We start from the raw sequence: 288,358 nt of genomic DNA, 5'->3' as shown, positions 1-288,358 counted from the left end.
CCTTGCTGGGCTGTTGGGCGTGATGGGTTTGATTTCCTGGTCCGGCGTGGTGCCGTTGATCCTTTGGGTATGTGTTGTGGGCTCGAAAAAGGTGGTGTCTGCTGTAGGTTGTTCAGGGCAGTCTGTGAACCGCAGTCTCGTTTGGTCCAGGTGCTTTCTGCAAATTTGTCCACTGTCTGGTTTGACTACAAACACCCTACTCCCTTCTTTAGCTATCACCGTGCCCACGATCCACTTGGGACTGTTAGATCTCTTAATTTCCAATGAAATACGAACTCCGATTGTAGTTTTAATGTCACTTTATATTGGCAGCAGTAAGAAGCTCTTGGCTTTAAGCCAGGTCTTTGTCCTTCTGAGACCACATGGTCAAAATGGCTGTACTTACACCTGGATCAATTTACAGAAAAGAACTCGCCTTCTTTGACCTTATTGGCTCAATTAATAGTCTTTTAACCTTTTAATTGGCTCGCTACCCAAGGTCCTAAAATGTCAAGTTGATTGATGACTTAATGCAACATGCTCCCATTCTCGTAGCATCTCTGACTTGGTGTCTGTAAATTTTCACAGCCTGTCTAAATGCAGCCTCTTTGAATTCTCTATCAATCCCCCCCTTTGATTCTTTCACAAACTGAATCATAAAACATCAGATATCACTGATTAAACATTCTACAAAATAATTTCATACATGTTAATAGAGTTTCCTTCTAAAATTTGTTGATGTGTTTCGCCACATGTCCGGACTAGTAGCTTCCACACAAATTTACACCAACCCGAGTTCCAAAGTGGATACAATGGAAGTCTGTTTTTTTGTAGGTTAATTAACCTTATTCCAATTTAATCCAAATCAATATCTTAATTCATCCAGTAAACAACCTTCCCTTAAGCATAACATACCCCTGTGCTACGTACAGACGGTCTGCTGGGACCTGCAAGGTGTCTCACATGCGGGACAACAGCTACAGCCGCCTGGTCGCAACAACATTTAATCAACATAAACAAACAATATAAAAGCAAAACAATTACAACAAATAGAATTAAACCTTCCACCAATGAAGTTCCTATTGAACCTAGCCAATCAGTGGCTCCGCTCCACAAAGTGATGATGGAGGTTGCTTAAGTTTTTCTACCTCCTTTTGGATATGCTCCGCTAAGTGGGTAATTTCTTCGTCGCTATCTGGGATATATGTGCAACATTCAGTTCCGAGTAGGGTGCAAGTACCTCCCTTTTCAGCCAGGATGTAATCAAGGACCAGTCTATTCTGTAGGGCTACTGTGCGGATTGCTACCATTTCTGCATTGATTTTAACTAGGGCCTCTGAGGTATCATTGGCTACCCGTTCCACAACAGATGCCATGTTAATGGATTCATGTTAATCATGTTAATCAACTGGGCTTGTATTCACTGGAGTTCAGAAGAATGAGAGGGGACCTCATAGAAACGTTTAAAATTCTGACGGGTTCAGACAGGTTAGATGCAGGAAGAATGTTCCCGATGTTAGGGAAGTCCAGAACCAGGGGTCACAGTCTAAGGATAAGCCATTTAGGACCGAGATGAGGAGAAACTTCTTCACCCAGAGAGTGGTGAACCTGTGGAATTCTCTACCACAGAAAGTAGTTGAGGCCAATTCACTAAATATATTCAAAAGGGAGTTAGATGGAGTCCTTACTACTCGGGGGATCAAGGGGTATGGCGAGAAAGCAGGAAGGGGGTACTGAAGTTGCATGTTCAGCCATGAACTCATTGAATGGCGGTGCAGGCTAGAAGGGCTGAATGGCCTACTCCTGCACCTATTTTCTATGTTTCTAGTCCCTTGCCAGTCTGGCGGTCCCATACCTGGGGATCAGAATTGCAAAGAACCTCTCTGTTTCTGTGATAGCTCTCTTAGGATGGTGTAAATGTTCCGACAGTGACTTTATATGATACATATAAGGCACAATGTAGGCTAAATACAGGATCCCGTCCAATTCTGGGGCAGCCAAGGGTAGGCCTTGTGGCCCCACACTCAATAGGTGCCATTATAGGCAATGAATGTTAGCTGTTTCTTTGTCAGCAACACTCCGGGGCCTGTCCAGGCTTTTCCATCTGTTTTATTCAGAATCCCCATTACGTTAAGAATTCCCACATCGGCCCAGTTTGGACGGTTCCGTGGCTTGATTATATTATAATTCCGGGAGCAGTTACTATACCCCATATTTTGGCCTCCTTTGATGTTTCTAATCAGACAGACTGATTCCCCCGGTCTTCCTATTCCCGTTGTATTAGTGATCACAAAAAATGGGGGCCGTTTGGAATTATTGTAGCACGGTTGGTATCCCCCTTCAAAGGTAGTCAGATTGTAACCTGCTGACTTCCATTTACGTGCCCAGTTTTCCGTATCCTGAAACGCATTGCCTGTTTTGTTTTGATTAATTATCCACTCAGCCATTTCCGAGATATTCAAGGAAACTGGCCTCAAGGGAATCCCTCCCTTTGAGTGAATAGGAATATGCGCACACACCCAACAACTAGAAATGTTACCTTGTTTGGCATAAATGTATGACATATATAAAAAGGTATTTACATTTAATTCCCTTGCTACCCTACTATTTCCCTTTGGTGCAGAGGGTCGGTTAGTAAGAAGTAGGCCTATGCCTAGAATACCTACAATCAGTAATCCAGTAAATTTATACATTTTGGCAAAAAGTAATTGTCCTTATTAGATTTCAGCTTCAGTTACGGGTACTCGTTTAATGTGTGAAGCGTGGATCCAGGCTTTCTTTCCTTGGACTTTAACAGGTGGTCAATAACACTTGATAAGGTCCCTCCCACTTGGCACCCAAAGGTTCTGTATGCAACTTTTTTACATACACCCAGACTCCCGGGATGGTGTCGTGTCCTCCTTCGGGTGGATTACCCCAAGCTGGCGATACCTGTCGGGAAACAGAACTAATAGTATTGGTTAAGTTCTGACAGTATGATAACAAGGTGTCACTCATTAAGTGAACATCAGCTTTCCGTAAATCGATAGTTCCTGGCAGCGACATGGGTCTTCCTGTTATAATTTCAAATGGGCTTAGACCTGTAGTTCTATTCGGGGTTGCCCTAATGCTACATAGCACTATTGGTAGTGCCTGGGGCCATGGTGTTCCTTCTTGGTGATATTTGGCAAGCCGTTGTTTCAGAGTTCGATTCATTCGTTCTACTTGTCCTGATGATTGTGGATGATAAGGACAGTGTAAATCCCACGTAATGTTCAGTAACCTACAGACTTCTTGGCAGACAGCACCTGTGAAGTGTGTTCCCTGATCTGAGTCAATGCTACTCGGGACTCCCCATCGGGGAATGTAATCCTTACACAAGACCTTTCAGTGTGATTGGCTGTGTGTCCTTCTGCTATTCGACATGCTGCTGACAGGGCCCGTAACTCGGCTTGTTGTGCTGACGTTCCTGAGGGTAAACATCCTTTTGCCACTACGTCATATAAGGTTGTAACTGCTCATCCTGCTTTTCTGGTACCATTGTCAACAAAGGAGGAACCATCTGTAAACAGGATGAGGTCTGGGTTGTGCAGAGGCTCCTTTGCTGCTAAGGCTGCTTCTTCTTTTAAAATCTCCACGCAGTCATGGTCTTCACATTCTCCCCCCTCTTGCTCCCTCGATTCTGAGCATAGTTGCGGGATTAACCGGGCTGGCCCGGACGATATGGAGATTAGGAGCTTCCAAAACTGCTGCCCAGCGGGTCCATCTAGCTGCCGTCACCTGAGACATTCTAGTCATAGACAGCAAAGCATGTACGGTGTGGGGACACTTGACAATCAGCTTTTGGTCGAGGACTAGACCCGCAGTGATCATTACCGCTCGACATGTAGCTTCCATGGCCCTTAGGCAACTTCCCCATCCGAGGGCTACCGCATCCAGTTTTGCCGAATAATAGCCAATAGGTCTTTGCCGATCCCCATGTTCTTGTGTCAGTATAGCTGTCATATATCCTTCTTTCTCATGGACAAACAGGCTAAATGGCTTACCACTGTCGGGGATTCCCAGAGCCGGTGCCGAACACAAAGCCTTTTTCAAACTCAGGAGGCCTCTTGCTGTTCCTTAGTGAGGGTGATGGCTTCTTTAGAGGCACGTTTCCCCTTTAAAATATCATTCAATGGCTGAGCAAGCTGTGTGAAGGAGTCAATCCAATTTCTGTTAAAGTTACACAATCCCAAAAAAGACCTTAGTTCCTGAATAGTGATGGGTTTTTTAGCAGCCTGAATGGCTGCAGTTCTATCCTGGGTAAGTTCTCTCTTTCCTTCTGAAATCTTTTGTCCCAGGTATACAACCTCTTCTTGGGATATTTGTGCTTTGTCGATGCTGGCTTTATCTCCTTTCAGCCGAAGGTGGTCCAGCAAAGCTCGTAAATCTTGTTCATGCTGGTCTTCCGTGTTTGAAGCTAGCAGGATATTGTCTACATATTGGATGACTGTGGATGACAGGGGAGGTAATTCTCGCAAATGGCTTTGTAAAGCCATGTGGAATACCGTAGGGCTGTTGTGGAAACCCTGTGGTAACCGGGTCCAAGTATACTGTTGTCCTTGGACCGTGAAAGCAAACCACTGTCGAACCTCCGGTGCCAGAGGCACCGACCAAAATCCGTTGGCCATATCTATAACCGAGAAATATTTATGTTCCGGTTTGAGGGCATTAAAAATGGTGGAGGGATCTGCGACCAAAGGAGCTTTTTGATCAATACACTGGTTAGCTTTCTTATAATCGACAGTCAAATGCCAAGTCTCATTAGATTTCTGTACCGGCCACACGGGGCTATTGGAGGAGCTATGCGTTTTAATAAGCACCCTTTGTTTCTCCAATTGCTGAATAACCGATAAGATTCCCGCGATGGCAGTTGGACTGATGGGACACTGTTTAGTGCATGGAGGCTTGGTCCCGGTAAATGACGCAGGCTCCATCTGGAGTAGGCCACAATCGTTCTTATCTTTAGCCCATATCGGGTGTTCCTTCAATTCTGCTTTCTTCAAAGTTCTAATTGACCATGTCACCCGACCATCCTCGAAATGCAACGATGAATCTATTTGGATTAGAACGTCCATTCCCAAAAGGGGTAGATCTACTGGGCCTATACATATCGGCATGGTTAGTTCATGTGGACCCAGCCCTATAAGTACCGGTGTTGTCCTTTTAATTTCCATTTTATGGCCCCCAACTCCATAGGCTGTACGTGCCCTACCATCCAACGGCAAAAAGTCTCCATATTGTAGGGGTAAGCATGTTAATTCTGCCCGTGTCTAAAAGACAGTCCACATCCTTATCACCCACCCTCACAGTTATATATAGCCCATCTCCCCTCTGTTGTATTAGTGCGAGGAGGGGGCCAGGGTGGGCTCTAATCGTTTTTTGCTATCCCAAGTAACTCCCTCTGTTGTTGTATTGTCAGTCGCTTAAATGCTTCTATGAGGTCGTTATCTTGTGACAAGCCTGGTTTGTTGGCTGAATTGTATCCCTGGCTCCGTCCTCTTCCCCAGCCACGACCTTTCTGTTTTGCCCTGCACGTCTTGGCCCAGTGACCTTCTTTCCCACAATAATGACATTTTCCGGGTAATTTTCCTAATGACTGTTTATCGGAATCCTGGGATTTCCATCCCATAGCCTGTACAGCTCGGACTTTAGCTCCCATATCCCGATCTAATTGGTTACATCAATCCATCAATGCTGCAAAGGTAGTCCCTCTACCTTCCCAGTCCGATAACACTACCTTTAAGCATTTTGGACAGTTCTGGCTTTAGACCTGCCACGAAAGCTGCTTTCAGGGGTCCAAACACTTGTTCATCCATTTCCTCATCCGTATTATTCATACCCCAATGTTCTAGCCACGTGCATCTAAACCGCTCGTCATACTCCAGGACCTCCTCTGTTCCTTTCTGTTGGCAGGCTGCAATTTTTCTTAGCTGGACTGAAGGCTTGCAGCCAGTGTTTAATCGCCTCCCATCCTGCGTTTAATTCTTGCTCATCCTGCCCCAAAGCTTCTTCTACCTTGTCGTGCAATTTTCTTCCCTGTGTTTTTGGCACCATTATGGTCAAAATTTGCATTCCATCCCAGGGATGAAGTTGATATATATTTCTTAAGCGGTCCAATTGGTCTCACGTTTTCACTCCCCCTTTCTTTGGATTGGGCAATTCCTTGGACCATTTATCAATTTTCTCTGGGTCTGCCGGATCATGAACTAAGTATTTTTCATACAGCCTTTTCCTAGTTTTTTTGGTTCCGCCCTCATCCGCAGTCTCTTCTGATTTGACTACAACTCGTCTTTTTTTAAACAGGGCAAAGCGCACCCCTAATTCTTCATCCTCCGACCCTGTATCGTCGGAGGATTCAGAATCCGTATCTATTCCTCGGTCGTGTCTTCGGGTTTGCGCTTTTAATTTATCCAAACATGGGTACCCTGGGAATTGACCGATACATTTTCCTTTTCCTATTACTGTCTCTTGCCCTAATGATTTTTTCCATTCTTTAATTTCACCTTTACGATCTTTAACTTCCGCTTCCAGCTTTTCAAGTTCAAGCTTTTTCTGTCGTAGCTGTGCACAAACAGCTTGCAATTGGTCCTTTGTACTGGTCAGTTCTTGATCATGTTGGGAACGCATTATAATTTCATTCCGCTGTCGGATCTGTCCCATAACGGCTAGGGACTATCTAGTTCGCTCTTTATTTCTCATACGGGTCATTTTTCCCCAGATCCTTTTAATCTCGTCCAAGGACCATTGTCCTTTGGAGGTTCCGTACTTTTGTTCGATCTTAATACAGGTTTTAGATAAGTTGAATTGTTGCTCTATGTATTCTTTCAACTGTTCGAGAATTTCATCTAGCGAAACTTCAGGTGGTGCCTGCCCACCTTTAACAGTTGTAGGCAATTCTTTGCTCTTATCTCCTGCTGCCATAATACTGATTTCTTTACTGGGGTCTCGAGTCGTAGGCTTTCTAGCCGGTGATTAATTAACTAACACACCGCCGAACTTAGACGTCTATGGGACCTGAAGCCGACTACCAACCGGAGGCTTTCGGAATCACGTAGAAGGAGAGGCGAATTTAGACTTTTGACCGAGGACTTTTATAAAGAGGAGTCCTTACCTCAGTATGTAGGTCCGATGTCCAAAATTCAGTTTCTTTCCTCAGCGATCCTGTTCGTGACGCCAAAATTGTTAGATCTCTTAATTTCCAATGAAATACGAACTCCGATTGTAGTTTTAATGTCACTTTATATTGGCAGCAGTAAGAAGCTCTTGGCTTTAAGCCAGGTCTTTGTCCTTCTGAGACCACATTGTCAAACTGGCTGTACTTATACCTGGATCAATTTACAGAAAAGAACTCGCCTTCTTTGACCTTATTGGCTCAATTAATAGTCTTTTAACCTTTTAATTGGCTCACTACCCAAGGTCCTAAAATGTCAAGTTGATTGATGACTTAATGCAACATGCTCCCACTCACGTAGCATCTCTGACTTGGTGTCTGTGAATTTTCACAGCCTGTCTAAATGCAGCCTGTTTGAATTTTCTATCAGGACCATGTCCATAGTTTAGCACATGCACAGGGTCATTCAGATCAATTTCCCGTGACACAGTGGTGCAACCATCGTTTACATTTTGTTGCTGCCGCCTGCTCTCTACCTGATCATGCAGATTGGGGTGAACCAGCGAGTGTCTGGTTTTAAGTGTCCTTTTCATGAGTAGCTCAGCCGGGGGCACCCCTATGAGCGAGTGGGGTCTCGTGCGGTAGCTGAGCAGTACTCGGCACAGGCGGGTTTGGAGTGAGCCTTCTGTGACTCATTTAAGGCTCTGTTTGGTGGTTTGTAGTGCCCGCTCTGCCTGCCCATTGGAGGCTGGTTTAAACGGGGCCGAGGTGACATGTTTGATCCCATTGTGGGTCATGAATTCTTAAAATTCGGCACTGGTGAAACATGGCTTGTTGTCACTGACCAGTATGTCAGGCAGGCCGTGGGTGGCAAACATGGCCCTCAGGCTTTCAATGGTGGTGGTGGCGGTGTTTCCCGACATTATTTCACATTCAATTCATTTTGAAAAAGCATCCACCACCACCAGGAATATATTACCGAGAAACGGGCCCGCATAGTCGACATGGATCCTCGACCAACTAAGTGGTGCCTCTCTGGGCGCGTTGCTCAACTGAGCACATACGCTGCATTGCCGTACACAGGACTCTAAATCAGAGTCGATACCGGGCCACCACATGTGGGATCTGGCTATCGGTTTCATCATTACTATACCCGGGTGTGTGCTGTGGAGATCCAAGATGAACGTCTCCCTGCCCTTTTTTGGTAGCACTATGTGGTTACCCCACAACAGGCAGTCTGCCTGAATGGACAGCTCGTCATTTCGCCGCTGGAATGGCTTGATTGTCTCTTGCATTTCAATGGGGATGCTGGCCCAGCTCTCATGCAGTTTTTACTAGGGCAGCAGAGGATCTTGGCTGATCCAAGTCCTAATCTGGCGGGCCGTGACAGGTCATTTATCATTTTCAAATGCTTCCATGACCATCAACAAGTCTGCGGGTTGTGCCACCATCAACAAGTTTGCAGGCTGCGCCATTTCCACCCCTGTGGTGGGCAATGGTAGCTGACTGAGAGCATCCGCACAGTTCTCGATGCCTGGCCTGTGGCGGATGGTATAGTTATACGCTGATAGTGCGAGTGCCCACCTTTGTTTGCGGGCTGAGGCATTAGTATTTATCCCCTTGTTTTCAGCAAACAGGGATGTGAAGGGCTTGTGATCGGTTTCCTGCTCAAATTTGAGGCCAAACAGGTACTGATGCATTTTCTTTACCCCGAACACACACGCTAATGCCTCTTTCTCAATCATGCTGTAGGCCCTCTCGGCCTTTGACAAGTTCCTGGAAGCATTGCAACTTTCCCGCAACGTTAGCTTGTTGTAATACACATCCAACTGTGTACGACGACACGTCACATGCTAGCACAAGTCTTTTATACGGGTTATACAATATAAGCAGCTTGTTGGTGCATAAAATGTTACTGGCTTTCTCAAAAGCAATTACTTGTTTTTTTTCCCCATACCCAGTTTTCACCTTTGCACAATAACACATGTAGGGGCTCTAAGAGGGTGCTTTACCCCGGTAGGAAGTTACCAAAATAGTTGAGGAGCCCCAGGAATGACCGCAGCTATGTGACGTTCTGTGGCCTGGGCGCGTTCCTGATAGCCTCTGTCTTGGCGTCTGTGGGCCGAATGCCATCCGCCGCAATCTTTCTCCCCAAAAACTCCACTTCTGTTGCCATGAAGACGCATTTCGATCTCTTCAGTCGCAGCCCAATGCGATCCAGTCGCTGGAGAACCTCCTCCAGGTTTTGTAGGTGCTCGGCGGTGTCCCGACCCGTGACCAATATGTCGTCATGAAAGACCACCGTGTGTGGTACCGACTTGAGTAGGCTCTCCATGTTTCTCTGGAAGATCGCCGCAGCCGACTGAATTCCAAACGGGCATCTGTTGTAGATGAACAGTCCCTTATGCGTGTTGATGCAGGTGAGGCCCTTCGAAGACTCTTCCACCTCCTGCGTCATGTAGGCCGAAGTCAGGTCGAGTTTGGTGAACGTCTTGCCTCCTGCCAGCGTCGCAAATAGGTCACAAACCGATACCTCGTCATTAGCACGCTCTCCCTCGGGTTAAGATGCTCCCGAACCAGTGTACACAGCTCCTCATACGACTTATCTGTGGGTTTCACCGGAGCCAGAAGATTCTTCTTGCGGCTGTAGGTCGGTGCCCCGCAGACTGTGAGGAGGACTGCTCTCCTTTTTGCAGCACTTCTCCGTCCAGCTCGTTGGCTACAAAGTACATAAGCTTCCCAGTCCTCACCCTCCGAGAAATTCTCCAGCATGACCACAGTTTGCTGCATCTTTGCGTTGGATTCGTATTCTCGTCGCCAGTTATTGTGTTCCTAACACAGATGAGGCTGCACACAGGGAGGTTAAAGTAACAGTAACCTCAGTCTTTAATAAGACACTCCAGAGTGAGAAACAGGTCTTAGGGGCCGGCTTATATACAGTGCTCCCAAGGGATGCTGGGATCCCTTGGAACTTCAGGGGATGAGCTCCCTGGTGGCAGGACATGGGAGTGCATGCTTTACAGATACACAACAGTTTTAATTTTTCGTTCAAATTTGTTATATGCAGGGTATTTACAGTAGTCATACTGGCGACATACGCTGCCTACATCGTTTACTAATCCTCTCATCTCATTTTTCCCTCAGTGGCTGTCTCCTACCTCTTGCTTGAGCAACACCTTAACCAAATTCGCATAGATCTGTTTCTGCTCCTTTGGACACCAGTCGGGCAATTTCATATTTAACATATTTAGCACAACGGGTACTAGTTCGTACCGCACATTGTCATACGCAACCTTTCTTGCCGGTCTTATAACAATGCCTCCCTTTGGACCTGGCTTGTGTTTGGGGCAGTCCCAAACCGGAAGCGGGGTTGTAGTGATTGGGGTGGTGGTCTGAACAATGAGTGGGGCAGTTGGCTCAGGGTAGTAGGTGTCTGTAATAACTGAACCACTCTCTTCCCTTGGTGTTTACACGAGCATGTTGGTTTTAAGCCCTTCCGTGGGTTACTGATTATGTTTCTTACAATTGGACTACTGATAAGCTCTTAATGAACCTTCTTAAAATATTGTCATTCCAGAGAGCAGTCCAGTCTGCAAGAACACAACAGACTCCCCCCCCCAAAAAAAAACATCCCTTTAAACACAGTTTAAATGGAACAACATAGACTGGACCTTTTCAAAAAACAAGGTTGAATTTTCACCTTAAATTTATGATAAATTTCCCTCCCTGAGTACTTCAGCAGCAGCTCATATCAATTTAGATGCTCAATTTTAATTTCACAGTAAACTATGTCCAGCCTTTGTGATTTAACAAAACAAAAGGTATCTGCACTACATTTGGATGGAAGTTCTTTATCTTCCCTGTCGAGTGTTGTGGAAGATAACACATGACTCCAAATCATTAATTCCAAGCATTTAAAAAAAAAAGTCTTAAGTTCAATTTTGTCACCATGCTGTGACATTTGAGATCCATCATTGCAGATAAGAAGTTCAAACTTGAATATTACTGGAGCTTTGCTCCTTTGATCCAGCAAAAGTTCAAGTTCGGTAACACCTTGAAGCCATTTCCATATTAAAAGGTCCCTCTCAGTATTCAACACTCCTGCTTAGAAGAAAAGAAAAACATCCATTGTGGCTTTCCTAATGGGTTAATTCATCAATTCATCAATTCTGATCTCCTTTTGTTACTGAGGGAAACATCCACTCAAATTTGAAACTTAAAATTTTCTTAACATTTTACAAATGCTCAGAATATTTGCATTCAACTCTGCATAAGTTGTTGCTTTCTGAAGTCTTGTGCAGAGAGTTACCTTCCCTTTTTTCCTGCATTTTAAAAGTTGAGACACAGACCATTACCCATTACAATCATTCTGTAAAACATTCCACGCATACCAATAGCATTTGCCATTTTTTCTCCTGGTCACACATTCTTGAAATTGATCATACATTTTTATTTTTTAAATACCAAATATATGTGATTGCCTCATGTCCGGAACTAGAGGTTTTTCCACACAATTTAAACCAACCAGAATTCCACCATGGCCATAATAAAAGTCTGGTTTTAACAGATTAATTAATCTCAATAACTCCAATTAATTCAAACCAATCTCAAACTAACCAATGCCAGTTGAGAAAAACTCTACCGACACACTTAAAGACAAATAATCATCGACATGCCTTTTTTAAAACAACTTTAAGCATTCTCCCCGAAAACATCAAAGGTTTTTACACAGACAGGCTTACACAGGCAACACATTTCATGACTTCTCAAACATCCATAGCAGCAAATTCTATGTTTTATTTCTCTCGGCATGAAAGTTAGAAGCTTAAGTGTCGGGTTCACCTTCTTAGACTCATAGAAATGCTTTTCTATTTTTTTCGTCTCTTAAACAAACGGTTTACTGCCGTAAACACAATGCTTCCCTTCCATGCTTTGTACTCCCTTTTGGATCCCGCAGGGTCCTTCTCCTCACTTTGTTTCACCTTTTCCTGCACCACCTTAATGTCAGCTTTCAAATTTCTAACACTTCTTTTGCAGGTACTGAGGAGAATCTGCTTCAAGTTCACATCCCCCAACTCTGGGTTACCCCTCCAAAAATCCGCCGAATCTATTAATATCCAGCAGACCATCTGTGGAGTTGATGGGGCCTATATCCCGGCTCAATGCTGCCAATTTGTTCTCATCCGGTGCTTCGGAAGCTGGTCGACTATACTGGGTCCCAACATCGGGCTCCTTTTTCTCCTCATTCCAGTCTACCCCAACCTCTTCCGGTGTCATAAGACAAGCCATACCCTGGCTCCGGATAATGCTCGGGTCAACTTACTGATTTTTTCATTACAGGGCCCATGATCGGCCTCTTCATATACCCGATTTTGAGCTACTCTGTATGCCACCTTTATATCTTTTAACTGACCCTAGGCCTTGTCAGCTCTTTCTGAGTTCCTATTTCCTTCCTCTCACTGAGCTTGACACTGCCTTCTGCTTTTGGTGGCCTGAAATTGCAGGTACTCTATTGTGTTTCTAGCCGTTTCTTCCTGCGCTTTTCTCTTCTGCCTTTCAATGCTCAAAACTTATGTCAGCCGCTTCACTACAATCTCTTTCTCTCCTGCCCTACTTTCTGATTCCTGTTTCTCCTTTTCTAAATGCTCAACTTGCTCCGTGAGCATCTCAATTTGTTTCTGCATACATATTAACCAAATTGCCTTTTCCTTCAATTTCTTATGTACGCTACTCGCTGTCCACTCTCATGCTTTCTCATACAGACAGTCAGAGTGTAGCATTTCTAACACCCAGTGCTCAGAAATGTTTACTTTTCCAAATACATATGAAGATATCATATCCTCCATCGTGGGTTTCTTGCCCTAACCGTGTCCATAATTATTGTTCTAAACCTTAAACGTCCTGCCACAGTTGCCATTTCTATTGAGGAATGGGTATTTTCTTTTCTTAATTCCTCTATGTTGAACTGCTTTTCCCAAGCTTGGGAGGTAATTTTCTTAGTTTTTTCCTTTTTAGTCGCCATACTGACTGGTCCCTGACCAGTTCAAATACTGACTATCATTAGTCCTGGTCCCTGACCAGTTCAAATACTGACTATCTTTAATCCTGGTCCCTGACCAGTTCAAAAGCTGACTATCCTTAGTCCTGGTTCCTGACCAGTTTAAATTTTTACTTTCTTTCTTTCAATACTCTTTAAATTCACAGTCCCATCTGGGTCGCCAGTTTGTTGCCCAAAACTCACTGTAGGTTTGTAGACAGTTCACTCGGTGGGTATTTAGTCACTACAATCACAACAATTTGGTGGGACTTCGAGTATTGAAAGAAAGTCGTCGACAAACATTACGTTTGAGCCAAATAAACTTTATTTCCAAAGTAAAATTAAAGTACAAACAATGTATAGAATAGCACATAAGCCTCACTACTTGTGCTCGGATTACCCGTTAACAGAGGTGATCAATCTCTGACACTGGTGTCCTGCTTTAAGCTCCTAGCTTAAGGCCCAGCTTTTCTCGTGTCCTGCATTAAGCTCCTAGCTTAAGGTCTAGCTTTTCTCGTGTCCTGCTTTAAACTCCTAGCTTAAGGTCCAGCTGGTCTCGAGGATGGTTCCTCGGTTCTCACTACCTAGGTGGGGTTTCCCCTCCTGGTTTATACTATTCTATAATCTGTCCCATCTCCTTTGATTACACATTCATCTGTGCCCTGGTGATTAGATTATACTAAACTTTATTTTCCATGATTAGTTTATAATTGTTACTGGCTATGCTAAGGAAGGATTGACTAAACCTCAGTTTCAATAGCTAATTCGTTTCTATGTTCAATGGCAGTCCCATTCCCTCCTTAACCTTACTCTCGGGTCTTCCCATCTTACGTTGCCATAGCCTGCATATTTCTACAGCCATAAATTTTTATGAGTCTATGATTCTAACCAGGACATATCTATCCTAATCAATGCTATGCCTATGTAACCCGAGTTTCACCATGTCCAGTCACATCAGTTTTATTTGCAGCTCTGCAAACTCATTACTTCTATCCCCTTTCTCATTCTCTTCTGTCTCCTCCCCTTTTCTTACCCAGTCATGCCTCCTTTCATTTCACAGAATCATATAGCACAGAAAGAGGTCATTCAGCCCATCGTACCTGTGCCGGCTATTTGAAGAGCCACTTCCCTGCTCTTTCCACATTGCCCTACAAACTATTTCCTTTTTAAGTATACATCCAATTCCCTTTTGAAAGTTATTATTGAATCTGCTCCATCAGCCTTTCAGGCAGTACATTGCAGATCATAACAACTTATTGTGTAAAATAAATTCTCCTCATCTCCCCCTGCCTTTTTTTGCCAATTGTATTAAATCTGTGTCCTCTAGTTACTGACCCTACCGCCAGTGGAAATAGTTTCTCCCTATCTTCTCGATCTAATTTTGAACACCTCAATTAAATCTTCCCTTAATCTTCTCTGCTCTAAGGAGAACAAACCAGGTTCTCTTGTCGCTCCATATAACTGAAGTCCCTCATTCTTGCTATCATTCTGATAATCTCATCTGCATCCTCTCCAAGGCATTGATATCCTTCCTAAAGTGTGGTGCCCAGAATTGGACACAATATTCTAGCTGAGGCATAAATTGATGGAACTGTCCTTGCCTAGATCCACTCTTACCTATCCAGTCATAGCCAAGGAATCACCTGAAATGGCTTCTCTTCCTGCTTCTGCACAGTTACTTCTCAATACTGCAGAAACTCTAGAGGAGTATAAGAAGTGCAGAGTGCAATTAAAAAAGATATCAGGAAAGCAAAGTGAGAGCATGAGAGAATGTTGGCAAGTAACAAGTTGGCAAGCAAAATCAAAGATGTTTTATAAATACATTAAGAGCAAGAGGATAACTAGAGAAAGAGTGGGGCCATAAAGGAAATCTGTGTGTGGAGGCAGAAGATGTGGGTATGGTTCTGAATGAATACGTTGCATCTGTTTTCACAGACGAGAGGGGCAATGCAGACTTTGCAATGAGGGAGAAGGAGTGTGAAATATTAGATGAGATAAACATAATGAGAGAGAAAGTATTAAGGAGCTTAGCAACTTTGAAAGTGGATAAATCCCCAGGCCCAGATAGAATGTATCCCAGGCTGTTAAGAGAAGCAAAGGAGGAAATAGCAGAGCCTCTGACCATCATTTTCCAGTCCTCTCTGGCTACAGGTGTGGTGCCAGAGGATTGGAGGACTGCTAATGTTGTATCTTTGTTTAAAAAGGGAGAAATGGATAGACCGAGAATTACAGGCCAGTTAGCCTAACCTCAGTGGTGGGAAAATTATTGGAAAAAATCCTGAGGAACAGGATATTGTCTCAAATGATCAGGATGTTGAAACAGTTTGGGTGGAGATAAGGAAAAATAAGGGGAAAAAGTTACTGGTGGACGTAGTCTTTCGGCCCCCTAACAGTAGAAACTGTTGGTCAGAGTATAAACCAAGAAATAGTGGGGGCTTGTAAAAAGGGAACAGCAATAATCATGGGTGATTTTAACCTCCATATTGATTGGACAAATCAAATTGGTCAGGGTAGAATTCATAGAGTACCTAAGGGATGGGTTCCTTGAGCAGTATGTAACAGAACCAACCAGCGGGCAGGCTATCTTAGATCTGGTGCTGTGTAATGAGACAGAATTAATAAACAATCTCCAAGTAAAAGATCCCCTTGGAATGAGTGATCATAGCATGGTTGAATTTCAAATTCAGATGGAGGGTGAGAAAGTTGGATCTCAAACCAGTGTACTATGCTTAAATAAAGAAGACTTCAAAGGTATGAGGGCAGAGTTGGCTAAAGTGGATTGGGTAAATAGATTAAAGTGTAGGATATTTAAGGAGATATTTCACAACTCTCAAGAAAAATATATTCCAGTGAGGAGGAAAGGGTGTAAAAGAAAAGATAGACATCCGTGAATAACTAAAGAAATAAAGGACGGTATCCAATTAAAAACAAGGGTATACAAAGTGGCCAAAACTAGTGGGAGGACAGAAGATTGGGAAGCTCTTAAAAACCAGCAAAGATTGACTAAAAAAATTATTAAGAAAGGAAAGATAGACTATGAAAGTAAACTAGCACGAATTATAAAAACAGATAGCAAGAGTTTCTACTGGTATATAAAAAGGAAAAGAGTAGCTAAGTTAGTCCCTTAGAGGACGAGACTGGGGAATTAGTAATGGGGAACATGGAGGTGGCAGAAACTCTGAGTCTTTATCGTAGAGAACACTAAAAATATCTCAACAGCGGATAGTCAAGGGGCTATAGCGGGGGAGGAACTTAACACAATCACAATCACTAAGGAGGTGATACTCAGTAAGTTAATGGGACTAAAGGTGGCTAATTCCCCTGGACCTGATGGCTTTCTTCCTGGGGTCTTAAGAGAAGTAGCGGCAGGGATAGTGGATGCATTGGTTGTAATTTACCAAAATTCCCTGGATTCTTGGGAGGTCCAAGCAGATTGGAAAATTGCAAATGTAACACACCTATTTAAAAAAGAAGGCAGACATAAAGCAGAAAACTATAGCCCAGTTACCCTAACATCTGTGGTTGGGAAAATATTGGAGTCCATTATTAAAGATGCAGTAACAGGACATTTGGAAAAGCATAATGCAGTCAGGCAGAGTCAGCATGGATTTATGAAAGGGAAGTCATGTTTGACAAATTTGCTGGGATTCTTTGAGGATGTAACGAACAAGGTGGATAAAGGGGAACCAGTGGATGTGGTGTATTTGGACTTCCAGAAGACATTTGGCAAGGTGCCACATAAAAGGTTACTGCACTATATAAAAGTTCACGGGGTTTGGGCGTAATATATTAGCACGGATAGAGGATTGGCTAACTAACAGAAAACAGAGAGTCAGGATAATTGGTTCATTCTCTGGTTGGCAATCAGTAATTAGTGGGGTGCCACAGGGATCAGTGCTGGGACCTCAACTATTTACAATCTATATTTATAACTTGGATGAAGGGACCGAGTGTAATGTAGCCAAGTTTGCTGATGATACAAAGATGGGAGGAAAAGCAATGTGTGAGGTGGACAAAAAAATCTGCAAAAGGACATAGACAGGCTAAGTGAGTGGGCAAAAATTTGGCAGATGGAGTATAATGTTGGAAAGTGTGAAGTTATGCACTTTAGCAGAAAAAAAATCAAAGAGCAAGTTATTATTTAAATGGAGAAAAATTGCAAAGTGCTGCAATATAGCGGGACCTGGGGGTACTTGTGCATGAAACACAAAAGGTTAGTATGCAGGTACAGCAAGTGATCGGGAAGGCCAATGGAATCTTGGCCTTTATTGCAAAGGGAATGGAGTATAAAAGCAGGGAAGTCTTTCTGCAGTTATACAGGGTATTGGTGAGGCCACATCTGGAATACTGCGTACAGTTTTGGTTTCCATACTTATGAAAGGATAAACTTGCTTTGGAGGCAGTTCAGAGAGGGCTCACTAGGTTGATTCCAGAGATGAGGGGGTTGACTTATGAAGATAGGTTGAGTAGGTTGGGTCTCTACTCACTGGAATTCAGAAGAATGAGAGGTGATCGTCTCGAAACTTAGAAGATTATGAGGGGGCTTGACAAGGTGGATGCAGAGAGGATGTTTCCGCTGATAGGGGAGACTTGAACTAGGGGGCATATTCTTAGAATAAGGGGCCGCCCATTTAAAACTGAGATGAGGAGGAATTTCTTTTCTGAGGGTTGTAAATCTGTGGAATTCGCTGCCTCAGAGAGCTGTGGAAGCTGGCTCATTGAATAAATTTAAGACAGTGATAGACAGTTTCTTAACCGATAAAGGAATAAGGGGTTATGGGGAGCAAGCAGGGAAGTGGACCTGATTCCATGATCAGATCAGCCATGATCTTATTGAATGGTGGAGCAGGCTTGAGGGGCCATATGGCCAGCTCCTATTTCTTATTTTCTTATGATAAATCTTCATTTGGAAAGACATGGATTAATCAAGAACAGTCAGCATGGATTTGTTAAATGAAGGTCATGTCTGAGTAACTTGATTTTATTTTTAGAGGAGGTAACCAGGAAGGTCGATGAGGACAGTGCGTATGTTGTATGATAAGGTCCCACATGGCAGACTGGTCTCGAAAGTAAAAGCACATGAGATCCAGGGCAAAATGGCAAGTTGGATCCAAAATTGGCTCAGAGGCAGGAAGCAAAGTGTAATGGTTGATGGCTGTTTTTGTGACTGGAAGGCTGTATCCAGTGGGATTCCGCAGGGCTCAGTGCTGGGTCCCTTGCGTTTTGCGGTGTATATCAATGACTTAGTCTTGAATGTTAGGGGTATGATTAAGAAGTTTGCAGATGACACTAGAATAGACTGTGTGGTTGATAATGAAGAAGAAAGCTGCAGACTGCAGGAAGATATTAATGTACTGGTCAGGTGGGCAGAACAGTGGCAAATGGAATTCAATCTGGCTAAGTGTGAGGTAACGCATTTGGGGAGGTCTAACAAGGCAAGGGAATACACATAAATGGTACGGTCTGAAAAGTGTAGAGGAACAAAGGGACCTTGGAGTGCAGGTCCACAGATCCCTGAAGGTAGCAGGCCAGGTAGATAAGGTGGTTAAGTAGGCACATGGAATACTTGCCTTTATTAGTCGAGCAAGGACATTGTGCTTGAACTATATAAAACACAGGTTAGACCACAGCTGGAGTACTGAGTGCAGTTCTGGTCACCACATTACAGGAAATATGTGAATACACTGGAAAGGGTGCAGAAGAGATTTATAAGAATATTGCCTGGACTGGAGAATTTTGGCTATGAGGAAAGATTGGAGATGCTGGGTCTGTTTTGTTTGGAACAGAGTAGGCTGAGGGGAGATCTGATTGAGGTGTATAAAATTATGAGGGACCTGGATAGAGTGGACAGGAAGGACCCGTTTCCCTTGGTGGAGGGGTCAACGACCAGGGGGCATAAATTTAAAGTAATTGGGGGGAGGTTTAAAGGAGATATGAGGGGAAATTTCTTCACCCAGAGGGTGGTGGGGGTCTGGAACTCACTGCCTGAAGGGGTCGTAGAGGCAGAAAGCCTCACCACATTTAAAAAATATTTGGATGTGCACTTGAAGTACCATAACCTACAGGGCTATGGACCAAGAGCTGGAAACTGGGATTAGGCTGGATAGCTCTTGGTCGGCCGGCGCAGACACAATGGGCCGAAATGGCTTCCTTATGTGCTGTAAATTTCTATGGTTCTATGATTCTGGAGTACCCCAAGGATCTATCTTTCAACACTTCCATTTCTCATCTCCATGCTGTCCCTCATCATCATCATAGGTAGTCCCTCGGAATCGAGGAAGACTTGCTTCTACTCTAAAAATGAGTTCTTTGGTGACTGAACAGTCCAATATGAGAATTACAGTCTCTGTCACAGGTGGGACATTGAAGGAAAGGATGGGTGAGACTAGTTTGCTGCACACTACTTCCACTGCCTGCGCTTGGTTTCTCCATACTCTTGACGATGAGACTCGAGGTGCTCAGCACCCTCCTGGATGCACTTCCTCCAGTTAGGGCGGTCTTTGGCCAGGGACTTCCAGATGTCGGTGGGGATGTTGCATTTTATCAAGGAGGCTTTGAGGATGTCCTTGAAACGTTTCCTCTGCCCACCTTGGGCTCGTTTGCCGTGAAGGAGTTCCGAGTAGAGCGCTTGCTTTGGGAGTCTTGTGTCAGGCATGCGAACAATGTGGCCCGCCCAGCAGAGCTGGTCGAGTGTGGTCAGTGCTTCAATGCTGGGACGTTGGCCTGGTCGAGTACGCTAACGTTGGTGCGTCTGTCTTCCCAGGGGATCCGCAGGATCTTGCGGAGACATCGTTGGTGGTATTTATCCAGCGATTTGAGGTGTCTACTGTATATGGTTCATGTCTCTGAGCCAATACAGGAGGGCGGGTATCACTACAGCCCTGTAATCCATAAGCTTGGTGGCAGATTTGAGGGCCTGATCTTCGAACACTCTTTTTCCTCAGACGGCCAAAGGCTGCACTGGCGCACTGGAGGCGGTGTTGAATCTCGTCATCAATGTCTGCCCTTGTTGATAAAAGGCTCCCGAGGTATGGGAAGTGGTCCACATTGTCCAGGGCTGCGCTGTGGATCTTGATGACTGGGGGTAGTGCTGTGTGGTGGGGGCAGGCTGGTGGAGGACCTTTGTCTTACAGATGTTTAGTGTAAGGCGCATGCTTTCATATGCCTCAGTGAAGGTTGGAGTTGGAGTTCAGCCTCTGAATGTGCGGAGACGCAAGCATTGTCCGTGTGCTGTAGCTTGGCTACAGAGGTTGGATAGTCTTGGATCTGGCCTGGAGACGACAGGTTCCCACTGATTCTATAGTTTAGTTCCACTCCAGCTGGGAGCTTGTTGAGTGTGAGGTGGAGCATGGCAGCGAGGAAGATTGAGAAGGGGATTGGTGCGATGACGCAGCCCGGCTTGATCCTGGTCCGGATGTGGATTGGGTCTGTAATGGATCCGTTGGTAAGGATCACGGCTTGCACATCGTCGTGGAGCAGGCGGAAGATGGTGATGAACTTTTGGGGGCAGCTGAAATGGAGGAGGACGCTCCATAGTCCCTTGCGGTTGACAGTGTCAAAAGCCTTTGTACGGTCAAAGGCGGCCATGTATAAGGATTGGTGCTGTCCCCTGCACTTTTCTTGCAGCTGTCGCCCTGTAAAAATCATGTCCGTTGTACCCCGTAGAGGACAAAATCCGCACTGTGGCGCCAGGAGGAACTCCTCAGCCACAGGGAGAAGACAGTTGAGGAGGATTCTAGTGATGACTTTCCCAGTGGCTGATAACAGGGAGATTCCTCTGTAGTTGTCGCAGTCGGACTTTTTTAAAGATGGTCACGATTACTGCATCTCTGAGATCTTCTGGCATACTCTCCTCCTTCCAGATGAGAGACATGAGGTCATGTATTCGTGCCAATAGTGCCTCTCCGCCGTACTTTAGTGCCTCAGTGGGGATTCCATCTGCTCCCGTAGCCTTGTTGTTCTTAAGTTGGCAGATGGCTTTTTCTACCTCATGCAGTGCTAGGGTTTTGCTGAGGTGGTAGCGGGTAGCATGCTGCGGGATGGAGTCGAGGACACTGGAATCAAAGGCAGAGTCTCGGTTGAGGAGATCTTCGAAGTGCTCTTTCCAGATGATCCTGACAGCCTCGGTGTCCTTGATGAGTGTTTCCCCGTTCTTGGCCAACAGTGGAGCGGGGCCTTGGGTTTTTGGGCCGTAGGTGGTCTTGACTGTGGTGAAGAATCCTCGCACATCATGGCTGTCTGCCAACTGCTGAATCTCCTGTGCTTTCTCCATCCACCATCTGTTATTTAGGTCACGGGTTTTTTGTTGGACCTCGGCCTTAAGCCGTCTGTAATGCTGCCTTGCTGCTCCCGAGTTGGGTTGTTGTTTTAGGCTCAGAAATGCCCTGCACTTGCAATTTATTGGCTCTTGGATCTCCTGGTCATTCTCATCAAATCAGTCCTGGTGTTTCCTGGTTGAGTAACCGAGCGTCTCTTCGCAGGCGCTGGTTATGGAGGCCTGGTGGGCAGACCAAGCGCTGTGGGCATTCTGTGTCTCGGGGTCATCAAGGGACGCTAGGTAAACAGTGAGGCACTGACTGTATAGAGCTCTCTTAGCTGGGTCTTTGAATGCCCCGGCATTGACTTTTTTGCGGCACTGCTTCTGCTGCCGTCGCCGCTCAACTTCATCATCCAAAGACATGACGTCAGGTTCCACATGTATGCTGACGATGCCCAGCTTTACTTTATGATAACCTCTCTCAATCCCTCCACTACCTGTGTTGTTGGAATGCCTGCATTGTCGGACTGCTTGTCTGACATCCAGTCCTGGATGAGCAGAAATTTCCTCCAATTAAATATTGGGAAGAACAAAGCCATTTCTTCGGCCCCTGCCACAAACTCTGTTCCCTTCCCACTGATTGTTTCCCCTCTCCCTGGCCACTGTCTCATGCCAAACCAGACTGGTTGCCACCTTGGCATCCTATTTGACCCTGACCTGAGCATCTGTCCCCATATCCTCTCCATCACAAAGAATGCTTACTTCCATCTCCATAATATTGTCCATCTCTGATCCTGCATCAGCTTATCTGTTGTGGAAACCCTCATCCATGCTTTTGTTACCTCCAGACACAACTTAAAAAAAAAATTATTATGGGATGCGGGCGTCGCTGGCAAGGCCAGCATTTATTGCCCAGCTATAATTGTCCATGAGAAGGTGGTGGTGAGCCGCCTTCTTGAACTGCTGCAGTCCTTGTGGTGAAGGAACTCCCACAATGCTGTTAGGGAGGGAGTTCCAGGATTTTGACCCAGCAATGATGAAGGAACGTCGATATACTTTCAAGTCATCATGGTGTGTGACTTGCAGGAGAACTTAGAGGTGATGGTATTCCCATGCCCCTGCTGCCCTTGTCCTTCTCGGTGGTAGAGTTTTCAGGTTTGGGAGGTGCTGTTAAAGAAGCCCTTGCGAGTTGCTCCAGTGCATCTCATCAATGGTACACATTGCAGACATGGTGCGCCAGTGATGGAAGGAGTGAATGTTTAATGAGGTGGATGGGGTGCCAATCAAGTGGACTGCTTTGTCCTGGATGGTGTCAAGATTCTTGAGTGTTCTTGGCGCTGCACTCATCCAGGCAAGTGATGAGTATTCCTTCAGACACCTGACTTGTGTCTTGTAGATTCTGGAAAGGCTTTGGGAAGTTACTCGCCACAGAATACCCTGCCTCTTACCTGTTCTTGTAGCCACAGTATTTATATGGCTGGTCCAGTTAAGTTTCTGGTCAATGGTGATCCCTAGGATGTTGATAGTGGGGGATTTGATGATGGCAATCCCATTTAATGACAAGGGGAGATGGTTAATGGTTAGACTCTCTCTTGTTGGAGATGGTCATTGCCTGACACTTGTGTGGCACGAATGTTACATGCCACTTACCAACCCAAGCCTGAATGTTGTCCAGATCTTGCTTCATGCGGGCACAGACATCTTCTTTATCTGAGGAGTTGCGAATGGAACTGAACACTGTGCATTCAACTGAACATTCCCACTTCTGACCTTATGATGGCGGGAAGGTCATTTATGAAGCAGCTGAAGATGGTTGGGCCAATTCTGGCCTATAGATGGTTGGACAATTCCAATGCTCTCCTGGCTGGCCTCCCATCTTTGCCCTCCATAAACTTGTGCTCATCCAAAACTGTGCTGCACCTTTTCTAAAACGCAGCACACCCATTCACCATCACCCCTGTGCTCACTGACTTACTTTGACTCCCAATTCACCAACCCCTTGATTTTAAAATTCTCATCCTCGTGTTCAAATTCCTCCATGCCGTCACCCCTCCCTATCTCTGTAACCTTCTCCAGAGCTACTCACTGTTGAGGTTAAAAGTTATGATCGTGTTAAAAATAACATCTCCACACTCCCAGCATTATTTTCCGCTTTTTAGCACTCATGAAATTGGTGACACTTTCTGGGATGCAGTTGCACTGGGGCCAGCACCCTCCAGTGACACAATATGTGGCTGATTGGCGGCAGCAGCATCGGAGGAGGCAGCAAGATATAAAACAGCGGGAGGCGAGGCAGCGCGGAGCTGAGCAGCCGGTACCATCGGAGGAGGCGGTATCTCCGGCGAATTCAAAAACAACAACAAAAAAACAAGGAGTGACATCACAGGATGGCAGTAGGTGATTGGTGGGTGAGTATTAAAGTTTTCTGTCTCTAAGCTAGGTCAGTGGTTTAAACTAAGAGCGGGAAACTATAATGTACTTTATTAAATTAAAAACTTGACTAAATCAATTAAGATAACTATAAATAAATAATTAAATAAGGATTTTAACTAAATAACTAAATAAAACAAAGTTAGACTAAGATATGGCAGAGCAGGTTGTGTGTCTGGACTGCAGTATATAGGAGTTTGTGGACAGTAAGACTGTCCTGAGCGAACACATCTATAGTAGATGTCTCCATCTTGATTCTCCCCGGCTCAGAGTCATTGAACTGGAGTACGAGTTGAAGACACTCCGACATATAAGGGAAGGGGAGCAGTATCTGGACAGTTTGTTCCAGACTTCGAACACACCTTGTAGAGAGGTTCAGGTTCAGAACGGGGTTGGTGTGACCGATAGTGTGCAGAGTAAGGGGAACCCAGGTAAGAAAGGGAATGAGGCCCCACAGAAACTGATCCTTTCCAACAGGTACAATGCACTTGCTACCTGTGAGGATAAGGATAAAGACTGTCGGAAGGACAGCTGGAATGCAGGCCATGGAGCAGGAGGCTGTCTTAAGGGAGGAGGAGATGAATTGTAATGTGTTAGTTGTAGGGATTCTATAATTAGGGGGACAGACAAAAGCAAGATCGAGAGTCCCACATGGTATATTGCCTACCTGGTGCTAGGGTGAGGGACATCTCGAACCAGCTTGAAAGGATATTGGAGGGGGAGAATCCAGCCATTATGGTCCATGTTGGGACCAACAACATAGGGAAGAATAGGCAAGAGGTCTTGTTTGCGGAGTAACAGGAACTAGGAACTAAATTAAAGAACAGGACCTCAAGGGTTATAATCTCTGGATTATTATCTGAGCCACGTGCAAATTTGCATAAGGATAAGCTGATTAGGGAAGTGAACACATGGCTAAAATAATGGTGCGGGAAAGAGGGATTCCATTTCATGGGACACTGGCACTAGTATTGGGACAGGAAGGGACTATACCATTGGGAGGGGCTCCACCTGGGACCAGGAACCTAACGGAAAAGACTTTAAACCGTAAATCGGGGGGGGCAAGTGAGTAAAACATTAGAGCTAAAGGACAGGTTCGGGTGTGTGGCCCAAATCTGTGATCTGTAATAAAGAACTACGGTCACACCTTACTTTGAACTTGCAGTGTCTGGTCTGACTCTTTATTCAAGACATAACAACTGGCAACGAGATACAAATGACGAACCCCACCGCAACAATGCAGAGAATCGTGGACATCCTGGAGAAATTTTCAGAGGGAGATGATTGGGAAACCTTTGTGGAGTGACTCGACCAATACTTCATGGTCAACGAGCTGGAAGGAGAAGCGAACGCTGCCAAACGAAGGGCGATCCTCCTCACTGTTTGCGGGGCACCAACATATGGCCTCATGAAAAATCTGCTCGCTCCAGCAAAACCCACAGACAAGTCATACGATGAGTTGTGCACACTAGTCCAGGAGCATCTAAACCCGAAGGAAAGCGTTCTGATGTCAAGGTATCGGTTCTACACGTACAAGAGGTCTGAAGGCCAGGAAGTGGCGAGCTACGTCGCTGAGCTAAGGAGCCTTGCAGGACATATCAAATTTGAAGGACACTTGGAGCACATGCTCAGGGACTTCTTTGTACTTGGCACTGGCCATGAAGTAATACTTCGCAAACTTTTGACTGTAGAGACCCCAACCTTGAGTAAAGCCATAGCGATAGCCCAGGCGCTTACTGCCACCAGTGACAATACCAATCAAATTTCGCAGCACACGAATGCTGCTGCAAGTACTGTGAACAAAGTAACGTTGTTTTCGAATCGAAAGCTACAGGGCAGAACTTACATGCGTGCAGCCGCACGTCCGCAGATGTCTCAGAGTCCACCATCAAGGGTGATGAATACAAGGCCATTAACACCTTGTTGGCGCTGCGGGGATGATCATCGTTTCCATTCATGCCACTTCAAAGGATATGTTTGCAAGTGCTGTGGAAAAATGGGATACCTCCAACAAGTGTACAGGTGAGCTGCTAGGCCTGCTAAACCTGCAAACCACCATGTTGCAGAGGAGGACAGATCCACGGTGGATCATAACGAACCAGAGCCTCAGACCGAGAAGGCAGAAGTATATGGGGTGCACACATTTACCACCAAGTGTCTCCCGATAATGCTGAAGGTTGAATTAAATGGACTCCCGGTGTCCATGGAGCTGGACATGGGTGCAAGCCAGTCCATAATGAGCAAAAAGACTTTCGAAAAATTGTGGTGTAGCAAGGCCTCAAGGCCAGTTCTGACTCCCATTCGTACTAAACTGAGAACGTATACAAAGGAACTGATTCCCGTAATCGGCAGTGCTACCGTAAAGGTCTCCTACGATGGAGCGGTGCACGAGTTACCACTCTGGGTGGTACCAGGCGATGGCCCCACGCTGTTCAGCAGGAGCTGGCTGGGAAAGATACGCTGGAACTGGGACGATGTCCGAGCGCTTTCGTCAGTCGACGGCACCTCATATGCCCAGGTCCTAAACAAGTTCCCCTAGCTGTTCGAACCAGGCATCGGGAAGTTCCAAGGAGCAAAAGTACAGATGCATTTGATTCCGGGGGTGCGACCCATCAATCACAAGGTGAGAGCGGTACCTTACATGATGAGAGAGAGGTGGAGATCGAACTGGACAGGCTGCAACGAGAAGGCATCATTTCACCGATTGAATTCAATGAGTGGGCCAGTCCGATTGTTCCAGTCCTCAAGGGAGATGGCACTGTCAGAATCTGTGGTGATTATAAAGTAACTATCAATCATTTCTCACTGCAGGATCAATACCTGCTACCGAAGGCAGACGACCTATTTGTAATGCTGGCGAGAGGGAAAACATTCATGAAGCTGGACTTGACCTCGGCCTACATGACGCAGGAGCTGGAGGAATCATCGAAAGGCCTCACCTGCATCAACACGCACAAAGGTCCCTTCATTTACAACAGATGCCCGTTTAGGATTCGATCGGCCGCGGTAATATTCCAGAGGAACATGGAAAGCTTGCTGAAGTCGGTCCCACGCACCGTGGTCTTCCAGGACGATATCTTGGTTACAGGCCAGGACACCGTCGAGCACTTTCAGAACCTGGAGGAGGCTCTTAGTCGGCTTAATCGTGTAGGGCTCAGGCTAAAACGTTCGAAGTACATTTTCCTGGCAACTGAAGTGGAGTTCCTGGGGAGAAGAATCGCAGTGGACGGCATCAGGCCCACCGATTCGAAGACGGAGGCAATCAAAAACGCACCGAGACCACAGAATGTGACGGAGCTGCGGTCGTTTCTTGGACTCCTGAACTATTTTGGTAACTTCTTATGGGGTCTTAGCACATTGTTAGAACCCCTGTACTCTTTACTGCGTAAAGGAGATAAATGGGTTTGGGGTAAAAGCCAAGAAAATGCCTTTGAGAAAGCTAGGAAGCTGTTATGTTCAAACAAATCACTTGTGTTGTACGATCCATGTAAACGTTTGGTACTAGTATGTGATGCGTCGTCGTACAGGGTCGGGTGTGTATTGCAACAAGCTAATGAATTTTGGAAATTACAACCGGTTGCTTATGCATCCAGAAATCTGTCTAAGGCCGAGAGAGCCAACAGTATGATTGAAAAAGAAGCGTCAGCGTGTGTTTATGGGGTAAAGAAAATGCATCAATATCTGTTTGGGCTCAAATTTGAATTGAAAACCGACCATAAGCTGCTTATATCCCTCTTTTCTGAAAACAAGGGGATAAATACGAATGCATCGGCCCACATACAACTACGTCATCCGCCACAGGCCAGGCACAGAAAACTTTGCCGATGCTCTCAGTAGGCTGCCATTGCCCACCACAAGGGTGGAGATGGCACAGCCCGCAGATTTAGTCATAGTAATGGAAGCATTCGAGAGTGAGCAATCACCTGTTACCGCCCAACAGATTAGAACCTGGACGAGCCAGGACCCCTTACTGTCCTTAGTAAAAAAACTGTGTGCTCCACGGGAGTTGGTCTAGTATCCCGTTAGAGATGCAGGAGGAAATAAAGCTGTACCAGCAGTGCAAAGATGAAATGTCTATACAGGCAGACTGCCTCCTATGGGGTAATCGGGTAGTGGTGCCAAAAAAAGGCAGTGACCTCCACAGCACCCACCCAGGCATCGTAATGATGAAAGCGATAGCCAGATCCCACGTGTGGTAGCCCGGTATCGATGCAGACTTAGAGTCCTGCGTGCACAAATGTAATACATGTTCACAGTTAAGCAATGCTACTAAGTTTATAGTCCTGGCCCTCCAAACCGTGGTCCAGGGTCCATGTCGGCTATGCAGGCCCATTCTTGGGAAAAATGTTCTTAGTGGTTGTAAATGCACACTCCAAATGGATTGAATGCGTGATAATGTCGGCAAGCACCTCCGCTGCCACCATTGAAAGTCTACGGGCCATGTTTGCCACGCACGGCCTGCCTGATGTCCTTGTAAGTGACAGTGGGCTGTGCTTTACCAGTGCCGAGTTCAAGGAGTTCATGACCCGCAATGGGATCAAACATATCACATCTGCCCCGTTTAAATCAGCGTCCAACGGTCAGGCAGAACGAGCAGTTCGAACAATCAAGCAGAGCTTGAAAAGGGTAACTGAAGGCTCACTGCAAACTCATTTATCCCGAGTCCTGCTTAGTTATCGCACAAGACCCCACTCGCTCACTGGGGTCCCTCCCGCTTAACTTCTCATGAAAAGGGCACTTAAAACAAGGCTCTCATTAGTACACCCTGATCTACACGAACAGGTCGAGAGCAGGCGGCTTCAACAGAATACATATCATGATTGCGCAAATGTGTCACGCGAAATTGAGATAAATGATCCTGTGTTTGTGTTGAACTATGGACAAGGTCCCAAGTAGCTTCCTGGCACTGTGGCCAAAGAGGGAAGTAGGGTGTTTGTGGCCAAACTCTCAAATGGACTCACCTGCAGGAAACACTTGGACCAAAACAAACTCAGATTCACGGACTATCCAGAACAACCCACAATGGACTCCACCTTTTTCGACCCTCCAACACACACACAAGTGGCAACCGACCCAGCGGTTGACCACGAAGCAGAACCCATCACCCACAGCAACCCAGCAAGACTCACCACCCCCAGCAGCCCAGCGAGGGCCCAACAAACGACTCACCAAAACCAGCATTTGCACCGAGACGACCAACCAGGGAAACGAAGGCCCCAGATCGACTCACATTGTAAATAGTTACACTATTGACTTTGGCGGGGGGGGGGGGGGGGGGGAGTGTTGTTATGCATGTAAACCTGTAAATACCATGTCTAACCACTAGAGAGCTTATCCCCTGGAGTTTCAAGGGATCCCACAATCCTTTGGGAGCACCTGTACATAAGGAGGCCTCACAGGCTGGAGAGGCACTCTGAGATCTGTACTAAAGGTCACACCTTACTTTGAGCTTGCAGTGTCTGGTCTGACTCTTTATTAAAAACATTACAAGTACTGAGCCAAATTTAGTTAACAGCCGAACTGTGCGTGAACATTTATCCAGTAGCGATCATAACAGTTGAACATAGCATTGGCCCCTTTCCTTTAATGGCCGCCACAAGCCAGTGCTCGCCATCAGAAGAGAAGGTGCACCGACAGAGAAAGCTGTCGGGGGCACCGCTTGGTGGGGATTCAATTTTTTGGCCTGACTATGGATGGAAGTAGGGGGTCCCAGTGGTGCGCGCACTGATAACACATTTACGGCCGCTCAGCAGTGGTGGAGCAGGAGTGGGGACCACCAGAAAAACACCCCTGCTTAATTTAGCTGGCGGCGGTCATATGATCAGAAATCGGCGGCCATTGGATTCTGCCGCATGGCAGCCACAAAACGGCGCTAACGGGCCTTATCTGGACCCTCAATTTCGGCCCCAGAGACTGTCCACTGTAAACTGGGCAAATCTGTTAATGGGTAAAACGACAGAAGATCAGTGGAAGTTGTTCAAAAAAGAATTCAAGGTGATACAGAAACAATTTATACCCCTGAGCGGCAAGAGCTATACTTGCCAAAAAAAATAGCCACGGATGATTAAAGAGGTGAGGGAAAGCATAAAACTAAAAGATGATGCCTTGGACAACGTGGACCATTTTCCATACCTCGGGAGTCTACTGTCAAAAAGGGCAGACGTCGATGACGAAATCCAACACCGCCTTCAGTGTGCGAGTGCAACCTTCGGTCGCCTGAGGAATGGAATGTTTGAAGACCAGGATCTCAAACCTGGCACCAAGCTCATGGCCTACAGAGCAGTAGTCATACCCGCTCTCCTATATGCGTCAGAGTCATGGACTATGTACAGCAGGCACCTCAAAGCACTGGACAAGTACCACCAATGCTGCCTCCGCAAGATCCTGCAAATACATTGGCAGGATAGGCACACCAAAGTCAGTGTTCTCGCTCAGGCCAACATCCCCAGCATCAAAGCATTGACCACGCTCAACCAGCTCCGATGGACGGGCCACATTGTCCGCATGCCTGATGCTAGACTCCCAAAACAAGCGCTTGACTCAGAGTTCAGACACGGCAAGAAAGCCCCAGGTGGGCAGAGGAAACGCTTCAAGGACACCCTCAAAGCCTCCTTGAAAAAGTGCAGCATCCCCACCGACACCTGGGAATCCCTGGCCCAAGACCGCTCAAAATGGAGGAGAAGTACCTGGGAAGATGGCGAACACCTCGAGTCTCTTCTCTAGAAGCACACGGAAGCCAAGCGCAAACAGTGGAAGGAGCGTATGACAACCCAAGCACCCCACTCACCCATCCCTCCAACCACTGTCTGCCCCACCTGTGAAGAGACTGTAGGTCCCGCATTGAACTCATCAGCCACCTGAGAACTCATATTAGTGTGGAAGCAAGTCATCCTCGACTGTGAGGGACTGCCTAAGAAGAAGAAAAGAAAAACTGTAAAAAAAGGAAAAACATAGCAAAGATCCTGATGAATGGGAAAGATACAAAGAAAGGATCACAAAACGATAGTAAGAGCTACAAAAAGGGAGTATGAAAAGAAACTTGCAAGTGATTCAAAATCAACACTAAGAACTTTTACAATTATATTAGGAAAAAGAGGGTTGTCAGGAGCAATGTTGGCCCCTAAAACTGCAAGCAGTGATATTGTCAATGATAATAAGGAAATGGCAGACATGTTGATTAAATACTTTGTGTCAGTATTTACAGTAGAAGAAGAGGATAGCATGCAAGAAATCCCAAGAAAATTAATATTATATCAGGGACAAGTTCTGAATAAAATTAACCTAAGTAAAATAACAGTATTGAAGAAAATAATGGCACTAAAGAGTGACAATTCCCAGGACGAGATGGTTTCTATCCCAGGGTTTTAAAGCAAGTAGCACATTGCAGATGCCATAACTAGGGTTCGAAATTCAGGGTCTCAGAGAGACTCGTTACTGTCTGTTTGCTGCGGCCATGCGGTGGAACCCTGTGGCTGCCGCTTTGTTGTCAAATGACTGACCCGACCCAAATTCGGGTCAGGGATTTTTCGGCCTGGTCCCGATTCTGCCTAATCCTGAAGACCGCCTCAAGCACGTCATCAGAATGCGCACCTCCGCTTTCCCTCACCCTAAAAATCAATGGACTGAAATTTAGGTGGAAAAATCTATCCCCTGCGAGCGGTGCTCCCAACAGCTTTCTGTGTCGGTGCACCTTATCCCCAGTGAGTGCAGCCCGGCAGCGTGGCGGCCCTTCAAGGGGAGAGCCCACTGTCACGGCTGCCATGTTATAATTTTTGCAGGCAGACTTCCCGATAGGCCGGCAAGATAGTGCCCACGGGTTCGGCCGGGCCGCCAACGGGCAGCTTGGCACCCCCCTTGGGTGCCAGGCCGCTCGCCTGGCTGAAACCCTCCCTGATGGCCCAGTGGCCGAAGATCTAAAATGCCCAATGCCTAAATGCCCTTCAATAGAGGGAGAGAGTGTGGTGACGCAGACGCGCTGTGATGTCACCACTACTCCACCGCTGAGTGACAGCAGTGGTGTCCCGATCTGACCCATATTCAACAACTCAGCCTGCTTTTCAGTCAAGTTACCTTTGGGACTTTAAAAAAGTTTCAAAATTCTGAAAATGAATCTTCCGATAGCATCATGGATCCGTACAGCAAGTACACAAAAATAAATCTTGGGTACACCAGCTTTCTTGCGCTACTGAATTTCGTCCCCTGATAATTTTCCAAAGTTCTCCCAATTCAGGAACCATTCATTTAGTTTGAAAAATTGCTCATGTCTTTCCGCTATTTAAGAATGGTGAGAGAAGGAAACCAGGGAATTATAGACCAGTTAGCCTAACGTCTGTTGTCGGGAGATTGCTAAACGTCTATATTTAAGGAGAGAGTGACTGGACAGCTTGAAAAATTTCCGCTGATCAGAGAGAGCCCGCACGGATTTATGAACGGTAGGTCATGCCTGACAAACCTGATTGAATTTTTGGAGGAGGTGACCAAAGTAGTGGACATGGGAATGTCTATGATTGTTATTTATATGGACTTCCAGAAGGCATTTGATAAAGTCCCAAATAAAAGACTGTTAACTAAGGTTAACAGAAGCCTATGGAATTGAGTGCAAATTATTGACCTGGTTAGGAAATTGGCTGAACAGCAGGAGACAGACAGTAGGGATAAAGGGTAGGTACTCAAATTGGTAGGATGTGACTAGTGGTGTCCTGCAGGGATGTGTTGGGGCCTCAACTACTCACGGTATTTATTAACGATTTAGATGATGGCATAGAAAGTCATATATCCAAATTTGCAAATGACACAAAGATAGGTGGCATTGTAGGCTGTGCAGATGAAGATCAAGATGTAAAATCAGTTTGGGTGGAGATAAGGAATAATAAGGGGAAGAAGTCACTGGTGGGCATAGTCTATAGGCCTCCTAACAATAGTTACACTGTTGGACGGAGTATAAATCAAGAAATAATGGAGGCTTGTAAAAAAGGAACGGCAATAATCATGGGCGATTTTAATCTTCATATTGATTGGACAAATCAAATTGGCCAGGGTAGCCTTGAGGAAGAGTTCATAGAGTGTATCCGGGATAGTTTCCTTGAACAGTATGTTGCGGAACCAACCAGGGAATAGGCTATCTTAGCTCTGGTACCGTGTAATGAGACAGGATTAATAAATGATCTCCTAGTAAAGGATCCTCTAGGAAAGAGTGATCACAGCATGGTTGAATTTCAAATTTAGTTGGAGTGTGAGAGAGTTGGATCTCAGACCAGAATCCTAAGCATAAATAAAGGAGACTACAATGGTATGAATGCCGAGTTGGCTAAAGTGGACTAGGAAAATAGATTAAAGTGATGAGCAGTGGCAGACATTTAAGGAGATATTTCATAACTCTCAATAAAATGAGAAGGAAAGACTTTAAGAGAAGGGATAACTCCGTGCCTAATGTAGTGGAGTATTTAAAATAAACACTCGACAGCAGATCTGTGTTCGAAGATTCAAGCAGTCTTCGCACTGGTGGGGGGACTGCCTGCTCTCTGTCTGGAGCTAGGCTTCTCTGCCGATACAAAGATCCAAGCAATCTTTTATACACTTAATCATGTTCGGCCTCATGCACGATCCCTTTACGGCGCTTAATTGGCCCAAAGCCAGCATGCACAGTTGCTGATTGACTAATTCCCTTTCGCGTCACATAATCATTCGCCTGACCTGGTTTCATGCCAGATGGAGTTTCTCCTACGTGTTACTTCTGACTTCTTGTTCTGTCAGTCTGCCTCTCTGGGCCTTCTGTGGTTCAACAGTTTGGCTATTTGTAATTGTCCTCAAGTTACACAGCTGAGAGCAGTCAATCATTCTGACATGTTATTCTGAGTGTTATCTCTTCTGCCCATTAAGCAAGTTAAAAACACTGACCACTACAAAAGCCTATCTGCTCTTTTGAGTCACGAGACCCATTCTTAACCCTTTAATTATAGGAAAAAAAGGATAGAATCAAATTGAAAACAATGGCATACGAAGTGGTCAAGACTAATGGGAGGCCAGAGGATTGAGAAACTTTTAAAAACCAGCAAAGAACAAATAAAAAAAAATAAAGAGAGGGAAGATAGATTATGAAAGTAAACTAGCAAGAAATATAAAAACAGACAGTAAGAGTTTCTACAAATACATAAAAAGGAAAAGGGTGGCTAAAGTAAATGTTGGTCCCCTGGAGGATGAGACTGGGGAATTAATAATGGGGAACAGGGAAACGGCAGAGACTTTGAACAAATATTTAGTATCGGTCTTCACGGTAGAAGACGCTAAAAACATCCCAATAATGGATAATCAAAGGACTATTGGGAGGGAGGAACTTAAAACAAGCATTGTCACTAAAGAACAAGTACTCAGTAAAATAATGGGACTAAAGGTGGACAAATCCCCTGGACCTGATGGCTTGCATCCTAGAGTCTTAAAAGAATTCGTTGCAGACCTATTGGATGCATTGGTTGTAATTTACCAAAATTCCCTGGATTCTGGGGAGGTCCCAGCGGATTGGAAAACCGCAAATGTACGTCCCTATTTAAAAAAGGAGGCAGACAGAAAACAGGAAACTATCGTCGGGAAAATGCTGGAGCCCATTATTAATGATGCAGTAGCAGGACTTTTGGAAAAGCATAATTTAGTCAAGAAGAGTCAGCATGGTTTTATGAAAGGGAAATCATGTTTGACAAATTTGCTCGAGTTCTTTGAGGATATAACGAGCAGGGTGAATAAGGGGGAACAAGTGGATGTGGTGTATTTGGACTTCCAGAAGACATTTGACAAGGTGCTACATAAAAGGTTACTGCACAAGATAAAAGTTCACGGGGTTGGGGGTAATATATTAGCATGGATAGAGGATTGGCTAACTAACAGAAAACAGAGAGTCGGGATAATTGGTTCATTCTCGAATTGGCAGTGAATAACTAGTGGGGTGCCGCAGGGATCAGTGCTGGGACCCCAACTATTTACAATCTATATTAACAACTTGGAGGAAGGGACCGACTGTAACGTAGCCAAGTTTGCTGACGATACAAAGATGGGAGGAAAAGCAATGTGTGAGGAGGACACAAAAAATCTGCAAAAGGACATAGACAGACGAAGTGAGTGGGCAAAAATTTGGCAGATGGAGTATAATGTAGGTAAGTGTGAGGTTATGTACTTTGGCAGAAAAATTGGAAGAGCAAGTTATTATTTAAATGGAGAAAAATTGCAAAGTACTGTAGTACAACAGGACCTTGGGGTCCTGGTGCATGAAACACAAAAGATTAGTATGCAGGTATAGCAAGTGATCAGGAAGGCCAATGGAATCTTGATCTTTATTGCAAAGGGGATCGAGTATAAAAGCAGGAAGCCTTGCTACAGTTATACAGTGTATTGGTGAGGCCACACCTAGAATACTGTGTACAATTTTGGTTTCCATATTTTAGAAAGGATATACTTGCTTTGGAGGCAGGTCAGAGAAGGTTCACTAAGTTGATTCTGGAGATGAAGGGGTTGACTTATGAAGAAAAGTTGAGCAGGTTGGGCCTGTACTCATTGGAGTTCAGAAGAATAAGAGGTGATCTTATTGAGACATATAAGATAATAAAGGGGCTTGACAAGGTAGATGCAGAGGGGAGATTTCCACTCATGAGGGAATCTAGAACTAGGGGGCATAGTTTCAGAATAAGGGGTCACCTATTTAAAACTGAGATGAGGAGGAATTTCTTCTCTCAGTGGGTTGTGAATTGTGGAATACTTCGCCCCAGAGAGCTGTGGAGGCTGGGTCATTGAATATATTTAAGGCTGAGATTGACAAATTTGTGAGTGATAAGGGAGTAAAGGGTTATGGGGAGCGGGCAGGGAAGTGGAGCTGAACCCACGATCAGATCAGCCATGATCCGGAGCAGGCTTGAGGGGCCAAATGGCCTACTCATGCTCCAATTTCTTATGTTCTTATAAAATTACAAAGGGATATTGATAGCTTGTGAATGGGCATAACTGTGGCAAATGGATTTCAATGTAAGCAAATGTAAGGTGATTCACTTTGGAACTAAAAAAGATAGAATCATAGAAGTTTACAGCAGGGAAGGAGGCCATTTTGGCCCATCGTGTCCGTGCCGGCCAACACGAGGCTATCCAGCCTACTCCCACTTTCCAGCTCTAGGTCCGTAACCCTGCAGGTTCCGGCACTTCAAGTGCACATCCAAGTACTTTTTAAATGTGGTGAGGGTTTCTGCCTCTACCACCCTTTCAGGCAGTGAGTTCCAGACCCCCATAACCCTCTGTGTGAAGAAATTCCCCCATAAATCCCCTCTAAACCTTCTACCAATTACTTTAAATTTATGCCCCCTGGTTGTCGACCCCTCTGCTAAGGGAAATAGGCCCTTGCTATCCACTATATCTAGACCCTTCATAATTTTATACACCTCAATGAGGTCTCCCTTCAGCCTCCTCTGTTCCAAGGAAAACAAACCCAGCCTATCCAATCTGTCCTCCTAGCTTAGATTCTCCACTCCCGGCAACATCCCCGTAAATCTCCTCTGTACCCTCTCCAGTACAATCACGTCCTTCCTGTAATGTGGTGACCAGAACTGCATGCAGTACTCCAGCTGTGGCCTAACCAGTGTTTTATACAGTTCAAGCATAACCCCCCTGCTCTTGTATTCCAAGCCTCGGATAACAAAGGCAAGTATTCCATATGCCTTCTTAACCACCTTATCTACCTGCCCTGCTACCTTCAGGGATCTATGGACATGCACTCCCAGGTCCCTTTGTTCCTCTACACTTCTCAATGTCCTACCATTTAATGTGTATTCCCTTTCCTTGTTAGCCCTCGCCAAATGTATTACCTCACAATTCTCTGGATTAAATTGTATTTGTCACTGTTCTGCCCCCCTGAACAGTTGATTGATATCTTCCTGCAGTCTACAGCTTTCTTCTTCATTATCAACCACACAGCCGATTTTACTATCATCTGCAAACTTCTTAATCATATCCCATATATACAAGTCTAGATCATTGATGTATACCACAAAAAGCAAGGGACCTAGTATTGAGCCCTGTGGAACCCCACTGGAAACATTCTTCCAGTCACAAAAACACCCATCAACCATTACCCTTTGCTTCCTGCCTCTGAGCCAATTTTGGATCCAACTTGCCACTTTGCCCTGGGTCCCATGGGCTTTTACTTTCATGACTAGTCTGTCATGTGGGACCTTATCAAAAGCTTTGCTAAAATCCTCATATCTACCCCCTGGTTACCTCCTCGAAAAATTTAATCAAGTTAGTCAGACATGACCTTCCCTTAACAAATCCATGCTGACTGTCCTTGATTAATCCATGTCTTTCTAAATGAAGATTTATCCTGTCCTTCAGGATTTTTTCCAATAATTTTCCCACCACTGAGGTTAGGCTGACTGGCCTGTAATTACTCGGTCTATCCCTTTCTCCCTTTTTAAACAAAGGTACAACATTGGCAGTCCTCCAGTCCTCTGGCATCACACCGGAATCCAGAGGGGATTGGAAAATGATGGTCAACGCCTCTGCTATTTCCTCCTTTGCTTCACTTAACAGCCTGGTATACATTTCATCCGGGCCTGGGGACTTATCCACTTTCAAAGCTGCTAAATCCCTTAATACCTCCTCTTTCACTATGTTTATTTCATCTAATATTTCACACTCCTTCCCCTCGATAGCAGTGTCTGCATCGCCCCACTCTTTTGTGAAAACAGACGCAAAGTATTCACCACATCTTCCGCCTCCACACACAGATTACCCTCATGGACTCTAATAGGCCTTACTCTTTCTTTAATTATCCTCTTTGTAAAGTCCTGACCCTGCAGTACAGACTTACACGAGGCACATGCTGAAGTCAAGGTCACTCAGGACCTGCACCTTTATTTCACAGCTCTGGAATGCCTCACTTGCCTGAGACCTGCCTTTATATACCTATGTGGGACAGGTGTGCAGTGTCTCTTGAAAGTGCACCCCTGGTGGTAAGGTATGCTTGTGGTTACAGGTCATATCTAGTTACAATCATGTATAGCATGGTAAGATACAGTTATATACAGTGGTGTGAGATACATGACACTCTTGCTCTTAATGGGCTCAATTTTCCACAGTATTTGCGCCGTTTTTTTTGGAGAAGGCTCCTTTTTCTGGCCTAACTTAAAAATCACCAGTTTCCCCAAACAATTTGCACCAGTTAGTTAGGTTTTTTTTAAGTAAGTTTTTTTTTCCTCAGAAAAAGGGGCCTTACCAGCCATCCAAGCCAATTCTGGCCATTTAGGGAACTTTGGTCAGCTAATAGTTACTCCATTTCTACTTAGGCTAGCGTATGTGGCCTCTCAAGAAAACCCTTGCGGAGAGTTAAAGAAATCGGTGCAGGTCAGTACATTGGAGGCCATTCGGCCTGAGCTAGCGGCGGGAAGCGGAGCGGACTTGGATTGGCACTCACTTGGGACCGGAGAGGCTCGGCGGGGGAGGAGCGAACTGGCCGGTACGGACTCCGGGGCCACAGAGTAGCGGGAAGGCGCCGGAGATGCTCAGGGGGGAGGGAGCGAACTGGCCCACACGGACTCCGGGGCCACAGAGCGGCGGGAAGGCATCGGATTGGCTCAGGGGGCAAGGAGCAAAGTGGTCGGCACAAAATCAGGGGCCACAGAGCAGTAGGAAGACACCGGGGAGGCTCGTGACAGGGGGCAGGGGGGAGGGGGGGTGGGGGGGAGAGGGAGCAAACTGGCCGGCACGAAATCGAGGGTCCAGAGCGGCAGAAAGGTACTGGAGAGGCTCGGCGGGGAGGGAGCAAGCTTGAAGTACAACCCCTAATAAAATGGAGAGTTTACAGACAGTAGAATTGTTCTTGCATAGTAGGACATCACTATTGCTCCCATTTGCAGTGAAACTCTTTAGACTACAAGGAAATACTTCAGTTGCCGTGTTAGGTTTGCATCACTGATCTTTGATGGTATTGGGTGGTAGTTATGAGTTCAGTCTCTTGAGAGATGCATCAGTTGCCTGGTATTGTAATCATGATGCCATTCCTCTCTCAAATTTGTTCTATTCTATCTCATATTCTCCCTCTCTCTTCCATTAAACTATCAGACTTATTTCCTGTAATGCTTTCCTGTGATTGAAATTCTCATCATGCCTGCTTTCCATCATAATTATGTTCCCTATTCATTTTACCTATCTCTTCTTGAGTCCTTTAAGCCCGGTCTCCAAACTAGGTGATGTTACTTCTTACCGCTGAGCAATCTTGAAGGACCTAAAATTAGTCCTGTGGCCTGATGCTGACTGTCCATTCCCTATTGCCAGCTCTCATGGCTGCCATTCACAAGCCAACACTGCCTGCCATTCGCCTTTCTCTGAGCTCTACTGTGCATGCGTGGCCATTTCAGCGACGTCAAGAACGTCATTTTTTTCCCCACGCATGCGCAGAAGGCCCGGCTCCTTTTTCCAGCGCAGACCGCAGACTCCACCCCCCCCACCCCCCCCCCCCCCGAGGCGATTGGCCATGCTGTGCGGCTGCAGATTACAGCCCAAACATCGGGAAAACTTCGGAGATTTTTTTCTGCCGCATTTATTTACCCAATTAGGCGGCACAACTCTGGAAATATGCCAGAAAACGAGCTCAGGGAAAATTGAGCCCAATATATTTATAAAACATCTTTGGGTTTTCCTTCATTTTACTTGTCAAGAATTTTTCATGCTTTCTCTTTGCTTTCCTAATATCCTTTATAATTTCACCCCTGGACTTTCTATACACCTCTAGAAATTCTGCAGTATATAGCCCTCTATTCTGTCATAAGTTTCCCTTTTTTCTTTATCCTACCCTGTATGTCCCTCGATATCCAGGGGGCTCTAGATTTGTTAGTCCCAATCCTTTTTCTTTAAGGGGACATATTTGGCATGAACCCTCTTAATCTCCTCCTTGAATGCCTCCCACTGCTCTGACACTGATTTATCTTCAAGTAGCTGTTTCCAGTCCACTATGGCCAAATCACCTCTCAGCTTAGTAAAATTGGCTTTTCCCCAATTTAGAACTTTTATTCCTGGACTTGTGCTTATCCTTGTGCTTTTCCATAACTACCTTAAATCTAACTAAATTATGGTCACCAGCATCTATATGCTCTCCCACTGATACCCTTTCATTCCCTAAAACTAAATCCTGAACCGCCCCCTCCCATGTTGGGCTTGCTACATACTGGTTAAAAAAGTTCTCTTGAATGCATTTTAAGAATTCTGCACCCTCTATACCCTTCACACTAATGTTGTCCCAGTTAACATTAGGATATTTGAAATCCCCTACTATTACTGCCCTATAGTTTTTGCGCTTCCCTGAAATTTGCCTACATATTTGGTCTTCTAACTTCCTCTCACTGTTCAGGGGTCTATAGTACAATTTATTTAATCAATACTGCAAACACCCTTTTTACTTCCCTCTCTATTCCATCTGAAAATCCTGTAACCAGCAATGTTCAGCTGCCATACCTGCCCCTCTTTTAGCCATGTCTCTGTAATGGCTATAACATCATACTCCCAAGTGTCTACCTGTGCCCTCAGCTCATCTGCCTTATTCGCTATACTCCTTGCATTGAAGTATATACCATTTAGTACAGCCAGACCTCCTTGTTGACTATTTTCTAGCCCTTGTTTCCTCTGTCCTTCATATTCACTTTCTACATTTTTGCTTTCCAATTCCAGCTTTACTTCCCTCCCTACTGAATCTATTCTCAGGTTCCCATCCCCCTGCCAAGTTAGTTTAAACCCTCCCCAACAGCACTAGCAACGCCCCCCCTCCCCGCACCCCCTCCCCTGCGAGGATATTGGTCCCGGCTTGTACAGGTCCCACCTCCCCCGGAAGCAGTCCCAATGCCTCAGGAATCTAGGACACGGTACTTTCTAAATGATGAAAAGCTAAAAACAGTGGAGGTTCAAAACTTGGAGACTTGGGAGTCCAGGTACATAGATCATTAAAATGTCATGAACAGGTACAGAAAATAATCAAAAAGGCTAATGGAATGCTGGCCTTTATATCTAGAGAATCAGAATACAAGGGTTAGAAGTTATGCCGCAGCTGTATAAAACCGTCACCCCTGGAGTACTGTGAGCAGTTCTGGGCACCACACCTTAGGAAAGATATATTGGCCTTGGAGGGAGTGCAGCGTAGGTTTACCAGAATGATATCCAGACTTCAATGGTTAAGTTACGAGGCGAGATTACTCAAATTTTGTTTCATTCCCTAGAATTTAAGGTTAAGAGGTGATTTGATCAACATTTTCAAGATATTAAGGGGAACAGATAGGGTCGATTGAGAGAAACTATTTCCACTGGTTGGGGACTAGGGGGTATAGTCTAAAAATTAGAATCAGACCTTTCAGGGATGAAATTAGGAAATACTTCTACACACAAAGGCTGATAGAAGTTTGGAACTCTCTTCCACAAACGGCAATTGGTGCTAGATCACTTGTTAATTTTAAATCGAAGATTGGTAACTCTTTTTTAACCAAAGGTATTAAAGGAGTTGGGCCAAAGGTGGCAATATAGCATTTGATCACAGATCAGCCATGATATAATTGAATGGTGGAACAGGCTCGAGGGACTCAGTGGCCTACTCCTGTTCGTATGTCCCTCTGTTTCATTCTTCAGGCTTCCACTTAAACAGTAAATGATGGCAGTCAGCTCAACCAGAGGTTATCAGGGAAACCCTGATCTTTCTTTGAGGTTTACACACATACACAAACTTTCCAACAGGGGTCAATGAAAAACTTGCATTTATATAGCGCCTTCCACGACCACTGGACGTCTCAAAGCATTTTACAGCCAATGAAGTACATTTGGAGTGTAGTCACTGTTGTAATGTGAGGCCATGCAATGGACTAGTGGTCAGGATTGGGAACCCTGGTAGATTTTAATGGATTTCATTCTTTGAAAATAGACATAGATTAGCAGTGTGTTGGATCTCCCTAGAATACAACATGACTACTCTTCAAAAAAAGTACTTGGTTGGCTTTAAATGACTTTGAGATGTCCTGAGGTGGTTGAAAGGCACTGTATAAATGCAACTTCTTTATTTCTTTCCAATTAAGGGCATTGACTTGGGGGTGCTCCTCCAATAGTCTGAATTGACTTACTCGTCATGATGAATGCACGAGATGCTCAACCCTTATATGTTGAAACTTGCAACCAGAAGAGGTGGCTCTAAAGGTTGATCAGAGCACAGAATAGTCAGTCGAGGAGCAGTGGGAAAGGAACATTGCTGGTGGTAGTTGGTTTCCTGATTGTGCAATCTATATATTATTAAGATCGGTATGTCCTGTATGTTAGAATATTATCTGAATGGCAGCAGATTAGGAAAAGGGGAGGTGCAGCGAGACCTGGGTGTCATGGTACATCAGTCATTGAAGGTTGGCATGCAGGTACAGCAGGTGGTGAAGAAGGCAAATGGTATGTTGGCCTTTATAGCAAGGGGATTTGAGTATAGGAGCAGGTAAGTCTTACTGCAGTTGTACAGGGCCTTGGTGAGGCTCCACCTGGAATATTGTGAACAGTTTTGGTCTCCTAATCTGAGGAAGGACGTTCTTGCTATTGAGGGAGTCCAGCGAAGGTTCACCAGACTGATTCCTGGGATGGTAGGACTGACATATGAGGAGAGACTGGATCGACTGCGCCTGTATTCACTGGAGTTTAGAAGGATGAGAGGGGATCTCATAGAAACATATAAAATTCTGATGGGACTGGACAGGTTAGATGCAGGAAAAATGTTCCCGATGTTGGGGAAGTCCAGAACCAGGGGACTTAGACTTAGGATAAGGGGTAAGCCATTTAGGACTGAGATGAGGAGGAACTTCTTCACTTAGAGAGTTGTTAACCTATGGAATTCCCTACCGCAGAGAGTTGTTGATGCCAGTTCATTGGATATATTCAAGAGGGAGTTAGATATGGCCCTTGCGGCTAAAAGGGATCAAGGGGTATGGAGAGAAAGCAGGAACAGGGTACTGAAGGAATGATCAGCCATGATCTTATTGAATGGTGGTGCAGGCTCGAAGGGCCGGATGGCCGACTACTGCACCTATTTTCTATGTTTCTATGTTGTCAACATATCTTCTGGAGACTTCAATGCTATATGCATCCACACCTCTGTTACATGCAATCGCCTTAACACCTATAGTTGGTACTGTAATAGGGCTTTACCTAGGGGTGATGTTAGGACCGTACAATTGAAAGGTACCCTGAGTGGATCCAGTGAAAGGACACATATGCAATGGTAATCCGTTTTCAGATGAGATGTTAAACCGAGGCCCCATCTGCTCTCTCAGGTGGACGGAAAAGATCCAATGGCACTATTTCGAAGAAGAGCAGGGGAGTTATCCTTGGTGTCCTGGCCAGTATTTATCCCTCAATAAACATAACAAAAACAGATTATCTGGTCATCATCACATTGCTGTTTGTGGGAGCTGGCTGTGCGTAAATTGGCTGCCGCGTTTCCCACATTACAACAGTAACACCCCCACCAACACCTGGGAGTCCCTGGCCAAAGACCGCTCTAACTGGAGGAAGTGCATCTGGGAGGGCGCTGAGGACCTCAAGTCTCGTCGCGAGAGCATGCAGAAACCAAGCGCAGGCAGTGGAAGGAGCGTGTGGCAAACCGGTCCCACCCACCCTTTCTTTCAATGACTGTCTGTCCCACCTGTGACAGAGACTGTAATTCCCGTATTGGACTGTTCAATCACCTAAGAACCCACTTTTAGAGTGGAAGCAAGTCTTCCTCGATTTCAAGGGACTGCCTATGATGATGACACTTCAAAAAGTACTTCATTGGTTGTAAAGTGCTTGGAGACGTCCGGTGGTCATTTATATCTATTTTATAAACTATTTTTATAAACATGCCTTTTCACGATCGTATATGTGCAGATTTGATCAGGTTAAGTAGGTAGTATTTAGTATTACAGGGTATTTAGTATGTAGTACCAAACCAACCCTGAGCAAGGACCCCCTACAGGGCAAATGCTGCTCCTCATCTACCCATTTAGAGCACTCAATATATTGTCCCATTTATCAATGACAAAAGTCTGTCCGCGGTTCCACACTCTGACCACCAAGTGCCATTGTGGAGCAGATTTGTCAACCTACCTCAATAAATTTTTGATTTTGAATTTTTTTCCCCTTGGTAACTGATATTTGTAATGTCCAAAATAAGAGGTTAAACAAAATTTTAAAAAGCACAGCCTTACATATTTCACAATAACATGATTGAATTTATTTATTGAATTATCCTTGGTGTTGGTGAATGCCTTTATTAAAGTGTCAGAAGCCTGGATTCGACAGGATACTTTAACCGCATCACAGCTAAGAAAGAGCTTTCAATCACACCTATGCATTCTCTGCATGTGCAGTGTGCAGGAGCTTAAGGGGACAAAAGTTGTCCCTTCATCATGTGAGAATTTCAGAGTTTTATTTCCCACCAGAAGATTTCAAGGAAGTGATGAATTTATATAACTAGACAAGAGTTGTGCTATTTTATTATGAATACCTCACAGAAAAAACAGAAGATGTACATGGAAATAATAACAGCTGTGGCTGGTTAGAATGCAAAGCAGGGATTGTTTGTAGAGAATAGTTTTTTTTTAAAAAGCCAGTCATCTCTTTAGATTGAAACAAAAGCAAAATACTGCAGATGCTGGAAATCTGAAATAAAAACAGAAAATGCCAGAAAATACTCAGCAGGTCAGACAGCATCTGTGAGGAGAGTGTTAATGTTTCAGGTTAATCATCGACCTAAAACCTCCTGAACTTCCAGTCGGAGGCTTCTTTCGGATGAATGCTTCCGACCGGAAAATTTTTCCGAAAGTACCTGGTGGTCCCGGAGGAGTGTGGAATTCCGTTAGGGAGGCCTTCTCTTCCTGCGCTGCAAAGCGCGCTCCTGTCCTCCAGGTTCCCACGCAGAAGATGCAATCACGTGTGACTACTCAACCAATCAGGTAAAGTATTCTCAATTACTAGCAATGGGAACTTTATATCTATGAGTTAACATTGCTAATAATTGAGAAAAACAAACCCAAACACAATAAAACCAAATAAAAAATAAAAAACACACCTCACATAATTAAAATTAATTGAAATTAAGGTTAATAAATATCTTGGAGAAAAAAATTGTTGAGTTTTTAAAAAGTTTTAAAAACTATGGTTTAAAATAAATTTAACATAGTGGGCAGGGTTTTTAAAAATAAAATGTGTTTTTTAAATTTTATTTTTTATGTTTTAGGTGTGTTTTAAAACTCTTACCCCTGTAAAAGTAGGCTATGCGCCTGCTTTTATCAGGTACAAGAGTTTTGAGGACATTTGCTGGGCAAGATATGGGTAAATATCGCAATCTTACCCATGCGAATGTCCTTGCTCCCGATATGCGGATCATCTTCTGGAATTTTTTGAGGATGTTTCCAGTAGAGTGGACAAGGGAGAACCAGTTGATGTGTATTTGGACTTTCAGAAGGCTTTCGACAGTGTCCCACACAAGAGATTAATGTGCAAAGTTAAAGCACATGGGATTGGGGGTAGTGTGCTGACGTGGATTGAGAACTGGTTGTCAGCGACAGGAAGCAAAGAGTAGGAGTAAATGGGTACTTTTCAGAATGGCAGGCAGTGACTAGTGGGGTACTGCAATGTTCTGTGCTGAGGCCACAGCTGTTTACATTGTACATTAATGATTTAGACGAGGGGATTAAATGTAGTATCTCCAAATTTGCGGATGACACTAAGTTGGGTGGCAGTGTGAGCTGCGAGGAGGATGCTATGAGGCTGCAGAGTGACTTGGATAGGTTAGGTGAGTGGGCAAATGCATGGCAGTTGAAATATAATGTGGATAAATGTGAGGTTATCCACTTTGGTGGTAAAAACAGAGAGACAGACCATTATCTGAATGGTGACAGATTAGGAAAAGGGGAGGTGCAACGAGACCTGGGTGTCATGGTACATCAGTCATTGAAGGTTGGCATGCAGGTACAGCAGGCGGTTAAGAAAGCAAATGGCATGTTGGCCTTCATAGCGAGGGGATTTGAGTACAGGGGCAGGGAGGTGTTACTACAGTTGTACAGGGCCTTGGTGAGGCCACACCTGGAGTATTGTGTACAGTTTTGGTCTCCTAACTTGAGGAAGGACATTCTTGCTATTGAGGGAATGCAGCGAAGATTCACCAGACTGATTCCCGGGATGGCGGGACTGACATATCAAGAAAGACTGGATCAACTGGGCTTGTATTCACTGGAGTTCAGAAGAATGAGAGGGGACCTCATAGAAACGTTTAAAATTCTGATGGGTTTAGACAGGTTAGATGCAGGAAGAATGTTCCCAATGTTGGGGAAGTCCAGAACCAGGGGTCACAGTCTAAGGATAAGGGGGAAGCCATTTAGGACCGAGATGAGGAGAAACTTCTTCACCCAGAGAGTGGTGAACTTGTGGAATTCTCTACCACAGAAAGTTGTTGAGGCCAATTCACTAAATATATTCAAAAAGGAGTTAGATGTAGTCCTTACTACTAGGGGGTCAAAGGGTGTGGCGAGAGGATGCAGGAATGGGGTACTGAAGTTGCATGTTCAGCCATGAACTAATTGAATGGTGGTGCAGGCTTGAAGGGCCGAATGGCCTACTCCTGCACTTATTTTTTTTCTATCTGTCAAGCTGGGGAGCTTGACAGATCGGAAAAGCCGGTTTTCAGCGCATCTGCATTGTGCGTTGAAAACTGAATTTTGTGATGCCGTCCCGGATTTCTGGGCCATTAACTCTGTTTCTCTCTCCACAAATGACCTGTTGAGTGCATCCAGCATTTTCTGTTTGTATCTCTTTAGATTGTATGTATTCATTTAAAATACTCACCTGAGCCATTTTTGAGGCTTGAGGAATTTTTTCATATTAAAACCTTAGAAACCACCTAATATATGGGGGCGGGAGGGGGGATAGCGATATTGCCTTCAGAAAAAGGTCTATTAGGGCCTCCGGGAGGCGCTGACGGGGCACTAAAGAGTTTTCTCCAGGCACGGTGGCCAGAGCGCCACTCCCTAGAATTGCCCCCTGGAGCTCCGCCGGCGAAAAATGGTTTGCACATCGGCACAGCATGCGCATGACAATGATGTCATCACCATGCGCGCTGATCCCTTATTGCTCCGCCTCGACCCCTTTGTGTCCCTTGGGGAAATTGCTGTGGTGGCTGGGGTGCCCTGGCCGCCCTTAAAGGGTATCACTGAAGTGGATGCTGCAGTCCCAGTGGCCTTCCCCTTTAAGAGAAGGGGAGGGACGTTTTTACGTGGCAGCATGATGCTATTGATGTCACCAGCGATGCGCTGATGTGCGGAGTGCAGCACTGAATGTCGTGCCCCGTGAACGGCCAGGTTCCTGTCCCCACTATTTTTTTTTATTCTAAGGGCTGAATTGCCGGCGATTTAGCAGCCTGTCTTGCCAGGCGCTACATTTCCAGCTAACTTGAAGTGCCCTCTCCAATTTCTCGCTGAGGGCATTTTGAGTGTTTTATGAGAACATTTTTTTTTGATATGGAAAAGATTCTGTAAGTCAATTAACTCACTGGTGCACACCGGTGTGTAATCAAGAAATTGCACATTCCTGCCTGTGATTTTCTGTTCATTAACGTTAACACTAGAAAATTTACATTTAAATGCTTGAAGGCAACTGGTACCTAACATTGGGAATATTTCGGGGATTGTGGTCTGTTGATTTGAAAGAACCCAACAACTGTTGTGTCTCATTTTCTGGACATCTTCCCCTTCAAGGATGTTATGCTCTATTCCCCCCAATACTACCAGATCCGAGCAATCCCCAAATGTCCCGACTGAGTCCTGCTGGACCCCAAGTTCTCGCAAGATGGCTTGTCTCCTTCACTCCGAGAACCCACCAATATTTCAGTGCTCACAAACACCTAGACTGCATTCCCTGTGCCCCTTAATTCCGTATTAGCCCACAGTGTTCCCAGACCTTGAGAATTCCCCCTCTGGAGCCCACAGGCCCCAGGATCCCTCTCCCAGGTGATCCCAGATTCCATGACTTCCTTCTCCAGTGTTCCTGTCAATCCCCTACCAGTGCTCCCAGACATTGGAAACCCACCCCAAAGTGTTGCCAGATCCCAGTACTGTCCCCCCAATGCAGGTGTCAGTGTTGTCATGTGTGTAACCTTCATGTAACTGTAACCTTCATGTAACAACACTGCATACTGTATACACCTAAGAAATGCACACCTTGACCACAGTGGGTGAACTTGTGGGAGACACTCCTCACCTGGTCATCCAGGTATATAAAGGGAGGTCCCACGCAGGGTCATCACTTCTTGGTCCTGTGAATAAAGGTTCGGATCACAGAGTGACCTTGTCTGCAGAATGTGCCTCGTGTGAATGTATAGTAGTGTGTAAGGACACTACATTTGGCAACGAGAAATGGGAATCAACGACTCACGAGAATGGCCACCGGTAGCACAGAGGAACGGTACTGTGTTGGTGAGGACTGGGACGATTTCATTGAGAGGCTCCAGCAGAGCTTTGTCACGAAGGACTGGCTGGGAGATGCAGCGGCTGACAAGCGAAGGGCGCATCTACTGACCAGCTGTGGATCTAAGACGTACGCGCTGAAGAAAGACCTGCTCACACCTGAGAAGCCGGCGGACAAAACCTTTGAAGAGCTCAGCAAACTGATCGGTGAGCACCTCAAACCGGCGAGCAGTATACACATGGCCCGACACCGATTCTATACACACCGACGTCGAGAAGGACAGAGCATACCGGACTTCATTGCAGACCTTCGGCGCTTGGCCAGCCTCTGTAAGTTCACAGATGCCTGCAGGGGGGAGATGTTAAGAGATTTCTTCATTAAGGGCATAGGTCATGCTGGGATTTTCAGAAAGCTAATTGAGACCAAGAACTTGACCTTGGAAGTGGCGGCGTTGATGGCTCAGACCTTCATGGCGGGGGAGGAGGAAACCAAGATAATATACGCACGCAACTCTGCTTCCAACGTGGCGATGGATCAGGGAGTTAACATTGTAAACACGACTCAGAACCCTGCAGGCAGCAAGGGCAATTCGACACCACCCAGGCAGCAACAGACTCTAGAGTGGGTCCTCAACAGTGACAATGTCAGGTTGAATGGACATTTACACCATCACAGTGGACAAGACATCCCGGAATGGGGTCATTGACACCCACTTACAGAGTGCTCAAGAGTAATCAAAGAGACAATCAGAGAAGAATGCCTGGTAACAGCTCTTTTGTTCACAACAATCTCAGCTCATGCTGGAGGTGCGGGGGCAGACATGCTGCAAAAACCTGTAGGTTTCAACAATTTATCTGTAGAAATTGTAACTTCAGTGGACATTTAGCCAGAATGTGCAGGAAGCCCGCAGCGAGGCTAATTTACGAGGCAGATGAACCACAAGAGGGGTCTGCAAGGCAGGTTGATGCTTGGGACAAAGCAATGGACGCTGAAGTTCAGCGGGTTCATGTGGCAAACATCCACAGCTCATATACCAAAATGCCACCTATGATGATGAAACTCCTATTAAACAGCATCCCGTTACACATGGAGCTGGACACAGGGGTCAGCCAGTCACTTATGAGTGTCCAACAATTGGAGAAACTATGGCCACTCAGAGCTAGCAGACCCAAACTAGAACGCATTGACACGCAATTACGGACGTACACCAAAGAGATCATCTCAGTGCTAGGCAGTGCAATGTTGGTGGTCATACATAATGGATCAGAGAAGTGGCTGTCACTCTGGATTGTCCCGGGAAATGGTCCCGTGCTTTTGGGGAGGAGCTGGCTAGCCGAGATGAACTGGAAATGGGGGGATGTGCACGCCATTTCATCTGTGGAGCGAAGTTCATGCTCACAGGTCCTACAGAAATTTGAATCACTATTTCAACCTGGCGTCGGGACTTTCAAAGGTACCAAAGTAGTGATACGCATCCCCCGGATGCCAGACCAGTGCACCACAAAGCCAGAGCTGTGCCGTATGTGATGCGGGAGAAAATTGAGAATGTGTTGGACAGGGCATAATTTCGCCCATTGAATTCAGCGACTGGGCAAGCCCCATCGTCCCTGTCCTAAAAACGAATGGCTCGGTCAGGATCTGTGGCGACTACAAGGCCACTATCAACCGAGTGTCACTACAAGACCAATGCCCGCTTCCGAGAGTGGAGGATCTTTTTGCCACGCTGGCAAGCGGCAAGCTGATCACCAAGTTGGACCTCACTTTAGCCTACATGACCCAGGAACTGGCCGAAGAATCCAAGCTACTGACCACCATCACCACGCACAAGGGGCTGTTTGTCTACAACAGGTGTTCGTTTGGCATTCGATCAGCGGCCGCTATCTTTCAAAGGAACATGGAAAGCCTGCTTAAATCCATCCCTGGAACAATCGTATTTCAGGACGACATCCTTATCACGGGTCGAGACACTGAGGAACACCTCCACAACCTGGAGGAGGTACTACGCCGACTGGACCAGGTAGGCCTGCGACTAAAGAAGTCCAAGTGTGTGTTTTTGGCCCCCCAGAGGTCGAGATTTTGGGGAGGAGGGTTGCCACAGACGGGATCCGGCCTACCGAATCCAAAACGGAGGCGATTCGTCGTGCACCCAGGCCCAGCAACACATCGGAATTGCGTTCATTTCTGGGACTCTTGAACTACTTCGGGAACTTTCTGCCGAACTTAAGCACATTGTTGGAGCCGCTACATGTGCTCCTGCGTAAGGGATGCGATTGGTTTTGGGGGGACTGTCAGGAACGGGCTTTCAATTGGGCGCGAAACCTGTTTTGTTCTAATAAGCTGTTGACCCTGTACAACCCCTGTAAGAAATTGGTTTTGACATGTGATGCATCATCCTATGGGGTTGGGTGCGTGTTGCAGCAGAGTAATGATGAGGGCCAACTCCAACCTGTGGCTTATGCATCCAGGTTGCTCTCCCAAGCAGAAAGGGGATATGGGATGGTTGAAAAGGAAGCACTCGCATGTGTCTACGGTGTGAAAAAGATGCACCAGTACCTTTTGGCAGAAGGATCGAGTTAGAAATGGACCACAAGCCGTTAACATCCCTGTTGTCAGACAGCAATGCTGTCAATGCCAATGAGTCAGCTCGCATACAGCGATGGGCTCTCACGCTGGCTGCATATGACTACACCATACGACACCGGCCAGGCACCGAAAATTGCACTGACGCGCTCAGCAGGCTTCCACTGGCCACCACTGAGGGGGAAGTGAAGCAAAGCGCTGAGATGGTCATGGCTGTCGATGCCTTTGACAGTGCAGGCTCCCCCATCACAGCCCGCCAGATCAAAATCTGGACCAACAGAGATCCCCTCCTATCCTTGATTAAGAAATGTGTCCTGACTGGGGATTGGGCACCCGCTCATGGAGCATGCCCCGAGGAGGTCAGACCGTTCCACAGACGGATGGATGAGCTCTCCATCCAAGCCGACTGCCTACTATGGGGCAGCTGGGTAGTCATGCCCCAGACGGGAAGGGAAGCATTCATCAGGGAACTCCACAGCGAGCACCCAGGCATCGTGCTAATGAAGGCCATTGCCCGGTCACATGTATGGTGGCCGGGAATTGATTCAGAACTGGAACACTGTGTTCGCAAGTGCACGACGTGTGCCCAGCTGGGCAATGCCCCCAAGGAGGCCCCACTCAGCCCATGGCCCTGGCCCACCAGGCCATGGTCACATATTCACGTAGACTACGCGGACCCGTTCATGGGGAAAATGTTCCTCATTGTTGTTGATGCGTACTCGAAATGAATCGAGTGCATCATATTGATTTCGTGCACGACATCCACCACTGTGGAGAGTCTGCGTGCAGTCTTTGCGACCCACGGCTTGCTGGACATCCTGGTTAGCGACAACGGCCCGTGTTTCACTAGCTATGAATTCCGGGGGTTCATGTCGGGTAATGGCATCAAACATGTCAGGACAGCACCGTTCAAGCCGGCCTCCAATGGCCAGGCGGAACGTGTGGTCCAAATTATAAAACAAGGCAGGCTCCGGATTCAAGGATCCTCCCTTCAATGCCGCCTATCGCGCCTCCTGCTGGCCTATAGGTCCCGACCGCATTCTCTCATGGGAGTCCCGCCTGCGGAACTACTCATGAAACGTACACTTAAAACTCGGCTCCCTCATTCATCCAGTCCTGTCAGACATTGTTGAGGGCAAGCGCCAGTCCCAAAATGAGTGCCATGACCTTAACTCAAAGGGGAGATGTATAGAAATCGATGACCCTATATTTGTTCTTAATCACGCTTTGGGGCCCAAGTGGCTTGAGGGTACTGTAATTGGCAAAGAGGGGAATAGAGTCATTGTGGTCAGACTTAACAATGGACAGATATGCCGCAAGCATCTGGACCAAGTAAAAAAAAGGTTCAGCATGGACACTGAGGAACCTGAGGAAGATCATGAGATGTTGCCCACACCACCACCAGTGAACGAGCAACAAGAACTTTCAGCAGCATGCACAGTCCCTGCGGCCAGCCCGGACAAGCCGGAATCACCACAGGTGACAGAGACGCATGCCAAGGCTCAACAACCAGAGCCCCAACTGCGGCGCTCCACGAGAGAGCGTCGACCGCCTGAAAGACTTAATCTTTGACCCCCATAAGACGTTGGGGGGGGGGGGGGAGGTGATGCCATGTATGTAACCTTCATGTAACTGTAACCTTCATGTAACACTGCATACTGTATGAACCTAAGAAATGCACACCTTGACCACAGCGGGTGAACGTGTGGGAGACACTCCTCACCTGGTCATCCAGGTATATAAAGGGAGGTCCCACGCAGGGTCATCACTCCTTGGTCCTGTGAATAAAGGTTCGGGTCACAGAGGTGACCTTGACTGCAGAATGTGCCTCCTGTGAATGTATAGTAGTGTGTAAGGACACTACAAGTGTCTCTGGCAATGCTACTTCACATAGCAACCTTATTGTTATAATACCACTGACTCATCATGCTTTTTAATGCTGATTCTACGGAGAGGCAACTTTGAATGTGGGTGTGCAGCCAGCTCCCAGCCCTCTCAGTCTCATCAAACCCACTCTGCCTGACCTGGTCTCTGCCTGACTCAGCCTTCACCCAATCCAATTCAACCCTCCTCACACGTGTCTGTAGAACTGCCCTATCAGCTGGAGGATTAAAAAAAAAGAAACATTAACTTAAATATAATCAATGCCTTGAAGCTGCAATAAGTGACCCTGGCTGGAGGGAGTCCAGCAGTAGATCCTTCCTTTTCCTCGGATTTCTCAGACTTAGGAGTAGCTCTGCAGTCAGGAGCTTGAGGGGTGGAGGGAAGATACGACTAAACTTGGACCGAAAAGCTGGGTGGGGATCAAATCAGGCAGAGAGGCTGAATGGGCCAGACCCGGCTGGGTTCAGAGCTCACTATATGGCCGTTCTAACAGATGTCTCAACTTGAAGCAGTTAGACTAGGACAAGCTGTTGACTGTCATGAAGTAAGACATAAGAACATAAGAAATAGGAACACGAGTAGGCCATACGGCCCCTCAAGCCTGCTCCGCCATTCAATAAGATCATGGCTGATCTGGTCATGGACTCAGCTCCAATTCCCTGCCTGCTCCCCATAACCCCTTATCCCCTTATCGTTTAAGAAAGTGTCTATTTCTGTCTTAAATTTATTCAATGTCCCAGCTTCCACAGCTCTCTGAGGCTGCGTAACTCCACAGATTTACAACCCTCTGAGAGAAGAAATTTCTCCTCATCTGTTTTAAATGAGCGACCCCTTATTCTAGATCTCTAGTTCTAGTCTCCTCCATCAGTGGAAACATCCTCTCTGCGTCCACCTTGTCAAGCCCCCTCATAATCTTATACGTTTCGATAAGATCACCTCTCATTCTTCTGAATTCCAATGAGTAAAAGACCAACCTACTCAACCTTTCCTCATAACTCAACCCCCTCATCTCCGGAATCAATCTAGTGAACCTTCTCTGAACTGCTTCCAAAGCAAGTATATTCTTTCGTAAATATGGAAACCAAAACTGCACGCAGTATTCCAGGTGTGGCCTTAACAATACCCTGTATAGCTGCAGAAAGACTTCCCTGCTTTTATACTCCATTCCCTTTGCAATAAAGGCCAAGATTCCATTGGCCTTCCCGATCACTTGCTGTACCTGCATTTGTGTTTCATGCACAAGTACCCCCAGGTCCTGCTGTACTGCAGCATTTTGCAATTTTTCTCCATTTAAATAATACCTGCCCTCCTGTATGGCTCAGAGACATGGACCATGTACAGTAGACACCTCAAGTCGCTGGAGCAATACCACCAGCGATGTCTCAACAAGATCCTGCAAATCCCCTGGGAGGACAGATGCACAAACATTAGCATCCTCGTCCAGGCCAACATCCCCAGCATTGAAGCACTGACCACACTTGATCAGCTCCGCTGGGCAGGCCACATAGTTCTCTTACCAGACACGAGACTCCCAAAGCAAGCGCTCTACTCGGAACTCGTCCACGGCAAATGAGCCAAAGGTGGGCAGAGGAAACCTTACAAGGACACCCTCAAAGCCTCCCTGATAAAGTACAATGTCCCCACTGACACCTGGGAGTCCCTGGCCATGGACCACCCTGGGTGGGGGAGGTGCATTCGGGAGGGCGCTGAGCTCGAGTATCGTCACCGAGAACATGCAGAAATCAAGCGCAGGCAGCGGAAGGAGCGTGCGGCAAACCAGGCTCCCTGCCCACCCTTTCCCTCAACGACTATCTGTCCCACCTGTGACAGAGACTGTGGTTCTTGTATTGGACTGTACAGCCATCTAAGAACTCATGCTAAGAGTGGAAGCAAGTGTTCCTCGATTCCGAGGGACTGCCTATGATGCCTATGTCCTTTTGCAGATTTTTTGTGTCCTCCTCACACATTGCTTTTCCTCCCATCTTTGTATCATCAGCAAACTTGGCTACATTACACTCAGTCCCTTCTTTCAAGTCGTTAATACAAATTGTAATATTGACCTAGGAGCCAAGTAGGATCATAATTCTAATTTACATATTGAAGATCTGCTTATTTAAAAAAAAATGAGACAGGTGTTGAAACTGTATTTTCCTTCCTTAATCCTAGGCGCAAGTCAGAAAGGGCACACTAGAAGTTCAAGTTGCCTGACCTGAGCCTGAACTTGGTCATATTTGTGGCTTTAAGTCATTAGCCTAAGCCCAACGTACCCCGGGCACAAAGCTGGCATCTGGCAGGGCCTTGTGCATGGAAATGGAGGCAGAAATCCAACCACTGCTGTTGGCCTGAGCCATCCCCAAAGATCTAATGAAGAAAGCAGAAAAGAGACAACTTACCCTTTCAGGTCCTTCATGGTCTTGCTGTCTACGCCATTAGCTTTTCTGACCTGAGGGAGGGGAGCCAGGTGCAATGTTGAGGCCTGCTTCTGGGTGCCCTTCCTCATGGGCACCTGCTCAGCACTGGGACAGGAAAATGAAGTGGGAGGCACCATTATGTCAGTGCTACCTCATTTAAATACCATGTGATTGCTTGTACTGCTCTAGGTACAAGCATTTCACTCAGGGTTGCCAAGTGCCAACCCTCCTGAATTTCCCGGGAGTGTCCCAAAATTTACAATGAATCTCCCGCACACTGCCGCTGGCAACCTGGGAGAAAAGTACATCTGCATTCTGATTCACCCCTAGAGTAAAAGTTGGTGTTTCTGAGGAGTGTTTCCAGCGTTTTCTGTTTCTGTTTCATCAGTTTCAATGCCAAGAAGACCCGTAGAAAGAAATTCATGCAGCCCCATGACATACAGCCCGAACAGTAGAGTTCAACTCTATAAAGGTCTTTCCATAAGAACATGAATGAAAACAGGAAAGGCATTTGTGGATGTGCATTCTCAACAAACCATTAATCATCTATAAGGCAATCTAACAAAACTCAAGAGCATTTATGGGAAAGTATGTTTATGTAGACATTATTTTCAGACTGCAGTGAATGTCAGGCTGTTAAAAAGGCAAACAAAATGTTGGGATGCATACCATTGGGTATAAACATATAGATCCAGGTCATTTTAAAATAGTGTTTGACCCTGGGGAGAACATATCTGGAGTACTCCTCAATTTCCCTATTTCAGAAAGGATATTCAGTTATTGGAGGGGGTACAGAGAAGATCTACACAGTTGATCCCAAAACTTAAGGGAATGACGCATGAGGATAGATGAACTATTTTGGATATTTTCCAGAGGATAATATAAATGTGTTTAAAATTATGAAAGATTTCAAGAAATTGGATCCAGATAAGCTTTTCTGCTGTGTACAAAATTTTAAGCACAGTGGATCCTATTTACAAATTAAGGACAACAAAAGAAAATTGGAAATGCAGGATTAACTTTTTTACTAAAAGGATGGTAATTATGTGGAACAGCTTACTGCTACGGGTGGTGGAACAGGAAACCTTACTGGGTTTCAAAAAGGAACTAGACAGATTCTTGTCAACAAATCGGATTCAGGGTTATTAGACATGCACCAAGGAAATACTGTAGATTGGGTGGGTTAGGTGGACCCAATGCCTTCTCCTGCCTGACTAAGGCTGTGATTTTGCTCATCTCGGTGGCTCCATGGCAGGCGACGTCAGTGACAGGTCCCAACCCGGCTGCTGGATCCATCCAGCCATCTGAAATGAATTTACCTTGATTGGGCTTGTTAAGCCCACCCAGCACATTTCCCGGCCAATTAGAGAAAGTGGATCTGGGAACATCATTTGATGTTGCGTCATCAACCGGTTTCCTGAAAGGGACCATATCCACATTTATTTTGACATTTGTGCTGTCAGTATTCTACAGCATTGAGGTGCTACAAACACTGACAAGCACTGCACAGAGGTGTAGGCTCTCCCATGACTTCCTCCATATGTTTGAGGGAGTCCCAGCACACATGGGCGGAAAAGACTCTCCAGGAGAGCAACACAGCCTGGTTGCACATTCCCTATCCCACTCCTGTACATCCTTACTCACACCACCCATCACTCTCTATCTATATTATCACATCCCCATCTCACTAGCCACCCCTCACACTCACCCTCATTCTAGTGCAATCATACCAACTAACACACGAGGGTAGGCACTTGAGAGATATATGCAATGTTCATGTAAAGTTTCTGTTAATGTGGTATCAAACATTGAAACATTTATTTTGAACACTTTGCATTCTTGGACAGATTTGTGTGCACCTTTGGAAGTGGCTTGGTGAGTTGCAATGAATGGTGAGACATAATGGTGATGAGTGTGAAATTGTAGGGATGCTTTATGGTGTTGGTGTGAGGTGGTGCCAACCTGGCACATCATGTAGCTGCCAGGGTGTACAGCATCAAGTCATGTAAATGTGGCCATGGTGAAGCCAGCCTTGGCCTCTCGGGCAGCGTTGTGGTGGATGCTGATACCCTCTGTCCTGTGCAGCATCAGTTGATTGCGGAGAAGGTTGTTGTTGTTGTTGATGCTGCTGCTAGTGTGCCTGGTGATGCCGGTGTTGGGACTGATAGTGGACCAAGGTGAGAGAGTATAAAGGGCACTGATGCTGCTGGAATAGATGGCAAAAAAAGTAGAGATGACAGAAGTGATCTGTCAATGGTGAGAGAGTTAATGAGGTCAGACTGGATGGAGACTTGTGTAAAGACTTGCAGCATGATGAATCTGTTATGGAAATGCAGTGAGGAAGAGCTTGTGGCTGAGGGAAGATATCTCTGTAAGGTGGGAGCTTTTTTTTAACATTTGAAACTGTCAACTCAACAGCTGATTCAATGGCCACTGAACTCCTGCCTCAGCTTGACAGACGTGATCCTCGAGCAGCGAGGACCCCATGGGCAAGCACGTAAAATTAAAAGATGAGCTCAAATGTATTCTTAATGATCTCTAAACAAAGTCATAATTGCCTGAATTGGGTCCCCCGCCGCTGCATGTCGGTGACAGACCTGACATTGGGGAAAGGCGCATGACACAGTGGGGCCCCAACCTGTTGGGAAAAGAGAACATTTTCCCACCTGACTTGCCACTGATCGTGCCCGCTAACCCCCCCAGAAAATCTCAGCCTAAGTTACCAACCCATACTAATATATCTATCTACATATTAGAAGTCTTAAAATTCAAGAAATTATAATACTTACTTCCTGTGGCACTTGTTAGTCATTCTTCTTTCACTCTGCAATTTGACCTGCAAGTGAACCCACCATTCATGTCAAAGATGCCTGCTAGCCTCAATAGATGGTATAATCTTCCAGTGCAGCACCACAGGAGGATCATATATAATGTCTTGTGACAAATTAATGTTCAGAAAACATTTAAAAAAAATAAAAAGAAAGCCAATCATTCCATGCTGTATTTTTCCTGGAGTTGGGAGTTCAGAAGCACCTGCCAGTCTGCAGTCTTCCTTCCCCAAACAGCAATTAACTTTTAATTGTCCTCAGGATTTACAGTAATTAGACTTTATAGCCTTAAAGGGACAGGCTCGTTTAAAAATAATTTCACTTAGCAGCAGAATAATAGTGTACGTTGCCTGGTAACAAGTCTTAGAGGGTTATATAAGAGGATAGGTTCCATAAACTCGGCTTGTATTCACGTGAGTATAGAAGTTTGAGGAGTGATCAGATTGGGATGTTTAAAATGTTAAAGGGATTCGATTGTGTCATTACAGAGAAACTATTTTCTCTGGTGGGGGAATCAAGAACAAGGGGACATCATCTTAAAATTACAGCTAGGTCACTCAGGAGAGAAACAGGAAGCACTTTTTCACACAAATGGTAGTAGAAATCTGGAATTCTCTCCCCCAAAAGGCCGTGAATGCTGGGTCAATTGAAGCTTTCAAGACTGAGATCAACAGATTTTTGTGGGGAAGGGTATCAAGGAATTATGGGTCAAAGGTGGTTAAAAGGAGTTGTGGAACAGATCAGCCATGATCTAATTGATTGGTGGAGCAGGCCCGAGGGACTGAACGGCCTACTTTTGTTCCTATAATATAATGTCAGTATTACTATAAATTACTATGGGCAGCACCATAGGAGATCTGATGGAAGCTTACTAAAAGAAAAGCTTTCCGTTTATTCATCTATTTATCAATTTGATTTAGTCAGCAGCAACCCATTGAAAGGTGGAAAAAAGGCTGAGAGATCATCATAGTTTACTTTTCTCCTTTATTCATCAACCTTTGTTGAAAATCTAGCAGAAAACGTTCAATCCAATCATCATCATGCTTTGTGCTAAAAGAGTAACCACAATAATAGCACCTGTGTGAGAGAGTCAAAAGTTTAGGTTTACAGATGGGTATTTTTATGAGTAACAGTTAACTACCAATAAACAGCAAGATTTGTAGCCTTCCCAAATGGGTAGGCAATGCTTCCTGTAAAGTTTCTGCCAGACAGTACGACATGGCAGTGCTGTGGAGCAATCACCGTGGTGATGTCATGCTGTGCTTGCAGGCCCGTACCCATGCTTGTCCCACGCAGTGAGTTTTTGAATGTAGTTGTACCACATGATGTGTCATGGATAGAGGATAGGTACTTCCTCACAGGAAAGGGAGAATCACCTTGTGTGATTCCCAAATGCATGGTTTCACAGGGCACTGGTAGGGGGAGGCCTGCTCGCCCTCATTCCTGGGGACAGTGCATAGCATGGGGAATAGACAGTCTCACGCCCAACAGCAATTAAAAAGAGCCAATTGGAGCCTGCCATCTAACTACTCCAATATGATCCAAAGACATGGAAGACCCTTTAAACGTAACAGCACTCGATTAAGCACCAGAATCAAGGTGACAATCGAGGAGGATAAGGGGGAAGACAGCATTGCTCCCTTACATAGACAAGCACAAACCCCAGGAAAATAACAGGTGGTAAATTTACTCCAGAACTGCCTAGCTAGGAGGTTAGTGCACAGTATCACATGAGGAACCATGAAAAAATAATAACTTAGCTTTATTTTCTATATCATATTAATTTTAGAAAGAAAATCCTCCTTGGTCACATTTCCAAAGAACATTCTTTCCTTGGAGTGCCTTGTTGGCGAGCAGGTATTGTGGATGGATACGCACAATTCCTCATGAGGTGGTGATCTCGGCTGTGCTGAGGAGGACTTTTCTGCAGGGAGGGAGGAAAAATCAAAAGGTGTGTAAGCACGGGACGTGTAAGCAGATGGCCAGATCAAGAATGATATTGGTCGTAGTCTGGGTAGTCTAGGGGCTGCTCTGTGACCTGGGACCCAAGAAGCAAGAAGAATGTAAGGAATTTTATAAATTGTTCAACCAAACTGCATGATCTCTAATCTGTCTGGCATGTGCACTGACCTCCTAACATTGACCATAACACATAAGAAACCGATTAGATAATTAAGCCGTTGGTTTGACCACTTGAGTTCCCACCACACAACTAACAATCGCATTTCTGTGAGTCACCGCAGGTTGATTCAGCAACTAGTTTATCTCCAATGTTTTGCTTGCAGCATTAAACTCTGCCAATGAGTTGGAAAAGGTTGGATAATGTCTTAACTATGCTTGTAGACAAAAAGCTGAGTGACTGGGGCTGTGGTCTGGTGCAACATTTCCTGTTAGACACAAGTCTGGTTAAGTGACTTTCTTTCCTTTAGTCAGTCCTGCCCTGTTACATGCAATACGATTTGAGTTGACTGACATTGTAACACTCATGGAGAAAGTGGCGTGGATTTTCAACACAATGGATATGAAAATTGGCTAGTTTCTATAATTCCAGTTTTACAACTGGCGGCAAGTTGAAAATCTACCCCAGCATCAATGAGCAGCACCAAACCATGTCCCCTCACATTACAAGGTAATGCTCACCCATAGAGGTGGTCCTCCATTTTTCTTCATTACTCAACGCATCACTGTGCTTAGACTATGATGTCATGTGCCCATATCTTCATGTTTATATTGACCACATACACTTAAATCCACTTACTGCCATGTGGAGTACCACAGGTGCACTGAAAAGTGGATGGGCTAGGTAGCCTCTTGACCACTCTAATGTGCACCACGATGTTATGACAACATGATGCAGAACATTCTCTGGTACCAGCTATTATGCAGGAGCTGAGACAACATCATTCCATAGCTAGTCTATCCATCAAGGTGATTGGTTAGCTGCACTACCTGTAGATTCGAGCAGCGTTATGGTATGAATTTTCACCACACCTGACTGAACTGTGCTATAAAAGCAGCATATGACATTTCATTCTGTTCTTTAAAATCTATTCACAGGGTGTAAACCTACACCTACAGCAAATTTCATTTTTTGTTTGTTAATGGCTGTAATCACTCTCAACTGGGGAATGATCTATGTCATGAGTGACCTGGTCTCAGCCCTCCACATTGGAAGGTGCACAGGAGAGACCTGAGATAAGTCTCTGTTCAATTTCCCTTCATTCCCTCTTGCTCTGCCTCCTTGTTCCTCCCTCTTTTATAAAGGTGTGCTCATCAAAGTGACACTAAGATATCACAGGGAAGCCACAGTGACACCAGAGGTACCACGGTGACATCGTAAGGAAATTGCTACTGATTTGTGACAGTACCACTGTGTGAGGTGAACTCGAAGCTCTATTGAGCTGAGGTATGAGAGAAACAGTGCAGCAGCATAACAGTACTCCCTTTCTGTGTACATGAGAGGGTGTACAACAGGGAATACATAGGAAATAAATGATTTTGGTTCAGTGTTAAAAATCCTGAGGTTCAATGCTTAGCAGGAATGACATAAAAGTGGAGTTCCAGTAATGATGTCTGATTATCACTCACTGAGAGTACACCTGTTGTTACAGTCTTCCTGCAGTGGGATTATCTAAAATACGACCGCAGACTGCTTAGCAGTGTGCAGTCAGAATGATGCGACTTGTTTTTTGGCCAGTAAGGGGTGGAATGAGACAAAAAGCTGGTTTTGTCATGCTGCACTATACGTGTAAGGGAGAGAGAGAGAGAGAGAGAGAGAGATCTCCTGTTTGACTTAGCTCAGAATCGAGCCGGAGAACAAAAAAATGGAAATGTTTTTGTATTCAAAACAACCGTGGCCTTGAGAAATCCTTGATTTATAGTTAAGAGGCAACTGGGTGGGATGACAATAAGCACAATTAAACCCTGGGCATTCTGAGGCCTATATTTGAATGAATTTTACTGATCGTCAAGTGGGATGAATTGATATTAGTTGCCGTGGTTATTGCTTGCTGCCTAAAGTCTTTTGACAAAAAGGAAAGGTGAAGAAATTAATAAAATTATAATAGTAAACAGAAAAGGAAAATGCGGACCGCAAGACAATAACCAGAAGCCCTTGTATAGATTTTTTAATGCATCCGTAAAATCTTTCTCAAATGAGGCAGTGATGTCAAGTGTATCATCAATCAGCAGTACGAAGGAATAGGAAAGGTTGTAGCTTGAGACAAAGAAGAAGAAATTCCTTTTCTGCACTTGCCAGCTCATGACTTTCCACCCATTCACTTTAAATGGAGGTGAAAATCGTGGCTGGTGAGCAGAGAGAAAGGGATTTCTACCTCAGTGACTTTACAATTGCCCTTGTGCTGGATTGGCTGACCGAACCTGAAAGTTCTCAAGAGGTTACCTCACCAGGCCATGCACGTCACCAATTTCACTTGAACCCCTGGCATCAATGCTAAAGGCATTCTGCTCACATGGAGAGATTATCGTTTTCAACAATAACTGCAAACTCCTTGACATCACCACCTCCCTACTGCTGTTAACAATCTGCATCAGTGCTTTCATGAATTGCGCTTTGATTCTTGGATTTGTTCTGGACCTGAGCAGGAGCGGTTCTTTGGTCAGGTGATTCTGACGGGCTGCTTATGGTTATAAGGATACCCTGGGGTCGAACGTTTTCTTTCTTAGTTGGACATTTTCGCTTCAATTCTTCAGAGCTGAAAAGGAAAAAAGGAGAATGGTTAATAAAAAGGATAGAAATAAAAACAATTTATATAGTACCTCTAATGGAAACATAAGAACAGGAGTAGGCCTTTTCCCCCTTTTCATTAATTCACGGGAATGTTTAAAATTCATTCAGTCCCTCAAGCCTGCTCTGCCATTCAATTAGATCATGGCATGATCTGTACCTCAACGCCATTTTCCTGCCTTTGCTCCGATACCTTTACCTAACAAAAATCTCAGTCTTGAAAGCTTCAATTGTCCCAGCATCCACAGCCTTTTGGGGGAAAGAGTTCCAGATTTCTACTATACTTTGTGGGATGAAGTACTTCCTGATTTCACTCCTGAATGGCCTGGCCATATTTTAAGATTATGCCCCCTTGCTCTGGATTCCCCCACCAGAGTAAATAAAATTGCAACCTTGCTGCAATGCTTCATCTCACCCTTAACAAGCTCCCCGCTAGAGTGGAGTTAATCTACAGGACAAGCGGGAAATTGTTCAATCTCCGACGCCTCCAGTCCAGAGCCAAGGTTGCTCCAATCTCTATCATTGAATTACAATATGCAGATGACACTTGCGTTTGTGTACACTCAGAGTCCAAACTCCAAACCATCATTGACACCTTCACTGAAGCGTACGAGAGTCTGGGCCTCACAGTAAACACCAGTAAGGCAAAGGTCCTCTACCAGCCTGTCTCCGCCCACAGTACTGCTCCCTGGTTATCAAGATCCACGATGAGACTTTGGACAATGTGGACCACTTCCTATACCTTGGGAGCCTACTATCAGCAAGGGCAGACATCGATGACGAAGTCCAACACCGCCTTCAGTGAGTCAGTGCAGCCTTTGGCCACCTGAGGAAAAGAATGTTTGAAGACCAGGATCTCAAACCCGGCACCAAGTTCATGGTCTACAGAGCAGTAGGAATACCCATCCTCCTATATGTTTCGGAGACATGGATTATGTACAGTAGGCATCTCAAAGCACTAGAGAAGGACCACCAACGCTGCCTCTGCAAAATCCTGCAAATTCATTGGCAGGATAGGTGCACCAGCGTTCTCTCTCAGGCCAACATCCCCAACATCGAGGCATTGACCATGCTTGATCAGCTCTGATGGCCTCCTTGAAAAAAAATGCAACATCCCCACTGACTCTTAGGAATCCCTGGCCCATGATCGCTCAAAGTGGAGGAGGAGCATCTGAGTAGGCACCGAACACTTCGAGTCTCTTCGCTGGGAGCACGCGGAAGCTAAGCACAAAAAGCGGAAGGAGCGTACGACAAATCAAGCACCCCACCCACCCGTCCCACCAACCACCACCTGCCCCACCTGTGACAGAGACTGTAGATCCCGCATTGGTCTCATCAGTCACCTGAGAACTCATTTTAGTGTGGAAGCAAGTCATCCTCGACTCTGGGGACTGCCTAAGAAGAAGAAATAGGTTCTCTGCATTTACCCGATCAAATCCTTTCATCATTTTAAACACCTCAATTAGATCATCTATGAATCTTCTGTACTCAAGGGAATACAAACCAGGTTTATACGGCCTGTCCTCATAGTTTAACCCTTTAAGCTATTGAATAATTCTGTATGTATGTATCATTTTAATGTAGAAAAGCAAAGTATTTCGCAGAGCTTTAATCAAAGAAATGGACTGAGCCAAAGAAGGAGCGGTGACCAAAAGCTTCTTAAAAAGATTGCGTTTAAGAAGGGTCTTAGAGGAGGAGAGGGAGATGGAATGATGGATGATTTTAGGGAAGGAATTCCAGAGTATGGGGCCCAGACAACTGAAGTCACGGCAGCCAATGGTATGGGAAAGGGAAGCCAGAGTCAGAGGAAAGTAGAGTTCAACAACAACAACTTGCATTTATATAGCAGCTTTAACATAGTAAAATGTCCCAAGATGCTTCACAGGAGTGATTATATTACATAGGAAATACATAGACAATACGACACAGAAACATGCCATTCGGCCCAACCAGTTATGCTCCAGTCGAGTCTCTTCCCGTCTTTCCTCATCTAAATATACCTGCATAACCCTCTATTCCCTTCTCCCTCGTGTGCTTGTCTAGCCTCCCCTTAAATGTATCTATAACTTTTCGCTTCAACCCCTCCCTATGGTAGCGAGTTCCACATTCCCACCACTCTTTGGGTAAAGAGGTTTCTTCTAAATTCCCTATTGGATTTCTTGGTGACTATCTAATATTGATGGCCTCTAGTTATGCTCTTCTCTACAAGTGGAAACTATGGGCCCAAGTTTCCACAAGAAAAAAAACGGGCGCCCCTCCGAGCTGGTCGCCCGTTTTTCGCGCCTAAATATGGCGCCTAAAAAAATCCTCGGTATTCTCCACATACTTTCAGGTCCTCTGGCCCTCGGCGCAGCCAGCATGAGCTGTGGGGGGGGCGGAGCCAGGTCCCGGCGCTGAAAACAGTGCCGGAACCTCTGCACATGCGCGCTACAGTCGGCACGCAAGTGCAGTAGCTCCAGGCGCCGAACTGTGTGGGAGGGGCCCGAAGCACGCAGCCCCTAGCCCTGGCTGAATGGCCTCACTGGGGCTGCGTGAATAAGGCTCCTCCCATGGCCAGCTCCTGCTCCCCGCCCCCGACAAGACCCGACACCCGCTCATCCCCCCAACCCCACCGACCAGACACCCGCTCCCCCCCCCCCCCGCTGACCAGACCCGACCCGACACCCGCTCCCCCCCCCACCCCGTTCCGACCCGACACCCACTCCTCCCCCCACCCTGACCCGAGACCCGACACCCGCTCCCCCCCCGCCCCGCCCCGACCCGACACCCGCTCCCCCCCCACCACGACCCGAGACCCGACACCCGCTCCCCCCCCCAGCCCCGACCCGACACCCGCTCCCCCCCCTGCCCCGACCCGAGACCCGACACCCGCTCCCCCCCCGCCCTGACCCGAGACCCGACACCCGCTCCCCACCCCGCTCTCTCTCTCTCCCTCCCTCCCCTCCCCCTCTTTCTCCCCTCCCTCCCTCTCTCTCTCTCTCTCCCCCTCCCTCCCTCTCTCTCCCTCCCTTCCTCCCCCTCCCTCTCTCTCTCTCTCTCTCTCTCTCCCCCCTCCCTCCCTCTCTCTCTCCCTCCCTCCCTCTCTCTCTCTCTCTCTCCCTCCCTCTCTCTCTCTCTCTCTCTCTCTCTCCCCCCCTCTCTCTCTCTCTCCCTCCCTCCCCCCCCTCTCTCTCCCTCCCCCCCCTCTCTCTCCCTCCCTCCCCCTCTCTCTCTCTCTCTCTCCCTCCCTCTCTCTCTCTCTCTCTCCCTCCCTCTCTCCCGCTCAGCGACACGAACGGCTGCAGAATTCTCCCTGGCTGAAGCACTTTCACACAGGTAGGAAGATGGTTTATTTAATCTTTTCTTGGCTTATAAATGTTTATTCAGGTTGGATTTATTTGTATAATATTTGTAGAAGTATAAATAAGGATTTATTGTCGAATTTAATGAGTTCCCTTCCCCCCCACCTCGTTCTGGACGCCTAATTTGTAACCTGCGCCTGATTTTTTAATGTGTAGAACAGGTTTTTTCAATTCTACAAAAATCTTCACTGGCTCCATTCTACTTTAGTTTGGAGTACATTTTCACTGTGGAAACTTTCAAATCAGGCTTCAGTGGCCGGACACGCCCCCTTTTGAAGAAAAAATTCTGTTCTAAACTAGAACTGTTCTACCTGACTAGAACTGCAGAAAAAAAAATGTGGAGAATTCTAAAATAGTCCGTTCTCCACCAGTTGCTCCTAAAAATCAGGCGCGAATCATGTGGAAACTTGGGCCCATTCTCTCTGTATCCACTCTATCAAAACCTTTCATAATTTTAAAGACCTCTAGTAGGTCACCCCTCAGTCTTCTTTTTTCAAGATAAAAGAGACCCAGCCTGTTCATCCTTTCCTGATATGTATACTCTCACATTTCTGGTATCATCCTTGTAAATCTTCTCTGCACCCTCTCCAGTGCCTCTATATCCCTTTTATAATAAGACGACCAGTACTGTATGCAGTACACTAAGTGTGGTCTAACCAAGGTTCGATACAGATTTAGCATAACCTCCCTATTTTTCAATACTATACCTCTAGAAATAAACCCTAGTGCTTGGTTTGCTTTTTTATGGCCTTGCTAACCTGTATCGCAACTTTTAGTAATTTGTGTATTTGTACTCCGAGATCCCTTTGTTCCTCTACCCCACCCAGACTCACATGCTCCAAGTAACAAGTGATCTCCCTATTCTTCCTACCAAAATGTAATACCTCACATTTATCTGTGTTGAACTTCATTTACCAATTATATGCCCATTCTGCAAGTTTATTAATGTCTTCCTGCAATTTGATGCAGTCCTCCTCAGTATTGACTATTGCCCCGAATTTGGTGTAATCTGCAAATTTAGAAATTGTGATTACAAAGTCTAAATCGTTAATATAAATTGTGAACAACAGTAGTCCCAAGACTGATCCTTGTGGAACAGCACTACCCACCTTCTGTCACCTTTTACCCTTACTCTCTGCTTTCAGTCTTGAAGCCAGCCAGCTATCCATTCTGCTACTTGTCCCCTGACTCCACATTTTCTGATCTTGTTCATGAATCTATTATGGGGTACCTTATCGAAGGCCTTTTGAAAATCTAGATAAATTACATCTACAGCATTACCATTGTCTACTCTTCAAAATGAGGGTGGTCAAGCAAAACTTTCCCTTTTGAAAACTTTCCCATGCTGACTATTCATTATTATGTTTTTGGTTTCTAGATGGTCTTCTATTTTCTCCTTTAATAGGAATTCCATTATTTTGCCTACCACATGATGTTAAGCTAACTGGTCTATAATTCCCTGGACATGTTTTATTCCCCTTCTTAAATATAGGTATTACGTTAGCTATCTGCCATTCCTCTGGCACTACACCTTTTCAAAAAAATTATTAAATATCAAACAAAATTTGACATTGAGCCACATAAGGAGATATTAGGACAGGTAACCAAAAGCTTCTTCAAAGAGGCAGGTTTTAAGGAGCACCTTAAAAGGAGGAGAGAGGTGGAGAGGCGGAGAGGTTTAGGGAGGGAACTCCAGAGCTTAGGGCCTAGGCAGCTGAATGCACTGCCGCCAATGGTGGAGTTGAGAAAATCGGGGATGTGCAAGAGGTGAGAATTGGAGGAGCGCACAGATCTCAGAGGGTTGTAGGCCTGGAGGAGGTGACAGAGATAGGGAGGGGTGAGGCCATGGAATGATTTGAAAACCAGGATGAGAATTTTAAAATTGATACATTGCTGGACTGGGAAGCAATGTAGGTCAGCGAGGACAGGGATTATGAGTGAATTGACTGCGTGTGAAATATGATATGACCAGGAGGGTTTTGGATGAGCTGAAGTCTATGGAGGGTGGCAAGCTAACCAGGAGAAAATTGGAATTGTTGAATGCAGAGGTGACAAAGACATGGATGAGATTTCGACACACTCACACTCTACTTTCACTGGTCTTTTATCTCAGACTTGAGGGCGAGTCACACTCTAATGAAAGAGGTGAAGTTCTCCCCCTCGTTTATAGTTGAGAATAGGAAGCATTTTCCAAGAAGACATCTTTTAGGAAATTCACATCCCATTTGTGACTACAAAATCATACATTGACACCCTCGGAGTCAAGGGATTAATAAAATGTACCTTCAGTTGGCTCCTTCACATCACAATAAAATGAGACAGTACGATTAACAAGGACTAGTGTCCGAATGCCCAGACCAGATTCCCCTTACATGTCTGAGCATAAGTGCAGGACTCCCAGATTTCACAGGAATTCCTGTGTACACAGGTTAATATTGCTTAACATATGCTCTATCCCCTCTCCCATCCACTACTAGCGTAGATCAGTCATCTTTTGGTGATGAAAACTTTCCAACTTGGGAGCAACAGGTTGGACATGTCGGCTGTCAGGGGAGCAGAGCCCATAACCACTCAAAGCAAAGGGCGTGAACTCCAGCCTAAATTGCAGGGGTGGATACATTGCGCCTGTAAAGGCAATTCAAGGTGCCCATCCTAACCTGCCTGCTGCAGGTGGAGCAACTCTCAGCCATTCCACTAGGATGTCGCTGAAGCTCTTCCCAGGCCAAAAGAAGAAGCCTAAAAACTCTTCGGCTGTAGCAGGCTCGATTACCTTAGAACTGGCAAGGTTAGGGGCTTTTCCCGAGGCCTTAGCGGGACTCTGCCCGCTCTTAGCTGGCAGAGTTCTTTTAAGGGTGTAAAGGGTGAAATTCCCTGGGAAGTCGGAGAACTCCCACAGACGGTCCCCTTGACATAAGGGGATGTTGCGGAAAGCCCACCAGAAAACAGCAGAACCAAAAACATGGGGTGGAATCTGGTCAAAACCTGGTTCTGCCCTGTTTTCCGGCCCCCAATGGAGTTCTGCTGGGTTTCTGCCTTGGCCTGATCAGAATTTCAGGGCCATTGTTCTCTCATGTTGATTAACTTATAATAATAACTTGCTATAAAAGAAAACACATTTATTACTGAGCGCAATAGCACCACAATTTAAATACTTTCATGCCTTTTTAGTTTGTGTTTACTTTTTTGACAGTACAGAGGAAGGTGTTTAAAGTTGAACAGAAACATTTTGCTGAAAGACTGGTCAGGAGCTGGAAGTTCTATATTGGTGCTGGACATTGTGTAGCCCAGAACTACCTCGTTTAACCTACTAGGAGTGACAATTACTTTTGTTTAAATATGGGTCTAATTTAATGTGTGGCTGTGCTCCATTAAGAGAACAAGCTGTTACAGCCCAATATATCTCTCAGTTTTACCTGCTATCCTGCTCCTCTGTTGCTGGAGCCTGCTGCACAGGGCTGGGCTCCAGGTTCTCACTTTTTCTTTCATCGCTGTCCTTCAGGCTGAGGGATTTGGGAGAGGCAATATCACTGGCATCTGTTTCATTTCCATCTGTTAAAGATAGGGACAGCACAAACTCTCCTCATTCATACAGTATTGCAATTGACAACACGTATTGGCACTTGTAGGTTCGGTCCACACAAAGTAATTTTGTATATTTCGGTTTGCAGTTTCCTTGTGGCAGGATAGGTAGTATCATAGGGCTGAAGTTCCTCTTCAAACAGCAATCGGGGAATGTCCCTGTTTGTGACCATTGTTGTATGATAAAGGAAATGCTGCAGATGCTGTGTATGCGGACTTTCAAAAGACCTTTGATAAGTTGCTACATAGGATGCTAGTTGATAATATTATGGTGCACGGATTAAAGGGAGTGTGGCAGTATGGATAGGAAGTTGGTTAAAGAACAGAAAACAAAGATTAGCAGATGATTAATAGATGTCTTTTGGACTACAGGGATATAACCATTAGAGTTGCTGGAGTTAGTGTTACATGATTTGGACTTGGGTATAAGGGACACAATATCAAAATTTGCAGATTAAACAAAAATAGAGTGGTTAACTGCAAATCCCCTGGGAGGACAGGCGCACCAACATCAGTGTCCTCGACCAGGCTAACATCCCCAGTATTGAAGCACTGACCACACTCGATCAGCTTTGCTGGGCAGGCCACATAGTTCGCATGCCAGATACGAGACTCCCTAAGCAAATGCTTTTTGTGGAGCTCCTTCATGGTAAACGAGCCAAAGAAGGACAGCGGAAACGTTATAAGGACACCCTCAAAGCCTCCCTGGTAAAGTGCGACACTAACACCTGGGAGCCCCTGGCCGCTGACCGCCCGAGGTGGAGAAAGTACATCCAGGATGGCGTCGAACTCTTCGAGTCCCAACACAAAGAGCGTGAAGAGGCCAAACGCAGGCAGTGGGAGGAGCGCGCGGCAAACCAGCCCCACCGACCCCTTCCCTCAACGAATGTCTGTCCCACCTGCAACAGGGTCTGTGGCTCTCATATCAGACTGTTCAGCCATCAAAAAACTCACTTTGGGAGTGGAAGCAAGTCTTCTTCGATTCCGAGGGACTGCCTATGATGATGGTTAACTGTGAAAAGGACTATAAGTAATTTCAGGAGGATATAGACAGGTCAGTAGATTGGGCAGTTAGACTTCAGATGAAATTATGTGCAGAAATGTGAAGTGATACATTTTGGGAGGAAGAATAGAGTAGGAAATATGCACCAAATAGTAAAACTTTATAAACAGTACAAGAGCAGAGAGACTTAGGCATTCAGATACATCAATCTTTAAAAGTGGAAGTTTCGATAAGAAATATAGAAAATAACTAATTGCACTGGTCAATAGCTAAAAAGGAAAAGTTGATAAAGCTGTAAAAAAATATTGTATTAAAAGTTCACAGAAAGAACACAGAGTATAGAGGAAATGTTACATCTATACTAATGCGCACTTATAATACTGTGCCCAATTTTGGGCAACTTACTTTAGGAAAGGTATCAAGGCTAGAGAAAGGATACAGAGGGATATATCTATGAGAAACTTTAGTTATTGAGGCAAGACTAGAGAAACTCAAACTCCTTTCACTAGAACAGAACGAGCCAAGAGGAGATCTGATGGTGGTGTTAGAATTCGGAGTTTCGATAAGATAAATATAGAAAATAACTAACTGCACTGGTCAATAGCTAAAAAGTATAAAGTTAAGATCACCACCAACAGGATGAAAGGAGCAGTCAGGAGAATGTTTTCAATGCAAAGTGTTGTTAGGACATGGAACGCCTGAACCAAAACAGTGGTGGAAACAGAATCCATAAAAGTTTTTAAAAGGGAAGTGGATAAATGATTAAAAAATAAATATTTAAAAGGATATGGAGAAAGGACAGGGAATGGGATTAAGTAAATATCTGTTTCAGAGAGCTGGTTCAGATTCTATGGGAGCCGAATGGGTTCCTTCCATGGTGTAAAATGCTAGTGAAGGTTGGTGGACTTCGATAGTCTGGACATCATAAGCTGAGCCTGATTCCATTCTGACCCAACATCCGCACACATGCACTTTCCACTAGTGGTCGCTTGACATTGATCTGGAGAGGAAACATGGACTGGTCCTCTTCGCCTCCCTAGCCCAGGGCCACGCCTGTGCTGTTGTTGCTGAGATCAGCTCACTCAGCACAGAATGGAACCATGCACCTTAAGCTTTGTATAGTTCATGTTTTGTTCCCGTTTTACAATGAAGAATGCTGCTAGCATGCATGTTGAAATTGTAAGGCAGAATTGATTGATAATTAAATCTTCCACCAAAGCAAACTGAGCTTGTAAATTACTGTTATCTGAGTCTGAAAATAGAGGAAAAAACGAGGACTAAGGGTTAGCGACTCACCACCTCTTGGATTGTAGTCTGAAGTTTGTTTCCGTCTCCGTCTCAGGACAACCTCCAGCTCATTCTCTGTCTTGTTGTGGCTTGGGTCTGGAAACCCCCGACTTGGGCTCTTCTTCATCGAGTCCTGTGAGCAGACAGTGGAAAATCAGGCGCACCGCACGTGACAGAGGAACACACTATAAGTGCTATCCCCTTCAACCTCAATGCACCTGAATCATTGATGTCAAACCCAAGCGTGTAAATTTATAACTTTAGGTTATTAAAAACGATATAAGTGCAGTTCTTTATTTGTGGCAAAGTGACACTGACCTAGAAATCTGATGGCGCCGCACCAGTTTTACAGGCATAACACGGGCGCCTAAATGTCCAATATTGCGCGTGGCATGCTCATTCAGGAATTATGCCGCCCGCCATATTGGTAAAGGTTTGTGCATAGACCCATGCCTGAAATAAAAATAGGGGGACTAACACCCATTTGAGGCCCCCTTTGCAAAATTCCATTGTGACTGACCACAACATTTGCTGTGCACGCTGTGGTCAGTATTCTCAGGCTGTTGGCAGCCAAACCATCCATCCTTAAAAGAGACGAATGGAGGCTGCTTCCAAAAAGGTATGTTTCTATTTTTTTATTTGCTTTATTGTGGAGGAATACAATACTTTATTAAATGCCGGGGCCGCTGGCGATCTTGGTGCCTCCCGGGATCGGCGAGCGGTCTCTGGGGCTGCGACAGGTGCCCGCAGCTCGTAGGTAATAAAATGAGGCCAGTGGGCCAATCCCCGTGGTCTGGCCACAGGCCTCATTAGGCACGTGCAGCGTGCACAGCACGGGGATCGGGCCACAGCTCGGGCACAATCCGATATTTCTAGGTTCCTCTCTGTTACACTGCCTTTGAGAAGCAAAAATGCATTTAAAATAAGGGGCAAGTTATAAGAGGTCAAATTAAAGTTTTATTCAGCATTTCTATGGCAAGGAAGCCCATGACTCATATCAATATGAATAATATTATCGAGCGAGTGTGCTATAAGACTTTTGCTATTAATGCGAGAGAGAATGTTACAGTAACTGACATATCAGAGAGTGTTACAGCGAAAGGTATGTTATATTAGACAGTGTTACAATAAGAGGGGTGCTTTATCAAATAATGTTAGAGTGAGGGGAGTGTTATTGTTTGTTATATTATATCGTATTACAGTGAAAGCTTATCATAAAGATTGTCACAGAGCACGTTTTTGTTAGATGGTGTCACAGTTAGGGGTGTATTATATTGGAGAGTGTTGCAGGTAGGGTTGCGTTATATTAAACAGTGGTACAGCAAGGAGGGTGTTATTTGACAGAGTTACGGTGAGGGTTATGAGGCATATTAGTATTACAATGAAGATTTATCAGTGTGTGACAGTGAAAGCTGTTTTTTAAGGTGTTATTTGAGAGTGTGGAACAGTTTGTTGTATTAAGACAGTCATACAAAGAGAGGCGTGTTATATCAGTGTTATTATAATGAGGGATGTGTTATTTGAGAGGTACAGTAAGAAGTATTGAGATATATCAGTGTTCTTCAATAAGAGGTGTGTTATTTGAGATGGTGTTATAAAGAAGGGTGTATTATATTAGTCAGTATTCAATCAGGGTATTTTATACGATTCCGAAATAATCATGCTATTTAAGGGTATTGTGCTAAACAGCAACGTATCTGACTGCGATGAGTATATTGTGGAAAGGTTAGAGAGTGGCAAAGTAATCATGTGAATAATTTACTGGGACCCCATTAATGTCAATACACTATATGTCTCGGCAGGAGGTCTGTCGCTGTCTCGCGACCTTGCATTGACCAACAGTTCGCCTCTTTTCTGACCACAGTAATTAAGCTCAAGTCAGAAAAACAGCTCCTATTTCTCACTTGACTGTACCTGCTGCGCTCACAAAACGCTGATCCGTAGCATTCCTCGGTAATCCCTTGTTAAGTCTTGATGATGTTCCTCACTCACTGATTTGTTCAAACAGTGTTTTATTTTTTTATCTGGTGCACGTTTTGTGAATGAATTGAGAAAAAGGAATCGCCCATTTTAAACGGTGGTGGACGCAGGATTACTGTATTTAGCTGGTGAGCGGAGAGGGGAGAAAAGCCAATAGCTGTCGTGACTCACACTAATGCTGAGCCTCGAGGAATTTCCTGATATTTAAAGTCTTCTGCTGAAAAATAGCAGTGAGAATTTTCAAATATCAAACTCAAAGCGATGCTCAGTGATTTCAGATAAATAGGCTCATTGTGTGGCCTAACAGAGATTGTTACAGACAGGGTGAGTTATACTGAGGGCTATTTTATATGACAATGAGGGAGCTGTAAACTGTGTTTTATTATGAGATTTTTTTATATAGAGGGAGTATTATAATACAGGCAGGCGAGTTATTGATATGGGTTTGTTGTACACTGGATGTTTACACTGGAAAGGGTGTTTGATGTGGTTTAACTTTAGTAAGGAAGACATAAACAATGTCATCAGGAATTTCCTTGGGGGGTTCTCCTGCTCAGCCGCTGTAACTTCGGCAGAAGAGTGGCACAAACACCGGCTATCTCGCGTGAATGGGATTCTGCTGATCTTCTGCCAAAGTTACAGTGGGAATAACCCACCAGGAAATTCTGAGTACGTATGTTTAAGCATAAAACGTTATTGTGAATAGTGAGGGGTATATCAAAGAGTGTTGAGGCAGAACCAGACTGTTCGCAACCATGGCTTCTTATTTAACCCATATATTCATCACCAAGAACGCCTACTTCCATCTCTGTAACATCACCCGTTTCCGACCCTGCCTCAGCTCATCTGCAGCTGAAATCCTCATCCATTCCTTTGTTACCTCTAGATTTGACTATTTCAGTGCCCTTCTGGCCGACCTCCCACCTTGCACGCTACGTAAACTCCTAACTCGCACCAAGTCCCGTTCACCCATCACCCCTGTGCTCGCCGACCTACATTGGTTCCCTGTCCGGAAACCATTTCAAAAACCACATTCTTTTCTTCACAGCACAGGCACCTAACATGCCACTGCATGTCCAGGAGCTGTACCGGCAGCGAACAGCATCACTGCATGTCCAGGAGCTGTCCCGGCAATGAACAGCACCACTGCATGTCCAGGAGTCGTACCGGCAGTGAACAGCACCATCGCATGTCCAGGAGCTGTACCGGCAGTGAACAGCACCACCGCATGTCCAGGAGTCGTACCGGCAGTGAACAGCACCATCGCATGTCCAGGAGTCGTACCGGCAGTGAACAGCACCATCGCATGTCCAGGAGCTGTACCGGCAGTGAACAGCACCACCGCATGTCCAGGAGCTGTACCGGCAGTGAACAGCACCACTGCATGTCCAGGAGCTGTACCGGCAGTGAACAGCACCATCGCATGTCCAGGAGCTGTACCGGCAGTGAACAGCACCACCGCATGTCCAGGAGCTGTACCGGCAGTGAACAGCACCACCGCATGTCCAGGAGCTGTACCGGCAGTGAACAGCACCACCGCATGTCCAGGAGCTGTACCGGCAGTGAACAGCACCACTGCATGTCCAGGAGTCGTACCGGCAGTGAACAGCATCACTGCATGTCCAGGAGCCGTACCGGCAGTGAACAGCACCACTGCATGTCCAGGAGTCGTACCGGCAGTGAACAGCACCACTGCATGTCCAGGAGCCGTACCGGCAGTGAACAGCACCACTGCATGTCCAGGAGCTGTACCGGCAGCGAACAGCACCACTGCATGTCCAGGAGCTGTACCGGCAGTGAACAGCATCACTGCATGTCCAGGGGTTCACATGAGTGGGACCCAGACACCGGCTTACATCTTCGAGGCCCAGACACTAAATCCCTCCATGATCTTGCCCCTCCCTATCTCTGTAACCTCCTCCAGCCCAATAACCCTCTGAGATCTTTGCTTTCCTCTAATTCTGGCCTCTTGCACATCCCTGATTTTCATTGTTCCACCATTGGCAGCCGTGCCTTCAGCTACCAAGGCCCTAAGCTCTGAAGTTCCTTCCCTAAATCTCTTTGCCTCTCTACCTCTATTTTCTCCTTTAAGACACCTTAAAATCTACCTCTTTGACCAGTCTTTTGGTCACCTGTCCTAAGATCTCCTTATATAACTCGGTGTCAAATTTTTATTTGATAATGCTCCCGTGAAGCAGCTTGGAATGTTTTATGACGTTAAAGGCACGATATGAATGCAAGTTGTTGTTGTTGGAGTCCGTAATATGTTATAGAAGCAAGTGTCAGGGCAGAGAGGGCTTTCTACATAGTTTCTAAACTATGAGGTACCACAAACAGTGTGAATTATATCCTATTTCATTTATATTAACAACTGCATCCATTGGAAAGGGTTCTTTAAGCTGTGCTGGTTCTATTGCTGCTAAATCTGCCTGTGCGGTGGATTTGGCTGCAACAGATGACGGCACACGAACGCGTTTCATGCATGCACACTTACTCCAAAGTTGTGAGCGTGACTTTAATGGACCTATGCATGTGTGATTCTCGCAGTTAGTTCAAAATAATAGCCAGATTATTTTAACCAGTGTGGCCGTGGACTTTCCTGGACGGCAGGGGATGGTTAGTACAGCTAACAGCGCTAAAATTGCATTGCTGGCCTGGACGGGTGGGCTGAGAGTTAAGCCTGCCTGTGGCCTTGACTGCCAGTGGTAGCCACTGTTTTATTTTGGCCGATGAGAACACTCAGAGAACAGAGACAACTTGGATGGGGTATCAGAGAAAAGAACAAACGTGCTTTCACGTAGCATTTCATCACAACCGCACGGGCAGAAACATCCTGAAGCCCTGCACAATGAATTACTTTGAAGTACAGTTACTGTCCTTATGTGAGAAGATCAGCCATGATCTCATTGAATGGCAGAGCAGGCTTAAGGGGCTGAATGGCCTACACCTGCTCCTAACTCTTATGTTCTTAAACACAGAAGTCCTTATTGTGCACAGCAAGATCCAACAAACAGCAGTGAGGTGAATAACCAATTTTAGTTGAGGAGGTTAAGTTGGTTAGGACACCAGGCTCTTTTCTCTGATACCCCACTTACTTTAAAGGATGGCCTCCAGTAGCAAAATCATCTTAGGAAACCCAGTAAAATAAGCATAGCAATTGGAGGCACCGAGTCCCCTCGAGGTGGGGGGGGGGGGGGGGAAGGGAGCGGGTTCCCAGGTTGCCAAGGGATTTTTAGAGACCGCTTGAAATATGCAGACAAGGCCTCAGTTGAACAGTGCTATAGATGCTAATCCATTCTTACTGTCACTGTAAGTTTTGTTTTATTTTTACTGATGGTGTTTAAAATTGTGGTCGTTAAGAAAGGGTTAAACTTGGTCTCCATATTACCAGGATCCCCTTGAGCTCGTCCATGGCGCTCTCCTGTGTTTTCTCATCCACTGGTGGCGGCTGTCAGGGTAAAAACAAACACACAGCAGGTATGAGTAATGGCCTTGCAGCAAGGCTGCTTCCCCTCAGCCACACAGCACATGGTGTCCTGCTGAGTCTCGACAACATCCCTGGGGCAAGTTAGTATCTCACTGTTACCAAGTGCAGCTGCCTCCCATCTGCCACCCCAGTTTAAATAAGCCAATGATGGCTGCTCTCAGCCTTCTCCTCATACCGATATGTATATATATTATATCTAGGCAGAATTCTTCAGAATTTATTCAGACAGTTCTGTTTATTGTTAAACTTGTCCACAGTTCAATAGGAATTGCTGTATCCAGAGGAAGAAGGGGGGAATTTTTCAAGCTGGTGCTCTCCCTGTTGTAGGGTGCATTGGCCATATTTTGCCACTTCAGAGGCCACAAAAGGCTTTGATGGGAAGAGTGGTCTCTGCTCTATCCAGTCTGCTATCTCTTCATATCCCTCTGCCCCCCTCAACACACCCCCCCATCACCAGCTGTATTATAACCCACATGAAGCATGTTTAAAAAATAATGTAATGCTGCCAGTCAACCCTGTTTGTTTCAAATCATGGGCACAGTGGGGTCATTTTAACCCCCAAAAAAGGGTGGCTTTGAGTCGCGTGGAAAGTTAAAATTAAAAAAAATTCAAACCCGAACCCAACCTGCCCACTTCCAGCTTTAATGGAGCGGGGCAGTGGACTGGTGACCAACCCGTTCCCAAGAGTCAGGCCCCTCATTTAATTATTTTAATGAGGCTGTGTGCCTGGGATTTCATCTCTCTTCCAGCTTTAACACAGGCCGGCCTGCAGCTATAAGGAGGTGAGGACTACTGGATGGAACAAGTAAGTGGCTTTCTAGCATAGCTTGTGGGCCAGGAGCAGCAGGAATGCTCCAGGCTCCCCTGTTAACCTCCCCGTGATCTGACCTACTGCCTCTCCCCACCCCCCCCGACCCTGGCAATCAGACCCTCCTCACCCCCCCCCCGACATGATTTCTCCCTCCTTCCCTCCCTCCTCCACGCTTGCCGGCTGCGGCCTGGTGCCAGACCAGAGGCCTACCCACCCGACAGTCAGCCAGCCTCTCAATATGGCTGGCTCCATACAGGATATGGAGTCCAAAAATGGTAATCAGGTCCTGCCAAATTTAATGGAGTGAAACCCGTTCTTCCGGGTTACCCGACCGTTAATCTGCACACCCCCACCCGCCACCCTCCCTGTAAATATCGGTTGTCAGTATTTACATTTCAAAAATAATATAGGAAGACTTGCATTTACTGCATTGCTCAGAAACGTCTCAAAGAGCATCACATACAGTGAATGACTTTGAAATGCAGCATCTGTTGTTTTGGCCATTTTGAGACAAGTGAGCGGTTAATCTATTTTTGACATTGTTGGTTGAGTGAGGAATGTTAATCAGGAGAACTTCCTATTCCTCAAGTAGCTAGATGGGATCTTAAACCTGGAGGGCAGATCAAGCCGCAGCTTAACATATCTCCCACAAGATGGCAGCACTGACAATGCAGCAAGCACTGAAGTATCAGCCTAGACTGTGCTGAAGGCCAAGAGAGGGGCTTAAACCCACAACCTTGTGATTTAAAGGTCAGAGTGCTACCAACTGACAGAATATATTGCTGTTAATAACCATGATAAAGAGAATGCATTCTTGTGGGATATCACTTGATTTGTGAGTCTATTTCTCAATGTTCTCTCCAAATGTTCAGGGAAAACGTGCTCTGGTTGCCATGTGCAGCAAAGTGGTTAATATGTCCATGAAGGATTCCTCTCTCAATATTTCTAGTGAAAACATGAAGATAGTCTTCACAGAGCAATTCTGCCCCACTTGGGCTGAATGACCTGTTTCTGTGCTGTAGATTCTATGTAATTCTATAAATGAGTGATAAGAACTGGCAACTTGTGGAACTGCAACAGGAGGCTGCGGAATTCAACGGGGGTAATCTTGACTTTGGGTGACAGTGTAAAACGGACAATATCGGGTCAGCCGCCCATTATACATCCCTCCCCTGATTTTCATTTCCATTGAAGTCTTGAAACAAATCGGGAAAGATGTGCAATGGGCGGCAGATTCGATATCAGCCATTTTACATTATCGGCAAAAGTCAAAATGATCGCCAATTTATTTCAAACAGGTTTGCTTAATTTTTATTGGTTAAAAAGTTGCTGAATATTTACAACTTTTTAAAATAAATCCAGCAAGGATCCAGCAATGCGGAAAAATTGCCCGAACTCAGATTTTTATGAATACAGTCTCTTCTGACCGACCTCGTCTAATTTTTAAAAATATATATAGCTCACATAGCCATGGACACAATAGCAAAGCCAGAGCGATGTCAAAGGTTATAGCCCCTCAATTGACTCACATTAAGAGCAGACCATCCTTAAGGCAGCAGCTTGGCAGCAGCTCATCTGCTATCACTGCTCCCTGAGGTGGGCTGAACAGCTGAGCACATGACACAAGCAGACGTCTCCTCAGAATATCTGTGCATTGAAGTTCATAACCCTGCCTCACCAAGCCACAGGAGATCATGCCTCAAATGTTAACACTTGATATTTCTATCAGCTGCCTGACTCCCTAGTGGCATTTGGACCTGAATGGCCCTTGCGAGTTCGTTACTTCATCCTCACCCAGAGGGTTTTGAAGATGGAAGCTAGTTACTTCTGAAGAAGGGAGAGAGTTGGCATCACATAATGTAGAATGTTAAAACACACTCTGAATTTAAAATTATTCCTACTAACACGTAATTAAATTTAAAACTGATGTAAATAGGCTCCTCCACTGGCGCAGATGGTAAAAGCACTGTTTTGAGTGCCACTGAGCTAAACAGAGCAGAGAGGTCTAAGATTGATCCAGGGCCTCTGGGTTAGTTGTGGGGTGGGGGGGTGGGGGTGTGCGGAATCAGCCAGGGTTTCCACTCCTGATCGCTATCCTGCTGGAAAAATTACACATGCAGGTGTCACATGAGAGTATTGATTCCTCCCTCCCCATGTTTGAATAGTCTGCTGGCACTCCATTGTCTAGACTCAAACATGAAGAATGACCCCTTGTGGGATTACCAGAGGGCAGTCAGCTCTGTGAAATCATGCCCCAGCGATTCACATCTTCAGGGACAGTAGAGAGAAAAAATGGGGAGAAAAACCCTATTTTTAACAGAACAATCTTACACAGAAATTACAGGGGTGGGTGTTTACGGGGCGGCGGTGGGGTGGGGGGGGGGGGGCGGGGGGGGGCAGATACTATCAGGGGAGAAATTGCACAATGGTAGGTAAAACCTGTCCTGGATAATTCATTCCCTGAGCTATTAATGCTCAAACAATCTGGAGGAAGCCTCAAAGTGTTACTTATAATTTTTTTTTAAACTCACAGGCCTCTCCTCCTTTTCTATTTATTGCAGAGGTCAGTGATAACAGGGTCTTCTCCATTCAGGGTCATTCCAGTCCAATGTGAAAACCATCTGGAGATGAGTATTCAGGTTTCTATGCAATACCCAGTCACAAGTGGTAAGGACAAACCTGACTCAACCCCTCCCGCTAACTTCTAGCACACAGAGGGAAGCTGGCTAGGCCTGCAGTCAAGGCATGGACAACATTTTTCCCTCAGTGGACCCAAAAAGAATCTCACAACCAAAATCACAGGCGTCAAAATTCGGTATTTTACCGCCAGGCGTTAGGTGCAGGCTCCAACTGCCAAATTCAGTTTTTAACGGCCAAAGATGAGAGAGCAGCACTAAAAAGTGGCATTGCACACTTATCCTTGGGCGGGAGCTCAGGAGGCCGACTGAATTTCGCAACGGGAAGCTGCCAACATGCTAGCTGGGAAACGGGAAGAAAAGGGAAGAAAAAAAAACGTCAAACTTATCCGACTGACACACAAACTTCCCCACTGTTACAACTAATGAAAAGAAGATGAAATAAATAAAGAAAAAAACTTACCTTGATCTCTGGTGAATGCGCCCGAGCTCCGCGATGTTCATTCCACTTTTCCCAGGCAGTATGGACGCCTTTCCATTAAGCGACCGTACAAACCAAGTATTGTGGGAGTGTCGCCAAGGAGGCGCTGCACGCTGGATGATGTCACCATGTGGGTGGCGTTAAACGGCACAGCGTTACCTCTTGGCGCCTCTACCAAAGAGCCTACCGAATTTCTCCCGAGTCGTGGACGCTGCTTAACACCGACGGTAGGCCTTTGCCACCCGTTAGCTGCCGAGCACTGGTGCTAACGGGTGGCGTTATAAAGGGAATTTCAACCCCCCAATCTTTCACAGCCTAGGTGCTAATCAGGATCCATCTTTAACTCTGGGTTTTCAGGATGGTTGCGTCCATAACAAAGCTCCTCCCATTGATTAACACAGATCAGAATACAACTTTAACCCCTTATCTAAATCATTGCATCATGTTTATTATTGCTTCAGACAGCATTTTTGGAAAATGATGCAAAACAATCCCTTTAATTTGTGACTTCTGCTGTACATGTACAGGAGGGGCTTCACAAATATGTGCGGGTGGGGTGGGAGGGGGAGAAGAGGAGGAGTCCTACCTTGTTGCTAACTTTCCTCTTCAGAATAAAAATCACCGATCAGCCAGCAAGAGAGAACAGGAGAGAGACTGTAAGTGTAAAGCCTCCCATTCTTATAGTGTAACCTACAGCGACACACTGTCCAGGAGTCAAAGCACATTTAAGGTTGAAATCCAACAATATTCATAACAAAGAAAAGATCAGAAAAATACAGATGAGGTGGGGGTGGGGGTTGGTGGCATTCGGCCCATCTAACTCATCCTTCCATAGAAATCTATGATAACCCACATCACGGCATCTAACTGCCTCTTACATGATTTGAGCTTTTACCTCCAATCTCCTACCCGGAAACCATTCCAGGTATTAATCATTCTTTGATGAAGAATTTTCCGTACATTAGTCTTGAACTTGACTTTTTTTTACCAGTTTGGACCTGTGTTCACTTGTGCTGCAGTCATGGTTTAACTTGAATAGTGCACACTTGATCGACCTTTTCTATCCCAGCTAGTATCTGATACACACCCATAAGACCCTCTCTCAGCCACTTCCTTTCAAAGAGTCCGAGCTTTTCTAACCTTTCCTTGTTTGCTGGAGCTATGCCGGCTTCCAGCAGAGCACAGAAAAAAGGATCAGGCTTCAAAGTGTATGTTTCCCCTTCACTGGGAGGAGAAGCCATTAACTGTTGTGTAGAGTGGGCCACTGGCCCTTTAACCCCAATAGCCATGTGCCCACTGCTGGCTGAAGTTATGTAGAATCCAACAGTTCTACATGTTACATCCATTTACACTCATCTTTTGTTTCTTAACTTGTACCATTACCATCTCCTTTTGCCTTGCACCATCATCCCTTTTGACTGGTGTGCAAAATCAAGCACATGGTATTGGGGGTAATGTACTGACGTGGATAGAGAACTGGTTGGCAGACAGGAAGCAGAGAGTCGGGATAAAGGGGTCCTTTTCAGAATGTCAGGCAGTGACTAGTGGAGTGCCGCAGGGCTCAGTGCTGGGCCCCCAGCTCTTTACAATATACATTAATGATTTAGATGAAGGAATTGAGTGTAATATCTCCAAGTTTGCAGATGACACTAAACTGGGTGGTGGTGTGAGCTCTGAGGAGGACGCTAAGAGGCTGCAGGATGACTTGGACAGGTTAGGTGAGTGGGAAAATGCATGGCAGATGCAGTATAATGTGGATAAATGTGAGGTTATCCATTTTGGGGGCAAAAACATGAAGGCAGAATATTATCTGAATGGCGGCAGATTAGGAAAAGGGGAGGTGCAACGAGACCTGGGTGTCATGGTTCATCAGTCATTGAAAGTTGGCATGCAGGTACAGCAGGCGGTGAAGAAGGCAAATGGTATGTTGGCCTTCATAGCTAGGGGATTTGAGTATAGGAGCAGGAAGGTCTTACTGCAGTTGTACAGGGCCTTGGTGAGGCCTCACCTGGAATATTGTGTTCAGTTTTGGCCTCCCAATCTGAGGAAGGATGTTCTTGCTGTTGAGGGAGTGCAGCGAAGGTTCACCAGACTGATTCCACGGATAGCTGGATGGACATATGAGGAGAGACTGGATCAACTGGGCCTTTATACACTGGAGTTTAGAAGGATGAGAGGAGATCTCATAGAAATGTATAAGATTCTGACGGGACTAGACAGGTTAGATGCGGGAAGAATGTTCCCGATGTTGGGGAAGTCCAGAACCAGGGGACATAGTCTTAGGATAAGGGGTAGGCCATTTAGGACTGAGATGAGGAGAAACTTCTTCACTCAGAGAGTTGTTAACCTGTGGAATTCCCTGCCGCAGAGAGTTGTTGATGTCAGTTCATTGGACATATTCAAGAGGGAGTTAGATATGGCACTTATGGCTAAAGAGATCAAGGGGTATGGAGAGAAAGCAGGAAATGGGTACTGAGGGAATTATACATTTAAGAATTAAAAAAAAAACAGGTGGAAATAAAAAAATAAAGAAGGACAAGACAGTAAGTGGCTTGTACGGTAACATCTCACTTCTGTCCTCAGAGTTTGTAGCCTGTAACACCCATGGATTGCATGTGTGTGATAAAGCTTTTAAAATGATCAACCATGATCTTATTGAATGGCGGTGCAGGCTCGAAGGGCCGAATTGTCTACTCCTGCACCTATTTTCTATGTCTCTATGTTTCTATGACTCTTAATCTCTTCTGCCTGCCACCTATCACAGGCCATCCCTTTTGTTCTTTCCTCCCCTCCTCCTTTCCCTGCCCCTACACTTGCTTAAAAACCTGTTACATCTCTAACTTTTTTCAGTTCTGACGAAGGGTCATCAACGTTAATGCAGTTTCTCTCTGCTGCCTGACCTGCTGAGTAGTTCCTGCATTTTCTGTTTTTATTTCAGATTCCAGCACCTGCAGTATTTTGTTTTTATATTTGTTTTACATGCTTTGAATTGTTTTCCTTTCAATGGAATGTCAGACAATCTTTACCTTGTGGACTCTCCTTTCAATTACTAGTAGAAGAGCGATGATTACAAAGTCTTCTGATTAAAGATATTCTTTCCTTGTTGACTACAGGTGCCTAGGGTAGGATGCAATGTCACATTATGATCTGGTAAACTAAGCAACAGTATTCCAGGTGTTCCAGTCGTTTGATGAGATTACTGAAGGTGGAGCAGATACTTAACCCCTTGAGTACTAGAAGCACTTTGCTCTAAAACATGAAGGGATTTCTGCATCACCCCATTTACAAACCCAATCTGTTCACTTCAATGACTCCATGTCAGGCAGCAGAACCATCGAAAATGTGCTGCGCTTGATTTAAAGAAACATTGGCCCTAACTTTCCATGGGGGTTCTCCCAATCTCCTGCCGTAACCGGCTGGGAGATCGGCGGATCTGATCTGGGAGATTCCCCTGGAGACTTGATCCCTGAAAGAGGTCACACATCTCCAAAGGATGATAGAAAGTGTGTGGTTGGACCAGACTGGACTGCTACCCACTTCATATCTGTGATCAATTATCATTTCTTTGACATTTATTCAGAAAAGTACAAGAAAAATAGTCAAAGGTGCACACTTTATTTATCCTATTATTTAGCTTTGCATCTCTTTTGTTTCTAACTGTTCAAAAATGATTGGTAAACATGTTACATGCTGCTACTGACCTGCCCAGCTTACCATGGTATTCCAACCTACAAATTACTGAAAAAATGCACTAGATAGCATCAAAAACATATTTACGGGGCGGGGGGAGGTAAGGGCCTCCGAGCCTCTGTCAATAAATCCTTTGAGTCCTTTTTTTTTCTTTCTCCTGCAATTAAATTAATGGAATTTTGGGACCGCCTGTTTTTCAAAATGCGACAAACCTGTGTCCTGTTGCTCTTTTGGTGTTACTACTTTTAGTGTTATGTTTCATTGGGAGGATTTAGATTTTTCAGTCATTTGGACTGGCAGTGTCAATTTCTTATTTTGTTCAGTTTTTGCTGGTTTACTATGTTGTCATGCATGATATCACTGTGCATTAGAACATTGTCCTCATCTCTGGGAAGGCGGGGACCTGGAGTGGATTCCAGCCCAGACAGAGGGTGTGGATGTCTCCTCTGTTTTGGCCCCGAGTGAAATAAATGCAGCCAATCTCAGCTTAACCTTTTTCTAACCTCTATCGTTACTATTTCAATTTGGCCCATCATCCCTTTTGTCTCTCTAATCTCTCCTGAATCCACCCTATCACAGACCTTCCCTTTTGTTCTTTCTTCCCCTCCCCCTTTCAGTGCTTAAGAATGTGCTCATTTCGAACATTCGGCAGTTCTGACGAAGAATCATTGACCCGAAACGTTAACTCTGTTTTTCTCTCCACAGATGCTGCCTGACCCATTGAGATTTCCAGCATTTTCTGTTTTTATTTCAGATTCCAGCATCCGCAGTATTTTGCTTTTGTGTCTGTCTAATTCTCAGTAGGAACAAGACTAAAGGGAAAAATAGTCTCTTCACAATTGAAAAATGGGACCTTCAAAATGGTGGTCTGGATGGTACACGGTTCTGGCTGGGATATAGTATGAATTAAACTCTTGGGGGACCTTACCTTCGTGACCTGTGTCACAGGCCGCAACATGACACCGTGCTTTATCCGTTCCATCATTTCATTCACAGCTTTCACTTTCACATCATCCATCCCGGTCTGGTCTGGAGAAAATGACAGAGAGAGAAAATAAAACAAAACTATTGGGGGAGAAATTCACTATCGTCCCGTTTGGGGCCAGCAGCTTTCGAAAGCCAGGAAACTTAGCGGCAGGTGCTAATGTTTCCCTGCTCTTCAAAAATTGGTTTTACACTCCAGGAAAGAAGTGGAGTGCTAAATCAAGCGATCCACTTCCTTCTTGGAGCGCTGAAGGACATGGGTGGGGCAGGAACCTCAGCAGCTCTGCACACTGGGCCGTGCAGTGCTGTCATGTACAAAGGGCCCTTCCCTCCCTCGCTGTAGGCTCTGCAATTTAAAACAGATCTACCTGGAGCACCAAGGGATCAGTGAAGCCACGCGATTAGCCCGACACTCAGGCAGAGTGATCGTGGGCAGGAACCCGCGAAGAAAACGGCATCAATAAAGGTAAGTTACTTTTTAACTTACCTCGGCCACCTCACCTTTAATCATCGCCCCGGTAGTGGCCGGTCGCCTGATGCATGCCTCCTGCAGCTGCCGGTGTTTTTGCCCAACGCGGCTGCAGGGGATGAAAGTGAATTTCGGGATCATCTCTGCAGTGCTGCTGCTAAACCAGCCCAATATGGTGGGAGTCGATGTCACCGCCGCGCCTGGACGCAAAGGCACCTGCGACACATTAGCGCCCCCCGGGGGCACTAACAGCAGGCGTAAATGCACCCAATTTGTAACCCATTAATCTTATTCAAAGCCACACTGAACCGGGGCTGCATGCAGCAGCTACTGTATTCCAGTGAACTTGTAACAGTGAGATACTCAGGATCCTTCTCAGCCATCACCTGACTGTGCGACAAAGTCTCATACCTCGGGCTGCGATCGATTGGAACCCACTTTAATTTACAGTCCCCAGGAGTTTTACCCCCTATTTCAGATCTATTGAAACATGATGCATCTGAGACGATCTGAGCGTGATCAGTGAATATTATTCCAAAGTTCCCTACAAGAATAAAACTCTGTAGAGCAGAGCAGCTGCGAATCAAACCACAGCAAATTTATTTTAAATGTCTGGGGCTAATTTTAACCCAACCTGCCCGGCGGGAAACTGGCAGAATCAGATCAGCCACCCGAAGTCAATGGACAGTAAAATCGGGCGGGGTGTAAAACAGGCAACTGATCTGCTCCCGTCAGTAACCCGCTGAGCGGATTATGTTAACATTACCCACTCTGTTTTGGAGAGATGCTAATTACTTGGTCCCAACAAACCGTGTCTGTGATGTTGTTGAGCATTAAGACCTACACCTGGCATAATGCTGATTACTTACTGTTGCTAGGTTCAGGCTTTGGCTGTGTCTTGGAGTTCTTGGACGATCTTCGCACTATAGCAATGAGGGAACTGTAAGAGATACAGTGTGAGTCCCAGCAGATACAGAAAATCACCTCGCCACATGTACAAACAGAACTTTCTTAACCCCCAATTGCCTAGCCTTTGGTCTTCCATTCGGCAGAATAAGAACAGAAGAACATAAGAATTAGGAGCAGGAGTAGGCCATCTAGCCCCTCGATCTGGCTGATCTGGCTGTGGACTCAGCTCCGCTTACCCGCCCGCTCCCCGTAACCCTTAATTCCCTTATTGGTTAAAATTCTATCTGTCTGTGATTTGAATACATTCAATGAGCTAGCTTCAACTGCTTCCTTGGGCAGAGAATTTCACAGATTCACAACCCTCTGGGAGAAGAAATTCCTTCTCAACTCAGTTTTAAATTGGCTCCCCCATATTTTGAGGCTGTGCCCCCTAGTTCTAGTCTCCCCGACCAGTGGAAACAACCTCTCTGCCTCTATCTTGTCTATCCCTTTCATTATTTTAAATGTTTCTATAAGATCACCCCTCATCCTTCTGAACTCCAACGAGTAAAGACCCAGTCTACTCAATCTATCATCATAAGGTAATCCCCTCATCTCCGGAATCAGCCTAGTGAATCATCTCTGTACCCCCTCCAAAGCTAGTATATCCTTCCTTAAGTAAGGTGACCAAAACTGCACGCAGTACTCCAGGTGCGGCCTCACCAATACCCTATACAGTTGCAGCAGGACCTCCCTGCTTTTGTACTCCATCCCTCTCGCAATGAAGGCCAACATTCCATTCGCCTTCCTGATTACCTGCTGCACCTGCAAACTAACTTTTGGGGATTCATGCACAAGGACCCCCAGGTCCTTCTGCACCGCAGCATGTTGTAATTTCTCCCCATTCAAATAATATTCCCTTTTACTGTTTTTTTTTCAAGGTGGATGACCTCACATTTTCTGACATTGTATTCCATCTGCCAAACCTTAGCCCATTCGCTTAATCTATCTAAATCTCTTTGCAGCCTCTCTGTGTCCTCTAAACAGCCCGCTTTCCCACTAATCTTTGTGTCATCTGCAAATTTTGTTACACTACACTCTGTCCCCTCTTCCAGGTCCCAGCACCGATCCCTGTGGCACACCACTAACCACCGATTTCCAACCCGAAAAGGATCCATTTATCCCGACTCTCTGCTTTTTGTTAGCCAGCTAATTCTCTATCCATGCTAATACATTTCCTCTGACTCCGCGTACCTTTATCTTCTGCAGTAATCTTTTGTGTGGCAACTTATCGAATGCCTTTTGGAAATCTAAATACACCACATCCATCGGTACACCTCTATCCACCATGCTCGTTATATCCTCAAAAAATTCCAGTAAATTAGTTAAACATGATTTCCCCTTCATGAATCCATGTTGCGTCTGCTTGATTGCACTATTCCTATCTAGATGTCCCGTTATTTCTTCCTTAATTATAGCTTGAAGCATTTTCCCCACTACAGATGTTAAACTAACCGGCCTATAGTTACCTGCCTTTTGTCTGCCCCCTTTTTTAAACAGAGCTGCTTTCCAATCCACTGGTACCTCCCCAGGGTCCAGAAAATTTTGGTAGATTATAACAAATGCATCTGTTATAACTTCCGCCATCTCTTTTAATACCCTGGGATGCATTTCATCAGGACCAGGGGACTTGTCTACTTTGAGTCTCATTAGCCTGTCCAGCACTATCCCCCTAGTGATAGTGATTGTCTCAAGGTCCTCCCTTCCCACATTCCCGTGATCAGCAATTTTTGGCATGGTTTCTGTGTCTTCCATTGTGAAGACCAAAGCAAAATAATTGTTTAAGGTCTCAGCCATTTCCACATTTCCCATTATTAAATCCCCCTTCTCATCTTCTAAGGGACCAACATTTACTTTAGTCACTCTTTTCTATTTTATATATCGGTAAAAGCTTTTACTATCTGTATTTATGTTTTGCACAAGTTTACTTTCGTAATCTATCTTTCTTTTCTTTATTGCTTTCTTAGTCATTCTTTGCTGTCGTTTAAAATTTTCCCAATCTTCTAGTTTCCCACTAACCTTGGCCACCTTATATGCATTGGTTTTTAATTTGATACTCTCCTTTATTTCCTTGGTTATCCACGGTTGGTTATCCCTTCTCTTACCACCCTTCTTTTTCACTGGAATATATTTTTGTTGAGCACTCTGAAAGAGCTCCTTAAAAGTCCTCCACTGTTCCTCAATTGTGCCACCGTTTAGTCTGTGTTCCCAGTCTACTTTAGCCAACTCTGTCCTCATCCCACTGTAGTTCCCTTTGTTTAAGCATAGTACGCTCGTTTGAGACACTACTTCCTCACCCTCAATCTGTATTACAAATTCAACCATACTGTGATCACTCATTCCGAGAGGATTTTTTACTAGGAGATCGTTTATTTTTCCTGTCTCATTACACAGGACCAGATCCAAGATAGCCTGCTCCCTTGTAGGTTCTGTAACATACTGTTCTAAGAAACAATCCCGTATGCATTCTATGAATTCATCCTCAAGGCTACCCAGTGCGATTTGATTTGACCAATCGATATGTAGGTTAAAATCTCCCATGATTACTGCCGTTCCTTTTTCACATGCCTCCATTATTCCCTTGATTATTGTCCGCCCCACCGTGAAGTTATTATTTGGGGGCCTATAAACTACGCCCACCAGTGACTTTTTCCCCTTACTATCTCTAATCTCCACTCATAATGATTCAACATTTTGTTCATTAGAGCAATATCGTCTCTCACAACTGCCCTGATATCATTCTTTATTAACAGAGCTACCCCACCTCCTTTCCCTTCTTGTCTATCTTTCCGAATTGTCAGATACCCCTGTATGTTTAATTCCCAGTCTTGGCCACCCTGCAACCGCATTTAATAATAGCCACCAAATCATACCCATTTGAAATGATTTGTGCCGTCAACTCATTTACTTTGTTTTGAATGCTGCGTGCGTTTAGGTGAAGTGTTTTAATACTAGTTTTTAAACCATGATTTTTAGTTTTGACCCCTCCTGCAGCCCCTTTATATTCATACATATTGGCCCTTCCTATCACCTTGTGGTTTACACTTACCTCTGCAACTGCTGATTTGGTCAACGATTCCCTCATCTCCCCCAACAAAACCATTGCTATTTTCCAACCATATAAATCCTCTGGTATGGTGCACATCTGTGTTATCTCAAGTCCAATACATGCAAACTTGAATGTATCTGGCACATGACTAGCTTAGCCATCTGTCCATCAGACCCGATTGGATCACATCAACCGGGTCTCGCTCTCCCAATATTTTATATTTTAGCATCATCCTAGTGGGTAAAGATAACCTCAGACTGCCTTTCTCCACTAGCTCCTTACACCCCTGTCCCCTATCCCCTTCACACTCACCTCTAACAATAAGTGTGAGGAGGTCATGGATTTATTTGTCACTGAGATACTCACATTCAGCTGTCTTTACTGTTTTCCCAATTTGCTCGATCACCAAGCCAATCCTCCCCACAGATTTTCCCTACCCTCGCTCCTAACCCTCATATCTTTCTAGTTTCTCTCCCCTCTGTCTTCTCCAAGTTCACCTTGTCCATTAGACCTATCTTCTGGCCCTTCAACCTCATTCTCACATCTAACTTGGGGAGGATTCTGGGTCCTTACCTTATCGGGTTGCAACGTGTGGCTGGAAGCGGAGGGGGAGGAGGAGGAGGAGGAGGGGGAGGAGGAGGAGGAGGAGGGGGTGGAGTTGGTGGAGGAGGTGGAGGTGAAGCTGTGGCGGGAGCTGATTCAATCATTTGAAACTTCATCTTCTCCTTTAATTCTTTCACTGCAAAAAGACGTTAAGATGCGCTTTAGTCCGTGGAATAATCCCTGCTGCTCTCAATGTGTAGTGACAGATATTTCATTCTGAAACCTAGTTCTCATCAAAAAAAGTGTTATCTAAGGCTAAGTATAGACAATCCACAGCACATTCCACGTGGAGTCAGGTGGAGCAGTAGTGCTACCCAACAACAATAACTTGTATTTATATGGTGCCTTTCATGTCCCACGGTATTTCACAGGAATGCTCTCAAACAAAATTTCACACCAAGCCACATAAAGAGATATTAAGATAGGTGATCAAAAGCTTGGTCAAAGCGGTAGGTTTTAAGGAGTGTCTTAAAGGAGGAGAGAGAGGTAGAAAGGCAGAGGGGTTTAGGGAGGGAATTTCAGAGCTTAGGGCCGAGTCAGCTGAAGGCACGTCTGGCAGTGGTGGTTCGATTAAAATCAGGGAAACGCAATAGGCCAGAATTGGAGGAGCGCAGAGAACTCGGGGGTTGGGGGTGGGGGTTTAGAGCTGGAGGAGGTTACATAGATTTGGAGGGGCGATGCCATCGAGCGATTTGAAAACAACAATGAGGATTTTAAAATCAATGGCGTTGCTGGACCAGGAGGCAATGTAGATCAGTGAGCACAGGGGTGATGGTTGAATGGGATTTGATATGAGTTAGGATACGGGCAGCAGAGTTTTTGATGAGCTCAAGTTTATGGAGGGTGAAAGATGGGAGGTGGGTCAGGAGAGCATTGGAATTGTCTGTTAATATTACAATTGGTAAATTTAAGTTTGTATAGTTTTCATTTGATTTCAGTGGAAATAATGCCCAAGCTGCACTAATTCTCCACAATCAGATAAGGTTTCTTGGTTACATTGCTGTGAAGCGCCTTGGGACGTTTTACTATATTAAAGATGCTATATAAATAAAAGTTGTTGTTACTATTGTTACATGCAGCTCCTTAATCAGGAATGTCGGTCATCAACAATGTGTCTGTCGCATTTTCGATATTACAGCAGTGAGTTCACTTCAAAAGGTATTTGATTGGCTGTAAAGTGCTTTGGGCCATCCTGAGGTTGTGAAAGGTGCTATAGGAATGCAAGTTCTTTCTTTATATTCAGTTCACACCTTGGTCCTCCAGCTCACAGTTCCTCTGCTCCACATCTTGTGCTCGTTGTTCTGACTCCCGTCTCTCCTCCTCAACCATTTCCAGTTGTCTCTGTAGTGTACCCAGTTCCTTCTGCAGTGCCGACTCGTTCAGACGAGACTCGAGCTCCCGAATCTGCGGAAGGAGGACTTGGAAATTATTACCAGTTTATAACACGGAGGCACTAAGTGTCTCATACAGCCATCAGTTGGTACAGTACCAATCGCTAGCTCAGAACCAGATGGTACACGGTGGTGTTCAGCTGGGTCACAGCACCGCAACTATGTCTGTTTGACTCAGGAGCCTCATAACCAGCTCTGATCTGCAAGAATTAAAATAAAGCAGTATGCAAGGCATCTCAGAATAGTGGGACGAGAGTCTGTCTTTGTTCTATACCCCACATAGTGACTTCCTTAGAATGACCCTTCCCTCAAGTAATCTTGTAAAAATGTACTCCTGTAGATATAAAGTATTTTTTTAAATTCTAAAACTGATCCAAAAATAGACTTCCAATTTGCTTGCATAACAACAATCACTACAGGGCCCAATTTTCCCCAACCCCTTTTTTTCGGAGCACTTACCCTAAATGCGGCGACTTTTCACGCTGGAAACGTTGCCGGATAAAAGTGACCCCATCTTGCCCGTTCTTCCGAGTCTCCGGTGTCCCAGCGTGGCGTACATAGTGCAGTGGGGGGCGGAGCAACAGCCCAGCACAGAAAACACTGCCAGTAGCTGCGAGCATGCGCAGGTGTCTGCGCGCATGTTCCTGCCCTCCCAGCATGTCCTGTGGGCTTGTGGGCAGGGCCCGATGCTCACAGCCCCTATCCCTGGCCGAAAGGACACCCCGATGTTCGCCGCACCCTATCCCTGGCCGAAAGGACACCCCGATATTCACCGCACCCTATCCCTGGCTGAAGGGACGCCCCGATGTTCACCGCACCCTATCCCTGGCCGAAAGGACACCCCGATGTTCACCGCACCCTATCCTTGGCCGAAGGGACACCCCGATATTCACCGCACCCTATCCCTGGCTGAAGGGACGCCCCGATGTTCACCGCACCCTATCCCTGGCCGAAAGGACACCCCGATGTTCACCGCACCCTATCCTTGGCCGAAGGGATACCCCGATATTCACCGCACCCTATCCCTGGCCGAAGGGACGCCCCAATGTTCGCCTGGTGATAGGGGAATATCCTGCAGTATTTATTCAGGGTCGCTCAGAGTTGTCAGAAACTGAATGCATCATAAACAAAGTATAAAAATTGGGAATTTGGGTAAAAGTTGGGAATTTGGTAAGTGGGAATTCGTTGCAGAGGGAAAGGAGGTTCTGTTTTTTGGCTTCAATTCTTGTAGTGGTTCATGTTACATATTTAAATATTTCATATAATCTACCTATAACTTAAACTAGATCAAGTAATGAGTTAAAAAACTATAAGCTAAGTTGATTAAATGTTGAAAGGTTGTTTCCCCTGGCTGAGATTATCCACTTTGGACCCAAGAAAGATAGATCAGAATAAATGGTGTGAAGCTCGGAACTGTGGTGCTTTAAATGTACTAACCTACGCCGAATTCTTAACTGCCCGCAATGTTTTTCAGAGCTGGCCACATACGCTGACCTAAGTTGATTTGGAGTAAGTTTTCGCTGGCCAAAGTGGCATAAATGGTCATAACTGGCGTAAGTGGCTGGGAACGCCCTCTTTTGAATAAAAAACTCAACTAAAAAAATCGTACCTAACTGAGTTACTCTGGAGCAAGTTTATTGGGGAAAATGGCATTTTTTAACTTACGCCAGAAAAAACAACTAACTCCAAAAAAATTGGAGCAAGTCATGTCCAAAATTGAGCCCTACATTTCTAAATAATTCATTGTTTGTAAAATGATATGGGACATTTCTGAACGATGTGCTAGGGGCATTTCATAAATACCTTCTTCTCTATTACCCGTGGTGTAGATTTTCAACTTGCCCCCCCGAGCGTGAAGCTGCCATTGTGGGTTGGCCACCCATTACAAACACTGCCTGCTTTGCATTTCCATTTTCATTGACTTCATTAGAAATGAAAACCAGACGGTTTCTATAATGGGCAGCAGAACCCCCAGTTCACACCCGGGCAGCAAGTTAAAAATCTATCCCATGTGTTTGTGAGGCTTCTTGTGTTGATGGGCTCAGATGTCACGTTAAGGACTGAGCATTTTGTCCAATCGCCATGCCACCTAATGGCCCTGATAATAACGGGGAGGTGGGAAGGGTGCGGGGATGGGGAGCTTCAGCAGCAGGGAAACCTGGAAGTACAAGTTTCCGGAAGATCCAGGCGAATTTAACGGCAGGCAGGACTGATTCCCCTCAAAAATTCAGCCTGCGACTCCGGGCTGCAGCCGGGGATCTGTCATCGGGAGGGGTTGTGATCGGGAGAGAGTTGGTCAGATCGCGGAGGGTGGGGGGGGGGGGGGGAAGAGTGCTCGGACAGATTACAGGGGGAGTCAGGCAAATCATGGGGGGAGTGGTTTTACATATTTGCTTGTTGAGCCAGGGTGAAACATCTCTGCTCCTCTTGGCTCCTTTTACCTGCCGGGTTTCCAGAGGCCTAGGAAACCCAGTCTGCAGGAGTTTAAAAATAAGTTACTTTGAATTTAAGGCATGCAGACTCCTTTAAAATATTTTAAGTACCAACATGCCTTCTGGGAGTGGGCTGGTTGTCCTCTCCCCGATCTGCCTCCGTTAAAACCAGAAGTGGGCGGATTGGGGTTGGGTTGCCCATTTTTAGATTTTTACCTCCCCACCAACTACCCTATGTATTTAATGGAACATTTCTCCATTACTGCCCTGTCAGAGGTGCAGTCTTGCAGATGAGATATTAAACTGAGGGACTATCTGCCCTCTCAGGTGGACATAAAAGATCCCATGGCACTATGTCAAAGAAGAGCAGGGGTCCTGGCCAACATTTGTGGGACCTTGCTAAGCACAAATTGGCATTTCCTACTTTACAACAGTGACTGCACTTCAAAAAGTATTTCATTGACTGGAAAGGACTTTGGGACATCCTGAGGCCATAAGAACAAAAGAATTAGGAGCAGGAGTAGGCTATTCAGCCCCTCGAGCCTGCTCCGCTATTCAATAAGATCATGGCTGATCTTCTACCTCAACACCACTTTCTTGCACTGTCCACCACTGCATCATCCTTTGACCTTAGATCCTCCCCTGCGATTACAAGAACATCTGTTGAAAGTTAGCAAAACTAGCAATATAAAAGATAAATAATGTAGCTCTTGAACAGACTGGCAGAAATATTAATGAGGCCCTAACCTACAATAGTTCAGGCCTCCCAACTGCCACATTGGGCGGTGCAGTGTCAGAATCTTGCCCAACCCAACAGTATCTCACAATGCTTTGCGGCTGCATGCAGGACTGGCTGAAACTCAAAAGTGATTGCGGGGGGGGGGGGGTCACGAACCCTCCCCCGACATCCCCACTGCTTCTACCCCATTGAAGTGTCCTCTATCTCTCTGTCGACCACTCACATTTTTTTTATTGTAATACAATTAACTCCACACGTTTCCAAGTGTGTTGCTGTGTATGTTCATGTAAACAGTAGAAACAATTCTTCACATTTAGTCAGTAGGAGTCAATATGGGATATGCAGTTCCTGAGGTAAAACACTCCATGGACACAGCCTGCCCCATTCAGTGGCCTCATTGAATCATAGCATTATAGAATGGTTACAGCACAGAAGGAGGCCATTTGGCCCATGAAGCCCATGCCGGCTCTCTGCAAGAACACTTCTGCTAGTCCCACTCCCTCACCCTTTCCCCATAGCTCTGCAATTTTTTTTCCTTCAGATACTTATCCAATTCCCTTTTGAAAGCCATGATTGAGTCTGCCTCCACCACCCTTTGAGGCAGTGCATTCTAGATCCTAACCACTCGCCGCGTAAAAAAGTTTTTCCTCATGTCGCCTTTGGTTCTTCTGCCAATCACCTTAATTCTGCATCACTGGGAACTGTTGAACTATTGAGTGAGGCTAATGGGTGTGCATCAGCCACAACCAGATCTCAAACTCTGATTTCACTTGCAGATGAAGGAATTTCCTTAGCTCCAGATCACAGTGGAGCTCCCTCCTCCCACCCTAAAGAAAATAGCTATTTTACTGTTAGAACCCAAACCATTACCTTTATTTGATGCTGGAGCCGTTCTTCCTCCAAGGTCTTGGTGATGATAGCGACCTCCTCCAGTGCTTTGAGCAGCTGTATGCTGGGATCTACCTGCTGCAGTAGGATTGCACTCTGCCGATTCACCTCCTTCTGCTTAATCAACATCTGCAACGGGATGAAAATACGCCAATAGAAAATGTGTTCAGAGCAAAACATTCAGTAAGTCATCACCTCCCCCTCCCACCCCAACCTTTCTTATCCTGATATTTTCTCTTGAGAAACCTGGGTGAAAGCCAAGGGCTATAGAGTAGGTTAGAAAGAGCAGGAGAGAAGACAAGGTAAATCAGGAAGGAGGTAAATCACTAAGCTTGTGTTATTTACTTCTTGTAGATTGTGGACAGAAGAGAAGACTGAGGGAAGAAAGAAACATTTAGAGTAGGAGATTGTGTGATGAGTTTTGTTTTCAATACAGTGAGGATACAGGGCCGAGTAAAAATATGGAGCAAACACCATGGTAGGAACCATATAACAGAAAACAATAAAGGTTGGAACACACAGAAAAGAGATGGAAGCTTTAGCTGAAAGGAGGAGCTTTTATGTGCCCAACAGTGTGCAAGGTGTATGAGACGAGCCTCCAGATGTGGCAGCAATATCCAAATCCTACAGACAGTTCATAACTGTTGAAGGAAAAATAAGTGTTTGACACAACAGAGGACAGTTTCAGTAATGCGGCCATATGAGATGAGGGTTATAGTGAGGCAGTGTTTTTTTGGGCACTACGAGACCCCTTAGGGTTCTAATACGAAGCGCGGCGGACGCCACCTTGGTAAAGGGGATAAAGCGTGAGCACTTAATGTTTGCCAGAAGTATGCAGAGCAGACAGACCATGACACCAATCAATGGGCAACTTGCCAGTTTGGAGCTCCATGCTCTCTTACCCTTGTTGAACAAGTGATAAGCAGCATGAAGGATCCCCACCAGCGCTATTTAAAGGGATCATCAACTACTTATAAGTTATTTGCTGGTTTATTTCTTCTGGCTGTTATTACAATTCTACACGTTTTTGGTGCTTTCCATAGTTGGTTCAAGTTTCAAAAAGGAGTGGTGTGGCAGGTGCAGAAGTACCTTTTGCTGACTTCAAGGCTTCTGCGCAAACTAGTTGCTCCCAGACATGGGTGCACGAGTAGGCCTTCCTCTTGGAATAGAGCTTTACTGGGAGAATGAGCAGAGGCCTCGCAGGGCAGGACAAGCTGCTAGAAGAAGGGGGAGGGGGAGAGGGGGTCTCAGTAGAAGGCCATATCCGCACCGGGTTTTCGGGGAGCAATTCCCCTATCTGAACCTCAGTGATGGCCAATATTTGAGATGCTTTACAAAAAAAGTCTGCACTGGAATCTTGCACTGCTGCAGTGACAGCTCCAACCTCAGAGCAGGGCAAGGACCGCATTACCAGTGGCTGTGAAGATGACTATCGCAATGAACTTTCATGCGTCTGGCTCTTTTCAGGCAGGTGCTGGAGATATTAGCAACATCTCCCAGTGTTGCATAAGGGTCTCTATTCAGAGATAACTTCAGCTCATTCCCTCTTGCCTGAGAGAAGCAGGCAGAGTGAGTACGAGGGTTTGCGAGGATTGCAGGCTTCCCCGTGGGGCAGGATGCCATTGACTGCACACACATTGTTTTGTGTGCGCCGCATGTCAACTCTGTCAGGTACCTGAACCAAAAGGGATTCCCCTCCCTCAACATGCAGCTGGTGTGTGACCATAGGCAGCGCATCATGTAGGTCAATACGTTCATTCTGCGGCATCCGTTGTGCCAGCTATATTTCAGCCACCATGGCAAGCCACAGGGTGGTTATTGGGTGACAAGGGCTATCCACAGATGAAATGGCTCATGACTTTGGTTCGCAGACATGAGAGCGTGCTACAGCAAGAAATGTGATAGAGGAGCCCATCGGCATGCTGCAGGGACGATTCCGCTGTCTGGACCACACTGCATGAGGCCTGCAGTACTCAGCTGAGTGGGTTTCAAGATTTGTGGTGGTATGCTGCATGCTGCACAACCATGCCATCATGAGGGAACAGGCATTGCTACTACCTATCAGGCAGGAAGTTGAGGAGCAGGAGCATGAGGTGGAGAATCATAGAAATGTGCAACACAGAGCAGGCCATTCAGCCCATCATGTCTGTGCCTGCCGAAAAGGAGCTATCCAGGCTAATCCCACTTTCCAGCTCTTGGTCTGTCCAAGCAACTTTTAAAAGTGAGTAGGGTTTCTGCCTTTACCACCCTTTCAGGCAGTGAGTTCCAGACCCCCACCACCCTCTGGGTGAAAACATATCTCCTCAACTCCCCTTTGATCCTTCTACCAATTACTTTAAATCTATGCCCCCTGGTTATTGACCTCTGCTAAGGGAAATTGGTCCTTTCTATCCACTCTATCCAGGCCCCTCGTAATTTTATACACCTCAATCAAGTCTCCCCTCAGCCTCCTCTGTTCCAAAGAAAACTAACCATAACCCTAATCTTTCCTCATAGCTAAAATTCACCAGTCCTGGCAACATCCTTGTAAATCTCCTCTGTACCCTCTCGAGTGCAATCACACCTTTCCTGTATGCCGTACTCTAGCTGTGGCCTAAACAGTGTTTTATACAGCCCTAACATAACTTCCCTGCTCTTGTATTCTATGCCTCGGCTAATGAAGGAAAGTATCCATATGCCTTCTTAACCACCTTATCTACCTGTCCTGCTACCTTCAGGGATCTGTGGACATGCACTCCAAGGTTCCTCTATTCCTCTACACTTCTCAGTATCCTACCATTTATTGTGTATTCCCTTACCTTGTTAGCCCTCCCCAAATGCATTACCTCACACTTCTCCGGATTGAAATCCATTTGCCACTTTTCTGCCCATCTGACCAGTCCGCTGATATCTTCCTGCAGTCTACAGCTTTCATCCTCAGTATCAACCACACAGCCAAATTTTGTATCATCTGCAAACTTCTTAATCATGCCCCCTACATTGAAGTCTAAATCATTGATATATACCACAAAAAGCACGGTACCTAGTATTGAGCCCTGCGGAACCCCACTGGAAATAGCCTTCCAGTTACAATAACACCCTTGGCCATTACCCTTTGCTTCCTGCCACTGAACCAATTTTGGATCCAACTTGACACTGTCCCTTGGATCCCATGGGCTTTTATTTTTCTGATCAGTCTGCCAGGTGGGACCTTGTCAAAAGCTTTGCTAAAATCCATGCAGACTACATCAAATGTGCTACCTTCATCGACCCTCCTTGTTAGCTCCTCAAAAAATTAAATCTAGTCAGACATGACTTTCCCTTAACAAATCCATGCTGACTGTCCTTGATTAATCCATGCCTTTCTAAATGACGATTAATACAGTCCCTCAGAATTTTTTCCAATAACTTGCCCACCACCGAGGTTCGGCTGACCAGCCTGTAATTACTCGGTCTATCCCTTTCTCCTTTTTAAACAATGGTTAGCAGTCCTCCAGTCCTCCGGCACCACACCTGTAGCCAGAGAGGATTGGAAAATGATGGTCAGAGCATCTGCTATTTCCTCCGTTGCTTCGCTTAACAGCCTGGGATACATTTTACCTGGGCCTGGTGATTTATCTACTTTCAAAGATGCTAAATCCCTTAATCTATCCTCTCTCATCATGTTTATCTCATTTAATATTTCACACTCCTCCTCCTTAATGACAATGTCTGCATCTTCCCACTCTTTTGCGAAGTCAGATGTAAATATTCATTAAGAACCATACCCACGTATTCCGCCTCCACACACAGATTACCTTTTTTGATCTCTAATAGGTCCTACTTCTTCCTTAGTTATCCTCTTGCTATTTATTAAGGAAGAGGAGGAAGAGGAAGGGAGGTTACAATTTAGACAGCCCCTTTCTGCCTGGACTGTACGTGTAGAACTAATTCAAGTGCGATACCAGTAACCTCAATCCCAATTCCCAATTCACCAAAAGTAAAAGGCTCCTTACTTTCCCTTGTCACTGACCATAACATCGGCCTGTTGGTCGCAATGCAAATATAAAAGCCAACACAAAATATACATTCCAAACCAAATTTATAAATTAAATCATGCCATATTGCATACAAAATTAAATTAATCATCCTTGTGTATTCTCTTAGTGCCTGTCTTCCATGTGACTTTGCCTGTCCTAGTGCTTCTACGAAGTGCTACCACAGTGGCTGAGTGGCTGCAATATGGCTGGTGGAAGGTTGCAGAATTTCATTAGAGGAGAATGCAGCAGGCCTTGGAAGGTCCAGCTACAGACTGCACCACCTGGGCATGGGCGGCAGCAGTCTGGGCTGGCTGTCTGACAAGCAGCAGCAAAGGCGCTGGCAGAGTTGTAGGGGTGGGATCTTGAATGATGTCATCCTGAGAGAGGACAGCAGGTTTGTGCTCCACGGAGCCACTGCCATTCACCAGGGGTGGCGCCTCAGTAATTCTAGTAATCCACTGGAGGACAGATTGCTGGGCAGCTGTGAAACCCTGGAAGGCACTCTGAACACTGGAATCCAGAACCATAATAGCAGCAGTCTGAGTTTCCACTGCAGCACTCAGACATTGGGTGGTTACTGCTTATGCTGCAGTGGAAGCTGAGATATCAGCCATCAGGTGCTGCATCATGGTTGGGTCCACAAGTGTGCTAATGGAGTTGACAACCACTTTCATGCTGGAAAGGATGGGCTCCAAGCTCTGCGCAAAGCCCTGTGCCAAGTTGGTACTGGACTCCTCCATGCTCCTTGACATTGAACGCAGGCTTTCTGGCAGGCTTCCCAATGCACTAAGCATTTCGGAGTATAGATCCATCAGCCTTTTTCTGTAGTTCAGCAAACTGCTCAGCGGAGTCCTCTGCAGCAGAACTCATGTACGACCTTGCCCTCCGGCGAGCTGGCACCAGTGCTATCCTTGCCCCCTGCCCTGATTCCAACACGTGCAGATCCCACCTCTATGCTATCCTCTAAGATTCGCGCAGTATCAGTATATGAGCTGGTGGCTGCGAGTATGAAATCAAGTGACGCCGTGTCTTCATTTTCATTGCCTTCTTGGTCTTACTCCATTGCCTGAGCAGGTTGCAGTTCTTGCGTATCTGAAAGAAAAAAGGGACAAGGTTATGGTGAGAGGAGAGGAGAATGTAAGAAGTGCATGCTTATACGGCTGCAGCTTGTAACTCAGAAGAGATTGTGGGATGAAGGGGAAGTGGGATGTGAGGAGGAGGATTACCTATGAAATGGATTCAGCGTCACCGGTGGCCACGGCCCCAGCAATGGCCCTTCCCAAAATGGCCAGCACTGTCTCCTCCATGTGGCTTGGAACATGCAGGCGTGTCTCTCCCCCTCTGGTTAGTTCCTGCTACCTCCAGTTGTGTGCAACCTTCTCCTGCAAGAGAGAGGGAAGTAGGTCAGTGAGTGTCATGCAATATGTGTGGGTTATGTGGCTGTCACGGTTGAATAGCTGGCAGTGCGTGAAAGTTGTGAAATGTGAGGCTTGCAACAGTGCTAAGTATGTGAGGGTGAGGTGAAGCATATGAATGTTAGGTATGAGGCCTGATTGATAGAGATCATCGGTAGGTGAATGATGGGGATGTGGTGAATTGAACAGCGGCTTAGGCTAGTGGTGTAGTTAGTAGGATATGGCATTTGAAGATGCATTCACTGACCTTGACCACTCCTGTGAGGTAATTGAACTTCTTGCACCACTGCATCACGTTCTTGGAGCTAAACCCCTGGAATTAACCTCCATGGCCATCTGTTCCTACTGCCTTCTCATTGTTTGTCTGGAGGGCCTTATGCTCCCCTGTGGATACAGTATATCTCTCCTCCTTTCCACATTCTCCACCAAGACCTCCAGTGCAGCACCCGAAAACCTTGGTGCCCGCGCTCTCCCATGGTCACAGCACACTACTTCCAATGATCTCAGCGCCTCCTGCAGCCACAATCCCTTTAAGGGGTGCAGGCTAGCTTTAGGAAGTGCTAGGCCATAACGATATTGGGCCTCCTGCTGATGCGTGCAGCCAATGAACAACACGATTAGAGCTAACTGCACGCAGCAATCATTATAAAAAGCAGGCAGCATGAAGTTGGCTTGCTGCCTGCGTTACACTGAACGGATGCGGGGTAATCTCACATTGCGATCTCTGCACCCATTTTCGGGGGAAAACCATTTGAGCTCCCTATGTGTGTGGACATGTGTTTTAATAACTTTGCAATAATATTTCAATTATGTGTTGAAGTGGAATTAACTGCATTTTCCAATTATGTATCCTGAAAGAGTCATGACTCCACATTAATTTTGTGCAGGCTCATTACATATCTCTAATCGCCGGTGAACAGTGCTATATTGGTGATTCAAAGATTGCCAATCTGGAGAACCAGCAGCTTCAGTATTCTCTGACTTGATATGTGATAAATATTTCATGTTTAAATGGGTTCAGCCAACCATATTTAATAAAAGAATAACACTAGCAATGTTCAAATAGTGTCACTTAACCAGCCCCAGAAGTAGATCTCTTGCTGCATGGCCTTGTACACGTACCTCATGAGCAAAGGATTCAGCCTTTTGCCTTAGGCTCTGTTCCAGGTCCAACTGTTGTCTAAGCTCCTCATACTCCTGGGTTGCCATCATGGAAACTAGGCCAGGAAACATTATACAGACAGGAAAATGTGATCTTGTCCTTTTGTCCTTCTGGTAGATTGTTAGCAAAAATCTAAGTGTAAGACAAGGATGGGAACGGGGGTGGGGGGTGTTGAGGGGATGTTTCAGCTGGGGGGGGGGGTGCGGGGAGGTGGAGGGCGGGGAAGGGGGGTGGGGGGACGGTGGATGAGGCAGAAAATCCTTACGGGTTGTTAAAAGCCAACAGGGGTGTAGGCAGTCATTTTAACATAGATCTTTCCAAATATTGCCCCACTCTGTGCTGTGCTTTCCAAGAGGGGACTGTGAACATTCCTCCCTTGTCATAGAATCATAGAATGGTTACAGGACAGAAGGAGGTCATTTGGCCAATTGAGCCTGTGCCGGCTTTCTGCAAGAGCACTTCAGTTAGTCCCGCTCCCCCGCCCTTTCCCCGTGGTCCTGCAATTTTTTTCCTTCAGGTACTTATCCCATTCCCTTTTGAAATCAATGATTGAGTCTGCCTCCACCGCCCTTTCAGGCAATGTATTCCAAATCCTAACCACTCGCTGCGTAAAAAAGTTTTTCCTCATGTCACCTTTGGTTCTTCTGCCAATCACCTTAAATCTGTGTCCTCTGGTTCTCGACCCTTCCGCCAATGGGAACAGTATTTCTCTATCTATTCTGTTCAGAAAGTCTGGAAATTTTGGAATTTTATGTTAAAAATATTAAACATTTTGATTAGTTTTAGAACTTTTTCACAAATTTTTAATCCTATTTAAAAAAAACATTTAACGTCTCATTTGTCACTATACCTTGAATAAAACATTGAGGGTTATAATGGGAGAAGTGAGCCAGTAACCTATTAACACAATTATAGAAAAAAAAATATCTTTCATATCCTCAGGATGTTCCGAAGCGCTTCACAGCGAATGAAGTACTTTGAAGTGTAGTCACTGTTGTAATGTGGGGAAATCATTCGATATGGAGTTACAGAGCGAGTCTATTTACAAATTTGCCTGAACAATAAATTAGTGCAATAATGTCAGTGTCTGAGCTTGGATTTACCAGGATAGGCTTATTACTACAATTTATAATTTCTGTCCACTTTATTGCTATCTAATAAAGAAATGAATTATCCTCCCACATTTGGCCTCCAAGACCCATGAACAGAAGAATACTGCCCCAGGTACTTTAAAACAAACATGTTAACATTTAGTCAATCAGCATTCAGTTTAGTAACCAGAGCTTGAACCAAATGTCCAGGCTCATTTTTTAACGAGCACTGTCTCTAATCCACCTCTGTACAATGCACACTCACTTTCACTTTGACATTACATTTCCCTATCTTTTTTAAACATTACAAATGTTACACTCCCTACATTGGGCCCAAGTTTCCACATGATTCGCGCCTGATTTTTAGGAGCAACTGGTGGAGAACGGACTATCTTAGAAATCGCAATTCTCCACATTTTTTTTTCTGCAGTTCTAGTCAGGTAGAACAGTTCTAGTTTAGAACAGAATTTTTTCTTCAAAAGGGGGCGTGTCCGGCCACTGACGCCTGATTTGAAAGTTTCCACAGTGAAAATGTACTCCAAACTAAAGTAGAATGGAGCCAGTGAAGATTTTTGTAGAACTGAAAAAACCTGTTCTGCACATTAAAAAATCAGGCGCAGGTTACAAATTAGGCATCCAGAACGAGGTGGGGGGAAGGGAACTCATTAAATTCGACAATAAATCCTTATTTATACTTCTACAAATATTATACAAATAAATCCAACCTGAATAAACATTTATAAGCCAAGAAAAGATTAAATAAACCATCATCCTACCTGTGTGAAAGTGCTTCAGCCAGGGAGAATTCTGCAACCGTTCGTGCCGCTGAGCGGGAGGGGGAGAGAGAGAGAGAGAGGGAGGGAGGGAGGGAGGGAGAGAGAGAGAGAGAGAGGGGGGGAGGGAGGGAGGGAGAGAGAGAGGAGGGAGGGAGGGGAGGGGAGAGAGAGAGAGAGAGAGGGAGGGAAAGGGAGGGAGAGAGAGAGGGGGAGGGAGGGAGAGAGAGAGAGAGAGGGAGGGAAAGGGAGGGAGAGAGAGAGGAGGAGGGAGGGAGAGAGAGAGGGGGAGGGAGGGGGAGAGGGAGAGGGAGAGGGAGGGAGAGAGAGGGGGAGGGAGGGAGAGGGAAAGAGGGGGAGGGGAGGGTGAGGGAGGGAGGGAGGGAGAGGGAGGGGGGAGGGAGGGAGAGGGAGGGGGAGAGAGAGGAGAGGGAAGGGAGGGAGGGAGAGAGAGGGGGGGAGGGAGAGAGAGGGGGGGAGGGAGAGAGAGGGGAGGGGAGGGAGAGAGAGGGGGGAGGGGGGAGGGAGGGAGAGAGAGAGAGGAGGGAGGGAGAGAGGGGGGAGGGAGAGGGAGGGCGTCGGGTCGGGGAACAGGAGCGCGGGTCGGGTCAATCGGGGGGGGGGAGCGGGTGTCGGGTCGGTGGGGGGAGCGGGTGTCGGGTGTCGGGTCGGGGGGGGGGGAGCGGGTGTCGGGTGGGGGCGGGTGGGAGCGGGTGTCGGGTCCGGGAGGGGGGGAAGCGGGTGTCGGGTCCAGGGCGGGGGGGGGGAACAGGTGTCGGGTCTCGGGTCGGTGCGGGGGTGGGGGGGAGAGCGGGTCTCGGGTCGGGGCGGGGGGGGTGGAGCGGGTGTCGGGTCGGGGCGGGGGAGCGGATGTCGGGTCTCGGGTCGGGGCGGGGGAGGGGGGGAGCGGATGTCGGGTTGGGGTGGGGGGGCGGGAGCGGGTCTCGGGTCGGGGCGGGGTGGGGGGGAGAGAGCGGGTCTCGGGTCGGGGCGGGGTGGGGGGGAGAGAGCGGGTCTCGGGTCGGTGCCGGGGGGTGGGGGGGGGAGCGGGTGTCGGGTCGGGTCTGGTCGGTGGGGGGGTGGGGGGGAAGCGAGTGTCGGGTCTGGTCAGGCGGGGAGCAGGAGCTGGCCGTGGGTGGAGCCCCAGTGAGGCCATTGGGCCAGGGCTAGGGGCTGCGTGCTTCGGGCCCCTCCCACACAGTTCGGCGCCTGGAGCTACTGCACTTGCGTGCCGACTGTAGCGCACATGTGCAGAGGTCCCGGCACTGTTTTCAGCGCCGGGACCTGGCTCCGCCCCCCCCACAGCTCGTGCTTGCTGCGCCGAGGGCCAGAGGACCTGTAAGTAGGTGGAGAATACCGAGGATTTTTTTAGGCGCCGTTTTAGGCGCGAAAAATGGGCGCCCAGCTCGGAGGGGCGCCTGTTTTTTTTCTTGTGGAAACTTGGGCCCATTAAGTTTATCTTAATTTGTTTTAGATTAATAGAATGCATACTTGAGGCAATATAGTTTAAAAATAAATTTCAATTACGCGTATGTGAAGGGCTCAGGAATCCACAGGGGTCTGCTGGTCTCTGGCGGGAGACCAATAGATTCCCCCTTAAAATGGCAGAAGCCCAGTTGCGTTATTTCCAGGAGTTTCCTATATGACTAGTAAGGAATCTCTTCCTGCCCTTTACAAGGCAAATGTCGTCAAGAGACATGTTACATATCAATTGTACTATGGTAGTCAGTTACATGATATGATTTATAACTACGGACTGTTATGGTCCAACTGTGGCATTCTGTACTGTGTGTCTATTATGTGCTCTCGAATAGCACATTTTTTATTTTCCCCTCAGTGCAGGCTTTTCCCCACCCAGACCCGCTGTGCTCATCCACTGGTTCCAAACTCGCTGTCTTCCAGTACTCCTTGCTTTCCAAGACACATGTGGGATTTGCTCCCCCATCCCATCCCCCCTCCCCTCCCTCCCACCCTCTCAGTCTTCACAGAGTTCCACTGCAAAAGGAGATGGGGAACTTAGTTTTGGTGTACAATGCAGATTTCTACCTACACCCTTGAAAGTCAAAAACTATGAGACTGTCAAGAAACCTCTAAATCTCACTCACTGTAAAAGGACTTTACATCAACCTGTTAAATCCTGACTTCTTCTTATCCTTTTCTTATTCCATGTGCTTCTAAGAAAGCATCAGACAATTTATATCTTTGTTAAATGTTTTTTTTAAATCCTTGATCAAGTCATGTTAAATAATTCATCTGTTGCCTATATAGCAAATTATGGATACTGGGAGTTACAGGCTGCAAGCTAATCGAGGGAGTCAGATGTATAGAATAACAGATATGAATTACAGGCTGGTATTTAAACAAGTTCTTCTGAAACTGACCATTATTCTCCAGAACAGTAACAGGTATTTTTGAACTCACCTCTGTTGAAACTTTTTATTGTTTTTGTTTGTTTTTCCAGCACTGTCTGTAGCTCTGCCATCTCAGCTTGTTCCTTCTCCAGCTGAAAACATTGCAGACACAAAAGGACACAACATTAGTCCTGAGTCAGTGCAAATGTCACTTTACCCTCAGACCCATCTCAGGGGTTTGTAGATATCCCATCCCCACCTGGCAACATCAAGCTACGATGCACCGGGTGTTGACTCAGGGCGATGATGTGCCAATGCATATTGCCACATAGAGTGACATGACATCTTAGCATGTCTGAATGATGCGTGTCCAGTCTTAATACTCTACGTTCATGTTTGTTCTTGACGTCCAGTTAGAGTTACACAAGTTTACCCACCTAAAAAATTGGACTGGGAGGCTGGTAGGCTTGGCAGGTATTTGGCCGCTGTGATTAACAACCACTCAGAGGGGGTCATTTTAACATTTGCTGATTGTGTCTAATGGGCGATATCACCTTATCTGCCGGTGATACATCTCTTCCGATTTTCATTTCTATTGACTTCATGGATCCCTGCTTCTCCTGGCCGACAAGGAAGCTTAGTGTTTTTAAAAATTCACCTTACCTAGCTCCTGTTCCCAGCAGGCTTGTCCGAGAAACATAGAAACATAGAAAATAGATGCAGGATTAGGCCATTCGGCCCTTCGAGCCTGCACCACCATTCAATAAGATCATGGTTGATCATTCCCTCAGTACTCCTTTCCTGCTTTCTCTCCATACCCCTTGATCCCCTTAGCCGTACGGGCCATATCTAACTCCCTCTTGAATATAACCAATGAACTGGCATCAACAACTCTCTGCGGCAGAGAATTCCACAGGTTAACCACTCTCTGAGTGAAAATGTTTCTCCTCATCTGAGTCCTAAATGGCCTACCTCTTATCCTAAGACTGTGTCCCTTGGTTCTGGACTTTCCCAACATCGGGAACATTCTACCCGCATCTAACTTGTCCCGTCCCGTCAGAATCTTATATGTTTCTGTAAAGCATACACTCCCATGTTCTGCCACCAGGGAGCTCAACCCCTGAAGTCCCAAGGGATCCCAGCATCCCTTGGGAGCACTGTATATAAGCCGCCCCTTAGGCCTGTTCCTCACTCTGGAGTGTCTTAATAAAGACTGAGGTCACTGTTACTTTAACCTCCCTGTGTGCAGGCTCATCTGTGTTAGGAACACAACAACTGGCGACGAGTATACGAATCCAACGCAAAGATGCAGCAAACTGTGGGCATCCTGGAGAAGTTCTCGGAGGGTGAGGACTGGGAAGCCTATGTCGAACGGCTAGACCAGTACTTTGTAACCAATGAGCTGGACGGAGAAGGAAGCACTGAAAACAGGAGAGCGGTCCTCCTCACGGTCTGCGGGGCACCGACCTACAGCCTCATGAAGAATCTTCTAGCTCCAGTGAAACCCACAGATAAGTCGTATGAGGAGCTGTGTACACTGGTTCGGGAGCATCTTAACCCTAGGGAGAGTGTGCTGATGGCGAGGTATCGGTTCTACACGTGCCAGTGATCTGAAGGTCAGGAAGTGGCGAGCTACGTTGCCAAGCTAAGGCGACTTGCAGGACAATGTGAGTTTGATCGCTACCTGGAGCAGATGCTCAGAGACTTTTTTGTACTGGGCATTGGCCACGAGACCATCCTACGAAAACTTTAGACTGTAGAGACACCGACCCTCAGTAAGGCCATTGCGATAGCACAGGCATTTATGTCTACCAGTGATAACACCAAACAAATCTCTCAGCACACAAGTGCACGCAATGTTCATAAATTAACTGGAACTGTGTTTGCGAGCAGAAATGTACAGGGCAGAAACCACGAGTCTGCAGCTGCCAGCAGGCCTCAGGTGACCCAGATGACTCAAAGTCTGCAACAAAGGATGAATGCAAGGTAATTCACACCTTGTTGGCATTGTGGAGGCTTCCATTCAGCCTATTTTTGCCGCTTCAAAGGGTCTGTTTGCAAGAGCTGTGGAACAATGGGGCACCTCCAATGAGCTTGCAGATGAGCTGCAAGCTCTGCAAAACCTGCTAACCACCACATGGCAAAGGAAGATCGGTCCATGGTGGATCAAAGCAATTTCGAGCCTCAGAGAGAGGAGGCAGATGCTGAAGTACATGGGGTGCACACATTTTCGACAAAATGTCCACCTATAATGCTAAATGTAAAATTGAATGCCTTACCTGTAGCCATGGAACTGGACACTGGCGCTAGCCAATCCATCATGAGTAAAAAGATGTTTGAGAGACTGTGGTGCAACAAAGCAGTCAGACCAGCCCTGAGGCCCATCCACACAAAACTGAGAACGTACACCAAAGAGCTCATCACTGTCCTGGGCAGCGCCATGGTCAAGGTCACCTACGGGGGCACGGTGCATGAACTGCCACTTTGGATTGTCCTGGGCAATGGCCCCACACTGCTTGGAAGGAGCTGGCTGGGCAAAATCCGCTGGAACTGGGATGACATCCGAGCGCTATCACAGGTCGATGAGGCCTCATGTACCCAGGTTCTTAACAAATTTCCTTCCCTTTTTGAGCCAGGCATTGGAAACTTTTCCGGGGCGAAGGTGTGGACCCACTTGGTCCCAGAGGCACGACCCATTTACCACAAGGCGCGAGCGGTACCTCACATGATGAGGGAGAGAGTGGAAATCGAGCTGGACAGGCTGCAACGCGAGGGCATCATCTCCCCAGTGGAATTCAGTGAGTGGGCCAGCCCGATTGTTCCAGTACTCAAAAGTGATGGCACAGTCAGGATTTGCGGCGATTATAAAGTAACTATTAATCGTTTCTCGCTACAGGACCAATACCCGCTACCTAAGGCAGACGACCTATTTACGACGCTGGCAGAAGGCAAGACGTTCATCAAGCTCAACCTGACTTCGGCCTGCATAACGCAGGAGCTGGAGGAATTTTCGAAGGGTCTCACCTGCATCAACACGCACAAGGGACTGTTCATCTACAACAGATGCCCGTTTGGAATTCGGTCGGCTACAGCGATCTTCCAGAGAAACATGGAGAGCCTACTCAAGTCGGTACCACGCACGGTGGTTTTTCAGGACGACATATTGGTCACTGGTCGGGACACCGTCGAGCACCTACAAAACCTGGAGGAGGCCCTCCAGCGACTGGATCGCGTAGGGCTGCGGCTGAAGAGGTCGGAATGCGTCTTCATGGCAACAGAAGTGGAGTTTTTGGGGAGAAAGATTGCGGCGGACGGCATTCAGCCCACAGACGCCTAGACAGAGGCTATCAGGAATGCGCCCAGGCCACAGAATGTCACAGAGCTGCAGTCGTTCCTGGGACTCCGCAACTATTTTGGTAACTTCCTACCTGGGTCAAGCACCCTCTTAGAGCCCCTACATGTGTTATTGCGTAAAGGTGAGAACTGGGTATGGGGAAAAAAACAAGTAATTGCTTTTGAGAAAGCCAGAAACATTTTATGCTCCAACAAGCTGCTTGTATTGTACCCATGTAAAAGACTTGTGCTAGCATGTGATGCGTCGTCGTACGGAGTCGGGTGTGTATTACAACAAGCTAACGTTGCGGGGAAGTTGCAACCTGTCGCCTATGCCTCCAGGAGCTTGTCTAAGGCCGAGAGGGCCTACAGCATGATTGAGAAAGAGGCATTAGCGTGTGTGTTCGGGGTAAAGAAAATTCAACAGTACCTGCTTGGCCTCAAATTTGAGCTGGAAATCGATCACAAGCCCCTCATATCCCTGTTCGCTGAAAACAAGGGGATAAATACTAATGCCTCAGCCCGCATACAAAGGTGGGCACTTGCGCTATCAGCGTATAACTACACCATCCGCCACAGGAGAGGCACCGAGAACTGTGCGGATGCTCTCAGTCAGCTACCATTGCCCACCACGGGGGTGGAAATGGCGCAGCCTGCAAACTTGTTGATGGTGGCGCAGCCCGCAGACTTGTTGATGGTCATGGAAGCGTTTGAAAATGATAAATAACCTGTCACGGCCCGCCAGATTAGGACTTGGACCAGCCAAGATTCTCTGCTGTCCCGAGTAAAAAACTGTGTACTGCATGGGAGCTGGGCCAGCATCCCCATTGAAATGCAAAAGCTAATCAAACCATTCCAGCGGCGAAAGGACGAGCTGTCCATTCAGGCAGACTGCCTGTTGTGGGGTAACCGTGTAATGCTACCCAAAAAGGGCAGGGAGACGTTCATCTCGGATCTCCACAGCACACACCCGGGTATAGTAATGATAAAAGCGATAGCCAGATCCCACGTGTGGTGGCCCGGTATTGACTCTGACTTAGAGTCCTGTGTACGGCAATGCCGCATGTGTGCTCAGTTGAGCAACGCGCCCAGAGAGGCACCACTAAGTTGTGATCCTGGCCATCCAGGCCGTGGTCGAGGATCCATGTCGACTATGCGGGCCCGTTTCTCGGTAAAATGTTCCTGGTGGTGGTGGATGCTTTTTCAAAATGGATTGAATGTGAAATAATGTCGGGAAGCACCGCCACCGCCACCATTGAAAGCCTGAGGGCCATGTTTGCCACCCACGGCCTGCCTGACATACTGGTCAGTGACAACGGGCCATGTTTCACCAGTGCCGAATTTAAAGAATTCATGACCCGCAATGGGATCAAACAGGTCACCTTGGCCCAGTTTAAACCAGCCTCCATTGGGCAGGCAAAGCGGGCAGTACAAACAATCAAACAGAGCCTTAAACGAGTCACAGAAGGCTCACTACAAACTCGCCTGTTCCGAGTACTGCTCAGCTACCGCACGAGACCCCACTCACACACAGGGGTGCCCCCGGCTGAGCTACTCATGAAAAGGGCACTTAAAACCAGACTCTCGCTGGTTCACCCCAATCTGCATGATCAGGTAGAGAGCAGGCGGCAGCAACAAAATGTAAACGATGTTCGCGCCACTGTGTCACGGGAAATTGATCTCAAATGACCCTGTATATGTGCTAAACCATGGACATGGTCCCAAGTGGATCGCGGGCACGGTGATAGCTAAAGAAGGGAGTAGGGTATTTGTAATCAAACTAGACAATGGACAAATTTGCAGAAAGCACCTGGACCAAACGAGGATGCGGTTCACAAACTGCCCTGAACAACCCACAGCAGACACCATCTTTTTCGAGCCCACAACACACACCCAAAGGATCAACGACACCACGCCGGACCAGGAAATCAAACCCATCACGCACAACAGCCCAGCAAGGCCAGGCTCACCTAGCCTGCAGGGCCAATAACACGCCAGCCCAGCGAGGGCACAGCCAACACACCAGGACAGACATTTGTACCGAGGCGGTCCACCAGGGAAAGAAAGGCTCCCGACCGCCTCACCTTGTAAATAGTTTTCACTTTGACTTTGGGGGGGAGGTTTGTTGTGTATCTGTAAAGCATGCACTCCCATTTTCCGCCACCAGGGAGCGCATCCCCTGAAGTCCCGAGGGATCGCAACATCCCTTGGGAGCACTGTATATAAGCCGGCCCCTAAGAAATCGTGCTTTACAAGTTATTATTCCTTTCTCTAATCTTTCAAACTCTCCTCTAGATTTATTCAAACCTCTCTGAAGTCATGAAACTCCTCTCTCTGTCCATCTGAAGTCTACAGAATCAAAACGAAGCAGGTGGCCGGGGGGTCGTGGGGGGAGCGGTTAAAATGGAGGGGTGGGCTTACTCACTCCATTTTTGCCCCAATCTGGCAGCAAGAACACCCACCCGAAGCTGCCGGGGGCCTTTTTAAATTTACAGATTGGGCTCCGATGATGTCAAAAGGGCCCAACTGCTATTTTACTGCTGTATAAAGGCCCAGTTGATCCAGTTTCTACTCATATGTCAGTCCTGCCATCCTGGGAATCAGTCTGGTGAACCTTCGCTGCACTCCCTCAATAGCAAGAATGTCCTTCCTCAGATTAGGAGACCAAAACTGAACACAATATTCCAGGTGAGGCCTCACCAAGGCCCTGTGCAACTGCAGTAAGAACTCCCTGCTCCTATACTCAAATCCCCTAGCTATGAAGGCCAACATACCATTTTCCTTCTTCACCGCCTGCTGTACCTGTATGCCAACTTTCAATGACTGATGTACCATGACACCCAGGTCTCGTTGCACCTCCCCTTTTCCTAATCTGTCGCTATTCAGATAATATTCTGTCTTCGCGTTTTTGCCCTCAAATTGGATAACCTCACATTTATCCACATTATACTGCATCTGCCATGCATTTGCCCACTCATCAACCTGTCCAAGTCACCCTGCAGCCTCCTAGCGTCCCCCTCACAGCTCACACCGCCACCCAGTTTAGTGTCATCTGCAAACTTGGAGATATTACACTCAATTCCTTCATCCAAATCATTGATGTATATTGTAAAGAGCTGGGGTCCCAGCACTGAGCCCTGCGGCACGCCACTAGTCACTGCCTGCCATTCTGAAAAGGACCCGTTTATCCCGACTCTCTGCTTCCTGTCTGCCCACCAGTTCTCTATCCACATCAGTACATTACCCCCAATACCATGTGCTTGGATTTTGCACACCAATCTCTTGTGTGGGACCTTGTCAAAAGCCTTTTGAAAGTCCAAATACACCACATCCACTGGTTCACCCTTGTCCACTCTACTAGTTACATCCTCAAAAAATTCCAGAAGGTTTGTCAAGCATGATTTCCCTTTCATAAATCCATGCTGACTTGGACGGATCCTGTCACTGCTTTCCAAATGCGCTGCTATTTCATCCTTAATAATTGATTCCAACATTTTCCCCACTACTGATGTCAGGCTAACCGGTCTATAATTACCCGCTTTCTCTCTCCCTCCCTTTTTAAAAAGTGGTGTTACATTAGCTACCCTCCAGTCCATAGGAACTGCTCCAGAGTCGATAGACTGTTGACTGGTGGGGACGCCACCACTGTTCCCCGCTCGGGCCTCAGATAAAAATAGCAGTTGGGCCCTATTGACATTAACGGAGCCCAATCTGCATATTTAAAAAGGCCCCCGGCAGCTTCGGGTGGATGTCCTTGCTGCCAGATTGGGGCAGGAATGGAGTGGGTAAGCCCATCCCTCCATTTTAACCGCTCCCCCCCCCCCGTCCCCCCGGCCACCTGCTTGGTTTTGATTCTGTAGACTTCAGATGGACCGAGAGAGGAGTTACATGACTTCAGAGAAGTTTGGATAAATCTAGAGAAGAGTTTGAAAGATTAGAGAAAGGAATAATAACTTGTGAAGCACAATTTCTAAGCACGATTTCTAAGATGAGAAGGTGCTAATAGTGACACTTTAGAGTTTCAGAAGTCCAGTCGGATGTAGGCAGTTGTTTAAGAGCATCATTTGCATGGAAGAGTTAAGATTCTGAGACCTGAAGACAAGATTAGTTCCATCTGGAAGGGAGCAGACATCCGAGGAGGGAATGGATACCACATCCATAGACAAAGATTCAGCACGCTGATTCATTCAATTATCCAACCCTGCTAAGCTCAGCTCTTTCATCAGCTGGTTTTGCAAAAGCCTGAGTGTGATTACCTTCTGCGAAGTCTGCTGAGACTAATTCTGCAATGGTCAGAAACTGCAACGTGATTTTCATGGTTGTCGAATTTCAGGGCACTAATGGCCCTTTCACTTGCTCTGTCAAGGCAACAGAACAGACACTTACTCTGGTGGTTAGTTCCTCAATGTGGCTCTGTAGTTCCTGTACTTGACTGGCAAGCTGTTTCTTTTCCTCCAATAGCTGTGTTACTGTCTCCTGCAGATCTGTGGGCACAAAGGAATCAAGAATGTAGAAATAGGCTGTAATGTATTTGCTTCTTGGGTTCTTTGCTTAAGAATTCATAACAACACATTGCTATTAAGAACTAGTTGAGTTATTAGCAATGGTTTAACAATCACACGACACATTACCAGTTCATCCACCAGGCTCACAACCACCTGCCTCATCGTGGATCCCCTGAACCTAACTGGCTGGGGTTTTATTGCGTCTTATGAACATCATGTGACTGGCTAAGCCACTCACAACTCAACAGCTCTACCAATATGTGAGCATACTCACAGGTACATACATTACACGGGTAAACTTCCCCTTGAACCAAACGTCACACATCCATCACAAGTTCGTCACAGGACCCTTTTGGACACCATATTTATTCAGCAGCCAGAAGGACCCGAGGCCCAAAAGATCATGCCGGGGCAGGAAAAAACTCAACTACAGGCACCAAGGATCTTTGGGGTGCTCCCTGGACCCCGACAAATCTATTAGAAGGTCCTGGAACAACCCCACTATTCGATCTTTGGTGCGCCTTTCCATTTGTGCTGTGTAACAGAGGGTGCTGTGAGCCTTATAATGAAGTTGGTTGTATAAGACATTATAAGGCTCTCAGTTGTAACACTATCTCTGTTACACACCTCACCCTCATTATAAGGCTTTCATTTATAACACTACAACACCTCATTATGTGATGTGTCTGCTATAAGATTACGAGAAGATGGAACCTGATAATCCTTGCTGTGTCCTATTATGAGATAATTGACACCCGATTACAACATACTTTAACTAATGGTGTCACTTCTTACTCTGCTAGGTTGAATGTTTCCTATTGTGGTCCAGTTAAGTGTATCTTTGTCCTTGCTTTGCAACACACCACATGATGGCTATTGCATTGCAATGGTCTAATGATGGGGATCCTGACATCGAAGCACATGGACACTAGAGCCACACCATGCCATGCAGGTTGTGGATCAGAGCTCACTGCTGTAAGCTATGAAATATTTCTACCACAGATTCCCTCCGAGGTACAGACATCGCTATTCACCTTTGGCCTGCTGCTGATACTGAATGTAGGGGTCAGGGCTGGTGTCCTGTGGCTCCTCTTCAGCAGCACTACAATCTGAAATGCTGGGGAGCAGGTCATCAAGACATACCCGTGATGTTAGGCTCAGGTACTTCAGCTTCTTGTTTTCATGACTAAGCTGTAACAAGAAGTAACGAAGATTCAACCAATCTTTGTATGAAAGCTCTTTGTGACAAAACAAAGCACACTGAGGCCTGGAACAGTAGGAGAAGCAATAATTCACCTTGCATTACACTATTCATGCACTTCAACCACATGCTAAAGACTGTCTCCTATATTCCCCGTCCCTCAAGTCTCTGAATGTGAGATTGATAAGTATTTAACGCAGTGTCTGAGAGCAGTTTTTATCCATGCCCAGCCATGGAGATTATCCAAACCTTTTGGGGCAATTTCGGGGACATTCTGGTGAAGTCTAAATCAGTGTGGTTAACTGCTTTATCAACTGCTCCATCTTCCTTGTCAAAGAGCAAAGGGCTAATGTTAGAGTAAGTGCATATCATTCACTCCACTTACCCTGGCTGTAAAATGCTGATGTTGGGGAGAGTAGTCACAGACCATTTCAATGATGTGCATTAAAGTCAATTTAAAATGTGTGACACAGTTCTTGTTTCCTGGTTATGAGAAGAACTGTCCCACTCATCCCAATGTGCCTGGTAGATGTGAGTGCCAGTTAGCCCTTGATCATATTAGAGCTGTGTGAATATTCTCTGCGCTGTGCTATCAGGCCATCACACCCCACATAAACGCTGATCATTATAATAGGCTTTGTTACCTTTGTGGCTAAGACTTCCGCATTCTCCCGACAAGATTTCTCAATCTCCAGCTGTGTGTGCAGAGCGTTAACCTCTTCTATAACCATCTGTGAAACTGTAAGAACAGAGAGGTCAACTCATCAAAATCATACACACGCTCCATCTCCTCTTGCAGTGAAACCTGAAAGGAGTCCATTTTATGCTGTCCTTGCCCATCAGTAACAGTGATTGGCAACAGCCCTACTTCATCAGTTATGCCTCTGAAATGCACTGATGTGCTTGATGAAGCTGTGTGACCCCGTCACTTTCTATTATCCGTGCGGTGGTAAACGCCCTGGAATGGGAAGCTCTCACATGGTGTGACAAAAAATTCAAACAATTATTGAGGCTGAAGGGAGAATTTATTCATTCCTGTAACTTATCATTTTCCAATTTGGTTAGTGATATAAACAGGATGAGATAGAAATCAGAGGAAGATAAGAAAGAGGGAATGAGAAAACCAAAAAAGAGTGAAAGCAAGTTTATGGGCTAGATTTTCCACGTTTTTTGCATGCTTAACGCCAACTTAACGTCCATTTTACCGCTAAAATAACGTATAACACCCATATATTGCCCATCTAGCCACAAAATGGAAACTGACGGGCTTTTTTGGGAACTTATCGCTGAGGGTTACTTTCCCCATGTGCGTAACGCTGGGAAAAAATAATACCACCCGGCCACTTATTTTGAGCGGAATCATCAGAATGGGCAAAATCAACGCCCATAATATTGCCCGGCGTTAATTTCCGCACGGAATTAATGCCGAAAATCAATAATACCGCCCAGCCACTTTTTTTTGTCATAAAGAGCATATTTACCGAAATTAGCAGCCATGAGATCGCCCAGCGTCACTTTCACCACCTCACACACATATCGCCCACAATATCGCCGGCCAAAAAAACGCCCAGAAAAAGTGGAACTAAGCGGAACTAATCACAGCGTTATGGACGCCATGTTCTACATCACATGTCGTATCCTTTAAAAGGCTGCAGTGCTTCAACTTCGGGGAAGTTCGGATGTACTCTGGAGGTCATTGGAGTTGATGTGAACATCTGTACAAACATCTTGACCATACTGTGACCAATTGGAATATTATAGGTGTCTTCGTCGGGACATTCATTGTTTGTGAATAATCGGTGGAAAACAGAGCTATTTCTATGTTTCTCACAGAAACATAGAAACATAGAAAATAGGTGCAGGAGTAGGCCATTCAGCCCTTCTAGCCTGAACCGCCATTCAATGAGTTCATGGCTGAACATGCAACTTCAGTACCCCCTTCCTGCTTTCTCGCCATACCCCTTGATCCCACTATTAGTAAGGACTTCATCTAACTCCCTTTTGAATATATTTAGTGAATTGGCCTCAACTACTTTCTATGGTAGAGAATTCCACAGGTTCACCACTCTCTGGGTGAAGAAGTCTCTCCTCATCTCGGTCCTAAATGGCTTATCCCTTATCCTTAGACTGTGACCCCTAGTTCTGGACTTCCCCAACATTGGGAACATTCTTCCTGCATTTAACCTGTCTAAACCCGTCAGAATTTTAAACGTTTCTATAAGGTCCCCTCTCATTCTTCTGAACTCCAGTGAATACAAGCCCAGTTGATCCAGTCTTTCTTGATAGGTCAGTCCCACCATCCCGGGAATCAGTCTGGTGAATCTTCGCTGCACTCCCTCAATAGCAAGAATGTCCTTCCTCAAGATAGGAGACCAAAACTGTACACAATACTCCAGGTGTGGCCTCACCAAGGCCCTGTACAACTGTAGCAACACATCCCTGCCCCTGTACTCAAATCTCCTCACTATGAAGGCCAACATGCCATTTGCTTTCTTAACCGCCTGCTGTACCTGCATGCCAACCTTCAATGACTGATGTACCATGACACCCAGGTCTCGTTGCACCTCCCCTTTTCCTAATCTGTCACCATTCAGATAATAGTCTGTTTCTCTGTTTTTACCACCAAAGTGGATAACCTCACATTTATCCACATTATACTTCATCTGCCATGCATTTGCCCACTCACCTAACCTATCCAAGTCACTCTGCAGCCTCACAGCATCCTCCTCACAGCTCACACTGCCACCCAACTTAGTGTCATCTGCAAATTTGGAGATACTACATTTAATCCCCTCGTCTAAATCATTAATGTACAATGTAAACAGCTGGGGCCCCAGCACAGAACCTTGCGGTACCCCATTAGTCACTGCCTGCCATTCTGAAAAGTACCCATTTACTCCTACTCTTTGCTTTCTGTCTGACAACCAGTTCTCAATCCACGTCAGCACTCTACCCCCAATCCCATGTGCTTTAACTTTGCACATTAATCTCTTGTGTGGGACCTTGTCGAAAGCCTTCTGAAAGTCCAAATATACCACATCAACTGGTTCTCCCTTGTCCACTTTACTGGAAACATCCTCAAAAAATTCCAAAATATTTGTCAAGCATGATTTCCCTTTCACAAATCCATGCTGACTTGGACCTATCATGTCACCTTTTTCCAAATGCGCTGCTATGACATCCTTACTAATTGATTCCATCATTTTACCCACTACTGAGTTCAGGCTGACCGGTCTATAATTCCCTGTTTTCTCTCTCCCTCCTTTTTTAAAAAGTGGGGTTACATTGGCTACCCTCCACTCTATAGGAACTGATCCAGAGTCAATGGAATGTTGGAAAATGACTGTCAATGCATCCGCTATTTCCAAAGCCACCTCCTTAAGTACTCTGGGATGCAGTCCATCAGGCCCTGGGGATTTATCGGCCTTCAATCCCATCAATTTCCACAACACAATTTCCCTACTAATAAGGATTTCCCTCAGTTCCTCCTCCTTACTAGACCCTCTGACCCCTTTTATATCCGGAAGGTTGTTTGTGTCCTCCTTAGTGAATACCGAACCAAAGTCATTTCTTTTTCCCCGTTATGACTTCCCCTGATTCTGACTGCAGGGGACCTACGTTTGTCTTTACTAACCTTTTTCTCTTTACATATCTATAGAAACTTTTGCAATCCGCCTTAATGTTCCCTGCAAGCTTCTTCTCGTACTCCATTTTCCCTGCCCTAATCAAACCCTTTGTCCTCCTCTGCTGAGTTCTAAATTTCTCCCAGTCCCCGGGTTCGCTGCTATTTCTGGCCAATTTGTATGCCACTTCCTTGGCTTTAATACTATCCCTGATTTCCCTTGATAGCCACGGTTGAGCCACCTTCCCTTTTTTATTTTTACGCCAGACAGGAATGTACAATTGTTGTAGTTCATCCATGCGGTCTCTAAATGTCTGCCACTGCCCATCCACAGTCAACCCCTTAAGTATCATTCGCCAATCTATCCTAGCCAATTCACACCTCATACCTTCAAAGTTACCCTTCTTTAAGTTCTGGACCATGGTCTCTGAATTAACTGTTTCATTCTCTATCCTAATGCAGAATTCCACCATATTATGGTTAATCTTCCCCAAGGGGCCTCGCACAACGAGATTGCTAATTAATCCTCTCTCATTACACAACACCCAGTCTAAGATGGCCTCCCCCTAGTTGGTTCCTCGACATATTGGTCTAGAAAACCATCCCTTATGCACTCCAGGAAATCCTCCTCCACCGTATTGCTTCCAGTTTGGCTAGCCCAATCTATGTGCATATTAAAGTCACCCATTATAACTGCAGCACCTTTATTGCATGCACCCCTAATTTCCTGTTTGATGCCCTCCCCAACATCACTACTACTGTTTGGAGGTCTGTACACAACTCCCACTAACGGTTTTTGCACTTTGGTGTTCTGCAGCTCTACCCATATAGATTCCACATCATCCAAGCTAATGTCTTTCCTAACTATTGCATTAATCTCCTCTTTACCCTCACCCTCTCTTGATGACCAATTACTTGCAGCAGACTCGAGATGGCTGAAGGTACGCTCCACAGCATTACGTGCCCAATGTAAGACGTGCCAGACTGATGAGGAGGACCAGATGTTACACCCCCCGCAAGTACAGGGAGAAGCAGTCTTACCTCGACTTACCCGACACCACCTGCCTTCGGAGACTGCGCTTCCACAAAGAGGTTATCACTGAGGTATGCCAGCTCAAAAGGGGAGATCTGCAGCCTGCCAGCACCATCAGTACTGCACTATCCGTCGAGGTCAAAGTCACCGCGACACTGTTGTTCTACATGTCGGGTTCTTTTCAGGCCACAGCTGCCGACATTTGCGGACTGTCTCAGCATGCCACACATTGCTGCATTAGACAGGTTACTGAAGCCCTGTACGCATGCAGGAGGGACTTGATCAGCTTCCCTATGACCAGGGAGGCACAGGCTGAGAGGGCTCTAGGATTCTCCAGAATTGCAAACTTCCCCAAGGTGCAGGGAGCAATAGACTACACACATCGTGATGTGGGCACCTTTTCTCGATTTAGAGGTTTTCAGGAACTGCAAGGGATTCCACTCCCTGAATGTCCAACTCGTTGTTGACCACCAGCAGATTATAATGGCAGTGAATACTAAATGTCGGGCAGCATCCATGATGCTCACATCCTGCGTGAAAGCACTGTATCTGACTTGTTTAACAATCAGCCACAAGGTCAATGCTGGATGCTTGGTGACAAAGGATATGGCCTTGCCCCCTGCATGACACATACACCGAAGCCGAGAGGCGATACAACAAGAACCATAGAGCCACTCACAATATCATGGAGAAAACATTGGAGTGCTTAAGCAGCGCTTTAGATGCCTGGATCACTTAGGAGGTGAGCTCCAATACCACCCTGAGCAGGTAGCTCAATTTGTGGTGGTGTGCTCCATGTTGCACAACTTGGCTATCTGGAGGGGACAAGAATTGCCTGATGAGTCTGACAGTCCACCTCACCACTGAAAGGAAGAGGAGGACAAGGAGGCGGACGCTGACATTAGCGCACACAATCAGGCTGACATTGAAGCCATGCCCCTGCCCTCCTATAGACAGCATGAAAGGGCCCGTGGTGGCATGATAGCTGCAAGAGCCTTATGTCAGGAGCTCATCAATGAGCGCTTTGCCTGAAAGAATGTTGCTGTTATTTACAAGGCTGACACACTGCTGGGTGTGCAGCTCATACATCAATGGTGGGCATCACCTTGGTGACAGTTAAAGTTTAATTTGATTGAAGTTAAGTGTCATTATACCCTTTGATATTAAGGAATCACCAGCGTGTAATGGTGCAACTATCTGAGCCAATGCACAACAAAGTTTTGTTAAATAAAAAACATTTAAACCGAACAGTTGTCTGAAATCATCAGTATTTCTGTAAAAACCTTCTCCCCTTCCCGCTTCTCCTCCCCACCTCTACCCCTTCCCCTTCCCCTCCTGACTCCAAGCCGCCTGGCCAAGGAGCTCCTCAGGTGATGCTTCATTAGGGGGGTGGGATGACGGCTGAACCTCTGCTTGGACAGATACAGGAGAGGACAGTCCCGAGGTGGGAACATGCTCTGAGCCAGAAGCAAGATGTTGCTCCTGGCTCTCATGTGTGGTTGGCAATTGGGGTGTGGCACCTTGGGGTGCAGTGCCGCGCTCCGGGACCACTGGGAGCCCTCTGCCACCCTCCTGGCTACCAGCTCCAGGACCTCCACCATCCCTTCCATGTTATATCTTATTTGTTGGACAAAAACTCGGTGCCAACTATGTTCTTGGTGCTGAGTAGGCTTTTTGCTGCTGGTGAATCTCCCTCGGTGCCTCCGAAAACAGCCAAACAAGCACACACCACAGCCACACATACCTTCAGTCCCTCTAAATTAAAAAGTAGGACCTCAAAAGTAGTAATCTCGGGATTGCTACCAGTGCAACGAGCTAGTCAGAGTAGGAATCGCAGGATAGCTCAGATGAATACATGGCTTGAGCAGTGGTGCAGCAGGGAAGGATTCAAATTCCTGGGACATTGGAACCGGTTCTGCGGGAGGTGGGACCAGTACAAACTGGACGGTCTGCACCTAGACAGGACAGGAACCAATGTCCTAGGGGGAGTGTTTGCTCGTGCTGGCGGGGAGGAGTTAAACTAATATGGCAGGGGGATGGGAACCAATGCAGGGAGACAGAGGGAAACAAAATGGAGACAGAAGCAAAAGACAGAAAGGAGATGAGTAAAAGTGGAGGGCAGAGAAACCCAAGGCAAAAAACAAAAAGGGCCACTGTACAAAGTGTAATAAAAAGGAAAGCCTGAAAGCTCGGTGCCTCAATGCGAGGAGTATTCGGAACCCAGGAGAGGGCTCTGAGCTAGTTAAAGTGGGTGAGAGCTCAGATGAACAGGACCCCAAGAAAGAATGCAAAAGGCAGGAGGCAACAGAGCAGAGTAGCACTGGGGTAAGTGTAAACCACAAGGGGATAGGAAGAGACAATATGTATGAATATAAAGGGACTGCAGGAAGGGTCAAAACTAAAAATTATGGTTTAAAAACTAGTATTAAAACACTCTACCTAAACGCACGCAGCATTCGAAATAAAGTAAATGAGTTGACGGCACAAATCATTACAAATGGGTATGATTTGGTGGCCATTACAGAAACATGGTTGCAGGGTGGCCAAGACTGGGAATTAAACATACAGGGGTATCTGACAATTCGGAAAGATAGACAAGAAGGGAAAGGAGGTGGGGTAGCTCTGTTAATAAAGGATGATATCAGGGCAATTGTGAGAGATAATATTGGCTCTACTGAACAAAATGTTGAATCATTGTGGGTGGAGATTAGAGATAGTAAGGGGAAAAAGTTACTGGTGGGCATAGTTTATAGGCCCCCAAATAATAACTTCACGGTGGGGCGGACAATAATCAAGGGAATAATGGAGGCATGTGAAAAAGGAACGGCAGTAATCATGGGGGATTTTAACCTACATATCGATTGGTCAAATCAAATCGCACGGGGTAGCCTTGAGGAGGAATTCATAGAATGCATACGGGATTGTTTCTTAGAACAGTATGTTACAGAACCTACAAGGGAGAAAGCTATCTTAGATCTGGTCCTGTGTAATGAGACAGGAATAATAAACGATCTCCTCGTAAAAGATCCTCTCGGAATGAGTGATCAGAGTATGGTTGAATTTGTAATACAGAATGAGGGTGAGGAAGTAGTGTCTCAAATGAGCATACTATGCTTAAACAAAGGGGACTACAGTGGAATGAGGGCAGAGTTGGCTAAAGTAGACTGGGAACACAGACTAAACGGTGGCACAATTGAGGAACAGTGGAGGACTTTTAAGGAGCTCTTTCACAGTGCTCAAGAAAAATATATTCCAGTGAAAAAGAAGGGCAGTAAGAGAAGATCGGAGGCGGGAGCTCGAGGTGCGAGGTGAGGCCAATAAGAGGCCCAGCGGCTGCGAGAGGCGGCGGCAGATCGGAGGCGGGAGCTCGAGGTGCGTGGTGAGGCCTATGAGAGGCGGGCTTGTGCAGCTCCAGCCGGGAGAAAAAGCAGAAAAGAAGTAGAAAGGAATCAAAAGGTGACGTCACAGCCAAAGGGGTAAGTGATTGGCTGGTAATTGGTGAGTAGTTTTTCTTTTTCTTTTTATATCAGTAAGTAACCCGTTAACATTGTTGTCACCAATTTAAGGGTATCTAAGGGTTAAGTCATGGCAGGAGAGCTCGGTCATGTGATATGCTCCTCCTGTACCATGTGGGAACTCAGGGACACTTCCGGTGTCCCTGACAACTACATCTGCGGGAAGTGTATCCGCCTCCAGTTCCTGATGGACCGCGTTGCGGAATTAGAGCTGAGGGTGGATTCACTCTGGAGCATCCACGATGCTGAGAATGACGTGAGTAGCACGTGTAGCGAGTTGGTCTTACCGCAGGAGAAGGGTCCACAGCCAGCTAGGGAATGGAAGACCAGCAGGAAGAGTAGTGCAAGGAAGGCAGTGCAGGGGTCCCCTGTGGTCATCCCCCTGCAAAACAGATACACTGCTTTGAGTACTGTTGAGGGGATGACTCATCAGGGGAGGGCAGCAGCTGCCAAGTTCATGGCACTGTGGCTGGCTCTGTTGCACAGGAGGGCAGGAAAAAGAGTGGGAGAGCGATAGTGATAGGGGATTCAATTGTGAAGGGAATAAATAGGCGTTTCTGCGGCCGCAACCGAGACTCCAGGATGGTATGTTGCCTCCCTGGTGCAAGGGTCAAGGATGTCACGGAGCAGGTGCAGGACATTCTAAAAAGGGAGGGAGAACAGCCAGTTGTCGTGGTGCACATTGGTACCAACGACATAGGTAAAAAAAGGAATGAGGTCCTACGAAACGAATTTAAGGAGCTAGGAGCTAAATTAAAAAGTAGGACCTCAAAAGTAGTAATCTCTGGATTGCTACCAGTGCCACGTGCTAGTCAGAGTAGGAATCACAGGAGAGCGCAGATGAATACGTGGCTTGAGCAGTGGTGCAGCAGGGAGGGATTCAAATTCCTGGGGCATTGGAACCGGTTCTGGGGGAGGTGGGGACCAGTACAAACCTGGACGGTCTGCACCTGGGCAGGACCGGAACCAATGTCCTCGGGGGAGTGTTTGCTAGTGCTGTTGGGCAGGAGTTAAACTAATATGGCAGGGGGATGGGAATCAATGCAGGGAGACAGAGGGAAACAAAAAGGAGACAAAAGCAAAAGACAGAAAGGAGATGAGGAAAAGTGGAGGGCAGAGAAACCCAAGGCAAAGAACAAAAAGGGCCACTGTACAGCAAAATTCTAAAAGGACAAAGGGTGTTAAAAAAACAAGCCTGAAGGCTTTGTGTCTTAATGCAAGGGGTATCCCTAATAAGGTGGATGAATTAACTGTGCAAATAGATGTTAACAAATATGATGTGATTGAGATTACAGAGACGTGGCTCCAGGATGATCAGGGCTGGGAACTCAACATCCAGGGGTATTCAACATTCAGGAAGGATAGAACAAAAGGAAAAGGAGGTGGGGTAGCATTGCTGGTTAAAGAGGAGATTAATGCAATAGTTAGGAAGGACATTAGCTTGGATGATGTGGAATCTATATGGGTAGAGCTGCAGAACACCAAAGGGCAAAAAACATTTGTGGGAGTTGTGTACAGACCTCCAAACAGTAGTAGTGATGTTGGGGAGGGCATCAAACAGGAAATTAGGGGTGCATGCAATAAAGGTGCAGCAGTTATAATGGGTGACTTTAATATGCACATAGATTGGGCTAACCAAACTGGAAGCAATACGGTGGAGGAGGATTTCCTGGAGTGCATAAGGGATGGTTTTCTAGACCAATATGTCGAGGAACCAACTAGGGGGGAGGCCATCTTAGACTGGGTGTTGTGTAATGAGAGAGGATTAATAGCAATCTCATTGTGCGAGGCCCCTTGGGGAAGAGTGACCATAATATGGTGGAATTCTGCATTAGGATGGAGAATGAAACAGTTAATTCAGAGACCATGGTCCAGAACTTAAAGAAGGGTAACTTTGAAGGTATGAGGCGTGAATTGGCTAGGATAGATTGGCGAATGATACTTAAGGGGTTGACTGTGGATGGGCAATGGCAGACATTTAGAGACCGCATGGATGAACTACAACAATTGTACATTCCTGTCTGGCGTAAAAATAAAAAAGGGAAGGTGGCTCAACCGTGGCTATCGAGGGAAATCAGGGATAGTAATAAAGCCAAGGAAGTGGCATACAAATTGACCAGAAATAGCAGCGAACTCGGGGACTGGGAAAAATTTAGAACTCAGCAGAGGAGGACAAAGGGTTTGATTAGGGCAGGGAAAATGGAGTACGAGAAGAAGCTTGCAGGGAACATTAAGACGGATTGCAAAAGTTTCTATAGATATGTAAAGAGAAAAAGGTTAGTAAAGACAAACGTAGGTCCTCTGCAGTCAGAATCAGGGGAAGTCATAACGGGGAACAAAGAAATGGCAGACCAATTGAACAAGTACTTTGGTTCGGTATTCACTAAGGAGGACACAAACAACCTTCCGGATATAAAAGGGGTCAGAGGGTCTAGTAAGGAGGAGGAACTGAGGGAAATCCTTATTAGTAGGGAAATTGTGTTGGGGAAATTGATGGGATTGAAGGCCGATAAATCCCCAGGGCCTGATGGACTGCATCCCAGAGTACTTAAGGAGATGGCCTTGGAAATAGCGGATGCAATGGCAGTCATTTTCCAACATTCTATTGACTCTGGATCAGTTCCTATGGAGTGGAGGGTAGCCAATGTAACCCCACTTTTTAAAAAAGGAGGGAGAGAGAAAACAGGGAATTATAGACCGGTCAGCCTGACCTCAGTAGTGGGTAAAATGATGGAATCAATTATTAAGTATGTCATAGCAGCGCATTTGGAAAGAGGTGACATGATAGGTCCAAGTCAGCATGGATTTGTGAAAGGGAAATCATGCTTGACAAATCTTTTGGAATTTTTTGAGGATGTTTCCAGTAAAGTGGACAAGGGAGAACCAGTTGATGTGGTATATTTGGACTTTCAGAAGGCTTTCGACAAGGTCCCACACAAGAGATTAATGTGCAAAGTTAAAGCACATGGGATTGGGAGTAGTGTGCTGACATGGATTGAGAACTGGTTGTCAGACAGGAAGCAAAGAGTAGGAGTAAACGGGTACTTTTCAGAATGGCAGGCAGTGACTAGTGGGGTACTGAAAGGTTCTGTGGTGGGTCCCCAGCTGTTTACACTGTACATTAATGATTTAGACGAGGGAATTAAATGTAGTATCTCCAAATTTGCGGATGACACTAAGTTGGGTGGCAGTGTGAGCTGTGAGGAGGATGCTGTGAGGCTGCAGAGTGACTTGGATAGGTTAGGTGAGTGGGCAAATGCATGGCAGATGAAGTATAATGTGGATAAATGTGAGGTTATCCACTTTGGTGGTAAAAACAGAGAGACAGACTATTATCTGAATGGTGACAGATTAGGAAAAGGGGAGGTGCAACGAGACCTGGGTGTCATGGTACATCAGTCATTGAAGGTTGGCATGCAGGTACAGCAGGCGGTTAAGAAAGCAAATGGCATGTTGGCCTTCATAGCGAAGGGATTTGAGTACAGGGGCAGGGAGGTGTTGCTACAGTTGTACAGGGCCTTGGTGAGGCCACACCTGGAGTATTGTGTACAGTTTTGGTCTCCTATCTTGAGGAAGGACATTCTTGCTATTGGGGGAGTGCAGCGAAGGTTCATCAGACTGATTCCCGGGATGGCGGACTGACCGATCAAGAAAGACTGGATCAACTGGGCTTGTATTCACTGGAGTTCAGAAGAATGAGAGGGGACCTCATAGAAACGTTTACAATTCTGATGGGTTCAGACAGGTTAGATGCAGGAAGAATGTTCCCAATGTTGGGGAAGTCCAGAACCAGGGGTCACAGTCTAAGGATAAGGGGTAAGCCATTTAGGACCGAGATGAGGAGAAACTTCTTCACCCAGAGAGTGGTGAACCTGTGGAATTCTCTACCACAGAAAGTTGTTGAGGCCAATTCACTAAATATATTCAAAAAGGAGTTAGATGAAGTCCTTACTTCTAGGGGGATCAAGGGGTATGGCGAGAAAGCAGGAATAGGGTACTGAAGTTGCATGTTCAGCCATGAACTCATTGAACGGCGGTGCAGGCTAGAAGGGCCGAATGGCCTACTCCTGCACCTATTTTCTATGTTTCTATGTTCTGAGAGATAACCAGCCATGGATAACCAAGGAAATAAAGGAGAGTATCAAATTAAAAACCAATTTAAGATGGCCAAGGTTAGTGGGAAATTAGAAGATTGGGAAAATTTTAAACGACAGCAAAGAATGACTAAGGAAGCAATAAAGAAAGGAAAGATAGATTACGAAAGTAAACTTGTGCAAAACATAAAAACAGATAGTAAAAGCTTTTACCGATATATAAAACGGCAAAGAGTGACTAAAGTAAATGTTGGTCCCTTAGAAGATGAGAAGGGGGATTTAATAATGGGAAATGTGGAAATGGCTGAGACCTTAAACAATTATTTTGCTTCGGTCTTCACAGTGGAAGACACAAAAACCATGCCAAAAATTGCTGGTCACGGGAATGTGGGAAGGGAGGACCTTGAGATAATCACTATCACTCGTGGGGTAGTGCTGGACAGGCTAATGGGACTCAAGGTAGACAAGTCCCCTGGTCCTGATGAAATGCATCCCAGGGTATTAAAAGAGATGGCGGAAGTTATAGCAGATGCATTCGTTATAATCTACCAAAATTCTCTGGACTCTGGGGAGGTACCATCGGATTGGAGAGCAGCTAATGTAATTCCTCTGTTTAAAAAAGGGGTCAGACAAAAGGCAGGTAACTACAGGTCGGTTAGTTTAACATCTGTAGTGGGGAAAATGCTTGAAGCTATCATTAAGGAAGAAATAGCAGGACATCTAGATAGGAATAGTGCAATCAAGCAGACGCAACATGGATTCATGAAGGGGAAATCATGTTTAACTAATTTACTGGAATTCTTTGAGGATATAACGAGCATGGTGGATAGAGGTGTACCGATGGATGTGGTGTATTTAGATTTCCAAAAGCATTCGATAAGGTGCCACACAAAAGGTTACTACAGAAGATAAAGGTACGCGGAGTCAGAGGAAATGTATTAGCGTGGATCGAGAATTGGCTGGCTAACAGAAAGCAGAGAGTCGGGATAAATGGATCCTTTTCGGGTTGGAAATCGGTGGTTAGTGGTGTGCCACAGGGATCGGTGCTGGGACCACAACTGTTTACAATATACATAGATGACCTGGAAGAGGGGACAGAGTGTAGTGTAACAAAATTTGCAGATGACACAAAGATTAGTGGGAAAGTGGGTTGTGTAGAAGACACAGAAGGGCTGCAAAGAGATTTAGATAGGTTAAGCGAATGGGCTAAAGTTTGGCAGATGGAATACAATGTCGGAAATGTGACATCATCCACCTTGAAAAAAAAACAGTAAAAGGGAATATTATTTGAATGGGGGGAAATTATAACATGCTGCGGTGCAGAGGGACCTAGGGGTCCTTGTGCATGAAACTCTTTTAGAGTCTACCTATAAAACATAAAACATTAAACCGTGCCACCCGACCTGGATGACACACCAGACATTTACAAGGCCCTTTTTTTTCTTTTTTTTTGTGTTTTTCTTTTTTTTTTTGGTTTTTTGTTTGGGCACTAAAATCACCTTTTTTCCCCAGTGCCCCATATAAAAGGGAAGGGGACACTAAAAACACCGGCAATTAAAAGAAATTAAACTTTAAAACGTAGAATCAAATTAAAATTTGGTTGCAGGGCATGATGCACTCCAGTCCCTCCGGTGCCCACCTCTCGCAGAAGGCCGCGAGCGTACCGGTGGACACCGCGTGCTCCATTTCCAAGGACACCCTGGACCGGATGTAAGAGCGGAAGAGAGGCAGGCAGTCAGGTTGAACGACCCCCTTGACCGCCCGCTGCCTGGACCGGCTGATGGCACCCTTGGCCGTGCCCAGGAGCAGTCCTACGAGGAGGCCCTCGGACCTACCCGCTCCCCTCCGCACAGGGTGCCCAAAGATCAGGAGAGTGGGACTGAAGTGCAGCCAGAATTTCAGGAGCAGCCCCTTCAAATAATGGAACAGGGGCTGCAACCTCGTGCACTCAATAAAAACATGGAACACGGACTCCTCCAGACCGCAGAAATTGCAGGCGGCCTGGGAGTCCGTGAACCGGCTTAAATATTTGTTGCACGGCACTGCTCCGTGCACCACCCTCCAGGCCAAGTCCCCGATGAATAGTGGGAGGACCCCTGTGTAGAGTGCCCTCCATCGGGGACCCCCGCCTCCTCCGGACGGCAAGATGGTACGCCATGGCGTGTCCGGACGGCAGGCGAGGATGGCAAAGTTGAGAATGTGCAGGAGCAGCCCGTACAAGAAACCCCTCCGCGCGGAACTGAAAGGCACGGAGGGGATTTCACCGAGGCGGCTCAAGTTGTGAGGTGCTGGCTCCCGAGGGAGGTTCTGGCGTTTGGCACCGATGAGGAATTCCGTCCGGACGGGGGTCAGTTCGGACGGGATCTCCCCACGTGCTTGAGCCTCCTCGATGCACCTAATGGAGTCAGGGCCCAGAGCTGTTTTTAGCGACTCGATGGCATCGGCCGCGTGGCGGACGTTGGCTGAATTTAGGCGCCGCGCCAGCGTGTCTGGCACCATCCAGCCCGCTCCTCCGCCATCGAGCAGGTCCCTGACCCTGGTCACCTCACCAGCCACAGCCCTCTCTTCCGACCGCCACATAAAACCTCGGTCGTGGAGGTACGGATTCCCGAGCAGCGGCTCCTGCAGGACAGCCGTCACTCCAGCCGGCGGAGAGCTGCGCTTGGTGGAGACTTTGTTCCAGACCCTGATGAGGTCCCTGTAAATCCTTGTGCATGAAACTCTTTTAGGAGTCTACCTGCAAAACATAAATAATATTAAACTGTGCCACCCGACCTGGGTGACACAGCAGACATTTTCAAGCCCCTTTTTTTTTGGTTTTTGGTTTTTTTTTGGGGCGCTAAAATCAAATTTTTCCAGTGCCCCCTATAAAAGGAGAGGGGGACACTAAAAACACCGGCAATTAAAACAAATTAAACTTTAAAACGTAAAATCAAATTAAAATTTGGTTGCCGGGCGTGATGATGCACTCCAGTCCCTCCGGTGCCCACCTCTCGCGGAAGGCCGCGAGCGTACCGGTGGACACCGCGTGCTCCATCTCCAAGGACACCCTGGACCGGATGTAAGAGCGGAAGAGAGGCAGGCAGTCAGGTTGAACGACCCCCTCGACCGCCCGCTGCCTGGACCGGCTGATGGCACCCTTGGCCGTGCCCAGGAGCAGTCCTACGAGGAGGCCTTCGGACCTACCCGCTCCCCTCCGCACAGGGTGCCCAAAGATCAGGAGAGTGGGACTGAAGTGCAGCCAGAATTTCAGGAGCAGCCCCTTCAAATAGTGGAACAGGGGCTGCAACCTTGTGCACTCCATAAAAACATGGAACACGGACTCCTCCAGACCGCAGAAATTGCAGGCGGCCTGGGAGTCCGTGAACCGGCTTAAAAATTTGTTGCACGGCACTGCTCCGTGCACCACCCTCCAGGCCAAGTCCCCGATGAATAGTGGGAGGACCCCTGCGTAGAGTGCCCTCCATCGGGGACCCCCGCCTCCTCCGGACGGCAAGATGGTACGCCATGGCGTGTCCGGACGGCCGGCGAGGATGGCAAAGTTGAGGGTGTGCAGGAGCAGCCCGTACAGGAAACCCCTCCGCGCGGAACTGAAAGGCACGGAGGGGATTTCACCGAGGCGGCTCAAGTTGTGAGGTGCCGGCTCCCGAGGGAGGTTCTGGCGTTTGGCACCGATGAGGAATTCCGTCCGGACGGGGGTCAGTTCGGACGGGATCTCCCCACGTGCTTGAGCCTCCTCGATGCACCTAATGGAGTCAGGGCCCAGAGCTGTTTTTAGCGACTCGATGGCATCGGCCGCGTGGCGGACGTTGGCTGAATTTAGGCGCCGCGCCAGCGTGTCTGGCACCATCCAGCCCGCTCCTCCGCCATCGAGCAGGTCCCTGACCCTGGTCACCTCACCAGCCACAGCCCTCTCTTCCGACCGCCACATAAAACCTCGGTCGTGGAGGTACGGATTCCCGAGCAGCGGCTCCTGCAGGACAGCCGTCACTCCAGCCGGCGGAGAGCTGCGCTTGGTGGAGACTTTGTTCCAGACCCTTATGAGGTCCCTGTAAATCCTTGTGCATGAATCCCAAAAAGTTAGTTTACAGGTGCAGCAGGTAATCAGGAAGGCGAATGGAATGTTGGCCTTCATTGCGAGAGGGATGGAGTACAAAAGCAGGGAGGTCCTTCTGCAACTGTACAGGGTATTGGTGAGGCCGCAGCTGGAGTACTGCGTGCAGTTTTGGTCACCTTACTTAAGGAAGGATATACTAGCTTTGGAGTGGGTAGAGACGATTCACTAGGCTGATTCCGGAGATGAGGGGGTTACCTTATGATGATAGATTGAGTAGACTCGTTGGAGTTCAGAAGAATAAGGGGTGATCTTATAGAAACATTTAGAATAATTAAAACCGAGTTGAGAAGGAATTTCTTCGCCCAGAGGGTTGTGAATCTGTGGAATTCTCTGCCCAAGGAAGCAGTTGAGGCTAGCTCATTGAATGTATTCAAATCACAGATAGATAGATTTTTAACCAATAAGGGAATTAAGGGTTATGGGGAGCGGGCGGGTAAGTGGAGCTGAGTCCACGGCCAGATCAGCCATGATCTTGTTGAATGGTGGAGCAGGCTTGAGGGGCTAGATGGCCTACTCCTGTTCCTAATTCTTATGTTCTTATGTTCTCAGCTCCCTCTCTCTGTGTCTCATCTTCTGCGCATGTCATGATGACCCTTGACCTTCTGAATTGCGGGAATCGAGCGTTGCCACGCCGTTGCTCGGGACGACGACACTTTACGGCAGAAGATCAGCGAAATTTAACGCTACTGCCCATTTCATATCGCTCGCGGTAATGTCCAATTTCAAAAATGGAGACTAGGTGCTTTGAGAATGGGCGAGAAGCTGGCAATCTGAAAACCCATTTTTACCGCCCACGCCGGAAATAACGCCCATTTTGGGGCAATATGCACAAGTGTAAAATCTAGCCCATAGACATGGAAACAGCAGGGAAAGAGATTGAGAGTCATGAAAATGGTAAAAATCAAAGGAAACTGGGGAAGGGGAAGACACACAGTGAAAGACAGAGGCATGAAAACCAACATGGGTGAGAGAGAGGGGAGATAGAGAGATAGACAGAGATCAGGAGAATGCAGAAATGTCCACAGCAACAGCACCAACAACTGCTGAAAAGTTCCGTGTTGGTTGTTTACTGATTTCAGACTTTAAAAATGATTTTTTTTACCTATATTTTTCAGAATGTTATTATTTTACAGAATATTGAATTTGAATCCAGCTGCCTTGTTAGGAGGGGAAAGATTATCATATCTTACGGACTGGAACAGCCCAGAATAGGTGTGCATCACAAATGATTCAGGGACACTTATACAAAAAGACTTGGTGGTGTTTGACATGAACTGTATCATTGTCTTACAAATTATTTCATTGCATAAATGATGGGAATAGTTTTCCAGGCAGCCTTCCACGAATAACCATTCCCCTTTAAGAGACTTGAATTCCCACTTCACACATCAGATATTTAGCATTTTGTTCTGCTATGACCCAATCACTGCAACAAATTGAAAGTGGAGATAGAGGTACAGTACTACAAGCAACATGGAATGAAGTAATCAAATGCTAAAAATATGTTTCATGTACACTGACATTACTGGCCTAGCAATCATATAGGCCTCACTAGAACTGCAGTAGATGGCTTGTTAATTTACTTTGCCCTTCAACTGTCCTGGTTTTGCTCATTATTAATACATGTTATTTGAAGATTTTTGTAACATTCAAAATAATGAAATTGAAACCTTTCCTTGTTTCCTGCACCATACTCAGGCAATAGGGGACAGTGAGAAATAAAAGCCAGTGTACGCATGAATTTCTGACTGCTCTTCTGCTATCTGACTAACTAGAAACCCAAGTAAAATATCTCAAGAGTGGCTGGTAAATTCAAGCACAAAGACACAGTTTGGGTTTCAAAACTGATGACTCCTGAGGTGAATATATCCGAGCAACCAGAATTCACTCTCCTTACTGATGTAAATGAATCTGAGTGATCAGTGGTTTCTGGCCTCATAGTAAACTGAAATCCACAAGAGGTTAGTAGCAATATTAGAAAAGGAGCAATGGGGTGGTGAGGGAGCAATGGGAAGGTGAGGGAATGATGGGAAGGTGAGGGAACGATGGGAAGGTGAGGGAGCTATGGGAAGGTGAGGGATGGGAATGTGAGGGATGGGAAGGTGAGGGATGGGAAGGTGAGGGATGGGAAGGTGAGGGATGGGAAGGTGAGGGATGGGAAGGTGAGGGAGCGACAGGAAGATGGCAGTGGTGGTAAAGCAGTGATGTAAAGTGGGAACATCTGAACTTGCCTGCAGTAGAAATGAGCAGTTTTGACAGTGTGTGGTGAAACGCCTGTGGAACTAGATACCAAATATTATTTTCATAATATCGCGAGATTCTGAGATTCAACAGCCTATGAAAAAGGCCAATTTTGGAACCTTGTGAGAAAATGAAGCATCCACCACATAATTTCCAGTGAAACAAGAACGGGAGCAGCACCCCAACCTTGCTGGCCCACTTTAATCGCTGTTATTGGCTCTCCATAATGTAAGACATTGGGCCAAAATTCAGCCTCCCAATAAAGCCTGTTACTGCCGGAAAGCGGCAGCCATGCGGTGGTGTCGAATGGCCGCTGATTTGTAGTCGAATAGTCGCCGCTCGCGAAATTCTCCCTGGTGGTTTTTCCAGCAGTCCCCACTTCCGCCCCACTGCTGCCGAACCCTCCTAAGTGCGTCATCAAAGCGCGCACCACCTATGTCCCACCCCGCAACCAAAATTCACCTTAGAAAATATTCCGGCCGCTGCTCGGTGCCCCTGACAGTTTTTTGTATCGGTGCACTGTGTTTGCAGTGTGTGTAAAATGGCGGTGTGGCCTCCATTAAAGGGGAGGGCGCACTGCTGCGGCCGCAATCTTATTTTATTTGGACAGCCGACTTCCAGGTCAGTCCAACAATTATGCCCCTGGGTTTGGCCGGGCCGCCAACAGGCAGCCTGACACCCCTTCTTGGGTGCCAGGCCACTGGCCCAGCCGAAACCCTCCCTGGTGGTCCAGTGGACCTAACTTAAAAAACTGCAGAGCTCACAGCGTCCCTCCCCTTTAACTGAAGGGGAGAGATGTGGTGATGCGCCAGCGCAATGATGTCACCAGCTCAGCACTGATGACTGATAGCGGCGGCTACTCCGTCCCGCCCCCACTTCCGCCCCGCTAGTGATGGTCACTTCGTCCCACCTCCACTTCCGCCCCACTAGTGACGGTCACTCCGTCCCACCCCCACTTCCGTCCCCATTATGACCGACTTCCGCTTTGCTTGGAAAAAAAAGACGAGGAGCGGAATTTCGCCGGATGGACCGCTGCATCCATTGCGGCGGCCAGAACACACCAAAAATGGTAGGTGCGCCCCATTTCTGGCGGAGGGCAATTTCTGCCCCAAAAACTCTTGTTCTCTCTCCTACCCCAGTAAATCCTGTGCATTATAACAATTGTGAAAAGTTAACAAATAGTTAACAAAATAGCAACTGGTGGCACGCTGCTAATCGATTGACCATTGCTGACCTGTCATCCACCCTCATGCACTTTCCAGTCGAGGCTCAATGTATAACAATCAGAAGGGGGATCCCTGGCTGATCCTTCCCTCCCTTAGCCCAGTAGAGTGAAGCTAATTGCACTAAAATTTCACTATCGGGATGGAGCCTAATGAATGTGTGGAGGCTGCAAGTGACATATTGACAGAAAATGAGGCTGGGAAAGAAACAGATGGCAGTTTAAATCTAAAATGAAAGGCAAGGGGTTTAATTTTCTCTCTGGCCCTCTATTCCAGTTTACACTCTGTTACACCATTTTATATCACCATTAGCACACAGCTCAGGAGAAAACAGTTTTTACATTTATTTTAGTTAAATATTTTTATCGCACATTTATTTTCCAGCTGACAGTCCAAATTTCGGGTTCAAAATGTTAACATTTGTTCTGCCATTTATTGCTCAATAACTTATAAATTAGAATGAAGTATTGTATACAAAAATGGTATCCCTCAGTGGGCTCTAATCTCATACCTCTGGGCCATTATAAGGAGGCATAGGCAGCATTGCAAGCAGTGTAGATGTAAGCATAACATTACAAGAGATATTGGGCTGGATTTTCCTTTTAAATCACCCTGCCCGATCTTTAGCGGTGTTCCGGCGGTTGCCTCTTTCAGCCGCCGGAATACCGCTGGTGCGCGCTCCCTCGGTTTTCGGGTTCTCCATGTCAGCGGCGGTGGAGCGGTGCAGGAGCAAAGTGCAGCGGGCGATGTGCGGCAGAGGAGGCCGATCGACTCGGGAATCTTCGGCTCCCAAGTTGTGCGCACACGTGCAGCTGTCAAGCTCTGTTCCCCCCAGAGGCACTGACGAGAGGCCAGAGACTGTCAAGAGGAGGGGGGAGAGATCGCTGTGGGGAGGGGAGAGAGTGAGATCGCTGTGGGGGAGAGGAGGGGTGAAGAGTGAGATCACTGTGGGGGGTGGGGAGGGGAGAGATCGCTGAGGGGGGGAGGGGAGGGGAGAGATCGCTGTGGGGGGTGGGGGGGTTGGGGAGAGTGAGATCGCTGTGGGGGGGGGGGGAAGAGAGATCGCTATGGGGGGTGGGAGAGACTGAGAGTGCTGTGGGGGGGGGGGGAAGAGAGTGAGATCGCTGCGGGTGGGAGGGAAGAGAGTGAGATCGCTGTGGGGTGGGGGGGAGAGTGAGAGCGCTGTGGTGGGGGGGGGAGAAAGATACTGAGATTGCTGTGGAGGCGTGGGGGGGGGGGGGGGGAAGAGTGAGATAACTCCGGGGTGGGGGGGGAGAGAGATCGCTGTGGGGGGAGGGGGTGGGGAGAGAGTGAGAGCGCTGTGGGGGGCGGGGGGGGGAAAGATACTGAGATTGCTGTGGAGGCGGGGGGAGAGTGAGATAACTCCGGAGTGGGGGGGGGAGAGAGATCGCTGTGGGGGGGGGAGAGAGTGAGAGCGCTGTGGGGGGGGGGGGGGGAGAGAGAGTGAGAGCGCTGTGGAGGTGGGGGGGAAGAGAGATCGCTGTGGGGGGGGAGAGAGTGAGAGCGCTGTGGGGGGGGGAAGAGAGATCGCTGTGGGGGGGGGAGAGAGTCAGAGCGCTGTGGGGGGCGGGGGGAAAGATATTGAGATTGCTGTGGGAGCGGGGGGAGGGGGGAGAGATCGCGGTGGGATGGGGGGGTAGAGAGATCACGCTGTGGCAGGTGAAGAGAGTGAGATCGCTGTGGGGGGTGGGGGGAGATCACTGTAGGGGGTGAGACTGACTGGGGGGAAGAGACTGCGGGTGAGAGAGACTGGGATGAGAGAGACTGGGGGAGGAGAGACGGGGGGGGGGAAGAGATGGGGGGATAGACGGTGGGGGGGGGGATTGAGACTAATGTGTGTGAGATTAGTGAGTGAGAGAGACTAAAACAGTAAATAAGGCTTTATTAGACAATTTATATTGTTGCCGAACACTAGAAAATACTACAATCCATTTAAAAATACATCAAACTGTGGAGAACTATAAAGGTGTGTAATATCAAACAAACCTGTCAGATTTGTGTGAATCTGTGGAATTCTCTGCCCAAGGAAGCAGTTGAGGCTAGCTCATTGAATACATTCAAATCACAGAAAGATAGATTTTTAACCAATAAGGGAATTAAGGGTTACGGGGAGCGGGCGGGTAAGTGGAGCTGAGTCCACGGCCAGATCAGCTATGATCTTGCTGAATGACGGAGCAGGCTCGAGGGGCTAGATGGCCTACTCCTGTTCCTAATTCTTATGTTCTTATTAATGTTGGGAAGTCCAGAACCAGGGGTCACAGTCTAAGGATAAGGGGTAAGCCATTTAGGACCGAGATGAGGAGAGACTTCTTCACCCAGAGAGTGGTGAACCTGTGGAATTCTCTGCCACAGAAAGTTGTTGAGGCCAATTCACTAAATATATTCAAAAAGGAGTTAGATGTAGTCCTTACTACTAGGGGGATCAAGTGGTATGGCGAGAAAGCAGGAATGGGGTACTGAAGTTGCATGTTCAGCCATGAACTCATTGAATGGCGGTGCAGGCTCAAAGGGCCGAATGGCCTACTCCTGCACCTATTTTCTATGTTTCTATGTTTCTATACCGTCCACTTAAGATCCATTTAAGATTCAGTAAGACCTGCTTTTTCAGGACGGTATTAAGGTCCGGTGGTCAATGGATCTTGATGAAACTTCCATTTTGGGCGGTATTTGGGCAGTAATATATGGGCAGGCAGTATCGAATACCGCCTGGCGGTAATGACTGTGGAATTTACCGCCGGGCGGTATCTGGGCGGTAAATATGTTTTTTTCAACTAAACTTGTATTTCTGGGCGATAACTGGGCGGTGAATGGGCGATTTGAGAGGAAACTCTAGCCCATTGATAGATTAAGTGAATGGGCAAAATAATGGCAAGTGGATTTCCATGCAGGCAAATGTGAGATTACTTTAGACCTAAAAAGGATGGAATAGGGTATTTTCTAAATGGTGAAAAGCTAGAAACAGTGGAGGTCTAAAGAGACTTGGAGTCCAGGTACATAGATCATTAAAATGTCATGGACAGGTACAGAAAATAATCAAAAAGGCTAATGGATCTAGAGGATTAGAATAAAAGGGGTAGAAGTTATGCTACAGCTACACATAGCCTTGGTTAGATCACACCTGGAGCACTGTGAGCAGTTCTGGGCACCACACCTTAGGAAGGATATATTGGCCTGGGAGGGAGTGCAGTGTAGATTTACTAGAATGATACCTGGACTTCAAGGGTTAAATTACAAGGAAAGATTACACAAGCTAGGGTTGTATTCCCTAGAAATTTAGACGGTTAAGGGGCGATTTGATCAATATTTTCAAGATATTAATGGGAAATGATAGGGTGGATAGAAAGAAACTATTAAAAGACTTGGATTTATATAGCGCCTTTCACGACCAGCGAACGTCTCAAAGTGCTTTACAGCCATGAAGTACTTTTGGAGTGTAGTCACGATTATAATGTAGGAAACGCGGCAGCCAATTTGCGCACAAACAGCAATGTGATAATGACCAGTTTTTTTGTTATATTGATTGAGGGATAAATATTGGCCAGGACACCGGGGATAACTCCCCTGCTCTTCTTCAAAATAGTGCTATGGGATCTTTTACATTCCACTTGAGAGAGCAGACGAAGCCTCGATTTAACACCTCATCCGAAAGATGGCATCTCCGACAGTGCTTCGCTCCCTCAGCACTGCACTGGAGTGGCAGCCTAGATTTTTTGTGCTCAAGTCCCTGGAGTTGAACCCACAACCTTCTAACTCAGAGGAGCGTGTGCTACCCACTGAGCCACAGCTGATACTTACTGCTCGCTGGGGAGTCTAGGACGAGGGTCAAAGTTTAAAAATTAGAGCCAGACCTTTTAGGTGTGAAGTTAGGAAGCACTTCTGCCAGCAAAGGGTGGAACTCTCTTCTGCAAACGACAATTGATGCGAGGTCAATTGTTTATTTTAAATCTGAGATTGATAGATTTTTGTTAACCAAAAGTATAAAGGGATATGGGGCAAAGGTGGGTATATGGAGTTAGGTCACTGATCAGCCATAATCTAATTGAATGGCATGGAACACACTCGAGGGGTTAAATGGCCTACACCTGTTCCTATGTTCCTACAGACCAGTGGGGAGAAAATCTCCTCGCTCTGGAAGGACTTCTTCCCATGTGAGATGATCTTGGAATAATCTCAATGAAATTTCTATTGATCGACTTGCCTACAATTCAGGAAACCTGGCATTCTCACTCAGACAAGCCATAAGGATGGATCTTATGTGAAACAGTAATATCATATTGGTGTGGTAGTGGGAAATCCTCTGAAGTTAGGTTGGTGGGGTGAAGTCATTTTGTTGGGACAGAATAGAAGGAGCTTTGTTCTGTATCTAACCTGTGCTATTCCTACCCTTTGAAAATTGAAGCAAATACTGGATGCTTGTCCAAGTCAGCATGGATTTGTGAAAGGGAAATCATGCTTGACAAATCTTCTAGAATTTTTTGAGGATGTTTCCAGTAGAGTGGACAAGGGAGAACCAGTTGATGTGGTATATTTGGACTTTCAGAAGGCTTTCGACAAGGTCCCACACAAGAGATTAATGTGCAAAGTTAAAGCACATGGGATTGGGAGTAGTGTGCTGACATGGATTGAGAACTGGTTGTCAGACAGGAAGCAAAGAGTAGGAGTAAATGGGTACTTTTAAGAATGGCAGGCAGTGACTAGTGGGGTACCGCAAGGTTCTGTGCTGGGGCCCCAGCTGTTTACACTGTACATTAATGATTTAGACGAGGGGATTAAATGTAGTATCTCCAAATTTGCGGATGACACTAAGTTGGGTGGCAGTGTGAGCTGCGAGGAGGATGCTATGAGGCTGCAGAGTGACTTGGATAGGTTAGGTGAGTGGGCAAATGCATGGCAGATGAAGTATAATGTGGATAAATGTGAGGTTATCCACTTTGGTGGTAAAAACAGAGAGACAGACTATTATCTGAATGGTGACAGATTAGGAAAAGGGGAGGTGCAACGAGACCTGGGTGTCATGGTACATCAGTCATTGAAGGTTGGCATGCAGGTACAGCAGGCGGTTAAGAAAGCAAATGGCATGTTGGCCTTCATAGCGAGGGGATTTGAGTACAGGGGCAGGGAGGTGTTGCTACAGTTATATAGGGCCTTGGTGAGGCCACACCTGGAGTATTGTGTACAGTTTTGGTCTCCTAACTTGAGGAAGGACATTCTTGCTATTGAGGGAGTGCAGCAAAGGTTCACCAGACTGATTCCCGGGATGGCGGAACTGACCTATCAAGAAAGACTGGGTCAACTGGGCTTGTATTCACTGGAGTTCAGACGAATGAGAGGGGACCTCATAGAAACGTTTAAAATTTTGATGGGTTCAGACAGGTTAGATGTAGGAAGAATGTTCCCAATGTTGGGGAAGTCCAGAACCAGGGGTCACAGTCTAAGGATAAGGGGTAAGCCATTTAGGACCGAGATGAGGAGAAACTTCTTCACCCAGAGAGTGGTGAACCTGTGGAATTCTCTACCACAGAAAGTTGTTGAGGCCAATTCACTAAATATATTCAAAAAGGAGTTAGATGAAGTCCTTACTACTCGGGGGATCAAGGGGTATGGCGAGAAAGCAGGAATGGGGTACTGAAGTTGCATGTTCAGCCATGAACTCATTGAATGGTGGTGCAGGCTAGAAGGGCCGAATGGACTACTCCTGCACCTATTTTCTATGTTTCTATCCACACACCACCCCCCGGCCCCGCCCACCCCCTGCCATCCAGTAGGAACTAGTCTAGGTGAAGACCCTGACAGTAAAGCATTGTACCCACTCACCCAGTGAACACCCTGCTAACTCCTCTCATCATCCAGAATTAATTCACATTTTGCTTCTTTGTGGAACAATCCACCATACAGACAAAATAGATCTGCTGATGTCCCTCACACTATTTCAAGTATACAGACACAAGAGGTCAATTCAGTTGAAATAACAGCCTGAAAACCGGCTGAGATTTAGCATGGGAATGTTTTTACATTTGTACATTCATGAGTTTGAAGTGAGGAAACACTCAATATATTTTAAATGCAAGTCGTCAGCTGATCAGAGAAATTAGTATTCATGCTGCAGTAAATAAACTGTGGGAACAGAGTGTAGAATTAAGGGATGAATTAAAACACAGCATTGGAAGTGTGAGGGAGGATCTCATGCATCTTCACCCAGCAGTAGTCCACGGAGACCCATAATGCAAAATAGAAAATAATTTCATCCCACAAAGCTATCATCCCTCCATACTGTTGCAAATATCAAAGTCAGCATGCTCAAGTTGATATATGTTGCCAATTACAGCACACCTGCAGCTGAAGACACCTTGCATACTAATATTTCAGTGTCAATTCTTTCCAAGGGAATATTAATAAAATCTGTCCGTTCTTCATTTATCAATGGCTACTTGTATCACTTGGCTGAGTGACATGGTGTGCTACATATGTATCTCGTTCTGCATTGCAAGTCATCACTTCAACCCTGACTGTTCAGCACAAAAAGCTACAAGGATAGTACTGAACTGTACTGTTTACTACACCTCCAGATCTGGCATGTGGGAGAGAATTGGGTTGAGGCAATCTACACGGTGGCCAGTGCCTCTGTGTGCGGTTATTTTTTATTACAATTATAAAAATGGAATTAAAAGAAAAAATAAAGATTTTGAAAAAAAAGATTCTTGACATGTTACAATCTAGCACAGAAAATCTGAGAGCACCATGGCAACATAATCCCACCTGCTGGAGCATGGAATGTCCTGGCAATGCTCTACCCACTGAGAGTGTCTTCCACAGTCACAGGATTTCACATGAGCACTGTTAATAGTTGCTGACACCCTGTAATGAGCAGTAGTCTCATGCACTGTACATTCTACAGATCCCATCAATTCCCACAAATTCTAACTGATGCCTTTATTATCCCTAGACTCGAGTCTTCCAACACACTCCTGGCCGGCATCCCATCCTCCACCCTCCATAAGCAAGAGCTCATCCAAAACTCTGATGCCCGTATTCTACCTCGCACCAAGTCCCGTTCACACATCACCCCTGTGCTCACTGACCTACCTTGGCTCCCAGTTCACCAACATCTCGATTTTAAAATTCTCATCTACGTGTTCGATTCCCTCAATTGCCTCTCCACTCCCTATCTCTAACCTCCTCCAGCCCTATAACCCTCTGAGAACTCTGCGTTCCTCCAATTTTGACGTCTTGTGCATCCACTACTTCCATCCCTTCTCCATTGGCAGCCGTGCCTTCAGCCGGCTCGGCCCTAAGCTCTGGAATTCCCTCCCCAAACTTCTTTGCCTCTCAACCTTCTCCTCTTTTAAGATGCTGTTTAAGCCCCATCTCTTTCACCAAGCGTTTAGCCACCTGACCTAATGTTTCCTATTTGCCTCAGTGCCAATTTTGGTCTGATTATGCTCCTGTGAAGCACCTTCAGATTGTTTAATTACGTTAAAGGCGCTATATAAATGCAAAGTGTTATTGTTGAAGGCTTGGAATACACAGTGGCAAGGCGATGACAATCTTCCATTACATTTGGAAATATTATCAGGAGCACTAAAGTACATCACTCAAGCTGCTTGACTGATCAGTGTAAGGCCTGGACTATTATTATTCAGGTACTGAGTACTCACTGTTGCAGCATCAATTAAAATGCCAATTCCGGTGATTTTACGATTCATAGCTATCAGTGAAGTGGCTGCTGCGATATTCAAGGGCATGCAAGATGACCTGCTTCCTGCCTCGAATAATCATACGTTGCTCTTTACCACTGGCCACCTGAGACTGAAGCAATTAAACTGCTGAAGGTCAACACCTGTTGATTCCGGGTGAGCAGAGATGACAGACAGCTCCTATAAACCCTATCTCTGCCTTTAAACATTTGTGTTTTTTTTGATTGTGTTGGTTGTTGGGACTGTATATAGAATACATTTGGACTGTATCAATCCAGATTTTGCGGCTACGTGTCAGTGCGGGGGTGGAAAATCCCAGCGGTACTGCAGCGTGGAAGGAGAGGGCTAGTCCTGACAAGTTGGGGGCCGGGGGTGGGGGGGGGGGGTGCGGGGGTGGGGTGGCGGTGGAGGTGAGGAGGGAAGGAAAGAGTGGGGTGAGGTTGGGATGTAAGGCAGTGGTAGGCCACAAATCCACTCGATAAGAGACAGGATCACAGAGGAGAATTCCCTCCCCCCCATTGCATCCCATGTTTCTGCACTGAAGACGTGACATCATGCTGTATGGTCTGAATTCAAGCCACGCATATATACAGAAATTCCGTGAAGTTGTACAATCTGAATTCAAACCCTGCAGTACAGTTATATTGCATAGCTTTTATGGCCATGCTCTATAAAAAAGAAAAATGTCCTCTTAGTGCTCAGATTTGATGTAAATCTGCTCTTGTCTCCATTGACTTATCTATATTTAATAATTTTTAAAAATGCACATTTTTAACTTGAACTATTTGTTAACCCCTGAAAAGCACTGTATTAGAATGAGAATGCAAAGAGGTGCTGGAGCAATGCAGTAGGTACCTCAGATGGCACACTGCATGACTAACAAGTTAAAATCTTAAACAAACTCTTGTTTGTGAGAGAACTCTAGAGAGTAAAATGCTGTGGACATTACACATACCAAGCATCATCAGATTGCATATTACTACTGTCCTTTCCCGTGCTACCCTGAAGAGGTAACACAGTTGTCACACAGGTTAACAGATAGGATGTATTAGGGTAAAGTTACTTCTCTAATCTTTCAGCAAGAGGCAGGTATTCAGGGCACAACATAAACAAGGCACGGCAATGAATTTGAAGCAACCTTCAGTCTGTAGGGGCATGTTCTTGAGTTCCCAATGGTGGCACTTGCTTGTGATAAGTGTGGGGCCTAAAATCAAGTCAGCCACCTTGTCCACCTGATTGGAAAAGTGTTGATTAACTTAATTTAAATAGAACAATTGTTTAAAACCAATTTCACACCGAATCTCATGACTTCAGGCTAGGAACCACCCACCCACTATGATCTATCTCATCCAAACAAAGTGAGTGTATGGGAACTCTGTGACCTGGCTGTGGAAGTCAGCTATTTTAAAGTGAAATGTCATTTTCAGTAGCTGCAATGTGTTAGTTATTTGTTATTGTGTGTTTTAAATTACAGTTTGCTCCATGCATTGGTTGATTTTGCTGGGTGATGTACAGTTTTTTTTTTATTCGTTCCTGGGATGCTGGCAAGGCCAGCATTTATTGCCCATCACTAATTGCCCTTGAGAAGGTGGTGGTGAGCCGCTTTATACAACTGAGTGGCTTGCTAGGCCATTTCAGAGGGCAGTTAAGACTCAACCACATTTCTGTAAGTCTGGAGTCACATATAGGCCAGAGCCAGTCAGGACAGCAGATTTCCTTCCCTAAAGGGCATTAGTGAAACAGATAGGTTTTTATGACAATCCGGTAGTTTCATGGTCACTGTTACTGATACTAGCTTTTTATTCCCTGACGATGCTTTCCTTCATTATTCTTGATTGCTGCTGCTGCCACTGAAGTTGCGCCATATGAACTGGCGGGTTGGGGATTTCTTTTGAAAGTTACAAAGGTGCTGCATGAGTTAGATGGGGAAGAGAAGGTTGTAATATGAACATACTCACAGGTTGGTAGAGCTGTTGAGTTGTGAGTGGCTTAGACAGTCACGTGATGTTCACAAGACTCAATAAAACCCCAGCCAGTTGGATTCAGGGGATCCACGATGAGGCAGGTGGTTGTGAGCCTGGTGGATGAACTGGTAATGTGTAGTGTGATTGTTAAACCTTTGCTAATAAACCAACTAATTCTTAATAGCAATGTGTTGCTATGAATTCTTAAGCAAAGAACCCATGAAGCAAACACATTACAGAGGTCATGAGGAGGGCAACATTTTCAGGCACCATGACACCTGAGGCATTTTATTGACACCCGAGGCACTTGGTCAACACATGATAGCCTGGTACATGGTTATGCCATCTGTTGCAAGCAATATCTGGAACAGGAGCGACTATTTCTATAGAAGTGAAGTTTTGCACAATGTATTGCTTTCATGTTACTAGATCCTTCCAAGCCACCCCGGGGTACATCAGGCAGTCTGCAGTGCACACATGTATCTTGCAAGTGACAAATACCTTGTTTGCAAGGGGCAAGACATTGATAACCTTCCCTGTGAAAGGGGGCAACAAATGGACAAAGCACAGAGCTTTCATCTCCAAGTGAAAGATGCTAAAGATGGCACCCATCTTTTTAGTTAATGAGAACTACAGTTCCAACTGAATTTTAAATAATTGTGTTTAAGTTCATGAGGTCCAAAGTTGCAAAATTAAGAGTAAGAAGTGGCTCCTTACTCAATGGAATAAATCAACAGCCAAACTCACATCCTCTTTTGTTTATTTGAAAAACTTCCATTTAGTTTATGGGTGATGCATGTGTACCAGGTCCACAGGTCAGGTGCTAATTCAAGTGCTGGCATTCTGTTTTTAATTGAGTTTAGCATGATCTTAAGTGGAAGACAGCAACCCAGGACAGGGACCATATTTACTGCAGCATAAATTTCTTACAGCATAGTTTCCTAATATTTCCCCCCTTGAAAATATGTTTTTTTATTAAATTGAAATGAATGATTCTGTGGCAATATGCTTGACTGGAGCTGTGATAGCATCACTATGTGATTGTGGTCACATTACCATGATGGCAATGCCCCTTTGAATCACCTTGGTATGCAGACAGTGAAACACATTAGTATTTTGGCTTTCGCATTTCTTATTGTAGAACCTTAGTTATAATACTGTTACTGTTGCACTGCGTGATACTGCTGATGGCTGCAGTGATCCCTTCCTGTGAAATTCCTCCGGCTGCTATTTTAATGAAGGTGTTAATCTCATTGGCTAATGCTATTGTTAGTATCGCAGAGAATGAACTTCATGCAAACACATTAACATGCTCATTACTAGTATCACTTAGCGTCTTATAATAGGTTTAAAAGCATGACTGTGACAAAACAGTGTGTAGGATATCCCTCATATAGTCAATTGCTAACCCAGATCCAAACAACTCCACTTTCCCACCCTATCCACATAACTCTCGATTCCCTTAGGCTCATAAAATCTATCAATCTCAGCCTTGAATATACTCAACGGCTGAGCGTCCACAGCCACCTGGGGGAGAGAAATCCAAAGATTCACAACCCTCTGAGTGAAGCAATTTCTCCTCATCTCAGTCCTAAATAGCCGATCCCTTATCCTGAGACTATGACCCTAGTTCGAGACTCCCCAGCCAGGGGAAATAGCCTCTCGGCATCTACCCATTCAAGCTGTCTATGAATTCTGTGGGCTGGATTTTCCAGTCCTTTGCGGCGTGAAATGCGTCCGGTCGCGATCCTCAGGTCCGGTTTTGCTGCGGCGCTCAGCAGCACCGCCGGGAAGAGCTGCGCCGAGTGTGACTCGAACCCGACCCGTCCGCCTATAATCGCGCCTCGTGATGATCGCCTGGGAAACCAGACGGTCCATCATGCCGGTGGCGGTGAGGAAGGTAAAGTGCTGTGAAGGTAAGTGCGAGTGTTTGTTCTTTTAATTTTTTCAGCGATTTGTGTTGTGGTGGCGTGGGCAATGTTTTGGGAATGTTTTTGTGTTTTTTTTTTAAAGGTGCCCACCCGCAACGCCCCCAGGCCTCTCTCGGAGCGCACACGGCCCGGCACGTTAGTTCGCGGGGTTCCCATTTTTGTGCTTCGAAAAGTGTACAATGCCTCCTTTTGCCCTGCGCCCCCTGATGCAGGGCCCAGATGGTAAAACTTCCTTACCAAAGCGCAGACTATTCCTGGCCGGTAACTTTCCCACCCCGCCTCCATTTGTTCCCAGGAATCAATCTAGTGAACCCTCGCTCCATTCCCTCTACGGCAAGTATATTCTTCCTTAGGTAAGGAGACCAAACCTGAACACAGTACTCCAGGTGTGGTCTCACCAAAGCCCTATGTAATTGCAGCAAGACTTCCTTAATCTTATTCTCCAATCCACATGAAATATAGGCTAACATAACATTTGCCTTCCTAATTGCTTGCTGTACCTGCATGTTAACTTTCTGTGATTTGTGTAAAAGGACACTCAAATCCCTCTGCATACCCCCATTTACCAGTCTCTCACCTTTTAAAAAATATTCTGCTTTTCTATTCTTCTTACCAAAGTGGATAATTTCACACTTCCCCGCATTATACTCCATCTGCCACATTCTTTCCCAATCACTTAACTGGTCTATATCCCTTTGCAGCTTCTTTGCATTCTCCTCACAGCTTACATTTTCACCTTTGTGTCGTCAGCAAATTTGGATACATTACATTCAGTCCCCTGAACTAAGACATTGATACAGTTTGTAAATAGCTGAAGCCCAAGCATTGTTCCTTGCAGTACCCCACTAGTTACAACCTGCCAACCCAAAAATGACCCATTATTTCCTACTCTCTGTTTTCTGTTTTATACGAATCCTCAATCCAAGCTAATATATTAACCCCAATCCCATGAGCCCTAACCTTGTGTTAACAATCTCTTGTGAGACACCTTATCAAATACTTTTAGAAAATCAACCCCACCTTTAAAATTTACAAGGCTCTTATGAACTCCATTGGATTATCAGGTCAGCATGGGACCGGGCCATGGCACACAAGACGAAGTGTCGGACTACACAATGGCGGCTGGACCCGCTGGGGCCGCCATCGTCGAGCCAACCCGAGAGTCGGCCGACAAAAAAAGAGGTGGCCTGGGGTGCTGGCGCCCTCCCCTTTAATCAACGCCCCGAGAGCGGATGTCGGCCAGCTTCACAACCCGTGAGGCGGGTGTTGACATCCACTTGCGCCAGCCTCATGGACGCCAGGGCAATTTCCCTCGCGGGGCGTTAAGGGATTGGCGCAGGGCAGTGAGGGGTCACCACGCACGGCGATTATGTAATCGCTGGTTACGTGACAGCCCGGGGTGCTAACAACGAGGTGCATGCTGTCATGGCCGTGCCTCCGCAACCTCCCGGGCAATTTCCCAGGAGGCGGTAGCACTCCCATCCCACGGGCATAAATCGTCTTTCCCCCGGAGATGCTAACGGGGCTATAAAAAGGGGCAATTTCTTCCCTCATATTTAAAAAAAACTAACAGACAGAAAAGTGTTAAAGGCAGTAACAATGTTGGGGTACAGACAATGGATTAAAATTTGGACTTAGCTTGTTAGTACCAGTTGCAATAAGGCTTGTCATTTAGCATTGGTGCAAATCATAGAATCATACAGCACAGAAGGAGGCTATTTGGCCCATTGTGCCTGTGCTAACTCTTTGAAAAAGCGATCCAATTAGTCCCATAGCCCTGCAATTTTTTGTTTCTTTTCAAATATTTAACCAATTCCTTTTTTAAAAAGTTACTATTAAATCTGCTTCCACCACTTTTTCAGGCAATGCATTCCAGATCATGTTATGCTAAACCTTTATAAATCACACGTTAGACCTCAGCTGGAGTATTGTGCCCAATTCGAGCATCACAATTTAGGAAGGATGTCAAGGCCTTGGGGAGGGTGTCGAGGAGATTTGCAGGAAGGGTATCAGGAATGAGGGACTTCAGTTATGTTGAGAGACTGGAGAAGCTGGGATTGTTCTCTTTAGAGCAGAGAAGATAAAGGGGAGATTTGATAGAGGTGTTCAAAATTTTGAAGTTGTTTTGATAGAATGCATAGGGAGCAATTGTTTCCATTGGCAGGAAGGTTGGTAACCAAAGGACACAGGTTTAATGTAATTGGCAAAAGAACTAGAGAGGAGAAGATGTTTTTTTAAATTGTAGCGAGTTGTTATGATCGTAGAATCATAGAATGATAGAGTGCAGATGGAGGCCATTCGGCCATTGTGCTTGTGCCAGCTCTTTCAAAGAGATATGTAAATAGTCCCATTCCCTTGCCCTTTCCCTATAACCCTGCAAATTTCCCCTTTAATTATTTATCCAATTCCATTTTGAAAGTTGTTATTGAATTTGCTTCCACCAACCTTTCAAGCAGTGCATTCCAGATCATAACAACTTGCTGCGTAAACATTTCCTCCTCATCTCACCGCTGGTTACCTGACCAATGATTTATAAAGGTTTAGTATAAATTCCTTGATTTTGTACCCTATGCTTCTATTTATAAAGCCAAGGATCCCATTTGCTTTTTTCTCAACTTGTCCTGACCTCTTCAAAAATTTGTGTACATACATCCCCAGGTCTCTCTGTCCTGAAACTCCTTTATAATTGTACCATTTAGTATATATTGCCTCTCCTCATTTTTCCTTCCAAAATGCATCACTTCACACATTTCTGCATTAAATTTCAGCTGCATGTGGCTGCCCATTTTACCAGTCTGTCTCTGTCCTCCTGAGGTCTGCTCCTGCCCTCCTCACTGTGTACTACATTTCTGAGCTTTGTGCCACCTGCAAACTTTAACATTTTGTCTTATATACCCAAGTCCAGGTCATTAATATATATCAAAAAGAGCAATGGTCCTGCTACCAATCCCTGGGGAACACCATTGTATACTGCCCTCCAGTCTGAAAAGCAACCATTCACCATTACTCTCTGCTTTCTGTCCCTGAGCCAATTTCAGATCCACACTGCCACTGCTCCTTTAATCCCATGGGCTTCAATTTTGTTAACTAGTCGAATATGTGCTACTTTATCAAACACCTTTTGAACGTCCGTATACATAACATCAACCACTCTACCCTCATCAAATCTCTCTGTTGCTTCATCAAAGAACTCAATCAAGTTTGTTAAACACAATTCGTCTTTAACAAATCCGTGCTAGCTGTCATTTATCAGCCCATGTCTTTACAAGTGACAATTAATTTTGTCCCCGTCCACTGTCTCTAAAAGTTTTCTCGCCACCGTCGTTAGGATGACCAGCCTGTAGTTACTGTGTTTATCTGAATTTAAATGGACAGGCATCATTAGCAATGTTTTAGACTGAAAAGTGGACCAAGTTGTATGATATCATTTCAACCCCTTGACAGCTTTACTGCTGATACGAATTTTTCCTGCCCAGCCATTATTCTTCATAATTGCATGAGACTTTTCAACTTACCCAAAATTAGTAGGGATTTGCTGTCCTTTTAGTGACATGCACATTGCATTCAAGTGAATTAGTCTCCAGTAATTAATCTTACCATGTGACCAGCACAGGTGTCCTGCATACCATTGGTTGAGATGGCGTGGACCTTGTGACCCGTGGCTCTTCTGGCGCATCTTGTGCTGTCGTTTGGTCTTCAGCTACATATTAATATATTTGAGGACTCACTTTCAGTAACCTCTGTTGATAAACATCAAAGCAGTTCTGTTCTCCTATGAAGGGTATTGTCTTTTGATGGGGCTGGGAGCACTGTAATCCCAATCCAACATGTTAGGGTTCACTGAGGTAAGGAAGGTCACAAACTTTGTATTTTTAAAACTAGGATGAGGTTGATATTTTTAAATGAAGCTGTCAGAACCACTCCAGGCTCTTCCTTCTCTTAGGCAGTTACTTTCAGGTGATCTTTCTCGTCACCTATACTGTGCATATCACCACGGAAATCAGATTTGCTTCACATAATGCTACTGATTTTCAATTAGCACAGTTCTGAATAATGGTAGATAACTGAATGAAATAGTGAAAGTCAGAGAATGCAGCAAGTCCTAGTGACGCACTCCCTGGGCCGTGGCAAACAAAACTGACTGGCTCACCTTACTGGCTGAGCAAAGTGTTACCCTCAGGGGTGAGAGTATAACGGCTGCTGCCATTATAAAATGTGCTTCACATTTGAAGCGACAATCACCACCATGACTGCATTCTAAAGTATGATACCAACATTAAATTGTGTAACCAAGATTCATCTGTGACCCAGAAATAGGGCTGTCAGTCACCCAGATTTGGGCCGACAGTCTAGGTATTTTTTTTACACGGCAGCGCCTGAACATTTTATAAAAAGCAAACTGGGCACGTTTCCAAATGTGCACCAGCAGCAGACTGCTTCACTTGCTGGCTGTGCGTACCAGGAAATCATGAGCATGTTGCCCACAAAATTCTGTCCATAAAAATTCAGGGATGGAAATTTTACCTTCGATTTCCCAGTCCCTGCAGTAGAAAGACAAGGTTCCCCAATGGTAGCAAACATTAGCTCTCAAAAGCCTATTTTGTCTATTTTTTGAATTCCTCTGCTTTGTGATGTGAAGGCTTGCATCAGTAAGGTTATTAAGGTTCAATGACTATTTATCAGCCACCAAATAGCAAAATTCAAGCCACGATGATCTCCACTCCACCACTATCCTGTTACCTGTTTGGTTTTGGACTGGGTGGGTGGCATATCAACTCAGAAAAGACGGAGCTAACCAAACCAGACCATATTTAATCCAGATTAGAAAATAGAGCTCTTCTATAAGAAAGGTCATTTATTTCTAGTCTTGCCTAGTATAGCTAGTCTTGTCTTTAAAATTATGAAAGTTTTGAGTCTTGCAATTTATGAAAGATTCTGATAGAGTAGATACAGAGAGAGTGCTTCCACTTGTGGGGAAGAGCATAACTAGAGGCTATCAATATAAGATAACCACCAACAAATCTAATAGGGAATTCAGAAGAAACTTATTTACCCAAAGGGTGGTTAGAATGTGGAACGTGCTACCACAGGGAGCAGTTGAGGCAAATAGTACAGATGCATTTAAGGGGAGGCTAGATAAGCATATGAGGGAGAAGTGAATAGAGGGTTATGCTGATAGATTTAAATGAGGAAAGGCAGGAGGAGGCTCAAGTGGAGCATAAACACTGGCATGGACTGGTTGGGCTAAATGGCCTGTTTCTGTGTTGTATACCCGGCACAAGTATAGGAAAATAAATTACAAAAAATACATTGAGATTAAAGTATTGGTCATATTAGGCATTGGGTTTTATAGTGGGTTAGGTAATGGTCTTTCATCTCTGGAACTTGAGTCCAGGTTCAAACTGGACTAATGAGATGAAAATCTCTTCTACTAACATGGCTTCACCACCTAAAACTAACCCTAATTCGGCACTAATTAGCAACCACACTCACAGAGGTCTTGGCATCGCTGGTGTGGGAAATGGTATTGGCACTAGTGGAGCTTGGAATGCTTTCACGATGGGGAGGAATAAAAGAGCTTTCCTCTGAATTAATCGTGTCGTTACAAAAGTAATCATGAAAGCAAACGGAATGTTGGCCTTTATTTCAAGGGGGCTGGAATTTAAAAGTGAGGATGTGATGCTTCAGTTGTACAGGGCCATAGTCAGACCATCTGAGGTATTGCATTCAATTTTGGGCAGCAAACCAGAGGAAAGATATATTGGCCTTGGAAAAGGGGACTACACAGTTTGGCCAGCATGATACTATGCTAAATAGGTTTAATTATGAAAACAGGTTGCATGAACTTGGCTTGCATTTTCTTGAGTTTAGAAGGTTGAGGAGTGAGCTAATCAATGTGTTTAAAATGACAAAGGGATCCGATAAGGTAGATACAGAGAAATTAGTTCCTCTGGTAGAGAATCCAGAACAAAAGGCACAATCTTAAAATTAGAGCTAGGCTATTTAGGAGTGAAATCAGGATTAGCTTTTTCACACAAAGGGTGGTGGAAATCTGGAACACTCATCCTTAAAAGGCAATGGATGCTGGACAGATCAATAGATTTTTCTTCGTTATGGGTATCCAGGGACATGGAGCGGGTAGAGTTAAGGTACAGATCAGCCATGAATTAATTGAATAGCAGAACAGGCTTGAGAGGATGAATGTCTTATTTCTGTTCCAATTTTCTTATACCTAACATGGGATGCTTGTTGCTGAAATGGAATGTGTTCCATCACTTCGAGAACCACAAAATAAATCATCAATAAGGTGTGTAAAAATTCTGTATATATGCAAACACACATAGGTACCTACAGACAAACACATGTGTACACACGCAAAACCCAAGGTTTTTAGAAGCCGAATTGGTATTTATTAGTTATGATTGTTTTATGACCTAATCTGTCAAGGAAGCAACATGGAGTCGTGCTCATTTTGAACTGGTAGTTGTAAATGATCCAGATAATATACAGGAAATAAAAGTCACCGCCCCCGGCCGGGGGGTCAGAGATCACAGAATGATAGGTCGGAATTTTAATAGGGAGGCAAGGTGGAAGTGGAGGACTAGAAACCGATTGGGAAACCCCCCTGCCGAATTTAATGGCAGGGCCTGATTTCCATTTCAAGGCCACGATTTTGCCTACCGAGGCGGACTCAGTGTGGCCGAGGTAGCTGGCGAGCTGCAACCCTGCTGCTGTCTCCATGCTGGCTTCCCCCATGACTTTCCTCTAATGGGGCTTGTTAAGCCTGCCCTGCGAGGTTCCCGACCAATTAAAAGGAAGCGGGTCTGATTACATCATTTGATGTTGCGTCATCAGCCGGTTTTCTTACAGGGATCATGTCTACATTCATTTTGACAGTTGTGCTGTCAGTGTTCTGCAGCATTGGGGTGCTGCAAACACTGACAATCACTGCACAAAGCACGACTGCACCCAGGCTCTCCCATGACTCCTTCCATATGCTTATGGAGGGAGTCACAGCATGCAGGGAGGTTCTCTTCCCTTCCCATGGGCAGAAGAGACACCAACGCAGCCTGGTTGCACATTGCACAGGAGGGCACAAGCAGTGATGTCATCAGGAGGAGCTGGCTGCAGTGGTGCAAACCTTTCAATGATCTCAGTCGATCACAAAATGTTATTGCAAATATTATTGCAACAAAGCCACATTCAACCTCATCCTGCTGTGCTACTCATCATATTCCCATCACCCTGCCTTCTCTACCCTACTCCTGCACAACCTTACTCACACCAACTTACCTTGCACCTCCACCCATCCCTCTCTATCTACATTATCACATCCCCATCTCACTAGGCACCCCTCACATTCACCCTCATTCTAGTGCAATCATACCAACTAACAACACACAAGAGTCTTTTAGCCAATGTTTATGTAAAGTTTCTGTTAATGTGTTGCCAAACATTGAAATCTTTATTTTCAACACTTTGCCTTCTTGGACAGATTTGTGTGCTCCTTTGGAAGTGGCTTAGTGAGTTGTAGTGAATGGTGAGACATAACGGTGACCACTGCAATGGCGATGAGTGTGAAAGGAATGGCTTGGGAATTGTAGGGATGCTTTATAATGTTGGTGTGGGGTGGTGCCAACCTGGTGCATCATGTAGCAGCCAGGGTGTACAGCATCAAGTGAAGTAAATGTGGCCATGGTGAGGTCATCCCTGGGGTCCCGGGCAGCAATGTGGTCGGGTGCTGATGCCCTGTGTGCTGTGCAGCATCAGGTGATTGCGGGGAAGGTTGGTGTTGTTATTGGTGATGCTAGTGTGCCTGCTGCTGCTGGTGTTGGGGCTCATCGTGGTGGGATTCTGAGGACCAAGATGAGATTTTTTCAAGGGCACTGATGCTGCTGGAATAGATGGCAGGTGAGGTTGGGATGACAGAAGCGATCTGTCAATGGTGAGAGAGGTTGCTCCAAGGAGGTGACACTGGATAGAGAACTTACATCAACCATTTCCAACCTTCTTAAAGCTGAAAAGTGTATTCCAAATCCTGAAGGCTCCGGCTTCTAATAATGGAAAGTGGACAGCTGTGAAATGGTAGCTTTTATACCACCTATGCAGCTGTCACCTATTCAGAGGAATAGAGAGTCATTGAAAACCCGACCTACTTACCGTGATCCCGAGCGCTGTGAAACTCATCAAAAAGCTGGGAAAATGGTAAATAGATGATAAAATGCTGTTTAAGTACCTTTTAACAGCCTCTTAACTTTTTCAATTGGCTCACCCGCCGCTTAGTGCCGGGTCTATAAAGTGCAGGCTGTCAATCTTTTACATTTGGAGAGCGGACCTGCCACTGTACCCACCCTCTGAGCACCGGCAAGATTCCGGCCCAAAGTTCTGTTTCCCACCTACAGCCAGCCAGATGGAGAGGTTGGCTGGCTGCAGGCGGGAAGGCCTGCGGCACTCGGCCACAGAGGGGAGGGAGGGAGGGATTGGGTGGGGGCCGGGGGGGGGTGTGGACAGAGGCCGCCGCTTCGGGGGCCAGAGGGAGGTCGGGGCAGTAGCCGCATCGGGTGGGAGGTGGGGATGCTGGATCCAGGAGGTAATTCTGAAGGCACTTACCTCCAGGATCCAGCAATCCTCGCCTTACTTTAGCTGGCGAGTTCTCCAAGGCCTCAGAAACCCGAGCAGTCAGAGTTAAATTAGAAATGTTGGTTAAATCTGAGACAGATTTCATTATAATATTTAAGTGGAAGACCGGACTCCTGGTGGTGGGTTGGCTGTCCGCTCGTCCCCCCATCCCGTCTCTGTTAAAACTGGAAGTGGCCAGGCTGGAGGCGGGTTGGGGCGTCAGGATTCATTCTTTTAAGAAATTAACCTCCCTCCTGACCCCAACCCACCCATTTTTGGGGGTTAAAAAACCCCCATAGAATTGAACATGATCAAGGTGTAAGATCAGGAGCCAGATATATAACTTTAATGAAATGAGGGAACAATTAAAGCAGTTTTTTCTGTGTGGAGTTTTTTCAATAACACTTCAATAGAGGAAAGTGGAACATCTTCAAAGGTATAATGCTGAACATACAGGATGCATAAAACCAATAAATTTAGACTAAATAAACATGACCCATGGGATAACAAACAAATTAAAAGTGATACACAGAAGAAAAGTTACTTCTGCAAATCCTGCAGAAAGAAAGGATTCACTCAGATGAATGTAAGAAAATGCAGTAACAAAATAAAGAGTTCATGAGCAGGGCAAAGAGAGGAACCTGGAGAAAATTAGCAGCAGAGACTGAGGGGCCGAAATTGCCCCCTTTTATAGCCCTGTTAACACCTCCGTGGGGCGGTAACGGGGTGCAATGAAGTTTTCACCCGGGCGAGTGGGGGTGAGTGCGGCTCCAGGAAATTGCCCCGGAGATTTGGGGGGGTCAACAAGCCGGTAGCCCCGCGATTTGTGCCCTGGCCCGGTGTACGCCCAGCGATGACATGATCGCTATGCATGCCGATCCCTTACCGCCCCGCGTCGTCATCCGCCACCAGGGCGCCCCTTAAAGGGGAGACCTTTTGTGCCGTGGGCTGGCATGTGTTTTTGTTGGTCGACTTTTCCGTCAGCCCGACAATGGCAGCCCTCACATCGACCGGGCCGGCATCATGCAGCCCGGCACTCCGTTATGGTTGCTGCCCCGGTCGATTGCCTCCCTGACGCAGGCGCAGGGTAATTTCAGCCCCTAAATGTAATAGCAAAAATATCCTTTCAGCATTACAATAAGAGAGCGGTTAGAGAAGTAATGAGAACCGTAAATGGTACAAGCAGAATGAGCAAAAGGTAATTAATAATCTGAATGATTACTTCCTCCAAGTAGTCACAAGGGAAGACATGAGCAATATGCATTCCACACACAGTGATATCTAAAGTAAAATGAATGACTTTAAAATAAGTGTGATGGAAGTCCTCGTTAGGCTAAAAGGGCTCAAAGCAAGAGATAGATGATATTTACCCCAGAATGTTGAAAGAAACTAGGCGGGGAGGGGGAGATTTGTGAGGCACTGATAAGCATTATGAGTGAGTCACTGGACAATGGGGACGTACCAGTAGATTGGAAGAAAGCTCATATTGCTCATTTTCTAAGAAGGGATAAAACAGACACAGGTAACTACAGACCCATTTTGTGACTTCCATTCGAAATGATTATCAGGAATAATTGTGAATGTATCTGAAGACTAACAACCTTGTAACCAGCAGCCAACATGGATTCAGAAAGGGAAGAGCCCTATGACATAGCTGTAAACTTCCAAAAGGTATATGAAAGGCTATTCGACAAACTCAAATCTGTGGGGATTCAGAGTAAATCCTGTGAATGGATAAGAAACTTGCTGAAGGTTGGTTATAACGCGTCCCTGAATTACTCACTGTATCCTATTTATTGCCCAGTATCAGAGTACTCTTTGTATCCTGTTTACTACCCAATTCCATATTGTTCTTGATGTCTCAGTACCAGACTACACTCTCTCTGTATGACCACTGCTGTTTTCAAAAGCTATGAAATTGCAGCCAGTAATCTTCCATTAGAAAGCAAAAGGGGATCTGCACAATAGAAAGCTATAACTCATTTTTCTCTACAAATTACTGGTAAGTAGATGGAGTAATTTTCATACCAATAAGGTTAACTGGACTCAGCTGCAACCATGGCATCAAGTGCATCATATTCAGGATTTTCAAGCTTGCAAGCCAGAATTCCCTGCTTGTTACAATGGGGAAGAAACTCGTGTTGTTTGTGCCTCCCGTTAGCGTGTGTGGGGCGTGGGGCCGCTAACAACTCCTACGGGAGTTAGCGGAGGTGCTAACCGGTAGCGCCCCGCTCCTGCTGGTAGCGCCCCAGCCGTTACTCCAGCGATGATGATGATGTAATCACCGTATGCAGCGACCCATTTTCACCCCGGAGCAAAAATTCGGTATTGCTCCGTGAGGCTGCTGCGGGCGATGTCCACGCCAGCCTCGTGGGTCGCAAATCAGGCTTCAGTCCGCTCGTGGAGTGAAAGTTAAAGGGGAGGTGTGGCGTCGACATTTTAAAAAATGACTGACTTTGCCCTCCTGAAATCGCGGGGTCCGTGCCACAATGTTGCAGCCCAGTGCTCCGCTTCTGTGTCGGGCTGCTGCCACGGCACCCCGCTTCCCAGTGGTGTAGTGGTGATCCCTTCTCCCGAATGCAGAGTCAGCAGCCTGCCCTCCCCTTTAACGGAATGGGAGGGCCTTGTGCTTGATGGGATTGAAGGCCGATAAATCCCCAGGGCCTGATGGTCTGTATCCCAGAGTACTTAAGGAGGTGGCCTTGGAAATAGCGGATGCATTGACAGTCAGTTTCCAACATTCCATAGACTCTGGATCAGTTCCTATGGAGTGGAGGGTAGCCAAATGTAACCCCAGTTTTTAAAAAAGGGGGAGAGAGAAAACAGGGAATTATAGACCGGTCAGCCTGACATCAGTAGTGCGTAAAATGATGGAATCAATTATTAAGGATGTCACAGCAGCGCATTTGGAAAGAGGTGACATGATAGATCCAAGTCAGCATGGATTTGTGAAAGGGAAATCATGCTTGACAAATCTTCTGGAATTTTTTGAGGATGTTTCCAGTAGAGTGGACAAGAGAGAACCAGTTGATGTGGTATATTTGGACTTTCAGAAGGCTTTCGACAAGATCCCACACAAGAGATTAGTGTGCAAAGTTAAAGCACATGGGATTGGAAGTAGTGTGCTGACGTGGATTGAGAACTGAAAGACAGGAAGCAAAGAATAGGAGTAAATGGGTACTTTTCAGAATGGCAGGCAGTGACTAGTGGGGTACCGCAAGGTTCTGTGCTGGGGCCCCAGCTGTTTACATTGTACATTAATGATTTAAACGAGGGGATTAAATGTAGTATCTCCAAATTTGCGGATGACACTAAGTTGGGTGGCAGTGTGAGCTGTGAGGAGGATGCTATGAGGCTGCAGAGTGACTTGGATAGGTTAGGTGAGTGGGCAAATGCATGGCAGATGAAGTATAATGTGGATAAATGTGAGGTTATCCACTTTGGTGGTAAAAACAGAGAGACAGACTATTATCTGAATGGTGACAGATTAGGAAAAGGGGAGGTGCAACGAGACCTGGGTGTCATGGTATATCAGTCATTGAAGATTGGCATGCAGGTACAGCAGGCGGTTAAGAAAGCAAATGGCATGCTGGCCTTCATAGTGAGGGGACTTGGAGTACAGCGGCAGAGAGGTGTTACTACAGTTGTACAGGGCCTTGGTGAGGCCACACCTGGAGTATTGTGTGCAGTTTTGGTCTCCTAACTTGAGGAAGGACATTCTTGCTATTGAGGGAGTGCAGCGAAGGTTCATCAGACTGATTCCCGGGATGGCGGGACTGACATATCAAGAAAGACTGGATCAACTGGGCTTGTATTCACTGGAGTTCAGAAGAATGAGAGGGGATCTCATAGAAACGTTTAAAATTCTGATGGGTTTAAACAGGTTAGATGCAGGAAGAATGTTCCCAATGTTGGGGAAGTCCAGAACCAGGGGGCACAGTCTAGGGATAAGGGGTAAGCCATTTAGGACCGAGATGAGGAGAAACTTCTTCACCCAGAGAGTGGAATTCTCTACCACAGAAAGTTGTTGAGGCCAATTCACTAACTATATTCAAAAAGGAGTTAGATGTAGTCCTTACTACTAGGGGGAATCAAGGGGTATGGCGAGAAAGCAGGAATGGGGTACTGAAGTTGCAGGTTCAGCCATGAACCCATTGAATGGCGGTGCAGGCTCGAAGAGCCGAATGGCCTACTCCTGCACCTATTTTCTATGTTTCTATGTTTCTATGTTTCTGCCAGCGCTATGCGCACCTCCGCGTAGCGCTGGAAAATCCCCATGGTTAACACCCCAGTCCTACCCCTGAGAGAAAGTGAAGCATTCAACATTGGGCTCCACTTCCTCTTGGGGGCGGTAACCTCAATTTCACTGCCCGGGCGGAATTTTGCGCCTGGCACAGGAAGTCCCGCCTGGCATCGGTTACTGCCCCCAATTGGGACGGTACCGAATTTCGCTCTTAACGACTTTACTATGATCCTCGGTAATATCATCACATTAAAAATTCTTTGAACACAGTAACGATGGTGGAATGCATATGTCCTTTTATCTTATACAATGTAGAAGAGATATGCCATGGCCTTGAACAAAGTGGAGCTCATATTTGTGTTCCACCCACAGTGAGTTCTTAATGTGAGTTGCTGCCGTCCTGACAGCTCACTGTTGTTCTAACCTATTGTCAAAAATGCTCTGGCAGCTATTACCCTTCTGCCCAGGATCATAGTGGTCCTTGAAGAGACTTTTAGCACATGGAGAAATAATACAATCATATAGCAGCAGCAACCTCAACCATCATTTATATATCACCTTTACCATAGAAAAATCTCCCAAGATGCTTCACAGAGGCCTAATCAGACAAAAAACAATGAATGCCAAGAAGGAGATATTAGTAAGGTTGATCAAAAGCTTAATTGATGAGGTGATGTTTAACGAGGGTCTTAAAGAAGGAGAGGGAAGTGTAAAGGCTTAGTGAGGGAATTCCAAACCATGGAGCCTAGATGGTTGAAGGGCAAAGGGAAGGATGATACACAAAAGGCCAGAGTAATGGAGAGATTACAGAGATACAGGAACCACTTTTCTTCCCTAACACCATTAATTAGGATTACAATTTAAGGGTGAAAGTTACTCTTAGCAATGTTGCTGTGCCGTGTAAAAGAAATTGGTTAATGCTTCCATTATGTAGCACCTTTCATGACTTCATGATGTTCCAGTCACTTAAAGCCAATGAAGTACTTTGAAAATGTAGTCACTATTGTAATGTAGGAAATGCAGGGGTTGGGGGTGGGAAGTTGTGAGTCGGTGGATTTGGGGGTGGGGGGTTGGGGATGGGAGAGGTGGGGAGTTGGGAGTGGGTGGATTTGGGGGTGCTGGGGGTGGGAGGGGTGGGGAGTTGTGAGTGGGTGCATTTAGGGGTGGGGGTGTTGGAATGGGAGAGGTTGGGAGTTGGGAGTGGGTGGATTTGGGGGTGGGACGTTTGAGGGGTTGGGGGTAGGAGGTGGGTAGTTGGGAGTGGGTGGATTTGGGGTGCTGGGGTTGGAGGGGGTGGGGATGGGGGGTCACTCTGGTCCCACTGGTTGTGAGTTTCCCGCTGGGGTTCAGTATTCAGAGACCAGAGCTCGCGTCTCCGCTCACCAGGACACTCATGCCATTAAGTGGGTCATAAGTCGAGCATTGTCATGTGATGAAGTGGAAGTTCTTGAAGCCATACCCATTTTTAAACACAGAAAGAAGCCAACTGCTCAAAGCAAAGCTCAGTTACATTTCAGTGGTGTCCACAGGGCTGAGAGACTGCGAGCCTCTGAAAGTTCCACAGAAAATAATCTGACGGCGACATCTGTTAATGAGCTTCTCAATGATATTGTGGCGCTCAGTTAAGTGTTGGGAAGAGAACCTTTCAGTGCAATCATGTGCACAGTAAACAGAGTGTGAATGTCAACAGGAAATGCAAGGCAAACCCAATTCGGGGCCTGTGTGTATCAGATCCTATTGTCGTCCTCAAAGGTTCAGAAAGTAAGACCTGGAGATCCAGATTTGGGTTACAGTTCATGATTTAGCACCCCTGTCGGAGCTTCATTGGATGGAACTACAATTAAGGGGCAGAGAATTCTGCGGGTCATAAATCGGGAGGCCTGAGCTTCACACCCAAATTCCCGATGTTGCACTTGTCTGAAGCAGGAGCATAAAATCATAAAATGCACCGACAAGTTGAGCATTTGTGCAGGCTTGGCTGAACAGGACAGACCAGATCCGCAATCTTCATTCACCTTGAGTACAGTTTTCATCTTTCATTTTCTACTCACATAACTGCTGGATCATTTATCTGTGAGAATGAAAATCATCTGGCAGCATGCCAGGGTTAAGGGCCAACATATAGGGAAATACAAGAGACCCTGGCAGGCTTCATCCTGCTATCTGGTGGCAGGCTGTTATTTCGTTTTGGTGAGAGAGGCTGTAATTAGACTAATGTCAACAAACATTTTGCTGTTTCCTTTTCATCTCAGTTTTGTTCATTTTCTGCTTAAACAGACACAGCCCATTTGATATCGTGTGCCAGCTAAATCCAGAGTTATTTACCACAGGAGACATCAGACGTGAGATTTATGATCAAAAAGACCGTGGCTAGCTGCAAATTTGTTGAAATACGCGGAGTTGTGTTCATTTTTCACAGTGAGATATGCTAAAATAGGTTGCGTTTGTAAACCAAAATGAATGAGCCTCACTAAATAAATGAAACTTGACCAGCTTAGCTAGATCAGGCTGTCTAAGCAGCAAGCAGGCATGTTACTGTGTCAAAGGGGAAAGACATCCTAATAATATTAACAGCTAAGCATCAGTCTACACTTACTGATGTTTCTCGGTTACCTCTTGATACTGTGTTTTGAAGCTTTTAAACTGATGGGACATCCTGGGAGTAGACACTTTGTGCAGAATTTGCCTCATATGACATTATGAAATACCATGCCAGTGGTTTTCTTTTATAGGGGGAATGTTTCCTACATTACAACAGTGACTACACTCCAAGAGTATTTCATTGGCTGTAAAATGCTTTGGGACGTTCTGAGGTCATGAAAGGCGCTATATAAAGCCATGTCTTTCTTTATACTCCATCTCATGATCATTTTCTCTCTTGTTCTACAAATCACATCACACTCCCTTCACTAGGAGAACAAGTAGACAATATTTCCCGGTTTCCACCAATGTTGCTTTGAAACCAGCCATTAGGTGATGAACAAGGATGGCCTGGAATAACTGTCCGCCTGATTCTTCTTTCCTCCCTGTGGAGCCTCTTCCCAGCACCTCTTCCCTTGTGTCATAGTTAAGCCTGGGATATAATTGGTACTAGTACATGCTCAAACACTGCCTGCAGTGTGAATTGGTGTTATGAATGTGCTGTGCCACTATGCTGTCTATCAATGTACCAGGAGCTCATTGGGCTGGGTTTGAGGCTTTTCTGTTTGAGGGGTGAAAGCGGTGGTGGGCGGGAAAGTTACCGGCCGGGAATAGTTTACGTTTTAGCATGGAAGTTTCGGCATCTGGGCCTTGCGTCAGGGGGCGCAGCATTAAGGGAGATGTTGTACATTTTTCGTGGCGCGAGGGTGGGAAACTCACAAACTAAAATGTTGGGTCGTGTGCACTCCGACAGAGGCCTAAGGGTGGGGGGAAAAAAACCTTAAAAAAACACAAAAATATTCCCAAAACATTGCCTACGCCACCACAACACAAATCGCTAAAAAAAACTCAAAGAACAAACACGCGCACTTACCTTTGGAGTACTTTACCTTCCTCTGTGTCGCTGGCTATGCTGGACTGCTCTGATTTCCCAGCAGTCATTGCGGGTGCACTTTGATACATCTTTACTATACAGTATAAATGCACACGAGGCCCATGCTTGAGAGAAGGTCAGTCTGTGACCTGTCCTTTATTCCTTAGCACTCAAGTGATGAAGGTGGGTGGAGCTTCCCCTTTTATACCTGAAGGTCCAGGTTAGGAGTGTCTCCCATCTAGTGGTCAGTGTTCTCACAGTGTACAACTTAGGTCAGTTTATACATGGGTTACAATGCTGGTTGAATACATGACACACTTCTAGGCTGACTGATCGGGTAAAAGTCAAAATTTCTGCTGACATTGCAACCAGGGGCGTTGCACACCTGGTGCAGCTCGTCCCTGCCTCAAATCCGGACTGGAGGATCGCGACAAGACGCAGGAGACCTCAACGCCGCCTTTCACGCTGCTATGGGGCGAAATTCAAAGCGCAAAGGACCGGAAAATCCAACCCGTATATGAATTTCTCCCATAGTTAAAATCAAAACTTTCCTTTTTTCTGCATTTTTCTATCTATACCTTGAATTGTTTTTAATGATTTATACTGTAGGTCCTGGCTGGCAGTTCTCATTTATGATTTATTACAGTAAGCTCTACATCCTTCCTGTGGTTCAGGCCTACTGAGACAACAAACCAGCTGGGAGTCTTGGAAAATGGCTCTGTAATCAGAGATCAGGTGCTCTGTACACTCCTGTCACTTCTACCAACTTCCTTTGTTTATTGAAAACCAGTACAGTCCTCAACCTGCACTCAGCCTCTATGGTTATCACAACTTGACCTGTTCCATTCGGTCCTGGCCATGATACTGTGAACAATACCGAGAAATTAGTAAAATTGAAGACTACTTGTAATTGAGCGATGCTTAGCACAAAGTTATTTCACCTGAGTTCAAATTCAGCTCAGACTGATGGGATGTAAATTTTATCTCTCTCTGACAGTTGATGATCTTAATGAACTGGGTTTGGACCAAACTGATTGCATTAGTAGGAATATATTAGTATGGATAGAGGATTGGCTAACTAACAGAAAACAGAGAGTCAGGATAAATGGGTCATTTTCAGGTTGGCAAAAGATAACTAGTGGGGTGCATTAGTAGGAAAGTCCATCCTTCCTACCATGTCCAAAGTTTTACATCTATAAGAATGATGAATTAATGAGAGATTCTTGCTGGCTCTCCGATTAGTCAGAGCTAACCATGTAGTATTGTCAATCAGACTTACTGATACTAACATTGTTGCCTGATTAAAGGGGTAAAGGAAATATATTTTTATCCAAATTTCAGAATTTCCAACTTGATGCTGACAGCCGTACTGCCTGGAGTGGGAACTGCACTCCCCCTCGTACAGCTGAGATGGCCCCTGTTACTTTAATCCGGAGCAGCAGATTGGCTGTTTATGCCAGCAGCTTTTCCCAAGATGAGAAAGCAAAAGCATTTGCATTTATATAGCGTCTTTTGTGACCTCACGATTTTCCAAAATGCTTTACAGCCAATGAAGTACTGTTGAAGTGTAGTTATTGTTGTGATGTAGGAAACACGGCAGCCAATTTGTGCATAGCAAGCTCCCACAAACAGCAATGTGATAATGATCAGATCATCTGTTTGAGGTGTTGGTTGAGGGATAAGTGTTAACCAGGACACCAAGAGAACTTCCCTGCTCTTCTTTGAACAGTGCCATGGGATCTCAGGTGAACAGACGAGGCCTCGGTTTAACATCTCATCCAAAAGACAGCACTTCTGATAGTGTAGCATTCCCTCGGTACTGCACTGAGGTGTCAGTCCAGATTATATGCTCAAGTCTCTGGAGTGGGGCTTGAACCTACAACCTGCTGACTAAGAAGCAAGAGTGCTACCCTCTGCACCAAGGCTGACAAAGATTAACAGTAAGTGTGACTGAGACTTTGCTTCAGTGGACTCTGCCACTGGATCAGCTATCACCACCCCTCTCCACATCTCCCTCCAGAATGTCCGTTCACTTGTGAACAAGGCCTTTCCCATCAATGAGCTTACTGTGAATGATTGTATCGACATCATGACCTTGATGGAAACCTGGCGATGACACCTTCCCCCTAACCGTAGCCTCCCTGCCTGGCTATACCTTCCACCACTTGCCCCGCCCAGACTGTCATGGTGGCGGTGTGACTCTTACCACCAAATCACACCTTGGTCTGTTCCCCTATTCCCCTGGCATCTTCTCCCTTGAGCATCTCACCTTGTTTCACAACGCTCGCCTTTCATTTAAAATCCTGGTCCTCTACTGCCCACCCAAGTACAACGCCAAATTCGTCACCGAGATAGCTTCACTGCTTTCCTCCCTCCAAGTGACTTCACATCCTCGGTGATTTCAACCTCCATCTCACCTCACCATGCTCTCTCTCCTCTGAGTTCACTGCCCTTCGACCCTCTCTTAATCTCTCCCTTCATAGGAACTCCCCAACCCATATTCACGGTTACGCCTGTGACCTTGCCATCTCACGTGGCCTCGCTCCTCTCACCGTGTCAATCACTGATAAGGCTGATCTCTGATTTTTTTCCTTGTATTACTCTCCACACACATCCTCCTTCCTTCAACCAACCCTACTTCCTTTGGTGTCTGACCCTGGAAAAAAACTCTACCCCAATTCACTTACAACTGCACTTTCAAAATCCCAACTGTCCAGCCTTTGGCCCTCCATTCACCACAAAATTTTTGCAGCTTCCGATCTGCTCAACCTCACCCTCACCTCCACCTTTGATGTCCTAGTCCCTATTAACACCATTTCTCTCTCTTACCCTGGTTGTTTCCCCTGGTAGTACCTTCATTTCCACTCCATTAAATCAAAAGGACACGGAATTGAACGTATATGGTGGACAACTGGCTAGCCATTCACTGCCAGATCTGGATAGACCACATAAAGTATTATCAAACCCTTCTCTCATCTGCCAAAACTGCGCACTATTCCAGGATAATCCTGCAATGCAAATATACAATCCAGCTTTTTTTCTCTACTGCAAACCTTCTTAAACCCCTCTCCCTGAATCCTCCATGGACTTCTTTGTCACTAAGTTTGAGACCATCTGTTCAGCTGCCTGTGCCACTTGTCTCCCTTCCCCTAGCCCACCAGGCCTAACTTATGCTAAAGTTTCTCCCCTGCCCAAGCCCTGAGCTCGCATCTTTCTCTAGTTTTTCTCCCCTCATGCCCTCTCCAAGCTCATCATGTCCATGAGACCTACCTCCTGCTCCCTTTGACTCAATTCCCACTAAACTGCTGACAAGTTTCCTTCCTGGCCCCCATATTAGCTGATAGTGTTAACAGTTCTCTCTCCTCAGGTACTATCCCCCTCTCCTTCAAATCTGCCATCTTCACCTCACTCCTCAAAGGACCAACCCTTGATCCCCCTGTCCTTGCAAACTACCGCCCCATCTCCAATCTTCCTTTCCTCGCTAAAGTCATTGAATGTGCTGTTGGCTCCCAAATCCGTACCCAACTTTCCCAGAACTCCAGGTTTGAAACCCTCTAATAAGGTTTCCGCCCTGCCACAATACAGAAACGGCTGTTAACAAAGTCACAAATGACATCCTATGTGACGATGACAGTGGTAAACTATCCCCCCTCGTCTTTCTTGACCTGTCTGCAGCCTTTGACAAGATTGACCACACCATCCTCCTCCTCCGTCGTGCAGCTGGGTGGGACTGTACTCGCCTAGTTCCATTCTTATCTATCCAGTCGTAGCCAGAGAATCACTTGCAATGGCTTCTCTTAATGCTCCCGCACTGTTACTCTGGTGACTATCCTTGGCCCTTCCTATTTTTCATCTACATGTTGCCCCTTGGCGACATCATCCAAAAACACGGCGTCAGTTTCCACATGTACGCTGACTACCTCACCACCGCCCCCCCATTCCCCCCCCACCCCACCTCCCCAACCACTCCACTGTCTCTAAATTGGATGAGCAGAAATTTCCTCCAACTAAATATTGGGAAGGCCAAAGCCGCTGTCTTGGTCCCCACCACAAACTCTGTTCCCTAGCCACCGACTCCATTCATTCTCCCTGGCAACTGTCTGAGGCTGAACCAAATTGTTCGCAACCTCAGTGTCATAATTTACCCTGAGTTGAGTTTCCTACCACCAATGAGTGGCTGCGCACCAGTCGGGAGGTCCCCGCATGCTGCTCACCAGCTGCTGTTGCTAGAGGTTACTGTGCATGTGTGGCCGTGCAGCAAATTTAAAGGGATCACATGCTTAGACCACAAATTAGAGGGAACATTGCTGAGCACATATCTGCATCATCACTAAGACCACTTCTTTCCATCTCTGTAACATTGCCCATCTCCGCTCTTGCCTCAGCTTATCTGATGAAACCCTCATCCAAGCCTTTGTTACCGCTAGACTTTACTATTCCAACGCACTCCTGGCTGGCCTCCCATCTTCCACTCTCCATAAACTTGAGGTCATCCAAAACTCTGCTGCCCATGTCCTAACTTGCACCAATCCCGTTCACCCTCCAAAATCCCTGTGCTCCCCCAATTTTAGGAAGTTGCTCATCCCTGATTTTAATCACTCCAACATTGGTGGCCATGCCTTTAGCTGCCTAGGCCCTAAGCTCTGGTATTCCCTCTCTAAACATCTCCATCTCTTTACCTCTCTTTCCTCCTTTAAGATGGTCCTTAAAACCTACCTCTCTGCCCTAATATTCCCTTATGTCAAATTTAGTTTAATAACGATCTTGTGAAGCGCCTTGGGACAGTTTACTGTTAAAGTCGCTTTATAGATACAAGTTGTTGTTGTTTGGTGTGTTGACATTTAAATCCAAATCCATACAGAACCACTAGTAATAAATAAAATGCCTATAATTAAAGCAGAATGTTAACACTTTGTAATATTCATGTGTGTATCCAGCAACTCTGTGCACAGTCCTGAGGTTAACTAACTATATACATACCAGTACCAACCAATGCAACTCGCTTAATCTAACAATTAACATCACAAAGATCCATTCAGAATCAATCTAAACTGAGCCTGTTGGCTCAGGGAGGACTAAGCCACTTAAAACCCTGCATTAATCTAAATCCACTTTCAATACTGTGTGAATAAATTCATGCTGTTAACATTTTCTATAATTTTCTAATCTGTCTCCATTTTTACTGACACTAATTTTCTGGCTCACTGGAGCTTAAGAAGTCTCCCATTAAACACAGACAAATGCTTCCTTCCTTCTTCATTGTCCCGGATTAGTCCCAGTCCTGATAATGGTGGTCGGAGTTGAGGAGGGAGGGCAGCTGGGAAATTGAGCATCATTTTAATAGCAATGACATCACATCCACGCCTTAAGACACTTTAACAGCAACCTTAGCAAATGGCTTTGACAATATTCTTTTCCATAAACACAGAGCCCAACTAAGCTGGAGTCAAACAAAGAACATGTTTAAAGCCACAGCAAATTCTTGTTCATCTGTTTCTGATCGGTCAAAATCTTTCGTGCCACTGCAGCTGTGATATAAAGAAAGGAACCGTTTGCATTTATTACCGTTTCAATTTTCAAGCTTCTAAAATCCTAGCTTGGCTTCACTTAATTTCTCAGTTTATAAAAGAACAGCAATCAATGGAGCTCAATATCAGGCGCTGCGTAAAATGGTCAGCCGATCCGATACCGCCAATTTTACGTCGACGCCCGAGATTAATTTCTAGGCCCTTATCTAGAAAATATATTAAATCCTATTAATTTGTGCTAATATTTGTTTTATTTAATTAATATGAATGATTTTGTGCCATGCACTAGGACGAGGTTGAGATCATCCGAATTCATTTCACTTAAGCATTTTGTAGTTAGCACATAGAAGAAACCATCGGTCTGGGCGGAACTGGAATACAAGGATCAGAGGTGAAAAGGCAGTGTTAATTTACTGCAATATATAATCTCAAGAAACCTTGGACTCGAGGTCTGACATTCAGACATTCGCATTACAAGGAGGACTAGCTCAGAATTGCAATTCTGAAACCTTTAGCACAGACTCTGGGGACCAATTCACAGTCACCAGATTGAGCTTTCCTGTTTACTGATTAAATTTAGAAACAGATTTTGTTCCAATCTCAGAATGTTGCCAGATTTTCAAATGTTTTGACATCTACTGTGTGACATTTGAATTGTTTGCCAGCTTGACTTAATAGCAGGAGGCCTCTGTTATAGTTTGAGCTTTCTCCCAATGCTTTAACTTGTGTTTACAACAAAACAGCAGTTTGCAGCCTCGATTTTAGCTTTAGGTGGATTCCCCGCTCAGGCCGGAGTTAAAATTACAGTCGGGTTTCAATGATGTCTTCGGGCTGCAAGCAGATGTAACGAAGAGGTGGAGACGTGTCCTTGCTGTCTGCTCAGGAGAGCAGGTTAAAATTGCAGATGTTGCGATCATGGAAGCTTTCGGATAGGTAAGAGCCAGGGTGAGTTTAACTGTCCACCCTTCAGGTTTTTGCTGAGCTAATGGGTTAAAATCGCCCCCAACTCTGAAACAAAACCTACACCCTGATGTGTGCTGTAAATGAGATGCTTCAACAATTGTCTTTTAATGATGGTATGGTCGGCTGAAGATAAATAAGTATGCTCTCCACACTCTCCTGTTTATACTGAAAGGTGGTAAATACGATTACATTCAGGCTAAAAGAAATAGTCATACTTGTTTCCAAGTAAGATAATTATACAGGAGGAGAAATGCAAGTTATTACTAGTACAAATAGAATCATTGCACAGAAGGAGACCATTTGGTCCATCGAGTCTATACTGGCCCTTTCGAAGATCAATCCAGTTAATCCCATTCCCCTGTTCTTTCCCCATATTCCTGAAATTTTTTCTCCTTCAAGTATTTATCCTAGAACACAATAAATATAGAAGAGATTAAAATATCTTCTTCAAAAGTATTTCTTACACAATCCAATAATCGGTAAGAGGAAACCGTTTGTTTTGTTTTTATGCCAGATATTCTACTTGGGTTGAGTATCATGTCCCTTATGGACCAGGATATGTCTTCATCTGCTCAGCATTTAGGCGAGTGCAGAGTGACCCCAAAACGAAACAACGAATCCTTGCTACTGCACTCCAGCTTGCAGTAATACAATACATGCTGCTTCATCTTCATTTCACAGATAAATATACAGTCTCTCAGACTGAGGCTCAATTTATAAACAAACAGACAAATTTACTTAACATTGGACAGTGCTTGGCACAAATTGCATATTTACAGCAGTTACAAACTTTACTAATCTGTTTGAAATGTCAAAACAATAAAATTTCATTGATCCTTCAAACAAGATCTCTCATTTCTTACATGGTGAAACGTTACCACGGAGACAGATCTAGCTCAGTCTTTCTATTGGCTTTAAACTCCCTGACTGACTGCCAACTGAAATAGCATCAACCACAAATATATCATTCCCAATCCTTTGAAAATAGATCAGAACTCAGCCCATTAAAAACAATCTCTCGTAAGGACACTGGACTGACTGCTATTTGTGGTGTTTAAACACAGACAATGTAGACAAAGCCCGGACCTTCTGTGTGGCAGTAGATTTAAATGGAATAGCTCAGTATCCGAACAACGCCATTACTGTTAGGTCTGCCATTCAAATATAATGACATCGCTTAACCTGCCCATACCAGACCAAGGTGTTAAGTTGATCAAATTGAATAGAATAGCATCTCAACAGAATTTTGTCAAGCAATGCTTTTAAAGAATAATGCATGTGAAGTGAGCCATTTTGCATCCCAGACTGTAATATATATTCCTGCCAGTGTAGCAGCCAACAGCAATCAATATTAACTCTATTTGTCCATTATGGCCAACAATAAAGAAACCAAAGATGCTTCCCCTACTTTACCTTTCAACATATCATTGATCCTTGAAACACGGTCACTCACTGCTTACATGGAGAAGTGCTATCACGGAGACAGATCTCAGACTCTCGGATGGCTTTAAGCTCCCTAAAGAAACCAAAAGATTATCTAACACAGACAAAAATGTTTCATTCTTCTGTAGACTTCCTGATGTGATGTTTATACGTGGATGAGATGATATTCTCACCCAATCCAAGAGTTACTTTCAGAAACTGAAACTGAGATGAAAACGGAATGACCTGAAGATGAGCCGCTATATGTTGATGTTTATGTCAAATGAAGCCCTTTGTGTAACAGATGTCGAGACATTAAGGGGCCGAAATTGCTCCTTCCCTTAAGGCCTGTTACCGGCGGAAATTGGCAGCCATGCAGCGAAGTGTAATGGCCGCCGATTTTTCGTCGAATGGCCGCCATTTTGAAAATTCCGCTCCTGCGATATTCCGGCAGTGACTCGCTCCCCCCACTACTGCTCCACTGCTGCCGATCCGTCCTAAGTGTGTCATCAGAGTGCGCACTGCCGATGTGCCACCCCTGAATGCAAAATTCCGCCCTACAAATCTTGCTCCTCCGCTCGGTGCCACCGACAGCTTTTTCTGTCGGTGCACTGTTCTTGCAGTGCTGGTAAAATGGCGGTGCGGCTGCCATTAAAGGGGAGGACTTACTGCCGTGGCTGCCATCTTATTTTTTTTGTCGGCCGACTGCCAGTTCGGGCCGACAATTATACCCCCGGGTTCGGCCGGGCCACCAACAGGCAGCCCGACACTCCCTCTTGGGTGCCAGGCCACTGGCCCGGCCGAAACCCTCCCTGGTGGCCCAGTGCACCTAACTAAAATAATCGCAGAGCTCGCAATGGCTCTCCCCTTTAAGTGAAGGGGAGAGACGTGGTGATGCGGACACTCTGCCCGCGCCCCCACTTCTGCCCCTCTACTTATCGAACATCCGCTCACCGCCGCACTTCCGCCCCCATAATGACTGACTTCCGGGCCACTCGAAAAAAAGACGCAGAGCGGAATTTCGTGCAAGAGGCCACCGCATCTACCGCTGCGGTAAAAACAGTCGAAACACGGTAGATACGCCGCATTTTCTGCACGGGGCAATTTCGGCCCCTATCTATCTTCCTGTGAAGACATCCCTTGTTGGGTCTATCATTGGATAGCCAATGAATTCACCCACTTTCCCCAGTCAGCCAACATTCAACATTAACATTTCATACCCCAGCCACCAAACAAATTTGACCTAAGTAGTTTCTGAATAAGGTCAGTGACACCAACAGTGGAGCCCAGCCAATCCCCATTGAAAATATGGATGAATGATAACAGATTTGTGTATTAGCCACTGCTCTGACACAAAACAAGGAAGAGCTCCTCCCTGAGTCGCAATGCGGATTCTGCCCACTCAGGGTCACAATAGACATGGTCTTCACCGCACGACAAATTCAAGAAAAATGTAGGGAGAAGCATCAACCTCTGTACATGGCTTTCATTGACCTCACAAAGGCCTTCAACTCTGTCAACCGTGAGGGATTATGGAATGTCCTGCTCAAACTCGTCTGTCCTCAAAAATTTGTCCCCATCCTCCACCTGCTTCATGATGACATGCAAGCCGTGATTCTTACCAACGGATCCACCACAGACCCAATACAAGTGCAGACCGGGGTCAAGCAAAGCTGTGTCATCGCACCGACGCTCTCAATGTTCCTCGCTGCAATGCTTCATCTCACCTTTAACAAGCTCCCCGCTGGAGTGGAGTTAATCTTCAGGACAAGCGGGAAATTGTTCAACCACCAATTCCTCCAGCCCAGATCCAAGGTTGTTCCAACCTCTGTCATTGAATTACAGTATGCAGATGACGCTTGCGTTTGTGCACACTCGGAGGCTGAACTCCAAACCATCGTTGACACCTTCAGTGAAGCATATGAGTCTGGGCCTTACATTAAACATCAGTAAGACAAAGTTTCTCGACCAACCTGCCCTCCCACACAGTACTGCTCCCCGATTATCAAGATCCACGACGAGACGTTGGACAATGTGGACTACTTCCCATACCTTGGGAGCTTGCTATCAGCAAGGACAGACATCGATGATGAAGTGTGCCAGTGCAGCTTTCGGCCACCTGAGGAAAAGAGTGTTCGAAGACCAGGATCTCAAACCCGGCACCAAGCTCATGGTCTACAGAGCTTGATACCCGCTGTCCTATATGCTTCAGAGACATGGACTATGGACAATAAGCACCTCAAAGCACTGGAGAAGTACCACCAACGCTGCCTCCGCAAAATCCTGCGAATTCGTTGGCAGGATAGGCGCACCAACGTCAGCGTTCTCTCTCAGGCCAACATCCCCAGCATCGAGGCATTGACCACGCTCGATGGGCGGGCCACATTGTCCGCATGCCCGATACTAGACTCCAGAAACAAGCACTCTACACCGAGCTATGTCATGGCAGGTGAGCCCCAAGAGGGCAGAGAAAACAATTCAAGGACACCCTCAAAGCCTCCTTGAAAAAATGTAACATCCCCACTGACTCTTGGGAATCCCCGGCCCAAGACCACTCAAAGTGGAGGTGAAGCATCCGAGAAGGCGGCGAACACTTCGAGTTTCTTCGCTGGGAGCACGCAGAAGCCAAGTACAAACAGCGGAAAGAGCATATGACAAATCAAGCACCCGACCCACCCGTCCCTCCAACCACCATCTGCCCCACCTGTGACAGAGACTGTAGATCGCACATTGGTCTCATCAGTCACCTTAGAACACATTTTGAAGCAAGTCATCCTTAACTCTGGGGGACTGCCTAAGAGGAAGACACAAAGTAAAGGGAACTTTTTAAAGGTGCACCTATTCATGGCCACGTTTTTTAAAAATTCTATCTAAAGACATATACAAGAAAGCACAGGAATCTTTTTCCCTTTGATAAGAGTTTGGAAACTCTGCTTTCATGACAGCTTCATTAATTCAATTAGCAAAGGCATAAAGAACTGGTTAGTTTATTGGGAAGACTTTTAAGCAGTTACTTAACAATCCTTTTTGATGTGTACATATAGATTGTTTAATCTCAGACTTGCATATTGTAACAATTTGTATAATTTAGTTGGATTTATATAGAGAGCATTGATTTGTTTAGAAAATCACCTTTTATGGTAGTCTGAAAGCTGCAGGCACTATTTTTGATTCATCTCAGAATTCAGACATTTGAGAAACATGGAAACATAGAAACATAGAAATTAGGTAGAGGAGTAGGCCATTCGGCCCTTCGAACCTGCACTGCCATTCAGTAAGATCATGGCTGATCATTCAACCTCAGTACCCCTTTCCTGCTTTCTCTGCATACCCCTTGATCCCTTTGGCCATAAGGGCCATATCTAACTCCCTTTTGAATATATCTAACGAACTGGCCTCAATAACTTTCTGCGGTAGAGAACTCCACAGGTTAGCCACTCTCTGAGTGAAGAAGTTTCTCCTCATCTCGGTCCTAAATGGCTTACCCCTTATTCTTAGACTGTGACCCCTGGTTCTGGAACTCCCAGCAACGGGAACATTCTTCCTGCATCTAACCTGTTCAATCCCGTCAGATTTTTATATGTTTCTATGAGATCCCCTCTCATTCTTCTAAACTCCAGTGGATACAAGCCCAGTCGATCCAGTCTTTCTTCATATGTCAGTTCTGCCATCACAGGAATCAATCTGATGAACCTTCGCTGTACTCCCTCAATAGCAAGAACGTCCTTCCTCAGATTAGGGGACCAAAACTGAACACAATATTCCAGAGTTTCTGGAGGGGTTGTTTTTGACACAAAATAAGGTATTAAAATCAAAAGCTTTCATACTGTATAGGAATCTCTAAAAAACTGTTGGAACAGGGGTGGAAGAGCTCAGAAATAAATCATAGGTAGAGGTAACCGAAAATGCTGGAAGTCAAAACAGCTGAATTCACTGTAAAACAAAACGTTCCTCACTGAATTAACAGGCACTGTGAACTAAATCAGAAACCTTTCTTAGAAGGGTAATTAATCAGTTATGACCATTTCCCTTGCCTTAACGGTTATATTGTACTTTTAGCATTTGCAGATTACGCTGCTTTAGTTTACAATTTATTTGCAAATTGGCCCTGATAAATTCAGGTGGATTCCCCGCTTAGGCCTGAATTAAAATTATAGTCGGGTCTCAATGATGTCATCGGCCACAACATGCATATGTAAAGAAGGACCCTGTTAACACTAGGCTGCCTGCTCAGGAGAGCAGGTTAAAATTGCAGATGTTGCGATCATGGCAACTTTCAGACAGGTAAGAGCCAGAGCGATATCAACTGCTCACCCGCCAGGTTTCTGCTGAGCGAGTAGGTTTAAAGTCACCCCTTAGTCGCTTTACTCTGTAAAATACTGGTTTCTGCAGTAATATGACCCACTCCTTGTAATATCCTTGCACACTACTATAAATTCACACGAGGCCCATTCTGCAGGCAACGTCACTCTGTGACCTGAACCGTTATTCACAGGACCAAGAAGTGATGACCCCTGCGTGGGACCTCCCTTTATATACCTGGATGACCAGGTGAGGAGTGTCTCCTTAGGTGTATACAGTATGCAATGTTGTTATGAAGGTTACAATTACATGAAGATTACATACATGACATCGCCTCCACCCCCAACGTCTTATGGGGTCAAAGATTAAGTCTTTCAGGCGGTTGGCACTCTCTCGTGGAGCGTTGCAGTTGGGGCTCTGGTTGTTGAACCTTGGCTCTGTCACCCGTGGTGATTCCGGCTTGTCCGGGCTGGCCGCCGGGACTGTGCATGCTGCTGAATGTTCTTGTTGCTCGTTCACTGGCGGTGGTAAGGGCAACATCTCATGATCTTCCTCAGGTTCCCCAGTGTCCATGCTGAACCTTTTTTTTACTTGGTCCAGATGCTTGCGTCATATCTGTCCATTGTTAAGTCTGACCACTATGACCCTATTCCCCTCTTTGCCAATTACAGTACCCGCAAGCCACTTGGGCCCCAAAGCGTGATTAAGAACAAATACAGGGTCATCGATTTCTATACATCTCCCCTTTCAGTTACGGTCATGGCACTCATTTTTGGACTGGTGCTTGCCCTCAACAATGTCTGACAGGACAGGATGAATGAGGGACAGCCGAGTTTTAAGTGTACGTTTCATGAGTAGTTCCACGGGCGGGACTCCCGTGAGCGAATGCGGTTGGGACCTATAGGCCAACAGGAGGCGCGATAGGCGGCATTGAAGGCAGGGTCCTTGAATCCGGAGCATGCCCTGTTTTATGATTTGGACCGCACGTTCCGCCTGGCCATTGGAAGCCGGCTTGAACGGTGCTGTCCTGACATGTTTGATGCCATTACCCGACATGAACTCCCGAAATTCATAGCTAGTGAAACACGGGCCGTTGTCGCTAACCAGGATGTCCGGCAAGCCGTGGGTCGCAAAGACCGCATGCAGACTATCCAGAGTGGTGGATGTCGTGCATGAAGTCAATGTGATGCACTCGATCCATTTCGAGTACGCTTCAACAACAATGAGGAACATTTTTCCCATGAATGGGCCCGCGTAGTCTATGTGAATACGTGACCATGGCCTGGTGGGCCAGGGCCACAGGCTGAGCAGGGCCTCCCTGGGGGCATTGCCCAGCTGGGCACATGTCGTGCACCTGCGAACACAGTGTTCCAGGTCTGAGTCAATTCTCAGCCACCATACATGTGACCGGGCAATGGCCTTCATTAGCATGATGCCTGGGTGCTCGCTGTGGAGTTCCCTGATGAATGCTTCCCTTCCCTTCTGGGGCATGACTACCCGGCTGCCCCATAGTAGGCAGTCAGCTTGGATGGAGAGCTCATCCATCCGTCTGTGAAACGGTCTGACCTCCTTGGGGCATGCTCCGTGTGCGGGCGCCCAATCCTTAGTCAGGACACATTTCTTAATCAAGGATAGGAGGGGATCTCTGTTGGTCCAGATTTTGATCTGGCGGGCTGTGATGGGGGAGCCTGCGCTGTCAAAGGTTTCAATGGCCATGACCATCTCAACGTTTTGCTCCGCTGCCCCCTCAGTGGTGGCCAGTGGAAGCCTGCTGAGCGCGTCAGCGCAATGTTCGGTGCCTGGCCGGTGTCGTATGGTGTAGTCATACGCAGCCAGTGTGAGAGCCCATCGCTGTATACGAGCTGACACATTGGCATTGACAGCTTTGCTGTCTGACAACAGGGATGTTAACGGCTTGTGGTCTGTTTCTAAATCGAACCTTCTGCCAAAAAGGTACTGGTGCATCTTTTTCACCCCGTAGACACATGCGAGTGCTTCCTTTTCAAACATCCCATATCCCCGTTCTGCTTGGGAGAGCGACCTGAAGGCATAAGCCACAGGTTGGAGTTGGCCCTCATCATTACTCTGCTGCAACACGCACCCAACCCCATAGGATGATGCATCACATGTCAAAACCAATTTCTTACAGGGGTTGTACAGAGTCAACAGCTTATTAGAACAAAGCAGGTTCTGCGCCCGATTGAAAGCCCGTTGCCGACAGTCCCCCCAAAACCAATCGCAACCCTTACGCAGGAGCATATGTAGTGACTCCAACAATGTGCTTAAGTTCAGCAGAAAGTTCCCGAAATAGTTGAAGAGTCCCAGAAATAACCGCAACTCCGACGGTTGCCGGGCCTGGGCGCACGACGAATCGCCTCCGTTTTGGATTCGGTAGGCCGGATCCCGTCTGCGGCAACCCTCCTGCCCAAAAACTCGACCTCTGGGGCCAAAAACACACACTTGGACTTCTTTAGTCGCAGGCCTACCCGGTCCAGTCGGTGTAGCACCTCCTCCAGGTTGTGGAGGTGTTCCTCAGTGTCTCGACCCGTGATAAGGATGTCGTCCTGAAATACGATTGTTCCAGGGATGGATTTGAGCAGGCTTTCCATGTTCCTTTGAAAGATAGCAGCCGCTGATCGAATGCCAAACGAACACCTGTTGTAGACAAACAGCCCCTTGTGCGTGGTGATGGTGGTCAGTAGCTTGGATTCTTCGGCCAGTTCCTGGGTCATGTAGACTGAAGTGAGGTCCAACTTGGTGATCAGCTTGCCGCCTGTCAGTGTGGCAAAAAGATACTCCGCTCTCGGAAGCGGGTATTGGTCTTGTAGTGACACTCGGTTGATAGTGGCCTTGTAGTCACCACAGATCCTGACCGAGCCATCCGTTTTTAGGACAGGGACGATGGGGTTGCCCAGTCGCTGAATTCAACAGACAAAATTATGCCCTCTCTTAGCAACCTGTCCAACTCACACTCAATTTTCTCCCACATCACATACAGCGCTGCTCTGGCTTTATGGTGCACTGGTCTGGCATCTGGGATGATGTGTATCACTACTTTGGTACCTTGAAAGTCATGACACCAGGTTGAAATAGTGACTCAAATTTCTATAGGACCGGTGAGCATGAACTTCGCTCCACAGGTGAAATGGCGTACACATCCCCCCATTTCCAGTTCATCTCGGCTAGCCAGCTCCTCCCCAAAAGCGCGGGACCATTTCCCGGGACAATCCAGAGTGGCAGCCGGTTCTCTGATCCATTATTTGTGACCACCAACATTGCACTGCCTAGCACTGGGATGATCTCTTTGGTGTATGTCCGTAATTGAGTCTCAATGTGTTCTAGTTTGGGTCTGCTAGCTCTGAGTGGCCATAGTTTCTCGAATTGTTGGACACTCATAAGTGACTGGCTGGCCCCTGTGTCCAACTCCATCCGTACCGGGATGCCGTTTAATAGAACTTTCATCATCATAGGTGGCGTTTTGGTACATGAGCTGTGGATGTTTGCCACATGAACCCGCTGAACTTCAGCTTCCATTGCTTTGTCCCAAGCATCAACCTGCCTTGCAGACCCCTCTTCTGGTTCATCTGCCTCGTAAATTAGCCTCGTTGTGGGCTTCCTGCACATTCTGGCTAAATGTCCACTGAAGTTACAATTTCTACAGATAAATTGTTGAAACCTACAGGTTTTTGCAGCATGTCTACCCCCGCACCTCCAGCATGAGCTGAGATTGTTGTGAACAAAAGGGCTGTTACCAGGCATTCCTCTCTGATTGTCTCTTTGATTACTCTTGAGCAGTCTGTTAATGGGTGTCAGTGGTCCCATCCCGGGACTCATTGTCCACCGTGATGGCGTAAATGTCCGTTCAACCTGCCATTGTCTCTGTTGAGGACTCACTCTAGAGTCTGTTGCTGCCTGGGTGGTGTCGAATTGCCCTTGCCTGCCTGCGGGGTTCTGAGTCGCGTTTACAATGTTAACTCCCTGATCCTGGAAGCAGAGTTGCGCGCATATATTATCTTGGTTTCCTCCTCTCCTGCCATGAAAGTCTGAGCCATCAACGCCGCCGCTTCCAAGGTCAAGTCCTTGGTCTCAATTAGCTTTCTGAAAATCCTGGCATGACCAATGCCCTCAATAAAGAAATCCCTTAACATCTCCCCCCTGCAGGCGTCTGTGAACTTACAGAGGCTGGCCAAGCGCCGAAGGTCTGCAATGAAGTCGGTATGCTCTGTCCTTCCCGACGTCGGTGTGTATAGAATCGGTATTGGGCCATGTGTATACTGCTTGCCTGTTTGAGGTGCTCACCGATCAGTTTGCTGAGCTCTTCAAAGGTTTTGTCCGCCGGCTTCTCGGGTGTGAGCAGGTCTTTCATCAGCACGTATATCTTAGGTCCACAGCTGGTCAGTAGATGCGCCCTTCGCTTGTCAGCTGCTGTATCTCCCAGCCAGTCCTTCGTGACAAAACTCTGCTGGAGCCTCTCAACGAAATCGTCCCAGTCCTCACCAACACAGTACCATTCCTCTGTGCTACCAGTGGCCATTCTCGTGAGTCGTTGATTCACGTTTCTTGTCGCCAAATGTAATGTCCTTGCACATTACTATAAATTCACATGAGGCACATTCTGCAGACAAGGTCACTCTGTGACCTGAACCTTTATTTACAGGACCAAGAAGTGATGATCCTGCGTGAGACCTCCCTTTATATACCTGAATGCCCAGGTGAGGAGCGTCTCCCACAAGTTCACCCCCTGTGGTCAAGGTGTGCATTTCTTAGGTGTTCCAGAGTGCTCAGGGAAGTGACCCTAGAAATAGTGGATGCATTGGTGATCACTTTCCAACAGTCTATCGACTCTGGATCAGTTCCCATGGACTGGAGGGTAGCTAATGTACACCACTTTTTAAAAAAGGAGGGAGAGAGAAAACGGGTAATTATAGACCGGTTAGCTTGAAATCAGTAGTGGGGAAAAAGTTGGAATCGATCATGAAGGACAAAATAGCAGCGCATTTGGAAAGCGGTGACAGGATCGGATTAAGTCAGCATGGATTTATGAAAGGGAAATCATGCTTGATGAATCTTCTGGAATTTTTTGAGGATGTAACTAGCAGAGTGGACAAGGGAGAACCAGTGGATGTGGTGTATTTGGACTTTCAGAAGGCTTTTGACAAGGTCCCGCACAAGAGATTGTTGTGCAAAATCAAAGCACATGGTATTGGAGGTAATATACTGACATGGATAGGGAATTGGCTGGCTGACAGGAAGCAGAGAGACGGGATAAACGGGTCCTTTTCAGAATGGCAGGCAGTGACTAGTGGGGTGCCGCAGGGCTCAGTGCTGGGACCCCAGCTCTTTACAATGTACATTAACGATTTGGATGAAGGAATAGAGTGTAATATTTCCAAGTTTGCAGATGACACTAAACTGGGTGGTGGAGTGAGCTGTGAGGAGGACGCTAAAAGGCTGTAGGGTGACTTGGACAGGTTAGGTGAGTGGGCAAATGCATGGCAGATGCAGTATAATGTGGATAAATGTGAGGTTATCCATTTTGGGGGCAAAAACACGAAGGCAGAATATTAACTGAATGGCGGCAGACTAGGAAAAGGGGAGGTGAAACAAGACCTGGGTGTCATTCAGTAAGATCATAGTTGATCATTCACCTCAGTACCCCTTTCCTGATTCCTTTAGCCGTAAGGGCCATATCTAACTCTCTCTTGAATATATCCAATGAACTGGCATCAACAACTCTCTGCGGTAGGGAATTCCACAGGTTAACAACTCTCTGAGTGAAGAAGTTTCTCCTCATCTCAGTCCTAAATGGCTTACCCCTTATCCTTAGTCTTTGTTCCCTGGTTCTGGACTTCCCCAACATTGGGAACATTCTTCCTGCATCTAACCTGTCCAGTCCCGTCAGAATTTTATATGTTTCTATGAGATCTCTTCTCATCCTTCTAAACTCCAGCGAATACAGGCCCAGTCGATCCAGTCTCTCCTCATATGTCAGTCCTGCCATCCCGGGAATCAGTCTGGTGAACCTTCGCTGCACTCCCTCAATAGCAAGAACATCCTTCCTCAGATTATAAGACCAAAACTGAACACAATATTTCAGGTGAGGCCTCACCAAGGCCCTGTACAATTAAGCAATGTAAGTAACACAGCAATGTTAGTATTGTCAGTGTGTTGCATAATTAAGTTTTGGGAAAAAGTGTGTAAAATGATTTGTATTAGTGTTTTTTACCAAATGGGAAGTGGACTTTCGACAATAAGGCATTAGTCTAGGAAAGTTCGGTAGCACTTCACTCATGAGCCAAAGTTGCTTTCTGGTAAATTCATCTAAATTAGTTCCATGCAAACTACTTCTAATATATAAGGCTTCAATGTTATCTGTGAGATGCACGTAGTGACAGACTCCTGCGTTATAACACAACTCACTTTGATAAACCAGATTTGAATTCTATCAGCACCGAGACAGATGTTCAAACTACAATGCAAACTAACTTTGATATACAAGTAGCTCTTCAGATCCAGTACCTATAACAATGACAGCCATTGAGAGATTGGTCTTAAAACTCAATATCCTTCAATTATGGAGTACGATAGCATAGTGGTTATGTTACTGGACTGGTAATCCAGAGGCCTGCACTAATGATCTGGAGACATGAGTTCAAATGTTAATGAATTAAATATATCTGGAATAAAAAGCTAGTATCAGTAATGGGGATCATGAAACTACCAGATTGTTATAAAACCCCATTTGGTTCACAAATGTTCTTTTGGGGAAGGAAATCTGCCATTCTCACCTGATCTGGCCTATATGTGGCTCCAGATCCACAGCAAAGTTGTTGATTCTTAACTGCGCTCTGAAATGGCCGAGTAAACTATTCAGTTGTTCAAACCGCTACGGAAAAGCAATCATAAGAATCAAACCAGACGGACCACTCAGCATCGACCTAGGCACCGGATTCGGATGTGGCAAAGGCACACCCAGCCCAGTCAACCTTGCAGAGTCCTCCTCACTAACATCTGGGGATTTTTCCAACATTGGGAGAGCTGTCCCACAGACTTGTCAAGCAACAGCCTGACATAGTCATACTCACAGAATCATACCATCCAGCCAATGTCTCAGACTCATCCATCACCATCCCTGGGTATGTCCTGACCCATCGATGGACCCACCAGCGGTGGTGGCACAGTAGTATACAGTGAGGAGGGAGTGGCCCTGGGAGCCCTCAACATTAACTCTGGACCCCATGAAGTCTCATGGCATCAGGTCAAATACAGGCAAGGACTACATTCATTTTAAACAGTGGAAACAGCATGCTATAAACAGAGCTAAGCGATCCCACAACCAACAGGTCAGATCAAAGATCTGCAGTCCTGCCATATCCAGTCGTGAATGGTAGTGGACAACTAAACAACTAATGGGAAGAGGAGGCTCCATGATCATTTCCATCCTCAATGATGGTGGAGCCCAGCATGTAAGTGTAAAAAGCAAGGCTGAAGCGTTTGCAACAATCTTCACACAGAAGTGCTGAGTGGATGATCCATCTCGGCCTCCTCCTGAAGTCCCCACAATCACAGAAGCCAGTCTTTAGCCTATTCGATTCACTCCACGTGATATCAAGAAACGGCTGAGCGCACTGGATACAGCAAAGGCTATGGGCCCCAACAACATCCCGGCTGTTGTACTGAAGACTTGTGCTCCAGAACTAGCCGCATCTCTTGTGACAGTACAGCTACAACAGCTGCATCTACCTGACAAAGTGGAAAATGTCCCAGGTATGTCCTGTCCACAAAAAACAGGACAAATCTGATATGGCCAGTTACCGCCCCATCAGTCTACTCTTAATCATCGCAAAGGGATAGAAGGTGTTGTCGACAGTGCTATCAAGTGGCACTGATAGCCACTCACCAATTGAACAAATACTTTGGTTCTGTCTTCACGAAGGAAGACACAAATAACCTTCCGGAATTATTAGGGGACCGAGGGTCTAGTGAGAAGGAGGAACTGAAGGATATCCTTATTAGGCGGGAACTTGTGTTAGGGAAATTGATTGGATTGAAGGCCGATAAATCCCTGGGGCCTGATGGTATACATCCCAGAGTACTTAAGGAATTGGCCCTAGAAATAGTGGATGTATTGGTGATCATTTTCCAACAGTCTATCGACTCTGGATCAGTTCCTATGGACTGGAGGGTAGCTAATGTAACACCACTTTTTAAAAAGGGAGGGAGAAAGAAAGCGGGTAATTATAGACTGGTTAGCCTGACATCCGTAGTGGGGAAAATGTTGGAATCAATTATTAAAGATGAAATAGCAATGCATTTGGAAAGCAGTGACACGATCAGTCCAAGTCAGCATAGATTTATGAAGGGGAAATCATGCTTGACAAATCTTCTGGAATTTTTTGAGGATGTAACTAGTAGAGTGGACAAGGGAGAACCAGTGGATGTGGTGTATTTGGACTTTCAAAAGGCTTTTGACCACGTCCCACACAAGAGATTGGTGTGCAAAATCAAAGCACATGGTATTGGGGGTAATATACTGACGTGGATAGCGAACTGGTTGGCAGACAGGAAGCAGAGAGTCGGGATAAATGGGTCCTTTTCAGAATGGCAGGCAATGACTAGTGGAGTGCCACAGGGCTTAGTGCTGGGACCCCAGCTCTTTACAATATACATCAATGATTTAAATGAAAGAATTGAGTGTAATATCTCCAAGTTTGCAGATGACACTAAACTGAGTGGCGGTGTGAGCTGTGAGGGGGACGCTAAGAAGCTGTAGGGTGACTTGGACAGGTTAGGTGAGTGGGCAAATGCCTGGCAGATGCAGTATAATGTGGATAAATGTGAGGTTATCCGCTTTGGGAGCAAAAACGCAAAGACAGAATATTATCTGAATGGCGGCAGATTAGGAAAAGGGGATGTGCAACGAGACCTGAATGTCATGGTTCATCAGTCATTGAAAGTTGCCATACAGGTACAGCAGGCGGTGAAGAAGGCAAATGGTATGTTGGCCGTCATAGCTAGGGGATTTGAGTATAGGAGCAGGGAGGTCTTACTGCAGTTGTACAGGGCCTTGGTGAGGCCTCACCTGGAATATTGTGTTCAGTTTTGGTCTCCTAATCTGAGGAAGGACGTTCTTGCTATTGAGGGAGTGCAGCGAAGGTTCACCAGACTGATTCCCGGGATGGCTGGACTGACATATGAGGAGAGACTAGATCAACTGGGCCATTATTCACTGGAGTTTAGAAGGATGAAAGGGGATCTCATAGAAACATTTAAGATTCTGACGGGACTGGACAGGTTAGATGCGGGTAGAATGTTCCCGATGTTAGGGAAGTCCAGAACCAGTGGACACAGTTTTGGGATAAGGGGTAGGCCATTTAGGACTGAGATGAGGAGAAACCGCTTTACTCAGAGAGTTGTTAACCTGTGGAATTCCCTGCCGCAGAGAGTTGTTGATGCCAGTTCATTGGATATATTCAAGAGGGAGTAGATATGGCCCTTACGGCTAAGGAGATCAAGGGGTATGGAGAGAAAGCAGGAAAGGGATACTGAGGGAATGATCAGCCATGATCTTATTGAACAGTGGTGCAGGCTCGATGGGCCAAATGGCCTACTCCTGCACCTATTTTCTATGTTTCTATGTTTCTATAACCTGCTCTATGATGACCAGTTTGGGTTCCGCCAGGATCACTTAGATCCAAACCTCAATACAGCCTTGGTACAAACATGGACAAAAGAGCTGAATTCCAGAGGTGAAGTGGAAGTCACTGCCCTTGACATCAAGGCAGCATTTGAATGATGATGGCATCAAGGAGCCTTAGTAAAATTGAAGTCAATGGGAATCTAGGGAAAACTCTCCACTGGCTGGAGTCATAACTAGCAGAAAGGAAGATGGTTGTGGTTGTTGGAAAGCCAATCATCTCAGCCCAGTTCATCGCTGCAGGAGTTCCTCAGGGCAGTCTCCTAGGCCCAACGATCTTCAGCTACTTCATCGATGACCTTCCCTCCATCCTAAGGTTAGAAATGGGGATGTTCGCTGATGATTACACAGTGTTCAGTTCCATTTGCAACTCTTCTGATAATGGAGCAGTCCGTGCCCGCATGCAGCAAGGCCTGGACAACATTCAGGCTTGGGCTGATAAGTGGCAAGTAACATTCGCACAACACAAGTGCCAGGCAATGACCATCTCCAACAAGAGAAAGTCTATCCACCAACCCTTGACATTCAATGGCACTAGTATCGGCGAATCCCCATCATCAACATCCTGGGGGATCACCATTGACCAGAAGCTTATCTGGACCAGCCACATAAATACTGTGATGACAAGAGCAGGTCAGAGGCTGGGTATTCTGTGGCAAGTGACTCAGCTCTTGATGCCGAAAACCTTTCCACCATCTGCAAGGGACAAGTCAGGAGTGTGATGGAATACGCTCCTTGTCATGTATCTCACACTACTGTATATAACTGTATCTTACATTGCTATACATGACTGTAACTAGTCGTCGGCGGCAGTCGGGAGCAGCGTCGAGGAGGTGCGTGGAGAGGCCTATAAAAGGCACAGCAGGGAGTCCGGGGCCCAGCGTCGGCGGCAGTCGGGAGCAGCGTCGAGGAGGTGCGTGGAGAGGCCTATAAAAGGCACAGCAGGGAGTCCGGGGCCCAGCGTCGGCGGCAGTCGGGAGCAGCGTCGAGGAGGTGCGTGGAGAGGCCTATAAAAGGCACAGCAGGGAGTCCGGGGCCCAGCGTCGGCGGCAGTCGGGAGCAGCGTCGAGGAGGTGCGTGGAGAGGCCTATAAAAGGCGGGACTTGTGCAGCTACAGGGAGAAGGCAAAAAAGAAGTAGAAAGAAATCAAAAGGTGACGTCACAGCCAAGAGGGTAAGTGATTGGCTGGTGATTGGTGAGTAGTTTTTCTTTTTTCTCTTCTATATCAGTGAGTAACTTTTAACATTGTTGTTGCCAATTTAAGTGTATCTAAGGGTTAAGTCATGGCAGGAGAGCTCAATCGGGTACTATGCTCCTCCTGTATCATGTGGGAACTCAGAGACGACACCAGTGTCCCTGACGACTATATCTGCAGGAAGTGTATCCACCTCAAGCTCCTGATGGTCCGCGTTGCGGAGTTGGAGCTGAGGGTGGATTCACTCTGGAGCATCCACGATGCTGAGAATGACGTGAGTATCACGTGTAGCGAGTTGGTCGTACCGCAGGGAAAGGGTCCACAGCCAGATAGGGAATGGAAGACCAACAGGAAGAGCAGTGCAAGGAAGGTAGTGCAGGAGTCCCATGTGGTCATCCCCCTGCAAAACAGATACACTGCTTTGGGTACTGTTGAGGGGGATGACTCATCAGGGGAGGGCAGCAGCAGCCAAGTTCATGGCACCATGGCTGGCTCTGCTGCACAGGAGGGCAGGAAAAAGAGTGGGAGAGCAATAGTGATTGGGGATTCAATGGTGAGGGGAATAGATAGGCGTTTCTGCGGCCGCAACCGAGACTCCAGGATGGTATGTTGCCTCCCTGGTGCAAGGGTCAAGGATGTCTCGGAGCGGGTGCAGGACATTCTAAAAAGGGAGGGAGAACAGCCAATTGTCGTGGTGCACATTGGTACCAACGACATAGGTAAAAAAAGGGATGAGGTCCTACAAAACGAATTTAAGGAGCTAGGAGCTAAATTAAAAAGTAGGACCTCAAAAGTAGTAATCTCGGGATTGCTACCAGTGCCACGTGATAGTCAGAGTAGGAATCGCAGGATAGCGCAGATGAATACGTGGCTTGAGCAGTGGTGCAGCAGGGAGGGATTCAAATTCCTGGGGCATTGGAACCGGTTCTGGGGGAGGTGGGATCAGTACAAATCGGACGGTCTGCACCTGGGCAGGACCGGAAACAATGTCCTAGGGGGAGTGTTTGCTAGTGCTGTTGGGGAGGATTTAAACTAATATGGCAGGGGGATGGGAACCAATGCAGGGAGACAGAGGGAAACAAAAAGGAGGCAAAAGCAAAAGACAGAAAGGAGATGAGGAAAAGTGGAGGGCAGAGAAACCCAAGGCAAAGAACAAAAAGGGCCACTGTACAGCAAAATTCTAAAAGGACAAAGGGTGTTAAAAAAACAAGCCTGAAGGCTTTGTGTCTTAATGCAAGGAGTATCCACAATAAGGTGGATGAATTAACTGTGCAAATAGATGTTAACAAATATGATGTGATCGGGATTACGGAGACGTGGCTCCAGGATGATCAGGGCTGGGAACTCAACATCCAGGGGTATTCAACATTCAGGAAAGATAGAATAAAAGGAAAAGGAGGTGGGGTAGCATTGCTGGTTAAGGAGCAAATTAAGGCAATAGTTCGGAAGGACATCAGCTTGGATGATGTGGAATCTATATGGGTAGAGCTGCAGAATACCAAAGGGCAAAAAACATTAGTGGGAGTTGTGTACAGACCTCCAAACAGTAGTAGTGATGTTGGGGAGGGCATCAAACATGAAATTAGGGGTGCATGCAATAAAGGTGCAGCAGTTATAATGGGTGACTTTAATATGCACATAGATTGGGTTAACCAAACTGGAAGCAATACGGTGAAGGAGGATTTCCTGGAGTGCATAAGGGATGGTTTTTTAGACCAATATGTCGAGGAACCAACTAGGGGGGAGGCCATCTTAGACTGGGTGTTGTGTAATGAGAGAGGATTAATTAGCAATCTCGTTGTGCGAGGCCCCTTGGGGAAGAGTGACCATAATATGGTGGAATTCTGCATTAGGATGGAGAATGAAACAGTTAATTCAGAGACCATGGTCCAGAACTTAAAGAAGGGTAACTTTGAAGGTATGAGGCGTGAATTGGCTAGGATAGATTGGCGAATGATACTGAAGGGGTTGACTGTGGATGGGCAATGGCAGACATTTAGAGACTGCATGGATGAACTACAACAATTGTACATTCCTGTCTGGCGTAAAAATAAAAAAGGGAAGATGGCTCAACCGTGGCTATCAAGGGAAATCAGGGATAGCATTAAAGCCAAGAAGTGGCATACAAATTGGCCAGAAATAGCAGCGCACCCGGGGACTGGGAGAAATTTAGAACTCAGCAGAGAAGGACAAAGGGTTTGAAAATGGAGTACGAGAAGAAGCTTGCAGGGAACATTAAGACGGATTGCAAAAGTTTCTATGGATATGTAAAGAGAAAAAGGTTAGTAAAGACAAACGTAGGTCCCCTGCAGTCAGAATCAGGGAAAGTCATAACGGGGAACAAAGAAATGGCGGACCAATTGAACAAGTACTTTGGTTCGGTATTCACTGAGGAGGGCACAAACAACCTTCCGGATATAAAGGGGGTCAGAGGGTCTAGTAAGGAGGAGGAACTGAGGGAAATCCTTATTAGTCGGGAAATTGTGTTGGGGAAATTGATGGGATTGAAGGCCGATAAATCCCCAGGGCCTGATGGACTGCATCCCAGAGTACTTAAGGAGGTGGCCTTGGAAATAGTGGATGCATTGACAGTCATTTTCCAACATTCCATTGACTCTGGATCAGTTCCTATGGAGTGGAGGGTAGCCAATGTAACCCCACTTTTTAAAAAAGGAGGGAGAGAGAAAACAGGGAATTATAGACCGGTCAGCCTGACATCGGTAGTGGGTAAAATGATGGAATCAATTATTAAGGATGTCATAGCAGTGCATTTGGAAAGAGGTAAAATGATAGGTCCAAGTCAGCATGGATTTGTGAAAGGGAAATCATGCTTGACAAATCTTCTGGAATTTTTTGAGGATGTTTCCAGTAGAGTGGACAAGGGAGAACCAGTTGATGTGGTATATTTGGACTTTCAGAAGGCTTTCGACAAGGTCCCACACAAGAGATTAATGTGCAAAGTTAAAGCACATGGGATTGGGGGTAGTGTGCTGACATGGATTGAGAACTGGTTGTCAGACAGGAAGCAAAGAGTAGGAGTAAATGGGGACTTTTCAGAATGGCAGGCAGTGACTAGTGGGGTACCGCAAGGTTCTGTGCTGGGGCCCCAGCTGTTTACACTGTACATTAATGATTTAGACGAGGGGATTAAATGTAGTATCTCCAAATTTGCGGATGACACTAAGTTGGGTGGCAGTGTGAGCTGCGAGGAGGATGCTATGAGGCTGCAGAGCGACTTGGATAGGTTAGGTGAGTGGGCAAATGCATGGCAGATGAAGTATAATGTGGATAAATGTGAGGTTATCCACTTTGGTGGTAAAAACAGAGAGACAGACTATTATCTGAATGGTGACAGATTAGGAAAAGGGGAGGTGCAACGAGACCTGGGTGTCATGGTACATCAGTCATTGAAGGTTGGCATGCAGGTACAGCAGGCGGTTAAGAAAGCAAATGGCATGTTGGCCTTCATAGCGAGGGGATTTGAGTACAGGGGCAGGGAGGTGTTGCTACAATTGTACAGGGCCTTGGTGAGGCCACACCTGGAGTATTGTGTGCAGTTTTGGTCTCCTAACCTGAGGAAGGACATTCTTGCTATTGAGGGAAAGTTCACCAGACTGATTCCCGGGATGGCGGGACTGACCTATCAAGAAAGACTGGATCAACTGGGCTTGTATTCACTGGAGTTCAGAAGAATGAGAGGGGACCTCATAGAAACGTTTAAAATTCTGACGAGGTTAGACAGGTTAGATGCAGGAAGAATGTTCCCAATGTTGGGGATGTCCAGAACCAGGGGACACAGTTTAAGGATAAGGGGGAAGCCAGTTAGGACCGAGATGAGGAGGAATTTCTTCACCCAGAGAGTGGTGAACCTATGGAATTCTCTACCACAGAAAGTTGTTGAGGCCAATTCACTAAATATATTCAAAAAGGAGTTAGATGAAGTCCTTACTACTAGGGGAATCAAGGGGTATGGTGAGAAAGCAGGAATGGGGTACTGAAGTTGCATGTTCAGCCATGAACTCATTGAATGGCGGTGCAGGCTAGAAGGGCCGAATGGCCTACTCCTGCACCTATTTTCTATGTTTCTATGTTTGTAGAAATGACCAGTAACCACAAGCATGCTTTACCACCAGGGATACACTTGCAGGAGACACTGCATACCTGTTCCACACAGGTATATAAAGGCAGGTCTCAGGCAAGTGTGGCACTCGAGAGCTGTGAAATAAAGGTGCAGGTCGAGAGTGACCTTGACTTCAGCATGTGCCTCATGTAAAACTGTATGAAGGGTCAGGACTTCACAGTGGCAATGAGTTACGGGATCACAGAATCCACAGAATGGCTACCAACAGCTCAGATGAGAAATACAATGCTGGAGACAATTGGGAGGACTTTATAGAAAAGCTCCAGCAAAGCTTTGTAACCAAAGACTGGTTGGGCGATGATAAGGCAGACAAGAGAACAGCCCATCTCTTGACCAGCTGTGGCTTGAAAACATACGCCTTAATGAAGGACCTGCTGGCACCTGAGAAACCAGCAAGCAAGTCATTTGAGGAGATGAGCACACTGGTGAGAGACCACCTGAAGCCAGCGAGCAGACTACACATGGCCAGACACAGGTTCTACAACTACAGACACTGTGTGGGGCAGAGCATACCCGACTTTGTGGCGGAACTTCGGAGGCTGGTTAGTTTATGTGAGTTCTCCGATGAACGAAGGAAAGAAGTACTGACTCCCATCTCCGCAATTTGGAGGAAGTACTAAGTCGATTGGATCGGGTAGGCCTAAGAGTTAAGAAATCCAAGTGTCTGTTTCTCGCACCCGATGTTGAATTTTTGGGCAGAAGGATTGCCGCTGATGGAATCTGCCCAACAGAATCCAAAACCGAAGCAATTCGTCTGGCACCCAGGCCCCGGAATGTCTCGGAACTGCGCGTCTTTCTCGGGCTACTCAATTACTTTGGGAACTTTATGCAGAACTTGAACATGCTGCTGGAGCCTCTCCACGTGCTACTCAGAAAGGGGTGCGATTGGTCTTGGGAGGACTCCCAAGAATGCGCCTTCAATAAGGCACGCAACCTTCTATGTTCCAACAGTCTTTTAGCCTTTTTTGACCCAGGTAAAAAGCTAGTTCTTACATGTGATGCGTCAGCATACAGGGTGGGGTGCGTTTTACAGCATGTCAATGATGTGGGTAAATTACAACCCATTGCTTATGCCACCAGGTCACTTTCGCGGGCGGAGTGCGGGTACGGTATGGTTGAGAAGGAGGTGCTCGCGTGCGTGTACGGTGTCAAAAAGATGCACCAATACCTTTTTGGGGCCAAGTTCGCATTAGAAACCGACCACAAGCCCCTCACATCCCTGCTATCCGAGTGCAAGGCAATAAACGCCAACGCCTCGGCGCGAATTCAGCGGTGGGCACTCAGGCTGGCGTCTTACGACTACACAATAAGGCACAGACCAGGCACAGACAACTGTGCCGACGCGCTTAGCAGGCTACCCCTGGCGACCACGGAAGGGTCCGATGAACAGGACTGTGAAATGGTCATGGCAATCAATGCCTTTGAATCCACAGGCTCACCCATGACGGCTCGCCAAATCAGAGCCTGGACGACCAGCGACCCCACGTTATCCTTAGTCAAAAGATGTGTTTTAACTGGTAACTGGGCAGAGGCTCGCGATGCCTGCCCCGAGGAGATCAAACTTTTCCATAGGCGCATGCATGAACTATCACCACAGGCAGACTGCCTGATGTGGGGCAGCCGAGTAGTTATGCCCTTGCGAGGCAGAGAGGCGTTTGTCCGGGAGCTCCATCGCGAGCACCTGGGGATCGTCCTTATGAAGGCCATAGCCAGATCCCACGTCTGGTGGCCTGGCATTGACGCGGACTTGGAGCTCTGCGTCCGGTGATGCACCATTTGTGCCCAACTCAGTAATGCCCCCAGGGAGGCCTCTCTAAGCCCCTCGCCCTGGCCCACCAAACCGTGGTCGCGGGTGCATGTAGACTGTGCAGGCCCATTCATGGGCAAAATGTTCCTCGTAGTCGTCGATGCATTTTCAAAATGGATTGAGTGCACCATTTTAAACTCGAGCATCACCTCCAGCATTGTGGAGAGCCTTAGAAACATGTTTGCAACGCACGGAATTCCTGACATATTGGTCAGTGATAATGGTCCGTGCTTCACCAGCGCAGAATTTCAAGATTTTATAGTTTGACCACGGCATAAATCACGTTAAGACGGCATCATTCAAGCAGGCCTCCAATGGCCAGGCAGAGCGAGCAGTGCAGATCATTAAACAAAGCATGCTAAAAATCCAAGGTCCCACGCTGCAGAGCCGCCTGTCGCGACTGCTGTTGGCATACAGATCTCGTCCGCATTCATTGACTGGGGTTCCCCCCGCGCAACTATTGATGAAACGGACCTTAAAGACTAGGCTCTCGTTAATCCTCCCAGACATGCATGAAATTGTTGAGGCAAAGTGCTGGAAGCTAACTGAGTACCACGACCGAAATTCGAGGCGGGGGTGGAATGAGATAGGGGACAAAGTGTTTGTGCTAAACTATGGCAGGGGTCCCAAATGGCTTGCAGGGACAGTAACAGGCAAGGAAGGAAACAGGCTACTGGTTGTACAAATGGACAATGGCCAAACCTGCCGGAGGCATGTAGACCAAGTAAAAAGTAGATTCACCAACAACACTGAAGAACCAGAGGCAGACTACAATGTGGAACTCACACCACACCTGGCGGACAGACAGAGGGAACAACCTCAGGAAAAGGCAGTCTCAACATACAGCCCAGGTGAGATACCAACAATCATACTGAACGAAACAGACAGCCCAGGCGAGATACCAGCAATCACACCGAAAGAAAAACAGGCACCAAGGCAAACAACTGAACCGCAACTAAGATGCTCCACACGAGAGCGTAGACCACCTGAGAGACTGAATCAATAAAGACAATAAGACTTTGGGGGAGGGTGATGTCATGTATCTCACACCACTGTATATAACTGTATCTTACCATGCTACACATGACTGTAACTAGATATGACCAGTAACCACAAGCATGCTTTACCACCAGGGGTGCGCTTGCAGGAGACACTGCATATCTGTTCCACACAGGTATATAAAGGCAGGTCTCACGCAAGTGTGGCACTCGAGAGCTGTGAAATAAAGGTGCAGATCGAAGTAACCTTGACTTCAGCATGTGCCTTGTGTAAGTCTGTACTGCAGGGTCAGAACTTCATACTCCACTTGCCTGGATGAGTGCAACTCTAACAACACTCAAGAAGCTCGACACTATCAGCTCACTTGATTGGCACCCCATCCACCACCTTAAACAATCACCCCACTGTCCCCAGGTGCACGGTGTCTGCAATATGTACCAGCTACAAGATGCTCAGCATCAACCCGTCAAGGCTTTTTTGACAGCTCCTGCAAAACTCATGACCTCTACTACCTAGAAGGACAAGAGCAGCAGGCGCATGGGAACACCACCACCTTCAAGCTATCCTCCATGTCACACACCTAATTTGGAAACATATCACCGTTCCTTCATTGTCGCTGGCTCAAAATCCTGAAACTCCCTCCCTAATTGCATTTGTGGGAGCACCTTCACTACACAGACTGCAGCAGTTCACGAAAGCGGCTCACCATCACCTTTTCAAGGGCAATTATAGATGGGCGATAAGTGCTGGCCTTTTCAGCAACGCCCGCATCCAGTGAATTAATTAAAATAAATATTTTAACTGTGCTGCAAGTAACTGATATCCATGACTCTGTATGATAACTTTGAAATTACTAATGACTTTCTGTAAGATAGCACACTCTTAATCTGAGTATACAATTTATGCAAAGGCACACAGACAACTGATTCTGTTCTACTTCTGTATCTTTGCTGAAAAATAAAACTGTGTAAACATTACCAACAGCTGATAAATTATATACAATGATTATAAATTCTTTAAATGATGCACATATTGTTCAGAATTTTCCTGCTGCTATGTATGTGGATTTGAAAGCAGGTCAATACTAAAAATTGCAGAAAATGGGAGCGCGTCAGGAACATGCCGTCATCCCACCTCCTCACGCCTTTATCTCGAGCGTGTTTGCCAGCGGACCACCGACCCGACGGCAGAGGCGGGCGATCTAATTGATCTCAATTAAACCTTGTTGTCAGTCCCTTAACAGGAATGTTAACCAGACCGTCTAAATTTCACTGGATGACCACGGGAATCACCTAGCTCGGGAACCGCGCTTGTCAACCTAAGGCAGAAGCTCAGTGGCCAATGATTGAGGTCATTAATGCAGAGCATGGAATTCCCAATAAATACTCCCACATGACACCTGCTTATGTGCCTGAGGGAAAGGCTCTTGCTGACTCCATTTTGAGCACAGATTTAGGTATCTGGAGTTTGCAAGTCTTTTCTGCAACCTTGGTAGCCACTCTCACCACATTGCTACTAACTATCACAACACTGACAGATTGCTCCTCTGATCTCTACTTGACCTGCTATCTATTATATCAGCATGGGTTCCATTTATATTGTCTCACCTTAGTTTTCAGAATCGGACCAGGGTGAGCCCCACCACCAGCAGCAGCGGGCACACCAGCACAACAACAATACCACCAACCTTCTCCTCAACCACCTGATGCTCCACAGGACAGAGGACATCATCACATGGCTGAATTGCACCGGAGGTGATTCCCCAAGACAGGGTATATTGGCAGAGGATGAGCTTCCTCAACATGACTGAGCAGCAGTGCCAAAGGAGGCTCAGGCTATCATCTCTGACATTTCCAGCTTGCTGGAGAAAGGGCTGCAGCCCATAGAACCTGATGGACACGCCCTGGCTGTCAAAGTGCTATGCTTCACAAGTCAGCCAATTATATGAGCTTTGCCACTGATGATGCCATTGTTACTGAGTGGGCTCTTGGCTTTGCCGCTCTGGCTGGCTTCCCACGGATGCAGGCCGTCATCGACTGGGCACCTCATTGTAACCCAGGAGTGCTTGTGAACCTCAAGGACTTCCACTCTCTCGATGTGCAGCTCATCTGCAGCGAGGATTAGCGCTGCATGAGGAGCAAGGCTCTGAGTGCACAGCCTCTTCAGAGGAGGAGGAGGAGAATCAGCTAGAAGACAAGGAGGAGGAGTGGAGGAACCTGAGGTCCAGATGCCAGCTGCGCGCGAGCACATTGGTGACCGGGAGGCCAGGGACGACCTCATCATGGCCAGATTTACTTAACTTCCGGCATTACACCCGCAAGGTGCCCCCTCCCCACACAGCGCCATAAAGCATCCCAACAATGACCAAGCCATTCCTTTCACACTGACCCCCATTGCTGCAGGTAATGTAATATCTCACCATTCACTCCATGTGGCAAAGCCATTCCCATGTAGCAGGCAAGAATGGGCATGAAGAGTAAGTGGTGCAAATAAATAATTTTATATCTGGCATAACAGTCATGGACCCTTAACAATAACACTTCTTTAAACACCCATGTGCTTACCCTTGTACAGGATGGACCTTCCTTATCCGGGACTCCCTTATCTGCCACCACCCGTCGTTCGGCATCATTCCCGTCACTGGGGGGCACATGCGCAGAACGTGGCAGGGTCCTCCGACATTAACAAATTGAAGTCCTTCCTCGCTGCCGACTCCTGCAATTTCTGGCTTGACCCCACGATCCACCGCCACCTCCCCAACCACCCCCCACGATGTCTCTGCCGCACTCCTAGCCCCCAGCCAGCCAGCCCTGATATCCCCGACCGCTCCGCTCCGCTGCAAACTCTGCCGGACCAGCAGTCCAACCCCGGGAATTTTTTAAAAACTTACTGAGAAACAGATGAGCAATGAGACGGGTATTGGCGGCAATTCCACCTTCCCCCCCCCCGCGATTCCACCCCCCCCCCCCACCCCCGAACCCCCCCACGGCCTTCCTCGCTGCCACAATCCCAGCCCCCAGCCCTGATATCCCCGGGTGCCGGGGAATGTCCAAAACATGCAGATAATCGTAACTTTGTCTACCTGTATCAGCAATCTTTCCAGCACTTTGCTTTCATCTGCACTGTACTGGAAGGCCGCAGGAGGGTGGGGAGGATCGGCGGCGGTGGAAGAGATCGCGGAGTCGGGAGTCCGACAGAGTTTGCAGTGGAGTGGCTGGGGATATTGGGGCTGGCTGGGAGTGCGGCAGGGACATCGTGTTGGGGGCTGGTGGATTGCGAGGTCAGGCCATCGATCGGAGTTCATAAAAGTTGGAAAAATTATGCTTAATGTACACAATAATGTGTGTACTTGGTTGCTATGGCACAGAAATGAAGACACGGTCTGTTTTTGACCAATGATTGACACCAATAAAGTTGTAAAAACGGTAAGTTGTATAGCGCTGCTCCCCTGACAACACGTGACCTCCCCATGTCCGGCAAAATCCCTTATTGGGCACAGGCCAGGTTCCGAGGGTGCCGGAAAAGAGAGGTTCAACCTGTACATCTACTTCTGTATCATTTTTCATTTATGCGTGCTTCTACGAGGTGCAACCCCTGTGATTGCAGCAGAGGTAGAGCCAGGCTGCTCACTTCCCTGCTGCAACTGCATAGAAACTTTTGGTGGATGCCCTCTGGGCTTTAGAGCCTGTAATGGCCTGCCAAAGTCTGCTCCTCCTGCACCTGTGCAGGGGCAGACTTGGCCTTTGAATCTGAGGAGGCATCTGGGACTTTGACTGGAGGTTGGGGGGAGGGGGGCAACGGGGGGGAGATGTGTGAGTGCTTTGAGAGGAGCCACCACTCCCATGTCCCCTCTCGTCATCATCCCTCTCATGGGCCGCTCGCACTTCCCTACTAGCAAAGAGCTGGCGAGCACCTTGCTATATAGCAGTGGGGCCGAGGACCGAGGTTTACATTTGCATTCCTCCTCGAGGCGAGGTATATGAGCCTCTGCCATCTGTCCTCCATAGATTGCATGTGCTCATGTGAGTGCAACATTTGCTGCTCCATGCAGGTGGCCATCCTTTCCATGGAAGAGCATACCGCCCCCATGGGACATGGTGGTACTCATGTTGGAGATGAACTCCTCCATTCTCTGCACATTTGCAGACATCGCGACCACAAAACCTGACAGAGCCTCCTGCACTTTTTCCTGCACCTCCAGAATCACCCGCTTTCTCGAAAGCTCCCGAGGCACAGCATCTGCCTGCAGCTGAGCATAGCTGGGAGGGTCCTACGCCCTCTGAAGAGGTGACTCCACTGCTGTCCCTGTCTCCACCATCTGCTCTTGTTCACTTGTAGCTTGTAAGACATCAGGTGACAACACTACTCTATCTCGCATAGGACCCATCGAGGTGTGCGTATCTGTGCTGGTGCTGGGTGCGCTTAGGTCTGGTGATGGTGCACCCTCAGAGGAGTCGTCTTCCTCCGGTGGCTGGACAATGCTGTGTGGGAGGGGGTGGTGGGGGGTGGGGGGCTGTTGATGGACCTGTGGGAGAGTAAAGAGATGATTTAGAAATGTTATATTAAGAATGGGTAACGATACCATTATGCACATGATGAACATTCAGTGGCTGCTGACATCAGTCACCATATGACTAACTGCTGTTTGCCATGTGACTGGATGAGATGTCATTTTGTCACCACGTTGCTGAGAGGTTCCCCCCGCCCCTCCTGTCTCCCACTGTCTGCAGCTCCGCAACTCCTGACACGTCCAGGGCGATCTCCTCTGGTGGAGTTAAAGAAGGTCGGAGGGCCACCTCTGGTTCTCTCCCTCTCCCTGTTGTTGTGCACTCATTTCTCCTGCAAGGAGGGAAAGAAGAGAAGTTTGAATGAGAATGGTGGCATGAGTATTGTCATGAATGTAACCTTCATGTAACAACACTGCAATACTGTATATACTTGAGAAATGCACACCTTGACCACAGGGGGTGAACTTGTGGGAGACACTCCTCACCTGGTCATCCAGGTATATAAAGGGAGGTCCCACGCAGGGTCATCACTTCTTGGTCCTGTGAATAAAGGTGCAGGTCACAGAGTGACCTTGTCCATAGAATGTGCCTCATGTGGATTTGTGGTATTGTGTAAGGACTTCACAGTGGCGATGAGAAACGGGAATCAATGACCCACGAGAATGGCCACCGGTAGCACAGAGGAACGGTACTGTGTTGGTGAGGACTGGGACGATTTCAGTGAGAGGCTTCAGCAGAGCTTTCTCACGAAGGACTGGCTGGGAGATGCAGCGGCCGACAAGCGACCAGTTGTGGATCTAAGACTTACGCGCTCATGAAAGACCTGCTAGCACCCGAGAAGCCGGCGGACAAAACCTTTGAAGAGCTCAGCAAGCTAATCAGTGAGCACCTCAAACCGGCGAGCAGCATACACATGGCCCGACACAGATTTTATACCCACCGACGTCGGGAAGGACAGAGCATACCAGACTTCGTTGCGGAACTCCGGCGCTTGGCCAGCCTCTGTAAGTTCACAGATGCCTGCAGGGGGGAGATACTAAGGGATTTCTTTATTGAGGGCATCGGTCATGCCGGGATTTTCAGAAAGTTAATCGAGACCAAGGACTTGACCTTGGAAGCGGCGGCGTTGCTGGCTCAGACTTTTATGGCGGGGGAGGAGGAAACCAAGATAATATACGCGCGCAACTCTGACTCCAATGTGGCGATGGATCAGGGGGTCAATATCATAAACGCGACTCAGAGCCCAGCAGGCAGGCAAGAGCAGATCGACACATCCCAGGCAGCAACAGACCCCAGAACAGGTTTTCAACACAGACAATGGCAGGCTGAACGGACATTTATGCTATCCCAGTGGACAATGTGTTCTGGGATGGGGCCATTGACACCCACTAACAGGGTGCTCAAGAGCAGTCAAAGGGACAATCAGTGAGGAATACCTGGTAACAGTTCTTTTGTTCACAACAATGGGAATCTCAGTTCATGCTGGAGGTGTGGGGGCAGACATGCTGCTAGGAATTGCAGGATTCAACAGTTTGCCTGCAGAAATTGTAACCTCACTGGCCATTTAGCCAGAATGTGCAGGAAGCCTGCGAGCAGGCTAATTTATGAGGCGGATGGACCAGAAGAGGGGTCTGCAACGGCAGGATGACACGTGAGGCAAATCAATGGACACTGAAGTTCAGCGGGTTCATATGGCAAACACTCACAGCTCATATACTAAAACGCCACCTATGATGCTGAAGGTCCTATTAAACAGCATCCCGGTATGCATGGAGCTGGACACGGGGGCCAGCCAGTCACTCATGAGCGTTCAACAATTCGAAAAGCTATGGCCACTCAAAGCCAGCAGACCCAAACTGGAACGCATTGAAACTCAATTACGGACGTACACCAAAGAAATCATTCCGGTGCTAGGCAGTGCAACGTTAGCTGTCACACACAATGGATCAATGAACGGGCTACCGCTCTGGATTGTCCCGGGCAATGGTCCTGCACTGTTGGGAGGAGCTGGTTAGCTGAGATGAACTGGAAATGGGGAGATGTGCACGCAGTGTCACCTGTGGAGCGAAGTTAATGCTCACAGGTGCTACAGCAATTTGAGTCGCTATTCCAACCTGGCGTCGGGACTTTCAAAGGTACCAAAGTAGTGATTCGCATCACCCCGGACGCCAGACCAGTGCACCACAAAGCCAGAGCTGTGCCGTATGTGATGCGGGAGAAAATTGAAAGCGAATTGGACTGTTTGCTGAAAGAGGGCATCATCTCGCCCACTGAATTCAGCGACTGGGCGAGCCCCATTGTTCCCGTCCTAAAAGCGGATGGCTCAGTCAGGGTCTGTGGCGACTACAAGGCCACTATCAACCGGGTGTCCTTACAATACCAATACCCGCTTCCGAGAGCGGAGGTTCTTTTTGCCACGCTGGCAGGTGGCAAGCTGTTCACCAAGTTGGACCTCACTTCAGCCTACATGACCCAAGAACTGGATGACGAATCCAAACTACTGACCACAATCACCACGCACAAGGGACTGTTTGTTTGCAACAGGTGCCCGTTTGGCATTCGATCAATGGCCACGATCTTTCAAAGAAACATGGAAAGCCTGCTCAAATCCATTCCTGGAACGATTGTATTCCAGGATGATGTCCTCATCATGGGTCGGGACACCGAGGAACACTGTGTTCGCAGGTGCATGACGTGTGCTCAGCTGGGAAATGCCCCCAGGGAGACCTCGCTCAGCCCTTGGCACTGGCCCACCAGGCCATGGTCACGCATTCACGTAGACTATGCGGGCCCGTTCATGGGGAAAATGTTTCTCATTGTGGTTGATGCGTACTCGAAATGGATCGAGTGCATCATTTTGAATTCGTGCACGACATCCACCACTGTGGAGAGTCTACGTGCGGTCTTTGCGACCCACGGTCTGCCGGACATCCTTGTTAGCGATAATGGCCCATGTTTCACAAGCTACGAATTTCGGGAGTTCATGTCGGGTAATGGCATTAACCATGTCAGGGCAGCATCGTTCAAGCCGGCCTCCAATGGCCAGGCAGAACGTGCGGTCCAAATCATAAAACAAGGCATGCTCAGGATTCAAGGTCCGTCCCTTCAATGCTGCCTATCGCGCCTCCTGCTGGCCTATAGGTCCCGACCGCACTCGCTCACGGGGGTCCCGCTCACGGGGGTCCCACCCGCGGAGCTCCTTATGAAAAGTACATTCAAAACTCGGCTGTCCCTCATTCATCCTGTCTTGTCCGACATTGTTGAAGGTAAGTGCCAGTCCCAAAATGAGTACCATGACCGTAATTCAAGGGGGAGATGTATTGAAATTGGTGACCCCGTATTTGTTCTCAATCACGCTTTGGAGCCCAAATGGCTTGAAGGTACTGTAATAGACAAAGAGGGGAATAGGGTCATCGTGGTTAAACTTAACAATGGGCAGATATGCCGCAAGCATCTGGACCAAGTAAAAAAAAGGTTCAGCATGGATTCTGAGGAACCTGAGGAAGATCATGAGATGGTATTCACACCACCGCCAGTGAACAAGCAACAAGAACATTCAGCAGCATGCACAGTGCCTGCGGTCAGCCCAGAATCACCACAGCGGACAGACATGCAGGCCAAGGCTCAACAGCCAGAGCCCCAACTGCGGCGCTCCACGAGGGAGCGGAGACCACCCGAAAGACTTAACCTGTGATCCCAATAAGACGTTGGGGGGGAGGTGATGTCATGTATGTAACCTTCATGTAACAACACTGCAATACTGTATATACTTGAGAAATGCACACCTTGACCACAGGAGGTGAACTTGTGGGAGACACTCCTCACCTGGTCATCCAGGTATATAAAGGGAGGTCCCACGCAGGGTCATCACTTCTTGGTCCTGTGAATAAAGGTGCAGGTCACAGAGTGACCTTGTCCATAGAATGTGCCTCATGTGGATTTGTGGTATTGTGTAAGGACTTCACAGTGGTGACGAGAAATAGAAACATAGAATTATCTCTGATAGCCTCTCCATGATCACATGATTGCTGATTGATCCCTTTGGAGGATAACACACACCCAGTAGTTTCTCTGGAATGTGTAATTGGATCCGCCCAGCCCAAGTTCTGAGTAACTTTGCAAAGTGTAATTTGAGCCATTCTGACTTCAGACCCCAGAGTGGATAGAGCTCCCTCATCCCAGCACAAGTTTCTGACAACCCCAGCCCAAGCTCTTGACTCCTCCCAGCTGAAGTTCCTTACCCCTCCAGCCCAAGTTCATGCCCCCCCCAGCCTACATTCCTTAACCCCCCCCAGCCAAAGTACCTGCCTCCCTCAGCTGACGTTCCTTACCCCCCCACCCCCAGCCCAAGTTCATGCCCCCATCCAAAAGCTAGAAGCAGCTCCAGCTCTTGTGACAGCTCCACGTGGCTCGGCCCTACTTCTGATTTCCTCATATGTTGCACTGCACATGCACGGCCGAATCGAGGGCCCATGCTCAAAAAGGGGGCGGAGTCCAATGTGGGTATGCGTAAAGGGACACACAAAATCTAGTGCAAATGGTCACTCTATTTAAATATCCCCGCTGAAAATGAGTCATCAGACCCGCAACATTTAATAGGGCCAGGAAAGGCGCATGTCTGCCTTAATAGGATCCATTAACTGAAAGTCGCTCTGAGGAGTGGGATGATAAGAACAATACCATGCAGCCCGCTCGCATCCGACCCGACGCGGTAAGGTAAATTCCGGCCATTGGTAATGACCTCCTTTGCATTGTTAACTGCCCCGGTGCTGTGTCAGTTACAACAAATAGGTAGGGGCATGAGGAGACAATGGGAAGGAATTTCTTTGTTGACTGTGTGTAGTGAAATTGTAAATGTGTTCTTTATAAATGGCTTTCCAACACTGCTATACATAAAGCCTGAAATTGCACAGTTGGGTAATGTCTGAAATTCCTCTTTTCACTATTTTAGTGGAGGTGCCAAAACATTTAAAATAAATGGTATCATTTCAAGGCTGTAACGCCCATTTATCCCCCTGATGTGACAGTGTCACGTTCCAGTCACTCTATGCCCCATTCCCTGTGCTCCAGCCACTCCAGAAAGACTGATAGTCAGGGAGTGAGAGAGAAAATGTTTTTTTTGAGTAGGAAGAGAAAGCGAGAGACCTTGTTGGAGGAAAGATCTGAAGAGATGCAGGGGTGAAATATGTAGGTAGCAGGACCAGGTGTGGGGTTGTAGTTCCAGACACGAGAGGTGGGTGCCGGAGGGACTGGAGTGCAAGATCACCTTCTACAACCAAATTTTAATTTGATTTATTTAACGGCAAAAGTTTAATTTGTTTATCTGTCGGCTTAGTGCCCCTTTAATAAGGGGGCACTTGTATTAATGTTCAACTAAAATAGTTGTAGTTCCAGATAGCTTCAGTGGCAAACAAGCTTGAGCTAAGCAGTGCAGCCACACAGAGTATGACTCAGGGAGGGGGAGTGTTTCGTGAAACAAGAAGTGAGAAAATGCTTCAGCCCTGAGCACTAAACTCATCATATTTTGTGCATAAGCAACATCGAAAGCATCACTACTGGTTAGTAATTTTCTTCCACTGCTTAGTGCAATATGTATCCAATCCTATGAGTATTATATTACACATTACTGCAATGATGTGAATGGACACTTGGGAAAAGTTGGCAATTGCAACATTTTTATGGAAATCATTATTTGTACCTATCAACAAGCAGGAACTGAACTACTTTATCTATGAATTTAAGAATAGAAGTGGAAGATAGGGGATAAAAGAACTCCAGCTGTAATAGAAAATTATAAAAATATAACAGCTACTATTTAAACATGTGCGATAGTAAAGAAAGATAAAGATTGGATTTAAGTGCTTTACAGTCAATGAAGTACTTTTTGAAGTGCAGTCACTGTTGTAATGTAGTAGTGAGGATAAAGATAAAGGAGATATTTTTGGAGAATATAATTTATGATTTCTCAAACAAGCTACATATTGTCCATTTACAGAAGTGAAATGACTGATGAGTTTTGGGAGGCCCTCTATTTGAAGCATTCTCCCCGGGTCTGTACTTTGTGGCAGCACATAAGCCATAATCGAGTGGGACACTGGCTCTGCAGACTGGTCTTCAGAGTACTTGAGGGGCCTCAAAATAAAAACAAACTGGAGCAATGAGGAAAGGGATTTTTTTTGTTTCTGAGGCTGCAATCGAGGCTCCAGGATGGCATGTTGCCTCCTGGTGCAAGGGTCAAGGATGTCTCGGAGCGACTGCAGGACATTTTGGAGGGAGAGGGTGAACAGCCAGTTGTCATGGTGCATATAGATACCAACGATATAGGTAAAAAACGGGATGAGGTCTTACGAGACGAATTTAGGGAGCTAGGAGCTAAATTAAAAAACAGGACCTCAAAGGTAGTAATCTCAGGATTGCTACCAGTGCCACGTGCTAGTCAGAGTAGAAATAGCAGGATGTCTCGGAGCGACTGCAGGACATTTTGGAGGGAGAGGGTGAACAGCCAGTTGTCATGGTGCATATAGATACCAACGATATAGGTAAAAAACGGGATGAGGTCTTACGAGACGAATTTAGGGAGCTAGGAGCTAAATTAAAAAACAGGACCTCAAAGGTAGTAATCTCAGGATTGCTACCAGTGCCACGTGCTAGTCAGAGTAGAAATAGCAGGATAGCTAAGATGAATACGTGGCTTGAGGAGTGGTGCAGGGGGGAGGGATTCAAATTCCTGGGACATTGGAACTGGGTCTGGGGGAGGTGGGACCAGTACAAGCTGGATGGTCTGCACCTGGGCAGGACCGGAACCAATGTCCTCGGGGGAGTGTTTGCTAGTGTTGTTGGGGAGGGGTTAAACTAATATGGCAGGGGGATGGGAACCTATGCAGGGAGAGAGAGGGAAGTAAAATGACGGCAGAAGCAAAAGATAGAAAGAAGAAAAGTAAAAGTGAAGGGCCGAGAAACCTAAGGCAAAAATCAAAAAGGGCCACATTACAGCAAAATTCTAAAGGGACAGTGTGTTAAAAAGACAAGCCTGAAGGCTCTATGCCTCAATGTGAGGAGTATTCGTAATAAGGTGGACGAATTAACTGCGCAGGCAGCTATCAACGACTATGATATAATTGGAATTATGGAGACATGGCTCCAGGGTGACCAAGGCTGGGAACTCAACATCCAGGGTTATTCAACATTCAGGAAGAATAGACAGAAAGGAAAAGGAGGTGGGGTAGCATTGCTGGTTAAAGAGGAAATTAACCCAATAGTAAAGAAGGACATGAGCTTGAATGATGTGGAATCTGTATGGGTAGAGCTGCGGAGTACTAAAGGACAGATTGCGTGCAATAAAGGTGCAGCAGTTATAATGGGTGACTTTAATATGCACATAGATTGGGCTAACCAAACTGGAAGCAATACGGTGGAGGAGGATTTTCTGGAGTGCATAAGGGATGGTTTTTTAGACCAATATGTCGAGGAACCAACTAGGGGGGAGGCCATCTTAGACTGGGTGTTATGTAATGAGAAAGGATTAATTAGCAATCTCGTTGTGCGAGGCCCCTTGGGGAAGAGTGACCATAATATGGTGGAATTCTGCATTAGGATGGAGAATGAAACAGTTAATTCAGAGACCATGGTCCAGAACTTAAAGAAGGCTAACTTTGAAGGTATGAGGCGTGAATTGGCTGAGATGGATTGGCGAATGATACTTAAGGGGTTGACTGTGGATGGGCAATGGCAGACATTTAGAGACCGCATGGATGAACTACAACAATTGTACATTCCTGTCTGGCATAGAAATAAAAAAGGGAAGGTGGCTCAACCGTGGCTATCAAGGGAAATCAGGGATAGTATTAAAGCCAAGGAAGTGGCATACAAATTGGCCAGAAATAGCAGCGAACCTGGGGACTAGGAGAAATTTAGAACTCAGCAGAGGAGGACAAAGGGTTTGATTAGGGCAGGGAAAATGGAGTATGAGAAGAAGCTTGCAGGAACATTAAGACGGATTGCAAAAGTTTCTATAGATATGTAAAGAGAAAAAGGTTAGTAAAGACAAATGTAGGTCCCCTGCAGTCAGAATCAGGGGAAGTCATAACGGGGAACAAAGAAATGGCGGACCAATTGAACAAGTACTTTGGTTCGGTATTCACGAAGGAGGACACGAACAACCTTCCGGTTATAAAAGGGGTCGGGGGGTCTAGTAAGGAGGAGGAACTGAGGGAAATCCTTATTAGCCGGGAAATTGTGTTGGGGAAATTGATGGGATTGAAGGCCGATAAATCCCCAGGGCCTGATGGACTGCATCCCAGAGTACTTAAGGAGGTGGCCTTGGAAATAGTGGATGCGTTGACAGTCATTTTCCAACATTCTATTGACTCTGGATCAGTTCCTATGGAGTGGAGGGTAGCCAATGTAACCCCACTTTTTAAAAAAGGAGGGAGAGAGAAAACAGGGAATTATAGACCGGTCAGCCTGACATCGGTAGTGGGTAAAATGATGGAATCAATTATTAAGGATGTCATAGCAGTGCATTTGGAAAGAGGTGACATGATAGGTCCAAGTCAGCATGGATTTGTGAAAGGGAAATCATGCTTGACAAATCTTCTGGAATTTTTTGAGGATGTTTCCAGTAGAGTGGATAAGGGAGAACCAGTTGATGTGGTATATTTGGACTTTCAGAAGGCGTTCGACAAGGTCCCACACAAGAGATTGATGTGCAAAGTTAGAGCACATGGGATTGGGGGTAGTGTACTGACATGGATTGAGAACTGGTTGTCAGACAGGAAGCAAAGAGTAGGAGTAAATGGGTACTTTTCAGAATGGCAGGCAGTGACTAGTGGGGTACCGCAAGGTTCTGTGCTGGGGCCCCAGCTGTTTACACTGTACATTAATGATTTAGATGAGGGGATTAAATGTAGTATCTCCAAATTTGCGGATGACACTAAGTTGGGTGGCAGTGTGAGCTGCGAGGAGGATGCTGTGAGGCTGCAGAGCGACTTGGATAGGTTAGGTGAGTGGGCAAATGCATGGCAGATGAAGTATAATGTGGATAAATGTGAGGTTATCCACTTTGGTGGTAAAAACAGAGAGACAGACTATTATCTGAATGGTGACAGATTAGGAAAAGGGGAGGTGCAAAGAGACCTGGGTGTCATGGTACATCAGTCATTGAAGGTTGGCATGCAGGTGCAGCAGGCGGTTAAGAAAGCAAATGGCATGTTGGCCTTCATAGCAAGGGGATTTGAGTACAGGGGCAGGGAGGTGTTGCTACAGTTGTACAGGGCATTGGTGAGGCCACACCTGGAGTATTGTGTACAGTTTTGGTCTCCTAACCTGAGGAAGGACATTCTTGCTATTGAGGGAGTGCAGCGAAGGTTCACCAGACTGATTCCCGGGATGGCGGGACTGACCTATCAAGAAAGACTGGATCAACTGGGCTTGTATTCACTGGAGTTCAGAAGAATGAGAGGGGACCTCATAGAAACATATAAAATTCTGACGGGGTTAGACAGGTTAGATGCAGGAAGAATGTTCCCAATGTTGGGGAAGTCCAGAACCAGGGGTCACAGTCTAAGGATAAGGGGTAAGCCATTTAGGACCGAGATGCGGAGGAACTTCTTCACCCAGAGAGTGGTGAACCTGTGGAATTCTCTACCACAGAAAGTTGTTGAGGCCAATTCACTAAATATATTGAAAAAGGAGTTAGATGAGGTCCTTACTGCTAGGGGGATCAAGGGGTATGGCGAGAAAGCAGGAATGGGGTACTGAAGTTGAATGTTCAGCCATGAACTCATTGAATGGCGGTGCAGGCTAGAAGGGCCGAATGGCCTACTCCTGCACCTGTTTTCTATGTTTCTATGTTTCTAAAACGCTAGTGGGAGTTGTGTACAGACCACCAAACTGTAGTAGTGAGGTTGGTGACAGCATCAAACAAGAAATTAGGGATGCGTGCAATAAAGGTATGGCAGTTATCATAGAAACATAGAAAATAGGTGCAGGAGTAGGCCAGTCAGCCCTTCGGGCCTGCACCACCATTCAATAAGATCATGGCTGATCATTCCCTCAATACTCCTTTCCTGCTTTCTCTCCATACCCCTTGATCCCCTTAGCCGTAAGGGCCATATCTAACTCCCTCTTGAATATATCCAATGAACTGGCATCAACAACTCTCTGCGGGTGGGAATTCCACAGGTTAACAACTCTCTGAGTGAAGCAGTTTCTCCTCATCGCAGTCCTAAATGGCCTACCCCTTATCCGAAGACTGTGTCCCCTGGTTCTGGATTTTCCCAACATCGGGAACAGTCTAGACGCATCTAACCTGTCCCGTCCCGTCAGAATCTTAAATGTTTCTATGAGATCCCCTCTTACCCTTCTAAACTCCAATGTATAAAGACCCAGTTGATCTAGTCTCTCCTCGTATGTCAGTCCAGCCATCCTGGGAATCAGTTTGGTGTACTTTCGCTGCACTCCCTCAATAGCAACAACATCCTTCCTCAGATTAGGAGACCAAAACTGAACACAATATTCCAGGTGAGGCCTCACCAAGGCCCTGTACAATTGCAGTAAGACCTCCCTGCTCCTATACTCAAATCCCCTAGCTATGACGGCCAACATACCATTTGCCTTCTTCACCGCCTGCTGTACCTGTATGCCAACTTTCAATGACTGATGAACCATGACACCCAGGTCTCGTTGCACATCCCCTTTTCCTAATCTGCCGCCATTCAGATAATATTCTGTCTTTGCGTTTTTGCTCCCAAAGCGGATAACCTCACATTTATCCACATTATACTGCATCTGCCAGGCATTTGCCCACTCACCTAACCTGTCCAAGTCACCCTACAGCTTCTTAGCGTCCCCCTCACAGCTCACACCACCACCCAGTTTAGTGTCATCTGCAAACTTGGAGATATTACACTCAATTCCTTCATCTAAATCATTGATGTATATTGTAAAGAGCTGGATCCCAGCACTGAGTCCTGCGGCACCCCACTAGTCACTGCCTGCCATTCTAAAAAGGACCCGTTTATCCCGACTCTCTGCTTCCTGTCTGCCAACCAGTTCTCTATTCACGTCAGTATATTAACCCCAATACCATATGCTTTGATTTTACACACCAATCTCTTGTGTGGAACCTTGTCAAAAGTCTTTTGAAAATCCAAATACACCACATCCACTGGTTCTCCATTATCCACTCTACTAGTTACATCCTCAAAAAATTCTAGAAGATTTGCCAAGCATGATTTCCCCTTCATAAATCCATGCTGACTTGGACCGATCCTGTCACTGCTTTCCAAATGTGCTGCTATTTCATCTTTAATAATTGATTCTAACATTTTCCCCACTACTGATGTCAGGCTAACCGGTCTATAATTCCCCATTTTCTCTCTCCCTCCCTTGTTAAAAAGTGGTGTTACAGTAGCTACCCTCCAGTCCATAGGAACTGATCCAGAGTCGATAGACTGTTGGAAAGTGATCATCAATGCTATTTCTAGGACCACTTCCTTAAATACTCTGGGATGCAGACTATCAGGCCCCAGGGATTTATCGGCCTCCAATCCCATCAATTTCCCTAACACAATTTCCCGCCTAATAAGGATATCCTTCAGGTCCTCCTTCTCACTAGACCTTCGGTCCCCTATTACTTCTGGAAGGTTATTTGTGTCTTCCTTCGTGAAGACAGAATCAAAGTATTTGTTCAATTGGTCTGCCATTTCTTTGTTCCCCATTATAAATTCACCTGAATCCGACTGCAAAGGACCTACGATTGTCTTCACTAATCTTTTTCTCTTCACATATCTATAGAAGCTTTTGCAGTCAGTTTTTATGTTCCCGGCAAGCTTCTTCTCCGACTCAATTTTCCCCCTCTTAATTAAACCCTTTGTCCTCCTCTGCTGAATACAAAATTTCTCCCAGTCCTCAGGTTTGCTGCTTTTTCTGTTCAATTTATATGCCTCTTCCTTGGATTTAACACTATCCTTAATTTCCCTTGTTAGCCACGGTTGAGCCACCTTCCCCGTTTTATTTTTACTCCAGACAGGAATGTACAATTGCTGAAGTTCATCCATGTGATCTTGAAATGTCTGCCATTGCCTATCCACCGTCAACCCTTGAAGTATCATTTGCAAATCGATTCTAGCCAATTCATGCCTCAAACCATCGAAGTTACATTTCCTTAAGTTCACGACTCTTGTTTCTGAATTAACTGTGTCACTCTCCATCTTAATAAAGAATTCTATCATGTTATGATCACTTTTCCCCAAGGGGCCTCGCACAGAAGATTGCAAATTAGTCCTTTCTCATTACACATCACCCAGCCTAGGATGGCCAGCTCCCTAGTTGGTTCCTCAACATATTGGTCGAGAAAACCATCCCTAATACACTCCAGAAAATCCTCCTCCACCGCATTGCTACCAGTTTGGTTAGCCCAATCAATATGTAGATTAAAGTCACCCATGATAACTGCTGTACCTTTATTGCATGCATCCCTAATTTCTTGTTTGATGCTGTCCCCAATCTCACTACTAATGTTTGGTGGTCTGTACATAACTCCCACTAGCGTTTACTGCCCTTTGGTATTCCGTAGCTCCACCCATACCGATTCCACATCATCCAAGCTAATGTCCTTTCTTAATATTGCATTAATTTCCTCTTTAACCAGCAATGCCACCCCTCCTCCTTTTCCTTTCTGTCTATCCTTCCTAAATGTTGAATACCCCTGGATGTTGAGTTCCCAGCCTTGGTCACCCTGGAGCCATGTTTCCGTGATGCCAATTACATCATAACCGTTAAATGCTATCTGCGCAGTTAATTCGTCCACCTTATTCCGAATACTCCTCGCATTGAGGCACAGAGCCTTCAGGCTTGTCTTTCTAACACACTTTGCCCCTTTAGAATTTTGCTGTTATGTGGCCCTTTTTGCTTTTTGCCCGAGGTTTCTCTGCCCTCCACTTTTACTTTTCTTCTTTCTATCTTTTCCTTCTGCCCCATTCTACTTCCCTCTGTCTCCCTGCATTGGTTCCCATCCCCCTGCCATATTAGTTTAACTCCTCCCCAACATCACTAGCAAACACTCCCCCGAGGACATTGGTTCCGGTCCTGCCCAGGTGCAGACCGTCCGGTTTGTACTGGTCCCACCTCCCCCAGAACCGGTTCCAATGTCCCAGGAATTTGAATCCCTGCCTTCTGCACCACTCCTCAAGCCACGTATTCATCTTAGCTATCTTGCGATTCCTACTCTGACTAGCACGTGGCACTGGCAGCAATCCTGAGATTACTACTTTTGAGGTCCTATTTTTTAATTTAGCTCCTAGCTCCCTAAATTCGTCTCGTAGCTCCTCATCCCGTTTTTTACCAATATCTTTGGTACCTGGCTGTTCATCCTCCCTTTTCAGAATGCCCTGCATCATGGGCGACTTTAATCTACATATAGATTGGGCTAACCAAACTGGTAGCAATACGGTGGAGGAGGATTTCGTGGAGTGTATTAGGAATGGTTTTCTAGACCAATATGTCGAGGAAGCAACTAGAGTGTTGGCCATCCTAGACTGGGTGATGTGTAATGAGAAAGGACTAATTAGCAATCTTGTTGTGCGAGGCCCCTTGGGGAAGAATGACCATAATATGGTAGAATTCTTTATTAAGATGGAGAGTGACACAGTTAATTCAGAAACTAGGGTCGTGAACTTAAGGAAAGGTAACTTCGATGGTATGAGACGTGAATTGGCTAGAGTAGATTGGCAAATGATACTTAAAGGGTTGACGGTGGATAGGCAATGGCAGACCTTTAAAGATCACATGGATGAACTTCAACAATTGCACATCCCTGTCTAGAGTAAAAATAAAATGGGGAAGGTGGCTCAAACGTGGCTAACAAGGGAAATTAGGGATAGAGTTAAATCCAAGAGGCATATAAATTGGCCAGAAAAAGCAGCAAATCTGAGGACTGGGAGAAATTTAGAATTCAGCAGAGGAGGACAAAGAGTTTAATTATGTGGGGGGAAAATAGAGTATGAGAGGAAGCTTGCTGGGAACATAAAAACTGACTGCAAAAGCTTCTATCGATATGTGAAGAGAAAAAGATTAGTGAAGGTAGGTTCCTTGCAGTCAGAATCAGGTGAATTTATAATGGGGAACAAAGAAATGGCAGACCAATTGAACAAATATTTTGGTTCTGTTTTCACGAAGGAAGACACAAATAACCTTCCGGAAATACTTGGGGACCGAGGGTTTAGCGAGAAGGAGGAACTGAAGGGAATCCTTATTAGTCATCAAATTATGTTAGGGAAATTGATGGGATTGAAGGCCGATAAATCCCCAGGGCCTGATAGTATGCATCCACGAGTACTTAAAGAAGTGGCCCTAGAAATACTGGATGCATTGGTAATCATTTTCCAACAGTCTATCGACTCTGGGTCAGTTCCTATGGACTGGAGGGTAGCTAATGTAACAGCACTTTTTAAAAAGGGAGGGAGAGAGAAAATGGGGAATTATAGACCGGTTAGCCTGACATCGATAGTGGGGAAAATGTTGGAATCAATTATTAAAGATGAAATAGCAGCGCATTTGGAAAGCAGTGACAGGATTGGTCCAAGTCAGCATGGATTTATGAAAGGGAAATCATGCTTGACAAATCTTCTGGAATTTTTTGAGGATGTAACTAGTAGAGTGGACAATGGAGAACCAGTGGATGTGGTGTATTTGGACTTCAAAAGGCTTTTGACAAGGTCCCACACAAGAGATTGGTGTGCAAAATTAAAGCACATGTTATTGGGGGTAATGTATTGACGTGGATAGAGAACTGGTTGGCAGACAGGAAGCAGAGAGTCGGGATAAACGGGTCCTTTTCAGAATGGCAGGCAGTGACTAGTGGGGTGCCGCAGGGCTCAGTGCTGGGACCCCAGCTCTTTACAAAATACATCAATGATTTAGATGAAGGAATTGAGTGTAATATCTCCAAGTTTGCAGATGACACTAAGTTGGGTGGCGGTGTGAGCTGAGAGGAGGATGCTAAGAGGCTGCAGGGTGACTTGGACAGGTTAGGTGAGTGGGCAAATGCATGGCAGATGCAGTATAATGTGGATAAATGTGAGGTTACCCACTTTGGTGGGAAAAACAGGAAAGCAGAATATTATCTGAATGGTGACAGATTAGGAAAAGGGGAGGTACAACGAGACCTGGATTTCATGGTACATCAGTCATTGAAAGTTGGCATGCAAGTGCAGCAGGCGGTGAGGAAGGCAAATGGCATGTTGGCCTTCATAGCGAGAGGATTTGAGTATAGGAGCAGGGAGGTCTTACTGCAGTTGCACAGGGCCTTGGTGAGGCCTCACCTGGAATATTGTGTTCAGTTTTGGTCTCCTAATCTGAGGAAGGACGTTCTTGCTATTGAGGGAGTCCAGCGAAAGTTCACCAGACTGATTCCCGGGATGGCAGGACTGACGTATGAGGAGAGACTGGATCGACTGGGCTGTATTCACTGGAGTTTAGAAGAATGAGAGGGGATCTCATAGAAACATATAAAATTCTGACAGGACTGGACAGGTTAGATGCAGGAAAAACGTTCCCGATGTTGGGGAAGTCCAGAACCAGGGGTCACAGTCTAAGGATAAGGGGTAAGCCATTTAGGACCGAGATGAGGAGAAACTTCTTCACTCAGAGAGTTGTTAACCTGTGGAATTCTCTACCGCAGAGAGTTGTTGAATGCAGTTTGTTAGATATATTCAAGAGGCCCTTACGGCTAAAGGGATCAAGGGGTATGGCGAGAAAGCAGGAAAGGCGTACTGAGGTGAATGATCAGCCATGATCTTAGTGAATGGTGGTGCAGGCTCGAAGGGCCGAATGGCCTACTCCTGCACCTATTTTCTATGTTTCTATCTGACGAGTGTGGCCAGAAAGGTCTGCTGCCCCAACTGCGTCAGTCACCTTGCATTATGGGATGTGATGCTGTCCGCAACTGTGCATATGGGCAAAGCCAGCACTTTGATCTGGTGCATCTTGTCAGAGTCTTCCTCCTGTAGGCTCTTGGTAATCAATGGATGTTCTGAAGTGCCAGCACCTGTCCACTGTAGCTGATGTGTCTCCATGCCCTGGAGCTAGACTTGCTCAGTTCAATGGTACCTGTAGAATACCAGAAATGGCTCTGTAAAGAATCTGCCAGAGGTGTGAGGATTTCCTATGGTTCAACAGCTCAGTCTACATAGGGCACTGACTACCTCTGGTCCTGAGGGGCTATGGTGGATCTTCATCACCAGGATAATTCATCAGCATCTTTGTCACCTTTATTCTTCCCCTGTGAGATGTGGAGGTCTTTGAATGACAGACGATATGGAATACTGATGTTAGGCCATCCATGAAGAGCAGTAAGACTTCTAGACAAATGAAAATCAATAATTAGTTTTTTTCATGAACAGCTAATATTTAGGACCATTATGTATGAAATGCATAGGACTTTACTAAATATTATTGGCAAACAAGTTGTAGTAAAACTTGAGAAAATTCTTATGATATTATTTCTTATTGTGAGTACATTAAAACAAATAACGGTGTGCATCACTTACCAGAATCTGAGGAGACGGTGTTGTCTGCACTTCCCAGAAGCATGCCACACTTTGGCTATTTTGATTTCTGTCCATGTCAGCCTTGTTTCCTTGGAAGCATTCTTCTGTCTTCTATTCTAGTCAATGATTTATTTCTGTTGTGTGTTGCATTAAACCCAGGAGCATATTTCAAATCACTGCTTCATTCCCTGCAGTCCTTCACATCACACTGAGGACAAGAAACTTTATTGCCTTTTTTGTACAATGATATACCAAGGGGCCAAAATTGCCCTCCTCCATAAGCTCCATTGCCGGGCCCAAAGCGGCGGGAACAGGTTTCCGGTCCGCCTGTTTTCTTGCCGCGTCGGGCACACAGCGACCCCTGACCAAACAGCGGCAACCCGCTTTCCGACCCCTGCAGGAAATTGCCCCGTGCTGAATTGCCCCATGGGAGCGGCGGCGCCAGCAGCCAGTGCCACTGACATCTTTCCCCAGTGGGGAGCTGTCTGTGGCTGAGCAGCGCGGCCGCCCTTAAAGGGGAGGTCACGTTGCCGCTGTTGCCATATTATTTTTTATTGTCGGCCGACTGCCAGGTCAGCACAATAATTATGCCCCCAGGTTCACCGGGCCACCAACAGACTGCTTGGCACTCCCTCTTGGGTGCCAGGCCGCTGGCCTGGCCGAAACCCTCCCTGGAGGCCCAGTGGACCTAACTGAAAACTCTGCAGTGTTCGCAGCGGCCTTCCCCTTTAACTGAAGGGGAGGGACATTGTGATGCGTCAGTACAACGTGGCATGTCTGCGTCATGCTGACATCATCAGTAACGCGCTGATGACTGGTCGGGGCAGCTGACCTGTTGCTAGGGCACTTCCGCCCCGCAGCTGCCCAGAACACCGCCCCGACCGGAAAAAAACAAAGTGGTGAATTTCTCCGGTATCTCCGCCCTATGGATTGGGGTGGAGAAAAACTTTCCAAAATGGCAGGTGCGCCCCGTTTGGAGCGGGGCTCAATTTCGACCCCAAATATTTTGACAACCTCCATTTTTGAAAATTTATTATATAAACTATATTAATAAGAAAATATATCAATAAGTTCATCATTGTTAAAATGTGGTCTGCTTGTATATCTTTGCTATAGTTATCGCTTTCTGCCTTAAACCACCAGATTGCTATCAAGTTCTGTTTATTTGCATAGATTATGTGCCTTCTTATTAAAGCAGTTCACTCTGGATCATTTCAATTAATTTCCCAATAGACTACATAACCTATCATCAGCAGTCAATTCTAAAACAATGCATCATCCCAATATTGTTTATTGGCTAGGCAATACTAAGTTACCACAAAGCATCTTCACACCCGTAATCCAAATGTACAGCTGTATGATTTGATTTGATTTTACTTAATTCAATAATTGTGCCATGTTGCCTGAAGAAAGATTGGATTAAGCTTAATTTGTTCTGCTTGTGCCTTCTAATAAATTTACATTAAACTTTCTCCTCTCCTCCCCTTACTTCAATTTGGAAGACTTAGGAATAACAGGAGTGGGCCATTACCCTTACCTAACAAAAATCTATAGATTTCAATCTTGAAAATTTCAATTGACCCAACATCTACAGCCTTTTGGGGGGAGAGAGTGCTAGATTTCTACAACCCTTTGTGTGAACTTACTTTCAATTGTAGAGTGGCAATTTGTAATGCTATGGAGAGGTAGAATTGAGCCTCAACATGCTGAGATATTAATCTCAACTATATTGCTCTGGATTGGTTCTAATGCAGAGGATAGGTAGCTCCCCACTGTGAAGGAAGGAAAATCAATGCTGGGCCATTCTTGAGCACCCAGACCTCAGTGATTTAGATGGAGGTTACTGAGTGTCCACAAGGCATGTAGTTATGAGCGAGGATCCCAACAAAACGAAAAGAAAAGAATGTAACTTAAAGTAAGAATAAAAGTCTTATCCTCACCAGAGAAAAAGCGTGTGTTAATTTCCAAATAATGACATGAAAAGCAGCAAAAGACTGTGCGTAATACAAGACACTCTTGTCAGACCATCTAGTGCTGAATTATTGACATTCAGAGTTGAATTATTCACTAGAATAATGAAACACTCCCGTCTCCAATACAGTTACTCGGTTATTACAAAAGCTGTTCAAATAATTTATTTATGAGCCGGGAGACTGAATCTGATATAATATAACCTGAGTTTGATAACCCAAATTTGATAATCCAATTAAATGCTGGTAATATCTGTTTCAATCTTTTTCAGTTCTGGTTTTGTTGGATTATAATTTCTGATTTATCTGGAATCTTTCATCGTGGCTTCCACAAAGATAGATTGACCTCAAGTCTATTCTCATTGCACCATGATACGATTACGCCTGTTCCCTGCTTCATGGCATTAATGCAATTGCACGGTGCACAAACAATGTCACTTATTCATCCCACTCCATTAGCAGCAGCGGATGTTGGTAATGACATGTCACCAAGGGGACAGGACAGTATTAATGCAGTTCCTGAGGTACAGTTTTGATGGAGAAGGTCCTTAACCTCTGTAACACACATTGTTGCAGCAACGTACCAATGGTGCACTGGAGCAACTTACACAGATTATTATAGGGAAGAATGTCTTTGAAGGTTCACCCGATCTCCCACCGTAACCTCAGCAGAAACTTCAGAGAGACATCATAAACACCTAAATACAGCTGTTTACATCGTTTCTCAGGGGGTTCCACAGATGTTATGGTGGAACATTGAGAGAACCCAGTAGAAATTATTTTAAAAAGTCCCAGACTCACCATAGTTAGGCATTCTTAATGGACTTGGCACAATACTTAAAGATGCCGTCTATCCATCAAAGTGTTGTAAAGAAATCTGATTAATATTTACCTCCTTTTCCTTCTGCTCTCCATTTCTATTGATATGATGCAAAATCAATCTTTTGATGTCAGTCAATGTCATGAAACCAATCCGTATTGGGTGAGTTTAGACTTGTCAATAGCTTTAGAGCGAATGCCTGGTACTGTTAAGTCTAATTATACCATTCCAATGGAATAAACTTCTTCCTGTTCACTTCCATTATGTGAAGTTCCCTTGGGCAAAACTCCCATTGCATGGAATGGGAGTGGATCAAACCACATCTCAATACTATTGAATCACAATGAATCAATTCCTTTCCATAGATTGTAATTCCAATGGGCCAAAGCTTTTTACATTCACTCATAATGTGCAGTGTTTCCCTCCCTCCCTGTGAGCAGGCACCGCTTTTGTTCAGTATTTTTTCACAGCAGCACAATTGAGAGTTAGTCAATATCTGGTGAGCATTGAACTTATGCCCAAGACTCCACAGCATCTAAACATTGCTATGTAAGATACATGTTTTGATTCCATCTTTATAATACTGCATTCCTTTCATTTCATCCACCATTTAAAAAGTAACAGTGCGATGACAAAGAGGAATGTTAATGGGCATGGGGAGCGAGCAGGAGATAGGATTAGATTAATGTGAAGAAAAACGCTGGTGCAGACTTGACGACATTAATAGCCTTTCTATGCTGGGACGTTCTATGATACTATGGGAATGATTTTCTGCAGAGGTTCTCTTTCAATGTCTGCCTCAAGTTTAGCAGAAGATCTATGGAAACTCTGGAGAAGCAGCACATTATTGGAAAAACTCCTATGGAAACTCAATCCCAATGTCTGTGTTCAGTTTTGGAATGTAAATGGTAGGGGATGATTGTGTATAGAGATGTCTTTGATAACTGGTAGCAGAGCAAAGAAATAAGCACATCTGTCTTTTAAATAGTAGTCAATAGCCTATAGTGGGAGAGCTTTGAACATTTGGTGATAAAATCTAAGGTAAATAAATGCATTTCACATTTTAAACCTTCGGCATTATTATTTTAATAACTGAACCATTTTGGAATATTCTAAATTCTTAAATCTGAAATGAACACTGTCGTTCATTTCCAGGAGAGATTACAACCAATGCCATGCTCTGTATCAAATGGCTCTCAAGGTATCAACAATGCAACATGTCACCATCTAAACAAGTCAATGCTGGCACTGTACAACGATCCCTGTGAGCATGGTTGAACAACCATGGTGATGACTAAAGATCTACTTGTTATAAACAGAGCCTTTACTTATGAGTAGAATTATCACTCAACCTATACAACCAATGTGTCGATTTCTCAGTAGCATTGTGCGTGGATTGTAACTGAACAGCTTACTGTAAAGTAATGTTGCAGAAATGTTGTCGGTAGCTGACAAATGAGCAGATTGCCTCACAGAATAGATTGCCTCACTGTCTGGAACATCAGGAGATTTTTTTTTAAACCATAGCAGAGTGGCTCCTCAATGTAATGTTTTGAAGCACTGCGATTTAATTAAGGAATGATGGATATAGGAAAAGAAGAGAAATAGACCTACCTCGCTTGATTTGTTTCAGCTGCCTCTCAGCCTCATCTCGTTCACGAGCGAGTCGCTTGCACTAAAGAAAAAAACAAATACGGTTGTACTTCAGTGACCAGGTCGTGCATTAGCTAATTAAAATGAGAGTAAGTACTATCTTGCTTTCGACAGCCCAGGCTTTTGCAAGCAGGCCACAGTATATCTCTGAAGGCCACTCTGGTCAAACATAGGCGGGGTGGGTGGGGTTGGAGTGGAAGCTTACACAGTTTGTAATCTTTCTAACATGAAGGATGGCAATCCTGGCCCATTACAGAAGGCAGGTGCTGCAGGGAATTTGATGGCCAGAGTGATCTCTTGGACTAGTTTCGATCGCCTAGATGGGTCGGAGAGGAATTTCCCAGATTTTTTTCCCCAAATTGTCCTGGGTTTTTTAATCTGTTTTTTTGCCTCTCCTAGGAGATCACATGGTTTGGGGTGGGGTGGAGTGTATATGTTGTGATATACAAGGTATCGCAATTGTATGGGACAGGCTCAATGGACCAGATGGCCTTTACCAGTCCTTCATGTTCGTATGTTCGTAGTTATCCGGGTCCTTATTGAGACATGAGCACTCACCTCCACAGTGCAAATGCTCTCCTCTTTGCAAAGTGTTTGCGTTTGCATGCTGAGTGTTTGATGATCTCCTGCATGTTTATGTGTGTGTGCGCACACAAGTGTTGGTACATACGTATCTGTGTATTTGTGCATGTGTCTGTGTGTCTGTTTCTGTGTCTGTGTGTCTGTGTATGTGCCTGTGTGTTTGTGTATGTGTATGTGCCTGTGTGTTTGTGTATGTGTATGTGTGTGTGTGTCTGTGTGTCTGTTTCTGTGTCTGTGTGTCTGTGTATGTGCCTGTGTGTTTGTGTATGTGTATGTGCCTGTGTGTTTGTGTATGTGTATGTGTGTGTGTGTCTGTGTATGTGCCTGTGTGTCTGTGTGTGTGTCTGTGTGCTTGTGTCTGTGTGTCTGTGTATGTGCCTGTGTGTTTGTGTATGTGTATGTGTGTGTGTGTCTGTGTATGTGCCTGTGTGTCTGTGTGTGTGTCTGTGTGCTTGTGTCTGTGTGGCTGTGTATGTGCCTGTGTGTTTGTGTATGTCTGTGTGTTTGTGTATGTGTTTGTATGTTTGTGTATTTGTGTTTGTGTCTGTGAGCTGTGAATACCTGCTGGTTGGGGTTTTCTGCTTTTGTGTCCACCAGATACTGATTTTTTCTCCCTGGCCAATGTCTGTGTGTGCTGTATGTACAAGTGTAACTGAGAGTACCATTTGTGTTATTTCACCACCGGAAGGTGCTCGATGTTGTGTTGGATTAACAAAAACATTTGGTGTAACTTTCGCCGTACAAATCTTTTCAGGTGGGAACTGGTTGGTTTAATCCTTGGGATTGCTGAGAGAAAGCCATCCTCTAACCCCTGGGCTGCCTCAGGATATCGAACCTGGTGGCTTTAACCTCAGGGCTAGCTCAGTGATTTCCATCAGCCCTTCTGTGGCATCAAGGTTGGCCTAGAGTTACCCAGCCTGATGGCTGCATCCTTGTGTACAAGTTAAACCATGTAGTTTATATAAGGGCATTTTTCAATGAGATGACTCTCCCTAGTTTATATAGTCTGAGGAAAAAAGGGAAAGTGAAATTTCTCTCCGACTCATCAAGGTAATTGAGTAGAAGCTTTATGAGATCCTTCATAGAATCATAGAATGGTTACAGTATGGAAGAAGACCATTCGACCCGTCGAGCCCATACTGGCCCTCTGCAAGAGCACTTCAACTATTTCCACTCCCCCATCCTTTTCCCGTAGCCCTGCAATTTTTTTCCTTCAGGTACTCATCCAATTCCCTTTTGAAAGCCACAATTGAATGCCTCCATCACTCTTTCTGGCAGTGAATTCCAGATTCTAACCACTCGCTGCATATTAAAGTTTTGCCTTTGGTTCTTCTGCCAATCACCTTAAATTTGTGTCCTTGGTTCTCGACACTTCTGCCATTGTGAACAGTTTCTCTTTAACTACTCTGTCTAGACCCCTCATGATTTTCAACGCCTCGATCACATCTCCCCTCCATCATCTCTGCTCTAAGTAGAACAACCCTAGTTTCTTCAGTCTATCCATGTAACTGAAGTCCCTCATCCCTGGAACCATTCTTGTAAATCTTTTCTGCACCCTCTCTAAAGCCTTTACATCCTTCCTAAAGTGCAGTGCCCAGAATTGGACACAATACTCCAGTTCAGGCCGAACCAGTGTTTTATAAAGATTGATCATAACTTCCTTGCTTTTGTACTCTATGCCTCTATTTATGAAGCATATTATCTGATTCTGACTGACTGGCCGAGAAATTGGACCACACTGAACCCATGTAAAAGCCATAAAATGGGAGCCTAAGGGGCCAATGTGCAACATGGCATGCACACGCTCATTTTGCGCCAGAAATGCCCTTCGTAGATAGAAAGGCTCCTTCGTAGGTGCCCAGGGTATACGCCTGAAATAGGCGTTATCCTTTTGCATATGCAAATAGGGTGGTTAACACCTGTTTGTAGCTCATTTTGCAAAATTAGTTTGTGACCGATCGCAGCATGCGGTCAATTTCTTCAGGCGCTTGCCAGCCAAACTAGCAGGCTTAAAGGGACTGCTGGAGGTTGCCACTGGTACGGTAAGTTTCAACTATTTTACTTATCTTATTATGGAGCTGGGAAGAGTAGGAGCTTTTAGCACTTTATTAACTCAATGAGCTGAATGTTTCATCGCTGCTGATTTCCATTCACTTGTTAGAAAGACTTGCATTTATATAAGAACATAAGAACATAAGAAATATGAACAGGAGTAGGCCATACGGCCCCTTGAGCCTGCTCCGCCATTCAATAAGATCATGGCTGATCTGATCATGTACTCAGCTCCACTTCCCTGCCTGCTCCCCATAACCCCTTATTCCCTTATCGTTAAAAAAACTGTCTATTTCTGTCTTAAATTTATTCAATGTCCCAGCTTCCACAGCTCTCTGAGGCAGCGAATTCCACAGATTTACAACCCTCTGAGAGAAGAAATTTCTCCTCATCTCTGTTTTAAATGGGCAGCCCCTTATTCTAAGATCGTGCCCTCTAGTTTCCCCATCAGTGGAAACATCCTCTCTGCATCCACCTTGTCAAACCCCCTCATAATCTTATACGATTCGATAAGATCACCTCTCATTCTTCTGAATTCCAATGATTAGAGGCCCAACCTACTCATCCTTTCCTCATAAGTCAAGCCCCTCATCCCTGGAATCAACCTAGTGAACCTTCTCTGAACTGCCTCCAAAGCAAGTATATCCTTTCGTAAATATGGAAACCAAAACTGCATGCAGTATTCTAGGTGTGGCCTCACCAGTACCTTATATAGCTGTCGTAAGACTTCCTTGCTTTTATACTCCATCCCCTTTGCAATAAAGGCCAAGATACCATTGGCCTTCCTGATCACTTGCTGTACCTGCATACTATCCTTTTGTGTTTCATGCACAAGTGCCCCCAGGTCCCGCTGTACTGTGACACTTTGAAATCTTTCTCCATTTAAATAATAACTTGCTCTTCGATTTTCTTCTGCCAAAGTGCATGACCTCACACTTTCCAACATTATACTCCATCTGCCAAATTTTTGCCCACTCACTTGGCCTGTCTATATCCTTTTGCAGATTTTTCATGTCCTCCTCACACATTGCTTTTCCTTCCATCTTTGTATCATCAGCAAACTTGGCTACGTTACACTCAGTCCCTTCTTTCAAGTCGTTAATATAGATTGTAAATAGTTAGGGTCCCAGCACTGATCCCTGTGGCACCCCACTAGTTACTGCTTGCCAACCAGAGAATGAACCATTTATCCCGACTCTCTGTTCTCTGTTAGTTAGCCAATCCTCTATCCATACTAATATATTACCCCAACCCTGTGAACTTTTATCTTGTACAGTAACCTTTTACGTGGCACCTTGTCAAATGCCTTCTGGAAGTCCAAATACACCACATCCACTGGTTACCCTTTATTCACCCTGTTCGTTACATCCTCAAAGAACTCCAGCAAATTTGTCAAACATGACTTCCCCTTCATAAATCCATGCTGACTCTGCCTGACCGAATTTTACTTATCCAAATGTCCGGCTCCTGCTTCTTTAATAATGGACGCGAACATTTTCCCAACCACAGATGTTAGGCTAATTGGTCTATAGTTTCCTGCTTTTCGTCTGCCTCCTTTTTTTAATCTGCTGGGACCTCCCCAGAGTCCAGGGAATTTTGGTAAATTACAACCAATGCATCCACAATCCCTGCCGCTACTTCTCTTAAGACCCTAGGATGCAAGCCTTCAGGTCCAGGGGATTTATCTGCCTTTAGTCCCATTATCTTACTGAGTACCACCTCCTTAGTGATTGTGATTGTGTTAAGTTCCCCCCCCCCCTCCCCCACCACTATAGCCCCTTGACTATGCACTGTTGGAATATTGTTAGTGTCCTCTACCATAAAGACTGATACAAAATATTTGTTCAGAGTTTCTGCCATCTCCATGTTCCCTATCACTAATTGCCCGGTCTCGTCCTCTCAGGGCCTTTCACGACCACAGGATGCCTCAAAGCGCGTTCCAGCCAATGAAGTACTTTTGGAGTGTTGGCACTGTTGTAATGTTTGGAGTCTAGCCACTGTAGAAGGCGTTAAGTATAACTTTCCCGATGGCTCAGCAAGTTTATTCAGTGAGTACCTAAGTCATTCAAACCAGGAAAGTCCCAGGCACAATGGTTAGGTAAAATGACTTCCGTCAGGGTATTGTAAGGGTTAGGGTTAGAGTAAGGGCTGTGGATTGGTGGTGGCATTCTCGCCTTCTGAGTCAGAAGGCTGTAGGCTAAAGGCGCAATCAAGTGATTTGAGCATATAATCTAGGCTGACACTTCAGTGTGGTAATGTGGGATGAGACATTAAACCGAGGCTCCATCCATCCTCTCAGGTGGATGTAAAAGGTCCCACGGCACTATTTCGAAGAAGAGCAGGGAAGTTCACTCGGTGTCCTGACCAACAGTTGTCCCTCAATCAACATCATTAAAACATATTATCTGGTCATTTGTTTCATTGCTGTTTGTGGGAGCTTGCTGTGCGTGTTTCCTACATTACAACAATGACTACACTTCAAAAGTACTTAATTGGCTTTAAAGTGCTTTGAGACATCCTGAGGTCATGAAAGGCGATATATAAATGCAAGTCTTTTTTTTTTACAATTGAACTCAGTACTCTTGCATTAGGCACCCCACTTTCAATCTGGAAACTGAAGTTGTGGACATAGAGTCGACAGGACCGGCCTTGCCTGTAATGCCTCCTGATGACACAGCATCAAGGCTCACCATGAGTAATGGCAACTTAGAAACATAGAAACATAGAAAATAGGTGCAGGAGTAGGCCATTCGGCCCTTCGAGCCTGCACCGCCATTCAATGAGTTCATGACTGAACATGCAACTTCAGTACCCCATTCCTGCTTTCTCGCCATACCCCTTAATCCCCCTAGTAGTAAGGACTATATCGAACTCCTTTTTGAATATACTCAAGTGGGACTTCAACCCACAACTTTCTGACTTAGAGATGTGAGAGCTACGAACTGAGCCAAGGATGACACTACCAAGTCCTACTGTGATTGAGGTACTCCCAAGAAAGCTTCTAACATTATGGCGAGTTGGGCGTGGTGGTGCTTTCCGAACGGCAGTCCCAGCTTCCTTTGAGAAGAGGAGCCTCTGCCTCTAATGTTGGTCAAAGTGTGGTACGTGCACATCTGTCTGCAGCTGGGCACAGGGCACCTCTCGTAGTGCCAGCTGTTCCTGGCATCTCTCAACTGGCTAGATGGGGTAAAGGAGAGCATGAGCATCTGTGGAACCATAGCCCAACAAGACATTACTGCCTTTAAGGAAGGAGGGGGAGGGAAAAAATTGGTGGAGGAGACAAAAGTCATTAATTGATTTAAGGAGACAGTTAACAGCCTTTTGTCAATGTATGATGATGTCATACAGTTATCTCTATTTAGTGATAACAATTGCCAAGACTGTATCAATCCCCATGAATTATCTCGGAAGTCAATGTATTATTTTTAGAAATGTCAATACAATTTAATTTATAATGTAAATTTATCAATACATTGCTTTGTGAAAATATCATCATCATAGGCAGTCCCTCGAAAGGAGGATGACTTGCTTCCACGCTAAAAAAGGATGAGTTCACAGGTGTTTCAATGAAGGACCTAATATTCCAGGTCCCGAACTACATCCTGAAGATTGGAAGATGCCTGTGCGTGGATTTTTTTAACGTATGGTGGCCGTTACACACCATTCACCACACGGGCTTGACAGAGCTAGGTCTTGGTCCAGTGGAAAGGGGTTATCCAAGACGACTGGAGACCTGCTCTGCTGCATGGACCTAGTGCGCACACATACTGCAGTGTGGGCTGGCCCGTGCTGCCCCTGGCCCCCTGGCCCCGAACTCACGTCTCTCTTGGGCCTCGATCACGTCCCTCTAGAGCCTCTCGCTGCTCCTTCACCCCGACCTCGCTGCTCCTGCTGTATCTGCCCACGCTCCAATCACCAACCTGGGCCTTGATGATCTCACTCTGCTGCCGTCGCCCTCCTGCACCAGCTTGTGCTGCTCCCTGAAGTAGTATGCCTCCACGCCGCTCCTTTTATGGCCCTGACCTGCCGCTGGTGTTCTCACGCAGGTCAATTAAATGTGCCAGTTAATTGACAATATGCACTATTACCTCAAAATCCACACATAAAAGCTATGATACAACATATTGCAGAAGAGTATCAGTACAGTTCAGACTTTCTCCCTATACTCTTAAGTTGTGTTCACAACAAAAGGTCCTTTTCCATAAACAAACCGACATATCTCACAAACTGAAATTTGCAGACTTAGAAATGACACGAAAGAGATAGCATGCTACTGGACTAGCAATTACCATTTTCTACAGCATTATGCACTGGAGACTACATAGACTGCTCAATACATTATCCTGCCCATTCCAAAATGCAGATGATATCAAACTGTCAGACCACAACATTCAGGCTAAAACTAATTATGAATTTATGTACAAATCGAGATAATTATACAGAAGCAGAAAATGAACAGCAAGAACCTAATAGTAGACAACTTAACTTACACAAAACTTAACATGTTACAAAAACAATAAGGAGGCTAATATCTTTGTAGTTCTTCACAGAGGGGGAAAAATTGTCCTGCGCCCCGCTTGGGCCGCATAATTCGAATTATATGAAGATTTATCGCCCGGTGCAATGTATAGGTAAGTGACCCGGAATTCGGGTCTTTAACTGTGAAATGTGTCCGGGATGTTATCGGAGGCACTCTCCCCAGGGCAGTAGCAGGGCAGAAGCGGGCATTGTGAGTCAGCGCAATGTGGACGTGCCGCACCGTACTGATGCTTCACAATGTCCATCCCCTTCACTTAAAGGGGAGGGACGCTGCGATCTATGCAGCCACTTCCCTGGTGCCTACTGGGTCACCAGGGAGGGTATTGGCAGGGCCAGTGGCCTGGCACCCAAGAGGGGTGCCATTGTCATACCAACTGCAAAGTCATCTGACAAAAAAAAAGATGCTGGCCGTAGTGCAAGACGCTCCCTCTTAAGGGCGCATGGTGCACCCCAGCCACCACAGCTTTGTGACCCGCAAACCTGTGATTGGCAGCGCCGCACACCAATCCCGCGTCCTGCTGGGCAATTTCCCCCACGGTGCGCAAAGTGGTCAGCGCGGGGCGGTGAGAGGCCGGCGCGCATGGCGATGATGTCATCAACATGCGTGCGCCTGCCCAAGGCGCAAATCGCGGGGCACGGCGCTAACGACACAATGCCCCCAAACCTCTGGGGCAATTTTCCCGGAGACGCTATCGACACCTTCCCCCAGGCGGTAACCTTATTGCACCCCATTAGCGCCCCTTCGAGGCGCCACTTGGGCTATAAAAAAGGGCAATTTCGCCCCCCGAAAATCCTGCCAATGCTTTCCAGTTATAGTCCTGTTTATTTCTCAAGTGGAGGTAGGCTTCTTTGAAGAAAAAAAGGATTCTTTCTCAATAGTAACCTAACCATAATAATAGTTACGATACAAGTAGATAACGTGAGAATAGCAGGCATCTGTTGAGTCATTTTTGGAATTTCTGATATGATTATGCAAGTTCACATGTAAGGAGCAGATTTCTAAATTTCTGCTCTGTTGGAGAACCTCGCCTGCCAGATGTACATATCTGACATTTGGACGTAGGCATGATATTCCAAACATCACTTTCCATGATGGTCAGAAAATCACCCGCAGTGCATACCTGAATTTGCGATATGCACTGTTAAGAGCCTGAAAGAGCACAAACTAAGAGAATTGCCCCTTTATTAACATTTCGAAGACTTTTAGGAGAGGCCAAACTAACTTGACCTAATTAGATTGTGAGTTTGGGCAGCAACACCACCATGGCTGGTTTCTCCTCCACAACAGCAGCCCCCCCCCCGCACTCCACTGCTGCAGTCCCCCCCCCCGACCACCACCCCACCTGCCCTGGCCCACCACCCCCCTCACCTCACCATGAAAATAGTTGTCTATCGGAAGCTTTATGTATTGTTTTTAATCCCATGATATCATGACAAAAGAACTCAGGGCCCGAAATTCATCATATTACCGTCCACCTAGCGCCCAAAAATACGAATTTGATCAAAAAAATCAATTACTGCCCACTTACCGCCCATATTCTCACCGGCAGTAAATTCATCAGATATTTACCGCCGGCGGTAGTCAATAATGCCCGCCCATTGGAGAAGGCCCCAAAAACGCAAATTTGATCACTAAGATCCATTTACCGCCGGGCCTAAATACTGTCCTGAAAAGTAAGGTCTTACCTAATCTTCACCGATCCTAAGCGGACGGTACGATCTTTAGTACATCTTGAACAATTATTAATTTTTTTTCTTTCACTCTCTCTCCACTCTCTTCCCACCTATTTATCTATAAACTGACTTTTCCTGCTTTGTCCTTTGTCTTTTGTATTTTCTGTTTTCTCTCTCTCTCTCTCGCAAATCTTCTGACTGTCCTCTCTCTCTTTCAAACTCCCTGTCCGTCCCAAGCTGTTCTGTTCATGCATGGGCGACCCCCAATTGCAGGAAAAATGACGTTAAAAAAAAAAATCGCGCATGCGCAGAACTCGATCTCCAATGTTTGCTGAGTCTAATGCCCTCCTTCATCCGGCACTGCCCGTTACACCCCACTCCCGCTACCACCCGCTAAATAATGATGAAAATCGCGCTCCTCGATCTCAGCAGTATGCGGGCGGTAAAAACCAAGGATCACCTGAATACCACTGAGAAACAGGCGGCAGTGGGTCTTCATGAATTTTGGGCGCTCAGAGGTGTCAGCTCTGGCTCAATCAGAAGGTCATGGATTCAAGCCCCACTCCAGCATTTGAGCACATAATCTAGACAGGCACTTCAGTGTTGTACTGAGGTAGTGTTCCACTGTCATAAACACTATCTTTCAGATGAGGCATTAAACCAAGGCTGGTCTACCCTCTCAGATAGATGTTAAAGATCCCATGGCAGTATTCAAAGAAGAGCAGGGGAATTCTTCCAGTGTTTTAGCAAATGTTAGGCCCTCATCCAGCATCACCAAAAAGACAGGTTATCTGGTCATTTATATTGTTGCTATTTGTGGGAATTGTCAACAACATTTCTCTGCAACAAATGACCACACTTCAAAGGTACTTCATTGGCTGTTAGGTGTTTTAGGATGTCCTGAGGTTGTGAAAAACAATGTTTAAATTTAAGTTCTTCCTCTATGGAGCAAATTTAAATATCAGCTGAGCTTCGGCAGGGCCCCTGCACCCATGACCCCGTGACCCCAGCCAATTTCACTGGGTCAGAGCCAGCTGAATATATTTTTGGGGGCTCTGGTGATATTTCTATTGCCGCTGGATTGCTTGCCTCTAGCTGGAGGGTAGAAAAGGTCAAAGCACAGAGTGGCTGCCTGCCTAGTGCAATCAATAACAATAGATCAGAGCTCTGGCCTCTATCGAGTTGACATTCACCAGGGCGCTTGGTTTCGATGGGAGTGGAGTGGTGACCCCTACATCACATCTGATCCCCCAGGTCATGCTAATGAACTGACCACACAAAAAGGCATCTTTGTTACGGAAGAACCCAGAGCACAATATGCTGAATGTAAAAAGCATGTGGAAGAAATGGGTTGTCTCATGTGCTGTCAGGCACGGAAGAGAGAGAATATGGCCCAGGTGCATCAGGTGGAGAAAAGGTTGCTGTCAACACCTGACCCCCCTCCCCGCCCCTCCCACCCCCCACCCCACGATCAACTCCGAGAGCTTTTCTCTTGAGAATTTCCAATAACAACCGCCAGCTTAACAAAATTGCTTCATTGAGCTTAACAGCCAGACAACACTCTGCTCATAAACCCCTCCTGCGAGGCTTGCAAGCAATGTAATTAAGCAGTGTCTGCCTTACTCCCACTGGGGTAAATCACACTGTAGCAGCTCTAACATCATGACTCAGAATACAAATGTTAGAACCTTCCTTAAGAAAATAGCAGAGGTTCTCTAATAAATCCCTGAATCTGTACTCATTGATTATTCTTTGAACACTTTATACTGATCCTTTGTTTCATAGAACCAGAGCATATGGCCAGGCCCATCTACTGATTTTCTCAGCCAGTTTTCTCTCCTCTCTAAAAGGATTTGATACCTTGTTAGGGCATGTTCTGCAAGCACTGAACACTCAGTGTCTTGCTCAAGTGGTGACTCTTGCTGTTTGTATGACGTTGTTGGTGCAGAATGGCTGCTGTACATTAAGATATCTATCTCAATGTGATACGATGTTACATAAATGCAAGAATTATTAATTTATATTAGCTGTACTCATGAACCAAATTACAAGATCATAAGAACACATACCAATTGAAGTAGTGGAGAATATGAAAAACTAATATTATTCAAAAATGTTTGTGGCAATGAAGATCAAAAATAATGTAACTGTTAAGGCTAGATTGTGCAGTTGTTTGCAATTTACTCGGAGAATGAAAGAACGCTATGGGAAATCCAGACAATCTCCATCTCCAAAGGAATAAAACTAAGTTAAAATTATATCACAGATCTGCAATAGATCCAATAGGTATATGTAGACTGAACTACCACAGAAGGTATTACATTCAAACTTGGGTTGCAACTTGTAGATAAAGATGTCTCAACATTGTTGAGTGCAGAAATATGTCATAAATGAACTCTTCAGATGGCGCTGGTAGTTAATGCACCACGTTATTATGTATAATACTGTTAACAATAAGATATCTGATGAACCACTGACTTACAAGGAAACTATCAACATCGTGGAATAGATTGAATGGAGAAACAGGTAGTTGCATTGAATTAGTTGCGCAGAGGTGACTCCTCTGAATAAATCCATACAGCACATAACATAGAATCATACCGCACACAAGGTCTTTCGGCCCATCATGCCTATGTCGGCTCTTTGAAAGAGCTATCCAATTAGTCCCACTCCCCTGCTCATTCCCCGTAGCCATGTAAATTTTCCCTTTTGAAAGTTACTATTGAATCTGCTTCCACTACCTTTTCAGGCAGTGCATTCCAGATCACAACAACTCGCTGTGTAAAAAATTGCTTCATACTGTTTGCCAATTATTTTTAAATTGGTGTCCTTTGATTACTGACCCTGCTGCCAGTGGAAACAGTTTCTCCATATCTACCCTATCAAAGCCCCTCAGAACCTATATTGTTTGCTCTAAGGAAAACAATCCAAGCTTCTCTAGTCTCTCCACAGAACTGGTTTCCCTCATCCCTGGTACCATTCTCATAAGTCTCCTCTGCACCCTCTCCAAGACCTGCTTATTCTTTTATTTGTGGGCAACACTGGTAGGTTACAATTTATGACCCATTCCTAACTGTCCTGAGGGCATTAAGAGTCAACCACATAGTTTGGAACTGGAGTCATGGATAGATTAGACCAGGTACAGGTAGCAGGTTCCCTTCCCTGAAGGACATTAGTGAGCCAATTGAGTTACTATTTTTTACAACAATTCAACGTTCACAAGCATTTTTTCTGGTGCTAACCCACAGTTAACCAGATGTATTGAATTAAATTTCATAACTTGCCATGGTGGGATTTGACCCCTAGGTAAATGGGTTACTAGTCTGGTACCATAATCATGAGGCTCCTGAACTCAGGGTGTCTATAAGGACATTATGGCAGCAATTGTGAAGCCAAGCAAGCTATGCTGATCCTAAGGATTTATGTTGAGCAATTGTGAGGTATCACTATCACTATCCCCCATCAAAAGTCATATTGCCACAAAATTCAGCAAAGCTGGATTTTTCTCTTCTAGGTGCCAAAGATGGGTTCTGGCAAATTATCAGGTGAAATGATCAAGTCTGTTGATGACCTTCAATACACTGAAAGGCTTGAAAGTGACTGCTCATGTCTTCCTGGCATTGCCTTGGATTCAAAGAAGTACTGCAGGCAAATGCTTGAAACTCTGGATGGTCTTCTAGGAGTAGACGTTATTGTAGATAATGTTTTAGTTTATAGCAAAAGGACTGATATTAAGTTGCTACAGCAGAGCATAGTAAGAATCTCTGTTAGAAAGAACATATGAAAGAATGTAAAAGAATAATTTGATTTTAAAAGTTTGTTACTTTTAAGGCCTGGAATTGTGGATTTTCTGCTGCCAGCCGACCGATATATCAACTTTTAATTAGGTGGCTGGTAGCGAGAAATGGGTCGGCGTTCTTTCTCTCTGGAACTCCGCCCATGTTGCACCACTGCAAAGTTTCCTGGCATGTGGGGTAGGGGCAGGGGGTGGTGGGGATGTGTGGGGGGGAGGGGGGGTGTGGTTGTTAGAGGGGACGGATCGGTGAGCAGCAGTGTGAACTTTCGATTCAAATACTCAGTCAATTTAATAGCATATGCATTTGGGAATGGGGAGATTGTCCACACTAGTTCCTGATATTAAACCTTGCAGCACTTCAAGTCTAGAGTAGCTGGGAGATCATCTGGGTCAGTAGCTGATTTAAAGGGCATGGCAAGTGATTTCATTCCTAGTGTTAACCATTTTCACTAGTTTTTTTTTGGTGGTACTAGTTACTCATGAATCTTTACGCTAATTGTTACATTCACAATCTCCCTGTCCCTCCCCCAGCATTACTGGCACCAATGGGTCTCCTAATGAGAATCCCCCCCCCACCCCCCACGCCCCCATCCTCCATCTGAAGTGTTTGGAACAGAAGGAGAGCCTAATGAGGGATGTCAGACAACTCAGCCTGCATGAGATACGTTCTGTGCCCATTCACTGGGACTCCCACATTCACATCTGCAGACAGAGATGGTCAGACCTTGCTTTGGTATTAATGCATCAATAGGCTCCTCTTCCAAGGCAATCAAGGGGCAGCACACCTGATGGCACTGCTAAAATTTGAGAATGCCTGTTGAACTGCAACGTTGCACGATTCCTCAGAAGAACCTGAATCACAGTATGTCATGCTTTCACTGGCACTGCATGAAAGGAGGTGAGCCAGGGTGATCAGCAACCATTGTACCAAGGTTGGCTGCACTCACCATATGTTGCACCTAATGTGTAAAACCATGCAACATAGGGCTGGCATATCCAGGGAGAATAGTGGGCCGTTGGGAGGTGAAATTAGTTCCATCTCCGTGCAGATACATTGCAAGCCTGACCTACGCGGCTGGTGCTGCTGAGTGGTGCAGAGGGCAACCCTCCTCACAATAACCTCACAGACCATTATGTCCACTTATCTCCACTTCAATAGCAAACCTTCAGTGCAAACTCATGCCTGCACCTTGGGAATGGGGAGATTGTCCACACTAGTTCCTGATATTAAACCTTACAGCATTTCAAGTCTCGGGTAGCTGGAGGATCATGCCTTGGGTTTCCTTCCTTTCCATTGTTTTCTGTCATTTCTTTGTCCTCTGCCCCTTCATCTTTGGGAAAGTTATTAATTGATTGAGTTGTCTTTCGAGCCTTTACAAAAGCCTTCAGAGATTTTGTCCCCCTATTCTGATATTCTCCTTTATTTGCCCCTTCCCTTAAAATTTAATTCATGCACAACTTTTTGCCTCCACGACAAGTGTGCTCTCTGTATCTGTCTAAATCTGCACTGAATCTACAGCAATGAGCTAACTTTGTAAAAGTGGGTACAAACAGCAATCACTCAGTTGAGTCTTTCTAAAACCCGCCAATAGCAATTTGGGTCTAGATTGCACAAAAAGAGGAAAATCTAGACTAGCAAATGCAGGGAAATTATGTACCTCTTGCCCACGATTTTTTGCCCATTCATTTTAAATTGTGGGTTGGGGGTGCGCAATTTCACAATATGAATCCCTAGTGCACACCAGGTGCTCAGGTACAGCTCTCCTAAGGTTTTGAGATAGATGTGTTCTCTAGTTGCTAGATTGGTCAGCAACAGTAGTTGTTAAGTATGCAACCTGGTTTGAACTACACTATGTTCAGTTTGTGTGCATTTGTAAGAAGGCATCAGCAGGAAGTTTACTTTGCTGAAAGAGATATTGAGTAATAAGGAACCCATGGAATGAGCTGTGAATAAGTTACATCAGCCCAGAAATTGCTGTTTGCATTATTCGCAGGCAAATGCTTCAAGGTCCATTCCCCTCTTGTTATTTTAACAGAGATATCAACACATTCATGGGTCGATGCCCCCATTAAAACAGCAGAGAAATGTTGAATAAATATGTCAAGCATTTATGCATTAATAGCCCACACGGTAATTACTAGTTTATTACCAAGTCCATTAGCCTCAGAAGAGTGCATCCTACTGCACCAATATAATATTTTTTGGTCAGATTGCCATCTATGGTTTTGTGCTGTGGGATCATGTCCAATAGTAACTTGAGTTAAGGCTGCCTCAGAATCAGTTCACTGCTGGCAGAGAGAGAGGTTGAGATCTTGTTGGTGAAAGGTCAGTCTTCTAATTAATGTGATACCCAGTCCCCTCGAACAGTGATGCATCTATGCTGTTTGGATGTTTCTATATCCGATTCCATGAGCCCAGCATCCATGAGCTGGCTGCCGATGGCTATGCTGTTAAATCTGTTTTTTGTTGATCAGAGGCAGACCCAGGTAAGTCAGTCTAGCAGTCTGCATCTAGTCTACGGTAACCAGATTTAACAATATTAATGTTGGGAGCTAGGTCACAAATCACAGACTTCTGGATTCTGACTTCAAAGAACAACAAAAAAGGCTCTTAAGGACTGACTTAGAGTTCTGATCTCCATATTACTAAAACTATATAGAGGCATTGGAGAAGGCGCATAAAAGATCTATGAGGATGATGCCAGAACTGAGAGGTTATAACTATCACAAAAGACTGAACAGGCTGGAACTCTTTTCTCAAGAAAAGACGGTTGAGGGATGACCAAATAGAGCTCTTTAAGATTATGAAAGAGTTTGATAGGGTAGACTTAGAGATGATTCCACTTGTAGGGCAGTCCAAAACTAGGGGTCATAAATATAAGGGTGGGGGAGAATTCAGGAGCGCCCCATTTGGGGCGTTAACTTTTACAAGTTGAAAATAATTAGCGCTGGGCGCTAATGATTTTCAACTTTTAAAAGATTCGGTGTTTGTGCTCCAGGAAGGAAGTGAAGTGCGAAATCAAACGCTCCACTTCCTTCCTGGAGAGCAAGAGGATGCAGGCGCGGCGATAATTGTGCAGCGCTGCACAATGGCCCGTGCAGCCCAAGGCTCCTTCCCTCTTAAAGGGAAGGGCCACCACTGCAGGCTCTGCAATGGCACCAGCTAGCTGGTCCCTAACCGCAGCCGTGATCCGGCCCGATCAGCCCCATGCACTCCGGGCTGAACGATCACGGCCCAGGAGAATGTAAAAAAATTGGAAAAAATCATTTGAGAAATTTTGCTACTTACCTCGGCCACCTCCCTTTTAATTTTCACCCCCAAAGCGTCTGACCTCCTGGTCAACACCTCCTGCAGCTGCCGATATTTTCGCAAGGTGATGCTGCAGGGGGCGGAACCGAAGTTCGGGTCCGGGGCGCTACCGGGGCGATGCGCACAGCAATGATGTCACAATTTCCGGGCAAAGGAGATCGGGGCGCAACATCCTACCTCTGCCGCTAACCTCCTGCCAAAGTTAGCGGGTGTCATTCATCTCGCCGCACCTGGTCAGTAAGCCATTAGTGCCCCTTTATTGCCCCCTGGAGACGAGAATGGAAGGCGCTAAGGAGGCCAATTTCTAGGCCAAGGTATTCACTAATGAGTCCAATAAGCAATTCAGGAGGAACTTCTTTACCCAGAGAGTGGTGAGAATGTGGAACTCACTACCACATGGGAGTTATTGAGAGAAATACCATAGATGCATTTAAGGGGACGTTAGATAAGTGCACGAGGGAGAAAGGAATAGAAGGTTATGCTGATAGGGTTAGACGGAATAGGGTGGGAGGAGGCTCGTGGGGAGCAAGAACAACGGCATAGATCATTTGGGCTGAATGGCCTATTTCTAAGCTACAAATTCTATGTAATTCTATGCAATGACTTGAGAACTACAAAATCTAACTCAACATCAAGGAGTTAAGAGGTTTATATTAAGACAGGATTCCCAGCTGTGGGCCCATGTGTTTGCTTATTTGAAACCATAAATAGGGCAACATGCAAAATATTCATTGTCTCTCTGCAAGCACAACTCTCCCCTGATTTAAAAAAATCAGGAGAACAAAAAATGGCCCTACTGCTCCCAGCACTTAAATGCAGAAGCCTGACTGTTTCACCACACTGCTCTCCCAGCCTCCAGGCTAATCCAGCAGCTGGGATCAAAACTCCTTCCTTTGTATTATAACCTGTAAGACTGACCATAAACTTAGAAAGGAGACACCTTCCACAAAGAAAAAAAAAATCTATAAAGTACATTTTTTACCATAGTGCTGGGCAGAGTGCCCCCACTCCCTGAATTATACTTTGTATAGATAGAGAATGCATTTTCCTTCCCTTTTTGCTACAGGTATAAATGCTTTTTTTGAATAATTATTTAACAGCTTTCCAATGTGTAGTTTAAGTGGCTGCTCATCACAATATGATCTCTCTGCTATTTCAGGGACCTAGAGCGCAAAATTAAAGCTCCTGTCTATTTAAAGAAAAAATCTTTTAATCTGATCAGTTATTTTGCTGTTCATTCATGAAAGCATCTCCATTTGATCAGGATTCACTCCCAGATCCAATGTCTGTTATTGTGAATAATAATTCTGTATAGCTGCCACCTTTGCCCTATTCATATCCTTCCTCATACACCCCACCCCAGATTTTGCTCTGTTTATTGTGTTCCAGGGTGTTTGCAGTGAGCCTCTTAAAAGCAGCCAGCCTGTCCTGATTGAAGTGCTGTGTCCAGCACTTGCCACAGGAAGCCTGGCCAGCCAGCCAGCCAGCCGACTCCCTAGCACACACCTAATGAATCTTCCGACCTAACTCAATCTGTCCTTATTACTGAGATGAAAAATCACTCCATGCTTCAGAATATTAACATTTACCAAATACGTTTTGATTTACAAAATACATTTTGCTTTCAAAGACTGTTAAGAACGATAGATATTATATGCAGTGTAAGCTGAAAGAATGTAAGGTGAGCCGCCTTCTATTCAGAGACAAGACAGAATACAAGGGGCCAGGTAAAACAAGAAAAATTAACATATTCAGTATTTAACATGTAAAACAGATCGAATACTATCATTTTACTGAACATTTACTACATATTTAAAGTATTAATAATAAAATAATATTTTTATATATTAACAGGCTGAGGTCTTTCAGATATCAAGCAATACATAATCCTATTTTTTGGAGCCGGGTCCCAGCAGAATCTTATCTTCACCTACCTCCACTTTCATTTTCCCAGTTTCATTCTGTTCCCCCTCCTCCTGTTCTTCTCTGATAGCCGGGGTGGAGGGGCAAGGCAGCATGATAGCGAGCCACGACCAGAACAGACTGCAGCCGGCAGCTGCATGAGACAGCAGAGAGCACACTGAGCATGTGTAGTGCATCAGCACTTTCTTCTAGTCTGCCATTTGATAATAGCTGGCTCCTGCCAGAGAGAATGGCTCCCTCCCACCAACCCCATCATCCCTGGGGATTCCTGGTGGACTGCACGTCGACACATTGGAAGCAGGAGCTCCCTCCCCCATTTCTATTAATGAGCACAATTCAGTGGCATTCATCAGACTGCCCCGCATTGTACAGCGGACACACTATATCATTTAGCAACAGCTGCTCTGGGTACCACGATGCATCCTCACAGGACACTTCCTCCCATCTAAATAAAACTAGACCCACTCCCAAAGAGGAAACGGCTGCTGACATGTTCATTCGTTTTCAGATATTTGATACATTGCCGCTTCGTGGATAGTGTCTGCCTTGTGAAATCACACACTGCATTTTCACACACAGTCCCAAATCCCGGTTCCTGTTACAAATCGTTCCTTTGGTTTCTGGTTCTTTTGTTTAGTCCCAGTAGCAGGATTTTAAAAAAAACTACGCAATGCTTCTGCAGATTTCTTTAATCCTGACTTTATAACATTGTGGATTCAGAATTCGTGGAGAATCCTTTCAACCGCTGAAATGCAGTAAAAAAAAACAGGTGTATTTTGAAAGGCGCACAATAATGGGTCCTGAGAGAGCTCAGAAAATCCCTGATAGAGGCATATTCCTGGGATGGGAATAGATTCTGGAAATCTCAGCATTATTCCAACCGTGCCGATTGTTTCTGTATTATCTATTGAGGAAATTGGGAGAAGGGAGACTGTTAAATATCAAAGCTAATCGTGTATAATCCTACTCAGTATCACACACGAACGATGAGTTGACAAAGAGGTGTGAAAACTGGGCTACAATGAGGTCAATATTGTTTGTATTCTGTGATCCTTGACCACACACGTGGCATAGAAGTGAAGTAAATACCACCCCTTCAATCATTCCCAACAAAGAGGAAACCTGTCAAAAAGTAACTCCAACAGCACTCCTCAGCATTAGTTGCTTTGCTGTATAGAATGCCTTGTTTATGCAATGGGGTGAACGTTGCTCACTTCAAGCTGCTTGTCCAGCAGAGTAAGGTCTACCATTGCCTCACATTTGTTGGGATGCGCAATGAAACATTGTGGACTACAGGGTGTCTCATTGGACACAGACACCAGCTGCAGCCCCAGTGATCGGGTGTAGACACCCACTACGGTCCCAGTGATCGGGTGTAGACAGTCTGCAATCTCAGTGATCGGGTGTAGACAGTCTGCAGTCTCATTGATCTATTGCAGACAGTCTGCAGACCCAGTGATCGAGTGTAGACACTACCTGCAGTCCCAGTGATCGGGTTTAGACAGTCTGCGGTCCCAGTGATCGGGTTTAGACAGTCTGCGGTCCCAGTGATCGGGTTTAGACAGTCTGCGGTCCCAGTGATCGGGTGTAGACACTCCCCGCAGTCCCAGTGATCAGGTGTAGACAGTCTGCAGTCCCAGTGATCGGGTGTAGACAGTCTGCGGTCCCAGTGATCGGGTTTAGACAGTCTGCGGTCCCAGTGATCGGGTGTAGACACTCCCCGCAGTCCCAGTGATCAGGTGTAGACAGTCTGCAGTCCCAGTGATCGGGTGTAGACACTCCCCGCAGTCCCAGTGATCAGGTGTAGACAGTCTGCAGTCCCAGTGATTGGGTGTAGACAGTCAGCCGTCCCATTGATCGGGAATAGATACTCCCTGTAGTCACAGTGATCGGTTGTAGAGAGTCGGCAGTTGCAGTGATCAGGTGTAGCCACTCCCTGCAGTCCCAGTGATTGATTGTAGACAGTCTGCAGTCCCGGTAATCGGGTGTAGAACTCCTTGCGGTCCCGATGAGCGGGTGTACACAGTCTGCAGTCCCAGTGATCGGTTGTAGACAGTCTGCAGACCCAGTGATCGGGTTTAGACAGTCTGCAGTCCAAGTAATCGGGCGTAGACACTCCCTGCGGTCCCAGTGATCGGGTGTAGACTGTCTGTAGTCCCAGTGATCGGGTGTAGACACTCCCTCTGGTCCCAATGATCGGGTGCAGACAGACTGCAGTCCCAGTGATCAGGTTTAGACAGTTTGCAATCCCAGTGATCGGGTGGAGACACTCCCTGTGGTCCCAGTGATCGAGTGTAGACAGTCTGCAGACCCAGTGATCGGGTGTAGACAGTCTGCAGTCCCAGTGATCAGGTGTAGACTGTCTGCGGTCCCAGTGATCGGCTGTAAACAGTCTGCAGTCCCAGTGATCAGGTGTAGACACTATCTGCGGTCCCAGTGATCGGGTGTAGACACTCCCTGCAGTCCTAGTGATCGGGTGTAGAGAGTCTGCAGTCCCAGTCATCGGGTGTAGACGGTCTGCGGTCCCAGTGATCGGCTGTAGACACACCCTATGGTCCCAGTGATCGGGTGTAGACAGTCTGCAGTCCCAGTGATCGGGTGTAGACACTCCCTGCAGTCCTAGTGATCGGGTGTAGGCAGTCTGCAGTCCCAGGGATTGGGTGTCGACAGTCTGCAGTCCCAGGGATTGGGTGTAGACAGTCTGCGGTTCCAGTGATCGGGTGTAGACACTCCCAGTATTCCCAGTGATCGGGTGTAGACAGTCTGCAATCCCAGTGACTGGGTGTAGACAGTCTGCAGTCCCAGTGATCGGGTGTAGACAGTCTGCAATCCCAGTGATCGGGTATAGACAGTCTGCGGTTCCAGTGATCGGGTGTAGACACTCCCTGTATTCCCAGTGATCGGGTGTAGACAGTCTGCAGACCCAGTGATCGAGTGTAGACAGTCTGCAGTTCCAGTGACCGGGTGTAGACAGTTTGCAGTCCCAGTGACCGGGTGTAGACAGTCTGCAGTCCCAGTGATTGGGTGTAGACCGTCTGCAATCCCAGTGATTGGTCGTAGACAGTCTGCGGTTCCAGTGATCGGGTGTAGACACTCCCTGTATTCCCAGTGATCGGGTGTAGACAGTCTGCAGACCCAGTGACCGGGTGTAGACAGTTTGCAGTCCCAGTGACTGGGTGTACACAGTCTGCAGTCCCAACGATCGGGTGTAGACAATCTGCAGTCCCAGTCATTGGGTGTAGACTGTCTGCGGTCCCAGTGATCGGGTGTAGACAGTCTGCAGTCCCAGTGATCGGGTGTAGACAGTCTGCAGTCCCAGTGATCAGGTGTAGACTGTTTGCGGTCCCAGTAATCGGGTGTAAACAGTCTGCAGTCCCAGTGATCGGGTGTAGACACTCCCTGCGGTTCCAGTAATCGGGTGTAGACAGTCTGCAGTCCCAGTCATCGGTTGTAGACTGTCTGCGGTCCCAGTGATCGGGTGTGGACACGCCCTGTGGTCCCAGTGATCGGGTGTAGACTATCTGCGGTCCCAGTGATCGAGTGAAGGCAGTCTGTAGTCCCAGTGATCGGGTGTAGACACTCCCTGTGGTCTTAGTGATCGGGTGTAGACACTCCCAGCAGTCCCAGTGAGCGGTTGTAGACAGTCTGCAATCCCAGTGATCGGGTGCAGACAGTCTGCAGTCCCAGTGATCGGGTGTAGACAGTCTGCAGTCCCAGTGATCGGGTGTGGACAATCTGCAGTCTCAGTGATCGGGTGTAGACAGTCTGCGGTTCCAGTGATCGGGTGTAGACACTCCCTGCAGTCCCAGTGATCAGGTGTAGACACTCCCTGTAGTCAAGTGATCGGGTGTAGACAGTCTGCGGTCCTAGTGATCAGCTGTAGACACTCCCTGTACTCAAGTGATCGGGTGTAGACAGTCTGCAGTCCCAGTGATCGGGTTTAGACAGTTTGCAATCCCAGTGATCGGGTGGAGACACTCCCTGTGGTCCCAGTGATCGAGTGTAGACAGTCTGCAGACCCAGTGATCGGGTGTAGACAGTCTGCAGTCCCAGTGATCAGGTGTAGACTGTCTGCGGTCCCAGTGATCGGCTGTAAACAGTCTGCAGTCCCAGTGATCAGGTGTAGACACTATCTGCGGTCCCAGTGATCGGGTGTAGACACTCCCTGCAGTCCTAGTGATCGGGTGTAGAGAGTCTGCAGTCCCAGTCATCGGGTGTAGACGGTCTGCGGTCCCAGTGATCGGGTGTAGACACAACCTGTGGTCCCAGTGATCGGGTGTACAGTCTGCAGTCCCAGTGATCGGGTGTAGACACTCCCTGCAGTCCTAGTGATCGGGTGTAGGCAGTCTGCAGTCCCAGGGATTGGGTGTCGACAGTCTGCAGTCCCAGGGATTGGGTGTAGACAGTCTGCGGTTCCAGTGATCGGGTGTAGACACTCCCAGTATTCCCAGTGATCGGGTGTAGACAGTCTGCAATCCCAGTGACCGGGTGTAGACAGTCTGCAGTCCCAGTGATCGGGTGTAGACAGTCTGCAATCCCAGTGATCGGGTATAGACAGTCTGCGGTTCCAGTGATCGGGTGTAGACACTCCCTGTATTCCCAGTGATCGGGTGTAGACAGTCTGCAGACCCAGTGATCGAGTGTAGACAGTCTGCAGTTCCAGTGACCGGGTGTAGACAGTTTGCAGTCCCAGTGACCGGGTGTAGACAGTCTGCAGTCCCAGTGATTGGGTGTAGACCGTCTGCAATCCCAGTGATTGGTTGTAGACAGTCTGCGGTTCCAGTGATCGGGTGTAGACACTCCCTGTATTCCCAGTGATCGGGTGTAGACAGTCTGCAGACCCAGTGACCGGGTGTAGACAGTTTGCAGTCCCAGTGACTGGGTGTACACAGTCTGCAGTCCCAGCGATCGGGTGTAGACAATCTGCAGTCCCAGTCATTGGGTGTAGACTGTCTGCGGTCCCAGTGATCGGGTGTAGACAGTCTGCAGTCCCAGTGATCGGGTGTAGACAGTCTGCAGTCCCAGTGATCAGGTGTAGACTGTTTGCGGACCCAGTAATCGGGTGTAAACAGTCTGCAGTCCCAGTGATCGGGTGTAGACACTCCCTGCGGTTCCAGTAATCGGGTGTAGACAGTCTGCAGTCCCAGTCATCGGTTGTAGACTGTCTGCGGTCCCAGTGATCGGGTGTGGACACGCCCTGTGGTCCCAGTGATCGGGTGTAGACTATCTGCGGTCCCAGTGATCGAGTGAAGGCAGTCTGTAGTCCCAGTGATCGGGTGTAGACACTCCCTGTGGTCTTAGTGATCGGGTGTAGACACTCCCAGCAGTCCCAGTGAGCGGTTGTAGACAGTCTGCAATCCCAGTGATCGGGTGCAGACAGTCTGCAGTCCCAGTGATCGGGTGTAGACAGTCTGCAGTCCCAGTGATCGGGTGTAGACAGTCTGCAGTCCCAGTGATCAGGTGTAGACTGTTTGCGGACCCAGTAATCGGGTGTAAACAGTCTGCAGTCCCAGTGATCGGGTGTAGACACTCCCTGCGGTTCCAGTAATCGGGTGTAGACAGTCTGCAGTCCCAGTCATCGGTTGTAGACTGTCTGCGGTCCCAGTGATCGGGTGTGGACACGCCCTGTGGTCCCAGTGATCGGGTGTAGACTATCTGCGGTCCCAGTGATCGAGTGAAGGCAGTCTGTAGTCCCAGTGATCGGGTGTAGACACTCCCTGTGGTCTTAGTGATCGGGTGTAGACACTCCCAGCAGTCCCAGTGAGCGGTTGTAGACAGTCTGCAATCCCAGTGATCGGGTGCAGACAGTCTGAAGTCCCAGTGATCGGGTGAAGACAGTCTGCAGTCCCAGTGATCGGGTGTAGACAATCTGCAGTCTCAGCGGTCGGGTGTAGACAGTCTGAGGTTCCAGTGATCGGGTGTAGACACTCCCTGCAGTCCCAGTGATCAGGTGTAGACACTCCCTGTAGTCAAGTGATCGGGTGTAGACAGTCTGCGGTCCCAGTGATCAGGTGTAGACACTCCCTGTACTCAAGTGATCGGGTGTAGACAGTCTGCGGTCCCAGTGATCAAGTGTAGACATTCCCTGTACTCAAGTGATCGGGTGTAGACAGTCTGCAGTCCCAGTGATCAGGTGCATATAGTCTGCAGTCCCAGTGATCGGGTGTAGACACTCCCTGTAGTCCCAGTGATCGGGTGTAGACTGTCTGCGGTCCCAGTGATCGGGTGTAGACACTCCCTGCAGTCCCAATGAGCGGTTGCAGACAGTCTGCAGTCCCAATGATCAGGTGTAGACCGTCTGCAGTCCCAGTGATCGGGTGCAGACAGTCTGCAGTCCCAGTGATCAGGTGTAGACAGGCTGCAGTCCCAGTGATCGTATCTAGACAATCTGCAGTCCCAGTGACTGGGTGTAGACAGTCTGCAGTCCCAATGATCAGGTGTGGACTGTCTGCGGTCCCAGTAATCGGGTGTAGGCAGTCTGCAGTCCCATTGATCGGGTGTAGACACTCCCAGTATTCCCAGTGATCGGGTGTAGACACTCCCTGTGGTCCCAGTGATCGGGTGTAGACACTCCCTGCAGTCCCAGTGATCGGGTGTAGACAGTCTGAAGTCCCAGTGATCGGGTGTAGACACTCCCTGTTGTCCCAGTGATCGGGTGTAGACCGTCCCTGCAGTCCCATTGAGTGATTGTCGACAGTCTGCACTCCCAATGATCAGGTGTAGACCGTGTGCAGTCCCAGTGATCGGGTGTAGGCAGTCTGCAGTCCCAGTGATCGGGTGTAGACACTCCCTGTGGTCCCAGTGATCGGGTGTAGACACTCCTTGCAGTCCCAGTGAGCGGTTGTAGACAGTCTGCAGTCCCAATGATCAGGTGTAGACCGTCTGCTGTCCCAGTGATCGAGTGTAGACAGTCTGCAGTCCCAGTGATCGAGTGTAGACAGTCTGCAGTCCCAGTGATCGGGTGCAGACAGTCTGCAGTCACAGTGATCGAGTGTAGACAGTCTGCAGTCCCAGTGATCGGGTGTAGAGAGTCTGCAGTCCCAGTGATCGGGTGTAGACACTCCCTGCAGTCCCATTGATCAGGTGTAGACACTCCTGGTATTCCCAGTGATCGGGTGTAGACAGTCTGCAGTCCCAATCATCAGGTGTAGACTGTCTGCTGTCCCAGTGATCAGGTGTAGACACTACCTGCGGTCCCAGTGATCGGGTGTAGACACTCCCTGCAGTCCTAGTGATCGGGTGTAGAGAGTCTGCAGTCCCAGTGATCGGGTGTAGACACTCCCTGCAGTCCTAGTGATCGGGTGTAGACAGTCTGCAGTCCCAGCCATCGGGTGTAGACGGTCTGCGGTCCCAGTGATCGGCTGTAGACACACCCTGTGGTCCCAGTGATCGGGTGTAGACTGTCTGCGGTCCCAGTGATCAGGTGTAGACTGTCTGCGGTCCCAGTGATCGGCTGTAAACAGTCTGCAGTCCCAGTGATCAGGTGTAGACACTATCTGCGGTCCCAGTGATCGGGTGTAGACACTCCCTGCAGTCCTAGTGATCGGGTGTAGAGAGTCTGCAGTCCCAGTCATCGGGTGTAGACGGTCTGCGGTCCCAGTGATCGGGTGTAGACACAACCTGCGGTCCCAGTGATCGGGTGTAGACTGTCTGCGGTCCCAGTGATCGGGTGTAGACACTCCCTGCAGTCCCAGTGAGCGGGTGTAGACAGTCTGCAGTCCCAGTGATCGGGTGTAGACACTCCCTGCAGTCCCATTGATCGGGTGTAGACACTCCCAGTATTCCCAGTGATCGGGTGTAGACAGTCTGCAATCCCAGTGACCGGGCGTAGACAGTCTGCAGTCCCAGTGATCGGGTGTAGACAGTCTGCAATCCCAGTGATTGGGTGTAGACAGTCTGCGGTTCCAGTGATCGGGTGTAGACACTCCCTGTATTCCAAGTGATCAGGTGTAGACAGTATGCAGACCCAGTGATCGGGTGTCGACAGTCTGCAGTTCCAGTGACCGGGTGTAGACAGTTTGCAGTCCCGGTGACCGGGTGTAGACAGTCTGCAGACCCAGTGATCGAGTGTAGACAGTCTGCAGTCCCAGTGATCAGGTGTAGACAATCTGCAGTCCCAGTCATCGGGTGTAGACTGTCTGCGGTCCCAGTGATCGGGTGTAGACACGCCCTGTGGTCCCAGTGATCGGGTGTAGACTATCTGCGGTCCCAGTGATCGAGTGATGGCAGTCTGTCGTCCCAGTGATCGGGTGTAGACGCTCCCTGTGGTCTTAGTGATCGGGTGTAGACACTCCCAGCAGTCCCAGTGAGCGGTTGTAGACAGTCTGCAGTCCCAGTGATCGGGTGTAGACAATCTGCAGTCTCAGTGATCGGGTGTAGACAGTCTGCGGTTCCAGTGATCGGGTGTAGACACTCCCTGCAGCCCCAGTGATCAGGTGTAGACACTCCCTGTAGTCAAGTGATCGGGTGTAGACAGTCTGCGGTCCCAGTGATCAGGTGTAGACACTCCCTGTACTCAAGTGATCGGGTGTAGACAGTCTGCGGTCCCAGTGATCAGGTGTAGACACTCCCTGTACTCAAGTGATCGGGTGTAGACAGTCTGCGGTCCCAGTGATCGGGTGTACACACTCCCTGCAGTCACAGTGATTGGGTGTACACAGTCTGCAGTCCCAGTGATCAGGTGCAGATAGTCTGCAGTCCCAGTGATCGGGTGTAGACACTCCCTGTAGTCCCAGTGATCAGGTGTAGACAGTCTTCAGTCCCAGTGTTCGAGTGTAGACAGTCTGCAGTCCCAGTGATCGAGTGTAGACACTCCCTGCAGTCCCATTGATCGGGTGTAGACACTCCCGGTATTCCCAGTGATCGGGTGTAGACAGTCTGCAGTCCCAGTGATCGGGTGCAGACAGTCTGCAGTCCCAGTGATCGGGTGTAGACAGTCTGCGGTTCCAGTGATCGGGTGTAGACACTCCCTGTATTCCCAGTGATCGAGTGTAGACAGTCTGAAGTCCCAGTGATCGGGTGTAGACTCTCCCTGTCGTCCCAGTGATCGGGTGTAGACTGTCTGCGTTCCCAGTGATCGGGTGTAGACACTCCCTGTATTCCCAGTGATCGAGTGTAGACAGTCTGCTTTCCCAGTGATCGGGTGCAGACAGTCTGCAGTCACAGTGATCGAGTGTAGACAGTCTGCAGTCCCAGTCATCGGTTGTAGACTGTCTGCGGTCCCAGTGATCGGGTGTGGACACGCCCTGTGGTCCCAGTGATCGGGTGTAGACTATCTGCGGTCCCAGTGATCGAGTGAAGGTAGTCTGTAGTCCCAGTGATCGGGTGTAGACATTCCCTGTGGTCTTAGTGATCGGGTGTAGACACTCCCAGCAGTCCCAGTGAGCGGGTGTAGACAATCTGCAGTCTCAGCGGTCGGGTGTAGACAGTCTGCGGTTCCAGTTATCGGGTGTAGACACTCCCTGCAGTCCCAGTGATCAGGTGTAGACACTCCCTGTAGTCAAGTGATCGGGTGTAGACAGTCTGCGGTCCCAGTGATCAGGTGTAGACACTCCCTGTACTCAAGTGATCGGGTGTAGACAGTCTGCGGTCCCAGTGATCAGGTGTAGACACTCCCTGTACTCAAGTGATCGGGTGTAGACAGTCTGCGATCCCAGTGATCGGGTGTACACACTCCCTGCAGTCACAGTGATTGGGTGTAGACAGTCTGCAGTCCCAGTGATCAGGTGCATATAGTCTGCAGTCCCAGTGATCGGGTGTAGACACTCCCTGTAGTCCCAGTGATCGGGTGTAGACTGTCTGCGGTCCCAGTGATCGGGTGTAGACACTCCCTGCAGTCCCAGTGAGCGGTTGTAGACAGTCTGCAGTCCCAATGATCAGGTGCAGACCGCCTGCAGTCCCAGTGATCGGGTATAGACACTCCCTGTGGTCCCAGTGATCGGGTGTAGACACTCCCTGCAGTCCCAGTGATCGGGTGCAGACAGTCTGCAGTCCCAGTGATCAGGTGTAGACAGGCTGCAGTCCCAGTGATCGAATCTAGACAATCTGCAGTCCCAGTGACTGGGTGTAGACAATCTGCAGTCTGTACCGTGTGTAGACAGTCTGCAGTCCCAGTGATCGGGTGTAGACAGTCTGCAGTCCCAATGATCAGGTGTAGACTGTCTGTGGTCCCAGTAATCGGGTGTAGGCAGTCTGCAGTCCCAGTGATCGGGTGTAGACACTCCCTGTGGTCCCAGTGATCGGGTGCAGACACTCCCTGCAGTCCCAGTGATCGGGTGTAGACAGTCTGAAGTCCCAGTGATCGGGTGTAGACTCTCCCTGTTGTCCCAGTGATCGCGTGTAGACAGTCCCTGCAGTCCCATTGATTGATTGTAGACAGTCTGCACTCCCAATAATCAGTTGTAGACCGTCTGCTGTCCCAGTGATCGGGTGCAGACAGTCTGCAGTCACAGTAATCGAGTGTAGACAGTCTGCAATCCCAGTGATCGGGTGTAGAGAGTCTGCAGTCCCAGTGATCGGGTGTAGACACTCCCTGCAGTCCCATTGATCAGGTGTAGACACTCCCGGTATTCCCAGTGATCGGGTGTAGACAGTCTGCAGTCCCAATCATCAGGTGTAGACTGTCTGCTGTCCCAGTGATCAGGTGTAGACACTACCTGCGGTCCCAGTGATCGGGTGTAGACACTCCCTGCAGTCCTAGTGATCGGGTGTAGAGAGTCTGCAGTCCCAGTGATCGGGTGTAGACACTCCCTGCAGTCCTAGTGATCGGGTGTAGACAGTCTGCAGCCCAGGGATTGGGTGTAGACAGTCTGCGGTTCCAGTGATCGGGTGTAGACACTCCCTGCAGTCCCATTGATCGGGTGTAGACACTCCCAGTATTCCCAGTGATCGGGTGTAGACAGTCTGCAATCCCAGTGACCGGGTGTAGACAGTCTGCAGTCCCAGTGATCGGGTGTAGACAGTCTGCAATCCCAGTGATTGGGTGTAGACAGTCTGCGGTTCCAGTGATCGGGTGTAGACACTCCCTGTATTCCAAGTGATCAGGTGTAGACAGTCTGCAGACCCAGTAATCGGGTGTCGACAGTCTGCAGTTCCAGTGACCGGGTGTAGACAGTTTGCAGTCCCGGTGACCGGGTGTAGACAGTCTGCAGTCCCAGTGATCGGGTGTAGACAGTCTGCAGTCCCAGTGATCAGGTGTAGACAATCTGCAGTCCCAGTCATCGGGTGTAGACTGTCTGCGGTCCCAGTGATCGGGTGTAGACACGCCCTGTGGTCCCAGTGATCGGGTGTAGACTATCTGCGGTCCCAGTGATCGAGTGATGGCAGTCTGTAGTCCCAGTGATCAGGTGTAGACGCTCCCTGTGGTCTTAGTAATCGGGTGTAGACACTCCCAGCAGTCCCAGTGAGCGGTTGTAGACAGTCAGCAATCCAGTGATCGGGTGAAGACTGTCTGCAGTCCCAGTGATCGGGTGTAGACAGTCTGCAGTCCCAGTGATCGGGTGTAGACAATCTGCAGTCTCAGTGATCGGGTGTAGACAGTCTGCGGTTCCAGTGATTGGGTGTCGACACTCCCTGCAGTCCCAGTGATCAGGTGTAGACACTCCCTGTAGTCAAGTGATCGGGTGTAGACAGTCTGCGGTCCCAGTGATCAGGTGTAGACACTCCCTGTACTCAAGTGATCGGGTGTAGACAGTCTGCGGTCCCAGTGATCAGGTGTAGACACTCCCTGTACTCAAGTGATCGGGTGTAGACAGTCTGCGGTCCCAGTGATCGGGTGTACACACTCCCTGCAGTCACAGTGATTGGGTGTACACAGTCTGCAGTCCCAGTGATCAGGTGCAGATAGTCTGCAGTCCCAGTGATCGGGTGTAGACACTCCCTGTAGTCCCAGTGATCGGGTGTAGACACTCCCGGTATTCCCAGTGATCGGGTGTAGACAGTCTGCAGTCTCACTGACTGGGTATAGACAGTCTGCAGTCCCAGTGATCGGGTGCAGACAGTCTGCAGTCCCAGTGATCGGGTGTAGACAGTCTGCGGTTCCAGTGATCGGGTGTAGACACTCCCTGTATTCCCAGTGATCGAGTGTAGACAGTCTGAAGTCCCAGTGATCGGGTGTAGACTCTCCCTGTAGTCCCAGTGATCGGGTGTAGACACTCCTTGCAGTCCCAGTGAGTGATTGTAGACAGTCTGCACTCCCAATGATCAGGTGTAGACCGTGTGCAGTCCCAATGATCAGGTGTAGACCGTCTGCTGTCCCAGTGATCGGGTGCAGACAGTCTGCAGTCACAGTGATCGAGTGTAGACAGTCTGCAGTCCCAGTGATCGAGTGTAGACAGTCTGCAGTCCCAGTGATCGGGTGTAGAGAGTCTGCAGTCCCAGTGATCGGGTGTAGACACTCCCTGCAGTCCCATTGATCAGGTGTAGACACTCCCGGTATTCCCAGTGATCGGGTGTAGACAGTCTGTAGTCCCAATCATCAGGTGTAGACTGTCTGCTGTCCCAGTGATCAGGTGTAGACACTACCTGCGGTCCCAGCGATCGGGTGTAGACACTCCCTGCAGTCCTAGTGATCGGGTGTAGAGAGTCTGCAGTCCCAGTCATCGGGTGTAGACGGTCTGCGGTCCCAGTGATCGGCTGTAGACACACCCTGTGGTCCCAGTGATCGGGTGTAGACTGTCTGCGGGCCCAGTGATCGGGTGTAGACAGTCTGCAGTCCCAGGGATTGGGTGTAGACAGTCTGCGGTTCCAGTTATCGGTTGCAGACTGTCTGCGGTCCCAGTGATCGGGTGTAGACACGCCCTGTGGTCCCAGTGATCGGGTGTAGACTATCTGCGGTCCCAGTGATCGGGTGTAGACACACCCTTCAGTCCCATTGATCGGGTGTAGACACTCCCGGTATTCCCAGTGATCGGGTGTAGACAGTCTGCAGTCTCACTGACTGGGTATAGACAGTCTGCAGTCCCAGTGATCGGGTGCAGACAGTCTGCAGTCCCAGTGATCGGGTGTAGACAGTCTGCGGTTCCAGTGATCGGGTGTAGACACTCCCTGTATTCCCAGTGATCGAGTGTAGACAGTCTGAAGTTCCAGTGATCGGGTGTAGACTCTCCCTGTCGTCCCAGTGATCGGGTGTAGACTGTCTGCATTCCCAGTGATCGGGTGTAGACACTCCCTGCAGTCCCAGTGAGTGATTGTAGGCAGTCTGCACTCCCAATGATCAGGTGTAGACCGTGTGCGGTCCTAATGATCAGGTGTAGACCGTCTGCTGTCCCAGTGATCGGGTGCAGACAGTCTGCAGTCACAGTGATCGAGTGTAGATAGTCTGCAGTCCCAGTGATCGAGTGTAGACAGTCTGCAGTCCCAGTGATCGGGTGTAGAGAGTCTGCAGTCCCAGTGATCGGGTGTAGACACTCCCTGCAGTCCCATTGATCAGGTGTAGACACTCCCGGTATTCCCAGTGATCGGGTGTAGTCAGTCTGTAGTCCCAATCATCAGGTGTAGACTGTCTGCTGTCCCAGTGATCAGGTGTAGACACTACCTGCGGTCCCAGTGATCGGGTGTAGACACTCCCTGCAGTCCCAGTGAGTGATTGTAGGCAGTCTGCACTCCCAATGATCAGGTGTAGACCGTGTGCAGTCCTAATGATCAGGTGTAGACCGTCTGCTGTCCCAGTGATCGGGTGCAGACAGTCTGCAGTCACAGTGATCGAGTGTAGATAGTCTGCAGTCCCAGTGATCGAGTGTAGACAGTCTGCAGTCCCAGTGATCGGGTGTAGAGAGTCTGCAGTCCCAGTGATCGGGTGTAGACACTCCCTGCAGTCCCATTGATCAGGTGTAGACACTCCCGGTATTCCCAGTGATCGGGTGTAGTCAGTCTGTAGTCCCAATCATCAGGTGTAGACTGTCTGCTGTCCCAGTGATCAGGTGTAGACACTACCTGCGGTCCCAGTGATCGGGTGTAGACACTCCCTGCAGTCCTAGTGATCGGGTGTAGAGAGTCTGCAGTCCCAGTCATCGGGTGTAGACGGTCTGCGGTCCCAGTGATCGGCTGTAGACACACCCTGTGGTCCCAGTGATCGGGTGTAGACTGTCTGCGGTCCCAGTGATCGGGTGTAGACAGTCTGCAGTCCCAGTGATTGGGTGTAGACAGTCTGCGGTTCCAGTGATCGGGTGTAGACACTCCCTGCAGTCCCATTGATCGGGTGTAGACACGCCCTGTGGTCCCACTGATCAGGTGTAGACTGTTTGCGGTTCCAGTGATTGGGTGTAGACAGTCTGCAATCCCAGTTATCGGTTGTAGACTGTCTGCGGTCCCAGTGATCGGGTGTAGACACGCCCTGTGGTCCCAGTGATCGGGTGTAGACTATCTGCGATCCCAGTGATCGGGTGTAGACACTCCCTTCAGTCCCAGTGACCGGGTGTAGACAGTCTGCAGTCCCAGTGATCAGGTGTAGACTGTTTGCGGTCCCAGTGATCGGGTTAAACAGTCTGCAGTCCCAGTGATCAGGTGTAGACACTCACTGCGGTCCCAGTGATCGGGTGTAGACAATCTGCAGTCCCAGTGATCGGGTGTAGACACTCCCTGCGGTTCCAGTGATCGGGTGTAGGCAGTCTGCAGTCCCAGTCATCGGGTGTAGACTGTCTGCGGTCCCAGTGATCGGGTGTAGACACGCCCTGAGGTCCCAGTGATCGGGTGTAGACTGTCTGCGGTCCCAGTGATCGAGTGAAGGCAGTCTGTAGTCCCAGTGATTGGGTGTAGACACTCCCTGTGGTCTTAGTGATCGGATGTAGACACTCCCAGCAGTCCCAGTGAGCGGTTGTAGACAGTCTGCAATCCCAGTGATCGGGTGCAGACAGTCTGCAGTCCCAGTGATTGGGTGTAGACAGTCTGCAGTCCCAGTGATCGGGTGTGGACAATCTGCAGTCTCAGTGATCGGGTGTAGACAGTCTGCGGTCCCAGTGATCAGCTGTAGACACTCCCTGTACTCAAGTGATCGGGTGTAGACAGTCTGCAGTCCCAGTGATCAGGTGTAGACACTCCCTGCAGTCCCAGTGATCAAGCGTAGACAGTCTGCAGTCCCAGTGATCGGGTGTAGACACTCCCTGCAGACACAGGGATTGGGTGTAGTCAGTCTGCAGGCACAGTGATCGGGTGTAGACAGTCTGCGGTCCCAGTGATCGGGTGTAGACACTCCCTGCAGTCCCAGTGATCGGGTGCAGACAGTCTGCAGTCCCAGTGATCGGGTGTAGACAGTCTGCGGTTCCAGTGATCGGGTGTAGACACTCCCTGTATTCCCAGTGATCGAGTGTAGACAGTCTGAAGTCCCAGTGATCGGGTGTAGACTCTCCCTGTCGTCCCAGTGATCGGGTGTAGACTGTCTGCATTCCCAGTGATCGGGTGTAGACACTCCCTGCAGTCCCAGTGAGTGATTGTAGGCAGTCTGCACTCCCAATGATCAGGTGTAGACCGTGTGCAGTCCTAATGATCAGGTGTAGACCGTCTGCTGTCCCAGTGATCGGGTGCAGACAGTCTGCAGTCACAGTGATCGAGTGTAGATAGTCTGCAGTCCCAGTGATCGAGTGTAGACAGTCTGCAGTCCCAGTGATCGGGTGTAGAGAGTCTGCAGTCCCAGTGATCGGGTGTAGACACTCCCTGCAGTCCCATTGATCAGGTGTAGACACTCCCGGTATTCCCAGTGATCGGGTGTAGTCAGTCTGTAGTCCCAATCATCAGGTGTAGACTGTCTGCTGTCCCAGTGATCAGGTGTAGACACTACCTGCGGTCCCAGTGATCGGGTGTAGACACTCCCTGCAGTCCTAGTGATCGGGTGTAGAGAGTCTGCAGTCCCAGTCATCGGGTGTAGACGGTCTGCGGTCCCAGTGATCGGCTGTAGACACACCCTGTGGTCCCAGTGATCGGGTGTAGACTGTCTGCGGTCCCAGTGATCGGGTGTAGACAGTCTGCAGTCCCAGGGATTGGGTGTAGACAGTCTGCGGTTCCAGTGATCGGGTGTAGACACTCCCTGCAGTCCCATTGATCGGGTGTAGACACGCCCTGTGGTCCCACTGATCAGGTGTAGACTGTTTGCGGTTCCAGTGATTGGGTGTAGACAGTCTGCAATCCCAGTTATCGGTTGTAGACTGTCTGCGGTCCCAGTGATCGGGTGTAGACACGCCCTGTGGTCCCAGTGATCGGGTGTAGACTATCTGCGATCCCAGTGATCGGGTGTAGACACTCCCTTCAGTCCCAGTGACCGGGTGTAGACAGTCTGCAGTGCCAGTGATCGGGTGCAGACAGTCTGCAGTCCCAGTGATCAGGTGTAGACTGTTTGCGGTCCCAGTGATCGGGTTAAACAGTCTGCAGTCCCAGTGATCAGGTGTAGACACTCACTGCGGTCCCAGTGATCGGGTGTAGACAATCTGCAGTCCCAGTGATCGGGTGTAGACACTCCCTGCGGTTCCAGTGATCGGGTGTAGGCAGTCTGCAGTCCCAGTCATCGGGTGTAGACTGTCTGCGGTCCCAGTGATCGGGTGTAGACACGCCCTGAGGTCCCAGTGATCGGGTGTAGACTGTCTGCGGTCCCAGTGATCGAGTGAAGGCAGTCTGTAGTCCCAGTGATTGGGTGTAGACACTCCCTGTGGTCTTAGTGATCGGATGTAGACACTCCCAGCAGTCCCAGTGAGCGGTTGTAGACAGTCTGCAATTCCAGTGATCGGGTGCAGACAGTCTGCAGTCCCAGTGATTGGGTGTAGACAGTCTGCAGTCCCAGTGATCGGGTGTGGACAATCTGCAGTCTCAGTGATCGGGTGTAGACAGTCTGCGGTCCCAGTGATCAGCTGTAGACACTCCCTGTACTCAAGTGATCGGGTGTAGACAGTCTGCAGTCCCAGTGATCAGGTGTAGACACTCCCTGCAGTCCCAGTGATCAAGCGTAGACAGTCTGCAGTCCCAGTGATCGGGTGTAGACACTCCCTGCAGACACAGGGATTGGGTGTAGTCAGTCTGCAGGCACAGTGATCGGGTGTAGACAGTCTGCGGTCCCAGTGATCGGGTGTAGACACTCCCTGCAGTCCCAGTGATCGGGTGCAGACAGTCTGCAGTCCCAGTGATCGGGTGTAGACAGTCTGCGGTTCCAGTGATCGGGTGTAGACACTCCCTGTATTCCCAGTGATCGAGTGTAGACAGTCTGAAGTCCCAGTGATCGGGTGTAGACTCTCCCTGTCGTCCCAGTGATCGGGTGTAGACTGTCTGCATTCCCAGTGATCGGGTGTAGACACTCCCTGCAGTCCCAGTGAGTGATTGTAGGCAGTCTGCACTCCCAATGATCAGGTGTAGACCGTGTGCAGTCCTAATGATCAGGTGTAGACCGTCTGCTGTCCCAGTGATCGGGTGCAGACAGTCTGCAGTCACAGTGATCGAGTGTAGATAGTCTGCAGTCCCAGTGATCGAGTGTAGACAGTCTGCAGTCCCAGTGATCGGGTGTAGAGAGTCTGCAGTCCCAGTGATCGGGTGTAGACACTCCCTGCAGTCCCATTGATCAGGTGTAGACACTCCCGGTATTCCCAGTGATCGGGTGTAGTCAGTCTGTAGTCCCAATCATCAGGTGTAGACTGTCTGCTGTCCCAGTGATCAGGTGTAGACACTACCTGCGGTCCCAGTGATCGGGTGTAGACACTCCCTGCAGTCCTAGTGATCGGGTGTAGAGAGTCTGCAGTCCCAGTCATCGGGTGTAGACTGTCTGCGGTCCCAGTGATCGAGTGAAGGCAGTCTGTAGTCCCAGTGATTGGGTGTAGACACTCCCTGTGGTCTTAGTGATCGGATGTAGACACTCCCAGCAGTCCCAGTGAGCGGTTGTAGACAGTCTGCAATCCCAGTGATCGGGTGCAGACAGTCTGCAGTCCCAGTGATTGGGTGTAGACAGTCTGCAGTCCCAGTGATCGGGTGTGGACAATCTGCAGTCTCAGTGATCGGGTGTAGACAGTCTGCGGTTCCAGTGATCGGGTGTAGACACTCCCTGCAGTCCCAGTGATCAGGTGTAGACACTCCCTGTAGTCAAGTGATCGGGTGTAGACAGTCTGCGGTCCCAGTGATCAGCTGTAGACACTCCCTGTACTCAAGTGATCGGGTGTAGACAGTCTGCAGTCCCAGTGATCAGGTGTAGACACTCCCTGCAGTCCCAGTGATCAAGCGTAGACAGTCTGCAGTCCCAATGATCGGGTGTAGACACTCCCTGCAGACACAGGGATTGGGTGTAGTCAGTCTGCAGGCACAGTGATCGGGTGTAGACAGTCTGCGGTCCCAGTGATCGGGTGTAGACACTCCCTGCAGTCCCAGTGATCGGGTGCAGACAGTCTGCAGTCCCAGTGATCGGGTGTAGACAGTCTGAAGTCCCAGTGATCGGGTGTAGACTCTCCCTGTAGTCCCAGTGATCGGGTATAGACTGTCTGCGGTCCCAGTGATCGGGTGTAGACACTCCCTGCAGTCCCAGTGATCAGGTGTAGACACTCCCTGTAGTCAAGTGATCGGGTGTAGACAGTCTGCGGTCCCAGTGATCAGCTGTAGACACTCCCTGTACTCAAGTGATCGGGTGTAGACAGTCTGCAGTCCCAGTGATCAGGTGTAGACACTCCCTGCAGTCCCAGTGATCAAGCGTAGACAGTCTGCAGTCCCAATGATCGGGTGTAGACACTCCCTGCAGACACAGGGATTGGGTGTAGTCAGTCTGCAGGCACAGTGATCGGGTGTAGACAGTCTGCGGTCCCAGTGATCGGGTGTAGACACTCCCTGCAGTCCCAGTGATCGGGTGCAGACAGTCTGCAGTCCCAGTGATCGGGTGTAGACAGTCTGAAGTCCCAGTGATCGGGTGTAGACTCTCCCTGTAGTCCCAGTGATCGGGTATAGACTGTCTGCGGTCCCAGTGATCGGGTGTAGACACTCCCTGCAGTCCCAGTGAGTGATTGTAGACAGTCTGCACTCCCAATGATCAGGTGTAGACCGTGTGCAGTCCCAGTGATCGGGTGTAGGCAGTCTGCAGTCCCAGTGATCGGGTGTAGACACTCCCTGTGGTCCCAGTGATCGGGTGTAGACACACCTTGCAGTCCTAGTGAGCGGTTGTAGACAGTCTGCAGTCCCAATGATCAGGTGTAGACCGTCTGCTGTCCCAGTGATCGGGTGCAGACAGTCTGCAGTCACAGTGATCGAGTGTAGACAGTCTGCAGTCCCAGTGATCGGGTGTAGAGAGTCTGCAGTCCCAGTGATCGGGTGTAGACACTCCCTGCAGTCCCATTGATCAGGTGTAGACACTCCCGGTATTCCCAGTGATCGGGTGTAGACAGTCTGCAGTCCCAATCATCAGGTGTAGACTGTCTGCGGTCCCAGTGATCGGGTGTAGACACTCCCTGCAGTCCCAGTGAGTGATTGTAGACAGTCTGCACTCCCAATGATCAGGTGTAGACCGTGTGCAGTCCCAGTAATCGGGTGTAGGCAGTCTGCAGTCCCAGTGATCGGGTGTAGACACTCCCTGTGGTCCCAGTGATCGGGTGTAGACACTCCTTGCAGTCCCAGTGAGCAGTTGTAGACAGTCTGCAGTCCCAATCATCATGTGTAGACTGTCTGCTGTCCCAGTGATCAGGTGTAGACACTACCTGCGGTCCCAGTGATCGGGTGTAGACACTCCCTGCAGTCCTAGTGATCGGGTGTAGAGAGTCTGCAGTCCCAGTGATCGGGTGTAGACTGTCTGCGGTCCCAGTGATCGGGTGTAGACACTCCCTGCAGTCCCAGTGAGCGGGTGTAGACAGTCTGCAGTCCCAGTGATCGGGTGTAGACAGTCTGCAGTCCCAGTGATTGGGTGTAGACAGTCTGCGGTTCCAGTGATCGGGTGTAGACACTCCCTGCAGTCCCATTGATCGGGTGTAGACACTCCCAGTATTCCCAGTGATCGGGTGTAGACAGTCTGCAATCCCAGTGACCGGGTGTAGACACTCCCTGCAGTCCCATTGGTCGGGTGTAGACACTCCCTGTATTCCCAGTGATCGGGTGTGGACAGTCTGCAGACCCAGTGATCGGGTGTAGACAGTTTGCAGTCCCAGTGACCGGGTGTAGACAGTCTGCAGTCCCAGTGATCGGGTGTAGACAGTCTGCAATCCCAGTGATTGGGTGTAGACAGTCTGCGGTTCCAGTGATCGGGTGTAGACTGTCTGCGGTCCCAGTGATCGAGTGAAGGCAGTCTGTAGTCCCAGTGATCAGGTGTAGACTGTTTGCGGTCCCAATGATCAGGTGTAGACCGTTTGCAGTCCCAGTAATCGGGTGTAGGCAGTCTGCAGTCCCAGTGATCGGGTGTAGACACTCCCTGTGGTCCCAGTGATTGGGTGTAGACACTCCTTGCAGTCCCAGTGAGCAGTTGTAGACAGTCTGCAGTCCCAATCATCATGTGTAGACTGTCTGCTGTCCCAGTGATCAGGTGTAGACACTACCTGCGGTCCCAGTGATTGGGTGTAGACACTCCCTGCAGTCCTAGTGATCGGGTGTAGAGAGTCTGCAGTCCCAGTGATCGGGTGTAGACTGTCTGCGGTCCCAGTGATCGGGTGTACACACTCCCTGCGGTTCCAGTGATCGGGTGTAGGCAGTCTGCAGTCCCAGTCATCGGGTGTAGACTGTCTGCGGTACCAGTGATCGAGTGAAGGCAGTCTGTAGTTCCAGTGATCGGGTGTAGACACTCCCTGTGGTCTTAGTGATCGGGTGTAGACACTCCCAGCAGTCCCAGTGAGCGGTTGTAGACAGTCTGCAGTCCCAGTGATCGGGTGTAGACTGTCTGCAGTCCCAGTGATCAGGTGTGGACTGTTTGCGGTCCCAGTGATCGGGTGTAAACAGTCTGCAGTTCCAGTGATCAGGTGTAGACACTCCCTGCGGTCCCAGTGATCGGGTGTAGACAATCTGCAGTCCCAGTGATCGGGTGTAGACAGTCTGCAGTTCCAGTGACCGGGTTTAGACAGTTTGCAGTCCCAGTGACCGGGTGTAGACAGTCTGCAGTCCCAGTGATCGGGTGTAGACATTCCCTGCGGTTCCAGTGATCGGGTGCAGACAGTCTGCAGTCCCAGTCATCGGGTGTAGACTGTCTGCAGTCCCAGTGATCAGGTGTGGACTGTTTGCGGTCCCAGTGATCGGGTGTAAACAGTCTGCAGTCCCAGTGATCAGGTGTAGACACTCCCTGCGGTCCCAGTGATCGGGTGTAGACAATCTGCAGTCCCAGTGATCGGGTGTAGACACTCCCTGCGGTTCCAGTGATCGCGTGTAGGCAGTCTGCAGTCCCAGTCATCGGGTGTAGACTGTCTGCGGTCCCAGTGATCGAGTGAAGCCAGTCTGTAGTCCCAGTGATCGGGTGTAGACACTCCCTGTGGTCTTAGTGATCGGGTGTAGACACTCCCAGCAGTCCCAGTGAGCGGTTGTAGACAGTCTGCAATCCCAGTGGTCGGGTGCAGACCGTCTGCAGTCCCAGTGATCAGGTGTAGACAGTCTGCAGTCCCAGTGATCGGGTGTAGACAATCTGCAGTCTCAGTGATCGGGTGTAGACAGTCTGCGGTTCCAGTGATCGGGTGTAGACACTCCCTGCAGTCCCAGTGATCAGGTGTAGACACTCCCTGTAGTCAATTGATTGGGTTTAGAGAGTCTGCGGTCCCAGTGATCAGCTGTAGACACTCCCTGTACTCAAGTGATCGGGTGTAGACAGTCTGCAGTCCCAGTGATCAGGTGTAGACACTCCCTGCAGTCCCAGTGATCAAGCGTAGACAGTCTGCAGTCCCAGTGATCGGGTGTAGACACTCCCTGCAGTCACAGGGATTGGGTGTAGTCAGTCTGCAGGCACAGTGATCGGGTGTAGACAGTCTGCAGTCCCAGTGATCAGGTGCAGATAGTCTGCAGTCCCAGTGATCGGGTGTAGACACTCCCTGTAGTCCCAGTGATCGGGTGTAGACAGTCTTCAGTCCCAGTGATCGAGTGTAGACAGTCTGCAGTCCCAGTGATCGAGTGTAGACACTCCCTGCAGTCCCATTGATCGGGTGTAGACACTCCCGGTATTCCCAGTGATCGGGTGTAGACAGTCTGCAGTCTCACTGACTGGGTATAGACAGTCTGCAGTCCCAGTGATCGGGTGCAGACAGTCTGCAGTCCCAGTGATCGGGTGTAGACAGTCTGCGGTTCCAGTGATCGGGTGTAGACACTCCCTGTATTCCCAGTGATCGAGTGTAGACAGTCTGAAGTCTCAGTGATCGGGTGTAGACTCTCCCTGTAGTCCTAGTGATCGGGTGTAGACTGTCTGCGTTCCCAGTGATCGGGTGTAGACACTCCCTGCAGTCCCAGTGAGTCATTGTAGACAGTCTGCACTCCCAATGATCAGGTGTAGACCGTGTGCAGTCCCAATGATCAGGTGTAGACACTCCCTGTAGTCAAGTGATCGGGTGTAGACAGTCTGCAGTCCCAGTGATCAGGTGTAGACACTCCCTGCAGTCCCAGTGATCAAGCGTAGACAGTCTGCAGTCCCAGTGATCGGGTGTAGACACTCCCTGCAGTCACAGGGATTGGGTGTAGTCAGTCTGCAGGCACAGTGATCGGGGGTAGACAGTCTGCGGTCCCAGTGATCGGGTGTAGACACTCCCTGCAGTCCCAGTGATCGGGTGCAGACAGTCTGCAGTCCCAGTGATCGGGTGTAGACAGTCTGCGGTTCCAGTGATCGGGTGTAGACACCCCCTGCAGTCCCATTGATCGGGTGTAGACACTCCCTATATTCCCAGTGATCGAGAGTAGACAGTCTGCAGTTCCAGTGATCGGGTGTAGACACTCACTGCAGTCACAGTGATCGGGTGCAGACACTCCCTGCAGTCCCAGTGATCGGGTGTAGACAGTCTGAAGTCCCAGTGATCGGGTGTAGACTCTCCCTGTAGTCCCAGTGATCGGGTGTAGACTGTCTGCGGTCCCAGTGATCGGGTGTAGACACTCCCTGCAGTCCCAGTGATTGGTTGTAGACAGTCTGCGGTTCCAGTGATCGGGTGTAGACACTCCCTGCAGTCCCATTGATCGGGTGTAGACACTCCCAGTATTCCCAGTGATCGGGTGTAGACAGTCTGCAATCCCAGTGACCGGGTGTAGACAGTCTGCAGTCCCAGTGATCGGGTGTAGACAGTCTGCAATCCCAGTGATTGGGTGTAGACAGTCTGCGGTTCCAGTGATCGGGTGTAGACACTCCCTGTATTCCCATTGATCGGGTGTAGACAGTCTGCAGACCCAGTGATCGGGTGTAGACAGTCTGCAGTTCCAGTGACCGGGTTTAGACAGTTTGCAGTCCCAGTGACCGGGTGTAGACAGTCTGCAGTCCCAGTGATCGGGTGTAGACACTCCCTGCGGTTCCAGTGATCGGGTGCAGACAGTCTGCAGTCCCAGTCATCGGGTGTAGACTGTCTGCAGTCCCAGTGATCAGGTGTGGACTGTTTGCGGTCCCAGTGATCGGGTGTAAACAGTCTGCAGTCCCAGTGATCAGGTGTAGACACTCCCTGCGGTCCCAGTGATCGGGTGTAGACAATCTGCAGTCCCAGTGATCGGGTGTAGACACTCCCTGCGGTTCCAGTGATCGCGTGTAGGCAGTCTGCAGTCCCAGTCATCGGGTGTAGACTGTCTGCGGTCCCAGTGATCGAGTGAAGCCAGTCTGTAGTCCCAGTGATCGGGTGTAGACACTCCCTGTGGTCTTAGTGATCGGGTGTAGACACTCCCAGCAGTCCCAGTGAGCGGTTGTAGACAGTCTGCAATCCCAGTGGTCGGGTGCAGACCGTCTGCAGTCCCAGTGATCGGGTGTAGACAGTCTGCAGTCCCAGTGATCGGGTGTAGACAATCTGCAGTCTCAGTGATCGGGTGTAGACAGTCTGCGGTTCCAGTGATCAGGTGTAGACACTCCCTGCAGTCCCAGTGATCAGGTGTAGACACTCCCTGTAGTCAATTGATCGGGTTTAGACAGTCTGCGGTCCCAGTGATCAGCTGTAGACACTCCCTGTCCTCAAGTGATCTGGTGTAGACAGTCTGCAGTCCCATTGATCAGGTGTAGACACTCCCTGCAGTCCCAGTGATCAAGCGTAGACAGTCTGCAGTCCCAGTGATCGGGTGTAGACACTCCCTGCAGTCACAGGGATTGGGTGTAGTCAGTCTGCAGGCACAGTGATCGGGTGTAGACAGTCTGCAGTCCCAGTGATCAGGTGCAGATAGTCTGCAGTCCCAGTGATCGGGTGTAGACACTCCCTGTAGTCCCAGTGATCGGGTGTAGACAGTCTTCAGTCCCAGTGATCGAGTGTAGACAGTCTGCAGTCCCAGTGATCGAGTGTAGACACTCCCTGCAGTCCCATTGATCGGGTGTAGACACTCCCTGTATTCCCAGTGATCGAGTGTAGACAGTCTGAAGTCTCAGTGATCGGGTGTAGACTCTCCCTGTAGTCCTAGTGATCGGGTGTAGACTGTCTGCGTTCCCAGTGATCGGGTGTAGACACTCCCTGCAGTCCCAGTGAGTGATTGTAGACAGTCTGCACTCCCAATGATCAGGTGTAGACCGTGTGCAGTCCCAATGATCAGGTGTAGACACTCCCTGTAGTCAAGTGATCGGGTGTAGACAGTCTGCAGTCCCAGTGATCAGGTGTAGACACTCCCTGCAGTCCCAGTGATCAAGCGTAGACAGTCTGCAGTCCCAGTGATCGGGTGTAGACACTCCCTGCAGTCACAGGGATTGGGTGTAGTCAGTCTGCAGGCACAGTGATCGGGGGTAGACAGTCTGCGGTCCCAGTGATCGGGTGTAGACACTCCCTGCAGTCCCAGTGATCGGGTGCAGACAGTCTGCAGTCCCAGTGATCGGGTGTAGACAGTCTGCGGTTCCAGTGATCGGGTGTAGACACCCCCTGCAGTCCCATTGATCGGGTGTAGACACTCCCTATATTCCCAGTGATCGAGGGTAGACAGTCTGCAGTTCCAGTGATCGGGTGTAGACACTCACTGCAGTCACAGTGATCGGGTGCAGACACTCCCTGCAGTCCCAGTGATCGGGTGTAGACAGTCTGAAGTCCCAGTGATCGGGTGTAGACTCTCCCTGTAGTCCCAGTGATCGGGTGTAGACTGTCTGCGGTCCCAGTGATCGGGTGTAGACACTCCCTGCAGTCCCAGTGATTGGTTGTAGACAGTCTGCGGTTCCAGTGATCGGGTGTAGACACTCCCTGCAGTCCCATTGATCGGGGGTAGACACTCCCAGTATTCCCAGTGATCGGGTGTAGACAGTCTGCAATCCCAGTGACCGGGTGTAGACAGTCTGCAGTCCCAGTGATCGGGTGTAGACAGTCTGCAATCCCAGTGATTGGGTGTAGACAGTCTGCGGTTCCAGTGATCGGGTGTAGACACTCCCTGTATTCCCATTGATCGGGTGTAGACAGTCTGCAGACCCAGTGATCGGGTGTAGACAGTCTGCAGTTCCAGTGACCGGGTGTAGACAGTTTGCAGTCCCAGTGACCGGGTGTAGACAGTCTGCAGTCCCAGTGATCGGGTGTAGACAGTCTGCAATCACAGTGATTGGGTGTAGACAGTCTGCGGTTCCAGTGATCGGGTGTAGACTGTCTGCGGTCCCAGTGATCGAGTGAAGGCAGTCTGTAGTCCCAGTGATCAGGTGTAGACTGTTTGCGGTCCCAGTGACCGGGTGTAGACAGTCTGCAGTCCCAGTGATTGGGTGTAGACAGTCTGCAGTCCCAGTGATCAGGTGTAGACTGATTGCGGTCCCAGTGATCGGGTGTAAACAGTCTGCAGTCCCAGTGATCGGGAGTAGACACTCCCTGCGGTTCCAGTGATCGGGTGCAGACAGTCTGCAGTCCCAGTCATCGGGTGTAGACTGTCTGCAGTCCCAGTGATCAGGTGTAGACTGTTTGCGGTCCCAGTGATCGGGTGTAAACAGTCTGCAGTCCCAGTGATCAGGTGTAGACACTCCCTGCGGTCCCAGTGATCGGGTGTAGACAATCTGCAGTCCCAGTGATCGGGTGTAGACACTCCCTGCGGTTCCAGTGATCGGGTGTAGGCAGTCTGCAGTCCCAGTCATCGGGTGTAGACTGTCTGCGGTCCCAGTGATCGAGTGAAGCCAGTCTGTAGTCCCAATGATCGGGTGTAGACACTCCCTGTGGTCTTAGTGATCGGGTGTAGACACTCCCAGCAGTCCCAGTGAGCGGTTGTAGACAGTCTGCAATCCCAGTGGTCGGGTGCAGACCGTCTGCAGCCCCAGTGATCGGGTGTAGACAGTCTGCAGTCCCAGTGATCGGGTGTAGACAATCTGCAGTCTCAGTGATCGGGTGTAGACAGTCTGCGGTTCCAGTGATCGGGTGTAGACACTCCCTGCAGTCCCAGTGATCAGGTGTAGACACTCCCTGCAATCAATTGATCGGGTGTAGACAGTCTGCGGTCCCAGTGATCAGCTGTAGACACTCCCTGTACTCAAGTGATCGGGTGTAGACAGTCTGCAATCCCAGTGATCAGGTGTAGACACTCCCTGCAGTCCCAGTGATCAAGCGTAGACAGTCTGCAGTCCCAGTGATCGGGTGTAGACACTCCCTGCAGTCACAGGGATTGGGTGTAGTCAGTCTGCAGGCACAGTGATCGGGTGTAGACAGTCTGCGGTCCCAGTGATCGGGTGTAGACACTCCCTGCAGTCCCAGTGATCGGGTGCAGACAGTCTGCAGTCCCAATGATCAGGTGTAGACCGTCTGCAGTCCCAGCAATCGGGTGTAGGCAGTCTGCAGTCCCAGTGATCGGGTGTAGACACTCCCTGTGGTCCCAGTGATCGGGTGTAGACACTCCTTGCAGTCCCAGTGAGCGGTTGTAGACAGTCTGCAGTCCCAATCATCAGGTGTAGACTTTCTGCTGTCCCAGTGATCAGGTGTAGACACTACCTGTGGTCCCAGTGATCGGGTGTAGACACTCCCTGCAGTCCTAGTGATCGGGTGTAGAGAGTCTGCAGTCCCAGTCATCGGGTGTAGATGGTCTGCGGTCCCAGTGATCGGGTGTAGACACACCCTGCGGTCCCAGTGATCGGGTGTAGACACTCCCAGTATTCCCAGTGATCGGGTGTAGACAGTCTGCAATCCCAGTGAGTTCGTGTCAACAGTCTGCAGTCCCGATGATCGGGTGTAGACAGTCTGCAGTCCCAGTGATCGGGTGCAGACAGTCTGCGGTCCCAGTGATCGAGTGTAGACAGTGTGCAGTCCCAGTGAGCGGGTGTAGACAGTCTGCAGTCCCAGTGAGCGGGTGTAGACAGTTTGCAGTCCCAGTGATTGGGTGTAGACAGTCTGCGGTCCAATGATCGGGTGTAGACAGTCTGCAGTCCCAGTGATCGGGTGTAGACAGTCTGCAGTCCCAGTGATCGGGTGTAGACAGTCTGTGGTCCCAGTGATCGGGTGTAGACACTCCCTGTAGTCCCAGTGATCGGGTGTAGACACTCCCTGCGGTCCCAGTGATCGGGTGTAGACAATCTGCAGTCCCAGTGATTGGATGTCGACACTCCCTGTGGTCCCAGTGATCGGACTGGGACTGCAGGGAGCCCCTAACAATGCTCCCCTACAAGCTGCAGGAAATGATGGAGCTCGGAGTCTGCATGGCTACAATGTATGCATCCATGAGAAATGCTACCACTGCTGCCAGAGAATCTTGGATAGAGGGCCCAGCTGTACTCTGCATAGAGGTCACCATATGCACCATGGTAGACTGCAATGACTCCGTGCCATGCATGAATGGCACGAGTTAGAAGTAGGCCCATCCACACTCTCCAACAAGTTGTGTCGCTCCCCGACAGGCAGTCCCTGCACCTGACAATTGCTGGAATGCAGCTGACACTTGTCTTTTGAAAGCTAGGCCTTGAAAGTCTCCATCTCTGCCTTTACAGCAGGGATAGTGCGTCAGCTTGCCCTACCGTGAGTTGTGTCCTGAGCTGTCCTCTCCTCTCGCCCTTGCTAATGCACACTTGTGCTCAGTGCATTGCCCTATGCTGACCCTCTCAGTCACCAACTAAATGTCGTGGGGTGCGGATTTCTGAGCTGTTGCTTGCAAGTGTAAGAGTGAGTGACGTTGCATCTTCAATTGCAGTGCCCCCCTCATCCTCTACTGCCAGTGGACCTAGGATTTCATCAGGACCTGGAAAGCGGAAATAGAGAAAATGGATAGTCGCTAGAGGCAATGGTATATTGTAGCAAAGGAGTTTGCTCAATGAAGTATTATAATGTAAACTGAGTGAAGCAGAGTGGATATGGGATAAAAGAAATGAATGGTTATACCTTGTGGCACGCTACCCGCAGCATGATCTATTTAAACCTCTCGGAGGCATGTAACAATTTCAAAATTTTCACACCAAAATGGCAACTTATGTAATTATGAACGAGAATTCATGCATATTCCAAGATTGGGAATGTGAGGTTTATAGAATCATAGAATCATAGAAATTTACAGCACGGAAGGATGCCATTTCAGTCCATCGTGTCCGCGCCGGCTAACAAAGAGCTATCCAGCCTAATCCCACTTTCCAGCTCTTGGTCCGTAGCCCTGCAGGTTACAGCACTTCAAGTGCACATCCAAGTATTTTTTAAATGTGGTGAGGGTTTCTGCCTCTATCACCCTTTCAGGCAGTGAGTTCCAGATCACCAGCACCCTCTGGGTGAAGAAATTTCTTCTCAAATCCCCTCTAAATCTTCTACCAATTACTTTAAATCTATGCCCCCTGGTTGTTGACCCCTCTGCTAAGGGAAATGGGTCAGGTGGGCAAAACAGTGGCAAATAGAATTCAATCCGGACAAGTGTGAGGTAATGCATTTGGGGAGAGCTAGCAGTGCAAGGGAATACACATTAAATTGTAGGACACGCAGAAGTGTAGAGAAACAAAGGGACCTTGGAATGCATGTGCACAGATCCTTGAAGGTAGCAGGACAGGTAGATAAGTTGCTTAAGAAGGCATACGAATACTTGCCTTTATTAGCCGAGGCATAAAATATAAGAGCAGGGAGGTTATGCTTGAACTGTATAAAACACTAGTTAGGCCACAGCTAGAGAACTGCATGCAGTTCTGGTCACCACATTACAGGAAAGATGTGAGTGCACTCGAGAGTTTGCAGAGGAGATTTACAAGGATGTTGCCTGGACTGGACTGGAGAATTTTAGCTATGAGAAAAGATTGGATAGGCTGGATTTATTTTCTTTGGAATAGAGGAGGCTGAGGGGAGATCTTATTGCCCACCTGACCAGTCCATTAATATCTTCCTGCAGTCTACAGCTTTCTTCTTCATTATCAATCACACTGCCAATTTTAGTATAATCTGCAAACTTCTTAACCATACCCCCTACATTCAAGTCTAAACATAGAAACATAGAAAAATAGGTGCAGGAGTAGGCCATTCGGCCCTTCGAGCCTGCACCACCATTCAATAAGATCATGGCTGATCATTCACCTCAGTACCCTTTTCCTGCTTTCTCTCCATACCTCTTGATCCCTTTAGCCGTAAGGGCCATATCCAAATCCCTCTTGAATATATCTAACGAACTGGCATCAACAACTCTCTGCAGAAGAGAATTCCACAGGTTGACAACTCTCTGAGTGAAGAAGTTTCTCCTCATCTCGGTCCTAAATGACTTACCCCTTATCCTTAGACTGTGACCCTGGTTCTGGACTCCCCCAACATCGGGAACATTCTTCCTACATCTAACCTCTCCAGTCCAGTCAGAATTTTATATGTTTCTGTGAGATCCCCTCTCATTCTTCTAAACTCCAGTGAATACAGGCTCAGTCGATCCAGTCTCTCCTCATATGTCAGTCCTGCCATCCTGGGAATCAGTCTGGTGAACTTTCGCTGCACTCCCTCAATAGCAAGAATGTCCTTCCTCAGATTAGGAGACTAAAACTGAACACAATATTCCAGGTGAGGCCTCACCAAGGCCCTGTATAACTGCAGCAAGACCTCCCTGCTCCTATACTCAAATCCCCTAGCTATGAAGGCCAACATGCCATTTGCCTTCTTCACCGCCTGCTGCATTTGCATGCCAACTTTCAATGACTGATGAACCATGACGCCCAGGTCTCGTTGCAACTCCCATTTTCAGAATCTGCCACCATTCAGATAATATTCTGCCTTCGTGTTTTTGCCACCAAAGTGGATAACCTCACATTTATCCACATTACACTGCCAGGCATTTGCCCACTCCCCTAATCTGTCCAAGTCACCCTGCAGCCTCTTAGCATCCTCCTCACAGCTCACACCACCACCCAGCTTAGTGTCATCTGAAAACTTGGAGATATTACTCTCAATTCCTTCATCTAAATCATTGATGTGTATTGTAAATAGCTGTGATCCCAGCACTGAGCCCTGCGGCAACCCACTAGTCACTGCCTGCCATTCTGAAAATTGACCCGTTTATCCCGATTCTCTGCTTCCTGTCTGCCAACCAGTTCTCTATCCACGTCAATACATTACCCCCAGTACCATGTGCTTTAATTTTGCACACCAATCTCTTGTGTGGGATCTTGTCAAAAGCCTTTTGAAAGACCAAATACACCACATCCACTGATTCTCCCTTGTCCACTCTATTAGTTACATCCTCAAAAAATTCTAGAAGATTTGTCAAGCATGATTTCCCTTTCATAAATCCATTGATATATACCACAAAAAGCAAAGGGCCTAGTACTGAGCCCTGCGAAACCCCACTGGAAATAGCTTTCCAGTCACAAAAACACCCATTAATAATTACACTTTGCTTCCTGTCTCTGAGCCAATTTTGGATCCAACTTGCCACTTTGCCCTGGATCCCATGGACTTTTACTTTCATGAGCAGACTGTCATGTAGGACCTTATCAAAGGCCTTATGAAAATCCACATACACTACATCAAACACACTACCCTCATCAGCCCTCCTTGTTACTTCCTCCTATCAACTCCATGCTAACTGCCCTTGATTAATCCGTGTCTTTCTAAATGAAGAGTTATCCTGTCTCTCAGAAGTTTTTCCAATAAATTTCCCACCATTGAGGTTAGTCTGACTAATCTGTAATTACTCAGTCTATCCTTTTCTCCCTTTGTAAACAAAGGTACCACGTTAGCAGTTCTCCAGTCCTCTGGCAGCACACGTGTAGCCAGAGAGGATTGGAAAATGAGCCTCTGCTATTTCTTTTTTTGCTTCTCTTAACAGCCTGGGATACATTTCATTTGGGCCTGGGGATTTATCCACTTTCAAAGCTGCTAAACCTCTTAATACTTCCTCTCTCACTATGTTTATTTCATCTAATATTTCACACTCCTCCTCCCTCATTGCAATGTCTGCATCGCCCCGCCTTGTGAAAACAGACGCAAAGTATTCATTAAGAACCATACTCACGTCTCCCACCTCCACACACAGATTACCTTTATGATCTCTTAAAGGCCCTATACTTTCTTTAGTTATCCTCTGGCTCTTAATGTATTTATAAAACATATTTGGGTTTTCCTTGATTTTACTTGCCAAAATGTTTTCATGCTCTATCTTTGCTTTCCTAATTTCCTTTTTAATTTCACCCCTGCACTTTCTGTACTTCTCTAGAGTTTCTATAGTATTGAGCCCTTGGTATCTGTCATAAGCCTCCCATTTTTTCTTTATGCTACCCTGTATGTCCCTTGATATCTGGGGGCTCTAGATGTGTTAGTCCCTCCCTTTTTCTTTAAGGGCACATATTTGGCCTGAACCCTACCGATCTCCTCCTTGAATACCTACCACAGCTCTGACACTGATTTACCTTCAAGTAGCTGTTTCCAGTCCACTATGGCTAAATCACCTCTCAGCTTATCAAAATTGTTTTTTCCCCAATTGAGAACTTTTATTCCTGGTCTATCTTTGTCATTTTGCATAACTACCCTAAATCTAATTGAATTATAATCACCAGCACCAAAATGACACCCCTTCCACCTGCCCAGTTTCATTTCCTAAAACTTAGTCCAAAACCACCCCCTCCCTTCTTGGGCTTGCTACATACTGACTAAAAAAGTTCTTTTGAATGCATTTTAGGAATTCCGCACCCTCTATACCTTTCACACTCATTTTATCCCCGTTAATAATCGGGTAGTTGAAATCCCCTACTATTACTGCCCAATAGGTTTTGTACGATGATGATTGCTATGGCATGAGATATGGGCCCCGAAATTTATGGTCCCGGGAAGGACCGTTACTGCCCATTTGCAGCGGCCATTCATCAAAATTGTATGGCTGATTCTTTGGGCTCAACTGGCTGCCCCGTCATCGATTCGGCCCGGAGATCTTGCAGTGTTGTGGGCCACCGCTGACTCTTGTATTGGTGTGGGGCTTATAGCAATAGTGACACAGCACCACTGCCGCACCGCTCCCGGACCCATTTTCAGCGTGAAAAAGCCGGCCCTTCAGCTGAGGGTGCCCCCGCCAGTTTTTAGGGCCGGTGCAGAGTGGCAGAGATCTCGGAGCCGTGGGAGCGGAGAGAGACAAGAAGGAAAGATCCAAACCTGAGGCTGTTCAGCACAGAATCCGCACTGAAGGGGAGAGAGAGAGAGGGAAAGAGAGAGTGTGAGAGAGGGAGAGGGAGAGAGAGGGAGGGAAAGAGAGAGAGAGAGGGAGAGAGAGGGAAGGGAACAAAAGAGAAAGGAGAAAGAGATAGAAGTGAGGATAGGGAATGAGAAACAGAATACGAAAATTTGATTAGGTGAGAGAGAAAGAGAAAAGGGGAAAACAAACTAGAGAGAGAGAGAGAAATAGAGATCCCAAGATTCACAGAGAGAATACTGAAATCTCAATCCAGGGGTTCAGACTGCAAACGTCGCCCCAGCTCAGCATTCTGAGCAGTAACAAATGGGAATCTGTTCCACCTCCGCCGCCTCCAGGCTAGATCCAAGGTTGTCCCATGCTCTGTCATCGAACTACAGTAGGTAGTTTGCGTCTGCGCACACTCGGAGGCCAAACTCCAAGCCATCGTCAACACCTTCACCGAGGCATATGAAAGCATGGGCATTACACTAAATATCTGTAAGACAAAGGTCCTCCACCAACCTGACCCCGCCACACAGCACTGCTCCCCGGTTATCAAAATCCACGGTGAGGCCTTGGACAACGTGGACCATTTTTCGTACCTCGGGAGCCTACTGTCAGCAAGGGCAGACATCGATGACGACGTCCAACACCGTCTTCATTGTGCCAGAGCAGCCTTCGGTCGCCTGAGGAAGAGAGTTTTTGAAGACCAGGACCTCAAATCTGGCACCAAGCTTATGGTCTACAGGGCAGTAGTGATACCCATCCTCCTATATGGCTCAGCGATGTGGACTATTTCCAGCAGACATCTCAAAGCACTGGAGAACTACAACCAACGCTGCCTCCACAAGATCCTGCAAATCCATTCGGAGTACAGACGCACCAATGTCAGTGTTCTCACTCAGGACAACATCCCCAGCATTGAAGCACTGACCACACTCGATCAGCTCCGCTGGGCAGGCCACATCATCCGCATGCCTGACACGAGACTCCCAAAGCAAACGCTCTGCTCGGAGCCTCGATACGGCAAGCAAGCCCCAGGTGAGCAGAGGAAATGCTTCAAGGATACCCTCAAAGCCTTCTTGATAAAGTGCAACATACCCATGACACCTGGGAATTCCTGGCCCAATACTGCCCTAAGTGGAGGAAGAGCATCCGGGAGGGCGCTGAGCACCTCGAGTCTCGTCGCTGAGAGCATGCAGAAACCAAGCGCTGACAGCGGAAAGAGTGTGCGTCAACCCAGACTCCCCATCCACCCAATTCCTTCAACCACTGTCTGCCTGTGACAGAGACTGTAATTCCCGTATTGGACTGTACAGCCACCTGCGAACTCACTTTTAGAGTGGAAGCAAGTCATCCTTGACTTCAAGGGACTGCCTAAGATGGCTTATGCATGCCTAACCTGCGACTTCACCTCAGTGTCTCCCTTGTGGCTGCCTCATGGGTCTGGGAAGGCTGCTGTGTTCCCTGTGTGGAAGCTGCAGGTGTCCTTCTAGGATGCCCTCCAGCAGCTTTGGGCCTGGAAGGGCCGGCTGGAGACTGGTCAACACCCTCCTGGGAGGGTTCAGTCTGATTTGGCTCGGACTAGGCCATGCGTGGAGGCATTGCGGAGTGACAGATCTGGAGACAGGAATGCTGTGATCCTGAGGGAGTGCATCATCTGTATCCTGGCCCGCGGAGCCTGAATAACTCACCAGGGACGGCACAATACCACCACCACCAATCTGAGGGAGCTCAGGTCGGGGCTGTGGCACCACACTGGAAGATCCCCCGTGGCCCGTGGTGGACCCAGCCGCAAAAGCAACATCCAGCTGAGATTGCATGCGAGCAGCCACAGTCTGAAAGCCACCAGATATGACAGCACTTAGACGGTCCGTCGACTTTTGCAGAGCCACGGCCATTCTCTCAAAAGCAGCACCGATACGCTCGTTCCCTCGCGCCTGTGCTGCAATGGCAGCTTCTACATCGACCTAAGGGTGAATTTCCCATGGGAATAACGTCCCAATTAAGACTGCAAACTTTCAGGGTTGAGGGGCTAATAAGACTGGAACACTTTTTTGTGGTCAAAAAACTTTGCGGCGCCAATCAGGGAAAAAAGGCCTTAACACCACCAGCTTTCTGGCTGCACTGAATTTCGGCCTGATACATTCATCTTGTTTGCTCAATTGCATTTCTGATTTACGCAGATCTGAACACATTTGGTTGCAGTGGGGTTTAAGCAATGATGAAGGTGGAAGGGAAGCAGCCAGTAGTGAGAAGGAGAGCAGATCTGGATTAGGCAAAAATGGGAATGAGAGTGTTGCAGAGGAATAGGTGGTCTCTTTGGGAAGTAACAAGAGGGACAAGTAGTTAGTGTTCGGAGAAAGGATAAAGCAATGTCCTGAGAAAGTCTGTATTGTGGTTAGTCTAACCATGCAGCTTAGATGCAGAACTAACTGTGTAGAAACCTTTCGGCCCAGTGCTGCACTCCATTCTACTTAGGATCAACATTCTACATTCAGTTGAAAACTGTAAGCCCTTTAAGTTCAAACCACTGACTGTGAGCATCATTTGACGTACCTGATATGTATAATTGCCTTTGAAGTGGATTACAGCTCATTCACTATTATGTGTTTACTGTGCAAAAGAAGACACAAATAGAAATAGGATTGAAGGTGTGTGGAACACAGATCTGATAACAGTCTAATTAAATCAGTGTTGATGGTGTTGTATATATGGGGAAGGACACAGTATACAGCAGGGAACCACTCAGCCCTCAGGCACAAGAAATATAAAGTGCAAAGAGACTGATTCACAACAGTCAGAGAAAAACAATTTAAACATTAATGATTTTGTAGATCCACCAAAACTTGTAATGAATCAGCAAAGTAAATGGCACCAACCACAATTCACATCTGTTAAAGTTCCATAATTCACTCATTTTCCAAGAAGACGGAGTGGTTCCGCTGATTTTTGAATGATAGTGTTTATTATAGGGTATAAATTCGGTGATCCCATACTCCTAGTAAGGAAGCCATGATCGAATCTAGGGTAAAGATAGGGTCACAACATTGTAGCCTCGATTCGCCAACCTGTGAGTCTTAAAATGTATGTGAAACCGAGCAGAAATAGTAAAAAGAAAATAAGTCAGATTTGCTTTTATATAGTGCCTTTCACGACCTCAGGACTTCACAAAGCGCTTTACGGCCAATGAAGTACTTTTAAAATGTACTTGTAATGTAGGAAACACGGCAGCCAATTTGCAAACAGCAAGCTCCCATAAACAGCAATGTGATAATGACCAGGCAATCTGTTTTACTGGTGTTGATTGAGGGATAAATATCGGCCAGGATCCCAGGGAGTACTCCCCTGTTCTTCTTCGAAAAGTACCATGGGATCATTTACGTCCACCTGAGATGGAAGATGGCGTCTTGGTTAATATCCCATCGAAAAGACGGCACCTCTGACAGTGCAGCACTCCCTCAGTACTGCATTGAAGTGTCAGCCAGTTTATGTGCTCAAGTCTCTGGAGTGGGATGAACTCACAACATTCTGACTTAGAGGCGAGAGTGAACCTAGGCTGGCACATTTTCTGCTATTCATAGTTTTGCGCAATGTCAAAACAATAATAGTTTACACTGATGCTCTGGCTGTTCAATCTACTTTCACTAATTACTAATACTAACAAAGAAGTTGCTAATGACTCTTCATGCTGATAAGTATTGTTTTCTGTTGGGGGAAATAAATACTACTATGGTTCTGTAACTGCCCAGGGTTTATCCTTTAGCCAAGAATCCATTTCTGGAGAGAACTGGCTGAGACAGTGAGTAGCAGATGCAGTGTAGATGTAGGATCCGAAGGGCATCAGTTTCTGTATGCAATTATTATTGAAGTCCGTATGTCTATCCTCAGAATAACAAAGCATGACATTTGCCATCAGTAATGGCAGTGGTGGCACGCAAGATCCTGCAAATCCCCTGGGAGGACAGACGCACCAATGTTAGCATCCTCAATCAGACCAACATCCCCAGCATCGAAGCACTGACCACACTCGACCAGCTCCGTTGGGCGGGCCACATTGTTCGCATGCCCGACACAAGATTCCCAAAGCAAGTGCTCTATTCGGAACTCCCACACTGCAAGTGAGCCCAGGTGGGCAGAGGAAACGTTTCAAGAACACTCTCAGAGCCTCCTTGATAAAGTGCAACATCCCCACCGTCACCTGGGAATCCCTGGTCCAAGACCACCCTAAGTGGAGGAAGAGCATCTGGGAGGGCGCTGAGCACCTCAAGCCTCGTCACCGAGAGCATGCAGAAAGCAAACGCAGGCAGCGGAAGGAGCATGCGACAAACCAGACTCCCCATCCACCCTTTCCTTCAACGACTGTCTGTCCCACCTGTGACCAAGACTGTAATTCCCATATTGGACTGTTCAGTAACCTGAGAACTCACTTTTAGAGTGGAAGCAAGTCTTCCTCGATTTCAAGGGACTGCCTGTGATGATGATAATGATGGTGGCATGCTCCTCACCTCCATGAAATGTGCCACTACTGGGAATTTTTGCAGGCTGCCCCTGCCCCTGCACCCAATCTTTACCCCCCACCCCCTCTTTATTTCTCTTTCTGTACCTGATTTGGCATGAATATACTCACTCTAATTTGCAATTCCTTCTCCTTGGTTAAGGAGATAAACAGTAGCTTTCCCCGTTCAAGCAGGTCCCAGATGCCCGGTTTTCCTTGTTGCGATGTTAGCAGCTCGCACTTGCGGCACAAAATATCACCGCGATTAAATGGGCAAAGGAAAGTCTAACTAACGGAGGATACCATTCATTGCCCTGCCACAGCAAATTATGGCTCATTATTTTGCATGTTTAAACTTTTATGCAAGAACCCACTCTAGAGTGCTTTCCTTAGGAATTGCACAATTTGGGATACAACACTTGCGGGAGTTTGGGTTAAGAGAAAGGTTTACCATCCTTCATTGTGGTGTAATTGAAACCTCTAGATGTGTCACTATGCTGTAACCAACTCCAGTCATACTCTGTGTAACCAACTTCAGCCTGTGACTTCTTCTGCACGTAGCACTGCACAAACCAATCCCTGCATTATCCCTGTAACATTTAGTTCCCAGTTTATCTGCAGTCCTGTGTGTGACATTCCAAACTCCGCCTGTGTATTATCCTGTAACAAGGTTAACACATTTCAAACTATTTGTTAGCATTCCGTAAAGTTGCATAACACATTAATCCACAACATTGCACACTCCAGTCCATCCATTACCCTGTAAACACACTCCAGTCCATACATTACCCTGTGAACACGCTCTAGGCTATACATTACTGTAAACACACTCCAGTCCATACATTACTGTTAACACTCTCCAGCCCATCCATTACACTGCAAAAACACTCCAGTCCATACATTACTGTAAACACACTCCAGTCCATACATTACTGTAAACACACTTCAGTCCATACATTACCCTGTAAACATTCCACACTACAGCCCAGCCTTATTCACTCCAGCCTTTCAGTTATCCTGCCTATAACTCATTCCAGCCTTTTACACTATCAGGAGTCCAATGTTAATGAATTAACATTTAATACTTCAATGCCAATATTGTACAGTGGGCTACAAATGTAGAATTATACATAATATAATTGTATCTGCCTTCCTGTGTTGTTATTACTTGCTTAAACCAATGAAATAATAAGAGTCCTATATTTACACAGCTTTGCTAACCATGGAGATGTTCGTTCTATAGTCTGAATGCTAGTCCCATACTTGTATTTTTGTCTCACTTGCTCATCTGCAGTTTATGAAGAGTTTCTGTTGCCTTGGTAATGTTGTGTTCTTTGCTCCAGGCTGCAACGTACAGCATCCGGGTCCTGAGGGATTTGAAACCAAGGATGGAATCCAATAGATCTGGAGGCAGTGTCTCATAATCAGCACATGAGTCATTGTAACTCTACCACTGCTCAAACACATCACATGTAATTAGACTGGATTCACCAGCATCTAGACTGCCCTGGATGTGGTCTGTTACATTTCTGTCTTAAATCTTTTACCAAGACAGTGGGGGTCTAATTCGACAGTTCCCGAAAATGGATGCGGGGATCGCAATGTGTGATTAACCTGCACCCATTGCTGTCGATGCAGGTAACACACAAACTTTGTACTGCCTGCTAATTTAAATGATTGCAATGTTGAGGTAGCACTAACTGCACTGCTGAGTGGCTGAACGCCTCAGCAGGGGCCCAAATTCGTGTGAGACTTAAAGCCAGCCTGCACTTCAGTATAGAGAAGGTTCACGAGGTTGATTCCTGAGATGAAGGGATTGTCACATGAAGATAGATTGAGCAGGTTGGGCCTATACTCATTGGAGTTTAGAGGACTTAGAAGTGATCTTATTGAAATGTATAAGATTCTGAGGGGGCCTGACAGGGTAGATGTAGAGAGGATGTTCCCCCTTGTGGGGGAATCTAGAAGTAGGGATATAGGGCCCAAATTTCCACATGATTTGCGCCTGATTTTTAGGAGCAACTGGTGGAGAACGGACTATCTTAGAAATCGCAATTCTCCACATTTTTTTTTCTGCGGTTCTAGTCAGGTAGAACAGTTCTACTTTGGAACAGAATTTTTTCTTCAAAAGGGGGTGTGTCCGGCCACTGACGCCTGATTTCAAAGTTTCCACAGTGAAAACGTACTCCAAACTAAGTTAGAATGGAGCAAGTGAAGATTTTTGTAGAACTGAAAAAACCTGTTCTACACATTAAAAAATCAGACGCAGGTTACAAATTAGGCGTAGGGAATGAGGGGGGTGGGGGAGGGGGGGGGGGAAGGGAACTCATTAAATTCTACAATAAATCCTTATTTATACTTCTACAAATATTATACAAATAAATCCAACCTGAATAAACATTTATAAGCAAAGAAAAGATTAAATAAACCATCTTCCTACCTGTGTGAAAGTGCTTCAGGCATGGAGAATGCTGCAGTCAGCCTGAGGCGCCCGTTCTTCCCGCGGGGGGGGGGAGGGGGGGGAAGGAGGAGGCGCACGTTTTTCCCGCGGGGGGGGAGGCGCCCGTTCTTCCCGCGGGGGGGGGGGGAGGGGAGGGGAGAGGAAGTGCCCGTTCTTTCCCGCGGGGGGGGGGAAGGCGCCTGTTTTTCCCGCGGGGGGGGGTAGGAGGCGCCCGTTCTTCCTGCGGGGGGGGTGGGTAGGAGGCGCCTGTTCTTCCCGCGGGGGGGGGGGGGGGCGGAGGGGAGAGGAAGTGCCCGTTCTTTCCCGCGGGGGGGGGAGGGGAGAGGAAGACGCCTGTTCTTCCCGCGGGGGGGGGGAGGGGAGAGGAGGCGCCCGTTCTTTCCCACGGGGGGGGGGGAGGCGCCCGTCCTTCCGGCGGCGGGGGGGTAGGAGGCGCCCGATCTTCCCACGGGGGGGGGGGGGGGGGGGGAAGGGGAGAGGAGGCGCCCGTTCTTCCCGTGGGGGGGGGGGGGAGAGGAGGCGCCCGTTCTTTCTCGCGGGGTGGGTAGGAGGCGCCCGTTCTTCCTGCGGGGGGGGGGGGGGGAGGAGGGGAGAGGAGGCGCCCGTTCTTTCTCGCGGGGGGGGGGGGAGGCGCCCGTTCTTCCCGCGGGGGGGGGGTAGGAGGCGCCCGTTCTTCCTGCGGGGGGGAAGGGGAGAGGAGGCGCCTGTTCTTCCCGCAGGAGGGGGGGGAGAGGAGGCGCCCGTTCTTCCCGCAGGAGGGGGGGGGAGAGGAGGCGCCCGTTCTTTCCCGCGGTGGGGGGGAGGAGGCGCCCGTTCTTCCCACGGTGGGGGGGGGGAAGGAGACAGTGAGAAGGCTGCAAGTGCTGATGTGCTGATGGCAATGTGCTTTTTTAAAAAAAAAATTCTAAAATTAAACAGCAACAAAGAACTACAAAAATGGCCGAGTGCCAATGTTTTTTTCACACTGAGCATGTGCGAACGCTCCAACGCGCACGCGCAGTGTTGCCGGCAGGAAAAAAACTAATTTAAATAGTGATAAGGGAGTCAAGAGTTAAGGGGAGCAGGCAGGGAAGTGGAGTTGCGGCCAAGATCAGATCAGCATTGAATGGCGGAGCAGGCTCGAGGGACCAAATGGCCTACACTTGCTACTATTTCTTATGTTCTTGGACCTTGTAGGAAAACATCAGTATTACCACTACTGTACTGCTGCCACTCCACTTTTATACAAGTTCGTTTTCGGCATGATTTCATGAGAAGACTTGCAGTATGAGGTGCACTGCAGGGATTACCGCGTGATAACATCTATCAACAGCAATATATCAATGGCAACAGGAGAATTCGCCAGGAGACTGAAGCTGTTTGAGTACGGACTGTAGAAAGGTGTGTCAGGAGCAGCACCAGGCATAGCTTAGAATGAGGTGCAAACCCAGTGAAAGTACAACGCAGGGCAACCTGCATGCTAAACACCAATAGCAACGCCACAATCAACTGATCAGCGCAAAGCTCTGTAGCCCAAACACATTCAGTTAGAATGGTGGTGGACAACTAGGTAGTTAATAGGAGATGCAGACTCCACAAACATTCCCATTCTCAACCATGGTGCAGCTCAGTGTTGGACTGCGTTTTTGCTCTTTTTCGTTTTATTGCTTTAAACATCAGATTACACACACACTCAGTTGTAGTAATGGCAGGATCAGGTCTTTATTTAAACCATCATACTACACAAAAACCAGTATGAAAGTTACTGAGACATACACTTCACAAACCCAGTGTATGCTCTCTGAGAAATCTAGTGTCTCTGCGAAAACAGTCTTCTCTCACATCTCTTACACAAAATCAGGACTTTGAACTCTACATTCCATAGATACTATCCTTCTTCTTCTTAGGTGGTCCCTCGAATCAAGGATGACTTGCTTCCAGGCCAAAAAGGGACGAGTTCAATGAGTTCACAGGTGTTTCAATGAAGGGCCTAATATTCCAGGTCCTGAACTGCATATTGAAGGGTGGAAGATGCCTGTGCGTGGATTTTTTTAACATCTTGCACACCGGCCACCACACGGGCTTGACAGAGCTTGGTCTTGGTCCAGTGGCAAGGATTAACCAAGATGACTGGAGACTAGCTCTGCTGCACAGACCTAGTGTGCACACATATCGCAGTGTGGGCTGGCCCGTGCTGTCCCTGGGTCCTCACCTCTTCTAGGCCCCGAACTCACGCCTCTCCTGGGCCCCGATCACATCGCTCTGTAATCCCTCGCCGCTCCTTCGCCCCGACTTCGCTGCTCCTGCTGTACCTGCCCACGCTCCAATCACCAACCTGGGTTATGATGATGTCCAATCCAGTCGCCCTGTTTACAGTCGTCACCCTCCCGGACCGGCTTGCGCTGTACCTTGCAGTGATATGCCATGCTGCTCCAGGGCCGTCGCACGCCGCTCCTTTTTTGGCCCCCGACCTTCCGTAGCAACCAAACAACGAGTGCAACCAATCCCAATTTAGCGCCCGAGATGTTTTATCCATTTTAAAAATGTCTAAACTTTGGTAGCTTTTCTCTAGTCTGGCATGTTACAAATCATTCAGTAGAGTATGGCTTCCTGTATAATCGCATATGTGTGATCTGTGAAAGAAAAAGGAGTGGCAAGTGGCGGCCGTGGGCGCATGGCGGCCCAGACTTGCGAGAGACATACTATAAATCAGGTCTTTGACCTCTACATTCCATACACACTATCAATGGTACATCAAAAGTACATACAAATAATTAACAATGAGACAATGTAGACTAAATGACCTGCTACCCATTGTCCTGAAATCAGGTCTTATTGCCGCAATCGACTCTTGCCATAGAAACATAGAAAATAGGTGCAGGAGTAAGCCATTCGGCCCTTCGAGCCTGCACCGCCATTCAACAAGATCATGGCTGATCACTCCCTCAGCACCCCCCTCCCGCTTTCTCTCCATACCCCTTGATCCCCCCAACCGTAATGGCCATATCTAACTCCCTCTTGAATATATCCAATGAACTGGCATCAACAACTCTCTGCGGCAGGGAATTCCACAGGTTAACAGCTCTCTGAGTGAAGAAGTTTCTCCACATCTCAGTCCTAAATGGCCTACCTCTTATCCTAAGACTATGTCCCCAGGTTCTGGACTTCCCCAACATCGGGAACATTCTTCCTGCATCTAACCTGTCCAGTCCCGTCAGAATCTTACATGTTTCTATGAGATCCCCTCTCATCCTTATAAACGTCAGTGTATAAAGGCCCAGTTGATTCAGTCTCTCCTCATATAACAACCCAGCCATCCCTGGAATCAGTCTGGTGAACCTTCGCTGCACTCCCTCAATAGCAAGAACGTCCTTCCTCAGACTAGGAGACCAAAACTGAACACAATATTCCAGGTGAGGCCTCACTAAGGCCCTGTACAGTTGCATTAAGACCTCCCTGCTCCTATATTCAAATCCCCTAGCTATGAAGGCCAACATACCATTTGCCTTCTTTACCGCCTGCTGTACCTGCGTGCCCACTTTCAATGACTGATGAACCATGACACCCAGGTCTCTTTGCACCTCCCCTTTTCCTAATCTGCTGCCATTCAGATAATATTCTGCCTTCGTGTTTTTGCTCCCAAAATGGATAACCTCACATTTATCCACATTATACTGCATCTGCCATGCATTTGCCCACTCACCTAACCTGACCAAGTCACCCTGCAGCCTCTTCGCGTCCTCCTCACAGCTCACACCGCCACCCAGTTTAGTGTCATCTGCAAACTTGGAGATATTACACTCTATTCCTTCATCCAAATCGTTAATGTATATTGTAAAGAGCTGGGGTCCCAGCACTGAGCCCTGCGGCACCCCACTCGTCACTGCCTGCCATTCTGAAAAGGACCCGTTTATCCCGACTCTCTGCTTCCTGTCTGCCAACCAGTTCTCTATCCACGCCAGTACATTACCCCCAGTACCATGCGCTTTGATTTTGTGCGGGACCTTGTCAAAAGCCTTTTGAAAGTCCAAATACACCACATCCACTGGTTCTTCCTTGTCCACTCTGCTAGTTACATCCTCAAAAGATTCCAGAAGATTTGTCAAGCATGATTTCCCTTTCATAAATCCATGCTGACTTGGACCGATCCTGTCACTGCTTTCCAAATGCGCTGCTATTTCATCCTTAATGATTGATTCCAACATTTTCCCCACTACTGATGTCAGGCTAACCGGTCTATAATTACCTGTTTTCTATCTCCCTCCTTTTTTAAAAATTGGTGTTACATTAGCTACCCTCCAGTCCATAGGAACTGATCCAGAGTTGATAGACTGTTGGAAAATGATCACCAATGCATCCACTATTTCTAGGGCCACTTCCTTAAGTACTCTGGGATGCAGATTATCAGGCCCCGTAGATTTATCGGCCTTTAATCCCATCAATTTCCCTAACACAATTTCCCACCTAATAAGGATATCTTTCAGTTCCTCCTTCTCACTAGACCCACTGTCCCCTAGTACATCCGGAAGGTTATTTGTATCTTTCTTTGTGAAGACAGAACTGAAGTATTGGTTCAATTGGTCTGCCATTTCTTTTTTCCCCATTATAAATTCACCTGAATCCGACTGCAAGGGACCTACGTTGTCTTTACTAATCTCTTTCTCTTCACATATTTATTGAAGCTTTTGCAGTCAGTTTTTATGTTCCCTGCAAGCTTCTTCTCATACTCTATTTTCCCCCTCTATTTGCCATGAATTATTGTAAACACACAGGTGATCAGATTGACACATTTGAATGACTGAATGATGCCACATCACCTTGCATCATCATAGGCAATAGAAGAAAAATCAAAAATTATTTGAATGGGGAGAAATTACAACATGCTGCTGTGCAGAGGGACCTGGGGGTCCTTGTGCATGAATCCCAAAAAGTTAGTTTGCAGGTGCAGCAGGTAATCAGGAAGGCAAATGGAATGTTGGCCTTCATTGCGAGAGGGATGGAGTACAAAAGCAGGGAAGTCCTGCTGCAACTGTACAGGGTATTGGTGAGGCCGCACCTGGAGTACTGCGTGCAGTTTTGGTCACCTTACTTAAGGAAGGATATACTAGCTTTGGAGGGGGTACAGAGACGATTCACTGGGCTGATTCCGGAGATGAGGGGGTTACCTTAAGATGATAGATTGAGTAGACTGGGTCTTTACTCGTTGGAGTTCAGAAGGATGAGGGGTGATCTTATAGAAACATTTAAAATAATGAAGGGGATAGACAGGATAGAGGCAGAGAGGTTGTTTGCACTGGTCGGGGAGACTAGAACTAGGGGGCACAGCCTCAAAATACGGGGGAGCCAATTTAAAACCGAGTTGAGAAGGAATTTCTTCTCCAAGAGGGTTGTGAATCTGTGGAATTCTCTGCCCAAGGAAGCAGTTGAGGCTTGCTCATTGAATATATTCAAATCACAGATAGATAGATTTTTAATCAATAAGGGAATTAAGGAAATTAAGGGTTATGGGGAGCGGGCGGATAAGTGGAGCTGAGTCCACGGCCAGATCAGCCATGATCTTGTTGGGTGGTGGAGCAGGCTTGAGGGGCTAGATGGCCTAGTCCTGTTCCTAATTCTTATGTTCTTCTGTTCTTATGTTCTTATTAATGTTGGGGAGGTCCAGAACCAGGGGTCACAGCCTGGGATGGGGGGGTGGGCCATTTGGGACCGAGATGAGGAGAAGCTTCTTCACCCAGAGAGTGGTGAACCTGTGGAATTCTCTGCCACAGAAAGTTGTTGAGGTCAATTCACTGGATGTGTTCGGGGGTGGGGGGGGGGGGGGGGAGGGGGCGGCGGGGAGTTAGATGTGGTCCTTGCTACTGGGGGGATCGGGGGGGTATGGCGAGAAAGCAGGAATGGGGTACTGAGGTTGCATGTTCAGCCATGAACTCATTGAATGGCGGTGCAGGCTCGAAGGGCCGAATGGCCTACTCCTGCACCTATTTTCTATGTTTCTATGTAAGAGGATTTCTGCGATGACACAGCCCTGCTTGATCATCATCTAGCATCCTGTTTTGTGAGACGTCCTCTGCTTTGGTCCAATCTTCAATACACTCCATGGTCATCAGAAAGCTGCTTCAACTTTTAACCCTGCATGTGTCATCTCCAGACTGCACCGAAAGTGGGGCTTTCCAGAAATACGGGCTTTCACTCCAACACTCAGCAAGTGAGTGCAAAAGACAAGGTTGAAGTGTTTGCAAGTGTCTTCAGCCAAAAGTGATTGAGTGCAAGATTATATTCCGCCTCCTTTCCAGGTCACCATCATACAGGTCCATGTCCAGCCAGGTGATCATCATCATCGGCAGTCCCTCGAAATCGAGGAAGACTTGCTTCCACTCTAAAAGTGATTTCTCAGGTGGCTGTACAGTCCAATGCGGGAATTATAGTCTCTGTCTCAGGTGGGGCAGACAGTGGCTGAAGGAAAGGGTGGGTGGGGAGCCTGGTTTGCCGCATGCTCCTTGCGCCGTCTGTGCTTAGTTTCTGCATGCTCTCGCCGACGAGACTCGGGGTGCTCAGCGCCCTCCCGGATGCTCTTTCTCCATTTGGGTGGTCTTGGGCCAGGGATTCCCAGGTGTTGGTGGGGATGTTGAACTTTATCAAGGATGCTTTGAGGGTGTCCTTGAAATGTTTCCTCTACCCACCTGGGGCTCGCTTGCCGTGTAGGAGTTCCGAGTAGGGCGCTTGCTTAGGGAGTCTCATGTCGGGCATGTGGACGATGTGGCCCGCCCAACGGAGCTGTTTCAGCATGGTCAGTGCTTCGATGCTGAGGATGTTGGCCTGAACGAGAACACTGATGTTGGTGTACGTATCCTCCCAGTGGATATGCAGGATCTTGCGGAGGCAGGTGAAGTCAAGAAGTGGCTGGGTGTACCGGACACAGCAAAGGCTAGGGGCCCTGACAACATCCTGCGAGCCCCCAATCTGTTGGTCTTTTGCAGCCAAGGCCAAACCCATCGTTAGCATTCCAGATTAGCTATAGCCATCATTTAATAAGACCTATTTTTTTACTTGTTCTTCCTGGCATTGGCATTAGCAAGTTTACTTTAGTGCAGCCAAATTTTGGAAACTCCTGATTATCTGACAATTTCCATTAACCGTGGGAATGGGAAGATGGATGCAGAGGCCAGGCAGCTCTCCATTTTGAAAGAGATGGTCCTCATTATGAATAATATTGAAAGTTTCACCATATATATACTGAGTACAACAATAATTATAAATATTGAGGAAACTAGGTTCTGAAGTGGGCAGACAGGAATATTTTCCAAATACACAGAGGAACCTGGAAAAGTCCAGTATGAAGACCACTTGTGCAGAATCACCCACAACAAGTGCTCTGGAGCCAGCCAGTTTGGACAGAGAGTCACACATGGCAGATGCTTGCTAACCGCTAAAGGCAGGACAATGTTCCCAAAGATATGCAAAGATTCTCTCTCTCCAGTGCTTTTCTCTGCTTCTTTTCCTAAATTGTTTCTCCTGTTCTCATTCCATTTGTCTGTTTCTTTCAAACAGGTGAGGATTTTAGTGCACGTGTGGGGAAAGGCTGATTACATTGAATATCTACGGCAGTATCGTGTTGCTGATATTATTCACTTCATTTAAATGTTGTAATATTCATCACTTCATTTAAATGTGATTCTGCACTTGCATCAATGAATCATGTTCTGCAGATATTCCCCCAGCACATCAATATTCTGCCAACTTATTGTATTCTGCCCTCTGGCAATATTCTGTGAGGCTGTCGGTATTCTGCAAGCTCACAGATATTATGCCCATTTTGCTGGCACTCTCCCTGCATCCCAAGAGGAGAAAGCTTCACATAGAATGGCAAACACCGTGCGCTGTTTCTTGTGAAGGAAGAGACAACATGATTCATTGTCTGTGTGCTGCAATATCATATTTGTCACATGTACAATTTTAATAAAAAGCAAGAAAATCACTCCGACAACTAGGTTTATATTCAACAGAAAAAGGGCGTGCTTGGGCATGGGCATCTTGCTAGGGGTCCCCCTTGTCTGTTGGAGAATGGGAGGAGGACATGACGCCAGGCAGAGCAGCACCTGCTGCTACAGGAGAGGGACAGGAGGGCGAGGAGGGCGAGGTGGAATCCTTTCCCTCTGGGAGTACGGGACATCCCCCTCCTCTAGACCTCCTCTCCCTTGGTCCCTGAGCCATCCTACAATGTGCTGCTGTGTGCTAGCCAGTGTGCTCCACACCTTCAGTGGTAGTGGTTCGAGGAGCCCACATATACTGCTCCACGGAAATTGTGTCTAATCAGCACTTGAGTGCTAAACCTGCAGTTTCTGGTTTAACACTTCCACACAAGTTCAAATTATGGTAATCAGAAATTAGGACCAAAACTGTGTTCTAAAGCCAGACTTTCAAACAAGTGTGTCTTATTAGCACAGCATCCATTTAGCACCTGCTTTCACCCTTTGGCCAGCTTCTCCACATCATTGCAGTCCCTCATCCCTGGTACCATTCAAGTAAATCTCTTCTGTACCCTCTCAAAGGCCTTGACATCCTTCCTAAAGTGTGGTGTACAGAACTGAACACAATACTCCAGTTGAGGCCTAACTAGTGTTTTATAAAGGTTTAGCATAACTTCCTTGCTTTTGTACTCTTTTCCTCGATTTATAACGCCAAGGATTCCATATGCTTTTTAACATCCTTTTCAACTTGTCCTGCCACCTTGAAAGATTTGTGTACATACAGCCATTTAATTCATTTTACCTCTTCTCATTCTTCCCACCAAAATGTATCACTTCACACTTCTCTATGTTAAATTTCATCTGCCATGTGTCTGCCCATTTAACCAGGCTGTCTATGTCCTCCTGAATTCTGTTACTATCCTCCTCATTGCTTACTACATTTCTGCGTTTTGTATCACCTGCAAATTTTGAAATTATGCCTTGTATACCCATAGTCTAGGTCGTTAATATATAACAAAAAGAATAGCGTTACTAGTACTGGTCCTGGGGAACACCATTGTGTACTTCCCTCCAATCTCAAAAACAACCGTTAACCACTACTCTCTGTTTTTTGTCCCTTAACCAATTTTGTATCCATTATTCCCATGACGCGAACTCCACCATTTCAACACGCTGCATGTTGAATATACAAAACTATGCTTCATTCTCTTTCTGCAAATGCCATTCACGATCTAAGAAAATTTGGAAACTTTCCTAAATTATCCGTCATGTTTTTTTTGTCGGCCAACTGCCAGGTTGGGCCGACAATTATGCCCCTGGGTTTGACCGGGCCACCAACAGACAGCCTGGCACCCCATCTTGAGTGCGGGCCGCTGGCCTGGCCAAAACCCTCCCTGGTGGCCCAGTGGACCGAAGTTTTAAAATGGTGACGCTCTCTCCTTTAAGTGAAGGGGAGATGTGGTGACGCCAATAAAAAAAGTGGACCCTGTATAGAAGCTTAGTTAAACATTTGGAAACACAAAATTGTACTACCTCTCCCCTCTCTCTATATTAGATTGTTCCTCAGTCAAGCTGTTCCTCAGCAGACAGCCTGCTCCAAAGCCTCTGCCAATGATACTGCCAGAGATTCATTGAAACAGAGAAATGTATGGACATGAAAGAGGCCATTTGGCCCATTGTGTCTGTGCCTGCTGAAAAAGAGCTATCCAGCCTAATCCCACTTTCCAGCTCTTGGTCCGCAGTCCTGCAGGTTACGACACTTCATGTGCATATTCAAGTACTTTTTAAATGTGATGAGGGTTTCTGCCTCTACCACTCTTTCAGGCAGAGATTTCCAGATCCCCCACCACCCTCTGGGTGAAAAAAAGTTCTTAACTCCCCTCTAATCCTACCAATTATTTTAAATCTATACCCCCTGGTTATTGACCTCTCTGCTAAGGGAAACAGATACTTCCTGTCCACTCTATCTAAACCCCTCATAATTTTATACACATCAGTTAAGTCTCCCTTAGCCTCCTCTGTTCCAAAAAACACAACTCCAGCCTATCCAATCTTTCTCATAGCTAAAATTTCCCAGTCCTAGCTACATCCTCGTAAATCTCCTCTGTACCCTCTCTAGTGCAATCACATATTTCCTGCAATGTGGTGACCAGAACTGTACACAGTACTCTAGCTGTGGCCTAACTAGTATTTTATACAGTTCAAGCTCTTGTATTCTATGCCTAGGTTAATAAAGGAAAATATCCCATATGACTTATTAACCACCTTATCTACCTGTTCTGCCACATTCAGGGCTCTGTGGACATGCACTCCAAGGTCTCTCTGTTCCTCTACAGTTCTCAGTAGCCTGCACTTATTGTGTATTTACTTGCCTTGTAGCCCTCCCCAAATATATTACCTCACCCTTCTCCAGATTGAATTCAATTTCCCACTTTTCTGCCCACCTGACCAGTCCATTGATAGCTTCCTGCAGTCTACAGCTTTCTTCCTCACTATCAATCGCACGGCCAATTTTTGTATCATCTGCAAACTTCTTAATCATGCCCCCTACATTGATATCTATTCTGTAACATTGCTTGTCCTTGTCCCTATCTCACTTCTACAGTGTCAGCTGTTGCTCAGTTGTTGGCACTTTCACCTCTGAGCCTAGAAGGTTGTGGGTTCAAGCCTCACTCTAGTTCAGTGATGACTTTTAGATGAGACATCATCTCTCTCAGGTGGACGTAAAAGATCATATGGCACTATTTCGAAGAACAGGGGAGCACACCCTGGTGTCCTGGCCAATATTTATCCCTCAATCAGCATTGCTGTAAACAGATTATCTACTTATTATTACATTGCTGTTTCTGGGAGTTTGCTGTGTGCAATTTTGCTGCCAAGTTTCCTACATTACAACAGTGGCTACATTTCAAAAGTACTTAATTGGCTATAAAACGCTTTGCGATATCCTGAGGTCGTTAAAGGTGCTATATAAATGTAAGTCTTTCTTTTCTTTCTTTTACTACAACTGAATCCTTCATTCATCCCTTTATCACCTCCAGATTATGATTTTTCCGATGCCCTCCTCAACAGCTTCTGGAACCCAACCCTCCATACATTGAAAATCTTTACACTCATCTTCAAATCCCTCCATTGTCTCATTCCACCCTACTTCTCCAACCGTATCGCACATCACCCATTGCTCCAACCCTGATCTGCTGTTCCATTACCCACTCCCCCCACCATACCTCTGGTGGTAGAGCCTTCCAATCA

At 47.0% G+C, this 288,358-nt stretch overlaps 1 protein-coding gene and 1 long non-coding RNA gene across 2 annotated transcripts; both read right to left on the bottom strand.

Moving 5' to 3' along the window:
• Nucleotides 1-59,044: 59,044 nt before the first annotated feature.
• LOC139262485 (shootin-1-like) lies at nt 59,045-227,193 on the bottom strand. The gene is made up of 18 exons (XM_070877666.1): nt 227,174-227,193; nt 225,397-225,586; nt 219,737-219,797; nt 117,034-117,128; nt 116,223-116,379; nt 115,070-115,167; nt 107,421-107,502; nt 103,096-103,190; nt 96,543-96,689; nt 92,361-92,514; nt 91,081-91,246; nt 87,380-87,450; nt 85,986-86,086; nt 81,954-81,971; nt 77,341-77,400; nt 71,982-72,105; nt 69,517-69,652; nt 59,045-62,730 (listed from the first exon to the last, which is right to left on the bottom strand). The coding sequence occupies exons 1-18, from the start codon at nt 227,191-227,193 to the stop codon at nt 62,553-62,555; spliced, it is 1,953 nt and encodes a 650-aa protein (XP_070733767.1). The 3' UTR covers nt 59,045-62,552.
• On the bottom strand, nt 214,726-215,517 carry LOC139262152 (uncharacterized). Its single transcript, XR_011592916.1, has 3 exons — nt 215,333-215,517; nt 214,988-215,143; nt 214,726-214,892 (listed from the first exon to the last, which is right to left on the bottom strand). It is a non-coding gene; the product is annotated as an uncharacterized lncRNA (long non-coding RNA).
• Nucleotides 227,194-288,358: the final 61,165 nt, after the last annotated feature.

The sequence above is a fragment of the Pristiophorus japonicus genome, chromosome 4 (assembly GCF_044704955.1).
Source record: "Pristiophorus japonicus isolate sPriJap1 chromosome 4, sPriJap1.hap1, whole genome shotgun sequence".
NCBI lineage: Eukaryota > Metazoa > Chordata > Chondrichthyes > Pristiophoridae > Pristiophorus > Pristiophorus japonicus.
The sequence above is the reverse complement of the archived record's forward strand: the minus strand, read 5'-3'. Positions and strand labels throughout refer to the sequence as shown.

Excerpts from the sequence above, each read along its gene's own strand:
- LOC139262485 (XM_070877666.1), bottom strand. The coding sequence starts at position 227,193 with ATGGACATTGTGAAGCATCA. Across the intron at positions 115,168-116,222 it reads GTATCAGCAGCAGGCCAAAG|ATCTGCAGGAGACAGTAACA; the intron begins GTGAATAGCGAT and ends TTGTGCCCACAG. Across the intron at positions 96,690-103,095 it reads CTGAATCCTTTGCTCATGAG|ATGTTGATTAAGCAGAAGGA; the intron begins GTACGTGTACAA and ends ATCCCGTTGCAG.